Consider the following 227626-nt stretch of genomic DNA (forward strand, 5'->3'; position numbering starts at 1 on the left):
AGGGAGCACTATCCCCAGGAAAAAAGCAATACAACATAGCACAGTTGGAAGCAATGATTGGGGAAAATAAAACTACGTCGCGGCATTATACCCAAAGAGATTGAGACCCTTCAGAGAATTGATTGCATACACACTGTTAGAAATTTGAGCCTCAAAATTGTTCTTTGAAGTTATTATTATCCCATTTTACAGATGAGAAAAGAGAGACCCAAGAATCCTGTTAGATTACTTGTCCAAGGTCACAGAGCTAATAAGTAGCAGAACCAACAGCTCAGCTACAAGTTCAATCGTCTTTTCAGTGACAACCAAGTCACCATTACCTTTTGTTAAGTGGTTACAATGCAAACCAACACTGAACTAAGGACTTTCGTTCCAGCGTCTCTTGTAATCCTGACAAATCTCCGGAGGCAGGTTTTCCTACTTTCATTTTGCAAAGGAGGAAGCTGCCTCTCTCACTGTAGGTGCCCAACACAGTAAGTAATCTGCAAAGCACTATCTGCGTAGATGGGTGAGACACAGCTCCAGCTTTCTGTGGCTCACAACAGTGTCGTGTCAACACACAGTTGAGTCAAAGATAAGTAACCAATTGAAGTAGAGGATTATTAAATAGCAAATGAAAGACATAATCTATAATGTTGTAGGACTCAAAGTAGGGAATGAGCATGTGGAGATGGGCTTCTTGCCCACACCTAAGAAAAATGGCATTTTTACAGGGTCTTAAAAGACTGTCCAGGTTTGGAAAGCTAAACCTGAAAATAGTGACCTGGGACCCCAAGATGCAGAGTGGGGAAATAATCACCAAGGCCACAAATGTGGATTCCAAGGACAGTAAGTCCACTAGTCTGGCATAAGATGACTCTTCAGGAACAGTAGGCCTTTACCACATACTAGAACTTTCTCCTTATCCCTCTTCTCTTCACCCTCCCAACTCCCTGCACCCGGCTTACTCCTCCTCCTCTGTTCAGTTTCGGCGTGGACCTTACCTAAAGAGATCGCAACAGGGACAAATAGGGGATCAGGAGGACACATTGAGAAAGAAAAAAACAAATCTGCACTTGGTAAGAACTTAGAAATAGTCTATTGGTCTCCTTGTTGTTCCTAAGATTCAAAGCCTGCTCCTGACTCAGGGACTTTCTCAGTAAGGCCTTCTCTGACCCAATTGCTATTCCATCCCTAACACTTTACATCCCTCTTTCTACTCTGGATTTTCCCCCCTCCTTAGCACTCATCACTAATATACTAGTTAATGTACTTAGTTATTCTATTTATTTTCTGTTTTCTTTATAAGAGCAAGGATTTTATCTATTTTGTTCACTTCTATACCCTGCAGCTGAGAACGTTTCCAAGCACACAGGGAATCCATACTAAAGGGACTAGACAACAGGGACTCTAAGTTATAAATCTGAGTGTTGGGGAAAATGGTGGTTTGGTTGGCAGAAATAAGAGAAAGTTAGCTTGAAGACTGTATTAATCCATTTTCACGCTGCTGATAAAGACATACCCGAGCCTGGGTAATTTATAAAGAAAAAGAGATTTAATGGATTCACAGTTCCACAGGGCTAGGGAGGCCTCACAATTATGGCAGAAGGCAAAAGGCGTGGTCTTACATGATGGCAGGCAAGACAGAATGAGAGCCAAGCAAAAGGCAAAACCCCGTATAAAACCATCAGATCTCATGGGACTCATTCACTACCAGGAGAACAGTATGGGAGAAACCGCCCCACAATTCAAGTACCTTTCACCGGTTCCCTCCCACAACACGTGGGAATTATAGGAGCTACAATTCAAGATGAGAGTTGGGTGGGGACACAGCCAAACCATATCAAAGAGAAGGACTCAGCACCTGACATTTGTCATAAGTCCTGCAAGGGTGGCAATCGTGAGTATAGGGAATAGAGGGAGAAAATCCTTGATGTTTACTGTTGTCCACCCACAGTCAGTGAGCTCTGCCTGAACCCAGGCCAGGCGGGGCCACTGTCTCTCCACACACCATTTATCATTTCCATCTCACACTGCCCTGCAATGTTCCCCAATAACTGGGAAGCACTCGATGTCAAGCAAGCCCGCTAAGGCTTTTGTCCTGCCTGAGCTATGAACTACCTAGACGGTTTTGAGTCCTTCATTTCAGTCTCAACTTCCTCTTCGAAAACATGAGTGTTGGGGATGATTTCTAAGGTTCCTCTAACCTTTACAGATCCTATGATTCCAGGATGAAAAGACTACAAGCTAAGCCATTACATAAGAGGTCCTTCCTAGCCTTCACATTCTGGGATTCTAAGAAGGATACAATGTGGGCATCCCTCTGCTCAACCAGCAATTCAGAGCGGGACAGCTCGGGGTGAGCAAAGAGGAACCCTGTGAAGGTGCAGAGCCAAGCTGTTTCCTTCAGGAAGATGACCAAGAAAGGGCGGAATTTTGCTTTCTATCCTGAATGTGTCGGCCCCTGGGTATGGTAATCTCATTCTTATAGCGCCACCTACTGAGAAAGAGCTTTTCAGCAGCAGATAAAATGGGCCTGCAAAAGGGTTTGGTTTCTCTACCTAATCTTGACCTTTTAATAAGCGTGTTTCAGGAAAGAATGTCAAGTGAAATTTAAAAACAAAACCTCTCCCATAGAGGGGCTTCTCTAACAGCTTTCACATTTAGAAAGAAAAAGGAAATAGAGCTTTGCAGACCTTATTCCGTATTTGTAAAAAAGAAAGCAAGCTTTCACTTGTTTTTCTCCTTCACAAGGAATAGATTCCTTGCTCAATAAAGCAAGCATTTTTCTAAAGGTCATGAGTCTTAACCAAATTTGAATCGAGAGATTTACATTTTAATGGCAGTAAGGGAGATCACTGCTCTGAAGAGTCCCAAGGGTAATCCTTTTCTAAGGCAAAATAATCACTCCATAATATTTGCTTTGGTAAGTTCAGCCTCTCATTTATTTTGCTTTAAATCTGGGCCCACCTGTTCTTGTGACATGGGTTCTGGGCAATTTTAAATGACAGCCTTTAGCTCACACCCTCTTTAAAAACAAGCAAATGTACTCAAAACCCATTTTGAGCTGGCAGTGAGGCATGTGTAAGAGGTTATTTACGATGTGCTGCGCCTGCCTGGATCTGGTGGGCGAGCCAGATGGGCGCCCTCCTCTTGTCCTTCCCAGTGGCCTCTGCCCAGGATCCCTGGCTTGTCAAATGTTGTCCTTAGCAACTACCACTCTAGGGTGCTTGAAATCATTGTTTAGGCTCTATTGTGGTTTTGCTTCTAGCTCATACCAAGTCACCATAAAAAGCAGAATTTAGTGTAAGATAGACTTCATGGGGGGTTAGCAACTGTAAGACAAGAGGCTCCTGTTTTTAAAGGATTATATTTGAACTGTTGTGGGCCAGGATGAGAGAAAGCATTTTAATTCGTTTGGACTGTCTGATAACAATCTGCTCATATCAAGTAGGATAACTTAAGCTTTCTAGGCCAACAGGCTTTAAAAGATAGTTTCATATCTTTTGCCAAGAGGATAAGGTTCTAGGAACCAAGGATGGTACTAAATAGTTAAACACTTGTTTTCTGAGGTCAGAAAGAACTAGATTTAAATTTCAGTCCTCCCTTTTACTCACTGTCATTTAAAATGTCAGATAAATTACTTATTCTGTGACTCAATTTTCTCAGCTGTAAAATGGGATAGAAAGCATACTTACCCCATCAGGCTGTTGTCAGAATTGAGAGTGATACCCAGAGTCAGGCACCTAATAAGGGCTAAATAAATTGTAGTGACCATTATTAATAATAATATGAAATGTCATAGCTCCTTAGCCAAAAGTGATAAGGGGAAAGGGCATAGGGTTGGAAGTCAGAAGACCAAAGGTTTGTTTTTTGGTTTTTGGGTTTTTCTGAGACAGAGTCTCACTCTGTCGCCCAGGTTGGAGTGCAGTAGTGCCATCGTGGCTCGCTGCAACCTCTGCCTCCCAGGTTCAAGCGATTCTCCCACCTCAGCCTCCCAAGTAGCTGGGACTACAGGCATGCACCACCATGCCCAGCTAATTGTTGTATTTTTTGGTAGAGACAGGGTTTCACCACATTGACCAGGCTGGTCTCACACTCCTGGCCTCAAGTGATCCACCCACCTTGGCCTCTCAAAGTGCTGGGATTACAGGTGTGAGCCACTGTGCCTGGCCAGACCAAAGGTTTTCATCCCAGCTCTGTTTAGAACTACCCATATGACTTTGGGCTAGTCCCATTGGTTCCCTTTGGGCCTCAGTTTCTTCATTTACTAGATAAAATCATTAGTGTACTTGATCTGTTTCCACTCTGATATTAAATCAATGAGATCTGTTGCTGTAAATGTGGTTTTGAAGTTCTGAGTAATGGAAATATGATTATTATAAAAATGATTATTCTGAGGCTAAGAGAAACATTTCAATCAAATATTTAGGTTAAGTCTTTTCCCCCATATTAGAGCCATCATAAATAGGGGAACATTTGGGAGCACAAAGGCTTCCTTGTAGATTGTTATTAAAGGTTTGATGTGAAATGAGGTCAGAGGAAAGCTGAGAGTGAGCACTGATGACAGGACGGCATGGAGCCCCATGCAGACTCTGCAGGGCCTCTCTCGATGGGGTTGGGACAACTCCAAGGGTTTTAAAGCATATCGGCTTCCCTGAGGAGCAACTGCCCATTGGGCTGAATTATGGCAAATGGAGGAGCTGGTTGTAAAGTGAGCAAATATCCTCCAAGGATCATATTTTAACCAACACATTGTACTTTTCAAAGTGCTGAGTACAACGTGTGGGAAAATGACCTTGTAATCAAATCAGACTGCCAATGTGAGGTCGGCCTGGAATGGAAGTGATTTTGGATATAGAAATCAAATTTATGACTTGTCTTAGTCCACCAGCTTTTATTGATTTTTTGGCTAGGTTGGCAATAAGTAGAGTTAATGTCGCCCGTCTAAAGGCAGCTAGCCTGCTGAGCAGTGGAATTCTTTTTTCCAGAAAATTTAACTCCATCTCAATAATGAATCAATCCAAAGGCAAGACCCTTAAGAACCCTATAAAGCCAAGTCGTAGATACTGTGTATTAACCTTTGTCAAGCAAAGCATACTGGAACTGAGGAATTTTCCAGCAAAATTTAAAACTTCCTTTACTAGCTAATTTATTTGATTGGCTTTTTTTGTTTTAAAAATAAGTGAATTGTATCCAAATAGAATTACCTAGGACTGCGAACTATTTTCTAGGTCCACACAGAAAACCAATACCCCACACTCATATTTTTGTTATTAAACTAAAATTATACATAGAAAAACTATAACAACAAAAACAAGGCTTCCCTTTATCCCAGAACCCAAAGAGAACCGTGAGTCATAGCTTACAGTATTTTTTCTGCATGTCTATATGTAGATGCAAATAAAATTGGGATTGAATCTGTGACTTTTAAAAATAGATATAAAGAAAGTTCTGGCATCATTTGAAAATCAAAAAGATTGCTGAGAAGTGAATAACGGGAAAATTAGAAACCTAAAATTTAACAATACTCAACTCAGGTGGGCATTTGACTGATATTCTGGAGTAGAGTACAATTTCAGAAAGCAAACATAATTTGTAATTTAAAAGATGTGCTCTTCTTTTCAAAGGGCTTTTTCTATCAAGTATGTTTGTAGACTTTGCAATTATTATTATTATTATTTTTTTTTTTTTTGAGGCGGAATTCCGCTCTTCTTGCCCAGGCTGGAGTGCAATGGCGCGATCTCGGTTCACTGCAACCTCCGCCTCCCAGGTTCAAGCAATTCTCCTGCCTCAGCCCCCCAAGTAGCTGGGATTTCAGGTGTGCACCACCATGCCCAGCTAATTTTGTATTTTTAGTAGATACAGGGTTTCTCCATGTTGGTCAGGCTAGTCTCGAACTCCTGACCTCAAGCGATCTGCCCGCCTCGGCCTCCCAAAGTGCTGGGATTACAGGCATGAGCCACCATGACCAGCCTTTTTTTTCTTCTAATCTCAACAACAGCATGAGCCCATTTAATTATGTCCTATACATCTTTTTCAGTGTTCCTGTTATTGGAAAGAGACTGAAAGCACTTCCCAAAATGCAACCATAAAGATCATCATTAAACAATCAGGAAAGCTAAGTGATTGAATATGCTCTGCAGCCCTGAGAATGAAGGGATTATATTGTCAAGTGAGACTAAAAGCTTGTAATTAAAGCTGACTGAATTTTAAAAGACACTACAGAGATCTTCTGTGTACCAATAACTTTGAAATGAGTCTGTGGTTTGCTATTTTAAGTTTCAAGGACTTTGTCTCTATCCACATGGCCATGATATCTATGGGATCTCCTGTGGGATTAAGATAACATATTTTATTATATGACTTATAACTATATCATGTGGCTTGGAGCTGAACACTTCGTGTTGTTGTGTGGAACTTGGCCAAGTTCCATGTACCATCTACACAAGACACAGGCACGACAGTCAAAACCCAAAGGTGGCTTTACTTCAGAAATGAAATTTGGCAGACTGGAGTTCATTGTGTTAGCATAGTTCCGATTCACAGGTAGATAATTTTTTAATCTGGGAAAGAATTGAGATGCAATGGGTTTTGCTGAATATTCCAACAAAGAAAAATAAGGGCCAATGTGCATCGATTGCTTATTCTATGTCAGACACCTGCATGGATTAACCCATTTAATCCTGACAGTAATCCTGCAAGGCAGGTACAATCACACTCCCCATTGTACAGATGAGAAAACTGAAGCAGAGCTAATAAATGGCAGAGTGAGGATTAGACCCCCAGGAAGCCTAGCCCAGAGGCTATGTGTTTAATGGGACACTCGGGACACTCTCTCTTCACTCTTTTCATTAAAAGAACAAACATTCGGCTCTCCTCCTGGTTCTCGTCTGCCTAACTCAGTCGCCTTTCAGAATTCACTAGAAACCTTGCTTCCCTGGAGAACTTCCCTGGCTTCTTAGGCTATATTTGGCTACTTTTTTGACTGTCCTCCTAGTATCATGCACTTCAACCAACAAAACCCAAATTACAATTTTTGGAAATGACTCATTGAATTAACTGTCCTCCCCAGTAGAATTCTTCAAGATAGTAGGGACTGTATCTGTTTCGCCCACAATTGTAGTCTCAATACCAGGCACAGAGTAGACACATGATAAATCTTTATTGCATGGATAAATAAATAAGCACATCATATCTGTGTGCTTATGGGAGATGGTAAAGAAAATGTGTCCTGTGTAATAGGAAGCATGCCACAATATGGAAAAACATTGTGTTATGGAAACAATTAACCGAAAATCAGGCAGCAGGCCCAACAACAGAGATCAGATATGACATCTGCTGGTGGTTCTGTGTATGGAGGAGAGGCTGGTTCTCAAATAAAAAACTCATGACATGGCCCCATCTTTTGCTGCTAGTACCTATTCATTCATCCAGACTGTCAGCCTTTATTGGTTATCCCCTCAGAAGGGTGTGACATAAAATAAAAATCATTATCAGCCTGGCATGTTCTGGCTACAACCCCTTAAAAGAGGAAGTGGTGGAAGAGTTCAGTTACATTGATATAAAAGCTACCTTCAATCTGTCCGTTTTTTTGTTCTTCATCACACTTAACAAAAAGAAGCAAGACAATCTCCAAAGACTGTTAATTTTGTATAAATAGTATCTCCTTTTTATCATGGACTTCTAGTGAGTATAGCTTATCTTTACTAATTTGATCTTGTTCATTCAATTTGGAACCCTGGACTCATATTCAACTTGTAGTTCGGTTTGATTATTCACTTAACACAATTTTTTTTAAAATCACAGCCTTATTATGTGCAACTGTGCTAATAGCTGGGACACAGAAGTGAACAAAAATGCAACCCCACCTCACAGTGTCATCTAGTAGACAATACAGATGTGTGAATAGACAACTGCAAAAATGGTAGGGACCTATGGCTCCTGCATGAAATTCAGGGAGTTTTTTAAAAAATTCCTTAACTGGCAAACAAAACTGGATATATATGTTTATGTGCATTTTTCACTATTTTAGCAGATTCTTAATCATCTTCAATCAAATGGTTCAGGTGAGACAAAACTACATGTAAAAGTTACAAGCACATATAATCAAAGCATACACAAATCATCCAGCCCAGCTGTTTTGAACTAGACGTACCATGTAATTGGGGCCAGGCAGGGGCAGCTCTAAACCAGTTACTGAAAGGTATAGTTTAAAAATTCTGTGTAGATACTATTCAAAGAGAACAAAAAGGCAGGTGTTGTAGACTGTGGTTTTGTTCTCCATCATTCTCTTCTCCACCTATGATATGATAATAACGCCACACCTCCCTGACATCAGGGTTGGCCATGTGCATAGAAGTGTTGTATGCCTCATCCAAGAAGAAGCTTTCAGAGCCTTTCAGTAGTTCTGCATTATTCTTTGCCTTCTGACACAAAGCAGACCTGCTTCAGGTATGGGATACTCCTCTAGCGTAGGTTCCAGAATGAAGAAAACATAGAGCAGAGTTGGCTGGAGAATAACATGTAATGTGAACAACTAATAAATCTTCGTGGTTGTAAGTCACCGAGATTTGGGGGGTTGTTTATTATTACATATAACCTAGCAAGGTAAAGTAGATCAGTAAGTTTCAGAGTCACCAAATGAGATTCAAAGAGAGGCTTCAGGGTAGGTGCAGTATATGCATGGAATAAACAAAAGTTCCTACAGCAAGCCAATACTTTAAGCAAGGGAAGTTTATGGTCAAGTGAACAAAGAAGCCAGTGAAATTTGAAATATGATTTAAATAACCATGAACAAGCTGATGTAATCTCTATCTATAGTGTATTAAATCTAAGAAAAGAAAAATATGCATTGTTTTCTTTATATATATATATTTTTTTCATAGATAGAGTCTCACTATGTTGACCAGCTGGCCTTGAACTGCCGGACTCAAGCAGTCCTCTCACTTCGGCCTCCTGAGTAGCTACAACTACTGGTGCATGCCATCATGCCTGGCTCATTCTTTTCAACTTCCATGGAATAATTTATGAAAAATGACTTGGTACTAACCATGAAAGAGTCTCAGCAAAAAATTGATAATCATAATCTCTGCCTATAATGCAATTAATTTAGAAATCCATTTTTAAAACAGAAATAATCATACATTTAGAAATGTAAGAACACATCTAAATAGCTCATAAAACAAAGAAATCATAATGAGAACTAGCAAGTATTTAGAAGTGAACAACACTACTACTTGTCAGAACTAGTGAGATATAGCTATGGGAGCATTTGGAGGGACATTTACAGTATCTTAAATGTATATACTATAAAATAATAAAGGCTAAAAATTAATTAGCTAGGAATCCAGCTTCAGAAGTTAGAAAAAGAACAAAGTAGACCCAAAGAAAGAAAAAACATAAGAGCAGAAATTCATAGAGAACAAATACACCACAGAGAGACCTGACAAAACTAAAACATTGTGGGTTTTTTTTCCTGTGAATTCTAGGGTGACCTAGTTGGGTTTTTTTTTTTTTTGAAAGACTAATAAAATTGACAAATCTCTGGGAAGACCCATTTTTTAAAATAAAGGACAAATAAATACTATTAGGATCAGATTTCCTAGGCAGATTTCCTAAAGAACTCTTGCACATAAATATCAGAAGACAAAATGTTTACAGCAGCAATGTTTGTAATAATTTTCTTAAAAAAAAGAAATTTATCAAAATCCATTAATAAGAGAATGGATACATAGATCATGGCTTGTTCTTTTTTAAAAAATTTTATTTATTTATTTATTTATTTATTTTGATATTGACAAATTATAATTGTATATATTTATGGGTTACAAAGTGATGCTATGGTATATGTATATAATACAGGGTAAGTGAACCAAGCTAATTAGAATACCTACCATCTCAAATACTTACCTTGTTTTTTGTTTTTTGAGACAGACTCTATCTTGGCTCACTGCAACTTCTGCCTCCCAGGTTGAAGTGGTTTTCCTGCCTCAGCCTCCCGAGCAGCTAGGATTACAGGCACATACCACCACACCCTGCTAATTTTTGTATCTGTAGTAGAGATGGGGTTTTGCCATGTTGGCCAGGCTGGTCTTGAACCCCTGACTCAGGTGATCTGCCTGCCTTGGTCTCCCAAAGTGTTGGGATTATAGGCATGAGCCATCATGCCTGGCCTCAAATACTTATCATTTATTCCTTCTGTCTAACTGAAACATTGTACCCTTTGACCAATATATATCTATTCCCCCTACCCCCAGGCTCTGGTAACCACCATTCTGGTCTCTACTTCTTTGCATTCAATTTCTTGTAGCTTCCACAAAAAAAATGAGAACATGCAGTGTATTAGTCAGGGTTCTCTAGAGGGACAGAACTAATAGGATATATATATAGGAGTTTATTAAGTATTAACTCACATGATCACAAAGTCCCACAATAGGCCATCTGCAAGTTCAGCAGCAAGGAGAGCCAGTCCAAGTTCCAAAACTGAAGAACTTGGAGTCTGATGTGCAAGGGCAGGAAGCATCCAGCACAGGAGCAGGATGTAGGCTGGGAGGCTAGGTCAGTCTAGTCTTTTAACATTTTTTCTGCCTGCTTTATTTTCTAGCTGCACTGGCAGCTGATTAGATGGTGCCCACCTAGATTAAGGTAGGTCTGCCTTTCCCAGCCCACTGACTCAAATGTTAATGTCCTTTGGCAACACCCTCACAGCCATACCCAGGATCAATACTTTGCATCCTTCAATCCAATCAAGTTGACACTCAGTCTTAACCATTGCATGCAGTATTCATCTTTCTGTGTGTGGCTTGTGTCTTAAAGTGCAACAGTGAAAATTAATGAACTTGGCTGAATTTCAAAAGTGTAATGTGAGCAACAAAATCAAGCCACAGAAGACTAGATTCAGTATAATTCAATTTACATAAAGTTCAAAAATACAGAAAACTAAGCAGCATATTATTACAGATTGCTTTTCTTCAAAATCTTAAAGAAAAATATAGAAATTAAATATAAATTTCAGGATAGTGGTTACCTCTGGGAAGGAGGGAGAGGGAAGGAACCAAGGAGGTAGACAGAGTTGGCTTCAAAATTATGGTAAGAATAGCCTATGCTTAAACTAGATATTGAATATATAGGTATCATGGTATTGTTATTTAAGTTTTACAGGTGTTTTATAGTTATCACATTGTAGATACTCAATATCCAATAAAAAATTAGATCTTTAAAGAATGCGTGAAATATAGTGAATTGTGAATGTGCAATAACAGAAATAATAAAATTTTAAAACATAGATTTCATTTCCTCTTCCTTGTTTCCCAAAACACTAGACAAAAGAGCAATTTGGATTTATTTTTTCAAACTTCTGGTTTTCACCAGTAATTCTTCCTCCTCATCTTCAGCAGGGACCTGAAGAAAATGAGAAAACAAGTTATATGGCAATCTGGGAGAAGTTTCTGGAACCAAGAGTAGAATACAGAGGGAACAATAAATTGATCTTTGTCCAGCAATATCAAAAGTTAATCAGACCTATCAAGAAGGCTATAGTAAATCACCTCCAGCAACTTGCATCCGGTCTGTGAATGATATTCACCCCACCCCCACCACTGCCTCTCAACCCCAACTCTCCCCTTACTTTGATATTATGATAAAGATCCTGGGTTGCATTACAAAGCCCTCATCCATTAACTCGGCACCAGAAGGCTCCATGTCTAATCACTACTTCCTAATTTCCATCATCTTCACCTTGACTCTGAAGGGCTGTGTTTGTTGAGAGATTGGGGGGTGGGGGTGGATGGTAATAAGCACATTCCTGTTACTTTTTCAGATTTGCTCCTCTTTCTTTATCTTCACACCTACCTACTTTATTATTTCTTGCTTACTAGGGTGGTCTCCCTGCCTCTACCAGCCCACTCTACTCAATCTTCCAGGCTTCTGCCAGAGAGGTCTCTTCTTTTAAAATATAAATCAGATTACTCCCTTGCTTTAAAGCCTCGCTGACTCCTTTTGGACTCCAGGAACTGTCCACAGTCCTTACTGTGGTATACAGGATGCTTTCTGAACTAGCTTTACCCAGCCTCCTTCGTCTTCTTCTCATGCTCCCTATGTTCCAGTCTCAGTCAACTAATACTTCTCATTTCCCGTATTGTTAAAGAAAAATTATTGAATTGCACTTACTATAGCACAGTAAGGTGGATGTATTCAGTACTATTGCAATGGGTATAGGGGCCACTGCAATGGAATTTTGCAGTGAGGAAGAGAGATTAGGCTCAGCTTCAAATACAGCATGAGCAGGTGGGAATTTATAGCAGGGTGGGGGCCAGTGGATGGGAAATTATTAAAAGGAAACCTCAGGGTTAAGGGGAATTCGGCTAACCTGATCTAACAGGAGTTTTCCTGAAGACAGGTCAGGGTCATCAGACATCACCTGGGGGAGGATAGAGGATAAGGAATCTGATCAGATATCGAGGATGGGGGAGTCCTTGCTACACTGGCTTAGCAGAGTTCTTGTTAAAACTGGATTTTACAAGGGGCCCAGGAGAAGCTTCATATGCCTGGCTAAAGTTTAGTGAAGCAGAGTCTTTGTCACGCTATACTATGCCCCTGTGCCTTTGCACATGCTACTCCCTCTGAGTCAAATCCTCTTCCTGCACCATTACTGAAGCACCTGATCCCTTGCAGATTCTTCAAGCCCTAGCACAAAGTCAGCAAGAGCCTTCCAAGATGTCTCTGGTTAGAGTCACTGCCCCATCAGAGCACTTCCCACATTTCACAGGCGGCCAGAAAAGTTAGGAAGCATGGGACAAGCTTATTATTATTTTTTAAATTTTATTTATTTATTTGTTTTTGAGACGGAGTCTCGCTCTGTCACCAGGCTGGAGTGCAGTGGCATGATCTCAGCTCACTGCAACCTCTGCCTCCAGGGTTCATGCAATTTTCCTGCCTCAGTGTCCTGAGTAGCTGGGACTACAGGCGCGTGCCACCATGCCCAGCTAATTTTTGTATTTTTAGTAGAGACGGGGTTTCACCTTGCTGGCCAGGGTTGTCTCCATCTCTTGACCTGGTGATCTGCTTCAGCCTCCCAAAGTGCTGGGATTACAGGCGTGAGTCATTGCGCTGGGTCGGGACAAACATTTTTAAATAGAATGCTGGTTACATTTTCAAATGATCTACTTAGTAAGTTTTTCTTTAATCTCCAGACAACTTTTCAGGTGACTCCTCAGCACTGATAAATTTAAGGCAAGGGCTTTGGTGCTTAATCTAAAAAAAGAATACAATAAATACACTACCGACTATCCCAAAGCCTGAAAACATAAGGAAAATATGTATTATTTTCTGTCTGCATGTTCGTCTCCCTTCACCAGGCCATGTGCTCCTGAAGGAAATATATTTCATGATGTCTTATACTGCTAGCTCCTAACACAAGTCTCAACACACAACTAGCAGAAAATATATGCTTGAGAAATAATTTTTTAAAATGAAGTCAGAAAATAAAACAGCTGAACAAATAAAATACTCTCTTTATAAATATTTAAGACATTCTTCTGCTATGGATTGGAAATAAGAGTGTGTAATATTATATCTAACAGCTTATATGATTTTACTTTGTAAAAATGTCCTAAATTATTGATGCTGTGTTTTGGAACTCACAGTATAATGAGTGTTTGACAGTGAGTTTCTTTTTATTTGTACATCATGACCATATGTATTAGGCAATACTCAGGTTAGAGGGCTTTCTGAATTTTGGTAAATATTCATCTGTTTCTCCACTTGAAATTTCTCCTACAGGCTGGGTGCGGTGGCTCACGCCTGTAATCCCAGTACTTTGGGAGGTCAAGGTGGGTGGTCCACCTGAGGTCAGGAGTTCAAGATGAGCCTGACCAATCTGGTGAAACCCTGTCTCTACTGAAAATACAAAAATCAGCCAGGTGTGGTGGCATGCGTCTGTAATCCCAGCTACTCAGGAGGCTGAGACGGGAGAATCGCTTGAACTAAGGAGGAGGAGGCTGCAGTGAGCCGAGACTGCACCACTGCTCTCCAGCCTGGGCAACAGAGTGAGAAACTGTCTCAAAAAAAAAAGAAAAGAAAAAAGAAAAAAGAAAGAAATTTCTCCTAAAAGCTACCAATGTGGATCAACCCATACCTCATATTCAAATATTTTTCTTCTGCTCATAAATTCATTTATATTTTTAAATGAATTAAGGAATGAATAATAGGCACTCAACAAAAAATGTTCAGTTGATCTGAACATAGGTAAGCAATTCAAGATATATGCAGTGAATAAAATCAAACTTTGTCCAAGAGAAGTTAAACTTAACTAGTATTAAGTATGTCTGCTAGTTCCCTGTATTTGGGATTCCTGGCCATCACCTCAGTCTTATTAAGCTTAAATCCTCCTGTCTGCCTCTCACAAAATTCTAGGTCCTTATCTTAGTATTAATCCACTTCTAAGAGTGAGGAACCATGCAGTTTTGTAAACCATACTTCCTGAGTGCTAAACCTGGCTTCTCCCACTTTACTGTGAGATCTTGGGAAAGTTGCTTAGACTCGTTGTACCTTGGTTTCCTCACCTCTAAATGGAGGAAACGATACAAACCTGAAAGAGTTAATTCAGGATAAAAGATGATGTACATATTGCGGACCCTTTTGGGTTAATATTCCAACACTCCCCAGAAGACCATGCCTCAGAATCACATTGCTGGGCCTGTGAAACATACAGGTCCCTCAGCTTTGTTCCAGACTGTCAAACCTAGAATCTTAGAGAAGAGGGGAGATGACTGAGAACCTGTATATTTGATCCTGATCAAAAGGATAATTCTAATATACCTATGTGGTAGGCAGAATTCTAAGAATGATCCCCAATGACCCTCACTCTCATACAATGCCCTCCCCTTTGAGTTCAAGTGGAATCTGTGATTATGGTGAGATATCCCTCCTCAAAAAGGAGGTGGTCTGGGTGTGCCTCATCTCATCACACAAGCCCTTTAAAAGCTGCAAGTTTTCTCCAGCCATTAGCAGAAGAGAAAAAAACCCTAAGGAGAGATCCCAAGAGAGCCAGCCTGGACTTCTGACCTGCAGAACTTCTGACCTATAAAACTGCGAGATAATAAAATGGGTGTCGTTGTAAGCCACTAAGTTTGTGGTGATTTGTTATGCAACAATTAAAAAAAAAAGTAGTACAACATCCCAACCTGGGAAAGACGGGAGACGTATATTCTTTGAGAGACGGTATATTCTTCCTATCCCCCTACCCTCTACACAGACTAGTTTTGATTTTTTGGTGTTTTTTGTCTGCTTTTTGTGTGTTTGTTTGTTTGTTTAACTGGAAAAGGAGAGGTATTTTCATGAGGAGAAGGGCTGAGTAGAAAAAGGGGAAAAAACCCAGAAAGGCGATGAAATAGTGTCTCATTTTTAGCCCTCGGGGAGAGGGAAGTATGGAGGCAGATGGGGCTACTCGAGAGGAATTGAGGGGCTCTGAGCGTAAGTCAAGTTGCTTTAGAAGCAACCATGAAGGAAACCATGTTCACCTAGCTACTCCACCACGCTGCCCAAACCCTTGACAAACAAACCTTTGGCAAATACTGCTCAGGCACCTCAGGAGTTGAAATCTGAAAGTACCCAGAGGCAAATCTTCAGTACCGTTCTTGGCAGGGTCCTGGGCACTCCCAGGCAGGGTGGCAGCAATGTGGGTTGGGGAGCCTTCTCCAAGCAGCTGCATAGACAATGTCAGTAGACACATGATGCCAAGCAACAGAAGAAAGGTTTGAATCACACCTTTGGGTGTCTTCCCGAAATAACTGGGATCATCGATGGTGCTGGGAGGAAGGTTGAGGTGCAACTACTAATTAGCAGGGCCTGTCAACCTAGCAGACATCTGGGCTGTACATACAAAGCACTTAGCATTGATGTAACATTTAGCAGACTTTCCTCAAGGGTATATGTAATCTAAGCATCCCTGAACTCACAAGAAAGCTCTGTATCCTTGATCACCAAATCCTATTTCTGGCCTAATTTTATATTCCCTGCTAATTTGAGCAGCAAGCTCCGCCTCCTGGGTTCACACCATTCTCCTGCCTCAGCCTCCCAAGTAGCTGGGACTACAGGGACCCACCTCCATGCCCAGCTAATTTTTTGTACTTTTAGTAGAGACGGGGTTTCACCGTGTTAGCCAGGATGGTCTTGATCTCCTGACCTCGTGATCTGCCTGCCTTGGTTTCCCAAAGTGCTGGGTGGACTTCCTTTCAATCACTGTTTCCTGGAAATGAGGGTTGTACTAAAGTTTGGCTTCAGCCACAATATTCGGCCAAAATGTGTTTTGGTATTGGCTTTGACCGTTGGAAAGCTGAGTAACAGAATGCCAACTTTAATGTCATTTCTGGGCTCCCTGAATGTGCATTTGATCAATGAGCAAGTGACTGTATAGTTACCATCAAATTTAATCCACACAATAATAGAATAAGACATGCCATTCAGAGTCATTATTAATATCCGAACATGTACTTTCAAACATAGGTAGGTATTTCAGACGTAACTCAGAGTAAAAAGAAATTATTTGTATGCTTGGGATTTTGAATTCCTATCACTCAGTTGAAGTATAAATGTACATTTTTAATTTAGCAGAATAAAATGCTGGAATAGTTCATGATGATTATGAAAGTTCTCCAGGTTATGAAAAAAATTTTCAAGAAATTTCTAATATGTAAATATAGATAACATTAACTGGAAAACTTTAGAAAGAATATAATATCCTTTTGAATCAAAAACTTTTATAAAAATTTAAATAGCATAAGGCAGAATACAGAGATTAGATTATTTCATAATTCTAATTTTTATATAATTATTTGGTGTTTTAGCCCTCATAACATTAAATAAAATAACCTCCAAAGCTATATGTAGCTTTTAGTAATTTAATTCTATTCAGGCCATGAATCTTCAGTTGTGTTTTCAGAAAGTAATTAGCATGCAGCCTAATAAAGCAGACTGACTGACTGTAAACAGGAAGATAAGAGGCTGCTTTCATCATTTTTCTTCAGCCAAAGACAAACCTCAAGGCAGACAAGAGATTTTGGAATTACCTTGTCATGTACTTATACAAGATGTTCAAACAAGATGATATAGCAGCTATTACATTTTTAAAAGGCTGCTAGAACAAAACAGAGCCTTTAATTCAGCACTTTGCAGATTAAAATGCCCATATAGCAGGGCTTGCTAACCACCAGAGACTGCCTGCAGAGAAAGTGGTTCCTACACCAAAATCTACTGAATAGCCAGAGCAATGGTCCTTAAGAGAGCAAGCATTTCTTATTGGTAAAGATGCACCTATCATGCTCTGCCAGGGAATACGCGAAAATTTGCGTACCACAAAGGCCAAGTTGAAGATGGAAATACAGAGAACTGTATTACCTTGGAAGCCAATTAAATTGGGCCCATTACCACATTTCTGGGCCCAAGATTTAAGAACACATTTTTCTAAAGGGTAGGTGTGAGGCATGCAAACATCAGGAATTTTTAAAAATGGAATTGATGACAATAATTTTATATCTGCTTCAGAAAGTAGAGTATATCTTCTTCAGATAGTACACAGAGCTCTTATTTGTGGAATCTCCTCAAAAAATTGTATCCTCACCATTAAACATATCTTCAGTCCATGAGTCAAAAGTGTTCTGTGGGTTACTACCAGGGAGAAAGGAAAGCTAAATAACTCAGTGGTAATGTTGTCATCAGCTGTACCATAAGATGGTAAGGCTAGTTGGTAAGGCTAGCTGGGTCAGCTGGGATAACTGAGGTCTTTCTCCATGCGGTTTCTCATCATGCAGCAGGCTAGCCTGGGCTTGGTCACAAGGCAGTAGTCACAGGGATTCAAAAGCAATGAGAAAGCAAGCCTACCATTCCCCTAAAATTGCTCCTATCAAGATTTCCTTGGACCTTAGATTGCTTTTGATACCTGTGACCACTCTGTAGATCTCAAAACCATCATCTCCCTGTGGCTCCTAGCTCTCTTTTAACTCTTTCTTCATTGTCTCTCTGTGCAGACACTTCTTCCTTTTCTGGCCCGAGGGGTTCTGCCCCCAAGTCCTTTGCTCTTTTGCCAACACTCTTCCTGAGGGATGTCAGTCATTCCGACGACAATATGCTAAGGATGCCAAATCTGTATTTCCAGCTCAAATGTCTCTCTTGAGATCCTACATTATATATTTAAAGGCTTACTGGGCATCCCCACTTGGAAGACCCACAGATAACTCTAACATAAGTACAAAACTGAGCCTAGATTAGCTGAGTGTGGTGGCGCACACCTGTAGTCCCAGCTGCTCGGGAAGCTGAGGTGGGAGGATCGCTTGAGCCCGGTAGTTCAGATCTGCAGTGAGCCTGAGCCATGATCGTGCCACTGCACTCCAGCCTGGATGACAGAGTGAAACCCTGCAGGGTCCCCAAAAAACCCTGAGCCCAGAATCTGAATCTGAGTGGAAGGGCATTCCCATTACATAGCAAGGGGGACATGAACACAGGGAGGAGTATAATTAAAGTCATTCTTATAAAAAACCTACCACATTTGCATAAACCAGAAATTCATTCTGTGGTGACAATAATTAGTTTTTGGCCTGATTATAACCCTCAGCCCTTGGGTATTTGGCCAAAAGTTCTGTTTGATGCACCTCTACCAACAGGCACAATAAGTATCTTATAAGCTGTATCTTTTAGCTAAGCCAGAAAGCTGTGGCTCAGACAAGTTTCTTAGACCACAAAACTCAGATGTTAGAAACAAACAAACAAACAAACAAAAAACCAGGAAGATATCAAGCATATTTCTCATTGATCAAACTTTGTTTCTACCTGAGTTCCCAGTCTGTATGAGGGCAGAAAACTTACGATGTTTTTAGGTTTTCTCAGTCAGTTCAGGATGTTCCCAGCCAACTTGGGTTTAAACTCAGTTGATTTTGAATTTTCTCCTCTGCCTTCTTCATTTTCTCTTCTTGAACACTGATCTAAGTTCAGCTTGGATTAAGACAAGCTGAAGACAAGCTAAGACAGCTTGGAAGCAAGATAGGAAACTGATATGCAGCGGTCTTCAGTTCTACAGCGTCATTGGTTAAAAGGATAAAATCTCAGCTGAACTTGGGGTATGGACATTCCTCCATGCTGGCTTCTATTGAGGCGCCTATGTCCCAGGCGACATGATCGACTTTCTGCTTTCTACCTCTGCTTTCCGCAGCAACGCCTCACTGAAACTGACAATTCTTTGTAGGGTCGCTCTCTCTCAGCTCATTTCTAGGCATTTTGTGGGGCCTCTGGAAATTGTGCTTGTGTTTCTCCTTGCAAACTGACCTAAGTTAACTTGTCTGTCTTATAGTTGTCAAGTTCTTTTGGTAAGGATCAGGTGTGTTCCATGCTTAGAGGGACTGATGTGTCTTCTCTGTGCAGTATCACTACTAGATGGTATCATACAAAGCAAGCAGCATGTACAGATATTTATTGGCAAGCAGGCACACACAAAAAAATCATACAACCTGTTCCTATAATTTCAGTGACATCCCTACTCTCTGCCCTTTTAGAGCCTGACAAGCATCTGGCATGAAAGGTTCACGCAAACATAAAATGCAACAATATTCTGACACACTGGAAGCTTCTAAGGCAAAGCTTTCTAATAAAAATGTAATGTGTCACACACATAGTTTAAATTTTTTAGTAGCCATGTTTTTTAAAAAGGTAAAAAAAGAACAGGTGAAGTTAGTCTTTTGGTTTGTGTTTAACTTTTTGTATGTAAGAAAAATAAATGTTGGAAACCTCACCGAACAAATGTACAGCTTCATAAGGTGAGCACCTATGTACCTACTACCCAGGGCATGAAATAAGACTTCACTGACTGCCTCCCAAGCCTCTTCCCTTGTCCTGGCCCAATCTCAACCTACTCCTGTCCTCTGCATGTTACCAGGATGTTGACTTTTTTTTTTTCAATTAATAGACTTTACTCTTTAGAGGAGTTTTAGATTTCCAGGGGGGAAATGAGCAGATAGTATAAAGAGTTCTCATATACCTCCACAGACCCACGCAGTTTCCCTTATCATTAACATCTTAGGCCAGGCACAGTGTCACACGCCTATAATCCCAGCACTTTGGGAGGCCGAGGTGGGTGGATCATCTGAGCCCAGGAGTTTAAGACCAGCCTGGGAAACATAGGGAGACCCTGTCTCTACAAAAAAAAAATAATAATAATAACAAAAATTAGCTGGGTGTGGTGGCATGTGCCTATAGTCCCAGCTACACAGGAGGCTGAGGTGGAGGATCACTTCACCTGATCCCGAGGAGTTTGGGGCTGCAGTGAGCTGTGATTGAATCACTGCCCTCTAGCCTAGTTGACGCAGTGAACCCCTGTCTCAATAACAACGACAACAACAACAAAAATAAACTTGAAACATTAATATGGTACATTTGTTACAATTAATGAGCCAATGCTGATACATTATTAGCAACTAAAATCCAGTTTTTTAACATTTCCTTAGTTTTTACTTAATGTCCCTTTCTGTTTCAGGAACCCATCTAGGTTACAACATTACATTTAGTTGTCATATCTCCTTGGGCTCCTCTTGGCTGTGACTATTTTGTAGATTTTCCTTGTTTTTGACGACTTCGACAGTCTTGAGGATTATTTGTCAGGTATTTTATTAGTCCATCCTCATGCTGCTAATAAAGCATACTGGAGACTGGGTAATTTACGAAGAAAAAGAGGTGTAATGGACTCACAGTTCCACATGGCGAGGGAGGCCTCACAATCATGGTGGAAGGTGAAAGAGGAGCAAAGGCACATCTCACATGGTGGCAGGCAAGAGAGCGTGTGCAGGGGAACTGTCCTTTTATAAAACCATCAGATCTCATGAAATTTATTCAGTATCATGAGAAGAGCATGGGAAAAACCAGCACCATGATTCAATTACCTCCCACTGGGCCCCTCCCATGACACGTGGTGATTATGGGAGCTACAATTCAAGATGAGATTTGGATGGGGACACAGCCAAACCATATAGGGTATATCGTAGGATGTCCTTCTACTGGAATTTGTCTCATATTTTCCTCATGATTAGATTGAGGTTATGGGTATTTGTGAGAAAAATCACAGAGGTAAATGCCATTATCATCACATGATATCCAGGTTACATACTATCAACACAATTTATGACTGTTGCTGTTGACTTTAATCACCTGGCCAAGGGTAAAATTAATTTTAGTAATATATTTTGTTTGCTGCAATAATAGCTAAAATGTTATCATGTCAACATGAAATTGCTATTAAAATTATTAATGAGATATTTTACTTTCTTTTTTAATACCAAGACTTCAAAATCAGGTGTGTTCTACACTTGTAACACATCTCAATTTGGATTAGACACATTGCCAGGGTCCAATAGCTACAAGTGGTAGTGGCTACCATACTGAACAGGTTAGTTCCAAGAGGCTCCTGCCTCCCAGGGTTCCAGCAGAAATGGAGCGCAAACTCTTTCCCTTTGAGTTCCCCAAACATATGTAGGATTAAACTCAGTTAATTTTGAATTTTCCCCTCTGCCTTCTTCATTCCGTCTTCCCAAGGACTGATCCAAGTTCTCCCCGACCTGGTTTTAGCTAATCTCAGAGATCCTACCAGAAGGTAACACTCTGGTTTCTTGTTCAACTTCTTCTTCTCTTGGTGGTCCCCTCTTCTATCCCCCTGCCCATGGGATCTTTTGCATAACTGGAGAACAGATGTCACAGTAGCTCAACAGTAATTATCCAAGTCTTTTGCCCTCACACCTGGAAACGTATTTGGTCTTTTTGTTTGCTTGTTTGTTGTCTGTTTGTTTTGCTTCTCCCTAAGAACCAAGAATTTCAAGACTGTGCTTCATTGATCTTGATGTGCCTACTTCCTTCTGAGGCAATTGAAATGGTGCAGTCTATTTGAGGGGCTATACCTCATGGTAAGTATGAAAAAATTCAAAGCATTTTTTCAAGGTGAGAAAAAATATGTGAGTTAATACTTCACAATACCACCTTGTCACACTCATTAATGCCTCTTAAAATTAGTTATAGTCTGTTAAAAGCTGCAATGAAAGCAGCAAGATAAACATACCTTCACTATCATACTCTGTAAAATGGGCTCTGTACAAAACTATGCATTGTTATCTTTCAGGGAAAGGGAAAGTCATTTGTAGCTAATTCACAATACTTACCCTGGATATTCTTGCATTTTTCTCTCATTTGTGAAAGTCAACATTTAGCATCAAACTTTCAAATGTTGACCCTTAAAAGTTAAAAAGTATGTAGAATTTTGTTCCAATCTGAACAGTTTTTTGTCAATGGTTAGTTTCCAGGCTAGTTCCCCAAACCTACTTAAATCATATTGTAGCTGAATTAAATTACATTTGAACTGAATATGTAACAATACTGTTACATTATTTAAGGGAGCCTTCAGCATTCAGTTACAACAAATGTGTGTTCCATATACATAAATGGCCTCTTAGGAAAAACTAAACTGGCTTCATGGTCTTAAGTATTAACCTTCCTTCTCCACTCTCCTAATTTTTTCCTCCCGAACTATTGAATTTCATCACAGCCAGGAACTGCAACCTTCTTTTCTCCCTTTTTACCAATCTTGGTAGTAGTAAAAGCTCACAGAAAAAATTAAAAGACTGTTCTTTTCGTGGTATCCATGGAGGCGGGTGGAAGAGGTGAAAGTTTGGTAAGATGTACAAGAAATATTATTTTTAAGCTAATATTTAATTTATTAAAATAATAAAATTTAAAGCCTAGTTTCCCTTAAGCCTTTTAAGTTCAGTAAGTCATATTATTCTATTAATAAGTCTAGCACATTGTAATAAGGGGACTTTGATTAATAGTCTCAAGTTGAACAAACTAAACTCCCTTCAACTAGTTCTGTTTACAAGCTTAGTTTAATTAAATTTCCCTTAAAACATTGTAAACTGCTTTCATAAATTCAGCATTTTCAATTTTCTTTTTTTAAGCACATTAATCACCTACCCTGACAAGCAAAACATTCCCAAGCACTTACAGACTAAATTAAATTTATAAATACTGTATAACGAATCTCTTAAACATTTCAATACCATACTGTTTGCAAACCATAAAATCCTCTTACACCTTTCAGCAATAAACTGCAAATCTGAAGTCAATTACTTTACTATATATTTCAAGTTGGAATTAGAAGCTTAATCTCTCAGATATTCTCACACACCCAATTGTTTTAAACATTATAAATATTGTAAATGTGAAATCTACACAGATTGTTTCTAAATTTAACACAAAAGTATTAATATTGTGAATTTGGTCTCTTGATTTTTCAATATTTAATTCTACACCTTCCCAAAACTAAAATTCATGTATATACTATAACTAAGGGAATAATTATATCATCTCAAAATGAGTTACACCACCTATCCCAAGCAAGTTGAATTTATTTCTTGTCAGAGATATTTGGCCCAAGGCAGCATGTGAATTCCAGGGTGATTTTTTCAGCATCAAAACTGGATGCATTTGGCCTTTTGAAAAATTAGTCACTTACTTTAACTGGAGACTTCAAGTACAAACCTTTCCAGTAAAAATGGTGGGTTTTGTGAACCCACCTTCTGGGCTTAAGCTACACTGTTATCTAATTCTTTGTTTCTATTTGAGTCTGCAACCCACTGCATCCCCCATACTGCTTCACCACTTTAATTGGATTCAATTAATCTTTTTACTGCTTGGATGGAGCGTATCTTCATATTCTTGTCTTTGTTTGCTATCTGTACAGTCTTAAACTCTTACTGATGACATGGCTTGCTTCAAGGAAGGGATGAAGTCCAAGGAACTCTGTGAGACTTCATTCTGTTTAAAGCAGGAATTGGAAAGGCTTCCCCAGGTACAAGGAGATGGTGGTCATCTGTGTGTGATGAGAGAGGAAAGGAGCTGGCAGGGTATTGAGTTTATGCTTAGGAGCAGAGACATGATTGTGTTACCAGAAAGGTGTCCCAATCCAGATCCCAAGAGAGGGTTCTTGGCTCTTGCACAAGAAAGAATTCAGTGCAAGTCCGTAAAGTGAAAGCAACTTTATCAAGAAAGTAAAGAAACAAAAGAGTAGCTACTCCATAGACAGAGCAGCGGCATTGGCTGCCCAGCTGCTTATACTTACTGTTAATTCTTGATTATATACAAAACAAGGGTGGATTATTCAAGAGTTTTCTGGGAAATAGGTGGGCAATTCCTAGAACTGAGGGTTCCTCCCCCTTTTAGACCATGTAGGGTAACTTCATGACATTGCCATGGCATTTGTAAACTGTCATGGTGATGGTGGGAGTCTTTTAGCATGCTGATGCATTATAATTAGTGTATAGTGAGGTCGACCAGAGGTCACTTTCATCAACATCTTGGTTTTGGTGGGATTTGTCCATCTTCTTAACTGAAACCTGTTTTATCAGCAAGGTCTTTATGACCTGTATCTTGTGCTGACCTCCTATCTCATCCTGTGACTAAGAATGCCTTAACCTCCTGGGAATGCAGCCCAGTAGGTCTCAGCCTTATTTTACCCAGCCCCTATTTAAGACGGAGTCGTTCTGGTTCAAACACCTCTGACAATAATAATCATGACCCAAACGTGGATTCCCTGCTCCATAAGTCCTTGCCTCCCCCTGTATCCTCAATTTGCTGTCACCTCTGCCCCTAGTGTGATGGTGGTGGTGCTGGTAAGGGATTTTGGTAGGATCTCATCTCACTGCTACATTAAAAATAACAACAAAAAAGTCTGTTTCTACTTCGGAGGCTCAGGCAGGAGAGTGGTGTGAACCTGGGAGGCGGAGCTTGCAGTGAGCCAAGATCACCTCACTGCACTCCAGCCTGGGCAACTCCATCTCCAAAAAAAAAAAAAAAAAATGTATTTCTGACACCCTGATACCCCCAGGAGAATCCCTGAATGTAGAATTCATTTCCTAGTACTTCTCTGCAGGCAGGCCTGAGAGCCATTGGTAACCAATGGTAGTGTTTTTCTACCAGAAAATTCATTTCTGAATCACACCCTGTGCAGGCCTCCTTTATCTGACTGCTGTGCCAGAAGCCTTCCCTTCTACCATCCCCCACTTTGCTCCCTACTCCTCAATGGCCTTTCACTTCCTGCTCTCTCTGCTTGCTGGACCTTTACCCTTGTTTCTTGTACCAGTCCCCCCACTCTTACCTTTAACCTTCAAGTCTGAGTTTCAGTTCCACTTTGGCTTGGACTAACTCCTTTTTTTGTAACTTCCTGTATTCCCATGATCTTTCTTCTGGGTAGGACCTACATCCAGGTTACGATTCGCTTTCAGTGTTGTCTTCCCCACTGGGCTCCATCCACTAGGGCATGGGCTATGTTTGTGTTTACTGTTAAGAGTCCCAACTCCTAGCACATGTCTGTCACATAGCTGTTCTACAAAAACTGTAACGTAGAATTGAATTGAAATCAGAATTCTAATATTCAAAATTGAAAAAAGAAATAGCGTATCTTGAAAGTCAGTGTTTGAGAAAACCAAGTTTAATGAAGAGTTAAATGAAGATTTCTGAAGCTTTCAAAATTGATACATATGAACAGGAAACTTTTTATTGAAATCTAACATATGGAAAAGTGTCCAAATCCTCAATGCACAGGTTGATGAATGTTCACAATGTGAGCACTCCCATTTAACCACCCCCAGGTCAGAAGACTCCAGAACCCCAGAAGGCCCCTTTGTGTCCCCTAACAGTGAATACCATGTTTTTTCAACTTTAATTAAAAAAAATAATTTCTAGGCTGAGTGTGGTGGCTCATACCTATAATCCCAGCACTTTGGGAGGCTGAGGTGGGAGGATCACTTGACCCCAGTATCTCAAGACCAGCCCAGGCAACATAGTGAGACCCCATGTCTAAAAAATAAAAAAATTAGGCAGGTGTGGCACACATCTGTGATCCCAGCTACCTGGGGGGCTGACGTGGAAGGATCACTTGAGCCCAGGAGGTTGAGGCTGCAGTGAGCTATGATTTTGCTACCGCACTTCAGCTTGGGCAACAGAGCAAGACCTCACCTCCACCAAAATAATAATAAATAATAATAATAATTTATAATGGTACTTCATTGTTTGTAGATGTTAGTAGTACTGAATATGAATGTGGGATCTTAGACAGGTTAACCTCTCTGTGCCTTGGCTGCCTCATCTGGAAAATGGAGATGCTAATAGTAGCTTTCTAATAGGATTGATCCTACAATACACAATAAATGTTAGTGATTGAATCAATCATGGTCAAGCTAGGAAATAGGTACCTTGTTAAGTCTTTCAAAAAAGGAAAAAATAACAAAGAAAACTAGTGTTGGAAGAACAAAGAAGCCCAGCAGTTCAGTGAGACAACCCAGAGATCATCAACAGCAGAAAGTGGCTCCCGTCCCTAGGCCTGGAGGAACAAAAGAAAGAAATGGTCTTGTCTCAGCCAATTGTCTTGACTAGGCAGGAACTGGTACCCCAGAGAGAGGGACTGTCCAGCAGGTAACAGAACTGTGAACCTCAAAAACCTGAGACAGGTCTCAGATCATTTAGAAAGTTTATTTTGCCAAGGTTGAGGACACATGCCTGTGACACAGCCTCTGGAGGTCCTGACATGTGCCCAAGGTGGTAGGGGCACAGCTTGGTTTTATACATTTTAGGGAGACATGAGACATCAAGCAGTATGTGTAAGATATACATTGGTTCAGTCGGGAAAAGTGGGGCAACTCAAAGCGGGGAGGGGGCTTCCAGGTCCTAGGCAGATAAGAGACAAATGGTTGCATTCTTTCGTTTCTGATCAACCTCTCCAAATGAGGCCATCAGATATGCATTTATCTCAGTGAGCAGAGGGGTGACTTTGAATAGAATGGGAGGCAGGTTTGGAACTAAGAAGTTCCCAGCTTGACCTTTCCCTTTTAGTTTAGTGACTTGGGGACCCCAAGATTTATTTTTCTCCCTCAGAACCATAGAGGAATCACAACCACTGCCAGAAATGATGTCACTGAAATAGCAGTGGCACTGAGGGCAGTGGATGGAGGTAAACCCTGATTTCTCTCCTCCTGCCTTCCAGCCTAATGCCAGTGCCTCCTGGGGGCCAAACCTATGTGGAAGCCAGAGGGTGAGGAACCTGTGGAAGGTTGATCAATGTGATTTAGAGCAGGGTAAGTACTCTCGTTGTTATTATTATCCAATTTCAAAGTATATACCTTTCCTTATTCTTGATAAAAAGTGTTTCATTAGCATTAATCCTATATTTATTGATAAATACTAGGATTTCTTTTGGGCTCATGTGGGAAACCAAAATATGCCACCCTAAAATATGCATCTTTGGCATATTCAAGATGGCTGTTCAGCAGGGCTGCAGAGGCAGGAATGGCTCTGGAAAGCTGTCCTTTGTGGGGGAGATTTGCATCTATGGAGGGTATCTACCTTAGTGATGAAAACAGCAATATAAAGGTGTTCTCTGAAGTCCCCTTATCTGGATCTGGGAAAGATTAACACTCAGGAAAAGGAGGCTAAAAGTCTGACCCTTTTAGAGGTCTGACACTTTTACAGAAACTTTCCACAAGGTGCCATCTATTATTTCTGAGGGCTGCAACCTGGGAGGCTTCACCTGTATCCCAAGACAGCTTTTGCTCACTGTGCCTTTCCTTCCCTCACCCTCCCATAACCTGTCATCATGTTCCAAGCCCCTCTTTCCTTATGTCTGGTATAAAAACTGCAGTCATATGGCCTTCTTGGAGTCTCATAATTGCAGGACTCTCATGTCCATGTGCATATTGATAAGTTTGTATGTCTTTCCTCCTATTAATCTGACTATTGTCAGTTTATTTCTTGGACTCAAACATCAAACTTCCCAAAAGGACAGGGAAAATTCCATTGTCCCTATTCTGACAGGTGGTGTTCACATAACATTGCTGTGTAACAAGCTACTCCAAAATTGCGTGGCTTAAAACAGCAACAATCACTGATTTGCTCATGAATATGCAATTTGGGCAGGGCTTGGAAGAGGCAGCTTGTCTCTGCACCATATGGTAATTTGACTGGGGGCCAGAGAATCCACCTGCTCACCACTGTATCCCCAGTGCCCAGAACATGGCCTGGAACATAGGAATATATTGCTATAAAAAAATTTTGACTGGTCAAATCGATCTCAGCCTGAAACAAGCCCTACTTCTAGATTTGCAGCCATTTGAGCCAATATACTTTCTTTTAAGTCAGTTTGAGATGCATTTTCTGTAGCTTACAACCCAAAGATTGTTAGCTGATAGGAGGGAGGTGAGGAAGTGAAGGCAGAAGTAAAGAAGAAAGTGTCTCAGAGATGCAAGAAGTGGTGTCCAGATGACCGGAGATTAAGAAGAGCTGTCCCCAGCAATGGAGGAGGAGTAGGAGTCCCAGACACCTCTTGGTGGCAGTGTCCCAAAGAAATGGCAAGGCTCAGAGAGGCAGGGGGTGGACTAGGGAGGCAGCAACATGGCCAGGGCAGGGAGAGATCCCAGCAGCAAGAATAAAACGAACCATGATTCTGTAAGTAACAGACAAAATCAGCAGACAGCCATCCAGATCTGAAATGACCATATAGGAGAGTGGTTATCTGTGCAGAGGCCAGTAGGAACAGACGGAGGGCCCCCAAATTGTGGGTACTGCATGGGGCCGCATAGTCTGAAGACTCTCAGGACATAAGAGGGAAGCTCAAAAAATGAGGTCAGTTTCCTACCAACTTGGCAGAGTAGGGGCATGGCATGAGAAGTTAAGCTGATTTTTAGAAAATAAATTTTCTCAACATTAGGATTTGGAGACTGAGATTCACATCAGTTAAAAAGGAGTGAGCACGAGCTTGTTTAAGTTTGCAAAGACTACAGGAAATGGAGTGTTGGGGGGCAGGTGAAGGGATTGGTGGGGGTTGGATGCTGAATGCTCAGGAGGTCAGGATCCTCTTGAGCCCTGGGTAGGGAAAGTGACTTACAGGTTCTTCTACTACAAAAGATATTTATATTATGCAAATTAGCTTATAGATTATTGGTTAATACAGAAATGATGTCAGTGAAAGGCAAAAGCTATGATGATTCATATGCAATTTTACCCAGTACATTAACATTTTGTTCCATTAAGCAACAACAGTGAATGGCAAAGCAGATCTACAGAGATGAACACAGCAAGCCACGAAGGAACACCATACTGTGCAGGATACTCATGATTCATCCCATGTTTGTCTCCTGTCTTGATTTAGCCATAGGTGGAGTCCTACTCAACTTTTGTTTATTACATTCTTATCTCCATAAATCAATACGCTCAACGTGTTCTTATACCCTTTGCATCAAGCTAGCAGCACTTTTAAAAAGTAAAACCTTATGTTTCTTTAATGAGAACTTGTCTTTTTAATTGTGCTGTCATTTTACTAAGATTGTTATTTTTGTGAGTATTGTGGTTAAGTTGTATACATTTTAAGTGGTTCGTTCCAACCAATGTTTCCATCAGCATTATTGTTTTAATTGTGCATCTTTGCTGAAGTATTGTATAGATTTTTCTGGAATTTCTTGTACTTCTTGCACTAGCCTCCAGGTGGCATCACCAGCACCAGACAACTTCTTGGCTGTCCCGGGACTCGGAGAGGTGTGGGCCAGGGAAGTAGTGGACTGAGCAGTGTCTGTTCTCACAATCAGCATTTATGTGTACCTTGCCTTCTCTAAACTTGCCTGTTGGTCTTGTCCACTAACTGTTCTTACTTAAAAATCTAGCTTTGAGAACAGATTGATTGTTCTTTCTTCAAAGACCTCCTACCAGTTGTTTTTGTGTGTGTGGCTTTGGTTAATATACAAAGCAACTACTAAATCCACTTCTCTACCCTGACCCCTCTTCGAAGTATTACCATCTCAATACAACAACCCCAAGAGTGACTGGTTTCGTCCCCATTTAATGCCCAAGTACCACGGAGCTGAGCACCATAGAAGCACTTTGATATCTCTGAGTAATGCACAGCACGATTCAGTGTCATCTCTCTATTTTTCTTTCCATTTCTTCCCTGCTTCCTACCAGCAGGCTCTGTTGATATTGCAGTTATGAAAAATACCCCTCCAGGTAACTGTCACTGTTCATTAGATCTTCAATTTATACTTGACAACCTTTTTCTTATATATATCGACTTTACCACATGAACATTTTTAATAAATATATTGCTGCAAGTTGCACAACCATCTACTCCTTTGGAATCCTTTCTTTTTTGTTCTTTTTTTAAACAAAAAAAATTGTTTTAAATTTGCCTAGTATAAGTGCTACTTTCTACAGAAGGCCTTCCCAGGTTTTTCTTAACCAAGATTATTCTGCCTTCCCCTATCCTCTGATAGCCCTTGGTTTGCACCCATATAAAAGCACCTGAACACCAGTGCAATGGAGGCAGTAGAGTATGCTGGGCAACCCACAGCCTCTGGAGTTGGGAGAGCCTGGCTTTGTGTCCTGCTCTTTTAGCTTCAAGAACAAGTTATGAGAACTTAACTACTCTGGGCCTCAGTTTTCTCATCATAAGATGGCAGTAGTAATATCTATCTCACAGGGGCTATTGTGAAAATTAAGTAATGTTCTCTAAGGTACTTAGTATTAGGTACCTAATATCGTAGTTCTGTGTCTGGCATATAGCAAGTATTCAATTTATCTTAGATATTATTTAGAGTATTTTGGGCATTTAACCATTCACTTAAATAAATATTTATTAACAATAATTAATTAATTAATAATAAATATAATAAATATTGTGAATAACCATTTATTCACTTAATATTCACTTACATAAATATCAACAAATATATATACTTTGATGGGGACAGACATAGGTAACCAAACAAATATATAATATAATATCAAGTACTGGTGAGTGCTAAAGAAAAATCAAGGGGATAAAGGGAATAGAGAAGGATGAGGGGTATAGATGCCTGGACAGGTAAGAAGTCCACCCTGAGGAGGCGACACTGGGGCAGACACCTGAGGGCAATGAGGGAGGGAGGCATGAGAATGTCTTGGGAAAGAACATTCCAGGCAGAGGAAGTAGCAAGGCCAGAGGGAGCATTGCTGGCCTGCTTGAGGAAGAGCAAGGAGTGAGTAAGGAGAGAGTGGGAAGAGTAGAAGCCAGAGAGATGGATGGGACGTGGAGAGGATGTGGAGGCAGGCCAGACAGCAGGGCCAGATAGTTTGTGCAGGTCTTTGGAGTTTCTATAACATTTGGCGGGATTTAGTAGCAACTACTATATTTTTCGGTCTGTAAATCAGAGTCCAAGAGTAACTGCCTTCACTTTTTTTTTTTTTTTTTGAGATGGAGTCTCATTCTGTCACCCAGGTTGGAGTGCAGTGGCATGATCTCAGCTCACTGCAATCTCCACCTCCTGGATTCAAGCGATTCTCTTGCCTCAGCCTCCCGTGTAGTTGGGACCACAGGAATGCACCACCACGCCTGGCTAATTTTTGTATTTTTAATAGAGACGGGGTTTTGTCATGTTGGCCAAACTGGTCTCGATCTCCTGACCTCAGGTGATCTACCCTCCTCGGCCTCCCAAAGTGCTGGGATTACAGGTGGGAGCCACTGTGCCCGGCTTGCCTTCATTTTTCTAGAGCTAAACTAGAGTTAAACTAAAGTGTCAGTCTGGTCACTGGCTGAAAACTGGGCTAGTCAATTCTAGGCCTTCTGAGTCATTTCAAAATTTTTTGATCATTTCACATTGCAATTCAACCAATTCTGAAAAACATCTAAGGAGATGCCTCCTGCTTCTCTTCAGGATAGCATCTCTGTTCCCAGATGCTTAAGGAACATTACATCTTCAGAAAGGAAGGGTATTGATCTGGCTGACGTTCCTTACCTGTCTACACTGTCATTTGCTAAATGTATGATCCTGTCTGGCCTTCAAATGTTTTCTCTCCAGGCTGGCATGTGTTGAGATGCCCATGTCCCCATCTGGTCTTTGGGCACAACCTCTTGTGATACCTTGTACCATGCTGTCCCCTTGGCATAACCCCTTAGTTATCTGGTTTTGTCTTTCAGGTGATTTTTGTGGCCCTCTGAAGATGAGGAGAAATCTAGAAAAGTTCATCTCTTCTCTTAGCCTGCAGGCTTCTGAGGCCCAGTTGCATCCCATACAGGCTTCTGTGCTGAGCCACAGCAAAGTGGCATGGAATTTCCATGAGACTCAGCCTCCAGATTTCAGATGGGAAGCTGGCACAAATCTCCTCTACCCTCAGATCACCCTAAACTTATCTAGACATCTGGAGCTAATCCTAGATAAGGGAAGATGAGATATTTTGTTCTTACTTTAGTTAAGATAGATAATTTTAATCTTATTTTCCTTGCCCTCATATTCCACCCCAGCCTGGAGGATTTTTATACAGTGTGAGGAGAAGCAGTTGGAAGCAGCAAATCTTTTCTGATTTACATTTGGACCAAGGCTCTTGAATTTAGAACAAAAAATGTTGGACTACCTTTGTCCTCTAGTTCTGCCCCTCTGAGGTGACAAGACTCCCATCCAATGACCTGCATGGGGATGGTCACAGGGACAGAAAAAGATCTGTGGGGAAAAAACATTGGCTAATATTTCACAATATCATATTGCCACATTTGTAACTATTTACACTTTCTGAATGTACCTGGTCAAGAAAAAGGGTAAGAACAAGAGAGAGAACTGTTCACAAGTACATTCTGGTAGACTGGGTCAGTTCATGGACTGTATCAATCAGTGTCCAATCAGGACACAGAAACCACACAGTAAATCAAACAGGAAATATTTAATAAATAGAATGATCAATTATAACAGGTGATTAATTTAAAAAGTATAGGGGGAACTCTAAATAATACTCAAAAGTACTGAGGGAGAATACCCAATGAAGGACAAACTTGGAAGTGGGAGTGTGGGGAATTCTCTCTAAGGGTGGGATTCAGACCTCATTGGAGAATGTATTGCTGTAGCCCCTGGATAATGAAGAAGTTGGCTGCATTTCCCTGAGCTCAGGCAGGGTCTACATTCACCAGGTAGAGGCCAGAGGGCAGAAAACATGGATTGGAGTGGCCACAGGAAACACCTTCCCAGAATGCAGGTGGGCTGAGGCTGGGTAGCCAACTGTGGGGATGGCTGCAAGACTTGCTGGATCCATCAGCAGAGATGCCAGTGAAACCTGACAGAAGTGAGTACTACCGCATGTCCTCCTCCAAGGCATCTTTGTCAGTGGCAAAATAAGTACAAGAAAAAGAAAACAGAAAGACCAGAACTAGGAAGAGAAGCCCCTTCCTCCTGTAGTTTCCCTCCAATGCTCTCTACCGAGAATGTTTAGCATTGTGCCAGCGGCAAAGATGAAATCCTTACAGGGTCTGATTCCATTAACAGAGAGGAAGTAATGAAAGATGAATTTGGAGCTGAGAGGCAATAAATTGATACAATGTATGGATGAAATGTAGTGTTAAATGTGATCAAGTGGGTGTTAGCAGGGCCTCTAGAAGAACAATTGTGAGATGAGTACCAGGCATTGTAGCAAGTAGTAATGATATCACGAATACTCTGCCCTCCTGGAGTTTGCATTTGGGGTTGGAGCAGGCATAGGTTGACTGACAATAAATAAGTAAACAAACGAACAAAAACACAGATCATAATTGGTGCCATGACAAAAGTAAATAGAGAACTATGATAAAGAATAAGAAGGGATCCTTTTTATCCAGGCACAGTTTTTCATGTCTGTAATCCCAGTACTTTGGGAGGTTGAGATGAGAGAAATCACTTGAGTCCAGGAGCTGGAAACCGGCCTGGGCAACACAGGGAGACCTCATCTCTAAAAAATGTTAAAAAATAGCCAGTGCATGGTGGTGGTACCAGCTACTCAGAAGGCTGAGATAGGAGGATCACTTGAGCCTAGGAGGTCGAGGCTGCATTGAGCCTGAGCTGTGATCACCCCACTCCACTCCGTGGCCTGGATGACAGGGACCTTGTCTAAAAAAAAAAAGAGAGAGAGAGTGAGAGAGAGAGAGACCCTTTTAAGAATAGGTAGACATGGAGGACCTCTCTGAAGTGTTAGCAAAAAATTCTGAATGATCTTGAAATGGTCGAAAAAGATTACTAGGTCTCTTGACCAGTGCACCCTTCAAGTTATTCTCTGCCTATCATTTTAGTTTAGTTTTGTTTTGTTTTGTTTTGTTTGCTATATTTGAGCTATTTTATAACTCTGTAAATTGCAGATAATTGACAGCAATGCAAATGAATCCTGTCCTTGGACATGCAAATGAATTTTGTCCTGTGAAAGTACAATTGATCTCCATTCCCCTACCCCTCTGTGGAAGAAGTCAGTTTTCCATATATTAAGCCAATTCATTTTAAGATGCATGATGGCCTATCTGTGTAACTGCTCTTTGGATCCTCCTTTTAATCCATTGTAACATCTTATGGGTTCCTTCATTAATTAATGAATTAAGTTAAATTTTTGACATGTTCATTTTATATTCATAAAAGAGTCATAACTTACCTTTAAAAAATAATTACAGTGAGCTATGACCATGCTACTGCACTCTAGCCTGGGCAACAGAATGAGACCCTGTCTCAAAAAAAATCACCCTTTAACACATTTAAATTCAATCTCCCAAAGACTCCAGTGTGACGGATACTCAGCCAACATTCACATCATATCAGGATTCAATGAGCTGAACAGACTGTCTACTCCTTCATTATTTGTGTATTAACACATGCCAAAAATCACCTCTGCAAGATGGGGTCAAGAGACAACACAGGCTTTCAATTTAGAGATCTGACATGCTTTTATCAAGAGTGTTCATGAAACCAAGGACACATTGATTTTTCTAACATTGTTGGCAGTTAAAAGAACCTTTAACAGGACTCATATATTTCTGAGCTCACCGCAGGGTCACATTCATAGAATTTTAAAATAGCACAGAAAACTTAGAAATCATGTAGTTCAATTCCCTCATTTTATAGATGAATTAGTCAGACCAAGAAAGCCTGGGTGACTTGTTCAAGATCATCAACTAATTTAATGGCAAGCTGAGATACAAACTGTTCTCTTCCTCCTAGTCCTGTACTTTCTTACCACCAGGATGTTCAAGCCAACCAGAATTTCAAAAATAATTCCTAACAATGGCCTCCACCTCTTCTTTCCCCCTTCATACATAATATTCACTCTGAGAAGAATGGGAGTGTGTGTGTCAGTGAGGGATAGTATATGTTAAGGAAAGAGTTTTGGATCCAAAAACAGTATTAGTTTTTCAACAGGTTTGACTAGGTATTTGTGTTTCTGAATTTCTGTTTCTTCAACAGCAAACTGGGCATAGATTCTTATTAAGTAATTATTAAATATTAATAAACTGCATAATTAAGATTACTAGGATTAATAATAATCTATATATGTTTGCACATAGTAAGTGCTCAAAAGCCATAGCTAGTATTAAATGGTAACTCCCCTCCCCCAAATCATCTATATGCCATAAAAACCCTTCAGTATTTGAGGAGTGTGCAGTTGACGCTACTGACACTTTTATAATAAATTAGCATTTTATGTTTACATGAAAGTTATACACACACCCCCACACAGCTGCCTGTTTTAAAAAAAATCTGTCTTTATTGAATGAACAATCCACAAATGTAAGTCAACTCTATACAAATCAATATTCTCTCCATCTCCCACTGTTTCATTTGGATGCTTGAAAACAATTCTTATGTCTTTAGACACAATCTGCTTACTTTCAAATTGCCTAAAAGGAAACATAAAACATTGTATTTTAAAAAGTACAATAATGGGTCCTGAAGAACGAAGCAATCCAAGTGAAGGCACGGCTCTGTATACCAGATCTGCTGCATAGGTGAGGGGAGGCTAAGCGTGGTGATGACCCAAGGCTTATCCTCATCAGTAAAAATGACCAATATTTGCTTAATACTTTACAGTGAACACAGGGTTTCCCTCCCCTTCCCTTCACTCCCCTCCTTTCCCCTCCCCTCCCCCTCTCCCTCCCTAATCCCCCTCCCCTCCCTTCCCCTCTTCCCTTCCCTTCCCTTTCATCCCCTCCCCTCCCCCCTTCCCTCCCTCCCCTTCCTTTCTCTCTCTCTCTCTCTGTCTCTCTCTCTCTCTTTCTTTTTGAGACAGGGTTTCACTCTGTCACCCAGGCTAGAGTGCAGTGGCATGGTCTTGGCTCACTGCAGCCTCCATCTGCCAGCTAGAGCAATGCTTCTACCTCAGCCTCCCTAGTAGCTGGGACTACAGGTGCAGGCCGCCAGGCCTGGCTAATTTCTTTGTATCTTTTGTAGAGATGGGGTGTCACCATGTTGCCCAGGCTGCTCTCTAACTCTTGGGCTCAAGGGATCCTCCCCAGGGTTTTCATTGTATTAGTATGTTCTCATACTGCTAATAAAAACATACCCAAGACTGGGTAATTTATAAAGGAAAGGGGTTTAACTGACTCACAGTTCAGCATGGCTTGGTGGGGGGGCTCAGAAAACTGACCATCATGGTGGAAAGGGAAGCCAATACACCCTTCTTCACATGGAGGCAGCAAGGAGAAGTACCAAGCAAAAGGGGGAAAAGACCTTTATAAAACCATCAGATCTCATGAGAACTCACTCACTATCATGAGAACAGAAGGGGGATAACTACCCCTATGATTAAATTACCTCCTATTGGATGCTTCCCATAACACATGAGGATTATGGGAACTACAATTCAAGATGAGATTTGGGTGGGGACACACCCAAACCATATCATTCCAGCCCTGACCCTTCCCAAATCTCATGTCCTCACATTTTAAAACACAATCATACCCTTCCAACAGTCCCCCAAAGTCCTAACTCCTTCAGCTATTAACCCAAAAGTCCAAGTCCAAAGTCTCATCTGAGACAAGGCAAGTCCTTTCCACCTATGAGCCTGTAAAATCAAAAGCAAATTAGTTACTTCTTAGATATAACGGAGGGAGTTACAGGCATTGGGTAAATACACCCATTCCAAATGGGAGAAACTGCCCAAAATGAAGGGGCTACAAGCCCCACGTGAGTCTGAAACCCAATAGGGCAGTCATTATACCTTAAAGTTGCAAAATGATCTCCTTGGACTCTATGTTTCACATCCAGGTCATGCTAATGCAAAAGCTGGGCTCCCAGCTCTTTGGCAGCTATGCCCCTGTGGGTTTGCAGGACACAGCCCCCCCTCAGCTTCTTTCACAGGCTGGTGTTGAGTGTCTGCAGCTTTTCCAGGTGCACAGTGAAAGCTGTCGGTGGATCTACCATTCTGGGGTTTGGAGGACAGTGGCTGTCTTCTCACAGCTCCACTAGACAGTGCCCCAGTGGAGACTCTATGGGGCTCCAACCCTACATTTCCCTTCTGCACTGTCTTAGCAGAGGTTCTCCATGAGAGATCTGCCACCACACAAAACTTCTTCCTGGACATCCAGGCATTTCTATACACGCTCTGAAATCTAGGCAGAAGTTCCCAAACGTGAATTCTTGACTTCTGTGTACCCACAGGCTGAACATCATGTGGAAGCTGCCAAGGCTTGGTGCTTGCACCCTGAAGCCATGGCCCGAGCTGTACCTTGGCCCCCTTTAACCACAGCTGGAACACAGGGCACCAAGTCCCAAGGCTGCACAAAGCAGCAAGACCCTGAGCCTGGCCCACAAAACCATTTTTTCCTCCTAGGCCTCTGGGTCTGTGATTGGAGGGGCTGCTGTGAAGACCTCTGACATACCCTGGAGACATTTTCCCCATTGTCTTGGGGATTAACATTTGGGTCCCGGTTACTTAGGCAAATTACTGCAGCTAGCCTCAATTTCTCCTCAGAAAATAGGTTTTTCTTTTTTTTATCATATTGTCAGGCTGCAAATTTTCCGAACTTTTATGCTTTGCTTCCCTTTTAAACATAAGTTCCAATTCCAAATCATATTATTTGTGAATACATAAATGAATACTTTTAACAGCACTCAAGACACCTGTTGAATGCTTTGCTGCTTTGAAATTTCTTCTGCCAGATATCCTAAATCATCTCTCTCAAGTTCAAAGTTTCATAGATCTCTAGGGCAGGGGCAAAATGCCACCAATCTTTTTGCTAAAACATAGCAAGAGTCACCTTTATTCCAGTTCCCAAAAAGATCATCTCCATCTAGGACCACCTCAGCCTGGACTTCATTGTCCATATCCCTATTAGCATTTTAGTCAAAGCCATTCAACAAGTCTCTAGGAAGTTCCAAACTTCCCCACATTTTCCTGTCTTCCTATGAGCCCTCCAAACTGTTCCAACCTCTGCCTGTTACCCAGTTCTAAAGGTGTTTCCACATTTTTGGGTACCCTTATAGCAGCACCCCACTCCCAGTACCAATTTACAGTATTAGTCTGTTCCCATGCTGCTAACAAAGACACACCCGACACTGGGTAATTTATAAAGGAAAGAAGTGTATTTGACTCAGTTCAGCATGGCTGGGGAGGCCTCAGGAAACTGATCATCATGGTAGAAGGGGAAGCCAACAAGTCCTTCTTCACATAAAGGCAGCAAGGAGAAGCGCTAAGCAAAAGGGGGAAAAGCCCCTATAAAACCATCAGATCTTGTGAGAACTCACTCACTATCAAGAGAATAGCATGAAGGTAACTGCCCCCATGATTAAATTACCTCCCACTGGGTCCCTCCTACAACACGTGTGGATTATGGGAACTACAACTGAAGATGAGATTTGGGTGGGGACACAGCCAAACCATGGCATTCATATATATAATTTAAAAAGTATTCTTACAGAACCAAAGAAAGGCTGGTATATACTTCTTGTGGCAACAGAAACAGAAGTAGGGAAGACTATTCAGACAGATTGGCGCTCTAGAGTATTGAATTTACTTTATTGCTGCATTACTTTGCTAGGGCTGTTGTAAAAAAGTATCACAAATTGGGAGGCTTAGAACAACAATAGGAACTAACTGTCTCATAGTTCTAGAGGCCAGAAGTCCAAAATCAGGGTGTCAGCAGTGCCACAGCCCTGTGAAGGTGTTAAGAAAGGATCTGTTCCAGGCCTTTCTCCTAGCTTCCAGTAGTTCCTTGACTTGTGGCAGCACAACTCCAATCTTTACATGGTATTTTCCTTGCATATATATATATATATATTTGTGTCTAAATTTCTCCATTGTATGAGGCCACCAATCACACTGGATTAGGGTGCACCCTAATGACCTCATCTTAACTTGAGAATGTACAAAGACCTTATTTCCATATAAGGCCACATTTATAGTCACTGAGGGTTATATGAATTTTGGGGACACACAATCAACAGGTAAGAATTGCCATCTCCTTCTTTCTCTTAACGTTGCCAAACACGCTGGTGGCCAACAGTACTCACTCACTCATTCATTCATTCATTAAATAAACATTTGCCTACATCAGGCTCTGTTCTGGTGTTGATGCAAAAAATAAAACCAAAACAAAACTGAATACAGACCCTGTCCTTGAGAAATCACACTTCGGAGGGAATTGAGTTGGTATTGCTAGGTATGGGCACTTTTCAACTAATTTTCACAGTAGTGTGATAAGTGATGTATCAGAAACATACGTGGAGAACCCAGGGAGGTCCTAAATTTGCCCTAGGGATCAGGAATACTTTCAGAAGTTAGTTATTATTTCATCGGAGTCTAAAGGGGTGTGTAGAAATATCCCAGGTAGCTCAAAGGCGGTTATCTTGAGTACTGGATTCCAAAGAAGAGTATTTTATAGAGGAAAAAACAGCAAAGGTTAAGAGACAAATTGTAAACCCCAAGAGGGCTGGGGTCCGTGTCTATTTTATTAAGTATCTCCTGTATCTCTAGTGCTTTGAACAGGGCTTAGTTCACTCAAAAAGTAATCACTGAATGAATTTAAGGGCATCACATATCTAGGGGATGGCATGGCCTGCAGTTTACTGTCGCTGGAAAAGTAGACAAACGTCCAGTCTCAAAGAGACCGGTAAACTACATTAAATGTAACAGATTAAGGGTGAAACGTTGATGATATATATCGCTAGTATTAAAAAATTCCAGGAAGTCCAGGAATGCCTGGCATCCGTCCTGCCAATTACCCTTTTCCCCAGAGCATGTACAAGTACAAGGAGGAGGAGGCACCCAAGGGCCAGGAGAGTGGAGGGGCACAGCTCCACAATCTCCAAAGTAGGGTTCTCTGGCAAGCACATGGTTTGGCCTTGAAATCTACGTGGAGCCTCCCACTCTCCTCCTTCCACTCCATCCTCCCCTCACTCTCCGCCCGACTCCACCTTTGGCTCCTGAAAGACACCGGACAATTTCCAGGCCTTCCCCATATCCCACGGGAGGAATCACCGAGCGCGCTCCTTACCCCCTGGAACGCAGCGAGAGCGCACGCGCGCCTCCCTGAGCAGCGCGCGCGCCCGCGAGCTCCCCGCAGCCCCGTGCTCATCCGGGTCTCAGCGAGCCTCGGCCAATAGTGCCCGCTCACGGCCCCCTGGGGGCGGGGCTAAGCCTTCCCTCACAAGGGGCCTGTGGTCAACACGATTTGCCTCCAAGGGGCGGCCTTCCAGTCGGCACAGGAAAGGGGCGAAGCCAGTGAGCTCAGCATGTGGGCGAGGGTCAACAGTTCTGGGATCAAGCGGCTGCCGCCCCTCCAAAAGCGACCAAAGCGCGAGCAGATTCCCCCTCCGAGTCAGTGTAGTAAACACACTTCAGAAACGTGAGGTGCCGGTGGTCACGTGGGGAGAGTGTCTTCCAATGAGGAGCCGGGGGCGGGGCCGAGGCCGCTGACGCGGCGGCGGCGGCAGAGTCACCCGGGCAGCCTCGGGACCGGTCACCGGCCGGCAACCGTCCAGCAGCCTCGACCACCGCCTCTCGCCTCCGTCCCTGGTCTTTTCTTCTGGGCCGAGAGACAGCGTCGCTGACAGGGGCTCATTCCCCTTCGGTTCTCCTCGGTGACTCACCTCGGGCGGGCCGTTTTGTCTTTAGGAGCCGCCTTGGTGGGGCGAGGTTTCCGTGACGAACCTCCTGGGGCCGTCCGTGCCAGCTCGGGCCGTCGTGGCTGCTCGAGCTCGTGGAATTTGCTCAGGCTCCGGAGATCCGAGGCCCTTGAAGTTATGCGTCGCCTCCAGGAGGTTGCGGCGGGCGCGGGCTCCTAAAGGGCGTCAAACCCGGACTCCGCCGACTGGGCAACCTCCATTCATCTTCTCACTGCGCCTCCAGCGCCCCCGCCTTCTCCAGTCCCCTCCTTGGAGTCATTTTTTCCTGTCCCCCCTCTACCGCCCTTTCCTTACTCCCCGGGTGAGGCTATTCTCTTGGAAGCGAAGGTGTCGGCTATGAGCCGGAGCCTCGTTCCTTGAATTTCTCCGTGGAGGACCCGCCGCGCGCCCCCGGCATGGGGGTGAACGCAGTGCACTGGTTCCGAAAGGGGCTCCGGCTCCACGACAACCCCGCCCTGAAGGAATGCATTCAGGGCGCCGACACCATCCGCTGCGTCTACATCCTGGACCCCTGGTTCGCCGGCTCCTCCAACGTGGGCATCAACAGGTGGCGGTGAGTCACAAGCCCGTGGGAAATGGATTTGGGTGTTTAATGAGTCTGATGTTAATGAATTCCATGCGATCCGCCAAATCTGAGAATTTAGACGTGGGACTGCCTTCCTTATACCGCTAACGAATTGTAGGTGCCCTAAGTATTAAATAGAATTGACTTAATAGTTCTCTGGCCAGGGAGTACTGACGATCTGAAACACTCGGCCTTCATCAGTGAGTTAGTTATGTCTTTCTGTGCTAACGGGAGCTCTTCCCCTGAATTTGTGGAGAATTCTTAGTGCTGGAGTTAAAGAAACACCCTTCCTGTCCTTAGTGGCCTGTGTATATGGATTCCCTTGGGCTGTTTGTGGCATTCGAAAGGATTGTGATGTTTCCTGTTTACGTTTGTGTCTAGGTAACTCATAGTATGGAGAAAAATCATTCATTCAGTACAGCTGGCTCCAGATCCAATTTTCTTCCACCTTGAGGTTACTGAGGGAAAAGCAAGGGAAACAGCATTATTTGGTTTCTCTGCTCGGCTCTTTTTCTCAACTCCTCCTTGTGGTTGCCGAGACAAAGCACAGTTTTTCTTTCTAGGCAAGTTGTAGTCCTTCTAGGGATCAGAGCACAAAGAAATCTTAGAGATGCTTTATAATCTTTTCCTGAAACACCGGGCTACGTGATCGTTGGGCCCCCTGGTGGAAATGAAAGCATTAGCTCAACAGAGAGACTCTTGATCACTTACCAATGTAATGTGCCAGGCACTGATTTAAATGCTAGGGATATAGCAGTGAGTGAAAGACAAAAAGTCATGTCTTCAAGCAGAAAGTAAAATATGTAGTAGTTTAGGTGGTAAGTGTTGTGGAGAAAAATACAGCAGAGTAAAGGGATAAAGAATACAAGGGTAGGGATGATAGGGATGAGGTTGCAGTTTTAAATATGATGATCAGGGGAAAAGTCACAGAGAAGGTGACAGTTGAGCATACCTGAAGGAGGTGGTGGGATGCAGATATCTAGGGGAAGACCATTCCAGGCAAAGAGAGGAGTAAGGGAAAAGGCAGAGATACGCTTGACCTTTGGAAAGAACAGCAGAAGAATCCAGTATGACTGGAGCAGAGTAAGTGAGGGAAAAATAGTAGACAATGAGGTCAGAGTTGACTTAGGGCCAGATTGAAGAGAGCCTTATAAGCAGTTTTCAGAATTTGGGTTTTTACTCAGTGAAGTGGGAATAATTGCAGGATTATGAGCAGAGAAGTAATGTGATCTGACATAAGTTTGAAAAATAATTTTTCTGCTTGTGGTTCTGAGAACAAATCTGAGAATTTCTCTGCTTGTGGTTCTGAATTGGGGAGTGGAGGTGGACAAGAAGCAGGAAGTTCAATTAAGAAGCTGTTGGCATTCATCCAGGTGAGAGATGAGAATGGCTTGAATCATAGTGATAATTGTGGATGTGGTGAGAAATAAACAGATGCTGGCTATGTTATGAAGGCAGAATACACAGTATTTGTTGGCAGATTGGATATGTATTGTGAGAAAGAAAAGGGGTTAGGCTGGGCACGGTGGCTCATCCCAGTAATCCCAGCACTTTGGGAGGCTGAGGCCGGGAGTTCAAGACCAGCCTGGCCATCATGGCAAAACCCTGTCTCTGTTAATACTGAAAATATAAAAATTAGCTGAGCACGGTTGCGCATGCCTGTAATCTCAGCTGCTCAGGAGGCTGAGGCATGAGAATCACATGAACCTAGGAGACGGAGGTTGCAGTGAGCTGATATCGTGCCACTGCACTCCAGCCTGAGTGACAGAGTACTCTGTCTCAAGAAAAAAAAAAAAAAAGGAGTTATAGTTTGGTGCTATATAAAAAGCACCGAAATTCAGTGCTTTTTATGTAGTAGCAGCTTACTGTTTGAGAAAATTTTTGGCTTGAGAAACTGGAAGGATGGGGCCTCAATTTGCTAAGAAAGTGAAGCCAGCTGGAGAAGCCATTGGGAGGGTGATTGGAGTTCTCTTCCATTAAGTCATTAAGTTTGAGATATATTTTACACATTCAAATGGAGATAGCAAACAGGCAGTTGGATATGTCTGGAGCTGCAGACAGAGATCCAGGCAGGAAGTATAAATTGGAGAATTCATGAGTTTATAGATAATATATAAAGCCATGTATTCATCCATCTATTTATTGAACAAATATTTGTCAAGCACTTACTATATGTCAGGCACTGTTTTAGGTGCAAGGGATCCAGTATAAACAAAACAGTCCCCAATGCTCACCCTGTTGGAGCTACATTCTGGTGGAGCCATGAGACTGAGAGCATTAAGAAAATGAGATAGACAAGAGATGCAAGTGGTGCAAGGGCTGAACCTTGAATACTCTTAATGTTTATAAATTGTGGAGCTGTGAAAGAACCAGCATATGAGACTGCAAAGGAGCCACTAGTAATGTAAGAAGAAAACCGAGAAGAGTATGGTGTCTTAGAAGCCAAGTAAAGAAAGTATTTTGGCCAGGCATGGTGGTTCATACCTGTAATCCCAGCACTTTGGGAGGCTGAGGCAGGCAGATCACTTGAGGCCCGGAGTTTGAGACCAGCCTGGCCAATATGGCAAAACTCTGTCTCTGGTAAAAAAAAAAAAAAAAAAAAAAAAAAAAAAAAAAAAAACATGAAAAAATCAGCTGGGCGTGTGGCACCTGCCTGTAATCCCAGTTACTCAGGGAGGCTGAGGCAGGAGAATCACTTGAACCCAGGAGGCAGAGGTTGCAGTGAGCCGAGATCGTGCCACTGCACTCCAGCCTGGGCAATAGAGCCAGACTCTGTCTCAAAAAAAAAAAAAAAAAAAAAAAAATAGAAGGAAGGAAAGTATTTCAAGGAAGAGAGAGTGTTTTACTTATGTCAGATGCTACTGATAGGTCAAGTAAGATGAGAACTGAAAAATAAAAATTGGATTTAGCAATTTGAAGTCATTTGGAATTTTATCTGGAGTGGTTTTGGTAGTGTCAGAGGCAAAAGTCTTTTTGGAATCACTCATAGTACCAAATTCAGTGCTTTTTATACAGTAGTAGCTCAATTACTGTTTGCTGAATATAGTGATATCTTAGAGTCAATAATTTTATATTTAAACAGCTTTATTAATTTACTTATTGACTATGGGATAATGCCCAAATTCCTTAGCCTGGCAAGATCTACCTTTTGGCTTATGTATTTCATTTTCTACTGTTTACAATATGTGATTTCAACTCTGGGGGGGAAAACCTTCTTAGTTTACTTTAGAAGCTATCTTGTATTTTCTTCGATCAACACTTTTTAGACTTTTGGATTTAACAGAAAAGCAAAATTTTAAATAGTTATTTTACTTAATAAGCACATTAAACAAAACTACTTTTTTATATTGCCATCCTTTCGTTTAAAAAGGATGTTTTAATACTTAAAAAAAAAGTTTGGCTGAGCTCAGTGTCTCATGCCTGCACTCCCAGCTACTCAGGAGGCCGAGGCAGGAGAATCACTTGAGCCCAGGCATTGGAAGCTACAGTGAGCTATGAATGGGCTACTGCACTCCAGCCTGGGTGAAGACAGACCCTATCTCTTAAAAAACAAACAAAGAAACAACAACAACAAAAAATTTGAAGGACATTGTCTCAGAATAAAATTTTTTGATTTGGATAAATTTACAAGCTTTATGAAAATTCAAATCTCTTAGAAAAATTATCCTATACAAAAACTTATATACTAATGTTCACAGAAGCATTATTCATAACAGCCAAAAAGTGGAAACAACCCAAATGGCCATCAATTGGTGAATGGATAAACAAAATATGGTATATCCATATAATGGAATATTATTTGGCCATAAAAAGGAATGAAATACTGATACATGCTACAACATGTGTGAATGAACCTTGAAAAACAAACTAAATGAAAGAAGCCAGTCACAAAATTCCATGTATTATATGATTCTGTTTTTATGGAATGTCCACAGTGGGCAAATGTATACAGACAGGAAGCAGATTAGTGGCTCCTTAGGACTGGGGAAGCTGGGAAGTTGGTAGGTGATAGCTAAGGGGCACAAGGTTTCTTTTTGAGATGATGAAACTGTTCTAGAAGGTGATGGATGATTGTACAACTCTGTACTTGTCTGGGATGATTAGCAGTATTCTGAACTCTTACACCACTTTTTGTTGTTGCTTCTCACATCACTCTTAGCATTTGCTGCCCTCATTTGTGAATGTTAGTATTGTTTTATTAATAGTTTGTTTGAGCTGCTGTAACAAAACACCTTTAGACTAGGTAGTTTATAAACAACAGGAGTTTATTTCTCACAGTTTTTGAAGATGTCCAGAATCAAGGCACCAGCAGATTCAGTGTCTCTGCTGAATAGATGATGCTGTCTCTGTTTTCTCACATGGCGGAAGGGGTGAAAAAGTTCCTGTAGCCCTTTTTATAAGAGCACTCCCTTAGTCTGTTTGTATTATTATAAAGGGATACCTGAGCGTGGGTAATTTATAAAGAAGAGAGGTTTACTTGGTTCATAGTTTTGCAGGCTTTACAGAAGCATGGCATCAGCCTCTGATTCTGGTGAGGACCTCAGAAAGCTTTTACATGATGGAAGGGGAAGTGCAGCTGGCATATCACATGGCGAGAGAGAGAAGGGAGGGGTACCAGCCTCTTTTAAACAATTAGTTTGTTCTGTTAATAGAGTGAGAAATCACTGATTACATGATAGCACCGAGCCATTCATGAGGGATCTTATCTCATGTTCCAGACACCTCTCAACTCCAACACTGGGGATAACATTTTAACATGAGATTTGAAGAGGGCAAATATCTCTATCACTTCACTTCTAGCTCCCCAAATCTCTTGTAGTATTATTATTATTATTATTATTATTATTTTTGAGATGGGGTGTCACTCTGTTGCCCAGGCTGGAGTGCAGAGGTGGGATCATGGCTCACTGTAGCCTTAACCGCCTGGGCTCAAGCAGTTCTGCCACTTTAGCCCCCCAATTAGCTGGAACCACAGGCATGCATTACCATGGCCAGGTAATTTTTTTATTACTCATAGAGGTGAGATCTCACTAGGTTGCCTAAGCTGTCTCATACTCCTGAGCTAAAGCAATTCTCCTGCCTCAGCCTCCGAAAGTGCTGGGATTATAGGTGTAAGCCACTGCGCCCACCCTCTTGTCTTTTTTCTGTTGTCAAATATAATCATCTCTTTCAAAGTCCCCAGAAATCTTAACTAGTTTTAGCATCAACTTAAGTCTTATCCAAGACTCAAGGCAAGTTCATTATAGCTATGAGCCTGTAAGATCAAAAACAAGTTATTTACTTTTAAGATACAATGGTGGAACAGACATTGGGTAAACATTTTCATTTTAAAAGGGAAAACTTGACCAACAAAAAGGGACCCACCCATGTCTGAAACCTAGTAGGGCAGATATTAAAGCTGTAAAATAATCTGTCTTGACTCATGTCCCATAACTGAGCACACTGGTCCAAGAGGTGGGCTCTTGAAGCCTTGGGCAGCCCCATCTCTATGGCTTGGTTGGGCAGACCATATGGCTTCTTTCACGGATTGGAGTCTAATGTCTGTCACTTTTCCAGGCTGAGGGTGTATGCTTTTTTCATCCAAAGGATTATTTTAATCTTTCCACTTCCTCGCTTTCCACTCCCTCCCACATCCTGAGCACACTGGTCCAAGAGGTGGGCTCTCAAAACCTTGGGCAGCTGCATCTCTATAGCTTGGTTGGGCATAGCCCACATGGCTGTTCTCATGGATTGGAGTCTAATGTCTGTCAACTTTTCCAGGCTGAGGGTGTATGCTGTTTACATCCAAAGGATACTTTTGATCTTTCCCCTTCCTTCCTTCCTTTCCTTCCTTCCTTCCTTCCTTCCTTCCTTCCTTCCCTCCTTCCTTCCTTCCTTCCCTCCCTTCCTTCCCTTCCTTCCCTCCTTTCCTTCCCTCCCTTCCTTCCCTTCCTTGCCTTCCTTCCTTCCTCTTTCTCTTTTAGTCTCTTTCTCTCTCTTTTTCATAACAGTATTTAACACATTTGACCACACCTTTCTCTTTTTCTCTTGGCTTTAGACTGCCACCACTGTGGGGCCTGGAGGGCAGTGCCCCTGTTCCCACTGCTCTGCTGGGCAGTGCCCCAGTGAGTTCTCTCTGGGGACTCTAACCCCACATTTCCCCTTGGCACTAGCCTAGTAGAATCTCTCTGTAGGAGCTCTGCCGTGGCAGGCTTCTGCCTGGGCACCCAGACTTCTTGACATATCTTGTGAAATCTAGGCGGAAGCTGCCAAGCTTCCATGGATCTTGTATTCTGTATACCTGCAGACTTAACACCACTTGGAAACCATCAAGGCCTATGGCTGGCACCCACTGGAGTAGCAGTCCAACCAGTACCTGGGGCCTTTTGAGCCCTGGCTGCAGCCAGAACCTGGGGAGTAGCATCTCAAGACAGCACAAGGCAGCAATACCCTGAGCCTGGCCTCCCAAAACATTTTGCCTGAGGAGATCTCTGAGCCTGTGGTGGAAGGGGTAGCCTTGATTTCTGGAATGTCTTGGGGGCTTTTCCCCATTATCTTGACTGTTAACAACTGGCTGGTTAGTTTGGATTTCTCTCCTGAAAACTTCCCTCTACCACATAGTCAGGTTGTAAATTTTTCAAATTTGTATGCTCTGTTTTCTCTTGATTATTAGCTTTAACTTTGTCTTGTTTTGAACTCCCATATCTGATAGTAGGCTGTTAGAAGCAGCCATGTCACCTTTTGAATGCTTTGTTGTTTAGAAACTTTTTTTTGCCAGGTAGCTTAAGTCATTACTCTTAAGTTCAGCCTTTTACAAAGTCCTAGGCATGGATACAGTGTAGCCAAGTTTTTTGTTACAAGCATAACATATAATGTGGCCAATTTTTTGTTTAGTTTTTAAAAATTTTATTTGAGACTTCATGAACATGGCCTTTACTTTCTATATTTTAATCAGCATTTTTGTCACAACCACTTAACCAGACTCTAAGAAGTTTTAAAGTTTTTCTTGTGTATGAGCTTTTTTGGTTTTGTTTTGAGCTCTCTAAGCTCTTTTAAGCAGCTTTAGTTTTTTTTTTTTTTTTTTTAGTACTTTAAGTTCTGGGATACATGTACAGAATGTGCAGGTTTGTTACATAGGTATACATGTGCCATGGTGGATTGCTGCACCCATCAGTCTGTCATCTAGGTTTTAAGCCCCACATGCATTAGTTATTTGTCCTAATGCTCTCCCTCCCCTTGTCCCCCAACCCCTGACAGGCCCTGGTGTGTGATGTTCCCCTCCCTGTGTCCATGTGTTCTCATTGTTCAACTCCTACTTATGGAGAACATGTGGTGTTTGGTTTTCTGTTCCTATGTTAGTTTGCTGAGAATGATGGTTTCCAGCTTCATCCATATCCCTGCAAAGGACATGAATTCATTCTTTTTTATGGCTGCATAGTATTTCACGGTGTATATGTGCCACATTTTCTTTATCCAGTCTATCATTAATGGGCATTTGGGTTGGTTCCAAGTCTTTGCTATTGTGAACAGTGCCACAATAAACATACGTGTGCATGTGTCACTGTAGTAGAATGATTTATAATCCTTTGGGTATATAACCAGTAATGGGATTACTGGGTCAAATGATATTTCTGTTTCTAGATGCTTGAGGAATCGCCGCACTGTCTTCCACAATGATTGACATAATTTACACTCCTACCAACAGTGTAAAAGCGCTCCTATTTCTTCACATCCTCTCCAGCATCTGTTGTTTCCTGACTTTTTTTTTTTTTTTTTTTTGAGGGGGAGTCTCGCTGTGTCGCCCGGACTGGAGTGCAGTGGCCAGATCTCAGCTCACTGCAAGCTCCGCCTCCCGGGTTTACGCCATTCTCCTGCCTCAGCCTCCCGAGTAGCTGGGGCTACAGGCGCCCGCCACCTCGCCCGGCTAGTTTTTGTATTTTTAGTAGAGACGGGGTTTCACCATGTTAGCCAGGATGGTCTCGATCTCCTGACCTCGTGATCCGCCCGTCTCGGCCTCCCAAAGTGCTGGGATTACAGGCTTGAGCCACCGTGCCCGGCCTGTTTCCTGACTTTTTAATAATCACTGTTCTAACTGGTATGTCATTGTGGTTTTGATTTGCATTTCTCTAATGACCAGTGACAATGAGCTTTTTTTCATATGTTTGTTGACCACATAAATGTCTTTTGAGAAGTGTCTGTTCATATCCTTTGCTCACTTTTTGATGGGGTTGTTTTTTTCCTGTAAATTTGTTTAAGTTCCTTGTAGATTCTGGATATTAGCCTTTTGTCAGATGGGTAGATTGCAAAAATTTTCTCCCATTCTGTAGGTTACCTGTTCACTCTGCAGAAACTCTTTAATTTAATTAGATCCCATTTGTTAATTTTGGCTTTTGTTGCCATTGCTTTTGGTGTTTTAGTCAAGAAGTCTTTGCCCCTGCCTATGTCCTGAATGATATTGCCTAGGTTTTCTTCTAGGATTTTTATGGTTTTAGGTTTTACATTTAAGTCTTTAATCTGTCTTGAGTGAATTTTTGTATATGGTGTAAGGAAGGGGTCCAGTTTCAGTTTTCTGTATATGGCTAGCCAGTTTTCCCAGCCCCATTTGTTAAATAGGGAATCCTTTCCCCATTGTTTGTTTTTGTCAAGATCAGATGGTTGTAGGTGTGTGGTGTTATTTCTGAGGACTCTGTTCTGTTCCACTGGTCTATATATCTGTTTTGGTACCAGTACCATGCTATTTTGGTTATTGTAGCCTTTTAGTATAGTTTTAAGTCAGGTAGTGTGATGCCTCCAGCTTTGTTCTTTTTGCTTAGGATTGTCTTGGCTATACGGGCTCTTTTTTGGTTCCATATGAAATTTAAAGTAGTTGTTTCTAGTTCTGTGAAGAAAGTCAGTGGTAGCTTGATGGGAATAGCATTGAATCTGTTAATTACTTTGGACAGTATGGCCATTTTCACGATACTGATTATTCCTATCCATGATCATGGAATGTTTTTCCATTTGTTTGTGTTGTCTCTTATTTCTTTGAGCAGTGGTTTGTAGTTCTCCTTGAAGAGGTCCTTCACATCCCTTGTAAGTTGTATTCCTAGTTATTTTATTTTCTTTGTAGCAGTTGTGAATGGGAGTTCACTCGTGATTTGACTCTCTGTCTATTATTGGTGTGTAGGAATGCTTGTGATTTTTGCACATTGATTTTGTATCCTGAGACTTTGCTGAAGTTACTTATCAGCTTAAGGAGTTTTGGGGCTGAGACGATGGGGTTTTCTAAATATACAATCATGTCATCTGCAAACAGAGACAATTTGACTTCCTCTCTTCCTATTTGAATATCCTTTATTTCTTTCTTTTGCCTGATTGCCCTGGCCATAACTTCCAATACTATGTTGAATAGGAGTGGTGAGAGAGGGCATCCTTGTCTTGTGCCGGTTTTCAATGGGAATGCTTCCAGCTTTTGCCCATTCAGTATGATATTGGCTATGGGTTTGTCATAAATAGCTCTTATTATTCTGAGATACATTCCATCAATACCTAGTTTATTGAGATTTTTTAGTATGAAGGGGTGTTGAATTTTGTCCAAGGCCTTTTCTGCATCTATTGTGCTAATCATGTGATTTTTGTCATTGGTTCTGTTCATATGATGGATTACGTTTGTTGATTTGTATATGTTGAACCAGCCTTACATCCCAGGGATAAAGTCGCCTTGATCGTGTGGATAAGCTTTTTGACATGCTGCTGTATTCAGTTTGCCAGTATTTTATTGAGTATTTTCACATCGATGTTCATCAGGGATATTGACCTGAAATTAGATTTTTTTGTTGTGTCTCTGTCAGGTTTTGGTATCAGGATGATATTGGCCTCATAAAATGAGTTAGGGAGGATTCCCTCTTTTTCTATTGTTTGGCATAGTTTCAGAAGGAATGGTACCAGCTCCTCTTTGTACTTCTGGTAAAATATGACTGTGAGTCCATCTGGTCCTGGGCTTTTTTTGGTTGGTAGGCTATTAATTACTGCCTCAATTTCAGAACTTGTTATTGGTCTATTCAGGGATGTGACTTCTTCCTGGTTTAGTCTTGGGAGAGTGTTTGTGTCCAGGAATTTATCCATTTCTTCTACAGTTTTTAGTTTATTTGAGTAGAGGTGTTTATAGTATTCTCTGATGGTAGTTTGTACTTCTGTAGGATTAGTGGTGATATCCCTTTATCATTTTTTGTTGCATCTATCTGATTCTTCTTTTATTCTTTATTAGTCTTCCTAGCGGTCTATCAATTTTGTTAATCTTTTCAAAAAACCAGCTCCTGCATTTGTTAATTTTTTGAAGGGTTTTTCGTGTCTCTGTCTCCTTCAGTTTTGCACTGATCTTAGTTATTTCTTGTCTTCGGCTAGCTTTTGAATTTGTTTGCTCTTGCTTCTCTAGTTCTTTTAATTGTGATGTTAGGGTGTTGATTTTAGATCTTTCCCGCTTGCTCATAACGGACATTTAGTGCTATAACTTTCTCTCTTAACATTGCTTTACCTGTGTCCCAGAGATTCTGGTATGTTACCTGTTTGTTCTCATTGGTGTCAAAGAACTTACTTCTGTCTTAATTTCTTTATTTACCCAGTTGTCACTCAGGAACAGGTTGTTCAGTTTCCGTGTAGTTGTGTGGTTTTGAGTGAGTTTCTTAATCCTGAGTTCTAATTTGATTGCACTGTGGTCTAAGAGACTGTTCGTTATGATTTACGTTCTTTGCCTTTGCTGAGGAGTGTTTTACTTCCCATTATTGGTCAATTTTAGAATAAGTGCTATGTGGTGTGAGAAGAATGTATATATTCTGTTGCTTTGGGGTAGAGAGTTCTATAGTTGTCTGTTAGATCTGCTTGGTCCAGAGCTGAGTTCAAGTCCTGAATATCCTTGTTAATTTTCTGTCTCGTTGATCTAGTATTGACAGTAGGGTGTTAAAGTCTCCCACTATTATTGTGTGGGAGTCTAAGTCTCTTTGTGTAGGTCTCCGAGAACTTGCTTTATGAATCTGGGTCCTCCTGTTTGGGGTGCATATATACAGTTAAGATAATTTGCTCTTCTTGTTACATTGATCCCTTTACCATTATATAATGCCCTTGTTTGTCTTTTTTGATCTTTTTTGGTTTAAAGTCTGTTTTATCAGAGACTAGGATTGCAACACCTAAGCAGCTTTAGTTTTAAAGTTTTAGTTTTAACATCCCACTCCTGGTACCAGTTTTTTGTCTTAGTCTGTCCCCATGACTCAAATACCTCTTGCTAGGCTCCATCTCCAATATTAGAGATCAAGTTTTAACATGGGATTTGAAGGGGACAAATATCTAAACTATATCAGGCACGAATCCCTCTCATGACAGTACAATGCACATGACCAAATCACCTTCTAAATGCCCCAGTTCTTAATACTATAGCATTAGGGATTCAGTTTTAACATGAATTTTGGGGGAACACAGACAGACATTCAGACCATAGCAGGGATGTATTCTGTATATAATCTCTCTCCCACTTAACAGATAGTACCTTCCTGAAGAGAAGTTGCCTCTTAAATCAAAATTTTATTTTGTATCCCTATCCATTATAGGCAGTATTATTGGTGCTGGGTATACAGCAGTGAACAAAACAGAAAAAGTTGCTGCCCTATTCCAGTAGGGGGGAAAACAGACAATAAGAAAAAAATAATATATCAGCTGGTAGTAAATTCAATGGAGAGAAATAAAGTAGAATGTGAGAACAGGGACCTAAAAGAAGAGGACACAAGCTATTCATATATCTGGGGAAAGAGCCTTTTTGTGTTCTCCACAGCATAGTGTCTTATACATAGTAGGCATTAAATATTGTTTTAATTTTTCTTATAAATCTAAGGTTTGGGGATGGGACAACTACTTTATGTAATTTATATGTTAATGTCTATCTTAAACTCATAACTTAGAAAAAATTCTCAATGAACAGATTTGTTTACACGTTTGAAGCTATCACATGTAAGCTCTCTTAATTTTCAGTAACCAAATCTATAAATGTGCCTACATCCTTACTAGTTCTTCCTTCTAGTATACAACTTCAGTGGAAGAGATACTGCTGCCTCTTCAAAACGAGTTCCTTCTTCTGTGCTCCATTTCAAAGACTGCTCATTTTTTATATTAATTCTTACCTTTTCTTCTACTTTTTCTTCTTTTTAGGTTGCCTCCAATCAACATTTAAACATGCTTAAGATCAAATTCTGTAAAACATACACAACCTGTAACAACAAAGGAACAGAACTTAGCCTTGACTGTGTTCCACTCCTGCAACTATGAATCTTAGTTTCTTTGTAGCCAATTTCTTGAGCAAAATGTCTAATACAGGCTGACTTCATTTCTTTATATTCTACTTACCCTTGAACCCACTCCAAACTAAGGTGTGTCCAGCTCCACTCCCACCCACTCTACCAAAGCTATTTTTATCCAAAGGATACTTTTAATCTGCCCATTCCCTGACTTTTTTCTTTCTTATTTTTATTTTAACAATGTTTGACACATTTGACCACTTCTTCCCTTGGTTTTATTAGAGGACTTCCTCTTCTCTTGGCTTTATTAGAGGACTCTCCTATGCTTTCCTGCCAGCGCTATTAGTGTTCTTCCTTAGCTTCTCCTTTTCTGTTCAACTTTTAAATGCCTGTGAGGTCTGTGATCTCCACCCTCTTTTCATTTCACATATTTCTAAGCAATCTTATCTCTTCTCATAAAGTCAGTTACCATTTACTCGTCTGTGCCCAGAATTTTCAGGTTAGTGTCTTCAATGCAAATCTCTTTCCTGATCCCCAGATGTGTGTGTGTTTGTATGTATTATATATACCCATTTGCCTGCTTGAATGTATTGTATTACCTCAAACTCAGCTTATCCAAAACAGAGTTCATCTTCATCCTTCTCTATTGCTCAAAAACAAACAAACCCCCAAACTGAATTTTCCTGTGTTTTCTGTCTTCACAAATGATACTTCCATTTACCCATTTGAGTCCTTACTGTGTGGCAATTACTTGCTAATTTCTGTGGATAGCATGGTAGTCAGCAGATAATTTCTCTACCCTCAGGGAGTTTACAGTACAGAGGAAGATTTATTCAGAAATAAAATAGTACAAATATACATTCTTCCCTCTCCCTTGGCTCTTTAGCCCATATCACCATTCTCTTTGCCTAGATTGGTTTAGTAGCTTACAAATCATTGTCCCCCACTTCCCTTCACTAATTCATTCTCTACACAGCAAGTAGAGTGATCTTTTTAAAATTGCAAATTTGGTCATGTCATTTATGCTTTAAAACCTTTTAATGACATTTCTTTACCCTTAGGTTAAAGTTCAAAAAGCCATAGCATGGTTTCAAATCCTTGTATAATCTGGCCCTCTGCTTTTTTCTAGTCTCTGATGATTATTTCACTGAGGCATTTATTTAAACTGAAACTTGAAGTATAAAGTGGATCTTAAGCAAGGCATGGAGGGAAGGGAATTCCAAGCAGAGAGAAGTGAATTCCAGACTGAAGGAATAGCTTAAGGAAAGGCACAGTATTCTGATAGTGGTGAGGAGGCTGATGTAACTGAGTCACATGGTGAATGAAAGGATAGGAGGTGTTATTTAGTACTTTTTTGTTTGCTAGTTCGTTGCCTGAGTCAAACAGGCTTAAGCAGAAAGAAAGTTTATTGGTAGATGTAATTGAATAACCTAAGGGAAACTGGCTTTGGACGTCTCTTGATGCTAGGGCTCAGAAGATGTTACTAGGATCACATTTCTCTTTGCATCTCTGAACTGCCTTGACTTCTCAAACAGGCTGTCCTCTGGTGGCAAAATATAGCAATAACAATGGCATTTACCTCAGCAAAAAGCATACACCGTTGGCCCAGAAGTCTCAGCAAAAGTCTTATGGCACTTCATTAGCTCTTTTGGGCCAGTTTCTGAACTAGTCTTCATGAGTTTATGATTGTCTTAGCTGAAGTGTGCTTTGCTGGTGGAATCAACTTGCCTGAACTGAAATAACTAAGTAGAATGAGTAGGAAGTAGGTGGATACCCTAAAACAACATTGTTGCCTATTATATAAGAACTTGGATAAGTGGGTATAGTTCAGAAAAACTGCCCTTGTTTGGGGAAATACAAATTTAGTAGCTGAGTGAATGTTAGAAGAGAGAGTCAAGATAACAGTTTGGAGACTTTATCAAGAGTTCAAGTGAAAGATAATACAGGCTTGAACAAGGGGAAAGGCTATGAGGAAGGGGAAGATATAAGAGGAAGGCTGTAGAGGTACAGTGAAAAGCTTAGGTGACTGCCTGGAAAACACAGTTTCATAGAGAAGGAGGGTGAGAGAGAAAGTAGAGTGTAAGATCCTCATACTTTGTGCGTCTGTGACAATTAGACATTAAGTTAGGAAACACAGAAATAGACCATATTTAGATGAGGAATAGAGTGAGTTTAGGTTGTTGACCAATTTGAAGCACTGCTAAGATACCAACATGAGAAATGAAGAAAATAGAAATTTAACTCTGGGAATTAGAGACATTGGATCTGTGTATATGGGAATAATTCCTGCATAAGTAATAGATGAAGCATGCCTGGATGAGATTGGATACAGCCATAAAAAGTGATGTTAGTCAAAAGCCCAGTGAAAAAACTCGGTGAATACTATATTTAAGATGAATAGGAGCTGGTGAAGGAGGCAAAAGAGAATCAGAGAATCAGAAAAGAGGATCCAGGAGAGTGCCATATTATGGAAACTGAATGTGGCAAGAGTGATTTTACATTGCACTACAGGAGGCAGGTTAGGATGAGTTTTGACAATTACGTAGGAAAAATTATCAAAGACTTAGAAGTGGAAAAAGGAAATTATTGCATATCTAGAATGCTAGATATTGTTTAGAGGACTCTCTAGGAGTTATATGATTCTGATTAAGGGATATTTGATTGACAAGGCTGTTTTACAACTCCGTAAAAAGGGGTAAAAATTAAGTTGTAGAAAGCTGAAAGCAGTACAAATGTTTTCTGCCCATACCAATGCAAATTATGTTTGTGCCATGAAAATGAATTTTGTAAGTCGAGAAATAGTAAATCAGATTATCATTTTAATCAGTTTTAACACCTTACTTCTTTCTTCCTTAATCAATGAATTAAAATTTTTACCAGATCTTCATTTCATATGTGTATGAGAGTCATGATTTTACTATTTTGAAAATTATACTTTATCTGTTACAAAGACTTTTGGTGAACCTTGAGATAACACGTCAATGTAGGTGTAAGGATAGAAATCAAATTGAATAGGATGTTAACAAAGCTGTGTGTAGCAGGTGAGGGGAGGGGAGTGGGGGAAAGGATTATGGTTGGAATGCGAGGGAGGTTTTTTATGAGAGAGGTAAGAGATGAGCTCAAGGCATAGGTTCTGGACAGGCTGAGGAAAAGTGAATTTTGGTTAGGTAACTAGACTTTTAGTCAAGACAGTATAGTAGATTCACAGGATGATAAATAAGAAATAAAATATATAGATAAGGTGAGGCCTGAATATGTAATTCTTTGAATGACAGACTAAAGTGAGTTTAGGACATCTGACTGTACTAAGACCTACTTTATAATTCCTACTTTCCTATTAATTGGCCGTGGGACTGACCTTGGGTAAATCTCTCTCCCTTCATTTATTCATTCAGGAAAACTTTCAGTGAGAGCCTGTTATCTACCAGGTACTGTGTGAGTCATTGGCAATACAAAGATGAAGGTTATGGTTCTTGCCCATAAGGAAACTTTCACACCGCTAAAGGACAATTAGAACATACAATGTTGAAAAAGACCTCTGTGGAAATCTGCAAAGACAATTGTGAAAGCACAAAGGAGAGACAACTTTAAAGGGGTGGGAAAAGGGGTAAAGATGATGAGTGTGTGCTCTAGAGGCGTGCGTGTGTTTGTTGGGGAGCGCGGGGTGTGAGATATGAGACTGAGAGAGGAATTATTCTAGAATGCTTCTGTAGTAGGCCATTCTTGCATTGCTATAAGAAATACCTGAGACTGAGTTGTGTGTAAAGAAGAGAGGTCTAATTGGCTCATGGTTCTGCAGGCTGCTCAGGAAGCATAGCAGCATCTGCTTTTGGGGAGGACTCAGGAAGGTTACAATCATGGTGGAAGACAAAGGGGGAGCAGGCATGTCACATAGCAAAGGTGGGAGCAAGAGAGTGAGGGGGAGAGGTGCTACATACTTTTAAATGACCAGATTTCATGAGACCTCGCTATTGTAAAGATGGTGCCAAGAGGGATGATGCTAAATAATTCATGAGAAATCTGCACTTTTGATCCAGTCACCCCCAGTAGGCCCCACCTCCAACATTTGGGATTACATTTCAATGCGACATTTGGGCAGGGACACATATCCCAACTAGATCAGCTTCTTGAAGATGCATGTATCAGTGTACTTATATGAAAAGAGAGGTTTTTTTTGTTTTTGTTTTTGTTTTTTTGAGACAGGGTCTTCGTCACACAGGCTGGAGTGCAGTGGCGTGAGTTGAGCTCACTGCAACCTCTGCTTCCTGGGTTCAAGGCGATTCTCATGTCTCAGCCTCCCGAGTAGCTAGTGGGATTACAGGTGTGTGCCACCACTCCTGGCTAATTTTTGTATTTTTAGTAGAGATGGAGTTTCACCATATTGGCCAGGCTGATCTTGAACTCCTGACCTCAAGCTATCTGCCTGCCTCAGCCTCCCAAAGTGCTGGGATTACAGTCATGCACCACCGCATCCAGCCTGAAAAGGAAGTTTCTAAAAAATCTTCTCTTATCTGACACCATTGGAACCTGCAGTTACTTGAAAAAGGATATCATAAAAAAAAAAAAGAAGAAACATAGAAAAGTGTGCATTAATTTGATAGTTTTTGATGTAGGGCTTGATTCCAGGTCTGAGTTCTTTTGCTCACTTCTTTATCCATTTTTATTCTTTAGGTGAGCTCATCTAGTTGCATACTTGAATATCAGATAATTTCCTGTTGTGTATTACCTGCCCTGGCCTCTATCTTGAATGCCAGACTTGCCTATTTAGTGTTTTTACTTGGATTCAAAATAAGCATCTTAAGCTGATTTTGTCCCCATCTCCTCCACCTCCTGTGATTTCTCTATATCACATTAAATGTCAACATTCACCTAGTTCTGCAAAAACCCAGGAGCTACCCCTTCTTTTTGTACTCAAACTTCGTATCTAGTCCTTCAGCAATTGTTAGAGCTTTTTCCTTCAAATTAAATCTCGTATCCATTCAAATAACACCCTCCCACTGCTATCATAATATCCAGGCCACCAGCATTTTTTACAGGATTACTGTAAAAGCCTCCTAAGTTCTCCACTTCCACTTTTGTGCCTGTCTTTCCCATCTGCTCCATGCGGAATTCAGAGTAATATTTTTAAAACCATAGTTAGGTCTGGTGGCTAAATACCTGGCACAAGGTAAGTGTCAATATGTCCTTGTGTATTGAATATATAAATGAGTATTGTTCTGCTGATTTTGCTGATGGAATTTCAAGTTGGCTTTCCTGCATAAATTACACCCGCAGACTGATATTGCCTATCATTCTTTAAAGTTGATTGAAACCTTAAAGACCATGGTGAAGCAAACTGGAATACAGAATTCGTTTATTACATTTTTTTCTTCCCATCTAGTGTAGCTGTCTTATCTACAGATAATTAGACCAACTTTTTTGGTGATTCACCTTTTATCAAGCCTTTTTGAAGCATTCAGTTTCATTTTCTATAAAACACCTTTATTTTTTATATTCTCAGTTTATATAAAATTTAAATTATGTGATTAACATAAGAAGTTCAGCTAGCATAAACATGTTTGAGAAACACAACTGACTCTTCATATGTCTAGAACTTTAACTGATTGGAATAGGAATCGGATGTATTATAAAGCGGTAGCCTATTTTATTTTTGTCAAACTGAAATTAGCCACGTCCATCAGTCAGTATGGCCTCTGTACACTTTGCACAGGGTATAGAAGGCATTTGGTTATTTGTGTGAATTGATAAATTGGAGATCACTAGTAGTTGTTTGGTTTTTTTGGATTGGAGTTTCGCACTTATTGCCCAGGCTAGAGTGCAGTGGCATGATCTTGGTTCACTGCAGCCTCCACCTCCTGGGTTCAAGCAATTCTCCTGCCTCAGCCTCCCAAGGAGCTGGGATTATAGGCCTGCGCCATCACACCCGGCTAATTTTTGTATTTTTAGTAGAGACGGGGTTTCATCACGTTGGCCAGGCTGTTCTTGAACTCCAGAACTCGGGTAATCCACCCACCTCAGCCTCCCAAAGTGCTGGGATTACAGGCATGAGCCATCGAGCCTGGCTTAGTAGTTTTAATATATGTTAACTACATAATTGCCAAGGTCCCTTCTAGTTCTAGAACTGTATGATTTCTGTGATAGTAATACCAAAACGATCACAAGGACAGAAAACCAAACCGCATGTTCTCACTCATAGGTGGGAATTGGACAATGAGAACACTTGGTCACAGGGTGGGGAACATCACACCCTGGGGCCTGTCATGGGGTGAGGGGTTGGGGGAGGGATAACATTAGGAGATATACCTAATGTAAATGATGAGTTAATGGGTGCAGCACACCAACATGGCACATGTATACATATGTAACAAACCTGCATGTTGTGCGCATGTACCCTAGAACTTAAAGTATAATAATAATAAAAGATATAACGGTAGGTTTTTAAAATTTGACATTATAAAATTCATTCTCAAATATTTTTATTTGGTTTGGATTGCATATTTTTAATAATTGGATATTAGGGTTTCCTAGAGATAAAGAAAAATACGCTATTTTTAAAAAAGAGGACTCTATTGACTGTAGTTACTTTTGCCATTTTTATCTTATCCTATCTCTGTCTTCTCAATAGCAACAACAACAACAAATTAAATATCTAAATGACGTATATTTTTTAGTTTTCTTGTTTTATGTGATATAGGCTAGCAGGAGTTAAAAGGCTCTAATAGAATCAGTTAATATTAAATTACTGTGCTACAGTATATATGTCTTAGAGAATGTGCTGCCAAGCCTTTCATTGGTATTATGTATGGTATGGGGTCAGATTCTAATTTTGAGGTTAAAATACCTTTTTTAGTTGTCTGGCTTAGTGTTAATATTTTTTGTAATGGGGCATAATTTGGGGGTAATGTGGGAATAGAAAGGAAAGATTGAATGAAAGGAAGATAATTAAAAGGAAGAATAACCATCAGAGTTGAGTGACATGTAGGTTTTTGGAAAAGGAGGAGTCACTGATTATATTTTGAGATCCCAGGAAGAGACACATAACAAAGTCAAAAGGAACTAGTTTAGTGCACTACCGCTTCATATCCACCAAGATGACTATTATTAAAAAAATTTTAAAAAGGAAAGTAAGTGTTGGTGAAGATGTGGAGAAATTGGAACCCTCATACATTGCTGGTGAGAGTATAAAATAGTACAACTACTGTAGAAAAATTTGGCAGTTCCACAAAAAGTTAAACATAGAATTACCAGCAATATCACTCGTAGAATTCCAAAAGAATTTAAAGCAGGCATTCTAACAAAAACTTGTACATGAATGTCCATAGCAGCACTATTCATAATCACCAAAAGGTGGGAACAACCTGAATGTCTGTTGACTGATGTATGGATAACAAAATGTGGTCTGTTCACATGATGGAACCATAAAAAGAAATGAGATACTACAATATGGATGTCAAAAATACTCTAAGTGAAAGAAACCAGACACCAAAGATGACATATTATAGGATTCCATTTATATGAAACATCCAGAACAGGTGAATTCATAGAAACAGAAAGCAAATTAGTGGTAGCCAGGGGCAGGGGGAAAAATAGAGAGTGATTGCTTAATGGGTACAAGGTAATGAGTTTCCATTTGTGTTACAAATGTTTTGGAACTAGATAGAGGTGATAGTTGCAGAGCATTATCAGTGTACTATATGCCACTGAATTGTACATTTTAAAATTACTAATTTTGGGCTGGACGCGGTGGCTTATGCCTGTAATCTCAGCACTTTGGGAGGCTGACAAGGGTGGATCACTTGAGGTCAGGAGTTTGAGACCAGCCTGGCCAACATGGTGAAACACTGTCTCTACAAAAAAATACAAAAATTAGCTGGGCATGGTGGCACATGCCTGTAGTCCCAGCTACTCAGGAGGCTGAGGCAGGAATTGCTTAAACCAAGGAGGCGGAGGTTGCAGTTAGCCGAGATCGTGCCACTGCGCTCCAGCCTGGGCAAAAGAGTGAGACACTGTCTCAAAAAATATATATTAATTTTGTATTATATGTATTATAATTTTATCTCAAAAAATTGTAATCAAACAATTTCCCTATATATCAGAGATTGGCAAACTTTTAATGTAAAGGGCCAAATGATAAATATTTTAGGTTTTTCAGGCCATATGATCTCTCTCTCAGCTACCCGCCTCCCCTATTACAGCATGAAACTAATTAGGATGTCTGTGTTCCAATAACACTTTATTTACAAAGAAGACAGTGAGCTGGCTTGACCCGTAGTTGGCTGGCCACTTGCTGCATATAAGCAACCAGTTAGCAAATATAACAGGAAGAAAAATTATGTGTATAATAGCAACAAAGAGAAATACAACAATCCAGAGATAAATTCAGATACAAAGAGAATGATGATTGGATCTTGTTCTCTACTGAAGCTTTTGTTCTTATGGAATAGGAATGGACTGCCTCATGGCCCACGGAACATCCTCAGTTGAGAACATCTGTCAAGGGTTCAACAAAGAGTACAGTTTGAAGCTTTCTAGTGAGAGAAGGAAGGAAACCTATAAATTAGCATTCAGTCAGTTTCAAGAATTCAGCCTTGTCACAGACTCCTGCTCGTTGTCTTCCTTCTCCTCTCCCCTACGCTTTTCCAACACCTTCTTCCCGTAATTAACCTGCAGTCTGGTATCTTTCTGTATAGATTGTTATTTTCTCCTAGTCATGGAAGGGCCTGTTTTCCAAATGTCTCAGATTTAAAATGTGAAAAACAAAACTATAAATATAAAAGTAGTAGAAGAAAACTAAGGAAGTTTTTTTGTTTGTTTGTTTTTGTTTTTGTTTTTTGTTTTTTGCCTTTGAAATGAGAAGGTCTTTCTAACATGCAATCCTAAAATCAAAAAGAAAAGATTGGGAACTTTAGATAATCGTAGAAGTTGTGCATGCCAGTATCACCATATCATATAGAAAATCTAAAGACAACATCCCAAGGGATAAAAGGGAGTCTATGTGATGAAATTTGATTTCCTTAATATGTAAAGTTCTCTTGTATATCAGTGAATTATAAGTTACAGTAGATTGTACTTTTTGTCAATATGGAGTCGATACTATAGACTAAGGGCTGGCAACTTTTTCTTGAAGAGTTAGACAGTTAATATTTTCAGCTTTGTGAGCCACAAAGGTCTCTGTCTCATATTCTTCTTTTTTTATGTAGCCCTTAAAAATTAAAAGTGTTTCTTAACTTGTGGGCTATACAAAAACAGGCCACAGGTCAGATTTGTCCTATGGGCCATAGTTTGCAAATGCTTCTGTAGACTATTTCCTATTTCTTTTATTGAGTCCTTTTGAGAGACCAAGATGGGAGGATTGCTTGAGTCCAGGAGTTCAAGACCAGCCTGGGCAATGTAATGAGACTCAGTCTCTTCAAACAAACAAACAAATACACAAATAAATAAAATTAGCTGGGTGTGGTGACATGTGCCTGGGAAGCTGAGGTGGGAGGATCGCTTGAGCGTGTGAGGTTGAGATTGTGGTGAGCCATGATCTCCAGTGCCGCTGTACTCCAGCCTGGGCAACAGAGCAAGACTCTGTTTTAAAAAAGCAAAAACAAAACAAACAGCAACAACAACAACAAAATTAATCTAGGCTAGGCACAGTGGCACATGCCCGTAATCCTGGGCAATTTGGGAGACTGAGGCGGGTGGATGTCTTGAGCTCAGGAGTTTGAGACCAGCCTAGGCAATGTGGCAAAACCCCATCTCTTAAAAAATGCAAAAATTAGCCGGGTGTGGTGGCACATGCCTGTAGTCCCACGTAGTCTCAGCTACTTAGGGAGCTGAGGCAGGAGGATCACTTGCACCTGGGAAGTCAAGGCTGCAGTGAGCTGAAATTGTGCCACTGCACTCCCTCCTGGGTGACAAAGTGAGACCCTGTCTTTAAAAAAAAAAAAAAAACTTAATCTACCATCTAGAAGTAACCATCTTAAACGTTATATAAATCATTCCGGGTATCTCTATGCACATTTAAAGATGAAAGGATGAATGGATATAGATAAATGAAGATGGGATCATATTATATACACCATTTTAAAATAAAAAGAATTAAATTTACTTGAATATAACAAGGAAGTATAATGTAAGAATAACTAAACAGAATAAACTTGTAAAAATTATTTTAGAATTATGATTTTACTGAACTATAAAATTGGTGTTGGGGGATGGGCAATAACATCTTCACCTTCCCAGTTTAGGACTGACTAATCAAAGGAGAGATGGACACACACAAAGGAGGATTGTACTGTCAGAAATAATATTCACTTTATTCCTAATAAGAACTAGGTTGTATGACTGTGTAGTTAGAATGAGCCTTATGATACTTTATTTTTGAATTAGACAGACTTGTTTAGCAACATAGTCATAGACTGTGCTGGTCAACCACAGCAGGAGTGGATAATGCCTCTATAATTTTACTCCATGGGAGAATAGAAACTACATCCTATAGGGCTGGGTTGAGCATGTGAACTTCCTTGTTTTTTAATGCAGAGGCAGAGATAAATTGAGGATGTTCCTTTTACTTTTTCATCTTGATTATGAAGTAGAAATTGCTTCCATCTATGAAAACATGAAGTATTGGAAATAAGTGTCTCATTTTGGACCACGTCCATTTCATTGCCTTTCATAGTATGAAATCATTTAACATACTTGTATTTCTTTCTACCACCAGTGCTAGATTATTCTTACTTTGTTGAAGTTTATAAGAGTTCTGTTTTGTTTTGTTCTATACACCAAAATTCCTAGTTATTTTTACTCTTTTTTTTTTTTTTTTTGAGACGGAGTTTCACTCTTGTCACCCTGGATCACTTGAGGTCAGGAGTTCAAGACCAGCCTGGCCAACATGGTGAAACCCCATCTCTACTAAAAAGAAAAAAAAAATTAGCCGGACATTGTAGTGGATGCCTATAATCCCAGCTACTCTGGAGGCTGAGGCAGGAGAATTGCTTGAACCTGGGAGGCAGAGATTGCAGTGAGCCGAGATCACACCACTGCACTCTGCACTCCAGCCTGGACAACATTGCAGTGAGACTCCATCTCAAAAAAAAAAAAAAAAAAAAAAAAAAAGAATGTATTAGGAATCAGTTTATCACCATTTCCTGAATTGAAGCATTCAGCTGTCAGCTTTTTTAGAGTTCGCTGAATTAGCTTCTGAGTGCTTAAAGTAGTTAGCCATCACTAATTAAGGTAAAGAGACACTGGTAAAATATTGTGGTAGAAAATCATTGTTATTATTAATTAAAATATGTTTATATTTTATTAAACATTTTAATGGATTTTCTATTAATTTACCTGAATTTAGTGGTCCATATATATGTTAAATAGTTGTTATAGCCATAGATCCTTTAATGAACTTTTTAATAAAAGTTTGATAAGAAATAGGAGGTTTAATAAACACAGACTTCCAGCTTTTTGGGAATCTCAGTAAAGAAAAATAAATTTTTTTTTTTTTTTGAGATGGAGTCTTACTCTGTCAACCAGGCTGGAGTGCAGTGGTGCGATCTCAGCTCACAACTTCTGCCTCCCAGCTTCAAGTGATTCTCCTGCCTCACCCTCCCGAGTAGCTGGGACTACAGGCGCTTGCCACCACGCCCGGCTAATTTATTGTATTTTTAGTACAGATAGAGTTTCACTGTGTTAGCCAGGATGGTCTTGATCTCCTGACCTTGTGATCCGCCCACCTCGGCCCCCCAAAGTGCTGGGATTATAGGCGTAAGCCACTGCACCCGGCCCACATTTTTAAAAAAAGAGTTAAAAGGTCATAGTTTCTCTTCAGAAAGACCTGTGTTCGGTTCCTGATTTCAGCATTTACCCACTAACAACATGCGTGACCTGGGTAGGATATTTAACTTTCTAAGATTGTTTATTTTTAAATGGACATAATACTATCTTAGTCTGTTGTGTGCTGCTATAACACAGTACCAGAGACTGGGTAATTTTTAATGAACAAAAATGTATTGCTCATGGGTTTGGAGGCTGGGAAGTCCCAAGATGAAGGAGCTGGCATTTGATAGGGCCTTCTTGCCCCATCATCCCATGGCAGAAGAGCAAAGAGAGGGCAACAGAGAGAGAGCAATAGGAGGCTGAACTTGTCCTTAGATGAAGAACCCACTCCTGTGATCATGGCATTAATGAAATAGAGCCCTCCTGGCCTCAGCACCTCTTAAAGGTCCCACTTCTGAACATATTGCATTGGGGATTAAGTTTCTAACGTGCTTTTTGGGGGACACATTCACACTATAGCACTACATATCTCATAGAATTGTTTGAGTATTAAATGAGATAAAGAAAAATACTTAGCATACTATATCTGGGAAATTATACTCAGTAGAATGTACATTAATATCAATCCATGTAATATCAATATTTTGTTCTTTTATGTTACATGTAATAAAAAGGATGGGGACTCCAATTGATCACTCTGATCCAGATTAAATTTGATCTCAGATTACCTTTGATCTGCATAGTACCAAAATATTTGTTTCACACATATTTGTTAAAAACTTGTATTATTTATAGACACAATAAATTTGTGAATTACGTTGAGATCACATAATAGGCTTGAAGTTAACTAAAGCCTGCAGGTCTTTTTCATTTGACCTGCTGCCAAGCTCTGTTGAGAGGATTTCTGAACCTAATTGCAGAGCCTTACCTCTGTAGATTCATTTTGTTTTCAACCCAGTGTTCAGCTGTTTGGCATAATTCTGAGTTTTGTCACTGTGAGATCATCGGTACTATTTATGTTGATATAATATACATCATCTACTGGTTTGATATCATGCATTTTGTTTCATATCTAAATTAGAGAACTGTTTATTAAATTGTAGAGCTGTATATAGATGACTTTAGAAGTCTTGTCCATTATTTTTTCAAACCTGTATTCATGACCAGGCATGTTGGCTCATGCCTGTAATCTCAACACTTTGGGAGGCTGAAGTGGGAGAATTGCTTGAGGCCATGAGTTCAAGACCAGCCTGGGTAACATAGCGAGACTTAATCTCTAATAAAAAAAAGAAAAAAAAATTAGCCAAGTGTGGTGGTGCCTACTAGTTTCAAGGAGGCTGAGGCAGAAGGGCCACTTGAGCCAGGGAGATTGAGGCTGCAGCGAGCTGTGATCATGCTACTGCACTCCAGCCTAGGCAACAGAACAAGACCCTGTTTCAGAAAAATAAACAAAACCTCTATTCATGTCCCATTTTTGGTTATGATATCAATTTGGGGGGTTGTAACTTACATTAAAAATAATGAAATAGACTAGAAAATATTAGGCACATTATGTTATAAGGGCATACTATTTTATGAAACTTTTGTTTTAGTTACATACACAAACACATACATGTTAGTTGCGCTGGATCATTTTTCTTACTATTAGTATGAATGACTGCCAGAAAGTTTGAATGTCACCGATTTCGTCCACTTATTAGATGAGGAAATAGGTCCAGTGAGATTAAACCACTTGCTCTAGGCCATATCTATGCTTATAGTGTCTTGATATAAAACATGATTGATTAGATTCCAAATCCTTCTAGCTTTTTTGTGTAATTGAAAATATGAAACTGTCAAGAGATATATGGGACAGAAAGCTTCATGATAGGCTCATTGATATTAGAATCCTTATTCCAGGTTTGTATTTATTCATTCAATAATACTTTATTGGCTACAATTCATCCAGTTAAAAATCTTACCAACAATTCAGAATTTTCTGCCTTCACAAAAAGCGTCATTTACTTTGCCATATACTTTTGTCATATGTTATTGCCGATCTAATAATCAGAAAGTGAAAAGAGGTTATCTTAACATGACCTTATTAGTAATTCTGTTTTTTTACTTTAGAACAAGCATTGTTTTCTAAGTACTTCTAAACTTTGTTTAATAACCATTTCTGTTACTTTCCTGAGGAAAGTAAGCACACTTACTGGCTTGTAAGGAACTTTCTCCACTGATAGCCACCTTTAAAAATCCAACTTGTTTTCTCATCTCCAGTCCTGTAACTATTTTCTCAACTTGAGCTCATTCATTATGTCTGTGGTGTTCTGTTATTCTTGCCAAGAGGTTTATCTTGGACTTCCGTTCTCTCTTTAGGTTTGTACACTCCTATTTAAAGTTTCTTACTGAAGCGTGTGAGTGTGTATGTGTGCATCTGTGTCTGTGTGTATGTATTTACCAGGTGCTAGTGGAAGAGGACATTCTGCATTCTCTGTCATTTATTAATATTATATTATTCTGAGTTATAGGCTTGTATTCTCTTTGTTAATTTTCTTGCCTTGAGCATAAATTTTAAAAGGAGTTGTATTCTCATCTTTAACTTTTTTTAAACTTCAGTTTGAACATTCCTGACACTTTATATATTTGTTTGCTTGTTTATTTTTGAGACAGGGCCTTGCTGTGTTGCCCAGGCTGGAGTGCAGTGGTGTAAACATGGCTTACTACAGCCTCAAACTCCTGGGCTCAAGTGGCCTCAGCCTCCTGAATAGCTGGGACCACAGGCACATGTCACCATGCCCAACTAATTTTTTGTTTGTTTGTTTGTTTGGAGAGATGGTGTCTCACTGTGTTGCCCAGGCTGGTCTTGAACTCCTGGCCTCAATCAGTTCTCTTGATTCAACCTTCCAAAGTGTTGCAGTTACAGGTGTGAGCCACCAGTCTTAACCTTAATTAACTTATTCTTATTTTTTCATTTGTTTATTCATTCTTACAGAGACAGGGTCTTGCTCTGTCACCCAGGCTGGAGTACAGTGGCATGATGATAGTCCACTGTGACCCCCAGCTCCTGGACTCAGGTGATCCTCCCGCCTCAGCCTCCCAAGTAGCTAGAAGTACAGGCACATACCACCACACTCAGCTAAGCTGCAACTTTTCTTAAAGGCTTTTGTTTGTTTTTGCAGTTTTACTCAATTATATGCCAGTCGTCTCATCTTTGAAATGTGGGTTTGTGGGAAAACTTTGGAGAGAAAGAAAGAGGCATTCTTCTATTCCCCCACTCCTGATCTTAGTTTTCACTCATTTTACTTACTCACAAGTGGGTAGGCAGGGCTTTATCTTTTTAAATTCCTGTGCCATATTGCTTCCTGATTTGCCAACCCATTATTTATTGATTATTATTTATGCCTTTTAAGTGACAGGCACTCCATAAATCTTTCTACTTGGCATTTATTGGGCTTTCTTTATACCACTTTCATTGTTTTGTTAGTGTAGAGTTTTCAATCTTGATAACAAACGTATGGCTAAGTATTGTACAATACTTACTGCAATATATTATGGTGCTTATGTAACTGTTTCCCCTTCTGTATTGTAAGCACTTGGAAGGCATCTAATGCAGTGACTTTATTTTCTCTTAATTTTTTCTTTTTTTTATTGTTACATAATAGCTTTACATATTTCTTACATACTAGACAATCATCTGTAATCACTTTACTTCTGCCTAAAATGTATCATTTAGAATTTTTTTTTTTTGTGACATCTTTTGGAGACAAACTCTTTTCTCTTTTATCAAAATGTCTATATGTTTGTCTTAATTCTTGAAAGATACCTTCATGAATATAGAATTTTAGGTTTCTGGGTTTGTTACCAGCTTATTGAAAATATTCTTTTGTCTTCTGGTTACCTTTACTACTGTTGGAAACTCTTGCTCCTTTGAAGGTAATCTGTCATCTACTCCTATCCTCTAGCTGCTCTGAAGATTTTTCTTATTTTTTGAAAGATTATTTGTGGGAACTTCCTGAGGACTTTGATAAGGTTGTCTTTCTCTAGAGCAATCTTTTGGCTTCCCCGGGCTACATTGGAAGAATTGTCATAGGCTACACATAAAATAAATTAACACTAATGATAGCTGATGAGCTTAAAAAAAAAAAAAAAAGGTCCGTTCATAAATCTCATAATGTTTTGAGAAAGTTTACAAAATTGTGTTGGGCCACATTCAAAGCCGACCTGGGCCACATGTAGCCCACAGGCCACAGGTTGGACAAGCTTGCGCTAGAAAGAATTTGAACTTACTTCTTGATGGCATTAGAGTCACTACCACTCCAGGGCACTTTAAGTTTATTGTTTGAGATTTCTTGTGCCGCTCTGATGAAAATCTACCCAAGGGCTGGCCAGTGCTTATAGCCTATAAATTCTTTACTTTTTATTTATATTTTCCATCTTTTTCTGCTGAGTGCCAAGGCAACCTCACACAAGGTGTGGAAGAGGATTTTGTTTCTGGTTCACCTCTTCCCTAAGGATGTCTAGCCTTTTGGCATCTTGGCTTAATGTTTTGGGGTATCTTAGACTCTCTATCTTGAGCTGGTTCTAGGCTTTAACTTCTGTCCTTCTTGTAACCATGAGGCTGTCAAAACCACTAAGGTTCTCTGGGATTATTAGCAAATGTTCTTAAGGCAAAAGCTGATTATATATTTAACTTAGCTTTTGGTTTGGGAATTCCTTGTTGTCTTGCCAACTCTTCAGGGAGATATTTTACATATCTTAACCAGTATTTTTGTTTGTTTAGACCAGTTAGATCTAAATAACCTAAGCTGTTACTTGAAATTGAAACCCATTTAGCTTTATTCCCTTTTTCATTTAAATAATATATGTAGTACCTATGTTTATTTTGCCCTTTACTTTCTTTCTTTCTTTTTTTTTTTTTTTTTTTGAGACAGGGTCTTGCTCTGTCCCCTAGGCTCAAGCCATTCTCCTGCCTCAGTCTCCCAAAGTGCTGGGATTACAGGTGTGAGCAATTACACCCAGACCTTTTCATTTTTGATACTGCTTATTTGTGTCTCCTATCTTTTGTCTTGATACATTTCATCAGAGGTTGGTTAGTTTTATTATCTTTTCAGAAAACCAACTTTATTTGCCTTCCCTGTGGTAGGTTTGTTTTTTATTTCAAAATGTCTGTTAATTTTATTTCTTTGTTCTGCGTTTTTTTTTACACTAACTTATTGAAATGGTGTTAGCTTTAGCCTATTGAATTTAATAGGCTGAATTCTTAGGCTACTTTTAGCCTTTCCTTTTTTTCTGATACAAGCATTTAGGTGTGTAAATATCCCTCTAATTGCTACTGTAGTTTAAGTCCACATTCTCTTTAATGTGGTATTTTCATTATCCAGTTCAAAATATTTTCTAAATTTCGTTATGATTTTTTCTTTTGGTCTGTGAATTATTTAGAATTATACCCTTTGTTATTTATAATATTTATTATATTCCCAACATGCAAAGTTTTCTAATTATCTTTTCAGTATTAATTTTTAGCATAAATATGTCAAGATCAGAGACTATGCTGTAAATAATTTCAGTTCTTTGAAATTTATATAGACTTTTTTTTAAGTGGTCCAATATATACTGAATTTTTTAAAATGTTCCATGTGTATACTACTCTCTTCATTGTTATTAGATGGGATATTCTTTGTTTTTCCATTAGGTCAAGGTTGTTAATAAGTTGTCCAAATCTTCTTTACTCATTTTTGGTCTGCTTATCTCAATTATTATCAGAAGAATGTTAAAATCCACCCAGTTTAGTCATAGATCTGTCTTTATTTGAAGCTCTGTCATTTTTACTTTACATTTTGAGATGCTAAAATTAAATATATGTCCTCCTGGTGAAGTGAAAGCTTTTGTTTTTATCATTATGAGGTATGGAGAAATATGTGTAAAAATGTATATGTTTAGATAATTATTAACCTGATTAAAGTCATTATGAACATGACTTTATAGTATATTTCTTTAAAGTTCATTATGTTTATAATTAATATAGCTATGGCAGCTTTCTTTGCTATGTTTATGGTCAACTTTTTTGTATCCCTTTTTTTTCCAGACTTTCTGGAGTCTTTTAGACGTCCCTTGTAAATAGCATATATTAACATTTGTTTATTTAGTCTGATAGTTTTTAATTAATTGAAGCCTTTCGTTAGTCTATTTACATTTGTTATAATTACCAAAGCATTTGGATTTATTGTCATGTTATTTTGTGTTTTCTTTTTGTCCTTTCTGTTCTATTTTTTAATCTTCTTTTAAATTTCTATTGTTTTAAATTTCATTAATTTCTAATCACTAGATTTATTTATCAGTTTATCAGACTTATTAATAAATTTATTAGTTAATAAAATACACATTATTTTAGCTAAACACTAAGTTTATTCTAGAGTAAACACTAAAAGAGTGTTTAGAAATTACCGGAAGCACATTGGTTAATGTCTAAAGTTAATAATTTTGTCTATTTATTGGATAATTCAAGGCCCTTGAAACACAAACTCTAATTACTTTTCTTCTGATTTGTATATTCTATTTCTGGTCATTTCTCTGTTTTCGTTTTTGCAAACCAAAATGTATTATTCTTGTTTTATAAGGCCAGTATTTATTTACCCACATATCTACCATTTACAATGTTCTTTATTCTTTCTAGCATCTCAGCTATTCCATTTGGGAACGTTTTTCTTTTATCTCACATATATCTTTTAGAATTCTCTATAGAAAAAGACTGGTAATGGTAAACTGTCTCAGGTTTGTTTGAAGATACTGGCCTTGTTTACACTGGATATAGAATTCTCGGTTGACAGTGATTTTCTCTCAGCCTGTTGGGGATGTAGTTATAGTCAGCTGCCACTCCCTCTCATACTTTTTTGGGGAGTAATATCTTGTATCTTTTTGTCTAATTTTAAATATTCTCTTTCTCTGACGTTCTGAAGTTTTTCAATGATGAATCTCGGTCTGAGTTTCTTTTTATTTTTTTCTCTTGGATTTACAGGGCTCCTTGAAACCTGTTTGTTGCTATCTTTCAGCTTTGGAAGTTTTTCAGCTGTTACTTTTTCAGATATTGCCTTGCCTTGTTTTATTTTCTCTTTTTAGAAGTACATTTGTGGCTGGGCACAGTGGCTCGCGCCTGTAATCCCAGCACTTTGGGAGGCTGAGGCAGGCGAATCACCTGACCTTGGAAGTTCAAGACCAGCCTGACCAACATGGAGAAACCCCGTCTCTACTAAAAATACAAAAAATTAGTTGGGCATGGTAGCACATGCCTGTAATCCCAGCTACTCAGTAGGCTGAGGCAGGAGAATCGCTTGAACCTGGGAGGCAGAGGTTGTGGTGAGCTGAGATTGCACCATTGCACTCCAGCCTGGGCAACAAGAGTGAAATTCCGTCTCAAAAAAAATAAAATAAAATTTATACATGTGTTAGACATTTTTACTGCACTCTTCATATCTTCTTCCTGTTTTCCATCTCTTTGGCTCTCTGTAACTTCATTTTTTAAAATGTCTTTTTATCGGCTATTCTATAAATTTTATTTTTAACTGTATCTGTTAAGTTTGGATTTCAATTATATTTTTCATATGTAGAGGTTTCCTTTGGTTCTTTTTCAAATCTACCATTTCTTATTCCTTGCCTTTATTTTTTACTTTAAACATGTTGATTAAATTGTATAGGCTCTGCCTTCAAAATGGATCCAAGTTCAGACCATCTCATGCTTCCACATTAACTACCAAATAATTTCCCGTCAGGTTCTCTAGTTCTCTCCTTCTTTCTCTTCAGCCCATTGTGATCCTTCATAATCACAAATAGGATCAACCTCTAGTGGCTTACATCTCAGAGTAAAAGGCAAAGCCCTTACCATAGTTTACGAGATGTCATGTGAACTGGAACTTGATAACTTTCTAACCTAATCTCTTGCCACTCTTTCACCCTCTGTGCTGTAGCCATACTGGTTTTTTGAGTATTCTTTTTAAAGTGCCATGCATATTCTTCATCTGTGTTGTACATCTGCTGTTCCCTCTGCACAAAATGTTTCCCTACCAGCATTGCTTGCTCTCCTACTTTCCTTTAGGTCTCTGCACACATGTTCTATTGTCAGTGAGTCTTTTCTTGACTTATTTCATATGAAATACCAGTCTCCATTCCTTTACTCCCTGAAGTCCCAGTTTCCCCTTTAACTTTGTTTTATTCAGTTATTACCATTTGGACAGTTTGCTTTATTGTTTTTGTATTTTTCTGTCTTTACTCCCTCTCCTTCTAGAATATTAGCTTCAAATTGTAGGAAGTTTGACTTTTAAAAAATCACAGGTATGTTTCTAATATCTAGTCCAGTCTTTAGTACATAAGTTCTCAATAAATATTTGTTGAATAAATAAATGATTATGAAGTGTTATTCAAGGGACTGCCATTGTGGTGAGGGGGTACTATCATTTTAGGAGAGTCTCAAATCTAGTTACATTAGATTTTTTAGAATTCTCTATAGTAAAAGGCTGCTAATGGTAAACTCTCCCAAGTTTGTCTGAAGATACCATCCTTATTTACACTGGATGTAGAATTCTAGGTTCTTTTATGACTTTCTTGATTTTCTTTTTCTTCTCTTTGTCTTTAAAAATCATTCTTACCAAGTAACCATTAGAAAAACCTCATGCAAACTTGGGATAGTTGTTTACAATTTATATCATAGATCAGAAAAATCAGAATAATTTTCAGCATTTTTGAATAATTTTTTTGAGAAGGGAAATTTCTTTTAGACTGATTACAGAAAATCATTATATATAGTTCTAAGACAATTTGCCTTTTACAAATGCTTAACAGATTTTATTTAATTTTATATAAGTCTCCTAAAGTACCCAAGTAGATCTTCTCCTGATTTTCCCTCCTCTTTGGAGTCACAATATAGTGTTCTTTAAAAATAGATAAAAATTAGTAGGAACCTTAAATTACAATTATCTCTATGTGGTTTTCAAAATTATGGTGGCATAAGTTATATAGACTTGTGCTAGTATAATTCAACTCTAGAAGGTATATATACTTCTATTAAAGATCATTTTGTGCTACTGTCACAAAGTGAAATGCTATGATAGTTAAAAGGCCCACATCAAAGATGATCTTCATGAAACTTTATGGACCTTCCTCGACAGATTGACTTCTCTGTGCTGTGAACTTTAATAATGCAGTTCAATAGATAATATTCATATCTCATTCTCATTAAATTTGAGAGGCTTCAAGGATGGGAATTCTGTATCTTCTTATTTATCTATTTATTTTTAAAGCTTCATTGATTTCTTTTTAACTCAAGAAAATACCCAATTGTCGATTGAAAGAATGAGTGAATGAAAGTCCTTCAGATACGATTTTCTGCATTTTATTGGTCACTAATATTTTACCATGAAAAGGACATAAAAGCAGTAGGACTATAAGAATATTAAAAATTAATATGGGCCTAAATGTGACTTCTTACCTAAATAAGATAACGTGACTCACAGGATTAGTTAAGAATAGTTCTGTTGTTTCTGTTTCTTTGTTTTTTCTCCACATAAAAAATGTTTTTCATATAATTATGTAACATCTATATGGTTAGGGAACATTTTTATTTTCAAATGTGTAAACGCATGTAATTGAAATTTGTTTTCAGTCTATGACAGGTTCATAACCCTCTTTTTTGAAATTTTTAAAATGTTTCTCTACCTTATTTTATTCATTGAAAACCACATCATAGTTAGTGGTTATCTTAATTGGATTTTTTTTTGCTCTTTCATTATTTTCATTTTTCTAGAGCGCTCCTACTCACTTCCTGTTAAGTCTCCTTATCAGAGTGTCTGAATCCGTCCTGCTCTTTCTCATCCATTCCACTCTTCCTTTCTTTTATCCTGCCACCCTCCTTCTTTCCTAATTGACATCCAAACACCCATTTGTCCTTTCTGAGACTGGTTAATCTGTCCTTCCAAGGCTGGTTAGTCTGTCTCTGTCATCTTTACAAAGGGCCATCTCAGAAATGTCTGTCCTTTCTGTCAACCTTTCTTCCTTTCTGTGTTAGTCTGTTTGTTCTGCTGTGAGGGAACATCTCAGACTAGGTAATTTATAAAGAAAAGAGGTATTTGGGCACACACTTCTGCAGGCTATACATGAAGCATTGTGCTAACATTTGCTTCTGTTGATGGCCTCGGGAAACTTAAAATTGTGGCAGAAGGTGAAAGGGAAGCAGGAGAATCACATGACGAGAGGGAGCAAGAGAGAGGGGAGGAAGTGCCAGGGTCCTTTAAACGACCAAATCTTACATGAACTAATAGAGAGCACCAAGCCATTCATGAGATATCTGCCCCAGTGACCCAAATGGCTCCCACTAGGCCCACCTCCAATACTGGAGGTCACATTTCAGCATGAGCTTTGTAGGGGACAGAATGTCCAAATCATATCACTTATTCTGTCTTTCCCTTCCTTTTTTTGTTCTACCTGCCTATCCTACCTTCTTCCAAACTTCCCTGCCCTTGCCATCTTTCTTCCCAGCCCTCTTCAGTTTCTCTCTCTACCTTCTCATTTTTTCTAGCTTTTTCTTCTTCTCTTTCCATTATTCCTATGATCTTATAGAAAGATGTTCTCTTGCTTTAATCTCCGTTTGTGTCTCCCCCACTTTCTCTCTTGTAACCACTCCATTTTCTTTATCTCCTTACTTCCTTGAATGCCTTCGTTTTTCTTCCATCCAACTGTTCTTCCACATATACATCTAGTTTTATAGCATTTAGGATCATTTCTACAGTAAGTCCCAAATTTATATCTACTATTGCAGATGTCTAGCTTAAATTCCAGAATTATGTACATCATTTTATAATTAACAAGTCCTCTTGGATGTCTCATAGGCACTTCAAACTAAATATATGTTAAACTGGGCATTTCTACTTCTGGAAGTGGCTGATTTGGTTGTCTTAGACCAAACACCATGTTTGTATGCTAAAAATACATGGAAAGCTCAGAAAATATTTTTTTAAAATCTCTTTGAAGCCATCAAAGAGTTACAAAGATAGTAAGAATTTGGCTGAACACGATGGCTCACACCTGTAATTCTAGCACTTTGGGAGGCCGAAGTAGGGAGATCACTTGAGGTCAGGAGTTTGAGACCAGCCTGGTCAACATGGTGAAACCCCAGCTCTACTAAAAAAAATACAAAAATTAGCCAGGCATGGTGGCACGTGCCTATAGTCCCAGCTACTCAGGAGGCTGAGTCAGGAGAATCGCTTGAACCCAGGAGGCGGAGGTTGCAGTGAGCCAAGATCACACTACTGCACTCTGCTCTGGCCAACAGAATGAAACTCCATCGCAAAACAAACAAAAAAAAGACAGTAGGAATTTGTGGGGCTAGGATCTGGAAGAAAAGGAAAACCAAGAAAATCGAACTTGACATTTGATGCTGCTTTTTCCTTAATGCAAAAGTCAATTCTGAAAATTACAATGGTGACTGAGCAACTGAACAGAATTTTTAGCAGTCGGGTTGGGCTGAAAGGGAAAAAAATGGAGTTCAGAGACTAACAAGGAAGAGGAGCCCTGGACTATTTCAACTTTTGGTTAAGACCCCTGAAAGGCAATATTCTAGGAATAGAGTGAATAAAATATCCTGTACAAGCACTAAAACCCATAGGGAAATCAGCTTAATACTTAACTGATTAATGGTATTAGATCATATTTCAGAAGTGCGCCACAAGTAAATGTTAAGGTTCTCTAAAGGAGAATATCTATAGCTTTTTAAATATAATGTCTGGAACACAGTAAAAACATAACCAGGCATTTTGAAAGACAAAAAATGGTTGAAACCAGGAGGAAAAAAACAATTAGAAACAGACTCGTAAGAAATCCACATTAGAGTTATCAATCATGGATTTAAAAAGAACTGTGATCAATATTTTCAAAAATTGAAAATGATAGGGAATTTTGACAGACAGCTTTAAATAAGCAAATGAAAATATTAGAAATGGAGAATATAATAGCTGAAGTTAACAAGTCAGTGGATAGGCTTATCAGAAGATTAGATATAGCTGAGGAGGGAATTGATGAACTGATAGTTCAGAAGAAATAGCCAGATTCAAACACAAAAGAGATAATAGGATGGAAAATACAGAAAATAGCATGAGAGACATATGGTATTTGGTAAAGGAATCTGAAATGTTTGTATTGAAATCCCAAAAGGAGAGGAGAGATAAACAGAATCTGCAGGTCATATATGAAGGAAATTCCAGAGGGGTTTTGCCAGGCAAAAGGAAAATTATTCTACATAGAAATACAGAGGTAAAGAAGGATATAAAGAGCAGTAGAAACCATGAGTATATGGATAAATCTGAATGAATGGCTGGGCACAGTGGCGTGCACCTGTAATCCCAGCACTTTGGGAGGCCGAGGTGGGCGGATCATGAGGTCCAGAGTTTGAGACCAGCCTGGCCAATGTAGTGAAACCATCTCTACTAAAAATACAAAAAGTTAGCCAGGTGTGGTGGCAGGTCCCTGTAATCCCAGCTACTCAGGAGGCTGAGGCAGGATAGTGGCGTGAACCCGGGAGGAAGAGGTTGCAGTGAACCAAGATCATGCCACTGCACTCCAGCCTGGGTGACAGCAAGAGTCCATCTCAAAAAAACAAAAAAACAAAAAAACTGAATGAATATTAGCATTCAAAAAATAATGTAATTGCTTTGAACAGCTATTATATAATAATACTTGTTTTCTGTATTAGTCTACCTATTGGTTTGTCAATTCTGTCTTTAAAAATTTTCATTTTGTTGATCTTTTGTAATTTTTTTTAGTCTCAATTTTATTTTGCGCCAACCTTGATTGGTTTTTTTCCTCTATGAATTTTGGGTTTGCTTTGTTTTTGCTTTTCTGGTTCCTTGTAATACATTGTTAGATTGTTTATTTGAAATCTTCCTACTTTTTTGACATAGGTGTTTGTATTAGTCTGTTCTCACACCGCTGTGAAGAAATATCTGAGACTGGGTAATTTATAAAGAAAAGAGATTTAATTGACTCACAGTTCTGCAGGGCTGGGGAGGCCTGAGGAAACTTACAGTCATGGCAGAAAGGGAAGCAAACTCATCCTTCTTCACGTGGCAGCAGGAAGGAAAATGAGTGCCAAGCAAAGGGGGAAGCTTATAAAATCATCAGTTCGCATGAGAACAAATTCACTATAAGGAGAACAGCATAGTGGGAACTGCCTCCATGATTCAATTACCTTCCACCTGGTTCCTCCCACAATGCTTTGGGATTATGGGAACTACAATTCAAGATGAGATTTGGGTGTGGACATAGAGCCAAACCATATCAGTGTTTTTTGCTATAAGCTTCTTAATACTGTTTTTGTTGTGGTCCATAGGTTTTGTTATGTTGGTTTTTAACCTTCATTTGTTTTAATAAATGTTTAAGTCTTTTTCTTAATTTTTTCATTGATCCATTGGTCATTCAGAAGTGAGTTCTTTGATTTCCCTGTATTTGTATAACTTCAAAAGTTCTTGTAGTGATTTATAATTTTATTCCATTGTGGTCAGAAAAGATACTTGATAAGATTTCAGTTATCTTAAATTTGTTGTGTCTTGTTTTGTGACCTAATGTGTGGTCTATCCACAGAATTTTTCATATGCCAGTGAAAAGAATGTGTATTCTACAACTGTGGGATGAAGTGTTCTAAATGTCTGTTAGGTCCATTTGGTCTTGAGTGCAGTTTAAGTCCAGTGTTTCTTTGTTGATTTTCTTCTGCCTAGACGATCTTTTCAGTGCTGTGAGTTGGATGGTTAAGTCCCTATTATTGTAACGGAATCTGTCCTTTTAGATTGAATAATATTTGCTTTATATCTGGGTGCTCCAGTGTTGGATACATTATATTTACAGTTGTTATATCCTCTTGTTGAATTGATCCTTTTATCATTATATTATGAACTTTTGTTTCTTTTTAGACTTAAATTCTGCTTTGTCTAATGTAAATATTGCTATTCCTTTTTGCTTTTGGTTTTTGTTTGTGTGGAGTATCTTTATTCATTCCTTCACGTTCATTCTATATGTTTCTTACAGATGAATTAAGTTTCTTGTTGGCAGCATACAATTTGATCATTTTGTTTTTAAAATCTATTTGGCTACTCTATAGCTTTTTAGTGGGGAATTTAATCAATTTATTGTTTAAGGTTATTACTGATTGGCGAGGTTTTATTCTTGTCGCTTTGTTAGTTTTTTTGTATATTCTGTCTTTCTTTCTCTCTTATTATTTATCATTGTGGTTTGGTGGTTTTCTGTAGTTGTAAGTTTTTATTCTTTTTCTAATTTGTGTATCTGTTCTACCAGTGAGATTTATACTTGTGCACATTTACATGATACTGATTATTGTCCTCGTGTTTTTACAGTAGGATGCCCTTGAGCATTTTTTTTTTTTTTTTGAGACATTCTCACTCTGTTACCCAGCCTGGAGTGTAGTCACATGATCTTGTCTCACTGGAACCTCCACCTCCTGGGTTCAAGTGATTCTTGTGCCTCAGCCTCCCGAGTAGCTGGGATTACAGGTGTGTGCCACCACGCCCAACTAATTTTTTTCCTTTTTTTTTTAAGACAGAGTTTTGCTCTGTCACCAGGCTGGAGTGCAGTGACGCAATCTTGGCTCACTGCAACCTCTGCCTCCTGGGTTCAAGCGATTCTCCTGCCCCAGCCTCATGAATAGCTGGGGCTACAGGTGTGTGCCACCACACCCAGCTAATTTTTGTATTTTTAGGAGAGACGGGGTTTTGCCATGTTGGCCATGCTTGTCTTGATCTCTTGACCTCATGATCCACCCAGTTCAGCCTCCCAAAGTGCACTTCAGCGACCTAGGCTGTAGAACTCTGTGGCTGCAGCAGCAGCAGCAGCAGCATAGATGGTTAACGTCCTTGGTGTCATAGGCTTTTTGGAATTCTTCTGTTCTCATTTTGGGATTCTTCTGTTCTCATTTTCCCCACAATTGGGAGACTTAGCCAACGGGATCCCTCTTATTGTCAGGTCTGACACAACTTACAAGCAGCTGCAGCAGCTCTGGGTTCCAGGTGCAGATGTCCAGAGCAGCTGTGGGGCAGACGGAGGTCCTAGTCTCAGGGTCTCATGACCCTATTTTGGCACCTGGGTCTTGGAGTGCAGGTTCACTTTCTGTGGCAGGGTTGGATGCTGGTTGCCCATAGAACCAAAATGTGTGACTCAGGTACCATCTAGCAGCTTGGTCTCAGGAAGCTGAGTTGTAGCTATGATTCTACCCCTGAAGGAGGCAGAACACAGCTCTGGTCTGACTTCATGGAAGAAGGGGTACTCTGGAGGTTTGAGCCTAGGGAGCAAAGTACAGCTGCAATTTGGGAATCTGAGCCAATAGGGCTCAGTGACAACTTGGGTTCTAGAGGATGAGCAACTGTGTAGTAATAATTCTAGACCCTGGTATGGTGGGGCTCAGCAGTATCCTCCCTCTGGGAGGCCAGATGTAGTGGCAGCAAATACGCAGAATGGCAGAGCACAGCTGTCATTGGACCCTGCGAGGAACAAGGAACAGCACAGTGCTGACTCCACCATCAAGGGAGATGGGTATCTCAGCAACTCACGCTCTAGGTAGCTAGTCCAGTTCCACAGAAGCAGGGTACTAGAGTTGTTTGGCCTGTAGGGCAGAGTATCTCAGCTTAGCCACTGCTTTTTTGCCCTGGGATGCAGGCTACTACATCAGCTCAGCTCTGAGATGTGCAGTTGCTCAGCTCAGCCAAGACACCTATTCCCAGAGGGTGATAATGCTACTTCAGCTCCAGCTTGGGGGAGTGTGACTATTCTGGGAAGGCCAGGAACCATCTCTCTGGGATGTAAGGCTCCACTTCAGCTTAGGTACTGTGAAGCACGATCATTCTTCTGGGTGGCCAAGTCACCATTTCCTGGGATGCAGGGCACTGCTTCAACTTAGGCTTCAGGGAGACATGACTACTCGGAGTGGCCAAAATACTGTTTTTGCAAGAGGCAAGATACTACTTCAGCTCAAGCAGAAGGGTGGAGGGGTAAGTAAAGTGACCCTATCTCTGCTTGGCCCCACAGGAAAGGAAGCTTGGCTTGGGGATGTTGGACCGCTTGACTGGGGTGGTGGTTCAGTTGCATCTTAGTCTCAGAGATGGCTACTCATCCCCAGAGCAAGACATCCTCCAGCCATAGTTCCAATTCTGCAATGGCATAGCGTAGTAGCCCTGTAGCCGCAGGGTGTGGAGCCTAGTGTTTGCTTTTTCTCTAGGGTAAGCACAGTTACATGGACTCCAGGTAATTCCATCAGCTGGACTTTGTACCTGTGAGGTAAGATCTCTACATGTTCAAGGTGTTGATGGAGGTTGCTGGGATCCCTCTTGCTTATCTCCTCACCATGAGAAGAAGTTCCTCCTGGCTTTCAACTGATCCCATTTGGAGAATGGGGTCGGTGGAGACTCGGCATTTCCTTCCATTCTCCGTGTGGCCATCCTGAGTTTCTGTACTCACCAGGGTTTCTGTTGTTCCTGTGATGAACCCCAGTGTTCTCCCTTAGCTGTTGTCTTCAAAATACATTTGTTTATTTGTTGTTCTGTCTGTCTGTATGAGGGCGATGAGTGCTAGAAGCTTCTAGTTGACCATCTTACTCAAATCCAGTATCTCATTACCTGGTCAAGTATTTTGTAGAATGCTCCTCAATTTGATTTTGTCTGGTATTTTCTCATAGTTATATTAAGATTATGCATTTTGGGGGGAAAATGCCACAGAGGTGTTGTGCCTTTTTTTTAAATATCAGGGGATGTGTGGTATCGGTATGTCTTGTTACAAATGATACTAACCTTGATCATGTGTTTCAGTTTGTGTCTGCCAGGTTTCTCTGCTGTAAAATTACTGTTTTTCTTCTGTAATTAATATTTTGGGAGAGATACTTTGAGACTGTGTAAATATTCTGTGTCTCCTTAAACATTCAGCCATTAATTTTCATATTCAATGGTAGATCTTGCCTGAATTATGTTCTATTCTAATGATTTTTCTATTCTCTTCATTCATCCTATATTTATTAGTTGGAATTCTTCTGTAATGAAGAATTGTTCCCTCTCCCTCATTGATGTATTCAGTCATTCATTTATAAAAGTACAGACTCGTGAGTATATCTTTTTCACTCTTTGGGTCATAATCTACTGCTATTACTGTTTATTTCATTTAAATTGTTCCAGTGTTGGCACCCATCCTGTTGTTTGACATGCACCAATCCTATTTTTCTTGAGCACCTTTTTCTGACACTATGAAATGCTCCAGTTCATCTGTTTTCCTTTCCCCGGCCCTGGAATCAGCCACTGCTCTGTTGAGTCCTGGTTATTCTTGTTAGGGAATGATAATTAAAAACCAAAATCTGGGTGCTGTATTCAACTTTTACAGCCTTATTTTTCTTTTCCTGGTACTCTTCCCCACCTCTACGCCATAGTTCTACCGCTATGAAACCATCTGAAAATCTTGAATTCATCTAGCGTAAAAAGAGAAATATCAGAAAACCAGCATATGTAGCTCTGCCATTTGCTTTTGTAAACATGTTGAACATACTTCATTTAGTTCCATATTAATCCTGTAAAACCTAGAAGTAGATTTTATACATGATTTTTGGCCTATAGTGTTATGTTGCAGCAGCTTCTAAAAATGCACATGGAATAGTGAAAGTCCTAGATTTCAAATACTGTTATGTGATTTAGAGATTAGGAAGGCATAAATTACATAGCCTTATGCTAGTGTAAGTCAACCTCAGAAGTTAAAAAATACTTCAAGTAAAGACCAACTTAAGCTGCTCTCACAAAGTGCCATGATAGATATAAAAAGACCCAGATTAGTTACCATCTTTCTATTATAAAACCTTAGAGATCTTCCCTAGTATAATTGATTTCCTTTTTTATGTCCTTTAACATTGGGAACATCAATGATACAGTGCATTAATTAATATAACAATAAATTTTCATATTTTAATATCATTAAATGGTGACAATTCTAAGGAGTAGAATTTTTGAATTTTTTTTTTTGTATCCTAAGTAAATGCCCAAATGTTGGCTGTATAAATGAAAGAAGGTACCTCAGAATAGGCAGGTCTGCATGTTATCTAATAAGTTCTTAGCTTCACCTCTTATATTTCTCTCTGTAAGTGTAGAACAGTTTCTGTCATATAGTTGTATAGCTTCCATAGGCCGGACGCAGTGGCTTATGCCTGTAATCCCAGCACTTGGGAGGTTGAGGCAGGAAGATCACTTGAGGCTGGGAGTTCAAGACCAGCCTGGTCAACATAGCAAGATCCCATCTCTCTTTTTTTTCTTAAAAGAAATGTTATATAGCATCCATAAAGTCAAGAGATATTTCTCACTTTCAAAGATGAAATCAAGTGTATATGCAGTATATTTGAGGTTCATGACAGATTCATAACTCACTTATTAGTAATTGACCTTTTTTGTTACAGAATATCACGTCAGATTTAGGATTCTAAAATTTTGGTTTGGTAATATATTTTATTGCGGTAGGAATACTTGAGATCTACCCCGTTGAAAGATTTTCAAGTGTAAGATACATTATTAACTATAATCACAAAGTTGTACAATAGATTTTAGGAAGTATTCATCTTTTGGCTGGGCACAGTGGCTCACGCCTATAATTTCAGCACTTTGGGAGGCCGAGGAGGGTGGATCACGAGGTCAGGAGTTTGAGACCAGCCTGGCCAATATGGTGAAACTCCATCTCTACTAAAAATACAAAAATTAGCTAGGTGTGGTGGTGTATGCCTATAGTCCCAGCTACTCGGGAGGCTGGGGCAGAAGAATCACTTGAACTGGGAAGCAGAGGTTGCATTGTGCCACTGCACTCTAGCCTGGGCAACAGAGCGAAGACTCCATTTCAAAAAAAAAAAAAACTTAGGTGTGGTGGTGCACACCTCTAACCCCAGTTACTCAGGAGGCTGAGGCAGGAGAATTGCTTGAGCCTGGGAGGTGGAGGCTGCAGTGAGCTGAGATTGTGCCACTGCACTGCAGCCTGGGTGACAGAGTGAGACTCTTGTCTCAAAAAAAAAACCAAAAAAAAAAAAAAAAGAGGCCGGGCGCGGTGGCTCAAGCCTGTAATCCCAGCACTTTGGGAGGCCAAGACGGGCGCATCACGAGATCAGGAAATCGAGACCATCCTGGCTAACACTGTGAAACCCCGTCTCTACTAAAAAATACAAAAGAACTAGCCGGGCGAGGTGGCGGACGCCTGTAGTCCCAGCTACTCGGGAGGCTGAGGCAGGAGAATGGCGTGAACCCAGGAGGCAGAGCTTGCAGTGAGCTGAGATCTGGCCACTGCACTCTGGCCTGGGCGACAGAGTGAGACTCCGTCTCAAAAAAAAAAAAAAAAAAAAAAGAAAAAGTATTCATCTCTCATAACTGACACTTTATACCTGTCAATTAGCAATTTCCTGTTTCCCCTTTCCTGTTAGCAACAGATAGCCACCATTCTATGCATTCTCTGCTTCTATGAGTTTGACAATTTTATATACCTCATATAGATGGAATCACGCAGTATTAGTCCTTTTTTCACTGGCTTATTTCACTTAGCACAGTGTCCTCAAGGTTCACCCATGTTGTCACATATTGAAGGATTGCTTCTTTTTAATAGCCGAATAATACTCCATTGTGTGTGTATTTTATATTTGTGTGTATGTATGTATATATGTGTTTGTGTTTATGTATGTACGTATGTATAGTATTTTCTTTATCCATTCTTTTGTGAATGGATTCATTCCACCTTGTGGCTATTTTGAATAGTGCTGCAGTGAACTTGGGAGTGCTAATATTGCTTTGGAATCCTTAGTTTAGTTCTTTTGGATAAAAACGTGGAATTGAGTGGCCAAATCGTATGGTAGTTCTATTCCAAATTTTTTTAGGAACCTCTGTGCTTTTTTCTATAGGGATCACACCATTTTACAGCACCACCAACATTATATTAGGATTCCAGTTTCTGTATATCCTTGCCAACACATTGCCTTTTTTTTTTTTTTTTATAATAGCTAGTAGGTATAAGGTGATATCTCATTGTGGTTTTGATTTGCATTTCTCTAATGATTTGTGATGTGAACATCATTTTATATACCTGTTGGCTGTTGGTTTGTTTCCTTTAGAAAAATCCCTGTTCAAATGCATAGCCCATTTTTTAATGGGTTGTTTTCTGCTATTGAGTTGAAGGAGTTCGTTACATATTTTAGAAATTTACTCTTTATCAGATAAATGGTTTGCAAATATTTTCTTCCATTCCATAGGCAACCGTTTCTCTCTGTTCATAGTTTCCTTTGCTGTGCAGAAGGTTTTAGTTTGATGTCATCTATTTTTGCTTTTGTGTTGCCAGTTCCTTTGGAGTTATATCGATGAAAGCATTGCCAAGATCCAATGTCACAAAGCCTTTCCTCTGCGTTCTTGTAGGAGTTCGACAGTTTCAGGCGTTACATTTAAGTCTTAATCCATGTTGAGCTGATTCTTATGTATAGTGTAAGATGAAGGCCTTCTTTTATTTTATTTTATTTTTATTTTTATTTTTATTTATTTTGAGATGGAGTTTTGCTCTGGTTGCCCAGTCTGGAGTACAATGGCATGATCTCAGCTCACTGCACCCTCTGCCTCCCAGGTTCAAGTGATTCTCCTGTCTCAGCCTTCCCGAGTAGCTGGGATTACAGGCATGTGCCACCATACCCGGCTAATTTTGTATTTTTAGTAGAGATATGGTTTCTCCATGTTGGTCAGGCTGGTCTTGAACTCCCTACCTCAGGTGATCCTCCCGCCTTGGCCTCCCAAAGTGCTGGGATTACAGGAGTGAGCCACTGTGCCTGGCCTTTATTATTTTTTATTTGTATATTGTTTTCCCAACACCATTTGTCAGAGAGACTATCCTTTCCATGTTGTGTATTCTTGGCCCTGAAGATCAGGTGACCATTTATGTTTAGATTTATTTCTGGACTCTGTACTGTTCAGTTGATCTGTATGTCTTTATACCTATGCCATGCTGTTTTATTTACTGTAGCTTTGTCGTGTATTTTGAAATCAAGAAGTGTGATGTCTCCAGCTTTCTTCCTTCTTAAGATTGTTTTGGCAATTTGGAATCCTTGCTCACTGGGATTTTGATAGGGATTGCATTGATTCTGTAGATCACTTTAGGTAGCTTTCAGTTTTTCAACATCAAGTAGAGTATTAGCTGTGGGCTTTTCATATTATGGTCTTTATTATGTGGAGGTAATTTTCCTCTTTTCTTAGTTTGTTGAAGGTTTTTATAATGAAAATGTGTTAAATTTTATCACACTTTTTTCCTGCATCTGTAGAGATGATCATGTGATTTTTTTTATCCTTCATTCTGTTAATGTCATGTATTGCATCAATTAATTTTCGTAAACCATCCTTGCATTCCAGAGGTAAACCTCACTTGATTATGGTATATGATCCTTTTAATGTGTTCTTGAATTTGTTTTGCTAGTATTTTGTTAAGACTGTCACATCTGTTTGTTAAGAATATTAGCGTGTAGTTTTTTTGGGTTTTTTTTGTGTGTGGTTATCTTTATCTGGCTTTGGTAGTAAGGTAATGCTGGCCCATAAGAAATAATTTTGTAAATATTCTGTCCTCTTCAGTGTTTTGGAATAGTTTGAGAGGGATTGGCAGTAATTCTTCTTTAAATGTTTAGTAGAATTCACCAGTAAAACCATCTGCTTTTCTTTGTTGGGAGGTTTTTGATTACTGATTCAGTTTTCTTACTAGCTGTAAGCCTGTTTAGACTTTCTATTTCTTCATGATTCAGTCTTGTTAGGCTGTGTGATTTTAGGAATTTATCCGTTTGTTCTATGTTACCTACTTCGTTGATGTATAATTGTTTACAGTTATCTCCTATGAGCCTTTTTATTTCTGTGGCATTGGTTGCAATGTCTCCGCTTTCATCTCTGATTTTATTTATTTGAATCTTTTCTCTTTTATTCTTAGCCTAACTAAAAGTGTATCGATTTGTTTATCTTTTCAGTATACCAACGTATAGTTTATTTTTTCTATTGTTTTGTAATCTCTATTTCATTTCTGTTTTAATCTTTATTATTTTCTCCCTTCTGTTAACTTTATACTGAGTTTGTTCGTCTTTTTCTAGTTTGACATGTTGTGTTTTGTTTTCTTTTGTCTCAAGATATTTTCTGATTTCTCCTTTGACCAAAAGTGTGTGGTTTATTTTCTATGTATTTGTGAATTTTCTTGTTTTCTTTCTGCAGTTGATTTCTTACTTCATCCTATTGTCATCAGAAAAGATATGTAGTATAGTTTTAATCTTCTTAAATTTGTTAAGAATTGTTTTGTGACCGAACATGTGATGTATCCTAGAGAATGTTATGTTTACACTTGAGATAATTTTTGTATATTCTGCTGCTATTCGATGGAATTTTCTGTATGTCTGTTAGGTCCATTTGGTCTGTAGTGTTCTTCAAGTCTGCAATTTCTTTGTTCATTTTCTGTCTGGTTGTCCATTATTCAAAGTGGGGTATCGAAGTATCTTCCTTTATTATATTGCTCATTATATTGCTCTGTACTTCTCCCTTCAGTTCTGTCGATGTTTCCTTTTTTTTTTTTCTGCAACCTCTGCCTCCTGGATTCAGGTGATTCTCCTGCCTCAGCCTCACCGAGTAGCTGGGATTACAGGCGTGCGCCACCACACCCAGCTACTTTTTGGATTTTTAGTAGAGACGGGTTCCACCATGTTGGCCAGAATGGTTTGGATCTCTTGACCTCGTGATCCGCCCGCCTCGGCCTCCCTAAGTGCTGGGATTACAGGCTTGAGCCACCGTGCCCAGCCGATGCATATTTGCTTTATATATTTAGGTGCTCTTTATATATTTAGGTGTGTGTATATATATATATATAAAAAATGTTGGGTACATACATATTTATAATGTATCTCCCTAGCAAATCAATCCTTTTGTCATTATAAATTGTCCTTCTTTGTCTGTTGTGGCAGTTGACTTAAAGTCTATTTCGTCTCATATAAGTAATGTCACCCCTAATCTCTTTGGTCACCATTTGTATTGAAACTTTTTTTCATACCTTCACTTTCAGCCTATACACGCCCTTAAATCTAAAGTGAATCTCTTGTGGATTACATATAGTTGGATCTTTTAAAAATTTAACCCCATTCAGCCCTCAATATTTTTTGACTGGAGATTTTTATCCATTTAAATTTAAAGTAATTATTGATAGGGAAGGATTTACTCTTGCCATTTGCTTTCTGTTTGCCTTGTAGTTCTTCTGACCCTTGTTTATTACCGTTTTGCTGTCTTCCTTTGTGTTTTGATTTTTTGTGTTGTAATGCCTTAATTCCTTTTTCGTGTGTGTGTGTGTGTCTGTCTGTGTGTGTGTGTAACTTCTACAGGTGGTTTTTTTTGTGTGGTTACCATGGAGCTTACATAAAATAATCTTATAACAGCCTAGTTTAAGCTAGAAATAACTTCAGTCACAAAACACTGCACTTCGACTTGTCCCTCTCACACACTTTATGTTATTGGTGTCATAGTCTATTTCTGTTGCGTATTTGTTAACATCTTTTTTAGTTGTAGTTATTTTAAGTCCTTTGGTCTTTTAACTTTTTTTTTTTTTTTTTTTTCTGAGACAGAGTTTCACTCCTGTTGCCCAGGCTGGAGTGCAATGGCGCAATCTCATCTTACCGCAACCTCTGCCTCCCAGGTTCAAGTGATTCTCCTGCCTCAGCCTGCCGAGTAGCTGGGATTACAGGTGTGAGCCACCACACCTGGCTAATTTAGTATTTTTAGTAGAGATTGGATTTCTCCATGTTGATCAGGCTGGTCTCAAACTTCCAACCTCAGGTGATCCACCCCCCTCGACCTCTCAAAGTACTGGGATTACAGGCATAAGCCACGCCTGGCCCTGTCTTTTAACTTTTATACTACAATTAGAAATCATTTAGCCAGCTCCATTACAGTTATAGTATTCTGTATTTGTCCATATATTTACCTTTAAATACATTCTTATGTTATTATGTTGTTATTTCACTTCCTTTCAAGTTAAGGAACTCCTTTTCCTGTCAGACAGGTCTAGACAAACTCCCTCGGGTGATAAATTCGCTCAGCTTTTTTTGGTCTGGAAAAGCATCTCTCCTTTATCTTTGAAGGACATTTTTGCCACGTATGGTATTCTTGGTTTGCAGAGTTTTTTGTGCAACACTCTATGTGCAGTATCTTCTCATTTTCTTCTGGCTTGCAAAATGTCTGCTGAGAAATCTTCTAATAGTCTTATGGGGGTTCTTTTATATGTGACAGGTTACTTTTCTCATGTTCCTTACAGAATTCTCTCTTTGTCTTTGACTTTTGACAATTTGGTTATAGCATGTCTCTTGGATCTTTTTCAGTTCAACTATTTAGGGTCTTTTGGACTTCTTGGAGCTGGATGTCCATTTCCTTTTCCAGATTTGGGGAGTCAGCTATTCTTTGAATAAGCTTTCTTGTCCTTCCTTTCTCTCCTTCTGAAACTCCCATTATTCATATATTGGTCCACTTGATGGTGTCCCATAAGTTTCTTAAGTGGTCTTCGCTCTTCTTTTAACTTTTAGTTCCTCTGATTAGGTAATTTCAAATTACCTCTCTGTGAGTTTGTTGATTGTTTCTTCTGCTTGCTGTAGTCTGCTGTTCAACTCCTCTATTGAATTTTTCAGTTTAGTTATTGTATTCTTCATCTTCAAGATTTGTTTGTTTTTTCTAATTTTCTGTCTGTTGAAATTCTCACATTGTTCATGAATTGTTCTCCTGAGCTCATTGAGCATTTTCATGATGGTGTTTTAAATTATCTCTCAGGTAATTTATATATCTCTATTTCATTAGGATTGGTTTTGAGAGTTTATCTTGTTTTTGTTTTTGTTTTGAGATGGAGTCTCGCTCTGTCACCCAGGCTGGAGTGCAGTGGCATGATCTCGGATCACTGCAAGTTCTGCCTCCTGGGTTAAAGCGATTCTCCTGCCTCAGCCTCCCGAGTAGCTGGGATGACAGGCACCTGCCACCACACCCAACTAATTTTTGTATTTTTGTTAGAGATGGGGTTTCACCATGTTGGCCAGGATGATCTCAATCTCCTGACCTTGTGAACCACCTGCCCTGGTGTCCCAAAGTGCTGGGATTACAGGTGTAAGCCACTGCGCCCAGCCTGTCTTCTTTCTTTATTTGAATTGTGTTTGCTTATTTCTTTATTTTCCTTGAGTCTTTGTGTAGCTAGCTACGCATTAGAAAAAAAGGTACTACCTCTTCTAGTTTTTGTGGATTGGCCTCATATAGAAGAAAACTTCCACCATTCAATATGACTAGAGTTCTATGGACCTCTCATACCTTTGTGCTAATTTAAACTGTCATCTTGGTTCTTGATGGCCCCAATATGTCTAGAGCATTATCAGGTCCTGACAGCACTCTGAGAGAGGTGAGGCAGAAGCCAATCCCTCAGGTTGCCCTTCAAAGTTGGGATGTTGGATGTGTGATCCAACTCTTTCCCTCCTCAGGGAGAAGTGGGAAGCTAAGGTTTTATATCTACTCACTCTGCTGTAGGCTGTGATGAGGGGCTGTGGCGAGTATTTGCATGCTAGTTCAAACCACTTTTTTATTCTTGGTGGCCCCCAGGAGTCTAGAATATGCCAGATCATGTTAGCACTCTCAGATGAGTGATATAGATACTAGTCCGTTGGGCAGCACCTGGGAGGGATGGAACATTGAATGTATCTTCCTCAAGGAAAACCTAGGAACTGAGAGTTTCGTCTTAATCATATGGCTCTGTGCCAGGAGTGGAGATTATGATGGGAGGGTGTCTCCTGCTAGTTTCATTGTGGCTAGTTTCATGTTCTCCCAATGTGCAGGAGCTTCTCAATTAGTTTGTTTGTTTCTCACAAAGGGAATTGATCTGTGTATTGCTGTTGAATCAGTATGTCTGTGGATGAAAGGAAAGTCCAGGACTTCTTATTCTATCATTTCACTGACATCGTTCTTGTTTCCTTCTTTTTGACCCTCTTCCCATTTTCCATCTGTCTTTATCCATTCTCGCTTTTATATTCCGTTAGTCTTTGTTTTGCTGTCCCACATGCCCTTGCTTCTCTCTGTCTTGTATCTTTGCTTCTCTATGCCATTTAGCTGTTCTTCCTTCCTCCATTTCTTTTATATGTCAGTCCATCTATCTTTCCTTCTAAGAATACATACATCTATCCTTTGCCACTGTCTCTATAGACTTTATTCCATCTTTCCTCTTTTCTGCTCTCTCTTCAGCCTTCTCTGTCATTCCTTCTGTTTATTCAAAGTGAAGCTGCTGCTTTCTGTCAGCCCTTCTTTTCCTTCATCTAGTCTTAAGACTACTACATATGTGCTGATGATTCCCAGTTTTATATCTCAAATTCAGCCCTCTACCATGAACTCCAGACTTAGGCATCTCATTTCCTTTGCTATATTAGCTCTTGAATTTCTATTCAGATTCCCACTCTCTTATCATTTTCACCATTACCACTTTTATCCATGTCATCATCATCTCTCTTGTAAAGAAGTAGTAACCTCTAAGTGATTTTCCTGTGCCTACCCTTTTTTTGCCTGGTACTTATTTTCTACTCAGCAGCCCAAGTGATCCTTTTAAAGTCAAATTCAGGGCCAGCTGTGGTGGCTCACACCTGTAATCCTAATGCTTTGGGAGGCCAAAGCAGAAGGATTGCTTGAGATTGGGAGTTCGAATCCAGCCTTGGCAACATAGTGAGACCCTCATAGCTACAAAAAATTTAAAAGTTAGCCAGGTGTGCTAGTATGTGCCTGTAGTCCCAGCTACTTGGGAGGCTGAGGAGGGAGGATCACTTAAGCCTAGGAATTTGAGGCTGCAGTGAGCTATGATCATGCCACTGCACTTCAGCCTGGGCAACAGAGTGAGACTCTTTCTCTAAAATAAATAAGTAAATTAAATAATTTATTTAAAAAACAAATTTATATTATGTTCCAACTTCTGTTCAAAACCTTTCAATGAGTTCCCAACTCACTCAGAGTAAAGACTGAAGAGTCTACCATAATTAACATGGACACATGTGATTGACTCCCAGTAGAACCTGAACATCATTTTTCCTTTTTTTTTTTTTTTTTTTTTGAGTTGGAGTTTCGCTCTTGCCTCCCACACTGGAATGCAGTGGTGTAATCTCGGCTTACTGCAACCTCCACCTCCTAGGTTCAAGTGATTCTTCTGCCTCAGCCTCCCGAATAGCTGGGATTACAGGCGCACCACCACGCCTGGCTAATTTTTGTATTTTCAGTAAAGACGGAATTTCAACATGTTGGCCAGGCTGGTCTCGAACTCCTGACCTCAGGTGATCCACCTGCCTTGGCCCCCAAAGTGCTGGGATTACCATTTTCTTATTATTCTTTCCCCTTAACTATTTGATGTCCAAGCATATTGGCCTATTTTTTGTTCCTCAAACAGGCACGAGGTCCCATGTATCTGGGCCTTTATTCCCTCTGTGATGTTCTGTTTTCTCAGTTATCTGTATAGGTCATTTACCCCCTTAGGTGTCTTTCTGCTCACATGTCATCTTCATTCATTAAAACTATATATATTTATTGAATGTAGTGAATAAAAGAGGCAAAAACCTTACTTTCATGGAGTTTACATCTGAGTGGGGGTGGGATACAGGTTATTAACAAGTACATAAAATATATAGTATTTTAAAGAGAAAAACGTAGCAAGGAAGGGGGCTCAGGAATGCTAGGGGCCAGAAGTGGGGAGAGGTCTATTTTAGATAGAGTGGTCAGAGAGAGCCTCACTTCAGAGATGACCTTTGAGCAATTACCTAAAGAAAGAGAGGAATTGAACCCGTGGATGTATGAGGGAAATGTATTCTGGATGGAGAGAACATCCTGTGCAAAGGTACTGGAGTAGGAGCATTTCTGGCGTGCTCACAGGATCCCAAGGAGGATGTGTGGTTGGAACAGAGTGAGTGACAGAGTAGTAAGAAAGATGGAGTCATAGTGTATTGGTTGCCCTGGTTCATTCTGTAGGACCTAGAAGGCCATTTTAAGGACTTAAAACAACAACAACAACAACCAACTTTGAATGGGCTGGGAAGTCATTGCAGTTGGAGACTTTGTTCATAGAAATGACATGACCACTGGGCATCTGGGTGAACACTGGACTGGATGGCAGTGAGGACAAGTATGGAAGCAGTGAGATCAGTTAGAAGACCAGTGGAATCATCTAGGTCAGAAATGATGCAGAATTGAACCTGAGTTGTAGAGATAAAGGCAGTCAGAAGTAATCAGATGTATTTTGAATCTGGTGTGTTCAAGTATAGAAGTAATCTGGATGTATTTTGAACATAGAGCTGTTAAGATTTGCCATAGTTTTAGATGTGGACTATGAAAGAAAGAGAGGTCAAGGATGATATGGTAGTGTTTGCCAGTATCCAATTCACCTTTCTTACCCGGGCTATGCAATATTTCAATTCTCAGCTCTCTTTGCAGTCTGGCAAAGCTGTGTAACTAGTTCTGGCCAATGAATTGTGTGAGGCAGTACTTGGCAAAGGCAATGTAAAGCCCCTGTATGTTTCCTAGTTCTTCCCTTGCTGTGGAGGAGGCCTTGTGTTGAAATTATAGAACCATAAGGTCATAATAGCTGGGATGGTAAAGTCACCATTAGAAGATAACTAGCCGGAGCTGCAGTGAACTCAGCATGAGCAAGATGAAAACTTTTCTTTTGTCAAGCCACTGGTTTGGGAGGTTGTTTGTTACTGCAGCATAACCCTGTTCTATTCTGACCAAACAGGTGAGACTTAGCCCTGATTAACTTGAAGGATGGAATTAAATGAGATTGGAAGACTGTGGGAGGAGATGGTCTGAGGCAATCTTCAAAGGGAGGTGTTTAATAACTGGAAGGATATGAATAAATCCTTCTGTGACTACTTTACATAAAATTATACTCCCCAATATCCTTCTACTCTATTTTAGTTTTCTCCATAAACATTATCAGCACTGAAATACTGTATGGTTCAAGGAGCTTGGAATTTGGAGCCAAGCTAACTGGGTTTAAAATCAAGGCTTTGCCACTTCATTATTCATGTGTCCTTGGGAAAATTACTTAACCTTTATGTTTCAGTTTCCTCATTTGAAATGGAAGAAGTACCTATATCAAAGGGTTATTGAGTATAAACATTTAAAGTACTTAGAGCAGTGTCTTATACACACTTTCTAAATGTTTGCAGCTGTAATCATCATTATCATCATAATTATCATCTAACATCCAAACCTCATGATAGCAGGCACTTAATTTTGTTCTCTGCTTTATTCCCAGGAACCACAACAATGTCTGACACATAGTAGGCTCCTAAAAGTTGTTAATAGATACATTTCTGGATAGATTGCATAAGTGACTCAATTTTTGCAGTAATGTCAGTTTGAGAAAGATCTTGACCGTTGGCCAACCTTCAAACAGACCTGAATAGTTACATGTGCTAGGTCATAGATTAAAAAAATTTGGAATAATTTTTCAGCATTATTAATATATTTTTGAAGGACAGAAATTTGAAATAGGGCTGTTAGACTACAGAAAAGCTTTATTCATAGATCTGGGATTTGGACATATGTTAGGCAGATGTTATTTTAGTTGTATGTAGATCTTTTAAATCCTAGAAGTATATCTTATACTTTATTTGGCCTAACCTGGTAGAGTCAATGCAGTGGTTTCTAAAATTAGACAAGAACTAATACAATTTCTAGACTATAAATAGTTCTGTGTGATTTTTGAGATCAGAGAGGCATAAGTTACAAGGATTATATTAGTCTAATTGATGCCAGAGATTAAGTTATTTTAATCCTTTGAAATGCTTATTTGTGTATTTATTTTTTTCTGTATCGATAGTACTTATTTGCCTGTCATCTATACATAATCATGGTTTTGCTTCTTCCTTTCCCATCCTTATACCTTTTATTTCTTCTTCTTCCATTATAGGTTGAGTATCCTTTGTCCATAATGCCTGGGACCAGAAGTGTTTTGGATTTCAGATTTTTCCCCATATTTCTGAATATTGACATTATATTTACCAGTTCAGCAACCTAACTCATTGAGCATTTCCTTTGGATGTCATGTTACCAGACATGGGCTTCTGATTCAGACCTTAAGAGAGGGTTCTTGGAACTCACTTAAGAAAGAATTTGAAGCAAGTCCACAGAGTAAAATGAAAGCGAGTTTGTTAGACAAGTAGAGAAACAAAAAATGGCTACTCCATAAACAGAGCAGCAGCATGGGTTTCTTGACTGAGTATACTTATGGTTATTTCTTGATTATATGCTAAACAAGAGGTGGCTTATTCATGAGTTTTCTGGAAAAGGGGTGGAGAGTTGCCAGAAGTGAAGATTTCTCTTCTTTTAGACCATATAGGGTAACTTCTGGATGTTGTCTTGGCATTTGTAAACTGTCGTGGCATTAGTGGGATTGTCCTGACATGCTAATGCATTGTAATTAGTGTAGAATGTGTAATGAGGATGACCAGAGGTCTCCATCTTGGTTTGGTGGGTTTTGGCTAGCTTCTTTACTGCATTCTGTTTTATCAGCAGGGTCTTTGTGACCTGTATCTTGCGATACCAGTCCTGCCGACCTCCTGTCTCACCCAGTGACTAAGAATGCCTAACTTCCTGGAAGTACAGCTCAGCAGGTCTCAGCCTTATTTTACCAAGGCCCTATTTAAGATGGAGTCACTCCGGTTCAAATGCCTCTGACAATGTCAGCATTCAAAATGTGTTGGATTTTGAAGCATTTCATATTTGGGATGCTCAACCTGCACTACATCAGTTAGGCCTACCAGATTGAGTAGAAAGCAGTGGTAGCAGGCATCTTTGTCTTCTTTCCAATCTTAAAGGAAGTGCTGTCAACATTTCACACTTACATATGAGGTTTTCCCTAAGTATTTTTACAGGTACCCTTTTTCAGATTAGGGATGTTACTTGCTAGTTCTGGTTTATTGAAGCTAAAGGGAATTGAGATTTTGTTGCTACTCTTTATACATCTCGTCAATTGGTTATATAGTTTTTCTTCTTTATTCTATGAATGAGATGAATTACAGTAACCAATTTGTAAATATTACATGATTTAACTTTCTGAGGATAAGCCCAACTTGATCATGATATATAATATGTTTTGTATATTGCAGGATTTGGTTTGCTGTTATAATATGCTCATGAGTGAAATTAGTGTGTAATTTTTCTTTTATACTATCTTTGTCTGGTTTTGGTGTCACGGTAAATCTAACCTCATAAAATAAGTTGAATATTCCTTTTCTGTCTATCCTCTTTATGAAATTAGAATCCTTTTTAAAATTAGAGTTATCTATTCCTTGAATATTTGGTAGAATTCATCTGTGAAATTAACTGACTCTCATGTTTTTCTTGTAAGATTTTAAACTATGGACTCTAAAATGTATTTAGTGACTTAGAACTATTCCTGTTCTTTCATTACTCTTGAGTCCATTTTGGTAAGTTTTAAATTTCTTGAGTCAGTTTTAGCAAGGAATTTATTTCATCTAAGTTTTCAAATTTGTTTGCATAAAATTGTTTATTTCTGTTTAATCCCTACAGTATCTGAGATTATGTGCCCCACTTTTTAAAAAATTCTTAACATTTCTTACTCTTCCCTCTCCCATTTTTTTCTTAATTATTCTTGTCAGACATTTATATTATTGTCCCTTCATATAATTCATTTTGGCTTTGCTGTTTCTCTTATGAGTTTGTGTTCTTTTTTCACTAATTTCTGTTCTTTATCATTTTCTTCTTTTTACTTTTTAAGGATTTATTCTGCTGTTTTTCTTCATTTCAAGTCTTCAAGTATTTTCTAATTTCAAAACATATGAATGATGCCAATTTAAAATTGATCCTGCTCTGTCACGCAGGTTAGAGTGCAGGGATGTGATCACGGCTCACTGTAGCCTTGACCACTTGGGCTTGAGCGATCCTCCCACCTTTGCTTCCCGAGTAGTTCAGATTACAGGTGCATGCCATCACGCCCAACTAGTTTAGTCAGGGTTTCTCCATGTTGCCTAGGCTGGTCTAGAACTCCTGGGCTCTGGGATTACAGGCGTGAGCCACCATGCCTGCCCTGAAGTCTGAGTTTTAAAGTTGAGAATACAGAGAGGATTTGTGACGTACGTGTGGGTGTGCGTGTGCACGCGCGTGTGTGTATGTGTGCCTGTAACAGTTATCTCAGGGCACAACAAGCCTGTGACCACTTTAAACGCATTGTCAGGCTTGAGGTGTTTGGGACCACATACATTCCATGAATTTGCGTTGAGGTGATTCATTCTTGAAGGATTTTTTTAATAAAATTTTTTTGAATAATTTTAGATTTGTAGAAAATATGCAAAGATAATACACAGAGTTTCTGTATGCTCTATATCCTGTTTCCTGTAATACTAACATTTCCATTTCCATAGTGCTTTTATTAAAACTAAGAAACCATAGTACTGGCCAGGCGTGGTGGCTCACGCCTGTAATCCCAGCACTTTGGGAGGCCAAGGTAGGTGGATCACCTGAGGTCAGGAGTTCCAGACCAGCCTGGCCAACATGGCAAAAACCCGTCTCTACTAAAAGTACAAAATTAGGCAGGCGTGGTCGCACATGCCTGTAGTCCCAGCTACTTGGGAAGCTGAGGCAGGAGAATCGCTTGAACCCAGGAGGCGGAGGTTGCAATGAGCCAGGATCACGCCACTGCACTCTAGCCTGGGCAACAAGAGCAAAACTCCGTCTCAAAAAAAAAAAAAAAGAAAAGAAAAAGAAACCATAGTACTAACTAAACTCCAGACTTTATTCAGATTTCCACTAAGTTTTTCTTTTCCATAGTCCCATCTAGAATACCACACTGCATCTAGTCATATGTCTCCTTTGTCTCCTCTGTAACAGTTTCTCAGGCTTTCTTTATTTGTTATGACCTCTGTGGTTTTGAGTACTGGTCAAATGTTTTTGTAGAACGGCCCTCAATTTGGGTTTCTCTGATTTTTTTTGTAATTAAACTAGGGGTTTGTGGGAAAATACCACAGAGGTGAAATTGTTTTCTCATCACATCAAGTCAGAGTGAACATAATATCAACATGATTGACCTAGTGATGTTGACTCTGATTGTGTGGTTAAGGTAGTACTTGCCAGTGTTCACTACTGTAAAGTTACTATTTTTTCCTTTCCATTCAGGGAGAGATTTTATTTTCTTTCAACCCAAACTGACTGGAGACAGATAAGTTTCCTTGTAGTCTTCATCTGTGACTTAAGATTTATACCTTTCAGAGCAGTCTGGGTATAATAAGCAAAAAAAAAAAGGGTTTGTGTCTTATTTACTAAAGCTTTTGGAAGCCCACTTTATATTGAATCTATTATTAGCTTCCTTTCGGTGGGCCTTGGGCTTTGCCTCCTGTCCTCTTCAACCCAGATGAAGCTCAGAGTTCCGAGGGCTCTGCAGAGATCCCCAGGGCTACAGCTGACTTTAGCTCCCTGTGACCTATTATGCCTTCTTGCTTTTTGGACAACCCAGTGAATTATTTTAAGAACTTTTCTTTTGTTGTTGTTGTTTCTCAGTTTGTTAGTTATTTCTGTTAGGGTATCTTAATCCGGTGTACTGTCAACAACAGAAGTTGATAACAGGTTTGTTTTGACATTGATTTGAATATATTTTAAATGTTAAAGCTTGTGTTGGAGAGAATATACATCCTTAGTATAGAAAGCATAATACTTACAGTCCTTCCCCAGGTACCCCCAACCCCCAGCTCTTTTTGAATTTCTGTGATTTAAGAATACATACTATTTTTTCTGCTTTGGTTGCCCATTTCTGCTTTATCACCTTAAGCAACACCTATTAATTCTAAATTCGACTCAAATCTTTTATTCTTTGTGCCTTCCCCTGCCCCCTTCCCCACCACCACATAGTTCAGTTTCTTCTGGGCTGCCGTAATACATTCTTCATAATAAAATTTACCACGTGGCACATAATATCAATGCTTAGATATTGTGGTAGATATCATTACTGTACACTGCTATTCAGTGTCCCTTCCTGCAAGAAAATTATGCTTTCCTACCTTTTCAAAGACTAACTTAGCCATGAGACCTGTTTTGACTGAGATTTGTTACCATGGTATATCCTAAATTCTTCTTAATTGATACACACACCTATTCCTCAGCTTGAGGACAAAAACTATATTCTAGTCATTGTTATGTTCTTAAAGCTGTCAAATTAATTTTCCTAAAACATCTTAGATTATTACATATTCTGTAGGAAAGTTGCATTATGTAGTACAAAGAGCACTGTGGTTTGGAGTCAGAGACATCCAGATTAAATTTTCTGCTTCATTGTTTACCTGGGTTTGGAAGTGTTCTTGGTGAGTTTCAGATTCCATCATTTTAAAAATGAGATACCTTGTAAAGTTGTTGGGAATATGATATATGTAAAGTATCCAGCACAATAGACATTCAGAGAATATTCTTTCCCATTCATGTTCCTTCTTCATTGACTATTGAATCAAGCCTTTAAAATCACTTTCTTCTACTTTCATTAATTTAGTCATTAGATATTTATTGAACTCCTGCTATATGTCAGGAATTGGACAGTGGGAAGTGGTGAACAAGGCCTAGTTGCAGGCTACAGTCCAGTGGCCTTTAATTCTCCTTCCTTATCTCCAGCTATTGTATTAATACTTCAGGGTCACTGCCTACCATCACCACCACATCCTTGAAATTTTTGCCTAAGCCGCTCCCCGTATCAAAACAGGGAAAGAAAAATTCAGAAATGATTTCTCCCACCTGATTTTTCAGAGCACATTAGTGATATTTGTATTTTATATGTTGTATTCTACCATAGCCAGTTCTGTAGTGTTTATGTACATAATATACATATTCAGGTTCCTTTTTTAGGTTTTAAGCTCTGTGAGTATTGGAACCTCATTTATCTTTGTATGACTCATAAATCAGTGATTAAAATTATAGAAGTAATTGACAGTATCACTCCTTCAAAGGCGTTTTAGAAATTTTGTAGAGGAATTTTTGTTTGTCATAATTTTTTTTTTTTTTTTTTTTTTTTTGAGGCAAGATCTTACTCTGTCGCCCAGGCTGGAGTACAGTGTGCAGTGGCATGATCACAGCCAGCTCAGTGCAGCCTCAACCTCCCAGGCTCAATTGATCCTCCTGCCTGAGCCCACCCCAAGTAGCTAGGACTACAGGCATGTGCCACCATGCCTGGCTAGTTTTTTTTGTATTTTTTGTAGAGATGAGGTCTCCCTATGTTGCTCAGGCTGGTCTCGAACTCCTGTGCTCAAGCGATCCACCCACCTTGGCCTCCCAAAAGTGCTGGGGTTACAGGCATGAGCCACTGTGTCCAGCCGTTTGTCACAATGATTGGAAGGTGCTAGTGGAATTAGTAAGGAGAGGCCAAGAATGGAAGATTTCTTTCAGTACTCACAGTAATCCCTCAAAATTAATAGTTGTCTCTAGGTGCCATAGTGTGCATGCACGTAGTTCCAGCTATTCTGGAACTGAGATGGGAGGATCACTTGATTCCAGGAATTTGAGACCAGCCCGAGCAACATAATGAGACCCTATCTCTAAAATAAATAAGTAAATAAAATAGTTTTTCTGAGTTCCACATAAATTTCAAATGTTCTTCCAGATGTTTAATGTAAGTGAAAAACTTATTCATAATGTTCTGAACCTAGAGCCTAAGTCTTTATGTATAAACAGTAGGGTTTTTAAAATACAATTTTAACATATACTGAGTTTTCCTGGAATGCATTTATCACCTATATAAATAAAGGAAATAGTGTACTTTGCTTTTTTTCTGAACTTTACTGTCTTGGTCAATATTTAAGAAAATTGCATCACCAAAGACAGTATCACTCATGGTGTATGGTGTTTGAGTCACCAGTAACACAACTGTATTAGTCTGTTTTGTAGCTGTTAAATTTAAAATGATTCTGTATGTAGGTGTGGACATTGAGTTTTAATTCATTGTCTCCTTATATCGTGCCCATGTATTTACCTCTAGAAGTACATGTTATTTCTTTTTAAAATATAAATGACTTTCCTTTAATTTCTCCTGTATATTTCAATTAGAGCATTATATTAATGCTTTACAATTGTGTGTATGGATATGTTATATTATCTAGGTCTTTTATTTCAGGATTTGAAAGAGGGCATTGCAAAATATTAGTTATAAAAAGTGACACAGGTCTACTGGTTTATGGCTTTTAGAGTCTGGCAAATGCAAAATTTGCTTTTAAAAGATATATTTCGGCCGGGCGCGGTGGCTCAAGCCTGTAATCCCAGCACTTTGGGAGGCCGAGACGGGCGGATCACGAGGTCAGGAGATCGAGACCATCCTGGCTAACACGGTGAAACCCCGTCTATACTAAAAAAATACAAAAAAAAACTAGCCGGGCGAGGTGGCAGGCGCCTGTAGTCCCAGCTACTCGGGAGGCTGAGGCAGGAGAATGGCGTGAACCTAGGGAGGCGGAGCTTGCAGTGAGCTGAGATCCGGCCACTGCACTCCAGCCCGGGCGACAGAGCGAGACTCCGTCTCAAAAAAAAAAAAAAAAAAGATATATTTCATCTTTATTGAACATTAAACTTTTACCTTCAGGGAAAGTGTGTATCACAAATATCCAGACAATTTAAATAGAATTAAGTTAGATGAAAGCACTAAAAATTTGTTACAAACCAGAGAAAAGAGCATATGTAAACTTTATTAAATTTACATAGACACAAATTGTTGTATTTTTAAAATCTCTAATAAAATATAACAGACTGGTTAATGACTGAGAATCTCCATTTTTTTTCTTTGTGATAGTGTATACAGAACTTTAATTTTTTCTACATTTAACTCTTGTTTTATGTGGATAATAAGGTTATTCTTCTTGTAGTTTTAGTGGTTTTAGTTTATATTCTTTGCATCAGTTCTTTGGGGTCAGCAATGAGTTCTTGTTTAGATACTGTAAGTGTAGTTTTTGTTGCTGAGTGTGTAAGATATATTTTACAAACTAGCATACAGAACCACATGGCTTTACTCTGGTATGATACATGTTAGTTCTTAATGCCTTGTTTTCAGCAGCAATAGGATTATGTTGTATCTTACCATTGCCTTTTTTGGACTATTTCATAGACAGAACTAGAAATTCTAGTTATATAAAGCTGTTCTAGCACAGACTGGAAAGTAGGTCATTGTGACGGAGTATACTAAACCGTCCACTGGTTGCTATAGCAATGACCTACTTTAGGAAAATATTTCTGTGGATTCATGCTGAAGTCATCTTTTGGAAGTGGTATAAGGAAGCTTACTGCATATAATTTTTAAAATAATAGCAATAGATAGTGATCTCCTGAGGAAAAAAAATCCTTAAAATGTTTAAAGTGAAGAAATATATTTTGTCACCTAGTATCTCTTCAATTTATTTTAAAGTGGTGCGTTCAGTATTGTAATTAAATAACATGAGGACTGTGCTTCTATGTAGGCAGTACAGTTATATGAAGGGATGTAATGTAGTGAGTTTTACTATCATTTGGCCTATTTAAAAAGCAATCTGTTGTATGTAGTTAATAGCATTATTAACTGAGCCTTCAAATGCGTGTAGCACCAGAAAATAATATATATGCCAAGTTGGAGAAGGTATGAAAGTATGTTCCTATTAAGATGATGTCATATGTATTTTCAGTGGAATATATTAAAAATAAATCATTCATTCAATATTGAGCGTCCCAGAGCACATGCATTTCTATTACATTAAGGTTGAACTTGGTGTGTTCCTTGGAACACACTGAATCTGAACTCTGACAGATCTAATCCTTTTTCCAGTTAAGGTTAGAGGATTGAGCATTAGATTTTGTATAGTTTTGAAGTAACATTATTCATTCAGCATTAAAAAGAAATCACACCCATCACTGAGTTGATACTTTGAACCTGGGCTGTTGGAGGTATTATCAAGGAAAAATTGTATGCTTAGAGATTAGTTGAGTCTTAATTGCATTGTACTTTTTTTTTTTTTTTTTTTTTTTTTTTTTGTTGTTGAGACGGAGTCTCGCTCTGTCGCCCAGGCTGGAGTGCAGTGGCCAGACCTCAGCTCACTGCAAGCTCCGCCTCCCGGGTTTACGCCATTCTCCTGCCTCAGCCTCCCGAGTAGCTGGGACTACAGGCGCCCGCCACCTCGCCCGGCTAGTTTTTTGTATTTTTAGTAGAGACGGGGTTTCACCGGGTTAGCCAGGATGGTCTCGATCTCCTGACCTCGTGATCCGCCCGTCTCGGCCTCCCAAAGTGCTGGGATTACAGGCTTGAGCCACCGCGCCCGGCTGTACTTTGTTTTATAATATTCATAGTCACATTGACCTTGCTACTGGGAAAGGTTTCCTTGAAATCGTAGTTCAAAGTCACATTCAGATGAAGTTATGAGTTCAAAGTAATTCTATATACAGGTATAGGCATCCAGCTAATTCATGTTTTCTTTTGTCATGCCCAAGTATTTACACATAGAAATGCATGGGGTGTTTTTTTAAAAAAAAAACAGGAATTATTCTCAAGGGAAAATAACAACTTCTGTTTGATACATATCTACCATGTACTAGAGACTCTACTAGATGATTTTATGAGGCTTCTAATCCTTTCAACGGTTATACAAGACATCCCTACTACGTCATTTAATCCTGTTTCTGTTCTTTTCAACAAATTATACAATGCATATGATGAGATTTATTTGCCAAATATAGAAACCAAAATATAGGTTAAGAAAACTGTAGTTAGAGCCAGGCCTGATGGCTCATGCCTGTAATCCAAGCACTCGGGGAGGCTGAGGCAGGTGGATCACCTGAGGTCAGGAGTTCAAGACCAGCCTGGCCAACATGGTGAAACCCCATCTCTACTAAAAATACAAAAATAATTAGCCAGGTGTGGTGGCATACTGCTGTAATCCCAGCCACTTTTAATTTACTTAATTCTCACGAACAATGCTATGAGACAGGTCCTATTACTGTCCCAATTTTACAGATGAGGAGACTAGATAGGACTTTTCAGGATTGATTTAAGGATAGTAATTTGTTGATAGACTTGTTAAATTATAGGACATCTGTGCAATGGAGTACTATGAAACTATGAAAATTGGTGCTGTAGAAGTATGTCCATTGCCTCGAAAAGATAATTCACCATGTATTAAACCAGAAACATATGTAGCGTATCTCATTTTTCTTCTGCTTTGAAGAAATATATGCTAATTATCAATTTTTAACTTTTTTATGAAGTTAAAAAGATGTGTTTGTTTCTCTCTTTCTCACCCCTATCTCAAACCCCCACTTCCTAAGGGGGAGATATGATTAATAGCTTGGTAAGTATTTTTCCAATTATTTTCTTGTGCACATATAAACAAAAGTAGATACATGCAATGTAAATTTTATTTTATGCAAGTAATATATGCAAGTAGTTTTAAAAGCCTTATAACAAAGAATAGCATCATAGTGTGTTCTGCTTTAGCCTTCTCTTTTGCTTTTCTTCTCGGATCTTTTCTACTTAAAATATTTGATTACAGAGTACATATATTATTTTTTAAGTTCTTCTATTTTTTAAATCTATGTAACTTTTATGTGAAACGAGAGATGTAAATTGTATCTGTGGAAGAAGAACACCATACTTCAATACAGCTTTTAGTCCTTTGTTTCATGAAGTACCAAAACAAAATTAATTCTTAGGTTTCAAAACTTTTCCCATTGCAACACATTACTTTAGTCCATATCATTCTGTGCATTTGTTTGGTTCATATAATATTTATTAAGGCCAGGCCTGTGATGGTTCATGCCTGTAATCCCAGCCCTTCAGGAGGCTGAGGTGGGAGGATGACTTGAGGCCAGGAGTTCAAGACCAGCCTGGGCAACGTGGGGAGACCCCCACACCTCTACAAAAACTACAAAAATTAGCTGGACATGGTGGCATATGTCTGTGGTCCCAGTTGCTCTAGAGGCTTAGGTGGGAGAAGTCAAGGCTGCAGTGAGCCATGATTGCACCAGTGCATTCCAACCTTAGCAACAGAGCACAATCCTGTCTCAAAAAAAAAAAAAAAAGTTTATTAAAAGCATTAAGAATGCTTATTCAGCCTATTAAGAAAGGGAAAGGTTATTAATTAATTATTAATCATACTTAATTCTTCATTTTATGAATTAATCATGTCCTTTGGGTTTATTTCTTTTCCCATCTTACTGTCATTGAACTCTTGTACCACATAGAATCGTTTGACCAAAAAGTTGAATATGGAGAACTCTTGCTGTTCTCAGTTCTTCCTCATTTCTGGTGGGGAAGATTTTGAAACTAATGGTGCAACAGAGATTAGAGGATTATTATTGCCTTAGATTTACCCCTTCAGGACATTTAAGTTTTGTACTGTTTCAATTTAAGAAAACTTAAAATTGCTAGTTCTTTCAACTTCTTAATTTTTGATCTGTGTAAAAACTTTTTGATCTTTGTTCTGTCTAGTAACTCTTCTTGCCAAGCAAATACATAAAATTAGATGCTTCCCAATAAACGTTTGTTACCAGACATGATAAATTATTCATAGTTGGAGATAATTTTATTAAACTCCGATGCTTTTATATCACTATCCATCTAACAACGACAGTCTTAGTACATCCCCTGAAGTATTTGTACGTTGGTAGTGGTGGGTTAAGGTGGGGATCAGGTGTTAGGGAGGTGACTGCAAACCAAGGCAGAAAAGGGATGTGATAAAATATAAATGTGGGGATAGAAAGGATTGCTTCCTACTTGGAAACTCATGAGACTTCTTAAGGTGTAATGGTGGGATGTCTTTAACATCCTCATAAAAATATAGCACTGTGACTCTTCAAGCTGTGCTGCTAAAGAGGAAGATGGTGCTCCTAAAGAGGAAGAAGTGTCAGACCTGATTAGTGTACTTATGTCACTAATAACTGCAGTTGTAAAAAATCAACAAGACTTATTTGGTGAAACGATGGGATCGGAATCAATAAAGAGAACAAAATGATCTAGACCAAGCAACTTTTTAGAACAATCTGTCCAGTAGAACTTTCTGCAATGATGGAAATGTTCTGTAGCTATACTGTTGAGTATGGTAGCCACCAGTGATACATGTGGCTGTTGAGGACTTGAAATGCAGCAAGTGTGACTAAGGAACTGATTTTTAAATTTAACTAACTTAAATTTAAATGGCTACATGTGGCTTTTGGTTACCATATTAGATAGTGCACTTATAGAATATGCATTTCCCTGCTTCTTAATCACTCCTCTTCACAAGTAAGACATAATCACTATTCTGAAAGACCATGTGGCCTGTGGAAAAGACAGACAAATACTTAACCTTAAGATCAAGAACATAAAAGAAGCAAAATAGGAAATAAGATATGTCCAGCTGAAAAGAACAGAATCTAGATGAAAATTAACATGAGTCAAATAATAAGATTGGACCTTCCATGGGTGATACCTCTTTTAAATTTGCTCTTGGGGAATATTCTATTTCTTCACAACAGAAGATGCACAGTAAGCAGTCTCCTGGTACTGTCCCAGAATTTTCCTAGATATCTGTCATGTGTAAGCCTTGTTACTACTTACTTCATTGAAAAAAGCTATAATCTCCACCCCAACTCCATGAAACCTTTTCTTATTTTTAGAAGTTAATCTGGCATTTTCTACACTCAGAGAATTAATAACCACATAATTTGGCATCTACTTATTATTAGTTTCTTTTTTTAATAAATTAGAAACTTGAAAATGGGCATTATGATTTCAATCTCTTAAATGATTACAATATTACAAAAAAGTACTCATATTCTTTTTTTTTGTCCCCTCAGATTCCTTTTTACCATGATATTCTTATTCACTTGCTTATTCATTACATAGGATGTTTCTAGTTTTTTCCCCCCAGTAGAAGATATTCTAGATTTTTCAAGTTTTTCTTTCTATATGAAAAGCCATTTTCATGTAGAAAGTATTTCATCAAGTTTAAATAATGAAACCAATTTCTTTAATTGCTTTGATACTTCTTTATATATTTTTATGTTCACAAATTAAATTTTTGCTAAGTCACTTTTATTTAATGAAAATTAGTGATTTTATTCAGTATTTCATTAAAATACTAGGTAATTTGTGCTGTAATTTAAAAATATATATTAGTATGGTTTTTGGAAAAAGGAATTTATATATCAATAAGAGGTAATAAGATGATAAGTTGGCATTTCAACTTTTAGAATAACATGATTTTGTAAGAATTTATGTCTTCTAAATATATATTTTTAATAATTTAAATAATATTTTCTTCTCTCTAGATTTTTGCTTCAGTGTCTTGAGGATCTTGATGCCAATCTACGAAAATTAAACTCCCGTCTGTTTGTGATTCGTGGACAACCAGCAGATGTGTTTCCCAGGCTTTTCAAGGTAATTTGAAAAATATTTGCATAAAACAGCCTTTTCTCGGAGAATATTACATATTTGGTAAATAAGGTTTTTTGGCTAATTTAAGGTGTAGAGAATATAAGTATTTTCAAGTAAAAATTTTGTGGGTTTTTTTTTTCTTTATTTAATGAAAAAGCTATACATGGTAAAAATCAGACAGTGGGAAAATAGTTTACAATGAGAAGTTCAATCTTTCTTCTACCTTAAACTGCTAGTTCCCCTCCCAGAAGCAACAGCTACTACCAGTTTCTTATGTATCCAATTCCAGTTTCTTGTGTATCCAATTAGAAATATTCTTTGCATAAAAAAGAATTTTTGTGTGTGTGTGTGCATATTACACACACACACACACATCCATGTGTTTGTGTCTGTGTTACTATCTCCTTTGTTAAAAGTTGAAATGACACACTATACACGCCATTCTCTGCAATGCTTTATTCACATAACCATATGTTTTGGAAGTTGTTCCATATCATTTCCTCAGTCTTTCAGATGACTTCATAGTATTCCATTTTGTAGATGGCTATAATTTTTTAAACTAGCTTTCTACTGAACGTCTAATTATTTTCTCTGTAGGCCTTTTGTTAATACAAATGCCAGTGAACATACTTGTCCACATTCATGAATCTTTGCTCACATGGGCCAGTACATTTGTGAGATAATTCTTAGGAGACTTTCTGGGTCAAAGGGTTGTAACAATGGACATTTTACCAATAATACAGAATTTGTAGTGCTTTTTTTTTTTCTTTTTTTGAGATGGAGTCTCGCTCTTATTGCCCAGGCTAGAGTGCAGTGGTGCGATCTCGGCTCACTGCAACGTCTGCCTCCTGGGTTCAAGTGATTCTTCTGCCTCAGCCTCCTGAGTAGCTGGGATTGCCGGCGCATGCCACCATGCCTGGCTAATTTTGTACTTTTAGTACAGACAGGGTTTCACCATGTTGATCATGCTGGTCTCAAACCCCTGACCTCAGGTGATCCACCTGCCTTGACCTCCCAAAGTGCTGGGATAACAGATGTGAGCCACCACGCCTGGCACTGTAGTGCTTTTTAAAAAACTTAGTAGGAGCTTACAAATCTTTAAAATGTTTAAGATACCTAGTCTTATTTATTCCCATTTTTCCAAATGAAAAAAATTAGGCCTAGAAAGTAAATGAGTTGCCCAAAATCATACAACTAGCTCATGGAAATGCCCAGACCAGAAACTGAGTTTCCTCATTGCCCTTTTTATATTCATCCCTTCCTGTTTATTACTGTATTAGTCCATTCTCACATTGCTGCAAAGAAATATCTGAGACTGGATAATTTATAAAGAAAAGAGATTTAATTGGCTCACGATTCTGCAGGCTGTACAGGAAGCATAGTGGCCTCTGGGAAGGCCTCAGGAAACTTAACAGTCATGGTGGAAGGTGAAGGGGAAGTGAGAACTTCACATGGCCAGAGCAGGAGAAAGAGAGAAGGAGTGGGGAGGTGGCACACTTTAAAAAAAAAAAAAACAGATCTTGCAAGCACTCACTCACAGTCAGAGCACCAAGGGGGAAAATCTGCCCGCATGATCCAATCACCTCACACCAGGCCCCACTTCCAACATTGGGGATTATAATTCAACTTGAGATTTGGGTGAGGACATAGATCCCAAACCATATCAGCTACTATTAGACTTCATAAATGTGTATCTGCTTTTTCTTGAAGCATTTGATTCATCAGATTTTGAAATAGCAATGTTTCTATTTGTATCTCTTAATGTAGAAGAGAACAGCTCCTTTCTGTGAATGAGAAGATCAATCCCCAGTGCTGGGAATCAAATTAACATTACTTAGCCCTTTTTTTTTTTTTTTTTTTTTTTGCTTGTATGAAAGACACATTTAATGTTAGTGAAAATTTACATTCATTTACATTCATTAAAGAGTGTTTACAACTGTAATACATTGAGTTAGAATTTAACCTAGGTGTTTGGGAGAGTTCTAACAAGAAAGCATATCAGAAGCAATGATAATAATTTATCAGCAACTCATGAGTGTAAGAGTGTGTGTGGATAATTGTTTCAACCCTATCTCTAAATCTGTTTGGTATAAATAAAATGAATCCTAAGTGGAGTTGCCTTTTTTCGTTTGGGGCCAGGGAGACAGAGTTTTGCTCTGTTGCCCCACTTATAGTGCAGTGGTGCCATCGTAGCTCATTGCAGCCTCAAACTCCTGGGCTCAAGTGATCCTAGGACTACAGAATCGAATAGCTAAGACTGCAGTTGTATACCACCATACTTGGCTAATTTTTTTTTTTTTTTTTGGTAGTCTTGCTGTGTTGCCCAGGCTAGTCTCAATCTTCTAGCCTCAGGCAATCCTCCCTCAACCTCCTAAAGCGCTGGGATTACAGGCATGAGCCATAGCACCTAGCCCTAGTTGCTTTAAAATAACATAATTCGGCCGGGCGCGGTGGCTCAAGCCTGTAATCCCAGCACTTTGGGAGGCCGAGACGGGTGGATCACGAGGTCAGGAGATCGAGACCATCCTGGCTAACACGGTGAAACCCCGTCTCTACTAAAAAATACAAAAAAACTAGCCGGGCGAGGTAGCGGGCGCCTGTAGTCCCAGCTATTCGGGAGGCTGAGGCAGGAGAATGGCGTAAACCCCGGAGGCGGAGTTTGCAGTGAGCTGAGATCCGGCCACTGCACTCCAGCCCGGGTGACAGAGCGAGACTCCGTCTCAAAAAAAAAAAAAAAAAAAAAAAAAAATAACATAATTCTTATTTACTTGTTTTGAACCAACGTTTTTCAAACCAGCAAGTGTTCTTTGTTTTGAGATTTCTTCTGCCTCAAATAGCACATTATTGGGCCAAACTATCTTCTGTATTTAAATGATGTCCTATCTTATCAATTTGGCAGAGGGGAATGGGTTTCCACATGGGCCATAATATACAAATACATGAACACATACATATACATATAGTACTTATTATTTTATTCTGATTTTTTCTTTAGCTGCATATAGACGTCTGTATAAAATGCCATTTATGAAAACTTCCTTTTAGATTTATTTACCATATCCAGAGCCATAGAGGGAATCAATTCCTTTTTTATTGAATTAGTGTTTTGATTTTTACTTTTTGCTTATAGGTTCAACATGCATGTGTTTTTTTAAAAAAAAATAAAAAAATAAAAAATAAAAAAAGGCTGAAAGGATATACAATTAAAAACATATCATCCCCCACCTTCACCCTAACCATCAGAGCCAAGTTTCTCTGAGGGAGAAGATTCTTCTGTCATTAACTAGCTGAGTCACTTAATTAGTGTCTCAGGTCTTAATATGGTTCTAGTACAGCAAGTAGTGGGATTTTTAATAGGTAATTAATCTGGTTTTCCACATTGGAGGTAAGGCTAGTTTAGACCTGGTAACAGTGCCCTTAGTTAATTGGGATAGTTGTGGCAGTGGCTCCAGTACTGATATCTCCCCTAGTATGTATCTTTCTTCTGTGTCAATCACTCAATTTATTCTGTTTATAAGGAGTAGATTCAGGAATGGGTCAGAACATTTTTATACACACATAAGTAAACACATATCTAATAAACTATCATTTTTTCTGGTTTTTTTTACTTAGTTTTTTTTTCTAAGTTAAACTTTGACTTAATATAGGCTAACAAGGTGACTTTTTCTAGGCCCTGCAGAAACTTCTAATAAGGAGTTTAAATTATTGGTGTTAGAGACTAGGTGCATAATCAATATCTAGATTTTTAAAAAAACATTCTCATATCTGTTTCTTTTTTTTGATTATTTCTGTTTTTTATTTTTTATTTTTTTTTTGGAGAGTCTCGCTCTGTTGCCCAGGCTGGAGTGCAGTAGTGCTGTCTTGGCTCACTGCAACCTTTGCCTTCCAGGCTCAAGCCCTTCTTGTGCCTCAGCCACCCAAGTAGCTAAGATTATAGACATGCACCACCATAGCTTGCTAATTTTTGTATTCTTAGCAGAGAAAGGATTTCACCAGTTGACCTGGCTGGTCTTAAACTCCTGGCTTCAGGATCCAGGAGTCTCCACCCGCCTTGGCCTCCCAAAGTGCTGGGATTACAGGCATGAGCCACTGTGCCTGGCCTCATTATATTTAAGAAACAGAGACACATGGCTAAAGTCTATAGATGGCCACACTGAAGCATTATAAAATGTTTTGTTCAAAATCACAGAATAAAAGAACATATAAAGCCACCATTTTTCAACAGCAAAATTTATATTATGCTTTTTTAAGCCACTTTGGGTCTTGCTTTATTAATTCATGACACATACTTGATAGAATGTATTCAACAGATACTGACTGAGTGCCTGCTATATACAAGGCTGTGTCCCAGGTACTGGAGATACAGTAGTGAAATAAACAAAAATTTCTATCTTCATGGTGCTTACACTGTAGTGGAAGGAGACAGATAGTAAACAAATAAGTAAATGTGCAATGTCAGGTGGTGATATGTGCTATAGAGAAGAGTAAAATGTGGGATAGTAAATGTCAAGGTGAGGGAAAGTTAGTTACTTTATATGGAATCATAGAAGGCCTCACTGATAAGGTGACATTTGAACAAACATGAAAGGAGTGAGCCATGCATCTGGGGTGTGGTATATCATATCCACAATATTTTGCAGCTCTTTCCTTCAAAAGGTAGCGTTTATTTCCCTACCCCCTTTAACCTGACTTGCCCTTATAACTTGTTTTAACCAAGTGTCAAAGAAGACATTGTGAATTCTAAATCCTAGGCCTTAAGCGACCTTTCAACTTCTACTTTTCCCCTCTTAGGATGCTCCTTCTATCATGTAAGAAAGCCTGGGGTAGAATATCTAACTTTGGGAGGCCACATACAGAGATTGGACCAAACAACAGCCAACATCAAAGTCTGAGATGTGTGAGTTTGACTATCTTAGGCACTCCAGCCCCAGCCAGGCTGCCAGTGAATTACAGCCTCATGAGCAGATCCAAGTGAAACCAATAAAAGAACTATCCAGTTACCTGACAGAATTTTGAGAATTAATAATTCCACTAAGCTAACTGAAACATGGGGAAGGAGCATGGAAGGCAGAGGAAACAGCAGTTAGCAAAGGCCTTGAAGTAGACATGTACATGATTTGTTTAGGGAAAACAAGAAGGCCAGTGTCTAGGGCACAGTGAGTGAAAAGAAGAAATGGCATCAGAGAGGTGGCTGGAAGCCAGATCATAGGGCTCTATAATCATGTTAGGAACTTCAGCCTTTACTCGAACTGAAGTGGATACCATTGGAGAGTTTTGAGTAGAAGAGTGACATGATTTAACTCATGATTTAAAAGAATTTGTCTGACTGTTTGTGGAGAATACACAGGGGGTTGGGAAGTATTGTAGAGGAAGAAGCAGAAAGATCAGTTAGGAAGCCATGGCAGTTACTTAGGAATAAGATGATGATGACCAGGACCAGGGTAGCTATAGAGGTGTTGAGAAGTGGTAGGGTTTTGGATATATTTTTTAAATAGAGGCTATTAGGTTTGCCTATATGTGATATATGAGAGTCAAGGATGACTCTAGGTTTTTAGCCTGGACACATGGTAGAATGGATTCCCATTTAATGGAGTAACAAAGACTGGAGGAACAAGTTTAAGGGAAAAATAAGGAGTTCATTTTATAAATTTTTAGTTTGGGATGGCTTTTAAGCATCTTAGTGTACATGTTGAGAAGGCATTCAAGTCTAGTGCTCAGGGAGAAGTCTGGACTAAATTTAGGACTCTTCAATATATAAATAGTAGTTTAGACCTTAAGACTAGAGTTATGAAACAGAAGGAAAGGATGATGGATGGATGGATGGAAATGTTTAGAGTTTTCTTTGTATTTGGATTATTTTGTGAGGTAGCTTAACATTTTTATGTAATTATACTGTTTAATTTACTATTAATTTAAAAATAAATGCCTTCTCCTAGGACATATGTGATTTACAACTTTTAGTTTTACTATCAAATTTTACATTTCTTAATTATTTTCACAGTATATTAATTATGACTTCAGAACTTTTTTTTTTAATTGTTTGGGAGTGCTATTTCTTTTGTTTTGTTTTGGTTTGTTTTTGTTTTTGTTTTTTGAAACCAAGTCTTACTTTGTCACCCAGGCTAGAGTGCAGTGGCACAATCTCAGCTCACTACAACCTCCACCTCCTAGGTTCAAGTGATTCTCATGCCTCAGCCTTCTGAGTAACTGGGACTACAGGAGTGTGCCACCATGCCCAGCTAGTTTTTGTATTTTTAGTAGAGATGAGGTTTCACCATGTTTCCCAGGCTGGTCTCGAACTCCTGACCTTAAGTGGTCTGCCTGCTTTGGCCTCCCAAAGTGCTGAGATTACAGGTGTGAGCCACCACGCCAAGCCAAGAACTTTATATTCGTTTAGTTGTTCATGTTATCCTTTCTGATTAACAAGTAATTGTAATACACAAAAATAGATACAAATATTAGTGCTTAAAATTGCCAAGTGCTTGAGCCTAGGAGTTTGAGACCAGCCTGGGCAACATAGTGAGACTCTGTCTCTACAGAAAATTTTAAAAATCAGCTGGGCATGGTAGCATACACCTGTACTCCCAGCTACTCCAGTGGCTGAGGTAGGAGGATCACTTGAGCCTGCAAAGTTGAGACTGCAATGAGCCAAGATCATGCCACTCTAATCCAGCCTGGACGACAGAGCAAGACCCTCTCTCAAAAAAAAATTGCAAAGTGAATATCCAGTTACTCAAATGAAAATATGTTGGTGCTATTTGCAGTCTTACTGTTAAATCCAGGTATTGAAATTTAAACGTAACTACGTGTTGCTTAAAATAAAAACCTGCTCTTACAAGGAGATAAGCCTGGACAACATGCTGAGACCCCATTTCTACAAAAATTTTTAAAAATTAGCTGGGTGTGGTGGTGCATGCCTGTGGTCCTGGCTACTCAGGAGGCTGAGGTGGGAGGATCACTTCAACCCAGGAGGTTAATGCTGCAGTGAGCCATATTCATGCCACTGCACTCCAGCCTGGGAAACAGAGCGAGACTCTGTCTCAAAAAAAAAAAAAGAGTAGCTAGGGACTTCCACCTCTGGTTAAGATGTAAAAACTCACAATAGATCATTGTTTCCCATATTAACAATGAGGTGAAAGTGAATATGACACAGAATTATAGAGGTTTTTTTTTTTTCTCTCTTATTTTGTTTGAACCCATTAGAGAATTGAGAAAACGAAGTCTCTAAAAGGCTGGGCATGGTGGCTCATGCCCGTAATCCCAGCATTTTGGGAGGCCGAGGCTGGCGGATCACAAGGTCAGGAGCGCAAGACCAGCCTAACCAACATGGTGAAACCCCGTCTCTACTAAAAAGACAAAAATTAGCCAGGCATGATGGTGCACACCCATAATCCCAGCTACTCAGGAGGCTGAGGCAGGAGAATCGCTTGAACCCAGGAGGCGTAGGTTGCAGTGAGCCGAGATTGCGCCACTGCACTCCAGCCTGCGCGACAGAGTAAGGCTCTGTCTCAAAAAAAAAAAAGAAACACAAAATATATATATATATATATATATATATATATATATATAGACACACCAGGTTATATCCTAATGCTACACCATTCTATATAAGGTACTTGAGCATCTATGAATTTTGGTATCCACAGGGGGTCCTGGAACCAGTTTCCTGCAGATAAAGGGAGGACTGTATATCAAAATTTACAGAATTCAGCTAATGCAGTGCTTAGAAGAAAATTAATATTTTTTCTAATATAATATTTCAATATTATATTAGAAAAGGAAAAATCAAGAACTAAGTTTCTACCTTAAAGATAGAAAAAGAACACTTTAAACCAATAGTAGGTAGTAGAAAGAAAACAAAAAATAAAGAGGAATGGGAATCAATGAAATAGAAAACAATAAAGAAAATCAGTATTCATTAACTAGTTTATTATTTCTTAGCGCCAAACCCACCTTGCCCTACTGTGTGATACTGGAGCTGGACACTGTAAACATTTCTCCTTTGCCAGCTGGCTAGATATTAAGCTTTATCAAAAGACATTGTTGGTGGTGCTCTGCAAGGTCACAGCAGGAGAGAACTTTTCTTCTTGATATACTTGTGCTTTTTTTCCCTGGGCCAGCAGATGAGTATGCAGGAGGGTCAGTAGCATTCACCTCAGCAGCCCTTCTGAACCAGCTGCAGCCTACATACACCCTCTGGTGAATTTCTGTGTAAGCCTACTTACACCCGCTGAGAAGTTTCTATGCCACCTGGTGGACAGCTTCTACAGATCACCTCCAGTTAGCCCATACCTGCCAGGAAGTTTCTCAGCCAACCAGCAGGTTATTGGTATGAAACAGTTTTGGTCATTGCCCTCTGGTAAGTTTCTTTACAGGGAAGGTTGTATATTCCTGTGGCAGCACGCTCCATCCAATGACCCGTGAATCGCAGTGACTTAGTGGAAGGGAGCTTTTGTTAAGTTTTTTTAGTCATTCCTTGCTTATTTTCCCTCCCCATAGAGGTGGCAGCTGCTTTCTGCAATTGGTACTTTTGAACACCTTAGAGCAGTACCATCCAACAGAAAGCATGTTAAATTTAAAATTTTCTAATAGCCACTTTAAAAAAGTAAAAAGAAACAGGTGAAATTAGTTTTAATGATTTATTCAACACAGTATACCTAAAATATTCTATATATAAGGAGTTTTAAAAAAAATATGAAGTTCTTGAAATCTTGTGTGTATTTTACACTTCCAGCTCATCTTAGTGCCAGCTAGTCACATTTCAGTGCTCAGAAGCCACACGTGGCCTAGTGGCTACTACCTACCATACTAAAGTGTAGCCTTATCTCCTGTTTTATTCCTTGTCGTTGTTGACCACCTTTTAGTAGCTAACAATTACAATTCTTGATACAGGCATACCTGGCAGATGTTACAAGTTTGGTTCCAGACTACCACAATAAAGTAAATATTGCAATAAAGCAAACATCACAATAAAGCAAGTCACAATTTTTTTGCTTTTCAGTGCGTATATATAAAAGTTTTCTTTATTGTCGTCTTTTCTGTGTACAGTAGCATTATGACTAAAAAAATACACATCTTAATTAAAGATATTTTGTTGCTAAAAATTACTGGTGATCATTTAAGCCTTCAGCAAGTCATAATCTTTTGCTGGTGGAGGTTCTTGCCTCAATGCTGATGACTACTGGCTCATCAGCGTAGTGGTTGCTGATGGTTGGGGTGGCTATTGCAATTTCTTAAGACAGTAATGAAGTTTGCCACATCAATTGACTTCCTTTCACCAAAGATTTCTCTGTAGCATGCAATGCTGTTTGATAGCATTTTACTCACAGTACAGCTTTGAAAATTGGAGTCAGTCCTCTCAAACCCTGCCACTGCTTCATCAACTAAATTTGTGCAATATGCTAAATCCTTTGTTATCATTTTGTTGATACTCACAGCATCTTCACCAGGAGGAGATTCCATTTCAGGAAACCACTTTCTTGCTCATCCGTAGAAAGCAGCTCCTCATCCATTCAAGTTTTATCATAAGATTGCAGTAATTCAGTCACATCCTCAGGCCCTACTTCTAGTTTTAGTTCTATTGCTATTTCTACCACGTTTGTAGTTCCTTCCTCCACTGAAGTCTTGAAACCCTCAGAGTCATCCATGAGGACTGGAATCAACTTCTTCCAAATTGCTGTTAATGTTGATATTTTAACCTCCTCCCGTGAATCACAAATGTTCTTATTGGCATCTAGAATGGTGAATCCTTTCCAAAGGTTTTCAATTTATTTTGCTCAGACCATCAAAAGAATCACTGTCTATGGCAGCTATAGCCTTACAAAATGCGTTTCTTAATAAAACTTGAAAGTCAGAATTACTCCTTGATCCATGGACTGTAGAACTGATGTTACATTGGTAGGAATGAAAACAATGTTAATCTCCCTGATACATCTCCATTGAAACTTTTGGATGACCAAGTGCGTTGTCTGTGAGCAGTGATATTTTTAAAGGGGTCTTTCTTTCTGAGCAGTAGGTCTCAACGGAGAGCTTAAAATATTTATAAACCAGGCCGGGCGCGGTGGCTCAAGCCTGTAATCCCAGCACTTTGGGAGGCCGAGATGGGCGGATCACAAGGTCAGGAGATCGAGACCATCCTGGCTAACCCAGTGAAACCCCATCTCTACTAAAAAATACAAAAAAAAAAAAAAAAAAAAACTAGCCGGGCGAGGTGGCGGGCGCCTGTAGTCCCAGCTACTCGGGAGGCTGAGGCAGGAGAATGGCGTAAAACCCGGGAGGCGGAGCTTGCAGTGAGCTGAGATCCGGCCACTGGACTCCAGCCTGGGCAACAGAGCGAGACTCCATCTCAAAAAAATATATATATATATTTATAAACCATGCTGTAAACACATGTGCTGTCATCTAGGCTTTGTTGTTCCATTTAAAGAGCACAGGCAGAATAGATTTAGCATAATTCTCAAGGGCCCTAGGAGTTTTAGAATGGACAAGGAGAATTGGCTTCAACATAAAATCACCAGCTACATTAGCCCCTCACAAAAAAGTCAGCCTGTCCTTTGAAGCTTTGAAGTTAGGCGTTGACGTTTTCTTCTTTTTTTATTTTTGAGACGGAGTCTTCCTCTGTCACTCACGCTGCAGTGCAGTGGCACAGTCTTGACTCACTGCAGCCTTCGCCTCCTGGGCTCAAGTGATTCTCCTGTCTCAGCCTCCTGAGTAGCTTGGACTGCAGGTGTGCACCACCATGCCTGGCTAATTTTTGTATTTTTAGTAGAGACAGGATTTTACCATGTTGGCCAGACTAATCTCAAACCCCTGACCTCAAGCATCTGCCTGCCTCAGCTTCCCAAAGTGCTGGAATTACAGGCATGAGTCACCGCGCCTGACCTGGCATTGACTTTTTCTCTCTAGCTGTGAAAGTTCTAGATGACATCTTCTTCCCATAGAAGGCTGCTTCATCAACACTGAAAATCTGTAGTTTAGTATAGCCACCTTAATTCATTATCTTAGATTAGATAGATCTGGATAACTTGCTATAGCTTCTCCACCCAGCACTTGCTGCTTCACTTTGTACTTTTAGGTTACGGAGACAGCTTCTTTGCTTAAACCTTATGAACCAACCTCTGCTAGCTTCCAACTTTCCTTCTGCAGCTTCCTCACTTCTCTCAGCCTTCACAGAATCGAAGAGACTTAGGGCCTTTCTCTGGATTAGGCTGTGCTTTAAGGGAGTATTGTATCTGGTTTGATATTCTATCCAGATCCCTAAAGTTGTCTCCATATCACCATTAAGACTGCTTTGTTTTTTTATAATTCATGTGTTCATTGGAGTAGCACTTTTAATTTCCTTCAAGAACTTTACCTTTGCGTAGACATCTTGGCTAACTGTTTGGTGCAAATGGCCTAGCTTTTGGCCGGTCTCAGCTTTCTCGTTTTTTTGTTTGTTTGTTTGTTTGAGACAGAGTCTTGCCCTGTTGCCCAAGCTGGAGTTCGATGGCTCAGTCTTGGCTCACTGCAACCTGTAATCCCAGGTTGGGATTACAGGCACACACCACCATGCCCGGTTTTTTTGTTTGTTTGTTTTAGTAGAGACAGGGTTTTACCATGTTGGCCAGGCTGGTCTGAACTCCTGACCTCGTGATGCGCCTGCCTCGGCCCCCCAAAGTGCTAGGATTACAGGTGTGAGCCACCGTGCCCAGCCTGGCCTGTCTCAGCTTTCAACATGCCATCCTCACTAAGCTTATTTCTAGCTTTTGGTTGAAAGTGAGAGATGTGTGACTCTTTGTTTCACTTGAACACTTAGAGGCCCCTGTAGGGTTACTAATTGGCCTAATTTCGATATTGCTATGTCTCAGGGAATAAGGACCTGAGGAAAGGGAGAGAGAGATGGGGGAAAGGCTGGTTGGAGCAGACAGACCACACACTACATTTATCAATTAAGTTCACCTTCTTTTATGGGTGCAGTTCATGGCACCCCAAAACAATTACAATAGTAACATCAGAGATCTCTGATAAAAGCTGAGTGTAGTGGCTGTGGTACCTGTAGTGCCAGCTACTCAGGAGGCTGAAATGGGAGGATCACTTGAGGCCAGAAGTTCAAGACCAGCCTGGGTGATATAGTGAAACCACATCTCTTAAAAAAAAAAGAGAAGAGATCACAGGTCATCATAGCAGATGTAATAATGAAAAAGTTTGAAATACTGTGAGAATTGATAAAATGTGTCACAGAGACACAGGTGAGCACATGCTGTTGGGAAAATGGCACCAATAGACTTGCTTAGTGCAGGGTTGCCATTAGCCTTTGATTTGTAAAATGCACAATATCTGAGAAGTGCAATGAAGCAAAGCACAATAAAATGAGTTGCTCTTGTAAATTTTTCATGTTCAAATTGCTGATGTGATTTTTGTCTCCTGTTAGCAAAGCCAAAAGCTCGTTCTTTGAAAACATTAATAAAATTGATAAACTCTTAATAATACTGATTAGGACAAAAAAGAAAGAAAATACAAGTTACCTATATCAACAATAAGAAAGAGGACCTCACTAGAGATTCTCCAAACTTTAAAAGCATAGTAAAGAATATCGTAAACACTATAATGCCAATAAATTATACATCTGAGATGAAATGGAAAAAATTCTTGAAAAGTATAACTTACTAGAACTCTTATAAGAAGAAAAAGAAAACCCGAATAACCCTATATCTCTTAAAGAAGTTGAATTTATAATTAAAAACTAAACTCCAAGCCCTTAGATGGCTTTATTTTGAACCTTGTCACATATTTAAGAAGGAAATATTTCCTTCTTAAACTCTTTCAGAAAACAAGATTGAGATTACTTCCCAACTCATTTTATGAGAACAGCATAATCCTGCTACCAAAACCTGACAAGGAAAGTTTAGGAAAAAATTAAAAGTATAGCCAAGTGCCCCCCATAAACAAAGACTCAGAAATCACTAAATTGAATCTAGCAATAATTTTTATTTAAAAAAAGGTTTTTTTGTAAAGACACTATGTAGTCTCATTATGTTACCTAGGCTGAGCTCGAACTCCTGTGCTCAAGCCATCTTCCCATGTTGACTTTCCAAAGTGCTGGAATTACAGGTATGAGCCACCGCACCTGGCTGTGAACCTGGCTCTGTGTGTGTGTGTGTGTGTATATATATATACATAATTTTTCTTTTTTTTTTTTTTTTGAGATTGAGTCTCGCTGTTGCCCAGTCTAGAGTGCGGTGGTGCAATCTTGGCTCATTACAACCTCCACCTCCCAGGTTCAAGCAATTCTCCTGCCTCAGCCTCCTGAGTAGCTGGAATTACAGGCACCCACCACCATGTCTGTCTAATGGTTGTATTTTTATTGGAGACGGGATTTCACCGTGTTGCCCAGAGTGGTCTCAAACTTCTGAGCTCGGGCTGTCCTCCTAAGGAGGACAGCCTGGAGGAGCAAAGGTACATCTTACGTGGTGGCAGACAAGAGGGCCTGTGTAGGGGAACTGCCCTTTAAAAAACCATTAGACCTCATGAGACTTATTCATTGTCATGAGAACAGCACAGGCAAAACCCGCCCCCATGATTCAGTTACCTCCCACTGGATCCCTCCCATGACATGTGGGGATTATGGGAGCTACAATTCAAAATGAGATTTGGGTGGGGACACAGCCAAACCATATCAAGTGCTAAATAGCAATTTGATAAAGGAAGTCTACAAAAAAACACAGAATCATACTTAAAGGTGAAACACTGAATGCTTTCTACCCAAGATAGGAAAAAACAAGGATATTTGCTTTTACAGCTTACTTGAAGTCTAACTGGTGCAGTCATGGAAGGCAGAGTGTGGATTATTAGCTTACCACCTCACACCCCATCCCCGTATTCTCTATCATAGCATTTTTTCCCCTAATAGTTATGTATTAATTTACCTCTGTATTACCACTCATTTTCAATAAGCTCCAGGAGAGGGGCTTCTAGCATAGTATCTGTCATATAATTAGAATTACAATAAATATTTAGTGTATTAATGAATACATTTAATGTTTAGGAAACTTTCTCTTCCCTAGATTTTCATTTTTCTTGTGGAGAGATGTTCACTAATTTATCCTCAGGGAAGGAAAAGTGGATGATCTCATTGGTGAGTTTAGGAGAAGGAGCTGGGCTAGTTTAGCTCAGATGGTTCCTTTTCTTTCAGTTGTAGAGAGCACACATTGTATTCTCCCCTTCTATGTAATACGTTTTATAGGGAAAGACCACACTGCAGGGAGGTGCTGCTTATGATTGAGTAGGTAAATCTGTTTGATTCAGCAGTGAAATAGTATTAGTAAGTTTACCTGTCCTGAATTCTACAATTTTCTACAATTCAGCTTTGCTAATAATATGGCTGATATTTTTATCTTTAGCCCCCTGGCTTACATGACTGAACTCAAGAAGGAAAAGGGGCAGGAAGTGTTCTTTATTGACTCATCTCAATATTTCCTACCTAAGATTTAAAATAATATTTTTCAAAAAATAGTATTAAATTGTACTAGGCACATTGGCTGTCGTCTGTAATCACAGCACGTTGGGAGGCTGAGGCAGGAGGATCTGTTCAGGCCAGGATTTTGAGACTAGCTTGGGCAATATAGTGAGACCCTGTCTTTACAAAAAAAAAATTAAGTTAGCTGGGTATGGTGGTGCGTGCCTGTAGTCCTTGCTACTCGGGAGGTTGAGGTGGGAGAACTGTTCAAGTCCAGGAGTCTGAGGTTGCAGTGAGCTGTGATTGCACCATTGCATTCCAACTTGGGCAACAGAGTGGTACCCTAACTCATTAAAAAAAAGAAGAAGAAAAGAAAAAGAATTGCTGTCATTCATTGAGGGCTTGCTATGCACTGTGCTCTGTTCTAAACACTTTATGTGCATTATGTTATTTAATTCTTTAGCAACCCAATAATATAGTTAATGTTTTCACTTTACTGTAGCATATACTTACATAGGGTTTATTATGTGTCAGGCACTGTCTCTGCACCTTACTTATTCTACCCATTTTATAGACTAGGAAACAGGCATGGAGAGTTTAGCAGCTTGCCTCAGTAGTTGAGCCAGTCTTTGAACTTAGGAAATCTAACTTACTAGATCCTGTGTTTTTAAACTATTCTGTACTACCTCACTATAAAACAAATAAATAGAATGCTTTTCTATTGTCATCTTAATTTTATTTTTAAATTTCAAAAATAGCAAGTTTGTACTAACAAATCTGAGCAATGCTGCAGAATGTAAAAGTTATTTCCACGCTCAAATTTTATTCCTGAAAGTCAACAGCCCTTAATTTCTTGATGCACACTCTTCAGGACTTTTAAGAATGGAAAAAATTTTTAATGAGATACTATTTTTTTCCTAGTAGTTTAACAGACATTTAAAAACAATTACTGGCTGGGCATGGTGGCTCACGCCTGTAATTCCAGCACTTTGGGAGGCCGAGGTAGACGGAGGTCAGGAGTTTGAAACCAGCCTGGCCAATATGGTGAAATGCCATCTCTACTGAAAATATAAAAATTAGCTAGTTGTGGTGGTGTGTGCCTTTAATCCCAGCTACTCAGGAGGCTGAGGCAGGAGAATCGCTTGAACCTGGGAGGTGGAGGTTGCAGTCAGCCGAGATCATGCCACTGCACTTGCGCCTGGGTGACAAAGTGAGACGTCGTCTTAAAAAAACAAACAAAAAAAAACAACGATTACTAATACATATTATTGGCAAGTGTGTTGTGGAGATCAAGCACTTAGGTGCACTGCTGATGGGAATATAAATGTGTACAGTCTTTCGGGTACCTAATTTGACAGCCTGTTAGAATTTTGAATGTGCTTGTCTTTGATCCATCAGTTGTTTTCCAAGGGATTATTTCTAGGAAAAAATTGGATAAATACCCTAAAATTTGTAAGATGTATGCATAAAGGTAAAGATATATACTGTAAAGTTTATAATAGCAATTTTTTTTTTTTTTTTGAGATGGAGCCTCGCTCCTGTCGCTCAGGTTGGAGTGCAGTGGCACAATCTCAGCTCACTGCAACCTCCACCTCCCGGTTCAAGTGATTCTACTTCCTCAGCCTGCCAAGTAGCTGGGAGATTACAGGCATGTGCCACCACACCCAGCTGATGTTTTTATTTTTAGTAGAGATGGGGTTTCACCATGTTGGCCAGACTGGTCTTGAACTCCTGACCTCAGGTGATCCACCCACCTCAGCCTCCCAAAGTGCTAGGATTACAGTTTTGAGCCACCGCACCCAGCCTAGAATAGCAGTTTTTTTAAACCCACCATTGGAACAGCCCTTGTCTCATCTGGAGGTGTTTGGTGAATTATAGTATGTTACCATATAGGCAGTTAAATAATGGTAGAATTTTTTCTTTATGAGATAAATCAGAATAGACTTAGAATTTTAAAAAAAATTATCCTTAAGAAAAATCAACTAATTCCTTTAAGTCACAGTTTCCTCATTTAAAATCAGTGTAAAGAGATGTACAGAACTTACTAACATAGCTCCTGATAATAAGTAACTGCTATTATTATTACCATCTCCAAATTTTTCGGTTAACATTTTTTAGTAATCAGAAAGAAAATATTTGCACACACACACACACGACCTCAGCCAGGCAGCTTATACCATATCAATTATCAAAGGTTTGTCAAAGATCAGGTCTTAGACTCAACAGACATAAATTCAGGTGGTCTGGCTCTCTGTGAACTCTGGCAAGTCCCTAAGTTTTAAAAATAAACCAAAATGGAAATACTAACCAAAGTGCCAAACTCTGAGTGTTGTTTTGAGGCTTGAATGAAATAATGTAAGTATGAGTAATTTGAAAAAGTAAAGTGTTCTACAAACACATTTAGTGTAAGAGCTGGTTTTAAGCATATTGCTTTGCTAGATTTTCTGTTGCCAAGCATAAAGCCTGGAATCTAATGGGTTATGCATTTGTTACTTACATACTTTTTAATTGATAAATTGTTTACTTTTTCCTGCATATTCAAAGTTTAATTTATGTATAATCCTTTGATATGTAGATTTTCAGCTTTTTCACTTTTTGTTATGATAGAAAAAATAACTATTAGAATTGGTGTACATTGTTCCCCTTTCTCTTACTTTAGGAATGGAACATTACTAAACTTTCAATTGAGTATGATTCTGAGCCCTTTGGAAAGGAACGAGATGCAGCTATTAAGAAACTGGCAACTGAAGCTGGAGTAGAAGTCATTGTAAGAATTTCACATACATTGTATGACCTAGACAAGTGAGTTCTTTTTTTTTTTTTCTGTGAGAAAATGCGTATAACATAATATTTACCATCTTAACCATTTTTAAGTATATAGTTCGTTGGTATTAACTGCATAGATACGTTTTTAACTGAGGTTTATAAAGTAGAAATGATAGCGTGTACTTCATAGAGTTTTGGGAGAATTAAGTGAACATATGTCAAATCCTTAGCATTTTATTTAGCCGCTATTGACCCAATGACAGGTCTCAGCATTTCAATTTCAAAACTATTATGGATTAAGACTATTACAGAATTTTCCTTGACTACTCTTAACTCAGCCTCCTGTGGTCTTGCCTTTCTGGACTCTTAGCATTATCAATTTTATAGTTATACATAGTTATAAATTGCCTTGACATATTTTGTATGCTTGTTTAATGTTATCTTATTTCATGTATACCTATCTTGTCTATCTGGATTTTAAATCCAGATGCAAATTGGGTGTAATATAACATTGCATAGCTGTAGTCCTCTGAACAATGGCATAATAGAATATTTTTCAAAGTGTATTTCTTCAGACACCAGTCCTTGGTGATGCTTTGTCCCACAGAAATTCTGTGGTCGAACTTAAATTTAGGGAGTATTGTATACTATGAGTCTTAGAGGTCTATAAAACTTGTTAACTTTTTAAACTTTTGGCATACCATTGTCCTTTTAAGTACTGAAATCTTATAATTTATTTACCTTTTAAATCATTTTACTTTTTTAGTAATTTTTATATTTTATCAAGTTAGTAAAACAAATTCTGTAACATGATAAACTAGTTGATTTGATTTCACATTTTAAATGTATCAAAAAATCATGATTTGATTCATACAAAGGTCTTACTTGATGCTAAGCTAGAATTCCTGTATCTTTTAATAATAATCTTGCCTTAGAGCCCACCAATTTGCTTAACTTTAGGGAGCTCATAGCAAGGAGGGGGCAAAACAGGATAAAAGCAGTTGCTTCTAGGTGGGAGACTCAGTGTTATGCATAAAATTAAGTGTTTAGGCCAGGCGTGATGACTCATGCCTGTAATCCCAGCACTTTGGGAGGCCAAGGCAGGTGGATCACGAGGTCAGGAGTTCAAGACCAGCCTGGCCAAAATGGTGAAACCCCATCTCTACTAAAAATACAAAAATTATCTGGGCGTGGTGGCGGGCGCCTGTAATCCCAGCTATTTGGGAGGCTGAGGTAGGAGAATCACTTGAACCCAGGAAGCAGAGGTTGCAGTAAGCCAAGATAGTGCCACTGCATTCCAGCCTGGGCAATAGAGCAAGACTCCATCTCAAAAAAATAAGTGTTTATTGGATTGAGTGTGAATATTTACTATATGTAATCTATCATATTAAAATGTAACATATAGAAAATGTTTTGTCCAAAGATTCTCATTTTGCTACTGTTGTGTAGTTAACAATGTCCTCAGTAGTAGTATTGTAGTACCATTACATTCAGCAAAATTAATTGCAACCGTACGAATAAATTCAAAATACACAAAAGCAAAATTTACTTAAACAGGATATCTTTTTATGGTGATTGCTTTCTGTATTACTTTCTGTATGTATCTGTAGTTGATACATCACTGCGTATTATATAATGAAAAATACCCTAAAATACACTAGACAACCTTGATTTGCCATTTATCAGTTGTATGACCTTGACTAGTTTGCTTAACTCTCCTGGTAGGCCTGTTTTCACATCTGTATAATGATGAAGTTGGATTTCACCTGTCATTTTTTTTTAAGGCCAATTGCTAAGCAAATGGCCATAGTGAAAAAGAGTAGTTGTTCCAAAATAGTGTCTAAACTTAATCTAAACTACCATTGGCAAAGCTAGTTATTTTTTTAAATTAATACTTGATTGAGGTAATTAGTGATCAGAAGTAAATAAAAAGATACTTAAATTTAAATAACTTGAAATTTCGGGGCTTATGTGTTCTAAGTATGTGACATAGATACATATGCTAACATCTCTAATGAAGGCATGTGCACAATAGAAAATAAGAAGTAATTGTCACCACAGTAATATAGAATCCAAATTTATAAAATTTGCTGAAGGAAATAGGGTAATTGTATTAGTCCGTTTTCACGCTGCTGATAAAGGCATACCCAAGACTGGGCAATTTACAAAAGAAAGAGTTTTAATGGACTTACAGTTCCACATGGCTTGGAAGGCCTCACAATCATGGTGGAAGGCAAGGAGGAGCAAGTCATGTCTTACATGGATGGCAGCAGGCAAGTAGGGAACTTGTGCAGGGAAACTCCCCCTTTTAAATACTATCAGATCTTATGAGACTTACTCACTATCATGAGAACAGCATGAGAAAGACCTGCTCCCATGATTCAGTTACCTCCCACAGGGTCCCTCCCACGACATGTGGGAATTGTGGGCGTTACAACTCAAGATGAGATTTTGGTGGGGGCACAGCCAAACCCTATCAGGAATGTAGGTCCAAGAATACAAAGTAGAAGTTTACGTAAGATGAACAACACTAGAGGTCTAGTGTACAGAGTAAGGATTTTAGTTAATAAAATTGTCTTTTATTTGGAATTTTTATCAAATAAGTAGATTTTAGCTGCTTTTGTCACACATACAAAAAAGTAACATATGAGATTATAAATATGTTAATCTGCTTCACTATAGTAACCATTTTACTGCCTACATGTATCCCATAATGTGTTGTAAACTCACATATATACAAGAAAATTTATTTTTCCTAAATGAGACCTGCTGATTACTCTTTCATATAATTATCAGCCTGGTTTAGTTTTTATTGATGATTGAGATTCTTTGAGCTGGGCCACAACATGTTTTTCATATGTCTCTGTGTATTAACTTTCTGTAATTACCTTTAGACTAATTTACCCACTTACTTGTTTTTTTTCCCCTCATAAGTTCTTAATATTCTGTGTCTTAAAGGTGTTAATATTTGTGTAGTGTGTATATTTGATACCTAGAGGATGTCTAGAAGCTCAAGAGAATGATTTGTGGACTCATTAATTATTTTGAACACATTTCTTGGTCATTATAACAAGCTAACATTCTCCTCAAAGACTTCAGTGATTAATTTTATTTTCTGCTTTTTAAGCCTTTTGAGAGCTTGTTAGCCAAAATTTATTGTCTTTTTTTATACTAACTACATTGTACTAACTCTTGTTATAGGATCATAGAACTCAATGGTGGACAACCGCCTCTGACTTATAAAAGATTCCAGACTCTCATCAGCAAAATGGAACCACTGGAGATACCAGTAGAAACAATTACTTCAGAAGTGATAGAAAAGTGCACAACTCCTCTGTCTGATGACCATGATGAGAAATATGGAGTTCCTTCACTGGAAGAGCTAGGTGAGTGTAAACTGTAATCAGTGTGAGGCTTAAAAGTTAATCAGAAATTACTCAGAAAATTTCCCTTTTAATTTTGCCATGTAAAGTATTTTGCATTAGGAGAGAAAGAAAGGGCAGGGGGAGAAGAAAAAGAACCCTTTAAGAAGTGATATGTTTGTTCATCATTTATGTGTTATATAAATATGTGATCTATTGTTATCACCTTAAGATGTGTAGCCTAAAAAATTGAAACCATGTCAAACCATGTTATATCCTCTGTAGGTGAGGGCTTATTTAGGCCCTCACCTCAGTTCATTTTTATGGTACTCTCTCAATTTTTCTTCTAAGTAATTTGTTCTCCCAGTTATTGGGGTTAAATAAAAATTACTTTAGTTTCAGAAGATTTCTGCAAAGTAATTTGTTCTCCCAGTTATTGGGGTTAAATAAAAATTACTTTAGTTTCAGAAGAATTATGTTTTTTTCTTTTCTTTCTTTTAGGTTTCGATACAGATGGCTTATCCTCTGCAGTGTGGCCAGGCGGAGAAACTGAAGCACTTACTCGTTTGGAAAGGCATTTGGAAAGAAAAGTATGATAATGTAGATTATATAGCTATGCTTATATTTCCAAACTGTCATTTAAAAAATAATTTTTCTCTCTTTTAAAAATAACAAATAGATTGTTGGAAGGAGAGGATTAAGGGAAATGATTAAAATAGCACAAACCTAATTGTTTGAAAATTAACTACCATCTCCTCATTTAAATGCTCTTTCTCCTTCTCTTCTAATTATTTCCCCTTTAGCTACTACCACACTACCTCTTCTGTTCTTTCTACGTAAGCTAGTATTTAGGGGCCATAATTTCGAAACTAGGATAGAATTATATTTCACCTTTACCTTTGTGTTAAAGAGACAGGTTAAAAGCCAGGCATGGTGGCTTACCTCTGTAATCCCAGAGTTTTGGGAGGCTGAGGCGGGCGGATCACTTGGGGTCAGGAGTTTGAGACCAGCCTGGCCAATATGGTGAAATCCCATCCCTACTAAAAATACAAAAATTAGCCGGGTGTGGTGTGGTGGCACATGCCTGTAGTCCCAGCTACTCAAGAGGCTGAGGCAGGAGAATCCACCCAGGAGCTGGAGGTTGCAGTGAGCCGAGATTGCGCCACTGCACTCCAGCCTGGGTGACAAAGCTAGACTCTGTCTTAGAGGAAAAAAAAAAAAAAGAGAGAGAGAGATTGAAGGTGCTGTCAGCTTTCGGTTGGAAATTTGAAGGTAGTTTATTTCACATGAGTATGTGCTGCACAAGGATGACTGAAACAAAAGAATGCTCACTTTTTTATCCTGTCTTATTTTCTATTAAAACATGTAATTTGTGGCTAGGATAAGATTTTATTTTCCAAGAACTATGTAACTTTTTAAAAAAAAAATCTCCATTCCGAGCGTCCTTTTAAAATGAAAAAGACAATTAGTTAATGTAATTTTCTCTGTGTGTTTTCAGGCTTGGGTGGCAAATTTTGAAAGACCTCGAATGAATGCAAATTCTCTACTTGCAAGCCCTACTGGACTTAGTCCTTATCTCCGATTTGGTTGTTTGTCATGTCGACTGTTTTACTTCAAACTAACAGATCTCTACAAAAAGGTATTCTCTAAAATTGGAGCTTATTGTTTAATACTTTAAAAAAAATTCTGATAATACTTCTTTGCTTTTTAACCATAGGTAAAGAAGAACAGTTCCCCTCCCCTTTCCCTTTATGGGCAACTATTATGGCGTGAATTTTTCTATACAGCAGCAACAAATAATCCACGCTTTGATAAAATGGAAGGAAACCCTATCTGTGTTCAGATTCCTTGGGATAAAAATCCTGAGGCTTTAGCCAAATGGGCAGAAGGCCGGACAGGCTTTCCATGGATTGATGCCATCATGACACAGCTTCGTCAGGAGGGTTGGATTCATCATCTAGCCAGGCATGCAGTTGCTTGCTTCCTGACACGAGGCGACCTGTGGATTAGTTGGGAAGAAGGAATGAAGGTAAGTGTTCTAACTGATGTAGCATGCCTTATTTTGAAGGAATCCTTACCTTAATAAAACAAATCCTAGAAGTTGTCTGTTGTATAGATTCATTAATAATGTAGTTTTTCAGTGGATAAAACATTTAATTCCCCAAATATGGGCACACTTTCAGAGCGAAAGATGGTATAATCCGACAAGCAAAAAGGTGAAAACTGGTTAAATTGATTAACCTAAAGTCATTTTAACGGTTAAACCAGTCTAGCCACTAAGAGAACTGTAAAATTTAACACTGAATTTGTTGATAGATATAGGTGATGTTTCTGTCACCAAAAGAATTCACTCGAGTTCCTAGAGATAGTGAATTCATATTATAAATTTTAAAACAGGGCCAGGCACAGTGGCTCACGCCTGTAATCCCAGCACTTTGGGAGGCCAAGGCAGGTGGATCACGAGGTCAGGAGATCAAGGCCATCCTGCCTAACACGGTGAAACCCCGTCTGTACTAAAAATACAAAAAAAATTAGCTGGGCGTGGTGGCAGGCACCTGTAGTCTTAGCTACTCGGGAGGCTGAGGCAGGAGAATGGCATGAACCCGAGGGGCGGAGCTTGCAGTGGGCCGAGATCACGCCACTACTCCAGCATGGGCGACAGAGCAAGACTCAGTCTCAAAAAAATAAAATAAAATAAATTTGAAAATATAAATCATTTCACCTCACTTCAACTTCACAACTTTTTAGTAATACTTCTATTATGTAAAAAGAAGCATACCACATTTTGTGACATCATCTTGTGGGTTACATGTAATAAGACTTACATACTTTTTTTTTTTGAGATGGAGTCTCGCTCTGTAGCCCGGGCTGGGGTGCAATGGCATGATCTTGGCTCACTGCAACCTATGCCTCCCAGGTTCAAGCGATTCTCCTGCCTCAACCTCCCAAGTAGCTGGGATTACAGGTGCCCACCACTGTGCCCAGCTAATTTTGTATTTTTAGTAGAGACAGGGTTTGCCACATTGCCAGGGCTTGTCTTGAACTCCTGACCTCAAATGATCCCCCTGCCTCAGCCTTCCAAAGTGCTGGGATTACCGGCATGAGCCACCGTGCCCGGCCATTGTATACATTTTTTACGTTTCTGGCAATATCATACATTTGCCCCATCCAAGGACCATTTCTGAGCCTATGTGTGTGTGTGTGTGTTTTTTAATCTCTTACATTTCCTAGTACACAGTTGTATATACAAAGACAATATATAACATACTTAATGAATATATATAAAAATCATTTATTTTAATTATATTTTCTTTCTGATCAAGGAATTCAAAATTAAACTATGCAATGCTAGTATATATTTTACATGAATTTATATTTGAGTATGCTTCCTTTATTTAGGCTAGTATACTAAGCTAAGTTTTTGTTGGTGTTTTATGTAATAACATTTTTGCTTTCTTGAAAGTGGTTTACTGCTTTTCCTGTGTCTACTAATAATATCCTTTTAAATCAGTGATTTGAATTTTGTTTTTACTTCCATTCTCCCAGTAACACTGCAGAGGTTGGAAAAGTAAATTCTCTTCAGAAGCATACTATATTACCACTATGTTTCTTTCCCTGGAAGAGCTCATTATAGAATAGAATATAGGCAGGGAAGCTAACTTTGGAATGTTTAATTTTACAATTCTGTGCTAGATTTTCTTTGCCTTGACTTTGGATCTACTGTGACCTTGAAAATGCTTGCTTTGCGAATTATGTGTGTGCAAACTAATTGGTTACTGTTACTTCTGAAGGTATTTGAAGAATTATTGCTTGATGCAGATTGGAGCATAAATGCTGGAAGCTGGATGTGGCTGTCTTGTAGTTCCTTTTTTCAGCAGTTTTTTCACTGCTATTGCCCTGTTGGTTTTGGTAGGAGAACAGATCCCAATGGAGACTATATCAGGTAAATCAAGGGTGATTACTACTCAGTTTGGAATAGTTAATTGAAGAAGAGCTTTTCATGGTTAATCAATGCTTAAAGTATTCCCCACTCATGATGGGCAGCAGAGATGAGAAGGGCAAACAGATCATTTAAATGGTATTGATTTGATTTTGGTCTCTCATAGCTCGTAGTTGTTATAGTTTGCTTAGAGTGCATTTTATTAGTAATCTTTCTTTTTTCTGCCAAAGGCGTTATTTGCCTGTCCTAAGAGGCTTCCCTGCAAAATATATCTATGATCCCTGGAATGCACCAGAAGGTATCCAAAAGGTAGCCAAATGTTTGATAGGAATTAATTATCCTAAACCAATGGTGAACCATGCTGAGGCAAGCCGTTTGAATATTGAAAGGATGAAACAGATCTATCAGCAGCTTTCACGATATAGAGGACTAGGTATGTTAATAACTGTCTTTGTTTCTTTGGCAGCTGTTTATGTACCTATCTTTGAATTTTATCTTGATCATAATTTAAAAGAAAATTCTTTTGTCCTTTAGGTCTTCTAGCATCAGTACCTTCTAATCCTAATGGGAATGGAGGCTTCATGGGATATTCTGCAGAAAATATCCCAGGTTGTAGCAGCAGTGGAAGTAAGTGAAAAGGAAATTTCTGCACTTAGTAACATGAAGAGGTTATTAAACAAATATATTTGTTATTGATCCTCACTAACATTTTATAAAAATCTTTGAAGTTAACTTAATAGATTATTTGTATGCATGCATACATGTGCACTCAGACACATCTCTTCACTCCATTGATGACATTTTAGAGATGGAAAACATCATTCCGTATAATAGATGTTGGGTCAAGTTACAGCTTTTACAAACTGAGGAGAGCAATTTTAAGGATAAAATGTCATATTTTCAGAATGCTTATTATTTTTTACTCTTTAGGTGTACAGCAACTATAAGGTAATTAGTTAAGAAAGTCAGTGGCCCTGTGAACATGGCCAAAAGATTTATTGTACACATGCATAGAGCCCTCTAGTCTTTTTGAACATGAGTTTTTTCTTATAAAGTCTGTAGTATTTTTCTGTATAATACGAATTTAGTGACCATGTAAATTCTTATGTGTGATATTAATAATTTCAGGAACTCAGTATGTGTTGGAAATTTGAATCATATTAGTTTTTTTGGCTTTGACCAAAAATAGCATGAAGCTCAGTAATTTGATTAAAAAATAGGACAGCATCAGTGAGAATGGTGATTATTAAAAAGTCAAGAAACAACAGATGCTGCTGAGGATGCAGAGAAAAAAGGAGGGTTGTACACTGTTGATGGGAATGTGAATTAGTTCAACCATTGTGGAAGACAGTGTGGTGATTCCTCAAAGATCTAGAAGCAGAGATATCATTTGACTGAGCAATCCCGTTACTGGGTATATACTCAAAGGAATATAAATCATTCTGTTATAAAGATACATGCACACGTCTGTTCATTGCAGCACTATTCACATTAGCAAAGACATGGAACCAACCTAAATGCCAGTCGATGATAGACTAGATAAAGAAAATGTGGTACATATGTACCACGAAATACTATGCAGCCATAAAAAGGAACAAAATAGTGTTCTTTGCAGGGACATGGGTGGAGCTTGTAGCCATTATCCTCAGCAAACTAAGGCAGGAACAGAAAACCACCTTCTGTTCTCACTTGTAAGTGGAAGTAGAATGATGAGAACACATGGATACATGCAGAGAATAACACATACTGGGGCCGGGTACAGTAGTTCACACCTGTATTCCCAGCACTTTGGGAGGCCGAGGTGGATGGATCACCTGAGGTCAGGAGTTCGAGACCAGCCCCTGACCGACATGGAGAAATCCTCATCTCTACTAAAAAGACAAAATTGGCCAGGTGTGGTGGCGCATGCCTGTAATCCCAGCTACTCGGCAGGCTGAGGCAGGAGAATCTCTTGAACCCGGGAGGCGGAGGTTGCGGTGAGCTGAGATAGCGCCATCGCACTCCAGCCTGGGTAATAAGAGCAAAACTCCATCTCAAAAACAAAAAACAACAACAAAAACAACAAAATACACATGCTGGGGTCTGTTGGGGGAGCAGGGGCAGGGAGAGCATTAGGAAGCATAGCTAATATATGCTGGTCTTAATACCTAGGTAATGGGTTAATCTGTGCAGCAAACCACCATGGCACATGTTTTGCCTATGTAACAAACCTGCACATCCTGCACATGTACCCCAGAACTTAAAATAAAAATTGAAGGGAAAAAAAAGAAATCTCTACATATGATAAAAGAGCATAAACTTATATAAACACATTGTATCAGTGTCAATACCTGGTTATATTGTTGTAAAGTCAGATGTTCTAAGTTGATATTAAGAATAAAACCTTTTAAAAATTGAACCTTTTTGAATTCAGAAATATCCTGCATCCTCATGAAAACAGCATGTATTTTATCCTCCAAGAATTAGTTTTGGGAGATGGGGACAAAAGCACTCACATTTTGACTGCCTACCTTGTGACCAGTAGATACTAAGGGATTTTGCCTACTTTCTCACAATAACCTGGGGAGGAAGTAGTGGGATCTTCATTTTATATTTGGGGAAATAATCCTAGAAAGATTAGGTAACTTAACTAAGATCCCACAGTTAGTAAGTAGTTGAGCTAAGATTCAGATCCAAGTCTGACTAACTCCAAAGGTTGTACTTCTTCCTGCATCACTGGGCCTCCTCTGCAAATGGAATGCCATATGTGTTTACAAGAGAAAATATTTTATTGCTGGAATGTGATCTACCCAGCAGTCGACAGTTGCCAATGATGGCAGTATACTTGAGAAATGTTCCTTCTCAGGATCTCCTACAATTTGAATAAACTTCCACAAGATAATCATTTCAAAAGTTCTTTCAGATCTCTTGTTCACTTCACAGCCTGCCTTGTCAGCAGCCCACATATGAGTGAGGGACAGAAGCTCTGTGAAACACTAAGATAACAGGAAGGTAGCAAAGAACTAGGAACCAAGGGCTGGGCTAATGCACAATGATGGCACAAACTGCTTCTTAGACCATTCAAACCTGTATCCTTTATTTGGAATTATATTCAAAAGCTAATCATGGTAGCAGGTTAAATTGGGACAGTTTTGCTTTGCAGATGTATAAATGTAGGGTAGTGTATTACATAATAGAAGAATTAATAAATCTTGAAATTATTTTAATTGTGTAAATATTTGCCTATAACATAGTTTGTAGCCAGGTTCTTGGAGGCTTTCAAAAGACACGAGACATGAAAAGCTAAGTAGAACTTAAGTCTAAATGGGGATGTGGAGGGAAAACAAAAACAAATGAAAAAGTGATAAATTGTAAGATGCTGCCTCCATGTGCAATATGAGAAAAGGGAGAGATTATTGAGAGCTGAAGGGACTAGAGAAATTTTCTTGAAAGGTGGCAGGATTGAGTAGCATTTGGGTAGCCAGATGAAGGAAAAAACATTTTAGACCTGGAGATGGGAAATTGTGAAAAGACACGACTTGGGCTATGCTATTAATAGTAAACATTTCTCCCCTCAGGTTTCTGCCCCATTTGAAAGGACTTAAATGCTTCTAAAGCATATCCTTTTATGCCATACACTTATCTTGTCTGTAGGCTTTTATAGTACCTTACAAGGCACGTCAAAGGGCAAAATTCTTTGACTTTTCTTAGTTTTGTTTTGTTTTAATGACTGTGGAACATTCTTAATCTCTGCAACACAAATTGCATTTTTCTCTGCTCATCTTTGTATTTGTGTGTGTGCACGTGTGCTCAGGAAAGGCATAAACTATATGTAGATATCTTAAAGTACTTCTATTCTTATAATAAAAGACTGTAATATGTTTACTACTGTAGCAATATGTTTTAGTTTTTATTTAACTTTTAGGGTTTTTTAAAATTGTAAAATATCAGTTTGTCGGCATTATTAGTCATGAGGGAAAAGCAGATTAAAACAACTGTGGGATAGTACTTCATACTCACTTAGGGTGAGCAGCTGCCACTGATTGCCTGGGATTGAAGTTAATTAAAATGAAAGTAAGTACACAATCTTGTTCAGGCCATAAGGTGTTGACCTGTCCACCTGCTCATGGATAGGTCCAGAATGCTCATATTTTTCCATAACCTGGACACACTGATGAAAATGTTTCCCTGAAACATACTTCTCTGTTCTAGCCAACCTAATCTCCTATAATAGTGTTTGTTTTTAAAAGGGTTGATGTGATTGCTCAGTCTAGGTAACTGCCACATAGTCTGTGTCTTCTGCTTGTAGTGTGATTTGAATTGTTTAACTCATCGGGCAGGCCCTCATTCCCTTATCCTCAAGGAAATATGTTGGGAGGGGCTCTGTAGGAAAAGCGTGGGGAAAAGGGACAAGAGTCAAGGAAGGATGTCTCTCTCACTCTTGCCCCTATGTTTTACCTTCATGGTCAAGTTTCAAATTGTCATCTAGTAAGGAAATGTTTCTTAGAAAATGATCATCAGTGATTTTGCCTTTGAACTGTCAACACTTCTGTGAGCCTAAATTTAAGTTTTCCTGATTTGAGCATGTGGTTTTTGGTTCATAGGAAGATTGAGATTTAGTCTTAAAAGCATATAAATGACCTTAAGTACAAGCACTGAAAGTTGGATTTGTAGTCTTAATAATATATACATCTTGGATTTGATTTTAAGTATTTCTACTATGTTTTAAATACTAACAGGTTGCTCTCAAGGGAGTGGTATTTTACACTATGCTCATGGCGACAGTCAGCAAACTCAGCTGTTGAAGCAAGGTAAGAATGAAGCATTTGCGCATACTGATCTTTTTCCTTTTCCTGTCTTAAACATATATTTTTTTAATGTGCAGGAAGAAGCTCCATGGGTACTGGTCTCAGTGGTGGGAAACGTCCTAGTCAGGAAGAGGACACACAGAGTATTGGTCCTAAAGTCCAGAGACAGAGCACTAATTAGGTAAATATTTTAGAGCTTTATTTCTTGCTTTAGATTAAGAGTATATAATTAACATAAATTAAGATAATTTCCAAAATGGAGTGAATCTCTATTTTCAAACCAGAAAATCTTGAGGCATTAACTTTTAAGCAATTTTTACAAAATCAGTTAATTTTTGGCCAAGAGACATGCATCTGTACTGGAGAAATTGTTGCACCAGTTTTATGGTCATCTGAATCAATGCTCTTTAAATTAGAGATGTTTATGATTTTGTGATCAAATTTTTTCTTAGAAAAAGACAACTTTTTTATTTCCTTACTATGTAACTGTGAGTCTGAAACAATTAAAGCGGCCTCTTTGTTTTAGTGGCATTAATATAATCTTTTTATGAACTTTCCCCCAAATCTTTGCCTCTTAAATGTTTATAAATTTCTTTTATCTGTTGTGATGCTTCTAAAATCTAAATTCTTTCCAATTTGGGAATAGGTTAAAATTTTTTTAAATGCTGGCCCTTATTGGAAGTATCAGAAAGCCTTGTCTGCATTCAGTTTGATTGGATTTGAGATGTCATTTTGTGATTTAAATTAGTATGAAAAGCATTTATACAGTACATTTGCCAGTTTTTAAAAGTTTTTTGTTTCTTCAATTATCTAATACTGTTTACGTTTTTTATTGCTTAATTTTTTTATGTCACCTAATTAGACTATAAGTATCTTGAAGATAAGATCAATAAACACTCATCACATTTTTGTCATTGAATTCTTTGCAATCAAGCTTTACCTAGTTTTTTTTTCCCCCTTAAATCACAGAAAACATTCAGGAGGAATACTGTTGCAGCTGAAATTGGTGGGGAGTTCAATACTTTTCAATTAAGTTATTTAAAAATATTCTTCATTGATGGAAAGCAGTTACATATTGAAATATGTTGTTTCTAATGACATTTCTGTGGTTTTTAACTTTTTAATGAATTTCACAGAGGACAAATGGTAATTTGTATATAAAGAACTTGGCAAGAGAATTTGCTTAATGTAAATATAAATAGTCACAATTAGTATAGACCCATCAATATATTTTTGATAATTTTTCATGTATGGTAAAAGTTAAAATGACAAATTGATATTCTGATCTAAAACTCAAAGTTTTGAGAGTCAGTGGGAAAAAAGGAGGTTTTTAGACTTTCTTAAAAGACTTTGTTAAAATTTTAGGACAGAATTTTCTTGATGTTGTTTGATCTAACTTTGCATTCTTTGATAATAATGTTTTAGATAATGTGCATAATCTAAATTGGTATTGTAGCCTCTGTTAACACAGTGTATGTTTTAAACTTTGATGTGAACCTTTTTAGACCCAAACTTGTGGAAGTATCATGTGTTAAGTTCTCTTTGTCTCTGTTTCTTTGTTCATTTATTACTAAAATGACCTTGTTATTAAAGTATATGCAAATATGAATCTTGTGTACTTGGTGGTTTTTTGTTTTTTGTTTTCTTTTTTGGTAAGGGAGAGAGTATTGCTATATGATAGATACATGGTTACAAATTACATTCTATAAACCACATCACCATTTTGAATGAAGTAACAGCTACCATATGTTAAAGTTAAACAGTATTTTTCAAAATTATATGCAAGAAAAATGTAACACTAAAGGGATTTTTTTTCAAGTAATGACATTTGTAACCATAAGTCAGGCAGTATGGGCTAGCAATCAACAGAGTGAGCTCTAGTCAAATGCCCGATTCTGCCGTTCATTAGCTTTGAGGTCTTGAGCAAGTTTAACCTTCTGTGTCTTCTTTCTTCTTATCTATAAAATGGGGATGAGGGTAGTATCTGCTTTATAGTCCAGTTCCATGTAAAATACTTATGAGCTGGCATGTGATAGGGTACTCAATGTTAGCTGCAGGGCTGCCATGCTGTCTCACCCCCTGGTGTGTACAGTGCACAGTCTGCATAGCTGTATGCCACAACTCTGGTTAGCTGCCATTATTTTTATTACTATTGCTATTATCCCTTTAATGTTCTCTAGTAGGTTAGTTCTTGCCATTCTGAATTATAACCAGTGGCTTTTCATTTTCCCATCGTTAGTCATGATATTTAGTATGATAATTATTTTTAAAGATAACTGAAGATAAAGTTGAGTAAAAATACAGAAACAATAACATTTTAGATGATATGCATTTTTTAAAATATCCTGGATAGTGAATTAACAATTAAATGCTATTACTGAGGCTAGGTGTGGTGGCTCACGCCTATAATCCCAGCACTTTTGGAGGCTGAGGTGGGAGAATCACACAAGCCCAAGAAGTCAAGGCTGCAGTGAGCTATGATTATGCCACTGTACTCCAGCCTGGGTAGAGCAAGACCTCATCTGAACTGGGTGTGGTGGCTCATGCCTGTAATCCCAACACTTTGTGGGGTTGAGGCTGGAGGATCACTTAAAGCCAGGAGTTTGAGACCAGCCCTGGAGATTTAGCAAGACTCCTTCTCTATTTTTAAAAAATCAACGTAAAAGTAAAAAGTAAAGAAGACCAGGTACAGTGGCTCATGCCTGTAATTCTAGCACTTTAGGAGACTGAAGCAGGAGAATCACTTGAGACCTGGAGTTTAAGATTAGCCTGAACCACATCTTGGGACCCCATCTCTACAAAAGAAAACAACAAATATATTAGCCAGGTGTGGTGGTGTGCATTATGGTCCCAGCTACTTGGGAGGCTGAGGTGGGAGGATGGCTTGATCTGGGGGGTTTGAGGCTGCAGTGAACTATGATTGCACCCACTGCACTCCAACCTGGATGACAGGGTGAGACCTTGTCTCGGGGTGGGGTGGTGGTGGGAAATCCATTACTGAGAAAAAGAAGATGAAAAAATCCTGTGCTTTATCATTCTTTTTTCACCACTGTTAAAGTGAAATAATATTTTAATTGTTTTTTTATGGTAACTACCTCACATCCTACTCTTTGGATCTGGTTGTACAGTGCAGAATTGAGAAATTCTTAGGCCTGAGATTTACCATCATCATACAAGAGATCAAAGATTCAGTTTTGTTGTTGTTGTTTTGAGACAGAGTCTCACTCTGTCGCCCAGGCTGGAGTGCAGTGTCACAATCTTGGCTCACTGCAGCCTCTGCCTCCTGGGTTCAAGCGATTCTCCTGCCTCAGCCTCCCAAGTAGCTGGCACTACAGGCACGTGTCGTCACACACGGCTAATTTTTTGTATTTTTTAGTAGAGATGGGGTTTCACCATGTTAGCCAGGATGGTCTCGATCGCCTGGCCTTGTGATCTGTCAGCGTCGGCCTCCCAAAGTGCTGGTATTACAGGCATGAGCCACCGTGCCCGGCCAAAGATTCAGTTTTAATGTGAATAAATAAACCTTTCAGTAAAAGACTATTTCAGCATAAGCACTGGTATGCTATTTATAAATAATGTAAGAGGACTTTTTTTTTTTTTTAATTAGGGAGTTTTTTGGAAAGCTTTTTCAGTTTGGTGTAAATAGTGGTCAAAAAGAATCACTAAAAGGGAAAAAAAAGGCATCAATCATCGTACTCTACTTGAGCAGATACACTGTGTTCGAATACAGTATTCTCCCCTTAACTAGAAATCCTACTTGTGGTTGAGGGATTTAAGACATTTTACTCATTCGGCAAATGCTTCTATTCTTATTGCCAAAAACTGTACTGACAACTTGGAAAAATTATATTGAGAGAACCAGGATTTTGAATGAACCTGTGCAGAGTCCTTACGGTATAGTAAATTTGAGATATAAAAGACTATCAGTATTTTTAATGCATCCCTTACAAGCTAGAAATTTCAGGATCTTCTCACAATTCAAATGTGTTTGTAATTTTCTTGTACATAATATGCATAATTATAAGTTATTTTCCCCTTTTCTTCATTCAAGGTTTTTTTTCCAATTATATGGCCCTAGAAATGCACTGTTTAAATATTTGGGCTGGAAAAAACTTTGAGTAGCATTTATTTAATACAGTTGGAATAGCTGATTTGTCAATTTCAAGTTGTGATTACAATGGACGGGGTCATATGTATTGTAATTCCTCACACAATTACGTGGAGCCCTAATACAAGCTTCCGGCACCCTGGTGCACATTTCTGCTCCCTCCCTCCTGACCCGTGATGGCAGCTTGCAGTTCTAAGTCCTGAGTTTACATTCTTTAACTTCCTTTTCTGTATCCTAATTTCCTTTTCCTAAGTACAAATGACTCACTTTGGTTAGTCTGGACCCCAAATCGTTTTATTTCAGGAAAAAGTATGCAATAAATCTATGCATAATAGAGTTTTTATATTCAGATAACTCAGGGGTTGCTGGACAAACACCCCCCAGCTGTACACTTGAGTTGCTCAGATCGTTCTAGAATATCCTAGAGATCAGAGGTGATCTTGAGGAGCCAGGATTCTTGGTGCTACTCTGTGGAATTAAAAATGCATGTGTGAGCACCTCTCAGTAAAGCCTGTTGCGCCTAAACTGCATACTGAGACTAGACTCAAAGATTTTAGTTAACATTTCCTGAGTTCCTACTGTGTGCCGAGCATTGTTCACAGAAAAATAATCAGTAGCCTCAAGGAATTTACTCCACAGGGTGTGAGGGCAGTCTAAGTGCCAGTGCCAGCGATTACGGCAGAACTGCGCAGTGTGCTATGAACACCTGACAGCAGGGACCTCCAGCTGGGAACACCAGTTTTTCTGACTCCAACTCCACACAAACAGAACCACCAGGCCCAGGTCAGGGCACCCTGTCCTCGATAACACGTAACTCTAGGTGTGATTAGTCACATTATTAGTTGTTGATATCTCTGCCCTCCACTAGAATATAAGCTCCATAAGGACAAGGAATGTGTTTTATTCCCCCTCTATCTTCTCATTGCTGTTTCAATATGCTTTGCGCTTAACAGGCCTGCCATAAATACTTGTTTTTTGGATGGAGAAATGTGAAAATAAATGAGAGAGACATTGAGCCTGGCTTTAAGGAGAAATTAACGTGTTTAGTGTATGAGATTGGGCATCACCGGTAATAATTAGAATGGAAACCACTTGGCAGTTTATCAGAAAAGGCGAGTATTTAGGTGAAGATGGCAAGGAGGGGGAGAACGGAGAATGGCTTTTAAAGACGAATCAGTCGCTAACTGCTGGGGTAGGGTGGGGGCGGGGAAGAGTTTGGATGTGTTTCAAAGAATTTGGGTTTTTTTAAAACATTTCTTTTGTAAGTTGGTTCTTTACCTAATTGAATTATTTTGGGAACTGTGATTGGTTCTATCTTAAAGATATAGCGGTTTCTGTTACTTCTTTTTTTCTTACATTTTCTAAGCGTCAAAGCTACTGGAACTCCGCTTCCTAAAACGCTAAGGAAAGGGTGTGAAAATGCCAGATGCCGCCGCCGGCACAGGCTCCGCTCCCTGGAATGCCGATTCCCACTCCCACTCGCCCTTGTGGTGCGGGGAGGGACGCGTAGTTGTGTCCTGCGCTCTGACTGGCTGCCCTGGGACGTGGGGGCGTGTCTGCGGGGGGGGGGGGTGGGGTGTCATCTCCCGAGACCTGATTGGCCATGGGCGAAGGGGCTGGTGGCCTGGTTGAAGCTGCCGAGGACTGTCGGGAGCTTCTTGGGACCGAGGACTGAGACCCAGGCTCCAGGCCTCAGCGGGACGGCGGACTGTGGGGAGGCTGACCAGAGAGAGAGGGAAGGACAGGGCCTGGCCCCCGGGACTCCCTGTGCCTTGCTTGGAGCTGACGCCAACGGGTGAGTCGCCCTCTTCCTCTGCTCTCTTCCTCACCTGCGGCGCCGTGGCGGAAGTCACGGTCCGCAAAACCCCACGCATCACCAGACGCTCAGCTCAGCCTGCCAGGTTTCTCTGGAAAAGCGGAGGCCCTACAGTGAATGTGCGGCCTTTTGATCGGTCCCGGAGATGATCTTCCGAGGACCCTCGTTTTTCCTTGCTTATAAACGTTGGTCAGTTTGAGACTGGCAGCAGGGCATACGTGTTACGAAAGAAGAACTCTACTGAAACCAGTGGTGGTGTAGAGAAGATCATACTAACCATAACTGTGTGTATTACGGAAGTGAATTTCACTCCTCAAAAATGCTTAAGAAACAAGCATCCTAGAACAGCCCGCATTGTGATTTAACAAACATTTACCAAAAGCATTACTTTATGTGGGGGCACAGGGATAAGAGCAGGACTCTGGAGCCAAACTGTGGGGTTTGAATCCAAATTCTGCCTTTTTTTTTTTTTTTTTTGTTTAGCTAAGCAACCTTGGGGAAGTTCCTTTACTTGCGTCTATTTCCTCAATTTAAAATGGGTTGTTGTGATGATTTAATGATTTAGTATATGTGAAGAATTTTCTGCATATTTTAAGTGATTTGTGGTATTAACTCGTTTGATCTTTGCCGTCACCCAGGAGATAGTGTCACCATTTTCCTGATGCCAAACTGAGGCTCAGAGAGGTGAAGTAACTTCCTCAAGTCTCAGCACAACTGTTGTCCAGGAATCAGGCAGTCTGTCTCTGGTAACCCAGTTTTACCCACTGCATTAATTTACTGCATCCATTTGTTCACTTGTTTCACCTGACAAATACTGATTTTGTCTCTGTGTGGAACAAGTTCTTTGCTGGGTGCAGGAAATAAAACAGAACACCGTTCAGTTCCTGCCTTCCCAACGCTTGTAAATCTAGTGCAAGTTGTTCATGGCCGGGCTGCAGGGTGTCCATGAATCCTGCTAAAATCATTTGCGAAATGTTGTGAGTGTGGGTCTTTTCTTCTGGAAAGAGAGTCTGTGACTCTCAGGTTCTAAGTTGATCTGTGATCCAAATGGAGGGATGAAGAAGTGTTGGTTTAGCAGACCTGTGCCTAGTATGCCTGATACACAGCTTGAACTTCAAACAAAGAGCAACACAATTCCTACTGGTTGGAAGAATAAAGAACTTATAAGAGCATAATAAGTGCTGCAGTAGAGTCCGGAGCAGGGTGCTGTGGAAGAGCACACAGAAGGCCACCTGCCCAGGAATGCCTCCTAGAGGCAGTGAAGGCAGCTGGGTGAGGGTAGGGAAGTAGTTCATTGGAACACTGTGGTGACCAGTCTCTGTCCATGTGGAGTGTTGAGACAGAAACAATACACGAACAGCTGCAGCTGTTGTACCACTTGTGCACAAGTGTAGAAGAAGTCCATGGTGCCATGAAATCCTATAATGAGGACAAGAGGCTTCATGTATTCATGAAGGTTAGAAAAGTTTCCTTGAGAAAGTGACACTTAGGCCTAAGAGTTGGAGCATTTTGGGCATGGAATCTGACCCACAGTCTTCAAAGACCACATGGTAGAAACCAGTAGAGCACCAGGGACTGACAGGAAGCAAATGCAGCTGGTGCAGGAGAGGGAAATGGGAATTAGGGTGGTAGCAGAGCCCAAAGAGGCCTTGTAGCCTGGTAAGGCATTTCTATGTTTTATTTTATTTTGTCTTTATCCTAAAATGCTATTGGAAGGTTTATTGCAGGGAGCTGACAAGATCACATGTTGAGAAGAAGTTGGAAAGAATCCCAAGTGGATCAACTGAATATCTGGATGAGGATAAGATCTGTGGGGAAAGACTGTAAGGTAAGAAGAAGAGAGGTCTAGAACCAAGCCTTGAAGGTGAGCTTGCACGGGAGACAGATAGAGGATGGCCAGAAGTATAGAAAGGGAGAAGAATCAAAAAAGTGAGGTGTCCAGGAAGTCAAATGAGAGAATATTTCAAGGAAAAAGTGGTCAGCTCTGCTAAAAGCTGCAGAAGTCAAAAGAGATAAGGAAGGTTGGGTGTCATGGCTCATGGCTTGTAATAGTCCTTTTTCACACTGCTGATAAAGACATACCCAAGACTGGGCAATTTACAAAAGCAAGAGGTTTAATGGACTTACAGTGCCACGTGGTTGGGGAGACCTCACAATCATGGCAGAAGGTGAAAAGCAAATCTCATATCGTGACAGACAAGAGAAGAGAATGAGAGCCCAGTGAAAGGGGTTTCCCCTTATCAAACCATCAGATCTTATGAGGTTTACTCACTACCATGAGAACAGTGTGGGGGGAACCACCCCCATGGTTTAATTAACTCCCACTGGGTTCCTCCCACAACACAAGGGAATTATGGGAGCTACAATTCAAGATGAGATTTGGGTGGGGACACAGCCAAACCATATCAAGCCTGTAATCTCAACACTTTGGGATGCCAAGGTGGGCAGATCGCTTGAGTTCAGGAGTTCAAGAGCAGCCTGGAAACGTGGTGAAACCCCATCTCTACAAAAAAAGAGATAAGAATGAAAACTACTCATTGGCTGTAACCACATGGAAATTATCTTTATTGCAAGCTATATAAGTAGAAGAGGAAATGGAGAGAAAGAAGGATCTGCAAGAATTAGCTGAGGGGAAGAGAGAGATAGGGTTTGGGCAGGGAAAGGAAGAGCAGTGGAGAGAGATAGGGTTTGGGCAAGGAGAGGAAGAGCAGTGGAGTGATGGCTGGAGCATCAGAGGAGGATACACCTGAAGGAGCAAACACTTGAGAAAGAAGGACTTGAGAGTTCTCAGGCCAGAGAGGCTGGGCTCAGCATAGGAGCAGGAATGACCCTGGATAATGAAAGCTGTGATTGTAGGGAAGGGGAACTAGTGATAGGCTTATGTCAGCTGAGAGGAGCTGCTTTCCTTTCTTTGTACAGATAGGAGGCCAGGGCACTGGTTGTGAGTGAAGGTGGGTATGGAGGTAGGCGGGAAGCTAGAGGCCTGAGTTGAGAAGATTTGAGATAGTTGGTGGGAAGGGTGGAAGAGTGAGTCAACCAGAGCTTGTTTGAGGATGGTCTGGCAGGGGGAGACAAGTATGTAGCAAAGACCAGAAATAAACCTCTTGGCCCCACTGAGGAACTGCAAAGAAGGGGTATGAGGATGGAGGCTAATTAGAGACAAAAGCTACATTTAACATATGATAAAGGAGGCATCATAAGTCATGGGGAAGGAAAGCATTGTTCAGAAAATGGTACTTGGAGAGAAGTAAACTATTGATAAAATCTATTTAGATTCTCAGCTCACACCCAGAAATTTCAAATGAACTTAAGGAGCTAAGTTTTAAAATTCAAACAAAAATATGGGAGGAAATATGGATGAATTTTTGCTGATCATCTGGTACTTAAAAGCAGTAAGGATCATCAAGGAAAACTTCCCTGACCTTCCTTTGACCACGTGAAATTACCTGCTTTGTTCTAACAGATGCTGTAATATGAACTTTAATAATATTATGCTAAATGAAATAAGCTAGACACAAAAGACAATTATTACATGACCCCACATATAAGAAGTACCTAGAATAGACAAATTCATAGAGACAGAAAGTAAAATAGAGGTAACTGGTGTCTGGAGGGAAGAGGGTATGGAGAGTTATTGTTTAATGGGCACAGAGACAGAGTTGGTGTTTGTGATCGTGGTCATGGTGGTACAACACTGTGAATGTACTTTAAGCCACTGAATGGTACACTTGAAAATGGTTTAAATGGTAAATTTTTTTGTTATTTATATCTTACCACAATTTAAAAAGGGGCTACTTTGGTATGCTAAACTATACCATCAACAACTGAAAATGAGCTGAAGAAAATATTGTATTTTCAAAAATGAGATTGTATTTCTTAATTCATAGAGTTTATACAAGTCAATTTTTAAAAAGCAGAACGATTGCAGTTTTACAAGTCAGGAATGGTTGATTCACAAAAGGAAATAAAGGTGAAGAAAATAGTTTGATTATGAAAACATCACCCTCATGAATAATAAAAAGAAGTTGAATTAGTGTTATATCATTTTTCACATATCAAAATAAAAACTGATGAGAGAATCACTCATACTGCTTGTGAGAATGTCAACTGAGATGGTTTTTCCGACAGGAAATTTAGCAACTTTGCTTTCCCAGTGTTCACATATCTCCTCTTCAGTCAGGAAATCTACTTCTAGGAATTCATCCTAAAGGAAAAGCATATGAAATGTGGACATTTATTCAGCATATAGCAAAAATTACAAATAGCCTAAATGCTCAATATAAGGAATGAATTACAAAATAATAATATATCCATCCCATATACCAAGCACTCATCTTAAATGTTTACAGAGCATTTTTGATACCACGGTTAGATACTTACTATGAATAAAATAGAAGCAGAAAAATAAATCAGATACATATGTATGTATTATGTGTTCATTACATAGGAGTCACAACATTCATACTTTTCACTTTCATAGTCAGCTGTGTTTGCTCATCAGAGACGAAGCAAGACAGATTTACTGGTAAAGATGACTCACCTGAACACATCATAGTTCATAGCCAACTACTTCATCTGTGTGGTGTCTGCATAAGAGATTTTCAAGAAAAATTCTGAGTCTTTGTAATTTTCACTTTATAGGCTGAATTCAGAACCTAAGTCCCATGTGTAGGGAAGGTACCACACAGGAGACCAGAAATACACTATCTTTCAGCAAGTCCAGCACAGCCAGGAGTTCCTCGGGGTTGGAACAGATCCTGTTCTCTGGCTAAACACTAGATCTGCAGTTGGCTTGGTTGGGGGTTACATTATACAGAATGACAGATCTTTAAACATTAGAATGACATTGACCATGGCAAAGTGCACTCATTGACAGAGGCTCCTGCAGAGGAACAGCAGCTGTCTGCATTTTCTGCTTCCTCCAGGCTGAACTGTGATGTTTTCAGGTCACGTATCATCATGTATGCCAAAATATGTACAGTTGTCTTTGGGTCATGGGGATTGTGAAAGACTTTTTCCATTTCCTTATACTTTTCAGAAGTTGGCAACTTTTCCACATTGAATGTGCATTGCTTTTATAAGCAGTTATTTTGGGAAACAGAAGCATTTAAAATCCATTCTTTAGGCCGGGCACGGTGGCTCACACCTGTAATCCCAACATTTTGGGAGGCTGAGGTGGGTGGACCGCTTGAGCTCAGGAGTTCCAGACCAGCCTGGGCAACATGGCAAAACCCTGTCTCTACAAAAAGTACAAAAATTAGCCAGGCATGGTGGCTCATGGCTGTAGTCCCATCTACTCAGGAGGCTGAGGCTGGAGAATCACCTGAGCCCGGGAAGCAGAGGTTGTGCAGTGAGCCGAGATCACACCACTGTACTCCATCCAGCCTGGGTGACAGAGTGAGACCCTGTCTCTAAAATAAATAAATAAATACATTTTTTGGTTTTCAGTTCTCTTTGTAAATAATCTAAAATACAATTTAAAGTCATACTACTACAAGACTTTTAGCTCCAGAAATTTTACTCTGTACCAGGCATTGTGCAAAGTACTTGACATGCATTTTAACCCTTACAGTTTTCCTGTAAGGCTTAGATTCTGTTCTCTCCATTTCACAGATTGCTGCTAGTAATACTCATTGAATAGTTAGTGTGAGGCGCTATTCTAATTACTGCTGTCTTGTTTTATCTGAGGCTAGCTTACACAAGGCTGCCCCATAAGCTAGAGCCAGGATTGGGTGTGGGTGATTGGCAGCAGCCCATGCTCCTCCCCCGTGGTACAGAGGTGCAGCCTGAGCTTGTGGGGTCACACAACAGGGAGTGGGGAGTGGGATCCCAGCCCCGATCTGCCTGTGCTTCATCATGCTGTGCCTCCTCCTTCCTGTCAAAGTTGATGGCCTTCTTACCAAGTTTTTAAAATAATATTTTCATCTTGGCTAACAGTATTAGGACTATTATCTGAAGAAAATTCTGGTTGAACCACTAAGAGTAAAACAAGCTATGGCTTCAATTATTTTAGTCTCTATAGGCGCTCACAGTGAGCTAAACCAAAATGGGAAACCAAAATGGAAAGGGTATTACCTAATTTTCCTAACAGAATAATTATTTATTTGGATTAGTTAAGACAGGGCTGAAAGTGAAGAGTCCCCAGCATATATGGCAAGGGCGTTTAAATTAGAGTCAGGGATTGGAAATGGCTGCTTTCTGCTTTTCTTCCAGACCTATAAAGAGTGAGGGAAGGCTGCCAACAGGCTAAATTGACCCGCACTATACAGTTTTGTGGCAAGGCTGAGACACTTACAACACTCTCAGGTACTAAAACAAACCAGATGTATTTTCATTACCAGAGACAAAAGAAATAGCGGTGAAGGAGTTCATTATGCTCATTATGCCACTCTTAACATACTGACCATTTTGAATTAAAGGCACCTGAAAAATATCATGTGTAAGATCTGACCTGTTTCTTAAAAACAGATAAAATTCCCATGTGAGAGACACCCTCCCTACACCAAAAGGAGTAACATCCTTAACCTCAAGGATGAGAAATTGATACCAAAACATTTCTGCACCGTCCTTATTAAAATAACTTATCTTTTAGACCTCCCCATGTAATTCAGTTGCTTCTTCACAGCTTTCTATTTTTTGTGCAACTCAGTACATAAATAACTGACTCTAACTGCTTCTTTGGGTCTCTGATTCCTTATGAGGGATCCCATGCCACGTAAACTTGTATTAAATAAAGTTTATGGCCGGGGGCAGAGGCCCACGCCTGTAATCCCAGCATTTTGAGAGGCCAAGACGGGCAGATCATGAGGTCAAGAGATCGAGACCATCCTGGCCAACATGGTGAAACCCCATCTCTACTAAAAATACAAAAATTAGCTGGGCGTGATGGTGCACACTTGTAGTCCCAGCTACTCGGGAGGCTGAAGCAGGAGAATCACTTGAACCCAGGAGGTGGAGGTTGCAGTGAGCCGAGATCGCACCACTGCATTCCAGCTGGGCAACAGAGAGAGACTGTCTCAAAATAAATAAAGTTTAAAAAAATAAAGTTTATGTTTTTCTCCTGTTAATGTATCTTATGTCTAATTCTCGGGTCCTGTCACGACCCTAAGAAGATGGAGGTGTTTTGCTGCCCCTACAGAGGCAAAGACTGTTAATGTATCAGACACAGTATAGCCATCTCAAGATACCTAAAGATGTCAAGTGGATAGCTTATTACACTGTTCTGAAAGTACAGTCACTTTTCCACAGCTGACCTGGTTTTCCATGGCACCATGGGAACAGCCACGTGGCATTTTTTCATTTTACCCAGCTAGGGATTACTGGTGGCCGCCACCACACCCTGCTAATTTTTGTATTTTTAGTAGAGATGGGGTTTCACCATGTTGGCCAAGCTGGTCTCAAACTCCTGACCTCAGGTGATCCGCCCACCTTAGCCTCCCAAAGTGCTGGAATGACAACTTATTCTAATTCTGGATTTATAAAAGGGAGTTTTGTTCACATAATTCTAAAAAAAAAAAAAAAAATCCACATTTAAAATAAAATGGCCCATTTTGGGTGATAGTTATTCAGCAAAATATTTAATGTATAAAATTAGAGATGACCCTTCCCCTCTTCCCCCTTTAAATATCTGCTTCCACTAAACATCAACTTAATAATATAAAACATTTTTTAATAAACCATGTTTGTGTGTGTGTGCATAATACAGCCCTCCTAAAAGAAAAACAGTTGTGGAAAAGGGAATTTGTATGAAAATAACATTTGAGGTCCGTCAACCTTTGAACTCTTTGGTCTTGCTGCTCTTCTGTAAAATAGAAGTAACTCAACAGTATATTTACAAAATGTAAGATGTCAAAGTTGTGGAGAAGTGTATTACAATTCAATTATTTAGGAGGATTTTTGTTTTGGTTTTTTTTTGCGGAGTTTCACTCTTGTTGCCCAATCTGGAGTGCAATGGCACAATCTCGGCTCACTGCAACCTCCGGCTCCTGGTTTCAAGCAATCCTTATTTAGGAGGATTTAAAAAAATATTCCACATGAGTAGTTTTCTTGTCTAATTTAAATCCACTTTATTTCCAGACGTTGTAAACAGCTCAAATTTGTAAGTGTATGTATTCTGAAAGTCAACACCCTTATACTAAAAACCTTTATTCTTTTTACAGATAGAATGAGTCCATTTAAGTCCCAGGACGGTGGAAAGTAACTAGTGGATTGCAGCCATGTTGTGGAAGCTGCTGCTGAGATCCCAGTCCTGCAGGCTGTGTTCTTTCAAAACGATGCAATCACCTCCAAAATACAGACCTTTCTTAGCATGCTTCACCTATACAACTGATAGACAGTCGAGCAAAGAAAATACAAGAACAGTGGAAAAGCTCTATAAATTTTCAGTTGACATCAGGAAAATTCGCAGATTAAAAGGATGGGTACTTTTAGAGGATAAAACCTATGTTGAAGAAATTGCGAGTATTTTACAAGAACTAGGTGCCGATGAGACTGCTGTAGCCAGTATTTTGGAACGCTGCCCGGAAGCAATTGTCTGTAGTCCAACCGCTGTTAACACCCAGAGAAAACTCTGGCAGTTGGTCTGCAAAAATGAGGAAGAGTTAATCAAGTTAATAGAGCAGTTTCCAGAATCTTTCTTTACTATTAAAGACCAAGAAAACCAGAAGCTGAATGTTCAGTTCTTTCAAGAATTGGAACTAAAAAATGTGGTCATTAGCAGACTTTTGACTACTGCATCTAATGTTTTTCATAATCCTGTTGAGAAGAATAAGCAAATGGTAAGAATTCTCCAAGAGAGTTATCTAGATGTAGGTGGCTCTGAGGCCAACATGAAAGTTTGGCTACTAAAATTGTTAAGCCAAAACCCATTTATTTTGTTAAATTCTCCCGCAGCTATAAAGGAAACACTAGAATTTCTCCAGGAGCAAGGTTTCACAAGCTTTGAAATTCTCCAGCTTCTGTCCAAACTCAAAGGATTTCTTTTTCAACTTTGCCCAAGAAGTATACAGAATAGTATTTCCTTCTCTAAAAATGTTTTTAAATGCACAGATCATGACCTGAAGCAATTAGTTTTGAAATGTCCTGCCCTTTTATATTATTCTGTTCCAGTTTTAGAAGACAGAATGCAAGGATTATTGAGAGAAGGAATTTCCATAGCTCAAATAAGAGAGACGCCAATGGTTCTTGAATTAACACCACAGATAGTACAGTACAGGATAAGGAAATTGAATTCCTTAGGCTACAGAATAAAGGATGGACATCTAGCAAATCTAAATGGATCAAAAAAAGAGTTTGAAGCTAATTTTGGCAAAATTCAGGCCAAAAAAGTAAGGCCATTATTTAACCCTGTAGCACCATTAAATGTTGAAGAATGACATACTGACTGATGTTGCTTCTTTCTAGCAGTGCAGGGTGAAACTAACTAGCAAAGACAAAAATTCAGGCAGTTTGTAGGCACCAGTAATTTAAGAACCTGCTTAGCTTCTGGGTTGCATTTGAGTTATCTCTAAATAGATAAATTCTGACTCATTTGCCATATTATAAAATATAAATTGTATGTTTACCTTAAACCATTATTTCAAAAACTCATGTACTATTAAATGGCATATCAGTGTGATGCTTTATAAGTGAATCACTTCTAAGAAATGGACAAGTGCTTAATTCAAGGTATGGATACATTTTTATTCATACAGCACATTTCATCTTAGGATGCAAATTCAGTCTTTCTCACTACTAGCCATGAAACATCACTCTACTGTAGTCCGAATTCTGTAGCTTAGTGTTACGTGAACTATCAGCAAACTTCTATACCTTTTTTTTTTTTTTTGGAGAAAAGTTCATCTTGTGTTTAGAATAAATGACTGTCTTTGAGAACCAAGTATTACTCATCCAAAAAGAAGAGTTGGAGCCTATTTGTGTGGTCAGTTTGTTTAGGATTGACCATTATGGTAACTCTTATAAAACACCATGCACATTCATTACTTTCCTCATTTTACACATGAGGAAACTGAAGCTGAGAGAGGCCACTCAGCTGCCAAATGGCAGAGTCCAGGTTTATTAACTGGGCTCCGACTTCTGTTCAAACCTTGTGAACTGGAAGGATTACTTATGAATTGACATAAGAGAAGTCACCCCTACCTGACAGGCCAAAAGGAATAAGTACTAACAACAAATTCGGGGACATGTATGAAAACCTCTCCATAAAATGTTCTAATTCAAAATTTTCTAATTTATATACATTTGAAATAAATGGAGCTTTTTAGAAAACATTCTGAAAATCCAGGTCTGCCTGTAAGGGAAAGTGGGTGATGGTTAGAACTAATTTTAGGGGTGGCGTTTCAAGTTTCCATTTCTGAACCTTGTTCCAAGATAAACATACCCAGATAAAGAACTGACTCACTTTCAGCTGTGAAGTCTGAACTTTGTAACAAATGCACAGCCAAACAACTGACTGACAACATCTGTGCACTATTTGTACATGGCTTAAATATAATGAAAAAATTATGAAAAATGCAGGCAGTATCCTCACTCTTCACTCCTTCAGCAAATGCAAGTAACCCTTACTATCCAAATCTGTTCGCCTCCTAGAGGGAGCTCTGTATATAAGTGCTTTACGATTCTAAAACGACCATTGTTCACTGTTCTACTGATGAGGAGACTCAGGGTAAGTCACCTACCCAAGGTCATGCAGGAATGTTGGTTCAAGAATAGCAGCTAGTACAGTTAGAGCAGGGCCGAGTGGTTGGGAGAGCGGCACAAGAGGAGAGAGGCGGCACAGGTCCATGTAAGGAGCAGAATCTCATTTGAAGTGTGATGGGAAACCATTGGAGAGTTTTTAGTTTATGCTTCTTGTCCTGACATAAAGTGTCAGTGGCATTCTTGCTCTTTCACTCTTAAGTGTCTCAGTTGGGAAGACATTATATGTGATATGGTTACCTTGGTAGTTAGATGTCAATTTTGAGATGCCTACTAGACACCCTAGGAGGAATGTCAAACAGGCAAATGGCTAAGTCTGGAGCTGCGTTTCAGTCAGAACTGAAAATACATATTTGGGGATCATCTGCCTATCTATGATATTTAAAACCATGGCTCTAGATTAGACTGCCTGGGGGGGAAAAAAGTGCAGATTTGGAGTAGGGTAGTTGGCCAAGCCTGGAAAAAGACTGGTCAAAGCAAGAAATTGGTCACAGGAAGAAACAAGGACATGGTCACTAATAATGAAGCCACTGAGGGGTCAACTAAGATACAGAGAAATGACGAATGGGTTTGGCAAAAAGGAAATAATTGGTTCACGCTATAGGGTGATTCTGGGCCAGGCACTGTGGCTCACACCTGTAATCCCAACACTTTGGGAAGCCAAGCAGGAGAATCACTTGAGACCAGGAGTTTGAGACCACCCCGGGCAACACAGTGAGATCCTGTCTCTACAAAAATGTTTAAAAATGTTTTAAATCAGCCTGGTGTGGTGGCACACACCTCTAGTCCTAGCTACTTGGTAGGGTGAGGTGGGAGGATGGCTTGGGCCCAGCAGATCAAGGCTGCAGTGAGCTATGTTCGTACCACTGCACTGCAGCCTGGGCGACATCGAGTGTGAAAGCAAACATACAATAAAAGGGCATATTAGAAAGTTTGAGTGGCTACATGTACTTTGTGGCCATTAATTTAAAAGGAGACTAGTCAATACAGCAGCAAAATTTAAGTGCTCAGATCTAGGCACGGAGAACCAGAGGTAGTTACAGTTATAGAAATACATTTGTAGCTTACCCTAACTTGAAAAGATTATATTCTTAATCAATTATGCAGTATACTGACTTTATTTTCCCTTGGGGCCCATTCCATTGCTTTTGGCTTTTGAACCTCTGAAATTGTTCTGCTTTGCCTTTTTTTTCCATTCATACGTTCTAACTCAGATCTTCCTATGAAACAATTTTAAAAAGCCGGGCGCGGTGGCTCAAGCCTGTAATCCCAGCACTTTGGGAGGCCGAGACGGGCGGATCACGAGGTCAGGAGATCGAGACCATCCTGGCTAACACGGTGAAACCCCGTCTCTACTAAAAAAATATACAAAAAACTAGCTGGGCGAGGTGGCGGCGCCTGTAGTCCCAGCTACTCGGGGGGCTGAGGCAGGAGAATGGCGGGAACCCGGGAGGCGGAGCTTGCAGTGAGCTGAGATCCGGCCATTGCACTCCAGCCTGGGCGACAGAGCGAGACTCCGTCTCAAAAAAAAAAAAAAAAAAAAAAGAAACAATTTTAAAAATTCAAAATCAGTAACATAGCAGGGGGAGATAGCCTTCCATTAAACACTAGAGTCAAATTCGGCTTCCTCTGTGAAAAAAGGCTCTTTAACAAAATTAGATTTTCTTCAATTTGTGTAAAATCACACTAAATTCATTGCTGTAGCAAAATGTGGTCACCGAAGTAAATATGATCACCTGAAAGACTTCCGGTAAGCTGCGAGTCAGACAGCCTGGTCAACCAAGCATACAGGCCGCACTGACTGTCAACACTAGAATAAAGGCCTAGTTACTGAGTAGCCCCATTTCTGTTCCTGGACATAAGCTGGAGAAGTTGTGACCTACACTAATTCAAAAGTGATATGGAAAATTCAACTAACATTGAAAGTTAGCCTGTTCTGTATTTGTAAGAGAATAACGATACTTCCTTCATAAGGCCCTCATGCTGATTAAATGAGAAGTATGGACACTACCTGGCAGGTATGCAGATGCCCAGTAAATATCAATTTTCTACACTCCTCCCCACCCCTTTTAGTCATTTCTTTCCAGTGAGATGTCTAAGTTGGTTCCACAGCTACTTAGAACAGAGAGAAGTGCTCCCTGCTTTATAATCCCTCCATCAGTTTTCAAACTTTGTTGTACACGAGAATTACCCAGAGAGGTTGTTAAAATGCAGTCCTGGGCCCCACCTTGCAGAGATTTGGCAAGTTGGGGTAAAACCTAGAAATCTATACTCTTAATCTTTATTAGAGTTGCTTAAAATATATTTGTATTTCATGGTTGTGTCAGCATCAAAATACATGTTTGTACATTACTATCAAAAAAATTTTAAATTAGCTACAGCACTTTCTGAACTGCAATGTAACTAAAAATGGTAAGATCACCCTGTTTTAAAGTTTCCTTTATTTCTGTAGATCTTTATGAAACATTCCATCTTTTGCAGATCATAGTGCTTTATTAACAAATTCATGTGTTCTTTTCCCATCCCTTTAATACAAAAAAAATTATTCATCAGTTATTTTCATCTGACATTTCACTAAGTACAGAATGCATAATGTCAACATATTAGATCAGCCATTCAAGTGGGTCACATAAGTTTATCCTCATTGTGCCAAATACCCACTCAAAGGATAAGCTGAATAACAGATGCCTCCAGGTGTATACACTAACCTGAATTTCTTGATGTGAACTAGTCCTGTGTAACAGGTCAAATTGCTAGTCTTTCTAAGTAAACTAAAAGAGACTGAAGTGTACAACTGTACATACATATCATCAAATGGTAAGTTCATTTCAACAAGAACCTCTATAACTAACTGTACATTTGTACAGTTTTCTGCTATCATGGCAAAAGCCCCTCTGAACAAAGTTATAGTTTAGAATTTAAAACAATTTTGATGAGACAAAATGTACCGGGTGGCTTTTCTGTAGCAGAAATTAATTACAACCATTTTTCCTCAAGCAATTTTAAAGACAGGCAAAGTTGAAAATAAATATGCATACAGTAAACAAAATGTCTATACTGAGAAATTCAGATACAAAGCACAGTGGAGTCTACAACTGTAGAAGTTAGAAATACAAACTAGCAATGAAGCAATAATTTCTTCCAAATAGCAGGAAACAAGTTCTCCAATACCATTATTTAGATAATTATTTAGTGCTCACCTATTGATTTTGGAGAATTTTTTAATCCCATTTGCTGATTACAACATTTGACCAGAATCCCAACAAATATTCTTAAATCATACTGCATGAAATAAATGACCATTTAATTCTTGTTTAGTTGAACTCCTTAATGACTTCAGTTTTGTATATAATAGAAAGGTTCAAGAACCTTTGTAGATTTGCTTACAATTGCTGCTGGTATTTATGAAAGCTTTTAAAAATTATGTTATATTCTTATCCATTTGTTGATTCCACATTAATGTAATTCTCTTAAGTATTTTATAAACAATTAAGCCTTGGGTGTTAGAATGGTCTGTTTCAAATTTTCAGGCATGCTATCTTGACTGACTTACTGCAAGGTATCACCCCCCTTTCCTCCCCTCCACTATGAAAAAAAAAAAGTTGGCAGAATGGAGACAAATTTTCAGATTTAAGTATAAAGAAATTTAAGATTTTCCCAGGCTTGGAGTATAATCCTTGGTTGACAGGAATGCCAAGTATATATGCCAATTGTTAAATGTTTATGAAATTAAACATGAAACAAAAAGAAAATGAATTCCAGCTAAATCATACTGAGAAGGAATAAGACATGAGACATATTAATAAGATAGGACACATTTATCATCCATAATCAAACACTTCAAATCCCTGACTGAAATTGGCTTGAAAAATGATATAAACTCTATAGCTGCTTTAAAGGACTATAAGATAACATGTTTTTAAAGCCTACATAAACCATTGAAGCATTTTTATATATTTTATATTCAAAACTAATCTATGGAGCTCATTTCATTCCATTTAAAATAGTAAGTCCTCACATATTTGTGGTTACTTTTACCATGTTTTTAAAAAAGGGGTACTGCTAATAATTTAAGACATCCTAAAGACAGAATAGGTGTAAAGGCTTCCTTTTTATATTTTGGGTGTTTTAGGTAATTTTTAAGAACTTAAATTATTTGTTCCTCCTTAATAACTCTTCCAAAATACCTTCTGACCAGTAAGTAAATGTTCCTTAGGCACTGTGAGGTGTATTAATGATGAAGCATGAACCCAGGCTGAGAAGTGTACAATTTAATTTTAACTACTGCCAGCACAGTTAACAAGCACTGTCTTATCCACTGACAGCAGGAAATGCCTTTACCGTGCTACTCCTGAGATTCTAAAGAAGGAAAACTAATTTCACAAACAACCTTTAAAAGAATCCATAGATGACTCTAAGAACAGCACATATTCAGGGTATTAGAAAAGATGTTTTCTTTTGTAAGGCATCAATGATTAAAATAATAAAACGCATGTTTACTAACAAAAGATGGTTAACATTATCATAAAACCATTTATCTTTTCTTTTTAAACTTCTCTAATTCCTGCTAATTTTGCCAGCTTAAATAAGAAATGAATGCCACTTGGCCTAATCAACTATGGTTATAAAAAACTAAGACATCTGAAACTATTAGGCACATCAAAGGTACGACTTATGTAATTCAAGGTTCCCTTCTTAAGGGGCAGGTGAGTTACCTGGCACATTATACATATGGAACTGCGAAGATCATCTACTAAATTCAACTTTCACATTTTTAGTAAAACTGAAAGACTTATAGTAAATATTCAAACATACCATATCTTCAGTTACAACTGAGTAAGTGTAACATTTTACCAGATAAAAAGCTGGAACTTAAGTATGAGAAACCTTCATATACTGTGCTTGTATTGGTCTCTTCTTTTTAGATGAAAGCCAGTCATCAATACTTTCAACACAGCAGTTTAGAAGATAAACGTCCAAAACAGTTGACTTGGTTGTAGTCCATAATTTAGCAATTCAATGCCACTGGCATTATAGTGCTGTGGAGCACAAGTGTATCTCCATATTTTAGTCAGATTTGTCTTTCTTCTTTCCTGTTAAGGGCACTTTGTTTACAACAGCAGACCCAACAGCTGTAACACCTCCAGCCACAGCAGATACACCCCCTTTCACCAGCCCTATTCCCACGGAAGGCACAGTTGTAACAGCTGTTTTGGTCACTTCCAGACTCTTTCCACCAATCCAAGCCACACCACCAATGGTGGCACCAACAGCTCCCTTTGTAACACTGAAGATACCCCCAGTCACACGGGACAACATGCCTGGTTGCTGCTGTGGGTGATCTTTCATTGAACCTAGAAGAGAGAAAATATCATGAGACAATCAAATATAAGTCTTTAAAAGAGCAGTACACATCATTAAGTAACCTAAGACTTCCTCACAATGAGGAGGTTGATTTGATAAGGCCAACCACACCCATTCAGACACTGAAGAGCTCTTCCTTCAGGGTACAGTTGTACATGTTTTTACAACATCTTGGTCTAATGCTAAGTCTTAGTATCTATGAGAAGAAACTTTAGAGACTAGACAACTTTTGTAAAACAGAATCCTATTTTAAATGTTTCCTTGATTTACGGTTTTGTTAATAAATAACCTTTATTTTACATCCTAAAAGGAAGATGAAAAAATAAAAAGATAAACTATATTTGGCCTTCATTTCCTTGATAGAATTTCGTCAATCATTACCGAAACAATCTTCTTTGTAAAAAGCAGTAGTTTTCAAGGTATGGTCTGGGACCACTGCAGATGCCGAAGACCATTTCAGGGGGTCTACAAGGTAAAAACTATTTTCATAATATTATTAAAATATAATATTATCTTAATATTATTAAAATATCATTTGTCTTTTCACTTTCTTTCTGTCATGAGTCTACAGCAGAGTATTCCAGAAGCAGAATGATGTATAATACAACAGACTGAATGCAGAAGCAGCTGCAAGAATGTAGCTGTCTTGCATTAATCCAAACATTAAAGAGATTTGCTAGAATGTATAAACCAGTATCACCTTGCTCACAATTTCCACAATTTTTTTTTTGTTTTGAAAGAATTACTATTCACAAAAACATTTTAATTATGTTAATATGGGTTCTTTTAATGAATAAAATATTCAAAGTTCTCAGTTTTTATTGCTAATATGGTAAATACTGACAAAGACATAGCTCTTTGGGGCCTTAATTTTTGAGATTGAAAGACATCCTGAAACCAAAAAGTTTAAGAACCCCTATTAAGTAAATACATTTGGGTCTCTGCTCTATGTCTCCCTTACTGACATATTGAAAGAGCTAACATTATGTAAGAATAAAAAACTATTCATCATTTAAAATCATGTTATCTACCTAAAAAATTATTTTTATTCAGACATAAGTAGGATAGAGAAACTACAGCTATGGCTAACACTCAAAATTACTGCCTCCATAATTCTTACGAAAGACAGTGTGTGCTTTAAGTATCTAGTTTTTGAAAACCAGAGATATCTCCCATAAAAGGTAATAGCAATATGAAAAATTAAGCTGTATCTAAGTCATTAGTTTATTTTCTTTGTTTTTTTTAATAGAGCCACATATATTAGCATGTAAACTCAAACTTAGGAATAAAATGACTAGCAGAAAGATTTCATAAAAATTTGCACCAGCTTAAAATGAACACAGGTCTTTTCTCGTTAGTAACCTAATAATTTAAGCAGCTACAACACATAAGCATTGGTGTTTTTCTAAACTTCATGGAAAAATATTTGGTACTTATACAATTCAAGCTTTGCCTCTAAAAAAGGGGAAATTACTGGGTACATAAGTTCAACTAAGAGCACCAAAGCTACTAGAATCTAGCAGAATGAGGTTCTCAGAGAAGGTATCATGGGGAAACTGATAATATTTAATGGAGAAAATAAAAAATTCTGAAAACTGAGCTTTCCAATGCACAAGGCACAAATTTACCTTGAGATGGTTTTTCTTTTCATTGTTTCAAGATTTTACATTGTATCACAAGAGGGAAAATCTCACTGGTCAAAATATCTTTACAAAATAGTGCATAAATACAAATACAGCAATAGCTATGAATTTTAAAAACCAAATATTTTATTAAAACTAATAAGTATAGTTAATACAAATTTTTTTGATGACTGAAGTAAAAGACTTAAGATATAGATGAACATTTGAATATATTAGTTATAAAATTATGATGGAAAGGATTACATAATTGATAATCCTTCTGTAATCAAGGTTACCAGTCCTACGAAAAAAGGCAAAATCCTGATTTGAGGCTACAACAGATAACTGCCTCATGCCAAGTATCTCATTAGTAAAACTGTCTTGCCATGCCAAATTTGGTACACATGCATTTAAAGAAGACAAATAATTTTTCTTAAATCGGATAAATAATTAACGCAGCTGATCTCTTTAATTACAGTGTACTCTTAATTATCACCATATAAATTATCTGCTTTGCAGATTCCTCTTGTTTAGTGGTTGGCATAGAAAGACATTCTGCTTTGTTCTCTTCCTTGATAATCATGCCCCTGGATGGCCTTTATTTATCCCTTTCCTGAATTCTTTCTCACAAAGTCCTTGTTAACTTTCTCACTGAGCCCTAACTTTTCAAAACTCCATGGTTCCAGACGTAAAAATGTAAGGCATGAGTTAGTAATTTTCCAGGCTATTCATCCACCAAACTAAACCTAATCAGCTAGTTTTTGTTTTGTTTTGTTTTGTTTTTTGAGACAGAATCTCACTGTCACCCAGGCTGAAGTTCAGTGGCACGATCTTAGCTCACTGCAACCTCCGATAGTTCTTTTGAATTCTTTTTGGCTTAAGTGTAAACTCTTTGTTCCTATTTTCTTAGCAATTTCATTTTTGCCTACCAATATAAGAAATATAGGAAGAAAATTTTAGACAATGGTTAACAGAACTAGGAAAAAATATATACCTAGAGTCACAACCTCCAGCCCTAGTAATCAACATGCAATTCTCCAAGGAGATCACTATTTGGATTAAGTTTAGTAACAGTCTATACCAAAAACATGCCTCTAGTAATTTTCTGTATGTACTCAGGACATTCAGGTGTGTTTCCAAGGGTTTTTGAAGAATTAAAATGATTCATGGTATCACAATTTTCAAACTAAAAGAGAATTATGACTTAAAAAGACAAATGAAGCAGACCCCAAGATCATGTGTTAATAGAGGAGGAGAGCTACCAATTACAATGTAATTAATAATAGGAGTTTAACAACAAATCTCTAATGCCTCTTGAATTAGGCTGATATTGTATGCAGGATATCAAAACTAAACACAGTCCATCCTTCCTCTGTATCCATGCTCACCCTTTACAAATGAAAGGATACTCATACTTCTAAAATGTTCTTAAAAGAAGAATGACAGAAAAATATTATGCCTTATATGGTAAAATTGTGTCCCTATTCACCACTATCTGTGCTTTCTTATTAGAGGCTAAAAATGTTATCTTCAATTATTTTGGGGACATATTTACTGACAAGGTAAACAGGTTCTATTTCTTTAAATTTAATTAAAAAATCAGGGCTGGGAGTGGTAGCTCACACCTGTAATCCCAGCACTTTGGGAGGCCAAGGCAGGTGAATCACCTGAGGTCAAGAGTTCAAGACCAGCCTGACCAGCAGGGTGAAACCCGTCTCTACTAAAAAAATACAAAAAATTAGCTGGGCGTGGTGGCGGGCGCCTGTGATCCCAGCTACTTGGGAGGCTGAGGCAGGAGAACTGCTTGAACCCAGGAGGCAGAGGTTACAGTGAGCCAAGATCGTGCCATTGCACTCAGCCTGGGTGACAGAGCAAGACTCTGTCTCAAAAAAAAAAAAACAAAAAATTACAAAAATTAAAAAATAAAAACTATTAGAACTTTAATTCAGTATATTTTTCCATTCTTAGTGTTACAGATGTATACTTACCTTCTGGTGGTTCATCATTAAGGTATGATGGGATTTCTTGTTGATTTTTATCTGTCTGATTCATGATCTCCTAAAAAAAAAAAATACATTTCATTTTAACCTCAACATGTGAGACTACCTCTTGTCACATGCTAAATTGTGATTTCATCGACATTATTCAGATAAACAACATTTTATACCCACTCTACAACTAGTCTTCGTCTTGTTTCTCTCCTACTTCAAACTGTGGCATTTAATAAATACTTTAAATTGTACCAGTTGACAATATAAATCTTATGTGAAACACCCACCAAAGAGTGGCAGTCACAGTGTAAGTTTTCCTACGTTGTTACTGCGGTGCTTCAACTACAACTGAATGTTACTCACTGAAAGAGAGCTGGAAGATAAGGGTTAGCCGCAAAATGTTGTTTCCTCCTACAGAATACTGGTTAACTTAATTGTGACTTATTTCACAATAGACTTAAAGAAAAAAGTATACCATAACTAAAAAAGGTGTTCCCCAGACAGAATGGCTATTATTAAAAAGTCAAAATATAACAGATGCTGGCAAAGCTGCAGAAAAAAGAATGCTTATACACTGCTAGTGGGAATGTTAATTAGTTCAGCCACTGTGGAAAGCAGTTTGGAGATTTCTCAAAATAACTTAGAACTACTATTCAACCCAGCAATCCCATTTCTGGATATAACTCAAAGGAATATAAATCATTCTACCACACACGTGTGATGTTCATCACAGCACTATTCACAATAGCAAAGACATGGAATCAACCTAAATGCCCATCAACAGTGGACTGGATAAAGAAAATGTGGTACATATACATCATGGAATACTATGTAGCCATAAAAAAGAATGAGATCATGTCCTTTGCAGCAACACAGGTAGAGCTGGGGGTCATGATCCTAAGTGAATTAACACTGGAACAGAAAACCAAATACTGCATTTTCTCCCTTATGAATGAGAGCTAAACACTGAGTACACATGGACACAAAGAAGGTAACAAGAGACAGCAGGGCCTGCTTGTAGGTGGCGAGAGGAAGGAGAGGCTCGAAAAACTACCTACCTGGGTGATGAAATAATCTGTACACCCAACCCCCACAACACACGATTTTACCCATGTAATGAATCTGCACGTGTACTCCTGACCCTAAAAGTTGAAAAAATAAATAAATACTAAGGTGTTATCTGAGAAAGTCCTTAAAAAAAAGACATCCCACTCTTGTAATGACACCACCAATCTGAATCAGTAACAGATGAATTTTAATGACTTTCTGCTGTTCTTAGAGCTCTTATGAACAAAGGCAGTAACAGACTTCAAAACTTACTGTAAAAAATATATATATTATACTATGATTAACTCTAAGTAGTAAGGGAACCTAAGAAATAAAATACGCTGTGCTGCAGTAAGGAAAACATGATTAAAATTTTATTCTCCCAATTTCCTTTACTATCATAAAACACTGCCTTTTAAATTCACTTGAGTAAGTCAAGACTAGAGCAAGTCAAGATTGGTCTAAAAGTGTTCTTTATAGTATACTGTCTGGCTTGGCCAGGAAACTAAGGTTGTGATCCCAGCAGTCAACTAAGTATTTCCTAGTAATATATCCTTGGAGTCCAAATTATTGTATGTGTACATATACAATAGATATTAAAAGGGATATTGTGAAAATTAACAATGTAGTTCAATACATTAATTAACAAACACTGATTAAGCACCTACTCCTGGGCCAGACAATGTTTTAGGTGCATGGAGTACAGTAATCAATACAGACGGAAAAACTCTCTGCCATCATCAAACGGATACTCCAATGGGGAAAGGCAATAAATAAACACAAAGAGAGTATTCTATGTCAGCAGTATTTATATACTATGGAGAAAAAGGGATGGATAAGGAGAGGGTGTGATTTTTTTTAAATAAATTTTTTCTTTTTTTTTTTTTTTTTGAGACAGAGTCTTGCTCTGTTACCCAGGCTGGAGTGCATTGGCATGATCTCAGCTCACTGCAACTCTGCCTCCCAGGTTCAAGCCATTCTTCCACCTCAGCCTCCTAAGTAGCTGGGACTACAGTCAAGCATTACCATGCCTGGCTAATTTTGGTATTTTTAGTGGAGATAGGGTGTCACCATGTTGGCCAGGCTGGTCTCGAACTCCTGATCTCAGGCGATCCGCCCACCTCAGCCTTCCAAAGTGCTTGGATTACAGGCATGAGCCACTGCGCCTAGCCAGGGATGGATGGGAAGAGGATATGATATTTTAGATAGGATAGTCTGTGAAGGCTTTACTGCGATGACACTCAAAGAAGGTAAGGATACAAGATATTTAGGTGAAGAGTCTTTGCAGAAGAAGCAATGGCAAGAGGAAAGGCCCTGATGTGGGAGCTTACCTGGATCAGCAAGAAGGAACAGCTAGTAAAGTGTGGCAGGGTGGCAGCAAGGGCAGAAGGAGAGGAAGTCAAAGAGTGAGGTCTGGATCAATGTAGGCCCTTGAAGGCAAAGATGGAGAGTGGCTTTTAACTGAGTGAGATGGGAAACTAGTAAAAGGCACTGAACAAAAGAGTAAGGTGATCTTTTTTTTGTTTTGTTTTGTTTTGTAGCAAATTTATTCATGCACCTTTTTTTTAGGTTTGCACAAATAATCCTTGAGCCAAAACCAGTCACCTAAAATAAATTTTAAAATAAATAAATAAATAAAAGGATTTGTGGGTTTTCTTAAAAGATAACTGTTAACATGGTGTTAGCTAGAAATGAAGTTGAGTGTAGTAGGTGCCATAATTACTTATCTAATATACTATTATAATGGAGTTTGTTATTTTCTTTTTTTATTATTATTATTATAAAGTTCTAGGGTACATGTGCATAACGTGCAGGTTTGTTACATATGTATACTTGTGCCATGTTGGTGTGCTGTACCCATCAACTCGTCAGCACCCATCAACTCGTCATTTACATCAGGTGTAACTCCCAATGCAATCCCTCCCCTCTCCCCCTTCCCCGTGATAGGCCCCGGTGTGTGATGTTCCCCTTCCTGAGTCCAAGTGATCTCATTGTTCAGTTCCCACCTATGAGTGAGAACATGCAGTAGAAAGCTGAAAATTAATTCAAGGTGATCTTTTAAAAGATCATTCTGGCTGCTGTGGGAAATACAAGCAACAGGAGAACAACAGCCGAGGCAGAAAGTCCCATTAGGAAACAACTTCAATAATTCAGGTCAAAAAATGTTGGTGGCTTGGATGAGGGTGGTAGAGGCAGAGGTTGTGAGAAGTGGGAATTTTCAAAGGTAGTTTTAACTTCATGGAATTCATCTTGTTATGCCTTTAAAACCTAAATCCTATTTAAGATGAGACTTCTGTGCACCCCCACTGAGTCCAGCAGCAAATGCTGTGTTTAATAAATATCTTTCAATTGCTCTAGTGAAAATCCTGACTCAGGTCATTTATCAATGGCACCTAATCTTATCCTCGTTTGATTTGAGAATTTAGCACATCATCCCAAACATAAGATTTAAAAAGGAATAGTAAAGCTAAGTAATCTCTCACAGAAAAACCAGGAAGAATTTCAGCTGATGCATTACTGGGAAAAGAGGTTCTTGACAGATATGCCTTAATTTTAAAATCCCCAAATCACAAAGGTACATTTATTACCATTCACATTTACATTTTCTTTGATCTATCATCATGGTAAGATCATAACAAATTATACAGGATGGTGGTTAAGGCTCTGGGGTCAGAGTGCCTGAGTTTGAATCTCAGCTTGACCATAAGCTGTACAGAAGAGGACAAATAACTTCATTAAATACTTGCTGTTTAGGATAGTTAAAAATCAAAGACAATTCTAGCCTTAACCCTAAGATGAGAATACTATTTAACATATTCCAAAACAAAATATGCAGAAATTCCTGGCAGAATATGTGTACCTTCTGAGAAATGATGATTTTGAAGCCACTTACTTCCCTACTGGACTATTAATTTCAAGAGGACAGACACCTTTGTCCAACTTGTTCATCACGGTAATCTCAGTACTATATATTAATACCATACACTTACACACAAATCCAGGAGATCATTCGGCTGGTCAATCAACAGAAGGTACCATACCCTATAGAGAAATATGGGAAATTACATATGCCCAACCATCTTACATGTTTTAACTGGAGTTTAAAAATAGGTGTGATTATGACTGTAACTGCATACATTTCAAAACTGACTTTCTGGTGCCTACCCCATAAATCCCTACCAACAGTCTTACCTTTTATTTCTAATACAGTCTCCCTTAAAAACAATTATTTTTCTATATCCTATCTTGTAATTAAGAAAAAGACCACAATTTAAAAAAATTAGTTCTGCCTTATGAGAGCATAACATATATGCAATTTAATCTAAATAATATGAATTGACTTCATCCTTCTGTGGGTAGTCAATAAGAAGCCATGAGCAGAGTTATACTGTCATATCTGTGCCTTAAGATGCCAAGTGAAGCAAGAAGAGATGGAAGGACACAGAGATTAATACAGTAAGTGGCTATTTTAGTAGTCCAGTAAGATAGAATGACAGTCTAAACTCTGCCAAATTTTCATGTCTAAATAAATGCTTTGGACCAAAATACTAGGGTCACCTTTGAATTCTGCTTTTCTTTTACATTTCCATCTAATTATCGGTAAATTCTGTTGCCTAAATAAATCCAGATTATAACCACTTCTCATTACTTCTACTGTTACCACTTTAAACCATCATAATCTCTTACTTGTACTACTACAAAATCTCTGAATGGGTCTCTGAGCTTCCACCTTTGTTCTTCTTTCAGTCCAGTCATGTCATACTCTGCTTAAAATCCTCCAACTGCTTCCTGTTTTGCTTAAAATAAAATTCAGAGTCCTTATACCTTTGCCTTTGAGGCCAGATATTTAATCACCATCTCCACTATTCTACCTCTTGTTCATTCCAGTCTAGTAACACAGAGTTCCTTGTTTATCCTTTGCTCAAAGTCTTTTCCCCAGTATATGCACATGGCTCAGGTCTTCCGATAAGGTCTGTTATCAGAAGATGTTCCCTGACCACCTTATAATAGATGAGCACCCTCCACTCTTCTTATCATTTTCACCTAATCTGTTTACTTTGGGTCTCTCCCAATTAAAATGTAAGCTCCATGAGAACAAATGCTTGGTTTGTTCTCTATCACCAGAGACTTAATCAATGATGCATGGTGGACACTCATATACTTGAATTTTTTCTAAGTAGAATGTAACTTGGGTATTAATGTGAGATGAAAGGGAGAATCTAATGTCATATTTCTAGTATAAGACAGAAATGATGAACACAGAGAACATCAGAAGAGAAACATTTTGAAAGAAGATGAAGGACTTGTTTCTGAACAAGCTATATTTGAAATACCTTCAGGGCATCCACAGACGTTCAGCAGGCAATTGGATTTAAGGGGCCAGAGACTCAGCATAAAGTTTGAGTTAGAGTTGAGGTTCTAAAAGCAGTTTGAAGTGATAGTTGAAGCTCTGAGCAGTGGGTGATATGATCAAGGAAAAGAGTGATGAGAAGTCGACTGACAGTGTTAATTGGCCAGCTCATAATTAAGAGGTGAGCAAAAGAGAAGCCAGCAAAAACAAACAAAACACATCTGAAAATGAAAAATGAGTACAGCCTCATGGAAAGCAAGAGAGGAATTTATAAGCTTCCAAAAGACACACATTATGCAGAAGTTAAAATAATGTATGATCAAATACTACAGAAAAACGCTAATGCTATATTTAGAGACTGTAAAAGGCATATATCATCATACCCGATTTTTTTTAAAATGCATACAAAAAGACTGGAAGAAAGTATGCCAAAGTATTAATAAAGATGCCATGGGGAGTAGAAATACGTAAGTTTCACATTTTACATACACATGCATGAAGTAGTATATATAGCATTTATATATTCATAGTATATATAGTATTTGTATATAGTTTTCAATACATACACATGGAAATATGCATAGTTAAATACATATAGAAATATGCATAGTTAATTAATGTCTATAAATTTTCTACCATAAAAATGTATTGCTTTTATAATTAAAGAAAAATACATATTTTCAAGTCTTGGAAATCAGTGATATTCATAAATCATATTTTAAAGATTATGTAGTTCATCTAATCCTAATTATTCTACGTTTTAGCCACAGATGAAGTTAATAATCTAAAAAACAATGTACTTGAATCACATGATGCTTTAAGAAAATGGTATCACTGAGTTTTGTTCACAGTTATGTCTTGGGTAAGGAAATCCTGACAAACAGCCTTATGTAGGTTATTACTATATTAACTGTACAATACTGTTAAAGACATTACCCACTACAACACTTAATAGCTCTGATACGGAACTTCACATAAGACATTTCTTCAGAGGTAATTATTCAGAAAATGTCTTGTTTCCCCCAAATATTTAGCATGTTTTCTTAAAGATTTATGCATTTTTATATTTAAAAGACACAAAGGTGTAATGTCTTCCTTCTCTTTGGCTTCCAGGAAGCTTATAGCTAAAATCCCAGCTCAACTAGGTAGACTCCTGTGGCCTGCATAGTTGTATCCTATCTTCCTCCACACTTCCACACCTCCTCAAGACCGCTACTCGGATTGCTGTTTCTCCCCGGCATGCAATTTGAATATCTTATTTACATATTTTACCAATTTGTTGGTACATGTTTTTGTTGTAAGCTGCGAGATAGTATTTGTGAGATAAGTGAATAAAAATAAAATATTGTAATCCCAGCACTTTGGGAGGTTGAGGTGGAATGCTTGAGCTAAGGAAGTCAAGACCAGGAAAACATAATGAGCATAATGAGACTTCATCTCTACAAAAAAATAAATAAATAAATAAATAAATTGGGCATGGTGGCGCACGCCTATAGTCCCACATATTTGGAAGGATGAAGAGGAAGAATTACCTAAGCCCAGGAGGTTGAAGCAGCTGCAGTGAGCCATAATCGTGCCATTGCACTCCAGCCTGGGCAACAGAGCGAGACCCTGTCTCAAACGACAGGACAGGACAGGACAGGACGAAGACTGGTGGGGAGGAGAGGGGAGGAGAGGGGAGGGGAGGGGAGGGGAGGGGAGGGGAGGGGAAAGAATCCGCATATACTTTAAGCATCACAAGAAGAAATACATACCAATATATGGCCCAAATTTGGGGTTTAAAAAAAAAAAAAAACTCTAAGCTAGAGTCATGCTTTCCCAATGTATCTTTTTAAACACAGGCAGTGGTATGCCAAGGACTTAAGAATCCACAGGAGAGACATAATGCCTGCATTTTAATCCACAGTAATGTAAAATACTGTTTTATTTTTAAATTCACACACAGTAAAAAGTAAAATGAAAAGTGCTTGAGCACTGTTTTTTTTTTAAGATAACTAGACTTTCAAGAGATTTCACTCTCGCCTGAGGCTGCTTCCGGGTATATTCTCAGACTTACCAGCTCTCCTTGCCAGTCCAACCACACTCCCACTCCCACTCCCACACCCAGCATGAGTTCATTCTGGCCTTAAATTAGGAGTATTTCTGTAGAGGAGTGTGAAATGTAAAAAGCTAGATACTATTATATAGAAATATTCAGTTGCATTTAAAAATTTATTAGCAGTAGTTACCAAGAGGATTATCAATAAACAAGAAAGTAGCAACTCTGGAGTCCTGCCATGCCAGGCATATGTTAACCTAGACTAGAGGAATTCACTATTTAGAAAGCCTTGAAAGTCCTAAGTGACACAAAGATTAGTTTCATTGAGACTAAAAAAAGAAAAAAGGAAAAAACAAAACAAAACAAAACAAGGGCCGGGCACGGTGGCTCACACCTGTAATCCCACCACTTTGGAAGGCCAAGGCGGGTGGATCACCTGAGGTCAGGAGTTTGAGACCAGCCTGGCCAACACGGTGAAACCCATCTCTACTAAAAATACAAAAATTAGCCAGGCGTGGTGGCACACGCCTGTAATCTTAGCTACTCAAGAGACTGAGGCAGGAGAACTGCTTGAACCCAGGAGGCAGAGGTTGCAGTGAGCCAAGATCTCACCACTGCACTCCAGCCTCGGTGACACGGCAGGACTCCATCTCAAAAAAAAAAAAAAGATTAGTTTTGTTTTGATGTTTGGGTATCTTGTACATCACACCTTAATAGTCAGTATGTAGTATCAAAATTCCTCTAGAACTCTTAGGGTAATAAAACTTAGTATTAATTTTTATTAATTAAAACACCACAAGTATTTGAGTTTTTTTTTTCCTGAATTCCTAATTTGATCATAAGACACTGAGTTACCTTATAAAGGTATTTGCTAAAATCCTTAACTGTGTCATCTGTACTTTTCATTCACATAAACCATTCCAAAGTCCTACACACAAATATGTGTCTAACTTTTAGTGATATTACCTCTTTATGGATATTGCCACTTCGTTACTAAAGATAAATACTTTTTATATTACTATCCTGCTTATTATCACCATTGTAGGAGACCTGTTTCTCTTATAGTAGAAACTGTGAAGATAAATAGACGCCAATCTAAAACTTTGAAAGGTAAATAATCTACTAATAAAATTTAAGAGTATATATGTAGAGACAAGTACCAACTGACAGTAAAAATTTCAAAATGGGCCTGTAATCCCAGCACTTTGAAAGGCTGAGGCAGGCAGCATCACCTGAGGTCAGGAGTTCGAGACCAGCCTGGCCAACATGGTGAAACCGCATCTCTACTAAAAATAGAAAAATCAGCCAGGTGTGGTGGTGGGTACCTGTAATCCCAGCTACTAGGGAGGCTGAGGCAGGAAAATCTCTTGAACCTGGGAGGGGGATGTTGCAGTGAGTGGAGATCGTGCCACTGCACTCCAGCCTGGGCAAGAGGGCAAGACTCCATCCCAAAAAAAAAAAATCAAAACGACCATTTTTAAATGTCACTCTGAAGTAATACATTATAATTATTAAATTCTATACAAACTATCTGCCCTGAACTCATTGAATCATTAACTCTACATATACTTGAGCCCTACTATGTGGCAGGCACGCTGGTATGCAATTAGGAGTTCCGTGTGATTAAGCACACACAGGCACTACTCTAAACTAGAGTTTATAATCCAGTGGGAATAGACTTTTCCAGCACTTGCCATTTAGTGAGTCATTCAAGAAACAAATTATATATTCAAGAAACAAATATATCTGCTCTCTAGGAGCTCATAATGCACAAGTTTCTATTAAAAACATACTTTCTGGCTGGGCCTGGTGGCTCATGCCTATAATCCCAGCACTTTGAAAGGTCGAGGCAGGAGGATCGCTTGAGCCCCAGAGTTTGACAGCAGCCTGGACAACATAGCAAGTCCTCGTCTCTACCAAAAAAAAACAAAAAAAAACAAAACAACACATACTGTTCTAAGGAAGACAGTAATGACAGACAATATCCTTAGATAAGTACAAATGATTTAACTTATTCTACAGACATAAATCAGTTCTACCTTTTGGTCCTGAAGTGTGAATAAACTATTACAATACCAACTAAACTGGTTATAAGTGGGTTTTTAAGAAATTGTGCCATATGAAAGACTTCTTTGTTGTAGACTGTATATCATGACTACAAATTCATCAGCAGTTACATTAAGCATTGTAGAGATGGGGAGAAATAATGCTTGCCCAGTACAATAGTATCATAGATTTAGTAGCTGGTGAATATATTGAGCAAGGATTAACAACACAATTCCCTAAAGGATAATTTATTCCAATAATAGAAATAAGTAAACAAACACCTCTTGGGAAACTGGTTTTCTTTTCAAAGGAAAATAGATGAATCCATGTTATGGGTTTCAGTAATATTTCATATATAAAGTTTTTATTCATAATAAAAAATTCTGAAAACAGTACATACATTTTCCTCTGGGTAGCACCACCCCTCTATACACCAAAGGAAGTTAAATAACACTAACACGTTATATAAAGCTTAACTACAAAATACAGTGCACAAGTTTATCGGCAAAGCCACTTAAAACTACCTGTTATTCAACAGTAGGTGCCAATGTCCCTATAATAGAAAAAGACAACTATAAATGAATTAGCTAAATCCTTCTACATATTCTACCTAAAAGAACTTGGCCACACCCTTACTCCCATGTTTTAGCTTCTTTGCCAAATAATTGCAAAGAGATTCAAAAATATATTTATATAGAGCTCTAAAACATATACACCAACAAGCAGAGTACATTAAAACTCCAGCTGTTTTTATGTTTTTCTAGTTAAACCAACTATCGGGAAGAGTCTGCTTTTAAAGATGGCCCCTGCCCATTAAATCAACAGCAAATAGGCTACAAGAAATGCTCTCAATCTAGCAAGGAAGAAAAAGTCATCTGCCAGTAAAACTTGTAAGTGCCCACTTAGACGAGTAATAACTGACAGTGTCAAAAAGGCAATTTTTAAGGGTTGTCCTTAAACGAAACATTAAGCAGAATTACAATACTCTATCAAACCAGAGAAGCAGCACACCATCTTCACATGATTTCAACAGATATTTGCATTCCTACTGTGTGTCAAACATTCTGTTAGGCCCTGAGGCATCCTTGTGAACAAGCATACAAAGGTCCTATTCTCAAGATGTTTATATATAATCCAGTGAGATATCTTCCGGAAGCAGAAAAAAAGTAAATACCTAATAACTGAAACAAAGAAAGGTAAAGATTTTCCTGTAGTTAAAAAAAAAAAAATCAAACACCTGCACACACACAGACACTTACCTGTATATTTGTCTAATGTAGCAACCATTATAATTTCTAACGATGCTTTCTATAAATGGACAAATTTCTACTGAACTTGGTTTCTGGTACATCTGTTCTAACAAAGACTAAAGAAATGAAAGTGGAAAAAGCAAAACAGGATGCATATGGGTTTATCAAAGGCTACTTCTCCCTTTCTTTCTAAAAAGTTAAGTATGGGCGCCCGCGCGCGCGCGCACACACACACACACACACACACACCACACAGGCGCGCAAGTTTACCTGTTGGTGTGGTATCGATATTTCTGGGGAACCCTTGAGGGCACTCACACCAGCAGAAGTTTCAAAGGCTAAACAATAGCATACAGCAAATAATCACATATAGCAAATTTTTTCATTTGGAATTAGCACAGTGTTCACAAGGACGCGAAAATCAAATTAAGAACCCTTCCCTTTTCTCTAGGTGTTTCCAAACCCTTCCGGGTGGCCCCTTCTCTCCCCACTGATCCCTTTAGGCTCTGGACAAGCGCGTGTGTGTGTGTGTGTTGTGTGTGTGTGTGTGTGTGTGTGTTTTCTTTAGCAGAGAGAGTGACGTGGCAGGAGGCAGAAAATGACCCTGGAGGCGCCGTGGCTAGCTAGCGCTGAGCTTGGCACCTCCTCCCTCCGCTCCACGTTGTACACCCAGCACACCCCCCCACTCCCGAAGGGTTCCAGAATTTCTATGTAAGAAGGATGTAGGACAAGCGATCTGATTGGAAGTGGGAGCTGGGGGATCGGTCTTGAAGCTGCGTGTACAGAGCAGGCAGTTTTTATTTAGACTGGGAGGCAGTGACGGCACGGATGGGTGCTCCAGCACTCCCTGTCACCCCTGGGCGCCGCCAGCACCCTCTCCATTCCCACTTTTACTTTAGATTAGGCGTGGGGATACAGCCTTCCTACCCAGGAAGAGCTATGGGGGTGTCGACTGGAGGACAAGTCTTGTGTGCCTGAACCCAAGAGGGAGGTTTATCAACAGGTCAGGAGTTGGCAGGGCGAGGAAGACCAGTACCCAAGCCCCTCCGCTGCATTCGCCTCCCAGGCTGCAGACGCCCCCCAGGCTGCTGACGCCCCCCACCTCCCTCCTCCGTCCACAACCAAGAACCCCCAGATGCTAAGAAGTCAGACGGAGGCTTTCCAGGGGAATGCCCAAGCTCCAATCGCGGTGTGGCAGTCAGCGACGTATAAGGAGGAGCAGCCCCAGAAGCGAACCTCCATCCGCCCCCAACTTCGTCCCGCCCCTCCCCCTTTCCCTCTCGGGCCTCGCCGAAGCCCAGCTGGGCAGCCAGGCCGGGCAGTGGGAGGTGAGGGGCAGGGGCGCCGACGGCAGAGGGCGACGGAGGAAGGCAGGAAGCCGGGACTGCACCCCTGCCCTCGCATCCCACCTCACTCACCGCCGGGATCGCGGCCAGCGCTAGGGCAGGAGCCGGGCGGAGGGAGCAGGCCGGCGCCGAGGAGAGCTGAGGCGGCCTGGGCGGCAGCTGCGGCCGGCACAACCCCAGGCAGTCGCGACTCTGGAGGCGTCCTTTCAGGATGTGGAGCTGGAAAACTGTGGCGGCGGCGGTGGAGGCGGCGGCCTCTGGCTGCGGACGTGGCGCCCGACGCGACCCGCCCCCTCCGCCGCCTCCTCAGCTCCCGCCTCCTCCCGCGGCTCCGGCTCCGAGGCGCACGCGCGCTCTTGCAGCCCGGGCCCCTCCCGCGCCCACCGGGCCTACGCCCACCCGTTTCTCGCAGGGTCCGGCCCTCCCAGCAGTCCCCAACCGGCCTCGTCCCTATTGCGCACGCGCGACGCTCCGAGGCCCGCTCCCGCCCCTTTGCCCCCTGGGCGCCTCCGTGGGAACCGCCGGCCGGCCTGCGCGCGCCTCCTCCGGGGGTCTCCCCGCCTTTTTCCGCCGCCATCCAATCAGATTGGGTGAGGGGCGCGAAGCCCGGGAGACGCGTAGGCGGCGGTCCCCAGGCCTGGTGCTTTGGCATCTGCGGCTGCCCGGAGTCGCGTTTCGCGCCGAGTAACGGTCTTCAGAATTCAGAACCTTCGCCTTAAGGAAGGTGGGACGGTCGCCAGTTTCTCCAGCACTTTCTTCGTCCAGGGACGTCCGCCTGCCTTGCCTGCTGTCCTCAGGGAGTGATAGCTGGGCCTGCTCAGACGTTCACGTCGGGGCTCTCTACAGGCCTTTGTGACTAAGTGCTAGGGGTGAGGAGAGACGTGTCTTATTTATGTGTTTTTCAGTTTGTTATGATTTTTTTTTTTTTTATTTTACTTCTCCCTGCCCTAGAATTGAGCTCCTTGAGTAAAAACCCGCCTGGGTCGCCATCACCCTAGGCTTGGTGCAGGGCCTGCCAGGCGCTCGAAATTTGTTGAAGAGGTGTGTTTAGTATCGAAAGAGCCGCGGATTGGGCATTAGAAAGCCTGGCTTGCGCCGCGTCCTTGCCACTTGCTTACCAGGCCCCTCCACGTGGTCCCCGCCGTGGCAGCAGCTCTCCTCGCCGGTCCAAAGGCACGGGGAGGCGCGTGGCGGCCCCGCCTGAGCTGAGCCCCCTGGAACGTGAGACCGTCTCGCTCTGAGCTTCAAAGCGGGGTTGCAGGAGCCACCTCAAGGTCGTTTTGAGGACTGGAAGAGATGAACTGCTCAAAGCCTGCTTAACTAGATCAATGGTATCGATTAACTTTTTTTTTACTCCCTTTCCACACCTATAAAATGAAGATGACGGGAAACTTGTCATACGTTTGTTTGTGGTTGGTAGGAAAGGTTTTTATGAACTGTGAAGTCTTATGCAAACGTGAGATGTTTCCTTTCGCAATCTGAATAGCAACTCAAAACACATGAAGCAAAAACACGCGAAGTCAAAAACATACACAGGAAGCAAAAAAAAAACCCTCACAAAATGGTTTATCAACTGCAGAATATTCAGGATGGTGGAACTGAATGATAACTATTGACGACATAGCTCAGACAGGACATGCTAAAGCATGCTGGATGAAGCTAACTTTGATCCAGGTCTTAAATGGAATGGGCTATAGTTTATAGCTTCAACCTAAATATTAACTTATGAAATCAGAGAATTAAGGCCACTTAAGCCACTGTGCTCAGACTGTCAAGATATTTTGGTTTCTCAAAGCAGAAAGAGGAAATTAAATCATCTTGTCAATTCAACATATGGGTTGGATGATTAGCAGGTTCCATGGATTGTTCTGTTTATCCAGTATGTGAAGAAATGGGTATCTTCTGTTTTCTTGTTATTACAGAAACTTCTGTCCTTAATATGTGACCTTTGAAGGTTGAACTCTAGGTAAAATTATGAAGTGCACAGTTACGTCTTGTTCTTCTCTTTGCACGTCGTTTTACAAGAGAATCTAATTATTATCAAAGTACAAATGACTGACAAGATTGTAGCCACTCCTGGGAGATTTTGCATTTTTACAGTTATTAAACGCCATAACTGAAAGCAGCAGTTGAATCTGTTTCATAAAGCAACTAAGATTTAAAAGAGCTTCTTTGGGAGGTCATGAGTTCACCAGAAACTTCTGAAACTACAAGTGTAGGAGTTCAGCCTATAAAACGAAGAAATACATGACTTGTAGTATTTCTTCATTTTATAGGCTGAACTCCTCTAAGTTCTTGATTCCCATTCTGTGACCACCCTTTCTTAGATTATTAAAATAAAATACAGGTGGCTCACGCCTGTAATCTCAGCACCTCAGAGGCTGAGTCAGGGGAAGATCACTTGAGCCCAGGAGTTTAACACCAGCCAGGGCAACATGGGGAGATCACATCTCTTAAAACATTAGTAATTGAGCACGGTGGCACACTCCTGTGGTCCCAGCTATTTGGGATACTGAAGCAGGAGGATTGCTAGAGCCTGGGAGGTCAAAGCTGCAGTGAGCCGTGGTCACACCACTGCATTCCAGCCTGGACAACAGAGTGAGACCCTGTTTCAAGAAAAATAAAATGAAACATTTATTTCTGGATGTTATTTTGAAAGATTTTGTCATGTCTTAATGAGCCCTGGCCAGGTAATCACAGCACTTTGGGAGATCAAGGTGGGAGGATGCTTAAAGCCAGGAGTTTGAGACTAGCCAGGTCAACATAGCGAGACCCTGTTTCCACAAAAAATAAATAATTAGCCAGGTGTGGTGGCATGCATCTGTAGTCCTAGCTACTTGGGAAGCTGAGGCAGGAAGGTCACTTGAGCCAGGATTTCAAGGCTGCAGTGAGCTATGATTGTGCCACTGCACTCCAGCCTGGGTGACAGAGTGAGACCCTCTTTCTTAAAATAACAATAATAATGAATTCTTTGTACCTTCAGGCAATAAAATTCTTTTAACAAAATTCTTAATACACATATCAATTACCCAGCCTCTTAAGTGACTGAGTTTTCTTCTAGTTGGGTACACACACAGTCTTTTTGCCTTATTGAAAAACTTAGAAATTAGATGTGACATTGCTTAACATGGTGTGGTGGTTCAAAGAGGACCAGAAAGAAGCAAGTCAGAAACCAGTAATGTTGAAAAATTATTTCTAGGCTGATAGTACACTGAAGTTTAAAAACCTCCAGCCCAACCTTCTACCCAACATGTGGGTCTGTCTCCTATTATGTGCACAATCATAGTTTTCATCATTATCAAGCCCTCTTCCCAGAGTTTCAGTATGCACTCATTTAAGTAACAAGCCTACTTGTTGCAAGGTTTGCACGTTTTTCCTGTTTCACCATGTTTTCATGAGTGTAATGCGTTATCCTTGCATTAAATTAACAGCTTTATAAAGGTTAGTTACCACCCAGTGTAAATCATTATGCTTTCTATCCTCACTTTCTTACTGCTCTTTGCCATTCCTGGCACAATCACCTGTGCTATTCTTGGTTTTCCTTTCCCTGCACCAATATCCTTCTTAATTTTTCCTATGATATGGCAGATTTATTTGACACAGCTCCTAACCTCAATCATCTGATTTATCTCAATCCAATAAGGCAAGTACATTATATTCTAATATAGGGAATCCTATATTCATATGAGGAAACTGAAGCATAGAGAAGTTGGATAATTTACCCCAGGTCCCACAGGCTAGTGAAGAGCAGGCTCTAGAATCAAACCCAATTTTGTCTGACTCTAGAGTCCAAGTTCTTAACCACTATATTCTAAGAAAGAGAAAAGCAGTTTCTGACATGCAGTAGATGCTGGCACACTAGGCTTTGGTATTCTTGTTGAACAAAAACAATTTTAGAGAACATCAACATCACATGAGGTCACTCCGTGATCATGGTAGATCAGGACAAAAATAACACTACTTCATAATCATGTCTGAACGTAGACAAAAACACAAATGCTGTCCAACCCACCAAATGGAATACATAAAATGAAAATACCAAACTAGTCTACGTAGCTGTTGCCTCTTTGCCAATGACAGCTTTAGCCTCATTCCAGTTTTCCCTCTTTCTAGATAAGATTTATTAAGATACCCACTCATAGAATTACCCCCACTTCCTGACAATATCCTGTTTAGAGCATAGAGCAAAGTTCCACCTCTTTAAACCTCTATCAAATCACCTAACACAAACCCAAATCTTAATATAAGATTTTATCGAACATCTTACAGATATGCCACATGGTTCCCCGTGATGTGTTCTCCCTTGCTGCAATGAGTAGTAAATTCAACTTGTTCAACCACAGGTGTGTTCATGGTGATCTTTGACTTGAAAGCATTGACAATTCTTTCCAAACAATTCTTTATCATGCATTTCTATGGAGTAGAAAGCATACTTGTTAGGTATTTCAGCCAATCAAAGTAACTGGAAACTACCCTTTAATCTCCAGCCATAGCATTGTCACACCAAAGCTAGAAGATTCCCTTTCTTTTTGTGGATCATATATAGAGTGTCTGCTAAATTGAGCCTTATTAAAAGATAGTGAAAAGAAACATATGTTGGAATAATTGGACATCATTTTGAAAACAAAAGCTCAACACCTATAAACTCATACCTTTCACCATATGTAAAATAATTCAAAATGGATCATAGATCTAAATGTGAAAATATAAAACTTTTAGAAGAAAATATAGGAAAACATTTTTGTGATCTTGCATTAGGCAAAGTTTTCTTAGATACAACAAAAAACACACGATCCATGAAAGAAAGAAATTTATAAAAACTTGCTCTTTGGATAACACTTGCTCTTTGGATGACAAAAAACAAAAGAACAAGCAACAGACTGGGAAAATATTTGCACAACATACCTTTTTTTTTTTTTTTTTTTTTTTTTTTTTTTCTTTTTTTATTTTTTTTTATACTTTAAGTTCTAGGGTACATGTGCATAACGTTTATATCATGTATAACTCCCCAATGCAATCCTCCCTCCTCCCCCCTCCCCATGATAGGCCCCAGTGTGTGATGTTCCCCTTCCCGAGTCCAAGTGATCTCATTGTTCAGTTCCCACTATGAGTGAGAACATGCGGTGTTTGGTTTCTCTTCTTGTGATAGTTTGCTAAGAATGATGGTTTCCAGCTGCATCCATGTCCCTACAAAGGACGCAAACTCATCCTTTTTGATGGCTGCATAGTATTCCATGGTGTATATGTGCCACATTTTCTTAATCCAGTCTGTCACAGATGGACATTTGGTTGATTCCAAGTCTTTGCTATTGTGAATAGTGCCGCAATAAACATACGTGTGCATGTGTCTTTGTAGTAGAGTAATTTATAATCCTTTGGGTATATACCCAGTAGTGGGATGCTGGGTCATATGGTACATCTAGTTCTAGATCCTTGAGGAATCGCCATACTGTTTTCCATAATGGTTGAACTAGTTTACAATCCCACCAACAGTGTAAAAGTGTTCCTATTTCTCCACATCCTCTCCAACATCTATTGTTTCCTGACTTCTTAATGATTGCCATTCTAACTGGTGTGAGATGGTATCTCATTGTGGTTTTGATTTGCATTTCTCTGATGGCGAGTGATGACGAGCATTTTTTCATGTGTCTGTTGGCTGTATGGATGTCTTCTTTTGAGAAATGTCTGTTCATATCCTTTCCCCACTTTTTGATGGGGTTGTTTGTTTTTTCTTATATTTGTTTGAGTTCTTTGTAGATTCTGGATATTAGCCCTTTGTCAGATGAGTAGGTTGCAAAAATTTTCTCCCATTCTGTAGGTTGCCTGTTCACTCTGATGGTAGTTTCTTTTGCTGTGCAAAAGCTCTTTAGTTTAATGAGATCCCATTTGTCAATTTTGGCTTTTGCTGCCGTTGCTTTTGGTGTTTTAGACATGAAGTCCTTGCCCATGCCTATGTCCTGAATGGTACTACCTAGATTTTCTTCTAGGGTTTTTATGGTATTAGGTCTAACATTTAAGTCTCTAATCCATCTTGAATTAATTTTCGTATAAGGGGTAAGGAAAGGATCCAGTTTCAGCTTTCTACTTGTGGCTAGCCAATTTTCCCAGCACCATTTATTAAATAGGGAATCCTTTCCCCATTTCTTGTTTTCTCAGGTTTGTCAAAGATCAGATGGCTGTAGATGTGTGGTATTATTTCTGAGGACTCTGTTCTGTTCCACTGGTCTATTTCTCTGTTGTGGTACCAGTACCATGCTGTTTTGGTTACTGTAGCCTTGTAGTATAGTTTGAAGTCAGGTAGCGTGACGCCTCCAGCTTTGTCCTTTTGACCTAGGATTGTCTTGGCAATGCGGGCTCTTTTTTGGTTCCATATGAACTTTAAAGCAGTTTTTTCCAATTCTGTGAAGAAACTCATTGGTAGCTTGATGGGGATGGCATTGAATCTATAAATAACCTTGGGCAGTATGGCCATTTTCACGATATTGATTCTTCCTATCCATGAGCATGGTATGTTCTTCCATTTGTTTGTGTCCTCTTTGATTTCACTGAGCAGTGGTTTGTAGTTCTCCTTGAAGAGGTCCTTTACATCCCTTGTAAGCTGGATTCCTAGGTATTTTATTCTCTTTGAAGCAATTGTGAATGGAAGTTCATTCCTGACTTGGCTCTCTGCTTGTCTGTTACTGGTGTATAAGAATGCTTGTGATTTTTGCACATTAATTTTGTATCCTGAGACTTTGCTGAAGTTGCTTATCAGCTTAAGGAGATTTTGGGCTGAGACGATGGTTTTTCTAATATACAATCATGTCATCTGCAAACAGGGACAATTTGACTTCTTCTTTTCCTAACTGGATACCCTTGATTTCTTTCTCTTGCCTGATTGCCCTAGCCAGAACTTCCAACACTATGTTGAATAGGAGTGGTGAGAGAGGGCATCCCTGTCTTGTGCCAGTTTTCAAAGGGAATTTTTCCAGTTTTTGCCCATTCAGTATGATATTAGCTGTGGTTTGTCGTAAATAGCTCTTATTATTTTGAGGTACGTTCCATCAATACCGAATTTATTGAGCGTTTTTAGCATAAAGGGCTGTTGAATTTTGTCAAAAGCCTTTTCTGCATCTATTGAGATAATCATGTGGTTCTTGTCTTTGGTTCTGTTTATATGCTGGATTACGTTTATTGATTTGCGAATGTTGAACCAGCCTTGCATCCCAGGGATGAAGCCCACTTGATCATGGTGGATAAGCTTTTTGATGTGCTGCTGAATTCGGTTTGCCAGTATTTTATTGAGATTTTTTGCATCGATGTTCATCAGGGATATTGGTCTAAAATTCTTTTTTTGTTGTGTCTCTGCCAGGCTTGGGTATCAGGATGATGTTGGCCTCATAAAATGAGTTAGGGAGGATTCCCTCTTTTTCTATTGATTGGAATAGTTTCAGAAGGAATGGTACCAGCTCCTCCTTGTACCTCTGGTAGAATTCAGCTGTGTCCATCTGGTCCTGGACTTTTTTTCGTGGGTAGGCTATTAATTGTTGCCTCAATTTCAGAGCCTGTTATTGGTCTATTCAGGGATTCAACTTCTTCCTGGTTCAGTCTTGGAGAGTGTAAGTGTCCAGGAAATTATCCATTTCTTCTAGATTTTCTAGTCGATTTGCGTAGAGGCATTTATAGTATTCTCTGATGTTGTTTGTATTTCTGTGGGGTCGGTGGTGATATCCCCTTTATCATTTTTTATTGCGTCTATTTGATTCCTCTCTCTTTTCTTCTTTATTAGTCTTGCTAGCGGTCTGTCATTTTGTTGATCTTTTCAAAAAACCAACTCCTGGATTCATTGATTTTTTGGAGGGTTTTTTGTGACTCTATCTCCTTCAGTTCTGCTCTGATCTTAGTTATTTCTTGCCTTCTGCTAGCTTTTGAATGTGTTTGCTCTTGCCTCTCTAGTTCTTTTAATTGTGATGTTAAGTGTCAATTTTAGATCTTTCCTGCTTTCTCTTGTGGGCATTTAGTGCTATAAATTTCCCTCTACACACTGCTTTAAATGTGTCCCAGAGATTCTGGTATGTTGTATCTTTGTTCTCGTTGGTTTCAAAGAACATCTTTATTTCTGCTTTCATTCGTTATGTACCCAGTAGTCATTCAGGAGCAGGTTATTCAGTTTCCATGTAGTTGAGCGGTTTTGATTGAGTTTCTTAGTCCTGAGTTCTAGTTTGATTGCACTGTGGTCTGAGAGACAGTTTGTTATAATTTCTGTTCTTGTACATTTGCTGAGGAGTGCTTTACTTCCAATTATGTGGTCAATTTTGGAATAAGTGCGATGTGGTGCTGAGAAGAATGTATATTCTGTTGATTTGGGGTGGAGAGTTCTATAGATGTCTATTAGGTCCGCTTGGTGCAGAGATGAGTTCAATTCCTGGATATCCTTGTTAACTTTCTGTCTCGTTGATCTGTCTAATGTTGACAGTGGAGTGTTGAAATCTCCCATTATTATTGTATGGGAGTCTAAGTCTCTTTGTAGGTCTCTAAGGACTTGCTTTATGAATCTGGGTGCTCCTGTATTGGGTGCATATATATTTAGGAGAGTTAGCTCTTCCTGTTGAATTGATCCCTTTACCATTATGTAATGGCCTTCTTTGTCTCTTTTGATCTTTGATGGTTTAAAGTCTGTTTTATCAGACTAGGATTGCAACCCCTGCTTTTTTTTGTTCTCCATTTGCTGGTAGATCTTTCCTCCATCCCTTTATTTTGAGCCTATGTATGTCTCTGCATGTGAGATGGGTCTCCTGAATACAGCAGACTGATGGGTCTTGACTCTTTATCCAGTTTGCCAGTCTGTGTCTTTTAATTGGAGCATTTAGTCCATTGACATTTAAGGTTAATATTGTTATGTGTGAACTTGATCCTGTCATTATGATATTAACTGGTTATTTTGCTCATTAGTTGATGCAGTTTCTTCCTAGCCTCGATGGTCTTTACATTTTGGCATGTTTTTGCAATGGCTGGTACCGGTTGTTCCTTTCCATGTTTAGGGCTTCCTTCAGGGTCTCTTGTAAGGCAGGCCTGGTGGTGACAAAATCTCTAAGCATTTGCTTATCTGTAAAGGATTTTATTTCTCCTTCACTGATGAAACTTAGTTTGGCTGGATATGAATTCTGGGTTGAAAATTCTTTTCTTTAAGAACGTTGAATATTGGCCCCCACTCTCTTCTGGCTTGTAGAGTTTCTGCCGAGAGATCTGCTGTTAGTCTGATGGGCTTCCCTTGTGGGTAACCCGACCTTTCTCTCTGGCTGCCCTTAAGATTTTTTCCTTCATTTCAACTTTGGTGAATCTGGCAATTATGTGTCTTGGAGTTGCTCTTCTGGAGGAGTATCTTTGTGGCGTTCTCTGTATTTCCTGAATTTGAATGTTGGCCTGCCCTACTAGGTTGGGGAATTCTCCTGGATGATATCCTGAAGAGTGTTTTCAACTTGGTTCCATTTTCCCCCTCACTTTCAGGCACCCCAATCAGACGTAGATTTGGTCTTTTTACATAATCCCATACTTCTTGCAGGCTTTGTTCATTTCTTTTTCTTCTTTTTTCTTTTGGTTTCTCTTCTCGCTTCATTTCATTCATTTGATCCTCAATCGCTGATACTCTTTCTTCCAGTTGATCGAGTCGGTTACCGAAGCTTGTGCATTGTCACGTATTTCTCGTGTCATGGTTTTCATCTCTGTCATTTCGTTTATGATCTTCTCTGCATTAATTAGTCTAGCTGTCAATTCTTCCACTTTTTTTTCAAGATTTTTAGTTTCTTTGCGCTGGGTACGTAATTCCTCCTTTAGCTCTGAGAAGTTTGATGGACTGAAGCCTTCTTCTCTCATCTCATCAAAGTCATTCTCTGACCAGCTTTGATCCGTTGCTGGCGATGGGCTGCGCTCCTCAGTTGAAAATGCAGAAATCACCGGTCTTCTGTGTTACTCGCGCTGGGAGTTGGAGACTGGAGCTGTTCCTATTCGGCCATCTTGCTCCGCCCTCCTTTTTTTTTTTTTTTTTTTTTGGAGACGGAGTCTCGCAGTGCCGTCCAGCTGGAGTGCAGTAGTGCAATCTCGGCTCACTGCAAGCTCCGCCTCCTGGGTTCACACCATTCTCCTGCCTCAGCCTTCCAAGTAGCTGGGACTACAGGCGAGGAATTAGCCCGCCACCATGCCCAGCTAATTTTTTTTTTTTTGTATTTTTAGTAGAGGCAGGGTTTCAGTGTGTTGGCCAGGATGATCTCCATCTCCTGACCTCATGATCTGCCTGCCTTGGCCTCCCAAAGTGCTGGGATTACAGGTGTGAGCCACTGCACCCAGTCAAAACATACCTATTAAATGACTGTATTCTGAATATATGAAACACTCTTAAAACTCAGAATTCTGACAATCCAGTTTTAAAATGTGTGAATAATTGAACAATCACTTCACCAAAGGAGATACATAGATGGCAAATAAGCACATGAAAAGATGCACAACCCCTCCCACCCCAAGGCAACCACTCATCTGTTTTCTCTCCTTTTGCCTTTTCCAGAATATCATATAAATGGAATACAGTATGAAGCATTTTTAGTCTTGCATCTTTTACTTAGAATAATGCATTTGAGATTTATTTATGTTGTGTATAGTATTTTGTTCCTTTTATTGCTATTGTCTATTTACTGTAGTAGTCATTAGGGAAATGCAAATCAAAGCCACAATGATCACTACTTGGTTGAAATAAAAACAATTTCAAAAGCTATTGACGATGGACAAAAACTAAAACTCTCAGACATTGTTGGTGGGAATGCAGAGGGGTGCATACACTTGGGAAATGGTTTGGGAGTTTCTTATAAAGTTATGCATACACTTGTGATATGACCTAGAAATCCTACTCCTAGATATTTACCCAAGAGGAATGAAAACATGATCACACAAAAACCCGAACATATTTTACAATCATCTAAAACTGGAAACACCCTAAATGCCCTTTAATTTGTGAATGGATAAGCAAATGGTGGTACATATATACAACAGAATCTACTCAGCATATAAAAGGAATAAACTGCTCCTACACATAACATAAATAAATCTCAGGTGCATTATTCTAAGTGAGAGATGCAAGATTAAAAAGTCTTCATACTGTATTCCATTTATATGACATTCTGGAAAAGGCAAAATCATAAAAAGAGAAAAGAGATCAGTGGTTGCCTGGGAGGTGAGAAGAGTTGACTATAAAGTGGAGCTTAAGAGAACTGAGGAGGGGTAATGGAACTGTTGGATATCTTGACTGTGATGTGTGTGGGTGACAGAATGTATGCATCTGCCAAAACTCATAGATTTGTACACTAAATAGAGCAGTTTTACTGTGTGTAAATTATATCTTAATAATTTTGACTTGAAAAAGAGAGATGTTGAAATGGAAAAAAAGAGTTGTGATGAGGTAGAGCTACCTGGCACCATGAATATGAACACTGGCCTAAAGGTGAACAGCCTCTTATGCTCCTAATGGGAAGCACTTCACAGTAGTTTCAGTAATACAACCAGAGGTTAAAGATGTTCAGTTTATTCTTATGTTTTTGCCTAATTGCTTAACCATACTTGACCACTGTTGGCTACTTTCTGCTCTCAAGTGCCCGTAACTCTACAGTAAACAGTAGAGCAACTTTAGTACCCAGTTTGAGTCTGGTTTCTACCCCTGGTTCTATCCTTGATATGGTTTGACTGTGTCCCCATCCAAATCTCATCTTGAATTGTAGTTCCCATAATCTCTATGTGTTGTGGGAGGGACCTGGTGGGAGGTAATTGAATCATGGGGTCTGTTACCTCCATACTGTTCTCATGATAGTGAGTGAGTTCTCATGAGATCTGATAGTTTTATAAGGGGCTTTTCCCCCTTTGCTCGGCACTTCTCCTTCCTGCCGCCATGTGAAGAAGGACATGTGCACATTAAGCATTTAAAGATCATTAAAGGGTAATACAAATAAAGGCCAAATTGAGTAAAAAAGAGGACTGAATGAGTGCAGAAAAGATAGATATGGATGTGGGCTGAAGAAAGGTCTGTGGCAGGGAGAGGAGGGAAGTTGTATTTTCATAAGAATTGAATACCTACTTTTATAAGGACTTCAGCATGATACTTATAAGTTATGAGAGAGGAATCATTACTATTTTCTACCTGTGTCCAGTATAGATGTTAGAACCAGGGAAAGGACTAATGATAAGCTCCCATTTCACCTTGGAGCAAAGCACCGAAAATGGTGACAGAGCCCACACAGCATAATTTATGCCTTATCAATAGTAAAAAGGTAAATGGGGATTGGTGAAGATGGACAAGATAGAGCTTTAAAAAGATAGAATAGAGCAACCCAAAGCTGAACCATAGGGTCTTTATTGTCATCTGCAATAGCCAGGTTGAAAGAACATGTACATTTACCATGAGAAGGAGATTTAGCGAGTTAACATTTTCAAGTGACCCCAGAATGCAGTACGGTTTGACTAGGATTTGTGTGAATTACAGTAAGAGAGGCTCTCAACTTGTCCTGCTTTTGGAAACAGTGGCCCACCCCATGGTTTAGGCAATGCTGTATGCATTCTGAGGGTCGTGGTCCCTCATTTACAGATGAAGAAAAGCCTGAGGATATCTAACATCTTAAGTCTTCTGCAACCAGGGTAGATGGAATTCTAACTTGAAACACTAATTTCAGTTTGCAAAGGCAAATGAGTTCTAAGAAAGGGAGAAACTGTTTTAGGGGACCTTTTGAAATCTGTCCTTCATGTTCACATTGAATGTAAGGGAAATAGCCACCAATCCTCAGAGTGTGAAGGAGCCAACATTAATCTCTTCCTAGATCTAAAACTGCCAAATTAAAATTTATATCAGTGACTACTTGACCCACTTTCCTTTCTTGCTTTCAGGGCACATCCTTACATGAGCCTAATCACTTATTTGCTGAGAGAATAATTAACATTTTAGAGCCTCTGTGCTAGTTAATAGTGTAAGACAAAAATAAAATTCTTAGCCCCCTAACCATCTGAACAAACCCCTCCTCAGCCAAGGGCATTCCAAAGTTAACCTGAAAAACTAGTTCAGGCCATGACGGGAAGTGGATGTCAGGCATGCCTCACAGCTGACCAGCATTAACATCAACACAGAGATTTTCAGACTGACAGAAGAGACTCTTTAAGTCTGATAAGAAACATTTACAATCTATTCTCTCTGAAGCCTGATTACCCAGAGGCTTTATATACATACTACAACCTGAGTCTCCACTCCTTATCATAACCCAGACATTCCTTTCTATTGATTCCAGGTCTTTAGATAATAATCAATTGCCAATCAGAAAATCTTTGAATCTGCCTATGACCTGGAAGTCCTCTCACCCCCACATCCCTGCTTTCAGTTGTCCTGCCTTTGTGGCTGAAACAATGTACATCTTACATGTATTGATTGATGTCTTATGTCGCCATGAAATGTAAAAAACCAACTTAAAACCCAACCACTTTGGGCAGATGTTCTCAGGATCTCCTGAGGACTGTGTCATGGACCATTGGTCACTCATTCGGCTCAGAATAAATCTCTTCAAATAATTTACAGAGTTTTGCTCTTTCACTTACAATAATTTGGCACCTAGCATCAGGCCTCAGAGAAGACTCAGAGACCTGAAGGAGTTGGCTGAACTTGGAGCTAAGGTACCAGCAGGGGCCCATTGGAAGTTCTCCCCAACTATGAGCATTTCCTCCAGTGGAATTGTTAAGTCCTCCTGAGCACTGGACCTCCCATTTGGCTGATGGTCCTTGATTTATTCTGAGTTTTTGTTTTTCCTCCTAGAAGGTTATTTGGGATCCCTGTCTAGTTCAGAGTTGCATTCTGAAGATGTTCTCCATTGCCTTTTACTAAAGACAAAGAGAAGGACCCCTTTTTGGGCACCTCATTTGGTTTCTAGTTTGGAGGAACATTCTAAAGAGTCTTCTCCGTTGATTTTTCTTCCAAAATTAAGCTCAATTGGTTTGTCTGTGCATTTGTGTGAGGAACTGAACTGTTATTTTCATAGGTAAATGAGACTAAGGTCCTCGGCTCTGAAGAAAAAGGGCATTTTGTTCCTCCCAGCTGAAAGATGCTCCTGGGGGACTGGGGACCAAGTAAAAGTGTCTGGGGGTTGACTTCCTGAGACGTGCAATGGCCCTACAGGCAACCCCCAAGAAATTAGTTTAGAAAGGCTCTTCCAGGAAACACATAAGAACTGATCACTTGGCATTTTGAGCCCTCTTGGAGGTAATAGAATTCCAGAGAGAGAAACAGACATCTAAGACGGCAGAAACAATTCAGTGGTGAAACACTGTAGAGTCCTGCTCACAGTCAGCACATATTGATCCACCATACACACACAAAAAGAAACCTAAATGTTTTTCAAGTTTATGTGATGTAAGTAAAATATTTAATAAATAAGCTGGCTTTCAAATTATTGGTAAAGTAGTATCAGAAATGTCTTAAGAATTTTCAGCATTTTTTGTATTTATTAATCAAGCAGTTCCATACTTAACCCTGCCAAATACTATAAGATGTCAACATTTGGCATGATGTTTATAAAACCATAAACCCAACCCAAAACAGAATGATCTTTGCTTCTGTATTTTTTTTTTTTTTTTTTTGAGACGGAGTCTCACACTGTCGCCCAGGCTGGAGTGCAGTGGTGTGATCTCAGCTCACTGCAACCTCCACCTCCCACGTTCAAGTGATTCGCCTGCCTCAGCCTCCTGAGAAGCCGGGATTACAGGCACTATGCCCAGCTAATTTTTTATATTTTTGGTAGAGATGGGGTTTCACTATGTTGGCCACACTGGTCTCGAATGCCTGACCTTGTGATCTACTCACCTCAGCCTCCCAGAGTGCTGGGATTACAGGCATGAACCACCACACCCAGCCATGTAATTTTTTTTTTTTTTTTTTGATACGGAGTCTCACTCTGTCACCCAGGCTGGAGTGCAGTGGCATGATCTCGGCTCACTGCAAGCTCCGCCTCCCAGGTTCACACCATTCTCCTGCCTCAGCCTCCTGAGTACCTGGGACTACAGACACCCGCCACCACGCCCGGCTAATTTTTTATACTTTTAGTAGAGATGGGGTTTCACCGTGTTAGCCAGGATGGTCTCTATCTCCTGAGCTCGTGATCCACCCACCTCGGCCTCTCAAAGTGCGAGGATTACAGTAATATTTTATAAAGATACTTGTATTGTTGCTTTAATGAAAACAGCTAAATCCTGAGTTATTGGTAAAATACCAATATAGTTAGCCTTAAGTTTCTTACTCAGGTAAACACCTGAAATTCATAGGTTATAAACATGGTTAACAGGGAAATAACTTTAAATGATGAATATCCGTTTTCATAAATTATCTAGGTAAACTATTAAAAATAAATTAAGCAGGTAAATGTAATGGAATAAATGCTTGTAAACAAATGTGATGTAATTTCCAATCTAAAGTTGTATGAAATAATAGATATCCACTAAACATCTGGGTAATTTTCAATTTAAGATTCTAGGAAAACATTTCTTCTAAAGTGTGTTCTTATTAAAAGGTAAATAGTTTTTGTCTAGTTTATATGTTATTTAAAGGATACATGTAAAACAAGGTAAAAGGAACCAGGAAATAAGAGACATAAAGAAAGTTACAGATATAAAGAGGTATTTTTTGGTAAGGAAAGTTAAAAGAAAAATGACTTTGTATGACAGAGGATCTTGTATGATAAATTTTTATCTTAAAATAAAATGACTGGTTATTTAAGAAATAGGTGATATTTAGGACAAACCAGAAAGTCCAAGCATGTCATGAATGGTCTGTATAGGTGGTAATGAGGTTAGTAAAAAAGGAATTTTTTTTTTTTAAGTTATATAGTTAAGTTGGCTGTAATTGAAAGGAAATTATAATAATCTTTCTAGGAATCGAACTTTGATATTGAAAGTATAGGAATTGAACTTTGATATTAAAAATACACTAATGTGGGCCGGGCGCGGTGGCTCAAGCCTGTAATCCCAGCACTTTGGGAGGCCGAGACGGGCGGATCACGAGGTCAGGAGATCGAGACCATCCTGGCTAACACGGTGAAACCCCGTCTCTACTAAAAAAATACAAAAAATTAGCCGGGCGAGATGGCGGGCGCCTGTAGTCCCAGCTACTCGGGAGGCTGAGGCGAGAGAATGGCGTAAACCCGGGAGGCGGAGTTTGCAGTGAGCTGAGATCCGGCCACTGCACTCCAGCCTGGGCGACAGAGCGAGACTCCGTCTCAAAAAAAAAAAAAAAAAAAAAAAAAAATACACTAATGCAAATGAAATAATTGGTTAAACAAGCTTTTATAAAAACTATTGACTTTTAAAGCAAGAAGTTTTTAATTTTTAAATTCTATAATCTGTTTCTTTTTTAAATTCTTCAGATATCTCAGAAGTGCAACTTGTGCTGTACCCTGCTGCTTCAGGTCTTTCTTCATTTTGAGAAGACTGGTATGGTAGCTCTCTCCTTCAATTTTTGTAGGCTCTTGCAATTTTTTTAGTAAAGGGAGAGAATTTTTGAAAACAGGCAGATAAGAACATAGAGGATTTGCTTTTGTCTGTATGTCTGTTATGTCTGTATGTCTGAATGTGTAATGTGGAAGTGAAATATCACTACCAAATTATATGAAAGAGCTCTAATCAATTGATTTAAAGAAAACTAAGTGTTTATCAGACTAATAGAAACTAGCTCAGATGCCTTTTAGTTTACATGACTTTAGTAATATTTGGTAAGATTAATTTGGTAAATTTACTCATAAAATCGTCTTCAGTAATTTAAAATTTTAGAGCCATGCTATGTTAAAGTAAGCAATCCTTATTTTTTCACTGGGAATTTGGGTTACTAAGAGTTAAAATTATAGGAGACTAAAATGTGTTACTCTTCACCAAAACCTTTTTTGGGGAAGTTTACAAAAACACAAGGATGTAGTGTTGGCTAAAGAAAATGTAATTTTTAACTGGGTGTGGTGGCAGGTGCCTATAATCCCAGCTACTCAGGAGGCTGAGGCAGGAGAATTGCCTGAACCCAGGAGGCAGAGGTTGCAGTGAGCCACGATTGCGCCACTGCACTCCAGCCTGGGTAATACAGTGAGACTCCATCTCAAAAAAAAAACAAAAAAAAAAAGGAAATGTAATTTTTTTTCTAATTTTGAGGTTATTTAGGGGACACTTTAAAATAAAAAAGAAGTATATAAATAAAACTAAATGGATAGAGAGAAAAAGAAAAGGGTGGTAATGAAAAACCTTTGACTCCTTGGTGGTCGTATGGTCACCCATGGTATCGAGCTGCAGCTGGGCTGCATTTAGTTACTAAAGGTAAAAGTTACCAGTGGAATTTAGAGATGGCTGGTACTCATACTCCCAGGAAGTTACTTCACTGAATGCATAAGGAAATGCAAACTAATAAGAATAAATACTAAATATCCAATCCCTTGATTATTGCTATCTGTAATAGTTAAAATGAAATTAAAAGACCAGGCATAGTGGCTCACACCTGTAATCCCAGCACTTTGGGAGGCCAAAGCGGGTGGATCACCTGAGGTCAGGAGTTTGAGACCAGCCTGGCCAAGATGGCGAAACCCCGTCTCTACTAAAAATACAAAAATTAGCCAGGCATGGTGGCAGTTGCCTGTAATCCCAGCTACTTGGGAGGCTGAGGCAGAAGAATTGCTTGAACCAGGAAGGCGGAGGTTACAGTGAGCCGAGATCGTCCCATTGCACTCCAGCCTAGATAACAAGAGCAAAGCTCTGTCTCAAATAATAATAATAAAGAAGAGGAAGAGGAGGAGGAGAGGAAGAGAAGGAGAAAGAGGAGGAGGAGGAGGAAGAAGAAGAAGAAGAAAGAAGAAGAAGAAGAAGAAGAAGAGCAGCAGCAGCAGCAGCAGCAGCAGCAGCAGCAGCAGCGCAGCAGCAGCAGCAGCAGCAGCAGCAACAGCAGCCTTGCTGCTAGACCAGGTCTGATGTAAGTCAGTCTGAGCTAAGAAGAAGAAGAAGAAGAAGAAGAAGAAGAAGAAGAAGAAGAAGAAGAAGAAGAAGAAGAAGAAAAGAAGAAGAAGAAGAAGAAGAAGAAGGAAAAGAAAAGAAAAGAAAAGAAAAGAAAAAGGAGGAGGAGGAGGAGGAGGAGGAGGAGGAGGAGAAGGAAGAAGAAGAAGAAGAAGAAGGAGAAGGAGAAGGAGAAGGAGAAGGAGAAGAAGAAGAAGAAGCAACAGCAGCCTTGCTGCTAGACCAAGGTCTGATGTAAGTCAGTCTGAGCTTATGCCACCAGCCTCAAAGCTGCCCCCTCCCCAAAGGCAAACTTATGCAGGGACAACAGAAAGTGCCTCTATGACTTGTGGTTACCAAGAAGATAGTCAATGTGGGGTAAGGCAAAAACCAAGTAACTATTAAAACCAGAGCATATAACATGAAACAATTGTTCCATTATTAATTGGTATCATCAGCTTCCTGAAAAACCTTGTAAGAGCAACTAATTTAAGGAGAGCATCTTTAATTTTAAATGCCACATAATGAAAGAGCAAGTTTGGGTTGATATAGGACCCACAGCCCACTATTAAACACTCACTGATGCATATATGTTATCCAGTTCCACAGGAGGGTATTCCTGAGGGGACATCCAGCCTGGTGAACCAGATAAAAGCCACTGTAAGGCTGATTACCCTGATAAGGGGACTGCCCAAATCTCCCTGTTAAATGCCAAATGGGACACCCCAGACAAAACAGCTGATAATGCTTCTTATGCAAGCCATATGAGACTGGCTGTATGATGACCAGGATATTCTCCCACTTACTATGCCTATTACCCACATCGTGGTAAATGCTGTGGTTAAGAGGATCCCTTCTACATGGGCACTCTGGATGACGTTACTCCTGCAGAATCGAACAACTATTTGAGAAGCCTTATCAAATTTGCTATCCTTCACGGGTCTTACAGATGGTTATAAAACATTAGGACATATAACCAAAAATAAATGAGGAAGGCAAAAGGAAGTCAAATGACTCATCCCAGAAGGGTGGAAATCTTTAGATGGTTATTAAGAAATGAAATAAACTTTACAACACTGTCAAAAGTTGGGTGGACCAAAGGGAGCCCCTGCTGGTCCCTCAGCATTAAAGGGCCCCATACTAGTGTTCTGCATTTGCCCCAGATAGGAGAAATCTAAGGAAAATTAAAAGGCAAAGGTTATAATAAGAAAGCTGACAGTGCCTAGGGCAATGTTAAGGCAAATTAAGATAAAGATTGATAAAAGAGGCTGAGTCCCTTGGTCCAACTCCCTGTTGGGAACCCAAATCCTTTTTCACTAGCAAAATGGCCTGGGGGATAGAGAAGTTCCTGGGATTAGAACATAAAAATGTAAAGGTTGACAGGATTATGAAATTTGAGATGTTTAAACAACTACCTTATGTAAGGTAGTTCTGAGTCCTTTACCTAAATGTCTTATGAAAATGGGTATTGTGTCTGACTGGGGGATGTTTCCCATATCTAGTACTGCAAAACTGAAGGCATGTAATTCTATCCTTTGAGAAATGTTAACTGGACATGCTAATTGAGAACTAGTAAGATTCCCAGAATATAGGGTAGAAGCTGCAGTGCTGTGCAGGGCAAATCTTCCACTTGATAGCTCTTTGTGGCATGTTTATTGAGGCTTATGGCAAAAGCCGGTAAGCATTTCCCAATGACAACTACTGGGACTTCAGACTAGAGAGTTCCCACTTGAGAAGCATGTGCTGCCTTGCTGTGGGATGTTCACTGAAACTATCACTATGCTAATTAAAATAATTGTGCCCAAAAGAGTTCCATGATAAAATAAAAATGATTTATATAGGCTCTTGCTACCTGGGGATGCACGGAGGAGATACTTAGGAACAGGGAGCCTCTTTTTTCCTTAGGACTGACTGACTAGGTGAGGAGCTACTAGATTCTGCAGTGCCTGATGAACATCTCTCAACTGACAAGAGCTGCTTGGGCTGTGAATGGCACTTCCAAGATGAACAAACGACATTGTTTGGAAGCCTGCTGCTCTGATTAGATAAGAGTCAAGGATATCTTTTGAGTTATTTATAGTTTAGAGCAATTGGGTAAAGTATGTTTTTTGGAGCACATTTTCCTTTCTGAGTTCTCCAAAATTCAGAAACTGTTCATGAGTATTCTGACTTTATGACAATATAGTTATTTACATAAATTTAGTAAAAGGTCTTCTCTTTTAAGACAGGACAATTGGAGACACTGGTTATTTTACCAAGGCTTTTACTAGAATAACACATTTTAAGGTAAAGTTCCAGAAAGTCAACTTGAAAAGAGCCTCTATGACCAGTCAATTCTTGCTGGACTTTATGCGAATAATCAGGCCGAATGTAATAAGCCTGAAACTTATTTTGCACACAAATTGGTCTTACTGTAGTTTCTCTTTAGCAGAAAAGGAGGGATAGAGAAACAAAGAAATTGTTTCAAAGGAAAACTATAACATCTGTTACTAGATTCCAGCCCTGACTTTTGTTTTTGAGTGCAGATCGACTCATGAATTATTTCCGGGCTGCAAAAACCCTCTATAAAGAGTACCAGGTTATAATTTTCTTCACGTTTTTAGTTGGTGCCCTGATGGAATATGTTTGTTTGTCTATTCTGACACATACATTATTTTTTGATTGTCAAATTATTAATGTTACCTCTCATAATTTTACTTCTTCTGGGAAAACCGGAATCATGATATTCTGAAAACTAGAGATGATTTGACGAATCCTGCGAATCTCCCTCATTTGGAATCCCCCTGGGCCCAATCTGTTTTTCACTGCAAATACCCTGCTGCTAAAACTATATAAGCACCCTCCCTCTAGTCCCAGGGACTATCGTGGAAGAGGTGGGCACATAAGATTGTAAGGCCCAGTTTTGAGGGACGGCATTATTTCAGATCCTCCCAATCAAGGAAGAGAACACAGACACCTAAACAGTTGGTAAAATAAGAGACTTTGCCTCCTGGATTTTTGTATGTGTGGCACCTTTTGTATCCATCCCAGTCATAAAGAATTTCCTGCTTCCCATAGAATTAAAATGAAATTACTGAGAGAATATAAAAATACCTCGTGACAAAGCCTCTTCAGTATAATACTCCCAATTATGAGATTTATGCCAATAGATAAACATTTTTTTAATTTATCAGCCACCTTAGGACAAATCACTAGAAGACCACAAAAAGCATGGCAGCACAACAAAAGTCTCTAAATTTCTTAGCTTAAAAGGTTTTAATAATGATTGTTTTGTATAGTTCATTGCAACTCATCTGTAACTAAAACCAAGATCACAGTAGCTCAACACATAGAGGTTAAAGGTAGATAACTCAATTTTGTAACCTCGCCTCTGGCTTTATATTTGTTGGCTTTTATATTACCTTAAAAAATGTAAGGGTTAGTGAATGCCTGTTCACATTCATTCCCATCTGGCCTAGAACATTTAAATTGGCTGTAAGTCTTTTGGCTTTAAATCCCTTGACCATAGGGGTCCCACCAAGGGACAGGATGGGCCCCGGGCAGCCAGCCATGCCACCTCAGCAGTTGTTATGGGACACAATAAAAATTTGGTGGCCATTGATGTCGCCTCTGGAAAATCTTAGCTAGAAGAGGGAGAATATAAACCAAGAATAAAATTCTGAGCCCCCTAACCATATGAACAGACCCCTCCTCTTGGCCAAGGCCATTCCAAAGTTAACCTGAAAAACTAGTTCAGGCCATGATGGGAAGTGGATGGCCTGACATGCCTCACAGCTGACCAGCATTAACATCAACACAGAGACCTTAAGACTGATAGAACAGACTCTTTAAGTCTGATAAGAAACATTTACAGGCCACTAGCAGTGGCTCATGCCTGTAATCCTGGCACTTTGGAAGACCGAGGTAGGCAGATCATGAGATCAGGATTTCGAGACCAGCCTGACCAATATGGTGAAACCCCTCTCTACTAAAAATAGAAAAATCAGTGGGGCATGGTGGCAGGCACCTGTAGTCCCAGCTACTTGGGGGGCTGAGGCAGGAGAATCACTTGAACCCAGAAGGTGGAGGTTGCAGCGAGCCCAAATCATGCCACTGCACTACAGCCTGGGTGACAGAGTGAGACTCTGTCTCAAAAACAAAAAACAAAAAAAAAGAAAAAAGAGAAACATTTACAATCTGTTCTCTCTGAAGCCTGCTACCTGGAAGCTTCATCTACATGCTAAAACCTGAGTCTCCACAGCCCTTATCATAACCCAGACATTCCTTTCTATTGATTCCAGGTCTTTAGATAATAATCAATTGCCAGTCAGAAAATCTCTGAATCTGCCTATGTCCTGGAAGTCCTCTCACCCTCTAATCCCCCTGCTTCTAGTTGTCCCACCTTTGCAGACAAACCAATGTACATCTTACATGTATTGATTGACGTCTTATCTCTCCCTGAAATGTATAAAACCAAGTTGTAGCTCAGCCACCTTGGACACATGTTCTCAAGACCTCCTGACCAATGTATCATGGTCCATTGGTCACTCACATTCGGCTCAGAATAAATCTCTTCAAATACTTTACAGAGTATGACTCCTTTTGTTGACAGTAGTCCCAGAATATACCACTAGTCCCATTGCTGGTTGCTTCTGAGAAGGGCAGATTATAGGAGTGACAAAATTTGAACAAGAATATATCTGTCTGTGCCTTTATGCTTACGAAAGATGTCACCTCCAACTCCCTTGGCTTAGTTGGTCTCTGGTGGGCAGTCTTAACCATGTCCCTTCTCCTCCTCTCAAGATTTATGAAAGCTTGAGTAGATGAAACCTGAGTTTCAAGGTGACATGACTAGACAATATGGTGTGGTGACTCATAGTCCAGGTGCTGTAACCAAATACATTTTAATCAGGACTCTGCTACTTTGGTCAAGTACCTTAATTTGACTGGGCCTTTTCCCTGCAAAAAAATGTAGACTAATAGTCCCCATCTGCTAAAATTGTGTTTATTGAGTAACATAATGTATTATCCTGTTCATCTGCAGAGTGAGTACTCGATACATGGTAGCTGATAGCTGTGTGTATTGTGATAGACAATTGAAGGTACATCTTCTCCCTTTAGGCTTTTTAGCCTGGAAATTGATTGGATTGGCTGGGGCTGTTAGAGCCTCATGGGGGTGGAAGAACATGAATGTCTTTGATCAAATTGTTGCTCCATGTAGCAGAATCTAAATTTTCCACACTATACCCAAATGTATAAAACATATAGCACTCTTTATTTTCTGTAACTTGTCTTGATGCTCTCATTCCTGCTGACAGGGAAAAAATCATAAATTTGCCAATTATTAAGCATAACTCAATAACCTTCCATTATAAGGAGTTCGGGTTTTTTTGTTTGTTTTTTGTTTTTGTTTTGAGACAGAGTCTCACTCTGTCACCCAGGCTGGAGTGCAGTGGTGTGATCTCGGCTCACTGCAAGCTCCGCCTCCTGAACCCAAGTGATTCTTCTGCCTCAGCCTCCCAAGTAGTTTGGATTACAGGCACCCACCACCACGCCCAGTGTTTTTTGTGTTTCTAGTAGAGACAGGGTTTCACCATGTTGGCCAGGCTGGTCTCAAACTCCTGACCTCAGGCAATCTGCCTGCCTCGGCCTCCCAAAGTGCTGGGATTACAGGCATAAGCCACCACACCTGGCCATAAGGAGTCTTTTTAGGGTCAACTTAGCCTCTTCATAAATATTCCCATTACTCATCAAACTTTCAATTAATTCGTTTACTTATTTAAGTCAATATGGACCCTCAGATTTCTGTTTCATTCAATGAGTTATAATTCATTACTGTCATTATTTCGATGCTCAAGTTACCCCAGATTTGGCTAGCGAGAGCCTTATTCAAGTTGATTTCTGTGTCCTTTCAACATATCCCCATAATTCTGAGCAGTTTCTAACTTTCTGACACCAGGCATTCTGGTTTTGTTTTGTGTTTTCCCTGCCCCAGCCTTGAATCATCCATTTCATCAAGGAAAGTCCTGAGGAAAAGTCCTTTTAGTGGAAAATGGTATCTAGAAGCCAAGGTTTGATGCTACATAGGCTCATTGCTATAAATTATACACACACACACACACACACCCCTATATTTCTACATGTCTGTATGTCGACAACCATGAGTTCACACCAGAATCTCTAATTTCAAATTAATATCACAGGGTTCATTTTTGCTTTCTCCCTTTCCATATTTGTCTGCCCCTTCTCTGACAGACGCCTGATTCCCATTATCTTTAATGTAAAGTATTAACTTATTTGATTAATCCCACTCTGTGTAATCAATCTTTCATCGCTACTGCAGCTCCTTCTTCCACATGGGTACACTCCTTGGGCTTTGGCACCATAGGAGGAGGCCACGCTCCTGCACTGACTTCCTCTTCATTCCATTTGGGCTCTGAAATTCCATACCACCCTTGCCCCACATGGACATCCTCCTCCAACTCTGTCTTTCTACCCTGCCATGGAAGCCCACCTTGCCAGTTCCTTTTAATGGCCTTGGATTGAATTGCCCACAAAGAGAAGGAAAGGGAAAACAATAGAGAGAAGGGGAAGAGGAAGAAGAGGGAACATCTTTTTTTAAGCTATAAAAATATATCAAAAAAATTATTCTTGGGCCAGGCACAGTGGCTCACACCTGTAATCCCAGCACTTTGGGAGGCTGAGGCGGGCAGATCACAAGGTCAAGAGATGGAGACCATTCTGGCCAACATGATGAAACCCCATCTCTACTAAAAATACAAAAATTAGCTGGGCTTGGTGGCGCCCTGCTGAGGCACGAGAATCGCTTGAACCCAGGAGGTGGAGGTTGCAGTGAGCCAAGATCACGCCACTGCACTCCAGCCTGGGCGGCAAAGGGAGACTCTGTCTCAAAAAAAAAAAGAATCAAGTATTGGCTTGGCACAGTAGCTCATGCCTGCAATCCCAGCACTTTGGGAGGCCAAGGTGGGAGGATCGCTTAAGGCCAGGAGTTTGAGACCAGCCTTGATGATCTCTTTTTGTAGAGACCGTCTCTTAAAAAAAATTCTAAAAATTAGCCAGGCATGGTAGCATGTACCTGTAGTCCCAGCCACTCAGGGGGCTGAGGCTAGAGAATCACTTGAGCCCAGGAGTTCAAGGATGCATTGAGCTATGACTGCACCACTGTACTCCAGCCTGAGCAACAGAGTGAGACCCTGTCTCAAAAAAATCAGTTATCAAATACATATTCTATTCACAATTATAATTACTTATTAAAACAACATTTATCTTTGTTTACAAATACAATATCAGGTGAGAAAACCTAACATCTCAGATTGCTTACTGCTCATAATGCAAACAAAATATACGTCTCAAGTCATATTTTTAGCAGATTATCTTAAAATGAATAGACAATTACATACATTAAATTCGTCATTAAAATGTTAATTAAAATCACAATTTCAAGTATTTTTCACTGAAATAATTTTTTTTTTTTGAGGCAGAGTCCCGCTCTGTCACCCAGGCTGAGTGCAGTGGTGCAATCTCAGCTCACTGCAACCTCCACCTCCCAGGTTCAAGCGATTCTCATTCCTCAGCCTTCTGAGTAGCTGGAACTACAGGTGTATGCCACCATGCCTGGCTAATTTTTATATTTTTAGTAGAGATGGAGTTTCGCCATGTTGGCCAGGCTGGTCTTGAACTCCTGATCTCAGGTGATCCACCTGCCTTGGCCTTCCAAAGTGTGGGGATTACAGGTGTGAGCCACTATGCCTGGTCTCATTGAAACAATTTAAGTGTACAAAGTAATGATGTTTTCCTCTCACTTTTTTGATAGATGAAGGCACTATCACTGCTTGTCACTGAAGAGCACGTACTGATTTGTTGCCATTAAGTAAACTTGACTGTTATATTAGATTATGCATCTAAAGGCAGAGTTGGCAACATATTCCAATGTAGGACAACCATGATTTACATGTGTATTGACCTCGATTTTTATTTTAATGTTAGTTTCCATAAATAATAGGTTTTAGAGCTGTGTGACCCACTTAGCTAAAAATAAGACAAATCAGGTAGAACTTAAAAAATTGAAAAGCTTTACTAATCAATGCTCAAGAATTCAAATGAGGGGGAGGATAGGAGGGAGTAAGGAATAAAAATTTACTTACTGGGTACAGTGTACGCTGTTCAGATGACTGGTATACTAAAAGTCCAGATTTCACCACTATAGAGTTCATCCATGTAACCAAAAACTACTAGTACCCTTAAAACTTTTGAGATTTAAAAATAAAGTTTTAAATAATTAAAATGAACACTGGCTAATGAGCTGAACACCAGGCAATTTTTACTGAAAGTTTCTAAATGTGTACTCCAAAATATAACCTCAAGAGGATCATGTTTATTTATCCTATAAACAGAGAAATCATTTGTTTCAAGTATGGCAATATGATTGTTTTCAAAAGTATGTTTATTTAGGGAAATGGTTGTTATAGAAAAATAAATAATTTGCCAATAAAGTTGCAGATCCTAATAATCTATATCATTTTAGATTTTTAAGTATGTGGCTTCATAAATTATATCAAAGAACTATTCAATGTAATTAAAATAGTCACCATAACTTTCTATAAAAAGCAAACAAAAATCATATTTGCATTTTTATCTGAATGTTCTAAATATATATCCAAGTTCAAGAGGCACATACCTACACCGAGAGGTGCAAGAATTGTTTTCATAAATGCCTTCTAAGAATACCAAAACCAGCATTTTAATATATGCATTCATGGGTACACATGCACACACAGACGCACACACTATACACAGGCATACCTCTTAAGATATTGCAGGTTCAGTTCCAGATCACCACAATAAAGCAAGTATCATAATAAGGCAAATCACACATTTTTTTGTTTTCCTGTCCATATAAAAGTTATGTTTATATACTGTACTGTATAGTCTGTTGTGTGCAATAGCATTATGTCTAAAAACACAGTGTACATACCTCAGTAAAGTAAAAATACTTTACTGCCAAAAAATGCTAACAATCATCTGATGCTTCGGCGAGTCACAGTATTTTTGCTGGTGGAGTGTCAGGCCTCCATGTTGATGGCTACTGACTGATCAGCGTGGTGGTTGGTGAAGGTTGTGTGGCTATGGCAATTTCTTTTCTTTTTCTCTTTCTTTCTTTCTTTCTCTTTCTTTCTTTCTTTCTCTCTCTCTCTTTCTTTCTTTCTTTTTCTTTCTTTTTTTTTTCAGAGTCTCTCTCTGTTGCCCAGGCTTATTTGGCCTATTAATTGGCCTACTATATACAAACATAGTATATAAGTATATACATATATTACATATATATACTACATATACTGTGTATATATGCATCCAGTGTATATACAGGCATACATCATTTTATTGCATTTTATTGCAATTCACAGATATTGCCTTTTTTTTTTAAACAAATGAAATGTTTGCCTGTGAAATGAAAAGATAGCCTATAGTATATACACCATATATATATATAGTGTGTATGCTTTCAAAAGCAAAGTGTTATCCCTTCATCCATTTTTAACTTAATGGTAAGAATGGGTAGGAATGAGGCCACCAGGCAGAAGGTCCCAAAGGAACTTGAAAATAATTACTATGAATAGGATAGAGACTTGTGTGGGATATAATCCTGCAGAGGCAGTCTATGGTGCTGGTGGTCTACATGGGACAGAGCCCCATTGGAAAAGGTGACACTGCCCTGGTGCCTGGGAGGAGGATGAGTAAGATATGGCTGTAGATGTACATGTGGCATGTTTAGAGTAGGATGCTGCCTTCCCATTTCTGGTGCCCATGGTTCAGAAACGTGAATTTTCATGGACCTAGAATACCAGTTGCAGCAGGACTTGTGAGACCTGTGAGAGCACCATATGGTCTGGGAAGCTCTAGAAGAGGCATTTTTGGCATAGGATGTGGCCTGTGGGGTCAAGGTGCATCACAGCTAAAGTTGGATAAGGACCATTAGGTGGGGAGCATGATGGTCCAGAAAGAGGAAGAGTTCTCGGGTTCCCAGAGGCAGTCCGGTAGGAGGCACAGAGGGATGCAATCCTGTTAGCAAAGGTCTGAAAGGTACAATGAAGAGTGTTGCACTTGGCGGGAATCCAGATGGCACAGAAGGCACAGCACATGGGTTCTTCCAAGGTTTGGAATCTGGCCGGCCTTAAGGAGGTTGACTAGATTTCTATTAATCACAGCAGGGACTTGGTCAGGGAAGTGTTCAGGTAGAGCATTTGCCATAGAAAATGCATCAGACATTTTCCTGGCAAGATCCTAGTCTGCAGTAGAAGTGGCAAAGGGTTTGAGCCAACTGGGTGCTGAAGAATCAAAAGCAGCCTGACAGCACTAATACCAATGGCTTCTCCTCCATCCAACTTTTTTTCTGAGACAGGGTCTCACTCTGTTGCCCAGGCTGGGGTATAGTGGTGCAATCATAGCTTACTGCAGCCTTGAACTCCTGAGCTCAAGCGATGCTCCTGCCTCAGCCTCCCAAGTAGTTAGGACTACAGCTCTGCACCACCATGCCTGGCTAACTTTTTTTTTTTTTAGAGATGAGGGTCTTGCTATGTTGCTCAGGTTGGTCTTGAACTTCTGGGATCAAGCAGTCCTCCCACCTCGGCCTCCCAAAGTGCTAAAATTACAGGTGCAAGCCACCATGCCCAGCCAACTTTTGTTTTTTAATAACAGCTTTATGGAGATATAATTGACATACCAAAAGATCGACCCATTGAAAGTGTACAGTTCAGTGCTTTTCAGTATACCGTATTCATGGAGTTGTGCAAACATCACCACCATCTAATTTTAGAACATTTCATCTCAACAAAAAGAAATCTACGCCCCTAACAGTCACTCTGCATCCTCACCTGTATTTGTTATTTTTTGTGTTTTTGATAATACCCATCCTAACTGGGGTGAGATGATACCTCATTGTGGTTTTGATTTGCATTTCTCTGATGATTAGTGATGTTGAGTATGTTTTCGTGTATTTGTTGGCCATTTGTGTGTCTTCTTTTGAGAAACGTTTGTTCAGGTCATTTGCCTATTTTAAAATCTAATTGTTTATGTTTCACTATTGAAATGTTTGAGCTCCTTGCCTATTCTGGCTATTAACCCCTGTCATATGAATAGTTCGCAAATATTTTCTCACATTCTGTAGGTTGTCCTTTCACTCTGCTGATTGTTTCCTTTGCTGTGCAGAAGATTGTTAGTTTGATATAATCCCATTTGTTTGTTTTTGCTTTTGTTGCCTATGCTTTTGGGGTCTTAGTCATAAAATCTGTTTCCAGACCAATGTCCTGAAGTTCCTCTCCTATGTTTTCTTCCTGTAGTTTTATAGTGTTAGGTCTTACATTAGGTCTGATCCATTTTGAGTTGATTTTTGTATATGGTGAGAGATAGGGGTCTAGTTTCATTCTTCAGAATATGGATATTCAGTTTTCTCAGCACCATTTGTTGAAGAGATTGGCCTTTCCCCAATGAGTGTTGTTGGTGCCTTTGTCAAAAATAAGTTGGCTATAGATACTTTAATTAATTTACATGTCCTCTATTCTTTTCCATTGGTCTATGTGTCTGTTATTATGCCAGTACTTTGCTGTTTTGATAACCACAGCTTTGTAGTATATTTTAGAGTCTGGTAGTGTGTGATGCCTCCAGGTTTGTTCTTTTTGCTCAGGATTGCTTTGGCTATTTGGAGTCTTTTGTTCCATATAAATTTTACAGGTTTTTTTTCTGTTTCTGTAAACAATATCATTGGTATTTTGATAGAGACTGCATTGAATCTGTATTTCACTTTGGGTAGTTCCAAACTGATTTTATGAAGTGCATATAACAATACCAAAACCTGGCAAAGTGAAAAGTACAGATTAATATTAATTATAAATATCAATGAAAAAAATCTCAAATAATATAGAATCAAAGAGTATCCAGTAGCCAATTAAAAAATACATCATGACCAAGTAGCACTTATTTTAGGAATGCAAGTAGGATTTACAGTTGAAGGATCAATAATAAAATAAAGAGGTTAGGGAGAAAAAAAATCACATAATCATCTTCAAGATGCTGAAAAGAAATCTGAGAAACTTTGACACTTATTGTTGATTTTAAAAGCCATTAAAATAGGTACATGCTTGACATGGTCAAAATACACTTGCACGTGCACAAACACAAGTTGCAAAAAAAAAAAAACTTAAACCTTTTATCTCTTGAGGGCATTTCCTCAATAGATATCATCAAAATAATCTATCATCACAATAAGTCAAAGAATGCCACCATGCTGAAAAAAGTTATTTGTGGATGCAAGAAAACAAGATGACAAATTTAGCGATGTAAAACTTGGAAAGGAGGAAGTACGAGTCATACCATTTGCAAATATGAATACTTATAACCCCAGGAAAGCAAAGAGAGTCCACTGAAGAGATACCATAAACAAGAAGAGAATTCAGTAAGACTTCACACAGCAATAGCCTTTGCATACACAAGCAACAGATAAAAGGTATGATGGAAAATATTCCATTTATCATAGTATAAATGAATGCATGAACAAATGAATGAATAGGGAATAAATAACAGGGAATGTTCCTGTATGAAGAAAACTATACTAAACACTTTTGAAAGACATAAGACAAATAGAGCGACATACAATGAATTTGTATAGGAAGACTCAATGTTATAAATATATCATTTCTCCTTAAATTAACATATAAAATAATCACAATCTCAATAAAACTACCAGCAGATTCTTTTTGCTGGAACTAGACAGGTTGATAATAAAGTTCATATGAAAGACCAAATAAGAACAAATAGGAAAATCCAGAAAAGAAGAGCAGTAACAAGTTTAATCTGATCAGATATTAAAACAAATATTATAAATCATATATAAGCAAACTAGTAGGGTAATTGTACATTAATAGACAGAGCAACCAATGGAACAGAATGGAAAAGCCAGAAAAAGAGGCAACTGCATATGAAAATCTAGTATATGAAAAAGATGGCATCTCAAAGTGGTGGGAGAAAAATAGACTTTATGGTTTTTCAATATTTAATTTTGGGGGGAGATAGTGACTGACTCTGTCCTCTGGGGTGCAGTGGTGCTATTATAGCTCACTGCAGCCTTGAACTCCCGGGCTCAAGTGGTTTCCCTGCCTCAACCTCCTGAGTAGCTGAGACTACAGATGTACACCACCACACCCAACTAATTTTCAAAAAATTTTTTGTAGAGATGGAGTCTCACTATGTTGCCCAGGTTAGTATAGAACTCCTGGCCTCAAGTAAGCCTCCTGCCTCAGCCTACTGAACTGCTAGGATTATAGACATGAGCCACTGTGTCCAGCCTGGACTTCTTAATAAGTGCTGTTGGAATAATTGGTTAGCCATATGAATAAAGATAAAATTAGATCCATTCTTTGCACTATGTACCAGGATAAGTTCCAAATGGAACAAATATTAAAATGTGAAAAATGGCATCCAGTGCTTATTTCTAAGTCCAGTCTTCAAGAAAAGGATCTAGGGCTTAGAGAAGTGGCTGATTTTAGGGTTAGGGCAGGGAACATGCAAAATGAGCGTGAAACATCTCTTAGTCCCAGGAAATCAAGATATTCTCAGAGCAAAAGGATGGAGGCATGTCAAAAAGACACAGGAGCCAACACAAAAGAGCTTCCAATAGCCAAACCTGGAAGAATTTGAGCCACAAAATAAATAACATGGTATTAGAATAGACCTCAAAGTATAAAATACATATCCATGCATCTATCTACAATAAATAAAGGAATAGATAGGAAAGAAGAGACACATATGCCATACAGAAGAATGCCAAATAATTTAAACAGACAATTCTCCCTCAAGGAGATAGAGCTTAATTCCCTTCCCACACTTGAACGTGTTCTGGGCTTCCAAACACAGGGTTTGAAAAGGGGAGGAAAAATGTAACTTTATGGTGGAGAAATCTGGTAAACTGTACCTCAGCCAGATCATCAAAGTTAACATCATCAATGATAACTCATGTTGATATCATGTGCCCTTGATATGATTGTGATGAGAATCAAACATTGTCTCTGTGGTCTTTCAGTGGTCTGTAACCCTAGTCTGTACGTGAGAAAAACACCAAACGTCAATGGAGGGATATTCTACAAAATTCATGGCCAGTATTCCTATAACTTGTCAGGGCCATCGAAAACAAGGAAAGTCTGAGTTTCACCATGTTGGCCAGGCTGGTCTCAAACTCCTGACCTTAGGTGATCCACCCGCCTCAGCCTCCCAAAGTGTTAGGATTACAGGCATGAGCCACCATGCCCAGCCAATAAATTTTTTTTTTTAATTAACTGGGCTTGGTGGTGCATGCCTGTAGTCCTAGCTACTTAGGGAGGCTGAGGTGGGAGGATCACTTGAACCCAGGAGATCAAGGCTGCAGCAGTGAGCAGTGATCGCATCATTGCACTCCAGCCTGGGGGACAGAGTGAGACCCTGAAAAAAAGAAAAAGAAAGAAAAGAAAGAAAGAGGAAGGAAAGAAGGAAGGAAGGAAGAAAGGAAGGAAGGAAGGAAGGAAGGAAGGAAGGAAGGAAGGAAGGGAGAAAAGGAAAAACCTAGTGAAATCCAAATAAAGTGCAGAGCTTAGTTAGGAGCCAGGTATCAATGTTGGTTCCTTGGTTTTCACAAATGTACCACAGCAATATAAAATGTTAACAATAGGGTAAACTGAGTGAGGGGTATACAAAAATGCTCTGTACTATCTTTGCAACTTTTCTGTAAATTTAAAACTTTTATAAAGTTAAAAATGTCTTGGGGATAAATGAAATGATGCAAATACTAGAAGAAAACAAAGGTGAATTTGTCTATCGGGGTTGGAGGACATTTATTCACTATTCCTCAAAATCTTAAAGTGGCTGGGTGTGGTGGCTCGCACCTATAATTCCAGCATTTTGGAAGGCCGAGGCAGGAGAATTGCTTGAGCTCAGGAGTTTGAGACTAGCCTGGACAACATGGTAAAACCCTGTCTCTACAAAAATTACGGAAATTATCCAGGTATGGTGATGTGGGCCTGTAGTGCCAGCTACTAGGAGGCTGAGGTGGGAGGATCCCTTGAGGCCAGGAGGTTGAGGCTACAGTGAGCCAATATTGTGCCACTGCACTCCAGCCTGGGCAACAGAGTGAGATTGTGTCTTGAAAACAAACAAACAAACAAACAAACAAAACAACCAAAAAAACCCTCAAAAACCTAGAAGCAATAAGGGAAAAAGATTAATAAATCTGATAAGACAAAAAGTTGTGTATTAGTTTGCTAAGTTTACCATAACAATCACAGACTGGGTGGCTTAAACCAGGGATTCCCAATCCCCAGGCCGTGGACTGGTACCAGCCTGTGGCCTGTTAGGAATGGGGACTCACAGTGGGAGGTGAGCAGCAAGTGAGCATTACTGCCTAAGTTCTGCCTCCTGTCAAATCAACAGCAGCATTAGTTTCCCATAGGAGTGCAAATCCTATTGTGAACTGCACATCCGAAGCATCTAGGATGCATGCTCCTTATGAGAGAATCTAATGACTAATGAACTAAAGAGTTTCATCCTGAAATCATCACCCGCCCAAGTCCATGGAAAAATTGTCCTCCAAACAGTCCTTGGTGCCAAAAAGGTTGGGGACTGCTGAGTTAAACAACAGAAATTCATTTTCTCATGATTTTGGAGGCTACAAATTTGAAATCAAGATGTCATCAGGGTTGGTTTCTTCTGATGCCTTTCTCCTTGGTTTGTGGATGGCTACCTTCTCTTTGTCTTCTCATGGTCTTTCCCCTGTGTCTGTGTCCTAATCTCTTATAAGAGGACATAAGGGCCGGGCGCAGTGGCTTACGCTTGTAATCCTAGCACTTTGGGAGGCCAAGGTGGGTGGATCACCTGAGGTCAGGAGTTCAAGACCAGCCTGACCAACATGGTGAAACCTTGTCTCTACTAAAAATACAAAAATTAGCCAGGCATGGTGGCTGGCACCTGTAATCCCAGCTACTTGGGAGGCTGAGGCAGGAGAATTGCTTGAACCCAGGAGGCAGAGGTTGTAGTGAGCCAAGTTCTCTCCACTGCACTCCAGCCTGGGAGAGAATGAGACTCCACCTCACAAAAAAAAAAAAAAATTAGAGCCTACCAATAAGATGCATTTTGCATGCAAGTTACATCACAAAGAGTTAATGTTCTTAACATATAAAGAATGTCTAGGCTGGATGTGATGGCTCATACCTGTAATCCCAACACTTTGGGAGGCTGAGGTGAGTGGATCAGTTGAGGTCAGGAGTTGGAGACCAGCCTGGCCAACATGGTGAACCCCTATCTCTACTGAAAATAAAAAATTTAAAAAATTAGCCAGGTGGCGCATGCTACAGTCTTGTAAGAGGACATAAGGGTCAGGCCTGGCTACTCGGGAGGCTGAGGCAGGAGAATCACTTGAACCTAGAAGATGAAGATTGCCATGAGCTGAGATCATACCACTGCACTCCAGCTTGGGCAACAGAGTGAGACTCTATCTCAAAAGAATTTTTTTCCTAAAAATGGAAAAGAGAAAGACCAAGAATTATATTTTTAAATGAGAAGATATTTCACACACACAAAAATGTAAAGGCATTGGGAAATACACTTAACTTGACTCATCATAAATTCTCACTTTCCACCTATCAGATTGGCAAAACTCCAAAGTTCACAAATATACTTCATTACCAGGCTTCCATTAACATCACTTTTACACATTGCTGATAGGAATACAAAAATAGTACAAGCCTCATGGAGAACTTAGCACTATACAGCAAAATGACATATGCAAATGCTCTTTGACCCAGAAACCTAACTTCCAGGAAGATATCCCAAGGATTCACTGGCAAAAATATGAAGAAAATATACACAGAAGGTTGGTCACTGCAGCACTATTTGTAATAGCAAAAGACTGGAAACAGTCCAAATATTCAGTAGGAGACTAGTTGAATAAACGGTGGTGTTTCCATGCAATAGAATCATAGGCACCCGTGTAAAGGAATGAAGAACATCTCTGTATACCACCATGGAGTGATTTCTAGAATATACCATTAAGTGGAAAAGCAAGGTAGATGAAAGTGTACGCTTTAATATGATACTGTTTGAGAGAGCAAGGAGGTGAAAAATTTTTCATAGTTGGTAAGAATCCTGTCAAATGACTCAGGAGCCAGATCAAAGAGTCTTCCACTGGCCAAAAACAAAAACAAAAAAAAAAATTGAGCATCATTAAAAATGACCACTACTGTGAAGTGAAACACATCAAATATCATTAAATCCATTAGTCTGCAATGTTATTCAAACCCAAAACTCATAGTCATTTCTGGAGGTCTCTAGAGAACCAACTAATCTTTCTGAAAATTAGTAAATGATACAGTTTGGCTGTGTCCCCACCCAAATCTCATCTTGAATTGTAGCTCCCATAATTCCCATGTGTTGTGGGAGGGACCTGGTGGGAGGTAATTGAATCATGGGGGTGGGTATTTCCCATGCTGTTCTTATGATAGAGAAGAAGTCTCATGAAATCTGATGGTTTTATGAAGGGCAGTTCCCCTTTATAAAAGGGAGCACATGCTTTCTTGCCTGCTGCTGTGTAAGATGTACCTTTGCTCCTCCTTCACCTTCTGCCATGATTGCGAGGCCTCCCCAGCCATGTGGAACTGTGAGCCCATTAAACCTCTTTTTCTTTATAAGTTGCCCAGTCTTGGGTATGTCATTATTTGCAGCATGAGAACAGACTAATACAGTAAATAAAGTGAAAGAATCAAGCACTTGACCTGCCTTTCTCATATGAACTATAGCTGAGGACAACCAAATAGTTGATGAAAGAAAAGCTTCTCTTTATAGAAGTATCCTGGCTAACATAAGAAGGATTGATAAAATTAGAATATCATCATTCTGCAAACCATTAATGAAATGATAGGTGTACCAACCATAGATGATTGTCAGTGACCACTAACATCACAGAAAAAGACAAGCAGGTATTATTAATAAATGCCTCCTGATGGAAGTACACACCTCTCCCTATGAAAGATCATTTCAGACTGGTCTGATCAAAGCTTCAGATCTTACCAGAGATTGTAAGACTACAGAGACAGAGAAACATGATAAACAACAGCACAAGGAAGCAATCAACAAATCCAAACTGTGGAAGTTCTATGGGAAAAATGACCCATTTAGTCAAAAAATAAACTTCAAGGAAAACAAGGAAATGGAATGGGAATCTATAGATTAAAAGAGATTTCAAAAATTTTCTCCATTTACCTATGTAACAAATCTGTACATCCTGCACATGCACCCTGGAAATAAAATAAAAAAAGAAAAAAGAGAGAGATTTTAAAAAGAGAGAGAGTCAACCAAATGAATTTATGGACCTCATTTGCATCGCATTTTGAACAAATCACTGTTAAAAAATTTTTTAAGACACTAAGGGAAATTTGAACACTCACTGGGTATTTAATGATACTAAGGAATTATTATTTTTTAGTGTGACAGTGATATTGTGCCTATGTTTTAAAGAGTCCCTATAATTTACTACCTACTGTAATGTTGATGGATTAAATAATATTATGTCTGGGATTTGCCTAAAAATAATCTATGGGTAGGGGAGAGAGAGAGAGAGAGTAGGGGCATAAATGATACAACACCGGCTGTTAGTTGATAATCATTAAAAAGCTGCATTAGGAAGCAACCCAAGTGTCCATCAATAGACGAATGGATGAAGAAGATGTGGTCCATATACACAATGGAGCACTATTCTGCCATAAAAAAGAATGAGACCTTGTCATTTGCAACAACATGGATGGAACTGGAGGTCATTATGTTAAGTGAAATAAGCCAGGCACAGAAAGACAAACATTGCATGTTCTCATTTATTTGTGGGATGTAAAAATCAAACAATTGAACTCATGAAGATAGAGAGTAGAAGGACAGTTATCAGAGGGTGGGAAGGGTCGTGGGGGGCTGGGGTGAGGGAGGTGGGGATGGTTAATGATACAGAAAGCAAATAGAATGAATAATACCTATTATTTGATAGCACAATAGGGAGACTATAGTCAGTAATAATTGTACAGTTAAAAATAGCTAAAAGAGTGTAATTGGATTGTTTGTAACACAAAGAATAAATGCTTGAAGGGATGGATACCCCATTCTCCATGATGTGATTATTTCACATTGCATGCCTGTATCAAAATATGACATGTACCCTGTAAATATATACACCACTGTGTACCCACAGAAATTTAAAAATTGTAGCCAAGTGCGGTGACTCATGCCTGTAATCCTAGCACTTTGGGAGGCCAAGGCGGGTGGATCACTTGAGGTCAGGAGTACGAGACCAGCCTGGCCAACATGGTGAAACCCCGTCTGTACTAAAAATACAAAGAAATTAGCCGGGTGTGGTGGCAGGCGCCTGTAATCCCAACTACTCGGGAGGCTGAGGTAGGAGAATCGCTTGAAACCAGGAGGTGGAAGTTGTGCCACTGCCCTCCAGCCTGGGCGACAGAGCGAGACTCCGTTTCAGAAAAACAACAACAAAAAATTGTTTTAAACCTAGAGTGAAAAAAAAAAAAAAAAAGCTGAGTGATGTGTACATGGCGGGAGGGGGTGGAACTGGGAAAGAAAGCAAAGGAAAAGTATCAGCAAATCCAAGTTATTTATAAAAATGTTACTGAAACTATTTAGGGATATGCCGAAAGTTTTGAGTTAATAGCATTATTTTTAACTATTCTTGGGAAGACCAACTTTGTAGCCCACTATAGGACAGATTAAGTGAGGAGAAACTGGAAGAAGAGAGGCTGATTAGGCTATCATCAATTAGTTCGAACTGAGAGCCCGTGGTGCAATTGCTGAGGGCCCTTTTCCGGTTGCTCAGGAATTGACACTAGGATCTCAGTTGAAAATTGGAGGAGCTCATTCTCCCCTACAGGAGGCAAGCACCAACACCTGAGGCTAGACACCTAGATCCCCTACTGTTGAAGGTGAAGGTGCAGTGTTTGGGGTGAGAAGTTTTCCTCTCCCTTAGGCCAAGAGAAAGAAGGTCCCCAAAGAATCACTGCTAAGTACTGTAGTGTCCACAATACGAGAATAATAACGTCTTACTCCCACTCTTTCATCTGCTTAGGCAAGGGCTAACTAATCTGTCTCTGTGCCTACCTGAGCACTGGAAAGAGAGTGAAGAGGGCAGGCCTTTCCTTCCTTGGAGAAAAGAATTGGTTGGAAAGTTAGTTGTGAGGTGGGGGAAAGGGGTACCTGAACCATCCAAATCTTTCCAAGCATCATGTCCTCAGGGAAGCCTTTTGTGTTCCCCCCGTACAAACTAACTTCCTTTCTTACCCATTCTCCCGGAACTATTTTTCCTTTAGAACATTTATTTATCTCATCCAGGAGTGCCAAGGGACAGAATACAGTCATGGGTTCTTATTTTTGCTTCCAGTTGGGTCAGTAAAGCCCCTTCCTCATTCCTCTTTTCTGCTTATCACTACAGACAGAAACAAAAAACCATGGTTCAGGCTGCTAAAAGCCTAAAGCAAAACAAAACAGCACAGCAACAACAACAAAATAAGGCAGGCTGGACAAGCTTGTGTAATGTCTTTAAAAAAAAATCCCATCCATTGTATCTCTACCTTGTACAAATTAAGCATTTGTTAAATTTAATCAGAGAAATGAATGAGTGGAGAAATTAATGAATTTAAAAAAGGGAACTCTTGGGTTTTTACCAACAATTATAACCATATTTAAAAGTACAAATGTATACATGACATAAGCATTAAAAATACTGGATAAATATGCACAGAATGTTAACATTGATTTTATTTTAGTGGTGGGATTTCAAATTATTTTAGTTTTTTCTTTGTAATTTAAGAAATTTCTACAATGATGTTAATTTCTTTTCAAATCGGAAGCAAGAAAACACTACAGAATACACTGTGCTAAGGGCATCGTTGTTAAGGAACCAGGTTCTGTCTCTGCTACTTACCACCCATGTGACCTGGGGCAAGTCATTGCCTCACTGACTATCAGTTTCCTCATCTGTAAAGTGGGGATAATCAAAGAACTGGGTGGCTGTGAGGATTAAGTGGGAGAATTCATGTAGGGTTTGGTACTGAAAGACTCTGGTCTTTAAATGACAACTATTATTATTGCCTTTGGGGAAAACACTTCTTGCCCTTGGCACTGTGATGCATTTCTACTGTAATTATGTATGTACATTTATTTGGTCATAGTGAATACTATTTATTAATAAATGCTAAACTTCAGTTGTGCTTAGAATTTAAAATAATTCAATGCATCACCAACAGGTGGCAGCATATCACGGCTTCTTTACAAAGCCCTTGGTGTCCTCGTACAACTTTCCCTGTTAGAACCTATTTTTAAAGGGAAAAAGCTTTAGAGTTTAAAAGGGAAGAGACCTTAGGGTTAATCTAATTCAACTCCTTCACTGTACATATATGGAAACCTGGAGATGCAGTAAAAACAAAGAACAGGCCCTGTTCTTCTGCTAGGAAAGGGCAGGGTTGCAGGAAGAGGTGGGGAGAAAAATCCCTGAGTGTACCTCATGCCTGAATTTGCAGTATTTCTGCAATATCCACTTTAGCTAATCAAGAAAACTTAGAATACATGGCAGAAAACATTTTCTAGTTCTCAAATGGAAATATCAATTTGAGGAGTAAAGAATATATCTCATGGTCATGCACAGTAGGTGGCTGATGAGCCTCAAAATACGGAGATTCCCCCACCCCACCTCTTTTTTAAAGCTTTTTCCAGCTGACAGAGGCACTGCCCTTTGTCATAGCACTGGATCCTCACAGTCGGGGCAAGGGTTATCATTGCTATTGTGCCAACGAGGAAATGAAGAAGAAAATGCCCTCATAAACGGGACATGAATTCAAATCCAGATTATTTCTTCCTTCCTTCCTTCCTTCATTGAAAACATGCATTTATTAACTTCCTGTTGTGTGCCAGTGCTCTGCTAGCTGTTGGAGATGCATGGCTCACTGGGAATACACCTCCAAAAGACCACAGTCTCCATCGTTAAAGGATTAGGGTGTCTGAACTTCATGATACCAAATTCCTGTCTCTTTCTACCACACACACACGTGCACAGTGCTCTGCATGTATAGTAGGTACCCAACAAAAGTATCTGCTGTACTGGGCAGCTGGGCACATCACCAAAGGCCCTTGAGACCACTGAATTGCAATGATGGTATAATGTTTGACTGCAGTAGTCAAATATTATGATAGTCGAACATTACAGGCTCAGAACAACTTTTTAAATGTCTAAAATTTGTTTATATGTGTATACTCTCTCCCACTCAGAAAGCACTTAGGGGCTGTAGGATGTCTGCATATTCAATGAAGTTTTTGTGTTTTGAATAATAGCCCCCAGATCTCTCAAAATACCCGAGGAAAACTAAATCCATACAGCCCTAGTTGGACTGCTAGATGGCAGTAGCAGCACGTGCTGTTTTTAGACTCTAGTCCATCAATCTCACAGAGAGGAAGGAGCCTTCAGGAGTAGCTGGTCTATACCCTTTCATTTCACAGATGGGAAGGCTGAGGCCCCCAAAGGGAAGGGCACCAACCAAAGCGAGGTAACTAGTTAACCAAACAACCTACAACTGGCTGAATTACATACAGGTTGCTGACTTTTATGATTTAATATTTGCATGAAAAGTTTCTTTATGGATACACTCAAAAACTATTTTAAATGTTTTTGTGTAAAATTGTTTTGGAAAACAAAAAAACAAAAAGAAAAAGCAAACAAAAGAATGGAAAATGAGGTTAAAAGTAAATCTCTCTCCCACCCCACCTTAGATCTCCTCCCAGTGGAGGAACTTGCTACCAAGTTTTTAAATAACTATCCAGAGATATATTTAATTAAGTACACACACAGAAATGCATACACATACACACACTTGGTTATGGTGCATTCATAATATCTAAACTGTGTGTGTGTGTGTGAGTGATGGGATGGATATAATGCATATATGAAATACAAAATAATATGAACAAAAGCGTGAAAGCTGTGGCCCCCAGGAAAATGTCTCCTTCACCCTCCCAGCCTCCACTAAAAAAAAAAGAAGAAGAAGAAAAAGTCCATAAAATAGTTTCCAAACTCTGGAATGGCTTTATTTTATTTTTATTATTTTTTTCACCATTTCTCTGTTGATTTAACAGATTAAAACTCTGCCAGTGGCACCCATAGTATCGATCTTGGTAAATCCTGCCTTCTGAAGCTCTCCCTGCCATAATTAAATTACTGTAAATACAATTAGAAGGTCCCTCTAGGTGGTCTGTGTGACACCAGCCCCAAAGGAATTGTCTCGAGATATTTGAACCAAAAGTAAAGAGCAAAGTGGCGGAATCCCCTTAATCTTTGGGGCCAGTTCTTTGAGGATTTGTGGGCATGAAATAACAGGCGGTCGGTTTTAGGCAGAGCAAGCGGCACTTTCAGGAGTTATTTTTCTCAACCATCACTGGCCTTTAGGGTCAGCGTGGGGGATCCGGTCTCCGCTGCCAGCTTCCTGCCCTCCTCCTCCTCACTGCCTAGTAATTTGCAAATTCTGCTTCCAATCTGGAATAGCACAGGCTAGGGTAGTTGGTACTTTGCATCCAACACTTTTGCATAGTGTTGGGAGCTGTTGCTATGTGGTCCACGTGTGTTGCTCAACAAGCTTAAACTTTGCATAGCCCATGCTAAACTAATTTGCGTCAATTTGTCTACATCATGCCAACAATCGTCCTGAGAGTCCTGAATAGAACATACAAGGCTGCTGATAAAGGCCCTCAGCACAGATGCCGCCAGCCATTCTGTGGGGCCCCACTGTTGCTAGTTCTTCACCATGGTTTCTTCATATCCTAGTGACAATGTTAGTTTTTCCACTGTGGAGTTAAAACTTTTTTTTTTTTTTTTTTGGTAACAAAAGGCAGTGCCTATACAACTGGCATTCCAACTGATTTTTTTTTTAAGAAAGACACGGCTGAATTCTAGTCCTGGTGTTTCCTAACAACTTTTTTCTTTTTCTTTTTTTTTTTTCCAAGTTTCAGAGAAAGCAACTGGAGTTAAATTTTTTAGAAAGTGTTTGTGCAACAGTGACAAGATGCTTGTCTGACAATCTGTCATTATGTTGTACTAAAATTTTAAGCTTAAAAACTCATTACTTTCTATGGAAAGATCTATTTTTCTAAGTAAGAACATAATTAACATTTAGGACCAAAGATAGCAAAAGCAATACGAGAAAACGAAAGTAATTTGTGCTGTATGAACGCTAGGAAATAATCTCCTATTTAGGAGAATTTCTATTTATTTTCAAAGCCAGATCTGGAAATATATTGATCCAGCCAATTTAGAGAAAGCACCAGAAAGCCTGGGGAGTTAATTTAATTGAATCGCTATAGGAAATTGTCCAGGCTGGACTGCAGTGGCACAATCATGGCTCATTGCAGCCTTGAACTCCTGGGATTGAGAGATTCTCCCACCTCAGCCTCATGAGTAGCTAGGACTACAGGCACACCCCATGATGCCTGGATAATTTCTTAATTTTTTGTTGACCTGGCTGTTCTCAAACTCCTGGCCTTAAACAATCCTCCTGCCTCAGTCTCCCAAAGTGCTGGGATTACAGGTATGAGCCACTACACCCAGCCCATTTTTCTAAGGATCTAAAAACCATCCTGAGAAAACTGATAAATGTCCAAATGTTTACATGTAAGTGTTATGCCTATATGTCTAGGTAGGAGGAACTAATTAGAATGTATTCAATTCAATGGGTTAGAGGAAGAGAGATGAAGAGAGGCTAGGTACATTGATGGGTACAAACATACAGTTAGATAGAAGGAATAAGTTATAATGTTTGCTAATATAGTCAGGTGACTATAGTTAACAACAACATGTTGTATTTTTCAAAATAACTGGAAGACGCTGGGCATGGTGGCTCATGCCTATAATCCCAACACTTTAGGAGTTCTCCCGAAGTGGGAGAATTGCTTGAGGCCAGGAGTTCAAGACCAGCTTGGGCAACACAGTGAGACCCATCTACAAAAAATTTAAAAATTAGCCAGACATGGTGGTGTGTCGCTGTAGTCCCAGCTACTCAGGAGACTGAGGCAGAAGGACTGCTTGAGCCCAGGAGCTTGAGGTTACAGTGAGCCACTGTATTTTAGTATTTTAGCCTGTGTGACAGAGCAAGACCCTGTCTCAAAAAAAAAAAAAAAAAAAAAACAAGGACTTGAAATGTAGAACATATAGAAATGATAAATACATATAGAAATGATATATAGAAATGATACCCTGAATTGATCATTACACACCCTATGCATGTAACAAACTTCTACATGTACCCCATTCATATGTATAAATATCACGTATTAAAAAAGAATTTATGGCCATGTAACAAACTTCTACCTGTACCCCATTCATATGTATAAATATCATGTATTAAAAAAGAATTTATGGCCGGGCGCGGTGGCTCAAGCCTGTAATCCCAACACTTTGGGAGGCCGAGACGGGCGGATCACGAGGTCAGGAGATCGAGACCATCCTGGCTAACACTGTGAAACCCCGTCTCTACTAAAAATACAAAAACTAGCCAGGCGAGGTGGCGGGCGCCTGTAGTCCCAGCTACTCGGGAGGCTGAGGCGAGAGAATGGCGTAAACCCGGGAGGCGGAGCTTGCAGTGAGCTGAGATCTGGCCACTGCACTCCAGTCCGGGCGACAGAGCGAGACTCTGCCTCAAAAAAAAAAAAAAAAAAGAATTTATTCAACAAGTGATTATTGAGTTATTGACTGCCTACTATGTGCCAGGCACCCTTCCAGGCACTTAAGATATAGAAGTGAACAAACAGTCACAGTCTTTGGTTTTATGGCACCTAGGAGAGACATGATACGTAAACAAACCAGTAAACACATAACAGGCAATGGAAATGCCAGGTCATGGGAGGTGCTAAGAAAAAAAAACTAAGGTTAGAAAGTGGTCAAAGTGCTACTTTAGATACAGAGGCCACAGAAGATGTCACTGCTGAGATGTCATTGAGCAGAAACTCCAGGGAGAGTGGGCAGAGGCCTTGACCATGTCAGTGGTCCCAGCAGACAGAGGAGTGGAAGTAACAGTCCCAGAGGCGGGAATGGCCTTGTATGTTCATGGCCAGCACAACTGGAGAGCAGGGAGCTGGGAGGCCAGAAGGTAGGAGAGGCAGTCCTAAAGAGGTGAGAAGAAACGAGCGGCTAATGCTGTACCAGCACGGCCTCTCCACTATTCTGTGTCATAATAACTCTAGATATCAGCAAACTGGTTCTAGTCTCTCCCAGCTATCCTTGCAGAGAATCCTAGAGAAAGATGGGCAGGCTGATACTACATAGGAGGATGTGGAGATAATTGAAGCTAACAGGTATATGATAAGATGCTCAAAGTCATTAGTAATTTTAAAATTGCAAATTAGAGCCACATATATTTATAACTTTTCTATTGGTGATCTGGCACAAATTAGAAAACTAAATCATGACAGGTGTTTGCAGAAGTGTGAGGGCGGTGGCGCCCTCATGCACAGTTGCTGTGATCGTAGACAGGTGCAGCCATGCTAAAGGACAATCTAGAATTACTTAGGCAAATTAGTACCTACTACCCAGCAGTCCTGTTCCTAGTATTCATATATTCCATGGAAATTCTGTCGTGAAAATGAAAAAACCATAGCCTTGGAATTTAAAAACAGGACTTTGTAAGAAGTGTACTGCAGGAAGAAAGAAAGGAGGTGCTTACCAACCAGGGCTTAGGGACGCCACATCCTGGTTCCGTAATACATCAGCACCTTGTGCATTCTTTTTGACAATAGGTATAGTCTGTGACTCCCACCAGCAACTGCCAATGCTGCTCTCATACAGACTAGAGGGCTGGGCCGCTTGCCTTCCCGCAGCAAGGCTGACTACTACCACCTTGCCTTCTCTGAGATCCACAGAGGTCAACACTGAGGCCAGTTCTCGCCGTTCCTGTCTAGGAGACATGAGGGGCCTTTTCACAAGTCAGGGACCATGAAGTCTCCACCTACAAGGGGCCAAAACTGAAAAGCAGATGTCCCCAAAACATGCAGGGCCAAGTCAAGGGTACAAATGGACGCCCACATCCCATACCTAAATATTTAAAATTGGCCAGGTGCGGTGGCTCATGCCTGTAATCCCAGCACTTTGGGAGGCCGAGGCGGGTGGATCACGACGTCATGAGATCGAGACCATCCTGGCTAACACGGTGAAACCCCCGTCTCTACTAAAAATACAAAAAATTAGCCGGCTGTGGTGGCGGGCACCTGTAGTCCCAGCTACTCAGGAGGCTGAGGCAGGAGAATGGCGTGAACCCGGGAGGCAGAGCTTGCAGTGAGCCGAGAACACGCCACTGCACTCCAGCCTGGCCCATTAGGGAATCATGATACGTTTAAAGCAGATTTTTAAGGCAATAAAACCAGAGATGATAGAAACAGAACAATTTTGAGATAATTAAAAGCCAAACTGCCCAAAATACTAAAAGGTAGCACTCACCAACCATGAGCCTTGAGTCTACTTAACCTCTCTGGGCCTCAGTGTCTGCAGCTGTAAGCAGGTGGGTTAGATGAGTTAACAACCTCAAAAGCCCTCTTCTAATGACTTCTGTTCCTCCATGTGTAAGACAGGTTCTGGGTTGAACCAGATTAGGGATTCCCAATTTGAGCTTCCCTGAGGGTTCTCCCTCCCACCCCACTGCCCACTCCCCACCCCCCATTTAAATCAGAATCTCATTTTTTTAAGTTCTCCCAGATGATTCTAACTGCAGCCAGGGCTGAGATCTGCCAGACCCAATGATGCTTTCCAAGATCCTTCTCCTGTCTCCACTGGAGCTCCTCTCTATGAAACGAGCACATAGGGCAGGATCATCCATCTCTTGGCTTCTCTTATTTCTAGGACGGGAGACTCTCTGAGACTCAGCGTTTCCAACAAGCAGCACTTTGTCAGAAGACCGTGGGCTCTGAGGGAGGCCCTGGTCATGGGGTCACCTGCATTTGTGCGAAACAGCAGGGGTGGGAGATGGGGTTTGAGGCCTGGGCAGACAGGTGCTATGAATGAGAACCAGGCCCTGCGACAGAGCTACCAAGGCTGGACTTGGCAAAGAGGAGGCCACTTCTCAACCAGTATGAATGGGCTGACGCCTTCTGGCAGCTCCTTGGCCTCCACCAGGCACCTGCAGGCTTCTTGGCAGGTGAGAAGCAGCGAGGAGAATGGGGCTTTTCTAAGACTGTTCCCTGGAACAACATCTCTTGACATCTGGGGAGAGGAGCGGTGGAAAAGACAAGGCACTGCATGTTCATCTGGGTCCATGAGCATCTCAGTGGTGGGGAGACAGAAAGGGAGCTCGTGTGGAAGGAAGTGCTACTTACCAGCCTTACGTCCGGAGCTTAGCGAATTCCAGACACCGTGAATGAGATTGGCTGATGCTTTGTATCAAATGTAAAGTGGCCTCTTTTTGCATGGCTGGCACTGGAGGCTGATGACCAGGATCCAGAGCTCTCCAGGAGCCTGGCAGGGCCAAGCATGGGGCCTGATTGCAGCTCTGTGGGGGCGGCAGAGACAGGGCCGCCTGCTTAGAAGAGGTGTCATTGTCAACCAGGACTAGGAGCCTAGAAGTGATGAAATTCCCCTGTCAGGGACAATCCAGCAGGTTCTGCCACCGCCCACCCCTTCTGAGGCCCAGGTCTTAAGTGCAGAGACCACAGATTCCAAAGCAGACTCTAGAGCATGAGGTCTCAGTTTGGGAGATGCCTTTTGGGTACTAAAATATCAGAAATTCCAGGATAATTCCATTCCAGGTTTATGTGAACAACAGGAGAGAATACTGTCATAACGATAGTCCCTGAAAACCTGGGGTTAAAATCAAAGTCACATTTGCCATTTATTGATGTCTTCTCTGTGCTCCTTGTTTTACAGACTTTATTTTCTGAGATCTTTAGAACAACCAGGTGATGGAGATGCTGTTATTCCCATTTGGCAGTTGAGAAGATGCTGAAGCTCTGGGAAGTGAAGCTGCTTACTCAAGTTGGTAGAGCCAGGATTCAAACTCTGCTCTGATACCCAAACCTGAGCATCTCCCACTAGGCTGTGCTTCCTGTAAATCCAGGAGGCAGCTGGGAGAAAGTGTGGCGTGCAATGGCAGAGGTTGTTATTAAACAAAGACCATGGGGAAGACCCCAGATGCTCCGCCACATAACCAGCCGTGCAGACATTCCTGGTGTCTGAGACTTCATGAATGTCATTATTGAAGTTTTCAGGAACGTTTTGAAAAGTGAGCAATAAAATAACTGGATTGAAGCTGGGCACGGTGGCTCATGCCTGTAATCCCAGCACTTTGGGAGGCTGAGGCAGGCAAATCACTTGAGGCCAGGAGTTTGAGAACAGCCTGGGCAACATGGTGAAATCCCATCTTTACTAAAAATACAAAAATTAGCCAGATGTGGTGGCGCACGCCTGTAATCCCAGCTAGTCCAAAGCTGAAGCAGGAGAATCACTTGAACCCAGGAGGCAGAGGTTGCAGTGAGCCAAGATTGTGCCACTGCCCTCTAGCCTGGGCGACACAACAAGACTCCACCTCAAAACAAAACAAAAAGAACTGGATTGATTTATTTCTGTCTTAATCAGGGTTCACGTGATTTTAAGAAGCAAAAATCAGCCAGGCATGGTGGCTTGTTCCTGTAATCCCAGTGCTTTGGGAGGCTGAGGTAGGAGGATCACTTGCGGCCAGGAGTTCAAGACCAGCCTGGGCAACATAGTGAGACCCCATCTCTACAAAAAAATTTAAAAATTCCCCAGGTATGGTGGTGTGCACCTGTAGTCCCAGCTACTCGGGAGGCTGAGCAGGAGGATCACTTGAGCCCAGGAGTACGAGGCTGCAGTGAGCCGAGATCACACCATTGCACTCCAGCCTGGCAACAGAGTAAGGCACTATCTCGAAAAAAAAGAAAGAAAGGAAAACAGAAGCAAAAATCTATTCTTCCTATTTAATCAAAAAAGGTCAATGTATGGGAAAGATATGGGGGTGTCCCATGGCCTCCAAGGACAGGAAATGAAGTCAAACTCAAGAAGGGACCAGAACCAACAACTGCCTGAGCCCCTCCCCCAGCCTGCATTTAGTAGATGGATGCCCAGGCTTTCATGGGGCGACTGTCCAATTCGCTGTTGACTAGGGGGTTTGTGAAATTTCCTACTGGGAGAGAACGGGATTCCTTGGTCTGGCAGTATGGAATCTTAACCGACAATAAGGAAAGTGATGTTTCTGAAACAGAGCTACAAAGTGAATGGCCCACAGCTTCTGGAGCCAAAACAGACTTAGGATTTGCAGGCAGACCCTGAGACCCCTAGCTAAGTTATCCTGGGAAAGCTTTGTTGCTCTGAGACTTAGTTTCCCTGATTGGAAAATGAGGATCATAAATCCTGCACTGGATGTGTTAAAGCAGTATAGAGCCTGGTACTCAGTAAATGTCCAATGTAACTTCCCCCCATCACTTCCTGAGATGGAGGTGGCATCTGATAGAGAACCCCTCTGAGGTTATCATCATGCAGGAGTTCTCAGTGTGTGACACTGAGAACAGGGGAAATGGGAGGATTCCAACTGTCTCTTGCAATGGTGACATAAACTACTCTTTAAAAAAAAAAAAAGTTCTGACAAGTTTTATTAAAGAAAAATTTTGTATGATTTACTTTTCACCAGTCTTCTCTGGCATGCTTCTAATGAACTCAGAATCACCGGGATCAATGATAGACAATGTACAGACTCTAGTATTTTCTGCATGCTGTGCCTAATTCAATATACTCGCCACTGTAGTGGCAATAAGACTGGACACCAGTTTTGGCCAACAGGGCCTAGTACTCTATCTTGGATTTCCTCAAAGCTGGGCAGTTGTTAGTGAGGATGATCAATTTCGCTTTGCCTTGTCTGATCATCTTCAGGGACAGCTTATAACCCAGCATGTACTTACCACTTTTCATAAGGAGCTGAAGTCCACAGTTGATTCACTCTAACAACTTTCTCCAACTTCTTAACGGCCACCATATTCCTGCCCTTGGGTCTGGGATGGCCTCCAACCAGGATCAGCCACCAAGATTTCTAGGGCGTGAGAAAGGAAGCATTAGCTACTCTTTGGGTATTAACACTTGACCGGAATAGAAATCTATACAATCTTGTCTTCATAAGAATGGTTTTCTTCCCCTGCTTGAAGTCCCAGAGACACTGACTAGGCTTTGGGGAAAACTAAGAAGAAAATGCCCACCATAGAATTTTCATAGATAGAGCTATAGGAGGAAAAAAGGGAAGGGGTGGGTTTGTGTATTGCTTTAATTAGCAAAACCAGGAAGTAACACAAACCACAAATGTGACCTGCATTTAAAAATCATTTTCTCAGTTGGGCACTGTGACTCACATCTGTAATCTTAGCACTTTGGGAGGCCCAGGTGGGAGGACTGCTTGATACCAGGGGTTTGAAGACCAGCCTGGACAACACAGTGAGACCCCCATCTCCACAAAAAAATAAATAATTAATCAGGTATGGTGATGCAGGGCTGTAGTCTTAGCTACTTTGGGAGGCTGAGGCAGGAGGATTGCTTGAGCCTAGGAGTTCAAGGCTGCAATGAGCTATGATCATACTGCTGTTACTCTAGCATGAGTGACAGTGAGACTCTGTCTCCAAAAATTTTTTTTAAAAATTATTATCTTCTGATGGCTTTCTTGTTTTAGATGGAGTCTTGCTCTGTCGCCGAGGCTGGAGTGCAGTGGCGCAATCTCGGCTCGCTGCAACCTCTGCCTTCTGGGTTCAAGTGATTCTCCTGCCTCAGCCTCCCGAGCAGCTGGGACTACAGGCACGTGCCATCATGCCCCACTAATTGTCTGTATTTTTAGTAGAGATGAGGTTTCACCATATTAGCCAGGATGCTCTCGATCTCCTGACCTCGTGATCCACCCACCTTGGCCTCCCAAAGTGCTGGGATTACAGGCGTGAGCCACCGAGCCCGGCTCTGACGACTCTCTTATGTATCACTTTGTGATGCTCAAAGTGTCCCCAAGAATAGGGCTTATTTATTGCCATGCAGAGAGAAGAATCCAGACGTCCTAAAATCCTGGCTCAGTTTCCAGAGTCTCCACTGAGCCCATCTCTTGGGAGACAGAGAAACAATATTCTTTCAAAACGAATGAGACAGCATGCCAGTTCTGCCCCCCTTCCCTGGCTCCCTCCATGAGTGGGTCAGCCTGGGCTTTCCAAGCAGCTCCCTTTTCACTCTCAGCCATTAGGAAGGGCCTGATTCCAGGCGGGAAGTCAAACTCCACAGCTTTCTGCCCATGCATACTACAGAAGCCATCAGGAGCATTAGGGTCTGGCCCAAGAGCTGCCACCAAGGACTCTGATTTCTGTTCCACCTGAGATTGGGTCTGGATACCTCAGTGTCCAAAACTGGAGACCTCTGGAAAACAGATGAAGGAGGGAGAGGGGACAGGAATAAGAACCTGCACGCACCGGTGTAGTGCCATGACAGAATCATGGCTCACTGCAGCTTTGACCTCCCAGGCTCAAACGAGCCTCCCACCTCAGCCTCCCAAAGTGTTGGGATTACAGCCCTGAGCCATGGTGCCTGGCCAGTTTTTTTCTTTTAACAGTTCCTAACCTTTTCTGGGCCACAGATCACTCTAGGATCTTTTTTTTTTTTTTTTTCAACAAAGTCTCACTCTTTCGCCCAGGCTGGAGTGCAATGGCTGGATCTCAGCTCACTGCAAGCTCCGCTTCCTGGGTTTATGCCATTCTCCTGCTTCAGCCTCGGAGTAGCTGGGACTACAGGCGCCCGCCACCATGCCCGGTTAGTTTTTTGCATTTTTTTAGTAGAGACAGGGTTTCACTGTGTTAGCCAGGATGGTCTCAATCTCCCGACCTCGTGATCCACCCGTCTCGGCCTCCCAAAGTGCTGGGATTACAGGCTTGAGCCACCGCGCCCGGCCCACTCTAGGATCTTAAGAGGATTCCTAGGAAGCATGTCCCAGGAAAAGGCACACGTGCACACAATCTGACAGGCAGCATCAGGATGATTCCTGTAATCCAAGCACTTTGGGAGTCCGAGGCAGGAGGATTGCTTGAACCCAGGATTTCAAGAGCAGCCTGGACAACATAGTGAAACCCTGACCATACAAAAAAATACAAAAAATAGTCAGGCACGGTGACACACGTCCGTAGTCCCAGCTACTTGGGAGGCTGAGATGGAAGGTTGCAGTGAGCTGTGATCATGCCACTGCACTATAGTCTGGGCGAAAGAAAAAAAGAAGAAAGAGGAAGGAAGGAAGGAGGGAGGGAGGGAGGGAGGGAAAGAGAAAGAGGGAAGGAGGAAGGGAGGGAGGAAGGGAGGGAGGAAGGGAGGGAGGAAGGGAGAGAAATAGAAATAGAGAGAGGGAGGGAGGAAGAGAGGGAGGAAGGAAAGAGGAAGGGAAGGAAGGAAGTAAGGAAGCAAGGAAGGAAAGAAGGAAGGAAGGGGAAGATGGGGAAGAACAGGAAAGAAGGAGAAAGAAAGAAAGGGAAAGAAAAAGAGGAGGAAAGGAAGAGGTGAAATGTACAAACTGGCATAGTTTAACAGAGCAAAGAAGGATTTGTGAATTGGGTAGCCCCTCAATGAGAGGGTCCAGCTAGTCATGTGGTATAAGAAGATTTACCAACAGAAAAAGGAAAATGACCTGCAGAAGGCAGAATGGAGGTACAGAGACAGCCCACGTGGTTACGACAGCATTCACCTGATTTAAACTTGATTTGAACAGTTGGCCACCTGTGATTGGCAGAAATTCAGTGACTGGCACAAGAGGAGGTTACAGTCTGTTCACACATCCCGTTAGGTTACAGTTCACTAGGTAGGAGAAGCCTTTAGGCCGAACTTAAAATATGTAAGGAGGCAGCTTTAGGCTAAACTTAATTTAACAGAACCATCACTAGAACCCACTCAACTGCCTTAAAGGAGATGACAAAAAAAAAAAAGAAAGAAAAAAAGGAAAAAAAAGAATGCTACTACCGCTGGGTGTCCTGGAAAGTTCAGCGCTGCAATTACTCGCTTCAGAGCCACACGGTCTTTGCTCCCTGTCCCACTCTGTCTGTACTACAACCCTGTCTGGGCCACCTCAGCTGAGGCTGGGGTGGATGGGCACAGATATTACCAAGAAGGTTCTGAGAGTGGGTGTGAGGGGACAGCTCTCAGGGAGACAGGTGTAGGCCAGGCAGATACCCAACACAGTGTCTGCTGCAGCTAGGAGTAGGAGGAGCACTAGACGAAGAAAGAGTCCAGAAGCCTGGGATTGGAGGAGGTTTCCTTCCCTGGAGGCCCTCTGAGCTGGGGTTTTCCCAGTAGATTCCCAGGCCTCTTTCTCAGGTCATTCCAGCTCGTTAAAGATTCAAATGAAGGTCCGGAAGCCCAGGGTGGCTGTTCCAGAGCTCACGAACGCTTAGGCTGGTTCCCACGTGCTCATTCCCCAGACCCCCAGCTCCAGGGGCTCATTGGCATATGCCTTCCTTCCGCGGCGGCTTCTTTTCCTCTTTGTGCCCTCTCACTGGGGGCTGGAGGGCTGGGTTCTGATTCAGGTAGGGGAAGAGGCATGTTGAAACATTTGCATGCAAGACAGACATACGACATTGTAGGGAGAGCAGACAATTCAGTGAGTCTATCCCTGGCCCTCTGCTGGTGAGATATGTGATCTTGGAGGAGCCTCAGT

The 227626-nt window shown here is 39.7% G+C and overlaps 3 protein-coding genes across 6 annotated transcripts; 2 read left to right on the forward strand and 1 right to left on the reverse strand.

Moving 5' to 3' along the window:
* Positions 1–40405: 40405 nt before the first annotated feature.
* CRY1 (cryptochrome circadian regulator 1) lies at positions 40406–152499 on the forward strand. Of its 2 annotated transcripts, XR_004439612.1 has the most exons (14): positions 40406–41475; positions 107807–107915; positions 125006–125148; positions 128314–128498; positions 128976–129064; positions 129973–130113; positions 130192–130503; positions 132266–132417; positions 132645–132847; positions 132949–133041; positions 137133–137204; positions 137279–137382; positions 142263–144953; positions 151285–152499. XR_004439612.1 is itself a non-coding variant. In XM_033220773.1 (13 exons), the coding sequence occupies exons 1-12, from the start codon at positions 41318–41320 to the stop codon at positions 137380–137382; spliced, it is 1761 nt and encodes a 586-aa protein (XP_033076664.1). In that variant the 5' UTR covers positions 40406–41317; the 3' UTR covers positions 138171–138810. The 2 variants fall into 2 exon arrangements, 1 of the variants encoding a protein (XP_033076664.1); XM_033220773.1 differs by lacking the exons at positions 142263–144953; positions 151285–152499 and adding an exon at positions 138171–138810.
* MTERF2 (mitochondrial transcription termination factor 2) lies at positions 142910–152504 on the forward strand. Its single transcript, XM_033220774.1, has 3 exons — positions 142910–143104; positions 144853–144953; positions 151285–152504. Exon 3 carries the CDS (start codon positions 151342–151344, stop codon positions 152497–152499), a length of 1158 nt encoding a protein of 385 aa, XP_033076665.1. The 5' UTR covers positions 142910–143104; positions 144853–144953; positions 151285–151341; the 3' UTR covers positions 152500–152504.
* A 3737-nt stretch (positions 152505–156241) lies between these two features.
* TMEM263 (transmembrane protein 263) lies at positions 156242–176987 on the reverse strand. 3 transcript variants are annotated; one of them, XM_033220775.1, is made up of 4 exons: positions 174948–176987; positions 173800–173867; positions 162795–162864; positions 156242–159174 (listed from the first exon to the last, which is right to left on the reverse strand). In XM_033220775.1, the coding sequence occupies exons 1-4, from the start codon at positions 175525–175527 to the stop codon at positions 158888–158890; spliced, it is 1005 nt and encodes a 334-aa protein (XP_033076666.1). In that variant the 5' UTR covers positions 175528–176987; the 3' UTR covers positions 156242–158887. The 3 variants fall into 3 exon arrangements, with proteins under 3 accessions (XP_033076666.1, XP_033076668.1, XP_033076667.1); XM_033220777.1 differs by lacking the exon at positions 173800–173867 and adding an exon at positions 166835–166886 and having other exon boundaries at positions 174948–175078; XM_033220776.1 differs by lacking the exon at positions 173800–173867 and having other exon boundaries at positions 174948–175295.
* Positions 176988–227626: the final 50639 nt, after the last annotated feature.

The sequence above is a fragment of the Trachypithecus francoisi genome, unplaced genomic scaffold (genome assembly GCF_009764315.1).
Source record: "Trachypithecus francoisi isolate TF-2019V2 unplaced genomic scaffold, Tfra_2.0 Lachesis_group11, whole genome shotgun sequence".
In the NCBI taxonomy this organism is placed as follows: Eukaryota; Metazoa; Chordata; class Mammalia; order Primates; family Cercopithecidae; genus Trachypithecus; species Trachypithecus francoisi.

Bases quoted from the DNA above. Each gene is read 5' to 3' on its own strand.
- TMEM263 (XM_033220775.1), bottom strand. From the start codon at position 175,527: ATGCCAAAGCACCAGGCCTGGGGACCGCCGCCTACGCGTCTCCCGGGC. The intron at 162,865-173,799 runs GTAAACTTGCGC...TTTTTTTTTTAG, and splicing joins TATCGATACCACACCAACAG to GAGATCATGAATCAGACAGA. The intron at 159,175-162,794 runs GTAAGTATACAT...TCTCTCTTCTAG, and splicing joins TAATGATGAACCACCAGAAG to GTTCAATGAAAGATCACCCA.
- MTERF2 (XM_033220774.1), top strand. From the start codon at position 151,342: ATGTTGTGGAAGCTGCTGCTGAGATCCCAGTCCTGCAGGCTGTGTTCT.
- CRY1 (XM_033220773.1), top strand. From the start codon at position 41,318: ATGGGGGTGAACGCAGTGCACTGGTTCCGAAAGGGGCTCCGGCTCCAC. The intron at 107,916-125,005 runs GTAATTTGAAAA...CTCTTACTTTAG, and splicing joins TGTTTCCCAGGCTTTTCAAG to GAATGGAACATTACTAAACT. The intron at 132,848-132,948 runs GTATGTTAATAA...TTTGTCCTTTAG, and splicing joins TTCACGATATAGAGGACTAG to GTCTTCTAGCATCAGTACCT.